Raw genomic sequence first — 288,358 nt, 5'->3', positions numbered from 1 at the left:
GAGAGGGATAGGTTGGCTCCCCACTGAGCAGGGAGCCTGACGTGAGGCTCATTCCCAGGGTCCTGGGATCATGACCTGAGCCAATGGCAGACGCTAACTGACTGAGCCACCCAGGTGCCCCAGGATATAAAGACTTATACAGAAATTATTCAGAATGAAGCTCAGAGACATAATGAAATGCAAAATATGAAAGGGAAGTTAGGGGTGCCTGGTGGTTCAGTCAGTTAAGCACCAGACTCTTGATTTCCGCTCGGGTCATGATCTCAGGGTCCTGAGATTGAGACCTGTGTTTGGGAACGTGTTTAAGATCCTCTCTCCCTCCCCTTGCTCTGAGCTGCTTCTCTGGTGCTACCCTGGGAATCTGATCCCTGAGGCCCTCCGGCTGCTGAGGTTTGGGGACACCCCCACCCCCCACTACCCTGCAACCCAAGCTGGGGAGATAATGGAGCTCCGAGTGCTGGTGGGCAGTATTTCTGCCCACCTTCCTTCTTCCCCACAACAGAGAAGACCAGCATCCCCACTGAGGGACCAGCTGTCCTGAATATTCTCCAGACTAGGCCTCTGGGCCCCAGGACCTACCCTCAACAGAGGACACTGAATCCCACAGAGTCCTGGGGTGGAGGGGGCAGGAGGGACAGGAGCATGGGAAGGGAGGCATTCCCCCCAGAACTGAATAAAGATTGATGAGCAAAAAAAAAAGATCCCCTCTTCCTCTCTCCCTCTCTCTCTCTCTGCCCCTCCCCCCTCCTCCCTACCCCTGTGTAGGGACATCCATACACATACTTGCTCTCTCTCTCTCTCTAAAAAAGGGAAAAAAAAAAAAGAGAGAGAAGAAAGGGAAATTAAATTACAAATGAGCAACATGCTCAAGTTTAACAAATGTGTGATTTATGATTCAAAGCAGGGAGTAGAGAAAATAAGGGAAGCCAAAGATTCCGAAGCAGAATAGAGGAAGGAAGGAAGGAAGAAAGAAAAGGAGGGAGGGAAGAAGGAAGAAAGTGAGCATATCTAGGCATGTAGTGAAATTGCAAAATACTGAAGAAAAGGAAAAATCTTAAAAATAACCAGAGAAAAGTTTATCTACAATAGAATAACAGTTATATAGAAAACAGATTTTTTTCAAGAGCAGTAGTGGATCCAGAACACACTGGAACACCATCCTCAAATTGCTAAAAGCAGGGGCGCCTGGGTGGCTCAGTTGGTTAAGCGACTGCCTTCAGCTCAGGTCATGATCCTGGAGTGCCAGGATCGAGTCCCGCATCGGGCTCCCTGCTCGGCAGGGAGTCTGCTTCTCCCTCTGACCCTCCCCCATCTCGTGCTCTCTCTCTCTGTCTCATTCTCTCTCTCAAATAAATAAAATTTTTAAAAAAATAAAAAAAAATTGCTAAAAGCAAATCATGACCATCTCAAGTTGTTACTCAGCCAAATTATCATAAAATAATCAGGGCAAAACATATGCATTTTGGGCAAACAAAAATCTGTGTTTAACATAATCAAACCCTCACTAAAGGAATTGCTAAAGAAAATACATCTGTAAGAAGTAAAATAATTCCAGAGAAAAGGTCTGGGATGAAATAAGTGATGGTAAACAAAGAAACTGGTAAATATAAACAAATGTTGAATATATAAAATAACAATTATGTAAATATATGAAAAAAGATGGAATCTAAATAATGCCCAAAATTCTATATAAGACAGGAAGAGAATGATCAAAATTAGGATATTGCTAGGAAGAACAGAGATTAATTTGGGTTTTGTTAAGATTAAGAACAACCAGGCAATAAATAGAAGGAGTTTATAACTTCCAAATCAATTTAGGGGGAAAGAAACGTTTTAAATCAAAATTCAGTCAGAAAAAAAAAAGGAAGGATGGGGCACCTGGGTGGCTCAGTTGTTAAGCGTCTGCCTTCGGCTCAGGTCATGATCCCAGGGTCCTGGGATCAAGCCCCGCATCAGGCTCCCTGCTCAGCGGGGAGCCTGCTTCTCCCTCTCCCGCTCCCCCTGCTTGTGTTCCCTCTCTCGCTGTCTCTCTCTGTTAAATAAATAAAATCTTTAAAAAAAAAAAAAAGGAAGGAAAGAAAAGAGGAAAACACAGTCAAAGTAGGAAAAATATAAAGCACAAAATCAGATAATAAAATAAATCCAGCAATAAAAGAAATCATATAAAATATAAACAGATTAAAATCACCAGTTTAAGAACAAAATTTCAGATCAAATTTTTAATTCAGCTCTAAATTACTTACAAGAGACATATTTAAAACATACAAGTCCCTTCCCCCACCAAAAACACTAAATTAGATGGTAAAAAGCAAGAAAGGGAATGAGCCTTCGTCAAGTAACTACTGTAATAGAGTCTCCATAATTTTGTGTCAAAGTGAGAATTTATTATTTCCACATTACAGAGTGGGGAACTAAGACACAGTGAAGTTAAGTGACATACTCAGAGTCATACTTGATACTTACTTGTGGAAAAAGAACTTTCAAACCCAGTTCTGTCTATTCGCAAAGACTTGGCTCTAGCTAACTTCAGTATACTGCCATATGAGACAAAAAGTTTTCCAACTTTCAGGTGGGGAAGGTGGTACTGGTCAAGTCCCCATGAAAATCAAGTAACAAGAAAAAAGAGAGAAAATCTCTACTGATTGTCCCATTAATTGACTGTCAGTGTATCTGGTTTGATTTCTTTGGAACCGTAAATCCATAGGCTACTGAATACAGAAAGTTTTAAACTGTAAATTCCTTTGTTCTCCATGTATTTATTAATTATGAATTATTACACTTTACAATTTGAAGAGCCTCAGATGATATTTTTTTCATCCTTTTTTTAGAAAGGTTTACATAAGGAGTTCAATGTGCATGGTAGGAAATGGTCTAGCCCACTGGCTGGTGGCTGAATATTAAAATTGTCCTGGAAAACTGAGAAGAAAGCAACTGATGCTTCTACAGAGAACTTATCACTAAGGAGGAAAGGACACTTTACATCTCCTCCTCCCCAATAAGCCGTATTGTCTTTAATGGACTAGGATGTTAGCTATGTTTCTTCTAAAAGTCACACACATGTTGGGGCAGTAGGAACAAAGCAGGAGGGGAAAGAAACAGAATATAGCTTGATGCAGCTGGTATTCTCTTTTTTTAAAGACTATTTATTTATTTGATAGGGAGAGAGAAAGCATGGGGAGGGCAGAGGGAGAAGCAGACCCCCTGCTGAGCAGGGAGCCCAGTGCGGGGCTTGACCCTGGGACCCTGGGATCATATTGAGCCGAAGGCAGTGGCTTAACCGACTGAGCCACCCAGGTGCCCCATTCTAATTGCCCTAGCAATATCCTAATGGTATTCTAATTCCATAATGTAAAAAGCTACATTCATGTGATATTTCTGTTTCATAGTTGACACCTTGCATCTTTAACAAGGTTTAATTTGGGGGGGAGGGAAACAAATTATTAAAGTAATATAAAATGTAATACTTCATAAAAAACCATTTATAGTTTATTGCTGAATTTATAATTTTTTTTAAAGATTTTATTTATTTTTTGACAGAGAGAGAGACAGCGAGAGAGGGAACACAAGCAGGGGGAGTGGGAGAGGGAGAAGCAGGCTCCCCGCTGAGCCGGGAGCCCAATGCAGGGCTCGATCCCAGGACCCTGAGATCATGACCTGAGCCGAAGGCAGACACTTAACGACTGAGCCACCCAGGTGCCCCTGAATTTATAAAATTTTATCTTTTGTCTAAATAGTTGGCTAGCTGTCCTTTGTCCTCTGTGTGTGTGTATGTGTATGTGTGTGTGTGTGTCTGTGAGTATGTATATGGACAGAGAGAGAGAGAGAGTGATTTGGAATGATGTTCACCTTATGATTATTATTTGGGAGTAGTAGGATTTTAGGTGAAATTTGTTCTCTTCTTAACCTTTCTGTATTACCTGAAATTTTTAAAATGAGAATGTACCTTACTAAAATCTTTTAAAAGTAATTCATGGTTATTGTAGGACATTTGGAAAATATTAAAAAGTATGAAAGAGAAAAAGAAGTAGCACTCCTAATTCTATTTGTTAACATTTGGTGTGTTTCCATCGCGACTGATTTGAATATTCAATTTGAACTTCTGCTTCTCTACATAAAGTGTTTTCCTGTGTCATTAACTATTTTGGGGTATTGGGGAGGGGATTCTACTCCAGTAGTTCAGATAATACAGAGATGATGGTGATCCGGTCTGGTGATGAGTTGGAACACAAATAAATGAAGAAATCCACGAATTATTTAGAGATAAAACTGACAGAACAAAGTGATGGATTTGATGTGTGTTTTGAAAGAACTTTCAAGCTATATGTTCTAGTTCCACATACATCAAGGTCTTGCATAATTTTAAAATAAATCAAGCAAAGAACACAAGAATAATAACAACTCATTGGAAGTATATGAAAATTCCTTACAAAGTCATAATTTGAAATGTTGAGTTCATGTGCCAGGATATTTACCTAACAAGTCAAAAGAGCAGGTTTATATGAAGTATATTTTCTAATAATTTTACCCAACGGTCTGGAAGTCTATGTTCCATTCTAAGCATCACTAGAAACAATAGGATCAAAATAATACAAGAGGAGAAGAGACTTCTATGGCGTATTTCTGTCTTCACTACATAACAGTGAAGTCTATTAAAAACCTAAAACTAAAGCAAACTCAGCTCCTCATGCTGCTCTAATATGAAGGCCGTTGCTATGTACTTCAAGTGTACTGTATTTTCAAAGCTAACTGACTGATTTATGAAGAAACACACATGTGGTTTTTTTTTTTGCTTCACAAAAGCAACCAAAAAGCACATTTGGATATTATTAAACTGAAAAGATAAAATATTGCACAGGTCTGAAGAATTAATTTTAAAATATTTCTTTAAGATAAACAGCGTATCAACTATATCTTAAATGTCATCACTTTGGATGACTGACTACAAAGATTTACAGACAACTGTATGGCTGAAAAGGAATTATTTCAGTCTATCTGTCAAAAGCTATTATGTTCAAAGACATGAACATCATATCCATCCACTCTGTAAACAGTGGAACCCCCACTGATAACAAGGGAGAGGTACTCTGTTCATGCAGAATTCTTTGACGTATTTTCTCATCTTAAAATTGGTTCCAAAATGACTTGTTGCAGAGGGGAATAAAATCCTAGCAATCACAAGGAAGAAAGAAGGAACGACTGTCAGCATTCCACACTCCAGATTGTAATTCAGAGCTGTTATACAAGTCACATGCTGGTCTTACCAAAAATCTGTTCTTCACTTTTCTATACACATTCTAACATATCTTCACATAGTTTGAGTTTTTTCTAATGATATAAGAACTCTAAAATATAATCATTGGTTGCTTGTAGATACATTATTAACCAAGTCTATGGCATTCAAAAATTAAAGTATTTGGGCATGCATGTGATGAGTCTGAGAAAGGCTTCCACACCCTGCCCAGCACCCTGCCCAGCCAACCCTGTGGCACTCTGCTGACTGGCATTTCTCTGCAGGGTTGTTGCAAACACTCCAAGACCTTCTGGATTCCCAACTACAGCTTCTTGAAGAATTGCAGAGTTTGGCACTCTAGGCCACAGAGTTCTGCTCCCTCAGGTACTGAGCCTGGAAAAAGGTGAGGTAAGCCGTTCTTCAAATGAGGGAATAGAAAGGCATCCGTGCAACTCATTGATAACCCTTCCTCCCCATGTAGAGGTCATTGGAGATCAAGCTCCAATAAACCCATATCCTACAGCTTTTTTTTTTTTTATTCTACAAATATTTACTGAGGTTCTACTATCTAACAACACTATTCTAGATATCAGGATGGAAGAGCAAACAAAAGAAGCAAAGATCTCTTTTTTCATGGAGACCTACATTCCACATTTTGGAAGTCCTCTACTCCCAGAAAGGAGTCGTTCCTTCTGCTTTAGCATCCAAAGAGACACGTGAACCCTTTACAAGACGTAGGCCCAGAAAGGAAAATCAGAGCTCCTGGTCATAAATGATAACCAATAACGAAAGCTAAAATAGCTGAAAAATTATATTCCTTCTCCAAAGCTAGATTTCTTTAGTTTTAGTACAAGTACAGCTGCATTTTTCTTAGGAAAACAAAAAGTATATCAGAGGATGAATAATTTGAACCACTTGGAGTGAAGTGTAAACAGTCTGGTACTTAGGCTTAACTCTTCTGTTTCTTAAGAGGAGTTACCTGTGTTCATTACTTTGGAAGGGAAAAAAAAAAACGCTGTGTCACAGATGTTGGGAAAATAAGTATTATATTAGTAATAGAAAACCACAGTAACGTGAGGAATCATTCTCAGAAAGACTTTAAATCCTCTCTCACCTTCCAGCACATGGGAGGCCTACGGATCTTTAAAAATATCTGAGAGAAGGATGGATAATATCTCTTAGCACCTTCACTCTCCCACAAACTCAGGATAAAAGCTCAACGCTGGGGCTCCATCTTTCAGCAGTTTCTACTCATTTGTAAGAAAACAATGCTTTCTTTCTTATGTAAAGAATAAGCCTTGTATGCACTGTAAGTGAATTAATCTTCACATCTGATGAGGAATGGAAGCTACAGAGGCAAATTTGAAAGAAAGAATATTCTATTTTATAAGCTTGATTTGAATCTAAGCCTTATATTCATGCTAACTAAATCCAAGAATAAGGTTATTCAACCAAAACATAGCAAGGGAGGATCAGTTTTGAGTTTTCTCCTAATTATAAGGCCCAGCAGAATAATAATAGGGGAAATTTTGTCATGGAACTGGATCTTACACAACCTAGAGATAAATATGTAAACTAAGAATTACAATTTACTCCAATTCTTTTTTTAATCCCCTTCTCTTTTTTAACACATCTAGCTGTCTATATTATATATTCTCTCTATATATGTGAGCCATCCTTTTGATATATGTAACCCAAATATTTATGTTATTTTTTTTTCTATACATGCAAAGTGTTATATAAATATAGTGCTTATTTTTGTGGTTAGTAGACCTCAATAGGTCATTAAATTAAATTTTTAGATGACTCATTTGAGATAGCAAAGAAGTCATTCTTCAACACAGAAGCAGATTAAGATCACTTTGCAAACCTGATCAAAGATATCAACATTCAGAAACATTCAGAAACAAGGCTGATTGGGGAAGCAACAGGGATATTTAGTAACTTGACCACAACCCACAATTTGTGGGCCCAGAGCAGAGCCTTAAGGTAATTCACTGGGCCCTATGTAACTAGGATTTAATTCTTATTTGCTCAGAGCCTATAGGTTCATTCTTTTTTTTTTTTTTTTTAAGATTTTATTTATTTATTTGAGACCGAGAGAATGAGAGACAGAGAGCATGAGAGGGAGGAGGGTCAGAGGGAGAAGCAGACTCCCTGCCGAGCAGGGAGCCCGATGCGGGACTCGATCCCGGGACTCCAGGATCATGACCTGAGCCGAAGGCAGTCGCTTAACCAACTGAGCCACCCAGGCGCCCCTATTGGTTCATTCTTAAGAACAACACATAACACCCGAAAGAATTCCCTGATTTCTTGATCTTGGCATTGAACTGAAACAGTTTTGAAGAAATACAGCATTTGCTTGAGCACCCTGAGAGGAAAAATAGGAGAGCATAGCTTTCCTGGTAAAGGACTCAAGAAGCACTTCTCAACTCTTCCTGTGAGCAAGGAAATCTCCCCAGAATGTCCAGAGCAACAGTTCTCCCAAACTCTTTATCAGCTCATCCTAGGAGTTCACTGGATGCCTTCTGCTCAGTGTCATTAAGGTTTCCCCACACTTGGTGGCTCTGGCCCACAAAGATCCAGTATCACATACAACTGCAAGACACTCCATTCTGGGTGCAATCACACCAATCTCTCAATACAATGGGTCAAGAGTAGCAGATCTGCCCATCAGTTATTAAGTATAGGGAATAAATAAAATATATGGAATGGAATTGTCTCATTGTGTTGAAAATACATATAATGGTCTTTTTTAATCCCTTCATTATTTGGAATATAGGAGGTATTCAACAAATATGTTTTGTTAATTGGTGGATACCCAGTGTATCAGATCATATTATGCACAACTGACTTTATGACAAACATAACCAAGTAAATGGGTGCCATATATGCTTACCACTTTGAGTTCTAAACACTTCTTGCTTTTTTCAGAACCAATAAATGAACCACACAAGAAAAGTAAGTGTATCGCTTTACAGTAACCCTTTGTTTTTGACCCAACAGAATATGATTCAATCTCATCTACCATTTTACTTACCAGACTTAACTTGACAGGTTTTGATTATTTCACAAAAAACAAACACTTCCCTCCCTTAATGATATCCAAAATAATGTGCCGTAGGGTCCAAAGGCATTTTCAAAAGGAAAATTCAGAGAATGCTTTGAGCTAAGAAACAGTTGGAATAAGTATGTAGCTCTCCAAGGCGCCACACACACACACACACACACACACACACACAAATACACACACACGCACACACGCAAATGGCAAACCATGACCGAGAATGCAACGCTTAGTGTTTTTACTACTTGACTTGTTACTTGATTTTATGTATTTAGGCTACATTCTGGATGTGTAGGGAAAGAACTCATCTTTTACACATTTTAAAACATAATGAATACAGAGTCTGCTCTCTAAATAATCTTGTAACTTTATCATAGTGCCTATTTCACAGTTTTGATTTAAAGTTTCACATATGAGTATGCATATCCTTTAAAATTTTACTGAAAGTACATCCTTATGCATTATTTCCAAATGGCTTATATTACACTGAACCTTTTAAACTAAACTTCCTTCCAAGAAACTCTTTAGATTAAGATATCATTTTCCTAACAACCAAATTATTCAGCTAAAATTTCCAGAGATGTTTTTCCTTTGCAACTATATTCTTACAACCTAATTTTTAAAGTAATTTTCTCTAATTTATTTTTTCAAAAGCAAAAGTCATGATGACATATTGATACCAGACAGAGATTTCAAGTCTTTTTTAATTGAAATCTTTACTGAGATAATTATAGATTCACATGCAGTTGTAAGAAATAATAGAGAGTCTTTGTTTATTCCAATAGTAACATTTTACAAAACCATAACACAAAATCCTAACCAGTAAATTGACATTATATAATCCAGTCATTTCATCCAAATTTTCCCAGTTATACATGTACTCATTGTGTGTGTGTGTGTGTGTGTGTATTTATTGTTTGATACAATTCTATCACCTGAGTAGGTTTATGTACCCACCAGCACAGTCTAGAAACTGAATAGTTAGTTCCGCCAATACAAAAATCCCTTATAATTTATTATTTTTCATTTAGCAGTCAGCTACACTGTGGTAAATGGAAGACACCAAAGTGTTGCCTGCTTTTTATGTGTTCAGTTATCACCCAAATGGGATTTTTCACAATAAGTGTCCATTTTCAAACCATTTTTCATAATCTTCCATCTCAGAAGGATCTAGATTACAACTGTAATTTTTTAAAATCAAGTCTTATTTTCAGCAGACCATACTTGGCTGCACATCATCGTCAGAATGGAGAACAGGGACATTTTTAAGATAGCATAAACTATGAAGTCCCAAGACTGACGAATGGTAGAGTCCCCAGCAAAGTGGATAACCATAATCCATATATTCCTTTGTTTTGGGGCCTGCTGCCATGTCTTCTTCTCTCTACTTCTATAATCTGTGTTATTCTATCCTCATCCTTACTTATTTTTAGGGAGATATTGACAAGTAAAAGAAGTCAAAATTGTTTATTTTGAACTCCTAACATCAGAAAAATTTGAAGCCAAGGCCAGGAGTTGATACAGGGTAAAGGATACAGGTAATCAAAAAGAGTAGAAGGAAAGAAGGATGGTGGAAGGAGAATGTTATCAGCGACCATCCAAGTAATTCCACCTTCATGAAACAAGGAAGATTCTGGTACAGCAGTAGTTTTTAAAAGAGAGAGGATGGGGAAAACAGATCAGAACTGAGCATGTATATAAACTAAAACTTAAGAATATGAACAAAAATGTTTGCATGTTGAAGTTAAGCAATGAGCCTACATTGGAGCTCCTCAATCAAACACATTACAGACCACTCCACAGTCACAGGTACAGCTTATCCAGAGAGTGAACTGCACTGTCTCCGCACCAAGGGCATTCCTACAAGGTTCAAGGCCAGGATAGTCAGGTCTGGACAGCTGGCTTATCTTAGCCAGTGTCCTTGGGAGGCAAAGCCATCTTTAAGTGATTCAGGATTGCATAACACACTTCATTCCTGGGATTTACCAAAAGCACCAACCTAAAGGGCACTTCTTAAAGTTCATTAGAGAGAGATACTCACTTCCCAGTAAGGGAAGGGGCTGGACAGTCCCACCATACATTCTCTGACTTAGACCTCACAAGAGATGCAATCCGGGGACAGATATCTCCTCTCTCTCAGTCATTAAAAATAAACCAAATGAAGTTTACCCTCTGAAATATACATGTTTAATTGCAATTTCCACTACTGATACTCTTTTGTATCTCCTTAATTCTGTTCACCGACTAGATAAATTTCTACCAAGTACCTACAGTTGTGCAGTAAAGAGAAATCAGTGAATAATATTCAATAGCATTCTTTCTACAGCTTCAGGTTGCATTGTATTTATATATGTTTTTTTTTATTTTATTATGTTAATCACCATACATTACATCATTAGTTTCTTGGGGGTTTTTTTGTGTTTTTTTGCATCTTTTTATTGTTATGTTAATCCCCATACATTACATCATTAGTTTTAGATGTAGTGTTCCATGATTCATTGTTTGCGTATAACACCCAGTGCTCCATTCAGTACTTCTTATCACATTTTTATGTGAATTATATAGTGTACCATGTGTTTTCAACACCCATGCTAAAAACTCCCCATGCTTCTTCCTCCTTTGCCTTACAAATTATTCTTTATGCTAACAAATACAACTAAAGTATTAGTCTATGCTATAACCCAAGTAAATTAACATTCGATGTTGATTTACCCAACTTTTTTATTCCATTCCAGTCCCATAGGAACTGCTACCTGTTGCAAACAAGATGTGTTCATTATCTAAGGAAGACAGATTGTCCCCCAATGGGTTCCCACACTTTGAGCCTCCCAAATAATAGCACTGATCATCCTGTACTGAAATCGTCTTTCCACTTGTCAGCTAATTCCAGTATAACATGTCTGCAGAGTAAGAAATGTGTCTATTTTATGCATCATTGCCATCCCACTGCCTGGAGTAAATACTCAGCAGTTCAATGAGTGACCACAGGCCCTGTTTGTTCTTCATGCATGTCATCTGGTTCAGACTGATGACCAGTACACAAAATTATCCCTCGCCACTCTGTTGCAGAGAAGCTCAACCATGCCTTACCACTCTTTGACCCCTTTCAATATCCTTTCCCAACTGCAGTTTTCTACTCCTTGAAAGCATAACAAATCACAGGACCTCTCTTTTTCAGTGAATTCTAAAAAATAATCACCTTACAAATCATGCCAGGTGAACCTCATTAAGTTCTTCTGATGCAGTTAATACCAATTCATAAAAGAAAATGTCCTAAGTCTTGACTTTAACAATGACGAAAGATCAGGGACTTGTCTAATTCAAATCACAAAATTGGACCCCATCTCTTTTGCCATGAGCATAATGAAAGGGATTCAACTGGCTAAATGAAGGAAAACAAAAGGAAAGTTTAAGTAATGGCATATTAAATTTGTTTGGGGGTGGGGAGACTTTCTAATGCTATAATACAGGGATTACTTTTGAACTGGCTTTTCCCATCCTTATTAATGACTTTGGGGAGGAGAAACAAATAGCATCTTAATAACCTCTGCAGGCAAATGACAACATCCATCTGTGCAGTGTTGTTAACATTCAGAGCTGAGAAATGAAACCAAATAATACAGTCAGATTAGAAATGGAAGCAGGCAATAAAAATAAGATCCAGCCTAGTAAGCTAATATCTCTGTAGGGAATGTTATAAAACACCTTTCTGTAATGGAAGGAAGGTCCTTGTGAAGGTAGAATAGTAAAAGAGACATAGAACTGTTATAAGAAACTAAAACAAGATTTACAATGAGTAACGACAGATTTAAAAAAAAAAAAAAAGCCAATCAATGACTGAAGTGTGGGTGGTATAAATACAAGCATCTATTCCCACTTAGAAGTGGCATGGTCATCTCAGAAAGGACCCAGTGAATCAGCATCACTGAGTTATGTATGCTTAGTTCTCAGGACTCCTGGTGAGAAAAAGACAGACAAACAAAGTAAATTTAAGAGGCAGAAAATAATGATAAAAAAAAACCTCAAGGAATAATTTATATGGAAAGATTTGAAAGATCAGATCTGTGTCGTTTGCCTAAATGTCTTTGGAGAGATAGAACGATCTCCAGATGTCTATAGAGTATACATATTTAAGAAAACATAAAAATTCTTTACAATGCTATAGAAAACATATGAAAATAAAGAAATAGAATGAAATTGAGGGAAAAAATTTATGTCTTTATTTGGATTTGGTAATAGTCTTTAAACAGACATGAAGCAAATTCCACCAGGGGCTAACTCTAAAGTCTTGCATTCCATGAGATTTAGGGGTATTTTATGGCACAAAAGAAAATTAAGGATTCTTCCTTTTTCATAAATAACTAAGGGTACATTTCCCCACCCTTTCTTTTGGTACTAAACACCTGCGTTACCTAACCTGTGTTGAAAATGTGTGGAAAATATTTAAACCTCCATCCACACTCTTTTTAAAAAGATTTTATTTATTTATTTGAGAGAGAAAAAGTGAGCCAGAGAAAAGAGAAAGCACAAGCCAGAGTCGGGGGTGGAGAGGTAGAGGGAGAAGCAGACTCCCCGCCAAGTAGGATATCCGACGCAGGGCTCCATCCCAGGACCCCAGGATCATGACCTGAGCTGAAGGCAGCTGCTAACCAACTGAGCCACCCAGGCACCCCTCCATTCACACTCTTAAAATGGAACATATAACACTTCTGTCTAAATATTTGTCAGTTGGGACCCCTTCAAGTCTTGATACTAAGGTTGGCATTGATGTTAATACATCCAATTTCCAACAAGCCAGGGGGTTACTAAGTCAGATAGAGAATTTACTGTATAGAACAAATAAAACTCAGAGTAGGAGGCAAAGAGTACAGGTGAAAATTTCCAGGTTTCTTCATTAAATTCTGCTTTACCCTAACTTTTTGACCCAAAGCCATGCAATGTGCAATATGGCCCTAATCTTTAATCACTTGTATGCACTGAAGACATAACTAAAATAGATTCTAATAAAACCAGGTTTAATTTATGTGTCAAAATCTTATTTTTATGCCTCCTACAAGTATAGGACCCAGTCCCTATTGTGAAGACATTTATAGTCTTCTCACCTCTAATGATAGGGTAATATTAAGCAGAATCTTGGAAAAAGAGTGGAAGTGAGCAATGGTGATATCTGGTGGAAGAGCATTCCAGGCAAAGGGCACCACAAGTGCAAAGACCCTGAGGCAGACACACATCTTTGGTATCTTTGAGGATTGCAATGAGAGAGGGGGACATGATTGAATGAGATCAGGAAAGTGTCAGGGAACAAGATGATTTAAGGCTCTGTCAGCTGTGGCAAGATATTGGCTTTTACTTTGATCTAGAAAACCACTGGAAGGTTTTAAATAGATGAAAAACATGATCTGTCTTATGTTTTAAAAGTCTTTCTCTAGCTGCTCAGTGAAGAATAAAATGCAGGGGGCAAGAGTGAATAAATGAGAAACCAGTTAAGAAGCTGCTATAAAGGGGCACCTGGGTGGCTCAGTCGGTTAAGCACCCAACTCTTGATTTCAGCTCAGGTCATAATCTCAGGGTCCTGGGGTGGTGCCCTGCATCAGGCTCCATGCTCTAGGTGGGGAGTCTGCCTGAGATTCTCTTTCCCTCTCCTTCTGCCCCTCCCCCAGCTCACACACATGCTCTCTCTCTCAAATAAATGAATAAATCTAAAAACAAGAAGCTGCTACAATAATGCGGGAAAACAATGATGTAAAATGCAGTACAGTGAACTTAATGGATGTGGTGAGAACATTCTGAATGTAGTTCGACAGTGTTTGTTGACTGGAGTGTAAGAAACAAAGAGGACTCAGGGTGAGTTTTCTGGCCTGGCAACTGGTATCCTGGAGCTGACATTTGCTGAGATGGGGTAAGTGAAGGGCAGCACAGGCGTGAGACCTAGTTTAGGAGTGGGGGACCAAGAATTCTCTCATGGAAGTATAATGTTTGAGTTGTCTATTAGTCTTCCAAGTGGTTATAAATAGTAGACAGTTGGAGATATGAGTGTGGCATTCAAGGGAGCAGTCAGAGCTAGACATCTCCATTTGTGAACCTCCAGTACATAGATGATAGTTAATGCCATCAGGCTCACCATGGTGGCTGAGGGCTGAGACCTATGATACTCCCATTAAAAGATGAATGAATTTGAATCTATAGAAATGATGATAAAATAGTCAAACACTGAAACTCTGCTCAGTTCACAGTAAAACAAAATTCCTATTTTACCAGGTCACTGAATGGCATTTAAAGTTCGGAATTTTAGCAAGGGTCACAAATATCCTAAGAAAGGTTAAAGCCTAAGCTCAGATTGCTGGCCAGGACACTGCCTTTTATAATTTTTTATAATTATAAAATATCATAGCTAAAATATTTATGGATCCCTAAGTAATATTGCAACACACTCAATGTAGAGCCATTTTGTCTACTGGACCACTGTCATGGACCTATAGCAACAAAATAGATTAGAAATACAATCTGGGGAGACTGAAAAATAATTGAGAGGATAAGCAGATATGAAGCTTACAAGTAACACCGTCAACCAGAATCTGGCAGATAAGCCTGAGGCAGTCCCAATGGCAGAACAAGGCAGGTAGGCAAAACAAAAATCAGGAATGTACAAATACCAGAAAACACAATAGGTTGGGGTTCCAAAGTTCAATAAAACAGCCAGGTACTAGTCAATCAACTGAAGTTTAAACAAGGAGGAGTTGGCCAAAGGGTAGAGAGAGAGGCATGGAGGTCTGCAACAGGAAACAGGCTGGTGCAAGTTATTTGATTAGTTTGGAGAGTAAGGTGCTTTTCTGAGGCTAAGAAAATAATTGGGAGCCAGAACATGGAGGACTATCTATACCATATTAAAGAGTTAGCACTTGATTCTGTATGTGCTGAGGACCTGTGCAAGTTTCTTAGCAAGTGAGTGGCATCATCAGGTCGCATCACATTTCAGAAAAAATAAATATAAATTGGTGAGAGACAGAGGCAAGGAGACCAGGTGGAATTCCTTACAAGAAATAGTAAGGTTCTAAATTACACAGTGGCCATGGATATGGAAAGAGAGTAGACTTAAAAAGGCAGAACAAACAGAAACTAGAAGGGAGAGATACAGGAGGGGAGATGGAAGGTAGGAGACTCACAGCTTTCTGACCTGAACATCAAGGTAGAAATAATAGGGGCTACAAGAATAAAAGAAATAGTCCCAGGGATGAGAGGTAGGATGAATTGAGTTCCATTTTGCACAGAAGGAGGGGGAGAAAATTCTGGTAATTCATTTTGATCGTTTAAGCAAAAAAAGAAAGTAAAGAAAAAAAATGAACCTGAACATTATTGAAGTGACAAGAGTATTTTACAATGTTGAGGTATAGAAAACAGGCCCAAGAAAGCAAAACATTTCATGTTTCTCTTCTGGTTAACAAAAAAGAAATTTTCTTTCCTGTTAAAGTTTGTGGTAAACTATTGTTTCAATTAATAAAGGTAGGCAGGGTAAGTATGGATTTTAAAATACAAATAAAATTAGTTGCCTCTTTGGAAAAGATGCATCAATATTTCCTATGGTCTTAAATCATCCCTCAAAATGATGGGCTCTGAGACAAATGCGATCCTATTTATTTATGTAGCCTTTTCCTTGATAGAGTAAAAATTTACACAAAACCTTACATCACAAAGACACTAATACACTCTATTGCTAATCTGCAGTACACTAAATGTACAAATCAAGGGAATTTTAAAACTAGGCATGCTGTTCTAATGGGAAAGATTATTCCAAAATTCTTCTGCATGCTTTAGAAAAATTTCACAATTAAAATCCCTGTACTTTCTAAAATCATCTTCTAATATTTAATAAAGCATATCTATAAAACTAACAATTACCTAACAGTTTATAAAGTTTATAACAGTTTATAACATGCTTTCATTACTGCACCGCATTTAAGAGAAGTCTGTATAGTCACTATATCCATACATGTGAGAAAACAATAGCTTTGTAGGACTGCATTTGTTAGTGCAAATCACAAAGCTTAGACTATTTCTGACCCCTGCTATAGGTTTAAGCCTGGGAATTGTTATTTGTTATCATTTTGTCCATAAATAAATCATAGAAGGAAAACCATCCCCCCTGGAAGTTTTGGGGTAGCATAAGGTTCCAGTGCCAAAGGCGAAGGGTTGTAATTTAGTTCAATCATGCATTTGTTATGAGAACTCTGACAAGCTTCAGCTCTACAAGTAAACTTGGCAACACAGAGAAATTCTGTGAAAAAAAATACTGTACACAAAAGATCACTCCTCTCTTCTCATTCTGAGATAGAAAATGTGAGTTTCCCAAGAGCTGATCTCTGAAGAGCAAATGAAATAGAAATTCCAAACGAGTACCTAGGAAGAACGTGTAACTAACAAAATGCCTCTTCTGTTGGCCTCATAAAATCAAGGTCTTTAGAGTTTCATAAAATCCAACTCATTCTTTAGGCAAACTCAAACAGCACCACCTCCATGACACCTTCCCTGTTCCTCCCACCAGATACACTTGCTGACCACATCCCCTCTCCAGAACACATTGTACTTTCTACACTTAGACAGTAACTGAATGCCTATGGTCAGGGATTCTCCAACCCATTTTGTGACACCCACTACAATTTTCCTGCACCAGGCACACAGTAGATGCTCATAAACGTTGGTGGAACACTTTGAAACCCTGGAAAGCTAAGTAGTCATTCCATCATGGCTAATGATTTTTCAAAACATTTTGGAAGTTCTTTTGGAACTGATTTTTCAGATTTTTAAAATATTTCCAGTGATAGCAGGTCTTGCCCTTCAAGTTAGATCTTACTTTATTTTAGAAACTGTCAAAAGTCATGCAAAATCATGTCCACAATAGCCAAACTGTGGAAAGAGCCAAGATGTCCATCCACAGATGAATGGATAAAGAAGATGTGGTATATATATACAATGGAATATTATGCAGCCATCAAAAGGAATGAGATCTTGCCATTTGCAACAACGTGGATGGAACTGGAGGGTATTATGCTGAGCGAAATAAGTCAAAAAGAGAAAGACATGTATCATATGACCTCACTGATATGAGGAATTCTTAATCTCAGGAAACAAACTGAGGGTTGCTGGAGTGGGGGGTGGGGTGGGAGGGATGGGGTGACTGGGTGATGGACACTGGGGAGGGTATGTGCTCTGGTAAGTGCTGTGATTGTGCAAGACTGTTGAATCGCAGATCTGTACCTCTGAAACAAATAATGCAATATATGTTAAGAAAAAAAAAAAGAAGATAGCAGGAGGGGAAGAATGAAGCAGGGGAAATCGGAGGGGGAGATGAACCATGAGAGACGATGGACTCTGAAAGACAAACTGAGGGTTCTAGAGGGGAGGGGGGTGGGAGGATGGGTTAGCCTGGTGATGGGTATTAGGGAGGGCACGTTCTGCATGGAGCACTGGGTGTTATGCACAAACAATGAACCATGGAACACTACATCTAAAAATAATGATGTAATGTATAGTGATTAACATAACAATAAAAAAATTTTTTTTAAAAGTCATGCAAAATCAAGCCTGTAGCTCTGTACATTCTTCTTTCCCCTTGACACTAAAGAATAGTCCCTTTCTCTGCCCAGGGCAACCATTCCACAAACAAATGTGTTGAATGAATGAAAAAGTGAGTAAGTGAAGTAAGTGGGAGATCAAATTGTATAAGGGTATATTTATCCAAAAATAAGAGATGTGATTATCAAACTGCTATAATCAGGGTCTATCCTAACCTTGGCAACCCATGGCTTTGACAATGAAGAGGAAAACGGACCAAGTCCCTACCTGCCCCTGGTACTCTAAAACTTTCCCATTTGCCCAAAGAAGATGCCCTTGTAGATGAGAAATTATGGTGCAGAGACCTGATCAGAAATATGGGAAGATGGGGTGCCTGGGTGGCTCAGGTGGTTGAGCATCCAACTCTTGGTTTCAGCTCAGGTCATGATCTCTTGGGTCATGGGATAGAGCCCCACATCAGGCTCTGTGCTCAGTGAGGAGTCTGCCTGGATTCTCTCCCTCTGCCCACCCCCACTCTCTCTCTCTAAAATAAATTTAAAAATCTTTAAAAAGAAAAAAAGTATGGGGAGAATTTGAATTGCCCATGAATTTGACTGGGACAGAAGAAATTAATCTAGGCTTAACAGGAAACAGAAGTTACTGGACTCTTGACAAGGCACTAACTGCCATCCATCTTTTATATCTGCTATTTCCTCAGGTTCCAAATAACTCAGCACTAGAAACAGAAATACCTTGACCAGAGACCTCAGTCTAATACCGAAGTGGCTTTCAAAATCATCACTTCCCCCATGTTCTGATCTACCTCACTTTCCTCCTAGGCCTTACAGGGACCTCCAGCATCATAGTTACCATTCCCTGGTTCCCTAACACCCAAGTCTAGCTCCTCATTTTCTAGTAAACATCAAGCTTGACTGTGTCTAACCTCTGAGAGGTCAGACCTCATAGTAAGCCTTGATGAGAAATCAGGGGCAGGGAAGAGGGAAGGAGGCAAAGAATACACTGTACCAGATTCATATACATGACCACATTTCATCCACACAACAACCCTATAAAGTATGTGTTGTTGTACCAGAAAACTGAGGCTCAAGAAGCTTAAAATAACTCTTCTAAAATCTTATATCTGCCCTGAGAGGAGAGCCTGAATTCTAGACAGTTATGAGACCCTGAAATCCAAGTTAGTCCCACGATATGTGACCCTAAAACGCAAACCAGTAAGATCAACTTCATCACTGGACTTATCACTAGCTTTGAAGACCAATTCAATAGAAGAATCATCAAAATGCTTTTTGAGCAATTATAGTATCATCAGAATAAGTTGATAAATTTCCAGGGTAACTATTTGAAAGTCATTTGAGTTTTTTCTCATTATATGGAATCTGAGTAAGAAAAAAGGGATCTAGGGGCACCTGGGTGGCTCAGTTGGTTAAGCGACTGCCTTCGGCTCAGGTCATGATCCTGGAGTCCCTGGATCAAGTCCCGCATCGGGCTCCCTGCTCGGTGGGGAGTCTGCTTCTCCCTCTGACCCTCCTCCCTCTCATGCTCTCTCTCATTCTCTCTCTCAAACAAATAAATAAAAATCTTTAAAAAAATAATAAAAAAAAAAAGAAAAAAGGGATCTAAAAGGATGGGGGCATGGGGCTCTAACAAGGCTGAGCCTTACACGTGTTGACCAGAGCAGATAATGTTAGAATTTTCTCTCTCTTTTTCCAGACAAACCCAATAAAGATGTCTGTATCTGTTATCTAAAATCAACTTGGAAAGTTTGCCCCCTCCCACCTTAAGTGACTTTGAATAGAGAACATAATTCAACTTTAGTACTGACAGCAAACTTATTTCTTTCAATGTTTTTATAATATCATTCAAAGCAAGTTTTTTTTTTTTATTTTATCCTTGGCAACTATAAGCAGAATGTCAACAATGTTCAACATATTAGCTATATTAGAGAGAAAGCACAATGAAACTCTAAAGACCTTGATTATTGGGGCAATGAAAAATTCATGCTCTGCTCTAGTGGAGCAAAGCTTTGGCAGGGTTAGTGAGACACCTTCAAAGTATACCAATGAATTTTCCAACCTGCTGTTTCAGATAAATGGTTTTCATTTTTCTGTTTGCTTGTGTTTGATAAGGTTACTGGATTGATTCAAGTTGTTTGCAACGCCTTGAAGGCAAAGGATGTTACAGCATCCAGTGTCCTCGTGATTCACTATTGCTTTTCTTTCTTTTTTTTTTTTTTTGCCTTTATTTCTGTTTTATTTTTGCATTTGGCAAATGTATCCTATATAGGTCAGATTTCTACATTTCTGCATCCTGGCTGCCTTAAGGCACATATTGAGATATCAGAAGAAGAAAGGAATGTATAACAACATGGAATCATGAAATGTTAGAGCTTAAAGGTCACTATGTTCAGCCCTGTCACTTTACTACATCTAAGAGACAAGAAATGACTTGCCTAAGGTCACACAGTGAAATAGTAATTCTTTTATGTCATTATTCTTCCTCGGAAACATTTTGATGTCTTCAGTATTATTGACATTTCCTTGGAAAGAGAATAATTTTTTTAAATGAAATCTTTTCTCCCAAGAGCCAGTGCCATATATCCTAGGCTTCCTGATGGAGATGGTAGAAATGATGCAGTGGAGGGAAACCAGAAAAGGAGTGTGGGCTCACCATGTGTGTGTGTGCGTCAGCCATTCAATTAACTAATCCCATAACAGCAAAGATGTACCTAACCAGGTCAATTTCTTCAAATTAAATATTGAGTCACTGTCTTCAAATAATTATTTCTTGAGCATCTACTTCATGCCAACAGTGTGCTAGGCTCTGTAAAGAAATAAATTTTTTTAAAAGATGTGTTTATTTATTTTACAGAGAGAGAAGGACAGGGGGAGGGACAGAGGGGAGAGGAAGAGAGAGTCTTCTGCAGGCTCCACATGGAGCACAGAGTCCGATGCAGGGCTCGATCTCACGACCCTGAGATCACTATTGCTTTTTCAAGGAAGGTTCTGGTCATAATACCTGAGATAGCAACAGAAAGTATTCCACTTTTTATCCTATATTAATTTTGCTCTGGAATAAGTAAATATAATTACCAAAAATGACCAGTGAGGATTCCATGTTGGTGCTTATGTGTGTTCTTTAACCTGTAAGTAGACTGCAGGAAGATCCCCTTTAATCCATGATTCCAAGGCTCAGGCCACAGCAGGACATGTATCAAAATACTGATTCTCAACTTGGAGCTGAGAATTCTAATAAGAATTCTATTTTCTCCATAATCATAAAATAGTATTATCATGGTCTGAGTTTTACATCCCTCCCCCAAATTTATAAGTTGAAAACCTAATCCCTAATGTGATGGTACGTTGAGGTGGGGCCTTTTGGAGGTGATTAGAACATGAAGGTGGAGAATTCATGAATGGGATTCATGCCCTTATAAAAGAGACCCCAGAGAGCTCAGTTACCCCTTTCACTATGTGAGGACACAGTGAGAATGCAGGCCTTCACCAGACTCTGAATCTGCTGGCACCAGATTCAGAGTTTCCAGCCTCCAGAACTGTTAGAAATAAATATTTATTGTTTATAAACCACCCAGTTTATGGTATTTTTATTACAGCAGCTCAAACAAATTAAGACAAGTACCAAGAAAAATGTTTTGACCTCTTAAAATATAGATCTTTGGAAAGTAAATCCTTCTACTCTTCACATAAACAAATTGAACATTTTGAAGTAAAATTTATCCCTGGAACCTTCACTCTACCTTTATCTAGAGTTGACAGAATGGTGCATGAAGTTTTGTGGCTTTGACAGGTTTAGATACAGACATCTAAACCCATTGTTTCACGCTAATCAGAATACCAGCCATAGAAATCTCAAATGGGAAGACCATTTCTGAAGATATCTGGTCTTCTTCTGGATTGCAAATTTCAACTTTCTCATCACTGTGCCCAAGCTAGGAAAGCTATACTTCTCACACAAAGATGTTTTCTTCTGAATAATGACCTCACTGCTACCCTCCAAAAACAAAACAAAACAAAACAAAACAAATGAAAACAAAAAACCAACAGAAAATTGAGAGCATTGCTACCTTCCTCTCTTTAGGCTGATTTCTGAAAAATGAAAGGTAAGAAATCAGAAAAGGAAATACTTGGCACCTGCATATTCAATATCTAACACTATGCAAACAGAGTAGAAGAGTTACAGAACAATGAAGGGTAAAATGGTTCCCTTGCCTCAGGAGTTTAAAAACCAAAGTCAGAAACTAATATAAAAATTTTGAATATATTCCAAATAAAGGGCAAAAACAAACTTGAGGGAAAAGATGAGAAATCAGAACTTGGACAAGTATTTCAGTGTGTACAAAGTAGTTCTACTGTGAGAGATCTCTGGAGCTTTTCAGTGTCCTAACAGGCTCTACTACGTGGCCTTTTCCCCTCACTGGAGAACCCTCCATGCCATGTCATTTTCTTTTCCCAAACTCTTCCACCTAATTCATTCAAACAGAATATATAGAATGCTTAGTAGGAGCATTGTTTTAAGCAATGAAAATGCAGCAATGATATAAAACAAAATATTTAAAAATATATACAACAAAAATATTTACCCTCATTCAGATTACATTTTAGTAGGTGAAGACAGACCATCAATAAAATAAATATGTAAAATATATAATATTCTAGAAGGTGATAAGGGGTACAGAGAAAAATTAAGCCAGGAAAAGGGATAAGGAATGCTGGGAATGAATAGGTACAAAGACAAATAGGATGGTCAAGGAAGGTAGAATAGGCAGAATAATGGCCCTCAAATATGTCTACATCCTGTATGACAAAAGTGAATTTGCAAGTGTGATTAAGTTAAGGATCATGAGATAGAGAGATTATCAGGGATTCTGGGTGGGTTCAGTGTAATCACAAGGGTCCTTATAAGGGAAAAAGGTGTAGCAGATTCAGAGACAGGAGATATGACAGTAGAGGTTGGAGTGACAATGAGCCATGGAATGTGAGTATCCTCTAGAAGCTGGAAAAGATAAGGAAATGGATTTTTACCAAGAGAAAATGTGTATTCTTTTAAGTCACTGAATTTTTGCTAATTGGTTACAGCAGTAATAAGAAACTAAAATATAATGTCACTGAGAAGATTACATTTGAGCAGACTCGAAGGTGGTGAGGGAACTACTCTGCTGATATCTGGGAGAAGGGTGCAAACAGCAGAAGAATGCCCTCAGCAGAAGCATGCCTAGCCATATGCATGAAACACAGCAACAACAGGAGTGGGGTGAACAGGAGGAGGCAGAAAGGGTAGGTTGGGTCAGCTCATTTGGGGCCTTATCGGCCACTGTAAGCACTTTGGCCTATTCTGAGTGAGACAGGGAGTTTAGGAGGGCCTATGAATATTTATAGGAATTCTGAATGCTTACAATTAGAATAAAAGTGATGTGCTATTAAACCAATGGGGGCAGGAGGGTGGATGGATTCGTAGCATTTGCTGATTTCTTTGATGTAAACATTCTCACCATGCTTGACTGCAAACTACCAATAGTTTAACAATCAACTCACGAAATTCCTAAGTATTTAATTATCAGATTCAGTATGACATTGCTCATATGATCCCCACTTGTCAATTCCACACTATATTCCATCTGGGCCAAGCAATTTAGGAGTCAACTGGTGACAAAATATGTAAGAAAGGACTCAATAAAAATCAGTGAGAAGATACCTGAGTTTGACAGATGCCAGATTCTAGAATCTAATTTCTCCTTATCTGCTCTGCTTGGTGATTAAATGTTGATTTAAAAAGAAGCACTTCTACTCCCATATCAGAATGTTGCCACCAAATAAATAGAAGACAAACTTTAACTATATTCAGTCTTGTCTATTTTTCATTATGATCAACAGAAACATTATCAGAGACTAGCTTCATGAAAGGAGATATTGGGTAAAAAAAAATGTTAATATATATTGGATCAATCAAAGGGGAAAAAGTAGATGGATAGGAAAGAAGGCAGGCTTGATGAAACCAGTGAAGAAGCTAAACTTAGGAAGCCCTAGAGATAAAGGAGCTCTGACATAAAAGTATACAATCTTAGAGTTTCAAGAGAGTGCCTAGTCTATCACTATATTTTACACTGTATTTTATATACACTGAAAGGTATGTCAAATGCAGACATCATATGTAGATTATGTCCTAGGAAAACATGATCAAGATGGCTCATAGCGACATTTCTGTTACAGGGACAGTCATTACCATTCTTTCTCTGGCATTGGAAGCCAATATGGAGCTAATCACAATTCCTGAATTAATGTAACTTAATACAGCCCAGCACCCTCACTTAAAACTTGCTTCTTCATTCAAGGGATAGATATACTAACCAAAGCAATCTACATATTCAATGCAATCTCCATCAAAACACCAACAGCATTTTTCACAGAACTAGAACAAACAATATTAAAATTTGTATGGAGCCACAAAAGACCCCAAATAGCCAAAGCAATCTTGAAAAAGAAAAGCAAAGCTGGAGGCATCACAATTCTGGCCTTCAAGTTATATTACAAAGCTGTAGTGATCCAAACAGTATGGTACTGGCACAAAAATGGACACAGAGATCAATAGAACAGAATAGAAAACCCAGAAATGAACCCACAGCTGTATGGTCAATTAATCTCCAACAAAGCAAGAAATAATATTCAATGGGAAAAAGTCTCCTCAACAAATGATGTTGGGAAAACTTGTTAGCCACATGCAAAAGAATGAAACTGGACCACTTTCTCACACCATACACAAAGATAAATTCAAAATGGATTAAAGAACTAAATGTGAGACATGAAACCCTAAAAATCCTAGAAGAGAGCACAGGCAGTAACTTCTTTGACATTGGCAGTAGCAACTTCTTTCTAGATATGTCTCCTGAGGCAGGGGAAACAAAAAGCAAAATAAACTACTGGGACTTCATTAAAATAAAAAGCTTTTGCACAGCAAAGGAAACAACAAAACTGAAAGGCAACCTACCGAATGAGAGTAGTTATTTGCAAATGACATATCCGATAAAGGGTTAGTATCCAAAATATATAAAGAACTTATAAAACTCAACACCCAAAAAACAAATAATCCAGTTAAGAAATCGACAGAAGACATGAATAGACATTTTTCCAAAGAAGACATACAGATAACCAACAGACACATGAAAAGACGTTCAACATCACTCATCATCAGGAGAATGCAAATTAAAACTACAGTGAGGTATCACCTCAAACCTGTCAGAATGGCCAGAATCAACAACACAAGGAACAACAGATGTTGGCAAGGATGTGGAGAAAAGGGAACCCTCCTGCACTGTTGGTAGGAATGCAAACTGGTGCAGCCACTCTGGAGAACAGTATGGAGTTTCCTCAAAAAGTTAAAAATAGAACTACCCCACAATCCAGCAATTACACTACTAAGTATTTGCCCAAAGAATATAAAAATACTAATTCAAAGGGATACATGCACCTCAGTGTTTATAGCAGCATTATCTACAATAGCCAATCTATGGAAATTGTGTCCTAAGTGTCCATTGACTAATGAATGGATAAAAAAAGAGATGATATATATATGATGGAATATTAGCCATAAAAAAGAATGAAATCTTGCCATTTGCAAAAACATAGATGGAGCTAGAGAGTATTATACTAAGTGAAATAAGTCAAAGAAATACAAATACCATATGATTTCAGTCATATGTGGAATTTAAGAAACAAAACCAGTGAGCAAAAGGAAAAAGAGAGAGAGAGGCAAACCAAGAAACATACTCTTAACTATAGAGAACAAACTGATGGTTACCAGTAGGGAGGTGGGTAGGGGATGGATGAAATAGGTGATAGAGATTAAGGAGCACACCTGTGATGAGCACCAGGTGTTGTATGGAAGTGTTGGATCACTATATTGTACAGCTGGAACTAATATAACCCCACATGTTAACTAATTGGAATTTAAATAAAAAGTTTTCATTCTTTTTTATGGCTGAATAATATTCCATTGTGTATATATACCACCTGTTGTTTATTCATTTATCCATCAACGGACATTTGGGTTATTTCTACATTTTGCTTATTGTGAATAATGCTGCTATGAACATGGGTGTACAATATCTATTTGAATCCCTGCTTTCAGTTCCCTTACATATCTATCCATCTATGAGTGGAATTGGTGAATCATATGGTAATTCTATACTTTACTTTTTCAGGAACCAGCATACTATTTTCCACAGCAGCTCCAACATTTTACATTCTCATCAGCCAAGCACAAGGGTTCCAATTTCTCCACATCCTTGCTAACATTTGTTGTTTTCTGTTGCTTTTTTTTAAAATAATAGCCATCCTAATGAGTATAAAATGTGTTTTATTTTAATGTCCCTCCTGTGATTCTAATGTGTAACTAGGAAAAAAAAAAGAGCATGGGTCTGAGGCTCAATTTTTCATCTGGGTAAAATGAAAAATAAAACCTATCTTGAAGGGTTGATGTGATGATTAAATGCCCAATAAAAAACAATCAATAAATGTTGGTCCCTCTCTCATCCCCTCAGATCTCTACTAAACTTCCTCCCTCAATGTCCAGGAAAACGCTGTGAAGTTTTAAACTATGTAGATTTGACATAGGGCTGATTTTAACTTCTGTTTTGCTTTACCTATAGATCTTGTAACAGATGTCAAATGTGTCCTCGATTACATCTAAATAGCACTACACCTGCACCCAGCTTTCCTTTCAAATTAAGTACTCATCAGTTCTATTATTAAACAAACAAGGAACAGCTGTAATGCTCAGGGAACCAGTGGGATTACACTTTAAAATTATAGCTCTGCCAAGAGTTTTAGTTTATTGAATAACTCCAAGTTCTCCAGTTAAATTAATAGAATACTCTGGTACCATAAAATCCTGAAATACTTGGAAAATAGAGGCAACAAAATATTTTGTAAGTAAAGTATACATGTATGACACCTTAGAAATACTTTCAGAAATAAGCAATGAAGTTGTTTATTTTTAATTAGTGTGTTTTCTTTCATCTCTCAGTCATAACCATGGCTTACTTCATTGGTTGAACACTCATTGCACATCCTTTGTGAAATGCTGAAGATCTGCAATAATCTTATCACTGGGCATCTGACAGAAAGCCCCAAGAACCATAAACCAATCAGTCAACTATTTAATATCTAAGGTGTCTGCAACAAAACACTGAATAATAGACTTGCAAAAAAGCTAAAATCAAACTACATGAAAGAATGGGTGTTCAAGCTGGACCTTCTACAATGTGCTCCACAACCATGGATCAGTGAAATATTGGAAAACCCAAACCAGTTGTGGCTCACTGCTACGTGTTTATCCTATGGTGTCATAAGGTGGCCAATCAAAACAAAACAACCATATAAAGTGGTTTTCAGAGCGAAGTCAAAAATTTGTTAAAACAAAGAAAGCTTTTTGCAATTTTCAGTTTGCTCAAATTAAACAATTCACAGATTTCACATGTTCCTCTCTATAAACCAAAACTTTTTAAAGGTCAGCCTTAGGTAAAATTCAAAAGTAAACAGCTTCTGATTGCCAAGCTTCACCTCTCCATTCGCTTTCTTTCCCTTCTGGCTGCTACAGATGCTGTCAGTGAATCCATTAGGTGACTTAATGTATACTGGCCAGATGGGGAAGTTCTCTCTACAGAACTAACACTTAGGCTGAGATCTAAAGCACAGCTTCTCAAATTTTCCTATGTACATGACTCACCTGAAGGCTTTGTTTTAGTGCAGACTCTGATTCATTAGGGCTAGAGTGGAACCTGAGTCCAAACAAGCATCCCCAAATGCCCATGTTGCTGGGTTGAGACACCATTTAGAGTAGCAAGGATATGAGTGAATACTAGCCAGCAAGGGAGAGTGAGTGTATCACAGCTCAGGCAGCCCCGACTAGGCCAGCTCACAGATCTGAGAAAAGAGCAATGTGATTGAGATAGATGAGTGCTGGTGTGAGAGATGAGGCTGAAAAGGTAGATAGAAGCTGGTCAATGTGTTAAGTGCCTACTAGATACTAGGCACCAGGCTAGGCTCTGGGTAAACAGCAATAAATAAGGCAAACCTAGTCCCTTTATCCTTAGAGCTTGCAATCTAGCAGAATTACCTTGTGGGTGGGAAACCACTAAAGATTTTTAAACAGAGAAGAGACATGATCTAATTGAAATCTTTAAAGTATCTCTCTAAAGGGTCTGTAGAGAAGGTAGTGGAAGGGCACAAAGTTGGAAAGAGGAGTTTATGTTTGCAGACCAAGTGGGAGATGTCAACGGGGATGGCAGGAGAAGATTATTGTAGGACATGTTTTTGAGGTAGAACAGCAGAGCTGGATTGCAAACAGTTATGGTAGAGGGTGGCAGGAACAAGGAAGCATCAAGGATTATTACTCCTTATTTCTGGCAGAAGCAAGTACGTAAAAGAAGGTAATTTCTATGAAGAACAATAAAATTGGAGAAGAAATAAACTAACAGGAAGGAATAGATATAGGAAGAGGCATAAGTTTGAACTCAAGAGTTTTGAGTTCTGGTTTAGGGATGCCTATGAAAATCCAAGGAGAGGGCACCTGGGTGGCTCAGATGGTTAAGCGTCTGCCTTCAGCTCAGGTCATGATCCCAGGGTCCTGGGATAGAATTCCGCATCGGGCTACCTGCTCAACAGGGAGGCTGCTTCTCCCTCTCCCATTCCCCCTGTGTGTGTGCTCTCTCTCTCTGTCTCTGTCTCTTTGTCAAATAAATAAATAAATATAATCTTTAAAAAAAAAAAAAAGAAAGAAAGAAAATCCAAGGGGAAATTTTAAGAAAGGATTTGGACATAATGTTTCAGCACTTAGCAGGAGAGGTCTATAAGACAGGTTAATACTTGCGAGTCATGAGAATTCAAATTATATTTAAAGCCATAGGAATTAATAGGACCTTATTTCAAGCCTGAATAGATCGAGAAGAGGATGTAGAAACAAGCCCTGACGAGCTTCAACATTTACACTTTGGAGGCACAGAAGGAGGAGATGGGGGGAAAGTCTGAGTTAGCCAAAGAAAAGGAGCCAAGTATAGAGTCAAAAAAGTCCCCCCCCCCAAAAGAGGATTTAAGCTAAAGGAAGAGGTCTACTCTACTGAATGTTCCTAAGATCCCATTGGACTTAAAAACAATAAAGCTATTGGTGACTTTATGCACTCACTTGTGTTCCCCCAAAATTCACATATTGAAGTTCTAACCCCAGTACCAAAGAATGTGACTAATGTGGAGATAGGGTCTTTACAGAGGTAATTAAGGCTAAATGAGGTCATGTAGGTATGCCCTAATCAATATGACTGGTGTCCTTATAAGAAGAAGAGATTAGGACACAGAGGGATGACAATGTGAGGACACAGTGAGAAGTAGCCATCTATGCCAAGGAGAGAGGCCTCAGAGGAAACCAAACCTGCAGATACCTTGATCTTGAACTTCCAGCCTCCAGAACTGTGAGAAAATTAATTTCTGTTTAAGCCACCCTGTCTGTGGTATTTTGTTACGACAGCCCTAGCAAACTAATATAGTGACCTTAGCAAAAGTAGTGCAATGGACTCGGTGAAAGTGAAAGCCAAGTTGGCCTGGATAAAAGAGTGAAAGGAAAATGAGGAAGGGGAGATAGTAAAAGTGAAATATTTTTGAGGAAAATTTGGCATGAAGAGGATAGATGGCTTGGTAGCTAGAAAGTCATGCAGAGTCAACGGAAGGGTCTCTCCAAGATGGAAGAGAACATTTTTTTTTTTATTTTTTTTTATTTATTTATTTGAGACAGAGAGAATGAGAGAGAGAGAGCACATGAGAGGGGGGAGGGTCAGAGGCAGAAGCAGGCTCCCTGCCGAGCAGGGAGCCCGATGCGGGACTCGATCCCGGGACTCCAGGATCATGACCTGAGCCGAAGGCAGTCGCTTAACCAACTGAGCCACCCAGGCGCCCGGAAGAGAACATTTTTTAAATAAAAGATTTATATTTGCAGGCTGACAGAAAACATCAAGAAGGTGAGAGATTGAGATTTGGATGAGAAATGGAAAAACAATTAACAGAATCCCTGAAAAGCCAGGAAAAGAACAAACCCAGAGATCCCAGAGGGATCTTTTACCAGAAAAAGGACACTTCTTCCATGGCCCCAGGATTGCAGAAGCTTACAAATGTGAGGTAATATTACACCTAATTACGGAGCTTTATGCTTTTCAATAAATTTGGTTGTACATTATCTAAGACAGTCACTCTATGAATTAAGTGGGGCAGACAAAGCTATCTACATTTTGCATATGAAGAAATAAGGAACAGAAAGTTGAAATGGTTTGCTTGAGGTCATAAAGCGGGTCAGTCACCCTGTCAGCTTTAGATCACAGGGCTCCTGACATTATTTCACACCAGAAATGTAGACTGAATTAGATACAATGTCAGTTATTATATTTTTAAATCTTAAAAATTAGAAAATTCTTAGTAAGATTTTTACTTATTAACAAAGTATACATCAGAGGGTCAGCCCCTCAAAATGTTTTCTTACCCAAATAACAAAACACAAGGAGAGGTTCCCTTTTCTGCTTATTTGCATGAGTTAAATAAGCTCTAGGTCAAACAGAGGAAATTCAAGTAGAAGAAAATTATTTTGGAGTGATGAAATTAAAGCTAGCACAATAGGTGAACGGAGTTCTAATTAAGTGAAAAATGATGAAGTTCAAAATGAAAGGATTTCACTTTCAGGAATCTGAGATGGGGGGGCATGAAAATGACACAAAAAGCAGGGGCAGAGAATAGAAAAACCATCAATTAGAAAAGCTCTTCAAATTCAAATGGACTATTAGAAGTATGGAATGCCTAAGACTAAAAACTCCAACTGGGAAAAACTCTGACGAAAATGATCTCCCTCTCCCATGAGATAGCAAACATGATTTAGGTAAAAAGCTTTTAGTTTTATGGCTGGGGAGGTAGCAATAAAGAAAATGAACTTCCTGCCAGGGATCTTTTTCAAGCCCTGCCAATTCCTGTGTCTGGGGAAACTATAAAGAATATCCAGGCTCATGTTAAAAAGAATTGCCACAGATCTCCAGCTTACCTGCATTTAAGCATCTGAACATCCATAAGCCTATTCCTAGCCCAGCCTGGAAGTGACAGGGCCAGGAGACCCTTTGCTGTTCTTCAGCTTCAGCTCCATTGTCTATGTGTCAGCAACCCAGGCCCATTGACAGTAGGTGCTAGAGAGACACAGATTGCTGAAGCAAACAGCTGATGAAAAGCAGAATCCTTTCTCTTTGGCAGCAATACCAATTCCATGAAGCATGTTTCTTTTGGAGCTTTCCAAATCACTTCAAAAGCAAGTTTTCTGGTATGGATCAAGAAAGCTAGGCAAATTGTCCCCAAGCACATAGCCACCAGCCAAGATACTGATGAGGGAAGGCAGCTGGTGACCAATGCTCAGGCCACAGTGTGGTCCTTCCCAGAGCTGTTTAACTCCAACAGGCATGGAAAGCATTTGAAGAAAGCAGAGTTGATTTTTGTGATCTTGGTCTAATCCAAATGTGGCCAGTTCCCTAGAATCCTGGCACCACCCTCCCCCAGCCCCAGCCTGCTTTATGATGGCCTGCCCAGGCTCACTATCCCCAGACTTGTCTTTTGTCCCTGTCAAAACTGAGCAGTGCTGTGTCTGTTTCCCTTTGGACTATACAAATAACTAACTGATTCGGTTAATCTGTTAAGTGAACTTTTGTTAGCTAGGATGCAACAAGAAGTTACTCAAATAAGAGGACTGAAAGCTATCAGAAGAAGGGAGAAAGGGAAAGGACAAAAGCTGGGAAGGAATGTGTTTTCTTTAGCAGAACCAACAGTTCCAGTCAAGAAAATGCCCAGCTGGGTGTTTCACCTGATAGCCCCTAGCTAGGTGTGTCTCCCCTGACAGCCAGTTTGAGCTGGATTAGAACTGACTACCTGCACATTAGCCCCCCTGAATTGTCCCAAAGTTACATTTAGCTCATTATAATACAAAGATCTCCTCCTGTGGGCGGGATTTTCCACCATTTTTTGAGCATAGGATGTATGCTCCGGCACGTTGACACACTAAGTGTGCACCGTTGAACCGGAGGTGCCTAAGTAAGTTCCTTAATGTGTATGCAAGCTCCCTGCCTCCACCCCCTAAGACACCGAATGAAAGCTTCCTGTACTAACCCTATGGGCAGACAGTGCTTTGAGAGCTATCTCCCTGTCTCCTAACTTACAACAAGTAATAAAAATTCCTTCCTTTCCAGCACTTCCTTGGGTTGTGTTCAGTTTGATGCACTCCAAGCAGTGAACTCCTTGAGTTTGGTTACACTTCTACTCATCGTTTCATGAACACTGCCTACTGACAGGTTTGCTAACAATTACCAAACTCAGTTCTGCCTTCTTCAAATTGAACCAAGGTCCACTTAGGTTGAACAAACCTCTGAGACCTAAATGTAAGATCTGAGGTGGCTTTTTTTTCATCTCTCTCTTAGTTCATTCTTTTTTTTTTTAACTTGTCATAGAAATTCTTTAATTTAACCCAAAAGGGAAATCTGTATGACACTTGAACGAATATGGAAAGTCAACAAGACAAAAAATTTGGAGACAGTCTTTCAGAACCCCACAAATTACATGAAGTTTATCAATGAAACCCTCCCCCTTGCCTTTCTCAAGCTCCAAACCTCTACTTTCAGCTGCAAATTTTAAAGTGGTAGTTTTCCTCCTTGTGAAATCTACAGTCGAAGATTAATTCCTGAAAACTAAGGACTTTGAAGAATCAAAGAAAGAACTCTCTAGTAAAGAGCTGTCATAAATGTGGTGGTCTGGAGTTAGACAGAAGTGCTGCAAACCTCAGCACCATCTTTTCCTAGGTGCAGTTCTTAGTCTCTCTGAACCTAGGCTTTGTCATCTCTAAAATGGGACTAGTAACATGTACCTCAGAGTATTATTATGAGGGTTGAATGTGAAGATACTCAAAATTATTTAATGGGCCAGTACTTAATATTGAAAAAATATTAATAGCCTTCCAAGCTCCCATCTCCAAACAGTGGGATTTCTGACAGACAAGAGAGGGTTCCCAGTGGTCCAATAGGTGGTGGTCTAATTTACCACAAACCAATCAGGAAGTCTGCCGTAGACCAAAATATCACCTTTCTGAAAGTCTAGAACTTGAAGAACAAGGGTGGGGGGAGGAATAATCAATGTCCTTACAAGAAGATGATAAAGAATTTACTTCATAACATAATTCTTTCACCATACTTTTTTCTCAAAACTCCATTTAGATTTCAGTTCCACAAAGGAAATAAAATTTGTTATACTGGAAGTGATTAAGATGTTATTCAGCAAGGGACAAATTTCCCCATGATGTCCCTAAGAAGGATATATAAATAACACTTTATTACTACCCAGAGATTTTCCCCAAACACAGAGAGCGCGCTGTCTAATGAGCTGAGCTTAATGCTGGAAGGATTTTGTTACTAACGTGGTCTATTGCCAAAGCAGGCCAGAGACCTCCTCCATCTACTTCTCCCCAAACCCAAACCCAGTCTTAGATCTGGCCACTCTGGTATGAGAGGGCTGAAACACCTGTCAGAGAGGAGGACAAGGAAGACAGCCAGCCAGAGACTGGTCTCCGTGATGCCAGGGGAACTTGCCTAAGCTTTGGAGTTTTTTTGTTTGTTTGTTTGTTTGTTTTTCCTATTTTTGATTGTATGTTTGGTAAAAGAGGAAGCCTTCAAATGATGCTTACACACTGACAATACCACAGAACTGGTTCTTATCTCACCATGAATATTAAAGATTTCAAAGAATTTCTTATCTGCATTATGGTGCCCTTTTCACAGATTAATAAGGCTGTTACCCAAAAAGTGAAATTTGAAATGAAAAGATGTAAGCACTCCCAGGGACTTAAAAAGTATTGTAGGAGAATGGTAAATAGGTCCTGGAATCACACAGACTTGATTCAAATCCCAGCTATACCACTTATTAACTGTGCAACCTCAGGCAACTCTCTTAAATTTAGTTCCTCTGCAAAACTGGAACAGTGAGAGTGGCCAACAATAGGGTTTCATGTGGATTAAATTAAATAATGTATATAAAGCACTTAGCATTGGCTTTGTTCATAAATTCTACTGTATGATTTCAAAGCACATGCTTTTATCAACAGTGTTATAAAGCCTCCTATAATACATTAAACTATTAGGAGTCTTGTGTCATTCTGTAAAAATTCTTTGAATATAATAGGGTAAAAATAAACAAATCTTCAGGGGAAATAGTCAAGTCTGCTTTGTTTTATACAAGTCCAAACAGACAGTTGAGCAAGAATCAAGGCAAAATTTTAAGTCTTTTTCTAGGAGCTTGATTTTTATCCAGGGGGCACTGGTTGTTACCAGATAAATGTGCTGTGAACTGCATGTTTGTGTCCTTCCAAAATTCATAGTGTGAAGCCCTAACCTACAATGGATGGTATTAGGAAGTTGGGCTTCGGGGAGGTAATTAGGCTTAGATGAGGTCCTGAGGTAGGGAATGCACAATGGGATTAATGTTCTCAAAAGAAGAGAAAGAGACTAGAGCCCTCTCAGCCATGCGAGGACACAACAGGACAGCCACCAGCAAACCTAGAAGCGGGTCTCACCAGGCACTGGATCTGCCTTGATCTTGGACTCCCCAGCCTCCAGAAATGAGAGAAATAAATGTTTATTGTCTAAGACACTCGGTCTATGAGAATGTGTTATAGCAGCCCAAGCAGACTAAGATCTAAGGATTCTCTGTTTTTAGAAATCGTATTTAGTTACAGTCACCTATCATCCTGAGATGTCGTTTCCTCCTTCTTCCCAAGCTCTTGCTCCATGGAGCCAACCCTTGAGCCCACATCTGAAGAGTTCGTCTCTGCTCCGGTGGGGTGCTTCTGTCTAACTTAGACAGTCAAAGAACGTTTGCTAATGAAATTAAACACCTCAGAGTGAGGTCACAGATCCAGCCAGAAAGCCCAGATTCTGTTGTCAGCGTTGTCCTCGGGATGCACATTAACACCATGTTTAGCACTGAGCACTGAACATTTAGCCATAACCTCTGGCCAGTGGCCCGTCTGTCTGTTCCGATGCTAGTCAGCCTACCTCCCAGTCGGCCTTGGTCTTCACTGAGTGCCAGGCCTGCTTCAGCCACACCAGTGACTCCGTCAAAGTCAGAACATGATCTCCTGGCTCCCAGTCCAGGGGTTCCCCTCAACTCCATCAGTACATATACTCAACAACTAGCCTTGCTTCATTTTCGTTTTCTCGACTTTGCTACTTCTTAGAACTCCACATGTCGAGAATCCTGACCTCCCCAACTTTCCATAATCCTATGGAAAGTGACACAACAAATAGGCTTCGTGCACAGTGCAAACAGAAGCTGATTTCTTTTTTCCATCATCTAAAAAGCACATAAGGTAATTTCTAAACCACCAGTAAAATCTATTTATAAAGAAAGCTGATTTGTTTTCTGCCCTTTCTAGCACACAGGTTCAATTTATTTCCTTACCATAAAAAGAGCCATTGCTTTTTTTAAACAGTCATAGTGCATTTTGGAAATGTTTTAATTTCAAAAAAAAAAATCAACTTACAAATTATAGTGTAAACAGCTTTCTTAAAACGGCCCCACTTTAGACCCAGTTTGCTGATTGATGATTTTGTTGTGTTTCAAGGCAGATGATTTCACAGTCATTGGGTATAGAATATAATGATGTTTTTATAAGGCTGTTAGCATCCCTAAAAACATAATTATTACAAATGAAATCATAAGGGAAAAAGGGAAATCTATACTCTGACAATGCTCAATTGTGACCTAACTTATTGCTAAGCATCGTGTTTCTACAAGGAAAAACCCTGCGCATTCCTTCTATGGGACAAACCTAATAGCACCCTAAGAACTAAATAATTATAGAAGAGAAACTACAGTAATTTTTTCGCGTTGTGTTCTTGGGAATCCACCGCCTTGTGTTACTAGAAAGGGAAACAGCAGCACCTTGTGGACAATAAGAAAGTGGATACATTTTGCTCAAGTAGTATCCGTTTGTATTAAAAATACATTTTTTAGGTTTGTACAGCCCTTTCTCCAAAAGAAGTACTGTCACATTTATATTAAAAGGACAGCATAGCATTGCTTATAGAGAGTTATAGATGATCCCCAAAATGCATTCAGGGGGACATGGACTTTCTAAATTCCAAATTTGGGTGGGGAAAAAATGATACAGACTTCTTTGAATGTACCCAAACTTAGAAGACAGACAAAAAAGCTCTAATCAGGCAGGTATCAGTGATGCCACGTCACGCAATTCCTAATTTATGGTAATATCGTCATCTAAAAAGCAAATTCCAGCAACAACGGCACAAAAGGAAAGGGAAGGAAATGAGAGCTCAAACTCCACCTCCACACTCCTGAACTCCTCCTCCTGTCCACCAGTCAACAAAGCCCCCAACCTCTGCTTTACCCTCTCAGCTCCGCTCCCCTCCCTGCACCTGCAGTCCAGGGAACACTGACTGACTCCTCAGAACATTTGGAAATCGTTTTCTAACCAAGGCGTGAAGGAACGCTGGTTCTCCAGCCCCGGGTCAAAGCTTACAGTCGAGGGCACCTCTCTCTGTCCTTGTTGCTCTACCCCTCTGTGCCACGTTCATGTAGCAGGAGAGCAAAACACCAAAGTGTATACCCTGACCTTTTATCTGTCCACCCTTTACTATCTGTTTGACCAAGTCCCAGGAGGGGCTGGAACTGGGCACCTCATCCAAGATCCAGGCAGTCCACCCCTATGGTCACATGCCCTCAGAACTTCCCACTTCTTCCACAGTGGAAGCTTTTGCTCCTCCTCCTGTCCAGTGGGAATTGCCCCATATATCATACCTTTAACCAAGACATTCCCCTCAGCCTGACTAAACTTTAGACAGACTTCTTCCTGACACCAGGCCCCTGACCTCCCTTTTCTTAGAACATTTACTTTAGAAAACTTGTAACTATAAATTCTTTCTATCCTTTTGAGACATAAATCATTTTTAAAGCCTCCTGCCAGTTTTACAACCCAGGAATGTCTTTCTCAAAGGATCTGGGAGCCAGGCCTTTGAAATGCAATCCTCATGAGAGATAGCATCCCTATCTCCCAGTCTCTGTGGGAGGGCGGGGACCTAACTTTGGTGGATGCCTTACTCCAAGTTATAAAACTACCTCCTGTTACGGAGGTACAAGCTTATTTTTCCTTTGGTTCAACCCAATTAGCAAACACAGATGGCCCATGATCTCCCTTGTACCCTACCTCTTAAAATCCCCATGACCCTTTGTTTCAGTGAAGTTGAATTCAGACTGGATCCTCAGCTCTCTCCCCTACTGCAATAGCCTTGCATAAAGTGTCCCTTACTGGTTTACCTTTGTCGGGTGCAATTTTTTTCTTTGACACTTCCACCCTCTCTAACTAAAATCTACAGTCAAATCCTGATAGAAGGCTATGCAGCCAAACTTGACTCTTGAATATGCAAACAGAGTCCTTTAGGATTTTAAAACCCATATCAACCTCAATAAATTGTTTCTCAGAATTTTCGTCTTGTTACAGGTTTCAAGTTCTTATTTTGGAACTGACAAGAAGAATACTTAATTTTAATAAGTTCCTACCTGCTTTTAATTTCTACTATCACAACCCTAATGTTTTCCATGGCAATGGATGCCTCTGGTGGAGCAAAGGAAATGTCAGAACAGAGCAAAGAAAAATCTCAGCAATCTATTTCAAAAAGTTACCTTCATTTAACACGGGTAGCTTAACTTAACATTCCTATGAGGTAGATGCTATTATTATCCCCATTTTATGGGAAATTAAGATTTATAGTTTGTAACTAGCCAGCTTAAGTCACATAGCATGGTAGATATGGCAGGCACACAAAGAAGCAATGGTACTAGAAGTGGAGGAAGGAGAAGGGTTGGAGGGATGTATCTAGGTTTGTTAGGGAAGGGGAAAAAAAAAACTAGGAGGAGCCAAATTCTTGTTAGAAAAATGAATGGTCAGGATACTGGGGACTCAGTAAGACAAAAGAGAAGGTGAATTGGCAGTAAGAAAAGTGAGAGTCAAAAAGAACAGGGACATTAGAGACCACAACACTGAGAGTAGTCTATAGCTTACTACAGAGTTAAGTTTATAGCCATGGGAGTGTGTAGCTCAATTGAAGTGAAAGTAAAAGTCAATGGAGGATTAAATTATAAAGCATAATACATTGCTTGACATATGGTAGATTCTCCAGAAATATTAATAACCTCAAGAAAATCAGGAACTTCAAGGCTACTTACAGATCGTAAGCTATTTTCATCATATTCACATACGTGGACATGTTAGTATTCTCTCTAATGGGGGAAATAATTCAACAGCCTTGGTTACAGGCTATTAAAAGGATACCTCAGATCATGATCCACTAACCACAAGGTATTAGAATCACCAAAGCAAAGTATCTAGGGAAAAATTGTGAAAGATTTTCAGACGGACCAGAGAGAGTACCAGGTATCGGCAATGGAAAATCCTACCTTGTCTAGCACAACCTTTGGGGTTATCTGATTCTATGAGGTCCCTGGGTCTTTCTTGTGTTTGAGCTATTTGTAATTCTGTAAATTGCAGATCGCTGATAGCAATACAAATGATTCTTGTCTATAGACATGCAAATGACTGACTTCTGATGAAAGTAGAATTAATATTCTTCCTCCCTCCACCTCACATCAAGAAGTCAGTTTTGAATCTATGGAAGCAAATCTATTTCAGTGTTCCTTACTGCCTAGATATATGTGGACCTTTCAATTCTCCATAGAACTCATTGTAGCATTTTATTAGATTGTTCATTAATTACTGAGCTAAATAAAAATCTTTGATAAGTGTTATTATATATTTGTAAGTAAATCATGATTACCCTCTTAAACAATTTTCCTTTAACATTGCTAAAAATGTAATTCCTGTTCCCCACTAAACCTACTGACTGAATTGAAATCTCAGCCTTAAAGCCCAAGAATCTTCATTGTCTGGGTGCCTGGTTGGCTCAGTCAGTTAAGCATATGACTTGATTTCAGCTCAGGTCATGATCTCAGGGTCATGAGATCGAGCCTTGCCACAGGCTCCACACTGAGCTTAAGATGCTCTCTCTCCCTTTCCCTCTGCCCCATCCCATTTGTGCTCAATCTCTCGAAAAAAAAAAAAAATCCTGCATTGTTACTAAGCTCTTCAAGTGATTTTTAGGCATACTAGAGTTCATTAATTGCTGAGGTCTATTAATATAATTCCTTAGGCTCAAATAAATTATTATATTTATAATTCTATCCTCACCAAGGTAACTTTTTGGCTAACAAAAATGGAAGAGACAATTTTTTCAATAAGAGTGCGACCGGTAATGGATAGATCAATCATACATTTCAGTTAAGAGGAGGAATCCTAAAAAACTATTACATGTATACCTATAAAACTTTTTAAACTTAAAAGCTACATGTGTAAATAAATTTGCCAATATTTTGATACCGGGTCAAAGCCTTATATAGATTCACTGGAGTTTCTTGCAGAAACCATGCCAATGATGTCTTGTCCCTGATTTCTAGCTTCACATTCTATAAGTGAAAACTGGGACAAAGCAATCCAAGAACTGAGTCACAGATTTGACAGTTTTTCCCATTTGTTTCCAGTTGTCTTGCCTACAATTTATTGTTTCATCTTTCCAATGCATTCAGCTTATTTTTCAGAGAAACAATACTCCTATTATATTCATTTTCTCAGTTTACATAATATTTGATTAGATGATATAACAGCAGGAACAAATGACATAAACACATTTGGAAGCAAACACAAATGTGTTTTAGAAAATGTAAAAGTATATGATGGGAGCAGAAATATATGGGCATTAAGAGTAGATTTAAGGGGCGCCTGGGTGGCTCAGTCGTTAAGCGTCTGCCTTCGGCTCAGGTCATGATCTCAGAGTCCTGGGATCGAGCCCCGCATCGGGCTCCTCGCTCTGCGGGAGGCCTGCTTCTCCCTCTCCCACTCCCCCTGCTTGTGTTCCCTTTCTCGTTGTGTCTATCTCTGTCAAATGAAAAAAAAAAAAAAATCTTTAAAAAAAAAAGAGTAGATTTAAAAAAAAAGAGTAGCTCAACAGTTTTCAGCTTACAGTGGACATTGGTTAGTAGGTTTTACAGGAATATCAGAGAATGTTGGTTTATTGGGAAAATCAGTTAGTGGATATCAACTAAGGGAGCATCTAATATGTCTTAATTGCACCTACTGTGTCATAATTTGTGAAGGAGATACTCCAGGACAGGGTAAACCTTCCCTGAAAAGGGCCAGAGGATAAATATTTTAGGCTTTGCAGGTCACAAAATCTCTGTAGCAACAATGGAACTCTGCCATTTTATCAGGAAAGCAGCCATAGCACATGGCTATATTCCAATAAAACTTTATTTAAAGACAGGGGAACACTGCCTGATGGCCATGTATAGATTTTGCTCTTTTTGTACAATTTTCTAAATCAGCAGCTCCTAACCTTTTGCCACCAAGAATCATTTTTAATTCACCTCTTCTCCATTCCATGTTTGAAAACCCTTTTTTAAAGAAAGTATATTTATTTCTTTTGTTTCCTGCTTTATTTTTAATTGATCAAAGACATATAGGGTTATGCATTAGAGCTTCTAGTCAATATGAGATAACCAACATTACTATACTCTGTTGACTGAATACTGAATAGAAATAAAGACATTCAGCCATAGTCGTTTAAATCTGTGTAGCTTTATCTAGTATGAATGTACACTTTGTTGACATTTTTTAAATATTAAATACAATTTTTGGTTATTGCCACACCTGACTTCCCGTTCTTACATTCAAGGATTCCTTAGGAGCTTGGGAAATCATGCAGACAAATAATAAATATGGACACAATGGACTTGAAATATACTTTAGACCTAATAGACATATACAGAACATTCATTCCAACAGCAGAATTTGTATTCTTCTCAAGCACACAAAACATTCTCTGGGACAGAGCAAATGATAGCTCACAAAACAAGACCTAGAAAATTTAAAAAAATTAAAATCAACTACCTTTTCTGACCACAATGGTATGAACACTAGAAATAAATACAGGAGAAAATCAGCAAAATTCACTAATTTATGGAAATTAAATAACATACTCTTAAATAACCAATTTAAGAGTTAAAGCAGAAATAAAAAAGAGAAATTGAAAATATCTCGAAGCAAACAAAAATGGAAACACAACATACTAAAACCTATGGGAGGCAGCAAAAGCAGTTCTAAGAAGAAAGTTTATAGTGATAAATGCCTACATTAAGAAAAAAAGAAAGATCTCAAAGAAAGATCCTAATTTTACACTTTAAGGAACTAGAAAAAGAAGAACAAAGTAAGCCCAAAGTTTTCTGAAGGAAGAAAATCACAAAGACCAGACCAGAAATAAATGAAATAGAGACCAGAGAAACATTAGAGAAGATCGATGAAACTAAGATCTAGTTTCTTGAAAAGATAAATAAAATTGACAAACCTTTAGCTAGACTAATTTAAAAAAGGGAAGATTAAAATAAAATCATAAATGAAAGAGGAGACATTACATCTGATACCACAGAAATAAAAAGGATCCTAAGAATTACTGTAAATAATTATATGCCAATAAATTGGATGACCTGGAAGAAATGGCCAAATTCCCAGAAACATACAACTAACCAAGACTAAATCATGAAAAAAATAGAAAACCTGAATAGTCTAATAATGAGTAAGATTAAATGAGTAATCAAAAATCTCCCAGCAAAGAAAATTTCAAGGCCAGATGGTTTCCCTGGTGAATACTACCAGAAATTTAAATAATTAACACCAATCTTTGTCAAACTCTTAAAAAATTAAAGAAGAGGGAACACTCCCACACTCATTTTGTGAGGCCACCACTACCCTGATACCAAAGCCAGATAAGGATACTACAAGAAAAGAAAACTATAGGCCAATATCCCCGATTAATGCAAATGCAAAATTCTCAACAAAATATTAGCAAACTGAATTCAACAACACATTAAAAGAATCATATGCCATGATCAAGTGGGATTTATCTCTGGGATGCAAGAATGTGTCAACATACACAAATCAATAAGTGTGACATACCACCTTAATAGAATGAAAAATAAAAATCATATAATCTTGTTAATAAGATGAAGAAAAAGCATTTGACAAAATACAACATCCTTTCACTACAAAAACTCTTAACAAATTGGGTATAGAAGGGACGTACCTCAAATAATGAAGGCATATATGACAAGCCCAAAGTGAACATTCTACACAATGGTGAAGTTTGAAAGTCTTCCTCTAAGATCAGGACCAAGACAAGGGCTCCCACTCTTACCACTGCTATTAAGCATAGTACTTGAAATCCTCACCAGAGCAATTAGGAAAGAAAAAGAAATAAAAAGCATCCAAATGAGAAAGGAAAAATCAAAATTTTCTTTGTTTGCAGATGACATGGTCTCATATATAAAAAATAAAGACTTCAGGAAAAAACAAGTTAGAATTAACCAATGAACTCAGTAAAGTTGCAGAATGTAAAATCAACATACATAAATCAGTTGCATTTCTATACACTAAAAACAAAATATCTGAAAAAAAAATTTTTTTAATCCCATTCACAATACCATCAAAAACAATAAAATGCTTGAAATAAATTTAACCAAGAAGGTGAAAGAGCTGTAAAATGAAAATGACAAGACTTGGACGAAAGACACTGAAGAAGACACAAACAAATGGAAAGATATCCTGTGTTCATGGATCAGAAGAATTAATATTGTTAAATGTCTAAACTACTCCAAAGCCACCTATAGATTCAGTGCAGTCCCTGTGAAAATTCCAGTGGCATTTTTCACAGAAATTAAAAAAAAAATCCTAAAAATTCATATGGGACAACAAAATACCCTGAAGAGCAAAAGCATTCCTGAGAAAGGAATAAAGCTGGAGATATCATACCTCCTATTTCAAACTATATTATAAGCTACAGTAATCAAAACAATATGGTACTGGCATAAAAATAGATATGTAGACCAATGGCATATAATTGAGAGCTCAGAAATAAACCTTTGCATAAATGGTAAACCAGTATTTCATAAGTGAGCCAAAAATACTTGATGATAGAAGGATATTCTCTTTAATAAACGATGCTGGGCAAACTGGATAATCACATGCAGAGAAATTAAATCAGACCCCTATCTTATGTGATTCACAAAAATTAACTTGGAAGAAATTAAAAACTTAAACATAAGACCTGAAACCATAAAACTTAGGGAAAACATAGGGAAAATCTCCTCAACATTGGGCTTTGCAGTGACTCTTTGGGTATAACACCAAAAGCACAAGCAACAAAAGCAAAACAAACAGGTGAGACTACATCAAACTAAAAAGCTTCTGCATAGCAAAAGAAATAATCAACAAAATGAAAAGGCAATCTACAGAGTGGAAGAAAAAGATTTGTAAATCATATATCTCATAAAGGGGTAATATCCAAAATAAATAAGGAACTCATAAATCTCAATAACAAATAAAAAATAAATAAAATCCTATTAAAATGGGCAGAGAAACTCAATAGACATTTTTCCAAAGAAAATATACAAATGGCCAACAGGCACATTAAAAGATGCCCAACATCACTAGTCATCAGGGAAATGTAAATTGAAACCACAATGAGATATCATTTCACACCTGTTAAAATGGCTATTATCAAAAAGACAAAAAATAGCAAGTGTTGGCAAGGAAGTGGAGAAAAGGAAATCCTGTGCCCTGTTGGTGGGAATGTTTTCCACTATGGAAAACAGTATGGAGATTCTTTTTTTTTTTTTAAAAAAGATTTTATTTATTTATTTGAGAGAGAATGAGAGAGAGCACATGAGAGGGGGGAGAGTCAGAGGGAGAAGCAGACTCCCTGCCGAGCAGGGAGCCCAATGCGGGACTCGATCCAGGGACTCCAGGATCATGACCTGAGCCGAAGGCAGTCGCTTAACCAACTGAGCCACCCAGGCGCCCCAGTATGGAGATTCTTGAAAAAGTTAAAAGTAGAACTACCATATGATCCAGCAATCCTGCTTCTGGGTATATATTCAAAGGAAAGGAAATTAGTATCTTAAAGAGACATCTGCACTCCCGTGTTCATTGCAGCATTATTCACAATAGCTAAGATATGGAAAAAACTTAAGTGTCCATCTACGGATGAATGGGTAAATAAGATGTGATATATACACACATACAAAATGGAATATTTATACCTTGCAATGGAATATTATTCAAGCCATTAGAAAGAAAGAAATCTTCCATTTGCAATAACATGGATGTGTCTAAGGGCATTATGCTTAAGTGAAATAAGTCAGACAGAGAAAATAAATACTGTATGATCCCACTTACTTGTGGAATTTTTAAAAAAGCAAACTTGTAGCAACAACAAATGATGGTTATCTGGAGCTGGGAAGGTGAGGAAAATGGAGGGATGCTGGTCAAAGCAAACAAACTTCCAATTATAAGATAAATAAGTTCAGGGGATCCAATGTACAGCATGGTGATTATGGTTAATAATACTGTATTAACTCCTTGCAAGTTACTAAGAGAGTATATCTTAAATGATCTCACTGTGAAAAAAAAGTAAATTATGTGAGGTGTTAGAGGTTTTATCTAATGATATTGTGGTAATTTCTCAATATATAAGCATGTCAGACTAACACCATAAACCTATACAATGTTGTATGTCAATTACATCTCAATAAATCTGGATGGATAAACAAACAAACAAACAAATAAATAAATATTGATGTTGCTGTGATGCTTTAATGAGAAACTAAAATAACTTTGAGAGTAGATTAACACCAACAAAAAAATCTTTAGGAGCCTCAGGATCTTAGATTGGAAACCATTGCTCCATGTGAGAAATGAATGAAAAAAAATGAAAGAGGGAGGGAAGAGGGATGAGCACATCCAAAATTGTAAATTAATCAATGGCAGTGTATTTTATTAATCAGTTTGTCAACTTTGGGGTGCCAGATCCAACAGGATACTAACATGGATTATGGTAATACCACCTCTAGTAAGATTTTGTTTTATCTCACTGACCATATTACCAATATCATCCTGAAATATTCTGAACTTCTGACTTAATTCTGTGAACAATTCTGTTAGCAGTCACCCTACATACTCTTTAATAGAAGGAATGGTGCTGGGAAGGGAAAATAATTACAGGAATAAAAATTGTTGTTTCTGGCTCAGGTGAGACAAAAGTAAACAATCAATATTTCTTAAAGAATTATAAAAATCGGGATGTCAGAATAAATTCAATGTAACTATAGATGTAAATTGAATGGACACTATTTACTGGTAGCAGGAGGATGTATAACAACTGTAGCTTTAATTTCATTAAATGGAGTTGAAAATTCACTGTAGCTTTGTAGCCTTTGTGGGCTACCTTCATGCATTCTGTTTTTTTCTCTTTTTTTCTCCTCAATAATAAACTTAGCTAATCCAGTTTTTAAAACATAATATTTTTTAAGATTTTATTTATTTGACAGAGAGAGAGTGAGCAGAGGGAGGGACAGAGGAGAGGGAGAGAGAAAATCTCAAGCAGACTCCCCACTGAGTGCAAAACCTGACTCAGGGCTCAATTTCAGGACCCTAAGCTCATGACCTGAGCTGAAATCAAGAGTTGGTCGTTCAACTGATTGAGCCACCCAGGCACCCCTAAAAACATAATATTTTTAGCAGACTAATGGCTTTTGACATAGTTGTCTACTAATGCCTATCAATTACCATAATCGAAGTTCTGTTTCCTCCATTCTTCCTTCTGCATCATAAATATTTGTTGATTTTTTTTGTATCAGATCTAAATGTTTCTCCTGTGTTTATTTTCATCCAAAAAATAGAACAGGATTTTAGTAAAGTTAGTGCACTTGGTCTGAACCCAATGTAGACCTCGCTGCGCTCATGCTGAAATCACTATCAAATGTAATTTGCTCCCAGAAAACGAAGAAAGTACCGTCTGCCCTTGTCAAAATAAATTGTTTTACTTTGCTTTTAAAAAATCAGTGAAGTAGTATATTCCTTCCAGCAAAATCAAGAAATAAAAATTTGGAAATGTAAAACATGCTGTTTAGTCTCTGCATAAGGATGCTAATAGAGCATAAATAACAACTTAAATTTTCATTTCAAATGAAAGACAGTTTTTAAGAGAAGAAGGGTTAGTAATTTGTTAAAAGCCTTCAATTTAAATTGCTGCAACCACATGTAAGGATTTTCTTTCATTTAAAGCCTTTTACAAGAACACTTTAAAGCATAATTGGTCTCTCCCCTAAATCTAGTCCAAAGTCACCGTTTACAACTGAACATCAAAGATTTCAGGCATGATTTTGAAGCTCTTGCACTTTACAAAATGCTGTTTGCAACATTAGATTTCTAACATTTTAACTTTCTTTTTTTTGTAGCAATAAGCTGCATTCATCTCTACCCCTACACACTCCTTTCATTTAATATACAATTTTTCTGAGTATTCTTACCCATCTTTAATTATAAATATAACAGAAGTATATAATACAGTACATACATATAGTATGTGTATAAATATTTTATCTAGTCATACAATTTTCCTTTAAAAAATATTTTATTTTTAGAAATTTGAGAACAGCCTTCTTCAGCTACTAGCAATGAAAACATAAAAGCTAGGTCAATGTTTTCCAAATTTGCCTGGCTGTAAGAATCACTCTGACAGTTGTCAAAAATACCTATTCCTGGGTCTCATCAATGATCTTCTGAATAAGAATCACTATGTGGGGGACCTGCGAATCAGTATCTTAAACAAATATCTGCTGTGGTTCTTATCAGTAAAGCTTGGAAAATCACACAAGGATCCCTGTCATTGAATAACCTTGAAAACTTGGAACGGTTACTAAAAAACACATGAACAGAATTTCAAAATCCTCCCTTTGCTGAAAACAGTGTTTGTTCACACCTCCTCATCCTCCTCAACTCATCAAGAACCTAGAGGACTTACATAACTCCTGAAAACCACTGACACCTGGGAGGATCTGGAAATGAAACTAATGAAGAGGAAAATCAGCTGTTTAACTTAAAAACGGAGGGTGGGAATAGAAGGGAGAGTCATGAATTTATCTTAATTTCAGCATAAGGTATTGATTTGGTTCTACAAATGAAATTGGTCTCATTTTTATTTTCTATAACTTTGTGCTACAACTCTGTGTATATACAGTGGCTGAGCAAGAAGGAACGAAATCCACAAATGCAGAATGTACCATCCCTTATTTGCTTCCCATGCAGCCAAACAGTCAATAGGAAGCTGCTCTTACCTCTTCTCCACCTACTCTTTACGTCAAGCCAATTTCCCGCCACACTGCTCTGCTGAAAATGCTTCCCCACACGTCACCTGTAGGTTAACTCAATGGCCTTCCTTCCATCCTGTTCTTCTGAACATCTTCAATATTAAATTATATTGCTCTTTCTGGAGTTTCTACTTAGACTTGATTTCTGTAATTTTACTGTAACCCTGTTATTGACTTCCTCTTTTATCTTCGTGTCTTCACTTTTTCTTTCTACCCCCTTACTATATGGTTCTATGGTTTAGTTCCTGCTCTTCTGGTCTCTCGACATTCATTCCCTCAGAGCACGCATCCATTCTCTTGCTTTCAACATTCCTGCCAATGTGATGATAACCTATAATAATAACAAGGTTGGTGATAGTCACAACTGATACCTACTGAGCACTTACTTGTGGATCGCAACCACTCTACATGAATTACACCATTAATCCTCATAACTCTCAGAGATACTATTACTAACCCTATTTTAAGAGATGAGGAAATTGAGTTTTTGCCAAATGTCACTTACAAAAGCCAACATGGGCACCCTCTGATCCTATCTCTTTTGTTCATGGCTCTGGGAATTTTTTCTCAGCATGGACCCAGATTGTTATGGTATAAGAAAAAGGGAAGTAGTGTGAAAATATTGGAAAAGATGTGATACTAGTATACAAGGATACTAACCCACCAGATTATTTGCTATGGTTTTGTTTTCTGAGTCAGTTTTGAGACGGGCCCATCCTGATTCTGTGGTGCCGCCAGGAATCAGGAGTTTAAAAATGTCTCCTAAGATTCCCGAAGCCAACTGGTCTCCACGTTTTCTACATTATGTAAAGAGTTGCGGCTTGAATAAGAGGGTTTTGGTATCACTTACACAACTCACCACACGGTTTTGTGCCAGTTTAGCATACTGATACCCAGTGTTGTGTTTGGAGTGGCCATTGTGCTTCCTATTATGATTGCAAGATGCCCTTCAACAACAACAATGGGAAACTTTGAAAAAAATGGAGGTGTAAGACCTGGAAAATACACAGCACGGCTGGGGCCACACAGCGAGGTTATATGGGGCAGAAGGACAGGGGATGGTGAGCACACAAGTGTGCACAGGCTGGGGGTTCTGCTTTTATTGGAGCCAGGGGTGAGGGCCTAGGGTTTCATAGGCTCACTCTTAGAGAATTTAAAACATAAGAGTGCGAATTTAAAGCTCAGGAAGAGAAAAGACAAGTGGCCCAAATGGTCAGGTATTGAAATCAACCGAGATCACAAAGGAGCCTCAGTGGGGTGGGAGGTGGCCTGGCTCTTTATCTAGTCTTGTGTTTGGCAATGTGTTTATTTGAGATAACCATCTTTTGCCAGTTACTTGCATTACAAAAAGAAAAGCCAAGGCTCAGGGCTTACGCGACGCTACCAACGTGGGTACTGCAGAATAACCATCCTGGAGTACCGCTCTGTTCATTTCACCCCCTGAAATTTAATCCCTCGCAACTGGTTCCTGATTTCATGCCAATTTTTCAGCCACAAAATGACCCCACTTTGCTTTCTCAATCCTGGTTCCCACCTCTGTACTCTACGTGCCCTGCGCTCCAACCAACCGAGCCATTCACTGCTCCTTTCACAGGCCCAGCACTCATCCAACTCCTTGACTTTGTCCATACTACTGCCACGATCTTATCACCAAGCACACAGTGTCTTTGCAGAGATGGTTAACAAATAAATAAGGAATGGATCTCCAGTGGCCTCCATGATATGCTACACCCCTCCAATTTTCTTCCTCCGATTTTTCTACCACAAACCCTCCTATCTAATCAAGCCACACTCCTAAATGCTCCACTGTCTTTGTTATCCCAGAGCTACACTTCGGGCTTTAGAATCTTAACATGTTAACAAACATTTATGCAGGATCTACTTTGAGGCAGGTACAGCATGGGGTGTACGTGAAACAAAGATGAATAAGCTATTTATGTTTCTGCCCTGAAAAAGCAAACACTTAGCTACAGAATGAGAGATGCAGGATGCTTGGGGATGGTGTTTTGGAGTGTTAGCCCGGAAAAATAAAACTTTCAGTTATTTTACTAGCAAAATGGGTTTATTAGGGAATAACAGAATTGCAATTCAGGACATGCAAGCTATGGCAAAACCATGGACAAGTCTAACAAAGAAGAGGAACATTATTTTGCACGGAAGAAGGAGGAAACTGGGAGAGATTATTCTGAACAAAAGTCCATTGGGGGAAAAAAGTCCAGCTGATGATGGTTTCTAAGGGCTGAGCTGCAGGGGTAGAAGATCTTGCAGGAGTATCTTGTAGGAGATACAATATACATCTTTCCCTTGCAGGGGCCTGTAATTAATGATTCTTTCCTACTGATGATTCTTCTGTTGTCTGTAATTGACGATTCTTCTGTTGTCTGTATTTGACAATTCTTCCTGTAATTGAAGTTGAGTGGTAAGGCTTCACCTCCTAACTTCCTCTTCTCTCCTCCTTTCTCCGTTTTAGCGAGGTCTCCCTTTATTAATATTCCAGAAGCAAATAATGCCCCAGTTTGTCTTAAAGGTTGAAAAACCGTGCCAGGTGAAGAGCGTGGGAAAGAGGAAAGGGCAGCATTCCAGGCAGCAGAAGCAAGCAGAGACCATTCAAACATTCCCAGCCACTTAGTGTGACTGGAACTAAGGTGGCAGGGGTTAAGTGGTGGGAAAAGAGGCCAGACTGTCAAGAGTTTATTAGGGATTTTCAAGAGGGATTTTCCCTTGTCAAGAGGGATTTTCCCTCCCGAAAGTAACAGGCTGTGTTTAATAGATTTTAGAAAGGGGAATAATCGGCTCTTTCTCTAGAAAGATCCGTCGGGTAGCATTATCAGAGATGGTTTGGAAGAGGGAGAAATGGCATCAGGGAAGTGAACTGTGAAACTGTTGAAGAGACTGGAGCAGGCAGCAGAAATACTCAGTGACCGAGGCTGAAAGCCTCTGTAAAGACCCATCCTACACAGACTTCTCTGCCTGCATTAGTTGTCAACGTCAACCTCCCACCCCACCTCCACCCAAATTCCTACAGCGCTTGTGAAATCTGTGGCCCAAATTTCTGCACTTAATTATATTTTCTTTTACTCCCTAGTTGTTTCCTGTACGTTACTCAAGTCTCTCTAGTTAATACAATAGGCGTTTACGGAATTGCAAGGCCTTGTAAATCGTCCGAGGTCCGACAATACACTCGGTCGCGCGGGGTAGTCAGGCCCAGCTCACAGCTAGCAGAACGGGGAGGGCTGATTAAATCGTCGCCCTTCTCCTGAGACCTAGCAGGAGATACCCCAAGAACGGCTCCACAGGGGCGCCTGGGTGGCTCAGCCGTTTAGCGTCTGCCTTCGGCTCAGGTCATGGTCCCAGGGTCCTGGGATCGAGCCCCGCATCGGGCTCCTTGCTCAGCAGGGAAGCCTGCTTCTCCCTCGCCCACTCCCCCTGCTTGTGTTCCCTCTCTCGCTGTCTCTCTCTGTCAAAAAATAAATAAAAATTAAAAAAAAAAAGGCTCCACAGCTATTAGGCCGTCTGCGTCCACCAGGGGGCGCGTCTCCCCAGGTTTCCTCATTTAGGGAAGCCCGAACGTTCAGTTCTCGAGAGCAAAAGAACCCTGACGTATTGCGGCCCTCTGCAGTTGCCGTAGCCGCAGACGGTACACAGGAAGTAGAATTCAAGAGTCGGGTGAAAAAACGCTAGGGACGCAGTAGGGGCAAGCCCGCTCCCGCGGTTACGTGCGCTTTCCGGGAGGCTGCAGTGTGAATATTTGGGGGCCTCCCTGGCCAGTTCCTTCTCCAGTAGAGGCATTTTGCCCTTAGCCGGCTCTCACCTCTTTATACAGAGTGTCCCCGGAACTATGGCCGAATACTCGTATGTGAAGCCCACCAAACTGGTGCTCAAGGGAACCAAGGCTAAGAGGTAAGGCCAAGGTTTGTGCTGGAGCCTGGCGCTTTTCTGACAGCACTGCGTCTTCGCCGCCCCTCCCGGGTAGAGTCTCAGGGAAGCCTTAGAGAGCTGCTCTTCAGGCTCCCGGCCTTGGGCCTGGCTGCGCCTCGCTGCCGGGCACCTGCAAGAGCTGGAGACGCGCCTGACTGTCGCGCCTTCAAAAGGGAGGAGACAGGAGAGCGACACCAGGAGCCCGGGAGCCGCAAGTTTGGGTCCCTTCGTAAGGCCCCCCTCCAGAGCCCCGCAGGGTGCGCCCGCCTTAGTCTGATGATGCCATGGGTCGTAACAGTAACTTCCTTTATTAGGGGTACTTATTTTCACCATTGTTTCCCTCCCCCGTAAAAAAAAAAAATCCTTAATTTTTTAATACAATATGCAGATGTGGGTTTTGGTAGGGATACGGGCTCAAATCTGGATTCCCACCAGTTACTTGTTCTGCAGTTTGTGGCAAGTTCGTTAATGTCCTCGAGCTTCCACTTAATCATTCATTGGGAAAGATTAATGGTACTAGAAAAAGTTTATGAGGATTAAATGAGATAACATGCACAGGAAGGAGAGCCAGACGCAAGGAGAAGGCTGTAGTGGCGATTTATGATTACTAGGTTTTTAGGAAACGGTATCTGCGCGCTCGTATCTCCGTCTCTCTTTTAACTGATAGATTTGCTCAGAGTTGATGATTCATACAGATGTTAAGCATTTCGGCCTGCCTCAGTGATAGCTTTCGGAACTTTTAGGTAAGATGGAAGAAAGCGGGGGCGCCTGGGTGGCTCAGTTGGTTAAGCGACTGCCTTCGGCTCAGGTCGTGATCCTGGAGTCCTGGATCGAGTCCCGCATCGGGCTCCCTGCTCGGCTGGGGGTCTGCTTCTCCCTCTGACCCTCCCCCCTCTCATGCTCTCTCTCTCATTCTCTCTCTCAAATAAATAAAGAAATAAATAAATAAAAATATTAAAAAAAAAAAAAGATGGAAGAAAGCGTTAAGGAGCAAGCTGAAGCCGCTGCCCTTGAGAGCTCTGCCTTCGGGTCCGAATCACAAAGACGTTATCCTGAATAAATCTGAAACTTGTCTGAATTTTTTATTACTGAAACATAATACGTATATCATAAAATTTACCCTGTAAAGTACAGTTTTGTGGGTTTTCGTGTGTTCACAAAGCTCACCACTATCAAGTTGCCAAACATGTTCATCATCTCAGAAGGAAACCCCATAATCATTGGCAGCCACTCTCCATTCCACTCTTCCCCTAGTCCCTGGCAACCACTAATATGCTTTCTGTCTATAGCAGTTTGCCTATTCTGAATGTTTCCTGTAAGTGGAGTCATACAGTATGTGGTCTTTTGTTTCTGGCTTCATCCATGTTGTAGCATGTATCGATACTCTTATTTTTATGGCTAAATAATATTTCATTGTATAGATATACCCCATTTTGTTTTTCCATTCATCAGCTGATGGACATTTGGGTTGTTTCCACTTTTTGGTTATTATGGATAATGCTGCTTTGAATATTCTAATAAAATTTTTGTGTGGATGTGTGTTTTCATTTCTCTTGGATATATGCCTAGGAGTAAATTGTTAGGTCATATGGTAACCCTGTGTTTAGCTTTTTGAAGAACCCCAAACTACTTTCTAAAATGGCTGTGCCATTTTACATTTTCACCAGCAACACATGAAGGTACATGTCATCTCTTAATCCTCACAGTAACCTTAAGAGCGTAGTTAAATGATTATCCTCATTTTACAGGTGAGAAACTGACAGAGATTAAGTAAATTTTCCAAAAGTCACAGATAGCAAGATTAAAAAAGCAGTCTGGCTCCAGAACCTGTTCTCTTAACTATAACACAATACATACAGGATCAGAAGTGACTTCTCAATATTAGAAGAGAGTATATCAGTGTAGAAAACTGTAAATCAATAATTCACAAATCTGTGTACAGCTTAAAAGATTCTTCTAAGATTGCATCTTGTGATACTTAACATCGAATCAATATTTATAAACTCATCTATATAAATTATCTCCTGCAGTAAGAAAAAAAAGAGCAAAGAGAAGAAGAGGAAAAGAGAAGAAGATGAAGAAACTCAACTTGATATTGTTGGTAAGATTTCTATACTTTGTTCTGAGAAAAGTTAACATTGGTTGAGCTGCCTTTAAAAATATTTTCCTAGTTAGGGATAAGTAGTTCAAAGAAAGTCAAAAGAACTTGTGGTCTATACATAGTTTTCTTAAAGTGTTCAATATTATTTAAAGTTATGGATTCTTTTTATTGTCTGGCACAGTAGATGTCACTGATGCCTTTTTTTCATCATCAGGACAAGGCACGGAGAGAAGAAATATAGCTCTCTGATTTAATAGATACTATCATTAGACTACTTAATATCCCAGAGATTCTGAACATAATTTTAAAGGCCTGATAGAGATAAATATTATTTAATTAAATATTTTTCACTAATTATTTTCTTTGAACATGTATGCATTTTTTAAAAGATTTTATTTATTTGAGAGAGCGGGAGAGAGCACTAGCAGGCGAAAGGGCAGAGGGAGAAGCAGACTCATACAGGGCTCGATCCCAGGACCCTTGGATCATGACCTGAGCCACCCAGACACCCCTGACCATGTATGCATTTTAGTTGTACAAGCCAGTGATATGTATTGGTCTAAAGGAACAGTAAAAATAATTCACAGTAAAAATGATCATTTTGTATACTATGAAATGAATGAAAACCTTTTTTTTTTTTTTTTTAAAGATTTTATTTATTTGACAGAGTGATATAGCGAGATAGGGAACACAAGCAGGGGGAGTGGGAGAGGGAGAAGCAGGCTCCCCGCTGAGCAGGGAGCCTGATGCGGGGCTCAATCCCAAGACTCTGGGATCACGACCTGAGCCGAAGGCAGACGCTTAACTGACTGAGCCACCCAGGTACCCCAAAATGAATGAAAATCTTAATGAAACGGAATAGAGCATTAAGATAGCCTGTAAATGGTACCAGAGATAAACTGACCCAAACACATTTAACCAGCCTGCTTTCTGATCCTTTCCACATCTATACTTTAAAGCAATTTTTTTCTCTTTTAAAACTTGGCCAGTTGCATTTTGAAATTTCATAAATTTTGGCTCCTTTACATTTTATATGAAATGATATAAAGAATATTCTAGAAAATTTCACTTTTTTTTTTAAATAGCAAATCAACAATTCTAAATATTTTGGATAGATAGGTAGAGATGGAAAATCTGTGTCAAAGAATAGGTGGATATTTAACTGTATAAGTAACCACCAAGAATTTTCTAAAGCGGTTGCACCATTTTATACTCCCACCAGGAAGTAATACAGTTCTGTTATCAGTCTTCCCTCCCACTCTGTGGTTTGTTTTTTAATTTGCTTAAATGGTATTTTTCTGAAAGCAAAAGTTAGAATTTTTTTTCAATTATAATAAAATTCACATAGTATTAGTTTTAGGTGTACAGCAGAACGATTTGATATATGTATATAGAAGGTTTTAGTTTTTATAAAACCCTATTTATTACTTTTATTCTGTTAAGGCTGCCTTTTATCTTCAGTCTAAGAAATTATTGCTTAACCCCAAGGTCATAAAGAAATTTTTCCACATTTTCTTTAAGAGGCTTCAGTTTTAGTATTTACATTAGACCTATGGTTGATCTGAAATTAATTTTTGGTCTGGTGTGAATTAGGGGTCAAGGTTCTTTTTTAATTTTTTCATATTGATATCCACTTGTTCCAGCACCACTGTTGAATAGACTTTCCTTTCTCCATTAAACTGCCTTGATATCTTTGTCAAAAATCAATTGACTTTATATGGGTTGGTATAATTTTGGACTCGGTTCCATTGATTTGTCTGTTGTTCTGCTGATATATTTGTCTTGATTACTGTCACTTCATAATGTTTTGAAATCAGGTGAGGTCTTCAAGGTTCATCCATGTTGTAGCATGTGTCAGAATTTCCTTCATTTTAAGACTGAATAATAATCTATTGTGTGTATATACTGCATTTTGTTTATCCATTCATCTTTCAAAGAACACATGGGTTACTTCCACTTTTTGCCTATTGTGAATGTTTTGCTAGGAATATGGGTGTACAGATATCTCTTCAAGACTTTGCTCTCAATTCTTTTGGGCATATACCTGGAAGTGGAATTGCTGGATCATATGGTAATTCCATTTTTAATTTTATGAGAACTGTTTTGCATAGTTGCTGTACCATTTTACATTCCCACGAAGAGTGCACAAGGGTTTTGATTTCTGCATATCCTCACCAAAATTTGTTATTTCTGGTTCTGTGATAGTAGCCATCCTAGTGGGTATGAAATGGTATCTCATAATGGTTTCAGTTTGCATTTCCTCAATGAATTGCAATATTGAGCAATTTTCATGTGCTCATTGGCCATTTGTGTATCTTCTTTGGAGAAATATCTATTCAAGTCCTTTGCCCATTTTGCGAAATGGGTTGTTTTGTTGTTGTTGTTGTTGAGTTTTAAGAGTTCTTTATATATTCTGGATCTTAATCCCTTATCAGATATGTGATACACAAATATTTCCTGCCATTCTTTGTGTTGTCTTTTTACTCTCTTTATAATGTCCTGTGATGCACAAAAGTTTTTTTGTTTGTTTTGGTTTTTTTTTTAGAGAGGGAGACAGAGGCTGGGGAGGGGCAAAGGGAGAGAGGATCTTCAACAGGCTCCACGGCCTACCATGGAGCCTGACTGAGGGCTGCATCTCACAACCCTGAGATCATTACCTGAGCTGAAATCAAGAGTAAGATGTATAACCGACTGAACCCCAGGTGGCCCAAAAGTTTTTCATTTTGATGAGTCCAATTTGTTTGATTTTTCTTTTGTTGTTTGTGCCTTTGGTGTCATATCCAAGAAATGATTGCCAAATACAATATTGTGAGGTTTCTACCATATGTTTTCTTCTAAGTTTTATAGTTTTAGCTCTTAAAATCTAGGTGTTTGATCCATTTTGAGTTAATTTGTATATATGAAATTAGGTAAAAGTCCAACTTCATGTAAGTGAAAATTTTACTAATTTTTTATTGGGTATAAAAAGCCTTCTTTTTTTTTTTTAAGATTTTATTTATTTATTTGACAGAGAGAGACACAGTGAGAGAGGGAACACAAGCAGGGGGAGTGGGAGAGGGAGAAGCAGGCTTTCCGCAGAGCAGGGAGCCCGATGCAGGGCTCGATCCCAGGACCCTGGGATCATGACCTGAGCCGAAGGCAGACGCTTAATGACTGAGCCACCCAGGCGCGCCAAAAGCCTTCCTTATTTAGATGAATAGGAAATCTTTATGCAGTGTGATAGACTCAATTTTTAAAAACTTTGTTTTATGGAAATTTTCAAACTAATTCATCAGTAGAGAGGAGAATATAATGAATTTCCCATGTGCCCATACCCCAGCATTAGTAATGATCGTTACTTTGCCAGTCTTGTTTCACTTACATACTTTCTTACTCTGAGATAATATCCTATGCACAATTTTTTCTGGAGAATTTTAAGATTTATTTTATTTTAGAGAGAGATTGCGTGGGCAAGAGAAGGGGTGGAGGGAGAGGGAGAAGCAGATCCCCGCTGAGCAGGGAGCCTGACGTGGGGCTACATCCCAGGACCCTGGGATCATGACCTGAGCTGAAGGCAGACGCTTAACTTACTGAGCCACCCAGGTGCCCTGCTCGCTCTTTTAATACATAAGAGTATATCATTATCAGACCTAACAAAATTAACAAGAATTCCTTAATGTCATCTAATATCTTATTAATGACTGATACATTTCTCCTTTAGTTAACATACAATTTAGTTTCATAATCAACGATGAAAATCTGAAAGTTTTTCCTCTAAGATCAGGAATAAGACAAGGATACCTACTCTTGCTGCTTTTATTCAACATAGTATTGGCAGCCCTAGCCAAAGCACTTAGGCAAATACAGAAAGAAAAAAAGAAAGAAAGAAAGAAAAGGCATCCAAATCAGGAAGAAATGAAACTGTCACTGTTGGCAGATGACATGATTTTATATATAGAAAACCCTAAAGACTCCACCAAAAAAACTGTTAGAATAAATGAATTCAGTAAAGTTTCAGGATATAAAATCAACATACAGAAATCTGTTCTGTTTCTATATGTTAATATTGAAGTATCAAAAAGAGAAATTAAGAAAAATAATCCCATTTACAGTTGTACCAAAGAGAATAAAATACCTAGGATTAAATTTAACCAAGGATGTGAAAGACCTGTACATTGAAAAGTATGACACTGATAAAAGAATTTGAAGAAGACACATATAAATGGGAAGATATTCCATGTTCATGGATCAGAAGAATTAAATTGTTAAAATACGCATACTACCTCGAAGCAATCTACAGATTCAGTGCAGTTTCTATCAAAATTCCAGTGGCATTTTTCACAAATAACAAACAGTCCTAAAATTTGTAAGGAACCACAAAAAAGCCCAGATAGCTAGCAGTCTTAAGAAAGAAGAACTAGGCTGGAGGTACCACACTTCCTGATTTCAAACGATATTACAAAGATAGACTAATCAAAAGTTTGGTAGTAGCATAAAAACAATACAAAGATCAATAGAACAAAAAGCCCAGCAATAAACTGATGCAGTAAACATAGTTTGCAGTTTAAACATAGAATGTGCATCTATCTATTCAAATTAATGTTTTCATTTTCTTTGGGTAAATACCCAGTAGTGGAATTACTGGATCTTGTGGTAATTCTGTGCTTAATTTTGTGAGAAAACGCCATACTGTTTTCCACAGTGTCTGCACCAATTTGCATTCCTACCAGCAGGGCACAAGGATTCCTTTTTCTCCACATCTTCTGCAACATTTGTTATTTCTTGTCTTTTTTTTTTATTTTAGCCATTCTAACAGGTGTAAGGAAATATCTCATTGTGGTTTTAATTTGCATTTCCCTGAGGATTAATAATGTTAAACATTTTCTGTGTCTGTTGGCCATCTGTATGTCTTATGTGGAAAAATTTCTATTCAGTTCCTCGATCCATTTTTTAATTGGATTTTTTGGGGGTTTTTTTGGTGTTGAGTTGTGTAAGTTCTTTATATAGTTTGGATATTAACCCCTTATTGGATATATCATTTGCAACCAGCTTCTTCCATTCAGTAGGTTGTCTTTTTGTTTTGTTGATGGTTTCCTTCACTGAACAAAAGCTTTTTACTTAGGTATAGTCTCAAATAGTTTAATTTTGCTTTTGTTTCCTTTGCCAGAGGAGACATATCTAAGAAAAATGTTTCTTCGGCTGATGTCAAAGAATCAGGAGGGATACTGCCTATGTTTTCTTGTAGAAATCTTATGGGTTCAGTTCTCACATTTAGGTCTTTAATCTATTTTGAGTTTATTTTTGTATATGGTATAAGAAAGTGGTCCATTTTTCCCAGCACCATTTGTTGAAGATTGTCTTTTCCTCATTTTATATTCTTGCCTTCTTTGTCATAAATTAATTTACCATAAAAGTGTGGGTTTATTTCTAGACACTCTATTCTGTTCCATTGATCTGTATGTCTGTATTTATGCCAGTACCATTATGTTTTTATTACTACAGCTTTGTAGTATATCTTGAAATCTGGGATTGTGATACCTCCAGCTTTCTTCTTTTTCAAGATTGCTTTGGCTATTTGGGATCTTTTGTGGTTCCATACAAATTTTAGGGTTATTCTAGTTCTGTGAAAAATTATTGATATTTTGATAGAGCTTGTATTGAATGTGCATCATGAGTAGGCGGATAGGTGAATTGGGTGAAGGGGAATTAAGAGTACACTTACCTTGATGAGCACTGAGAAATGTATAGAATTCCTGAGTCATTATATTGTATATATGAAACTAATATAACACTGTATGTTAATTATATTTGAATTAAATGAATAAAAGAAACCCATTTCTGTTCATGTAAATAGAGTACATAGTTTCTGCTCATTTTGTTTCTAATTTAAATTATGGTTAAGAATACTGTGCTAGACCATAAAAAAGAATGAAATCTTGCCATTTGCAATGTGATGGAGCTAGAGAGCATTATGCTAAGTGAAATAAGTTAGAGAAAAACAAATACCATATGATTTTACTCATGTGGAATTCAGGAAACAAAACAGATGGACATAGGGAAAAAGAGAGAGACACACCAGAAAACAGACTCTTAACTATAGAGAACAAACAGGGTTGCTGGATGGGAGGTGGGCAGGGAGATGGGTTAAAAGGGTGAAAGGTATTGAGGACGGCACTTGTGATGAGCAGAGTGTTGTATGTAAGTAATGAATCACTAAATTCTATACCTGAAACTAGTATTACACTGTATGTTAACTAACTGGAATTTAAATAAAAACTTGAAAAGGAAAAAAAAAGAATACTGTGCTAGAAAGTCTTTCTGAAGGGATTCGTAAGAAACAGTATAATAGTCATTGCCTCTGGTAAGCAGTCATGGATGGCTGGGGAGAGAATGAAAGAGACTGCTCTCCATCATTTTGTGCCTTCACATCCACTGCTATTTTATATTTTGAAAAGAATGTAATCTTGATTGTGGGTGGTGGTCACCTACATCTATACACATACATACAAACATATAAATGAGTTTATGTAAAACTGATGAAATCTAAATAAGGCTCATAGTTTGTATAAAGGGTAGTTTCCTGATTTTGACATTGTACTATAATTATGTAAGATGTTACCACTGGGAGAGGTGAGTAAAGGATATAGGCGATCTTTCTGTATTATTTCTTATAACTGCAAAATAAAAAGTTTTAAAAAATAAGTTATAACAACAAGAACAACAAATAAGAACCTTGTGTCAAATCTAAAATAAAAATTTTAAATATTGATTTTATTTTTCAGGAATCTGGTGGACAGTAACAAACTTTGGTGAAATATCAGGAACCATAGCAATTGAAATGGATAAAGGAACCTACATACATGCACTTGACAATGGACTTTTTACACTGGGAGCTCCACATAAAGAAGGTCTGTGTCTAGTAGAAGCAATGGAAGGGAAAAGCCCATTTAAAGTATATATTTTATGACATTCATTCACTTAGGCCAAATTCTAACTAATCTCAAGTATATGCCAAAGGAATAAATCCATTGCATTTGGCTCTTCCTCTTTTTTCCTTCCTTAATGTTTACCAGTTATTGGCAAATCCCTCTTTCCAATGTAAGCATGTGAAAACATTCTTTATAGTTCCAGAAGAGTATCAATTGAAATCAAAAGCAACATGAATAATTGAAATTGAAAGGGAATCCTAGTTGAGTCAGAGATTTGATTCCTTTATTCTTTAGACCTATTGCCAAAACTAACCTGGAGCATTATTAACAATTTGAGGTTTTGTTATTCCTTCTAGCCCATCAGAATAAGTACTAATGAGATATGAAGCAATCAGAAAATAAAAAGCAGTATCTTTTAGTATGACTGTCCATCCCTTGAATAAGTTAAAGCATTTAGTTTTTTAAGTATTAAATGCTTATTTGTCTATCTACTGAGTGCATTTTAAAACACAAAAAGATGGGGCGCCTGGGTGGCTCAGTCGTTAAGTGTCTGCCTTCGGCTCAGGTCATGATCCTGGAGTCCCAGGATCGAGTCCCGCATCGGGCTCCCTGCTTGGCAGGGAGTCTGCTTCTCCCTCTGACCCTCCTCGCTCTCATGCTCTCTCTCTTTCTCTCTCTCAAATAAATAAATAAAATCTTTAAAAAAAAAAAACAAAAAGAAAGTATCTTATAAGTGAGTAAGCATCATGCTGACTTACCTATTAAGTATGTAAAACTAACACTGTAGTTATAAGAAGATAAAGTAGATCTTGATGTTCTAATCTGAATAATTATGATTATATCAAAATATCACAATATTCTTACATTTAATTTTAAAAGAAAACTTCAATTTTATTTTATGTTAATCACCATACATTACATTGTTAGTTTTTGTTTGTTTGTTTGTTTTTTTAAGATTATTTATTTATTTATTTATAGGACAGAGAAAGACACAGCGAGAGAGGGAACACAAGCAGGGGGAGTGAGAGAGGGAGAAGCAGGTTTCCCGCCAAGCAGGGATACATCGTTAGTTTTTAATGTAGTGTTCCATGATTCATTGTTTGCGTATAACACCCAGTGCTCCATTAATACGTGCCCTCCTTAATACCCATCACCAGGCTAACCCATCCCCCCTCCCCCCTCCCCTCGAGAACCCTCAATGAGATACCACCTCACACCAGTCAGAATGGCTAAAATTAACAAGTCAGGAAATGACATGTTGGCAAGGAGGCGGAGAAAAGGGAACCCTCCTACACTGCTGGTGGGAATGCAAGCTGGTGCAGCCACTCTGGAAAACAGTATGGAGGTTCCTCAAAAAGTTGAAGATAGAGCTACCCAGCAATTGCACTAAAAGAAAACTTTTTTTAAAGCTGAAGAATATCTTTACGTGTATATTTGTAACAAATGTCAAATTTATTTCAAAATGTTTTTTCTCCTATAGTTGATGAGGGCCCTAGTCCTCCAGAGCAGTTTACAGCTGTCAAATTGTCTGATTCCAGGTAAGTAAGTTGAACTATAATTAATCACCTTTTATTTTTTTAATTTAATTTTATTCACTGGAGCCCCTGAGTGGCTCAGTCGTCAAGCGTCTGCCTTCGGCTCAGGTCATGGTCCCAGGGTCCTGGGATCGAGGCCCGCATTAGGCTCCCTGCTCCACGGGAAGCCTGCTTCTCCCTCTCCCACTCCCCCTGCTTGTGTTCCCTCTCTCACTGCATCTCTCTCTGTCAAATAAATAAATAAAATCTTTAAAAAAAAAAAATTTAAACTTATTCACTGAAAAATTTATATAGGTAATTAATTAAGCTAACTTAATTCCACAGACCAATTTTGATGTAAAAAGCAAAACAATCTTTTTGAAAGTATATTTTGTGACATTTTAAAAATATAACATATATACTATATTTAGGTATTATTAAATTTCATTTGTAGCCACTGTGTCTTTGAAAGAGAATTAAAGCTCCTTGGGGCGCCTGGGTGGCTCAGTTGTTAAGCGTCTGCCTTCGGCTCAGGTCATGGTCCCGGGGTCCTGGGATCGAGCCCCGCATCGGGCTCTCTGCTCGGCTGGGAGCCTGCTTCTCCCTCTCCCACTCCCCCTGCTTGTGTTCCCTCTCTAGCTGTGTCTCTCTCTCTTTCTGTCAAATAAATTAAAAAAAAAAATCTTAAAAAAGAGAATTAAAGCTCCAAATAAAAACATACACTATGATTCCTAGCAATATATAATACTAGGCTAGGAAAAAATGAATATTAATAATGTCACAGACCAAATAAGAAGGAAGATCATGTAAAGAAAACAGACATAAAACAAAACCTGGTCTGATGTTGCTGTGATATGTTAACTCGTCAGAAGTCAAGATATAAACAAGATATCTTGATGAAGTCCTAAAAGTTCATTTTTGCTTTTGTTTCACTAGCTTTTGGAGATGTATCTTGAAAGAAGTTGCTGTGGCCAGTGTCAAAGAGGTTATTGCCTATGTTCTCTAGGATTTTGATGGATTCCTGTCTCACATTGAGGTCTTTCATCCACTTTGAGTTTATCTTTGTGTATGGTGTTAGAGAATGGTCGAGTTTCGTTCTTCTGCATATGGCTGTCCAATTTTCCTAGCACCATTTATTGAAGAGACTTTTTTCCATTGCATATTTTTTCCTGCTTTGTCGAAGATTATTTGACCATAGAGTTGAGGGTCCATATCTGGGTTCTCTATTCTGTTCCATTGGTCTGTATGTCTGTTTTTGTGCCAGTACCATGCTGTCTTGGTGATCACTGCTTTGTAATATAGCTTGAAATTGGGCAACGTGATGCCACCAACTTTGTTTTTCTTTTTCAACATTTCCTGGGCGATTCCGGGTCTTTTCTGATTCCATACAAATTTTAGGATTGTTTGTTCCAGCACTTCGAAAAATGTCATTGGAATTTTGATCGGGATTGCATTGAAGGTATGGATTGCTCTGGGTAGCATAGACATTTTAACAATGTTTATTCTTCCGATCCATGAGCAGTGAATATCATCCTCAGTGGGGAAAAGCTGAGAGCCTTTCCCTTAAGATCAGGAACACGTCAAGGATGCCCACTCTCACCACTATTGTTCAACATAGTACTAGAAGTCCTAGCAACAGCAATCAGACAACAAAAAGAAATAAAAGGTATTCAAATTGGCAAAGAAGTCAAACTCTCTCTTTTCACAGATGACATAATACTTTATGTGGAAAACCCAAGAGACTCCACCCCCAAATTACTAGAACACATACAGCAATTCAGTAATGTGGCAGGATACAAAATCAACGCACAGAAATCAGTTGCTTTTTATACGCTAACAATGCAACTGTAGAAAGAAAAATTAGAGAAACAATTCCATTTACAATAGCACCAAAACCATAAGATACCTCGGAATAAACCTAACCAAAGAGGTAAAGGATCTACACTCTAGGAACTACAGAACCCTCATGAAAAAAATTGAAGACGACACACTAAGATGGAAGAGATAAACAAGACAGAAGAAAGGAATATTATTAAAATTATTAAAATCAATAGAGAATGTTACATAGCCATGAAGACCAAAAGAATATTTTATTCACTATTTTTACAATCATTTTATAAGCTGGCCTTTTTTATTCTCACAGTGCAAAAGTACAGAATGATACTTTGGGTTGTGCACACAGAAATTGAATTTCAGTATGCTGATATTGGCTGCATCAACATGATAATGATTTATATTATACTATCATTAACCTATAAATTAATATAAAATCAGTCCCTTGGCACAAGGGATTGGTAAGCTAAGTTAAGAAATCATATTTTTTTCTTTAAAAAAATCACATTAAGATTAAGATTATCATTCCTATGCTTTATTTGAGTGGCCAATAAGTATAGTGAAAGACTTATTTTTACAAGATTTATTTATTTACTTTGGAGAGCGGGAGTGAGCACTGGGGAGGGAGCAAGGGAGAGGGAGAAGCAGACTCCTTGCTGAGCGAGGAGCACAGAGCCTGACTGTGGAGCTTGTGGGGCTCCATCCCAGGATCACAAGATCATAACTTGAGTTGAAGTCAGACACTTAACCGACTGAGCCACCCAGGCGCCCCGAGAGACTTTTAAAGAATAAAAGCAGCAGAAGAAAAATCAATAAATGCAAACTTCTTTACAGTTGAAAACAAAAAATATAAGCAAATGAGGAAAGTATTTGCAACAACGTTAACAGGCAGTGAATTTTTATTCTTTGTATGTACGGGATTCATAACACTAAGGAAAGCAGTAAGATACCAATAGAAAAATGGACAAAAAGATAACTTAAAAACTAAAAAGGAAGGGAAGTACAAATGTCACTTACAATGGTAAAAATCAATTAGATACTATTTTTCCTGTATCTGATATTCTAATTTTTTCTAAAAAAGGCATAATGTTAATAGATCTATGGTGAAATGATACTCTCCTGATTTGAGGTGAGAATGTTAAGTTGATACAGATTTTTTCTGGAAAGCAATTTGATAGAATGTAATAGGAGCCTTATAACTACAATATAAAATTACATATATAGAACTACACTGTCCGATATGGTAGTCACTAACCACATGTGGCTTTTGAAAATTTGGACTATGGCTAGCCTGGATTTCTATACACACACAAACATTATTTTTATGTTCCATATTCAATTTTCTTTCTCTCAGTTTTTAACATTTCCTTTTTGTTAATCTAAAGAATTGCCCTGAAATCTGGTTATGGAAAATACCTTGGTATTAATTCAGATGGACTTGTTGTGGGGCGTTCAGATGCAATTGGACCAAGAGAACAATGGGAACCAGTCTTTCAAGATGTAAGTGCTATTATTGTTCATAAAAGCTTCTTGTCAATGTAAGATACAGTCTTTAACAGTCAATGAGAATATATATTCCAAAAAAAAAACCCCAAAATACAGAGTGCAGTAATATAACCCATTAAATTGAAGAAAACCAATACAAACTCGTAACTAAAAAGGTCTTGAAAAACAGTGCAACACAGCAAAAGAAATAATCAACAAAGTGAAAAGACAACCTACAGGATGAGAAAAAATATTTGCAAACCATATTTCTGATAAAGGGTTAATATCCAAATATATAAAGAGCTGATACAACTCAATAGCAAAGAAACAAATAACCCAATTGAAAAATGGGCAAAAGACCTGACTAGACGTTTTTTTCCAGAGAAGATATACGAAAGGCCAACAGGTACATGAGAAGATGCTCAACATCACTAGTCATTAGGGAAATGCAAATCAAAAGCACAATAAGGTATCACTACCTGCCTGTTAGAATGGCCATCTTCAAAAAGAGATAAATGGTGGGAGGATGTGCAGAAAAGGGACCCTTCATGCACTGCTGGTGGAAATGCAAACTGATGCAGCCACTGTGGAAAACAACAGTATGGAGGTTCCTCAAAAAAATTAAAAACAGAATTATTATAAGATCCAACAATCCCACTTGTGAGAATATATCCAAAGGACACCAAAAAACTAACTTGAAAAGATATCTGCACCCCCATGTTCATAGTGGTATTACTTATAAGAGCCAAGATATGGAAACAACCTAAATGTCCATTGATAGATAAATGGATAAAGAAGTTGTGGTATACACATATCCAATGGAATATTATTCAGCCATAAAAGATGAGTAAACCTTGCCATTTGTAACAACATGGATGGACCTTGCTAAGTGAAGTAAGTCAGAGAAAGACAACTGTATGATCTCATTTATATATGGAATCTTAAAAACAAACAAACAAATAAAACTCAGAAAAAGACATCAGACTTGTGGTTGGTTACCAGAGTGCTAGGTTTTGGGATTAGGAATTAGAGGAAGAAGGTGGTCAAAAGGTACAAACTTCCAACTACAAGATAAATAAGTGCCAGGGGTATAATGTATAGCATGATTACTATAGTTACGCTGCTGTATGATATATAGGAAAGTTGTTAAGAGAGTAAACCGAGTTCTCATCATAAGGAAAAATATTGTTTTATTTTTATGCTTTCTTTTTATTGTTAACTGCATGAGATGATGGATACTAACTAAAACTTATTAAGATAATCATTTCACAATAAGTGTTAAGCCAAACTATTATGCTGTACACCTTAAACTTATGTGGTGATTGTCAGTTATATCTCAGTAAAGCTGCGGGAGGAAATAGTGCAGCAAAAATAGCAGTAGTACCCTCTGCCCACCATAATTTCTGTCCACATAAAAACATCCCTCTGACATTGATTCTTAACGTTCTGAACAGTAAATTCAAAAGCACCAAAAGCTAGCTCTTGTATATTTTTGTATTTTCTAATTATGAAGAAATTTTTACTTAAAATGCTATTATTTGAATAAATTACTATGCATTATATAATTTTTTATTGTCTTAAAAGCTAATTATTTTTCAAACAGAACTAAATCAGTTATAGCCTCAATATTTCTTTAAGGCCAAAGGAAACAATTCTATTTCATCTAGTTAGAATTCAGTCCTACTAATAGAATATACTAAAAATAGTTATGAGGTTATTTTTGAGTAGTAAGATTATACGTGATTTTGGTTTTCTTTTCTGTATGTTTTTTATCTTCTATGTTTTCTCCAAATTCTTTTTACTGATTACTTTTACAGTTGGGGCCAAGGGGCAAAATTAATTTCATTCTCAAGACTTAAGAATTCTTTTGCAGTAGTCTTGTAACTTTTATATTATTTTGTTTGATATAGGGAAAAATGGCTTTATTGGCTTCAAATAGCTGCTTTATTAGATGCAATGAAGCAGGTGATATAGAAGCAAAAAGTAAAACAGCAGGAGAAGAAGAAATGATAAAGGTAATCATGACATTTTTCTTTTAATTTTTTTCTTTTTCATTTTTCTATAGACTAATACATGTCACATATATGATGTGACTATATCTCTTAAAAATGTTGAATAATCATTTACTATCACTTTAAAGATGTAATGCATAGTGTTTTATATTATGCTCCAAATAAGCTTTATTATAAAAAGCTTAATTATAAATCCTATAATTGACAGCTTGTTTGTACCATGTGGTAGCAAAATTATTATATCTTACCTCCATGTATTAGTATCTTTTTCTGAGTAGTTCCACATGCTTTTTAGGACTCTGTTTCCTTTTTTTTTCTTGCTTGCTTTTTAAAATTTAATTTTTTAAATAGATATGTTCACATGGTTCAAAATTTTAAAAATACAAGCATATAAATTCATGACTCCCATCCTTCTGTAGCCTACCAGAGTTTCTTAATAAAAATATGTTTATAATTTTCTACTTTTTTACAATAAAGTTAGCCTCCTGCGTGTCCTCCTTTAGACCTTGATTTTTTTTTTTCCTTAATATTTTTATCTTGGAGATTGTCCCTTATCACTCTGTAGAAAATTTTCTCTTTTTTAACAGCTACATAATACTCCATTTTAGGGATAAGCCATAATTTATTTAATCAGTTCCTCATAAATGCAAATTTAGGTGACTTCCCGTCTTTTGCCCTTAAAAACAGTGCTGTAACACATAACTTTGAATATGCATCATTCTGTAGGTGTGCTGGTATATCCGAGGATAAATTCCCAAAAATAGAATTACAAGGTGTATGATAAACGTTAGTCATAACATTTTTCAATTACATTAAAAAAAAAAAAAACCCACAAACCGAAACAGAAGCCAGTAGCTACAGGCACTCTGCTGAATATGATACAAGCACTGTCTTCTTGAATCTTCATAAAGTTCCTGTGAAATATCTATTATCTTCACTTTACCGATGAGGAGAGAGCCTCTGAGCCTCCTTACATCCTCACCTGTTGTGATCAGTCATGAACTCACACAGCTAGGTATGATAGAGACAGGATGTATACCCAGGCCCAACTGACTGGAAACCACCATACTGCCTCTCAGGAAACAGGTCATTAGAAAAACGCTGGTGGATTTCTCACTTACCTAAAAGTATGGTTTTTGAAGACAATGCAAATAAAGTGCAGTACTTTGCCCTTTCGTGGGAAAAATACAAAACAAAAACACTGCTGTATTTAATGACAACTGTTTTTATATGAAGTGTCTGTTACATTTCCCTGGGTCTGTTTGGTTAGTCAGGTACCTGGAAGCTCTGAGCAGTGAATGCAGAACTCCTTCCATCTTGCATTTTACTTCATAGGCTCTGCTAGTCTGTGTCAGCTGTCCACCTTTATACCCTATCAGGACACATTCCGTCCTGTCAAAAGCAGTACTGTTGCAGGCCCTGGCCAGTAATCTTCCCAGGTCTGCTAGGACCCCCTCAACCAAACCTGCCACACAGGTAGCATTGGCACATGCCTTCCTGGTCACCAATTTCTAAGCAGCCTTGGAATTGGACTCTGAGCCACACAGATCACTGTGGAGATGTAAATCCTGTCCTCTGGGTTGCAAACTGCCAGTTCTTGGGACCTGAATCTGTCCCCTTCTTGCCCCACTCAGTGGATCCTAATTACTATATCAATTTATGGCATTGTGATAGTAAGTATCTGTCACAATTTATGAGGATATAAGGAAGATTTAGAAGGAGTGGATTCCAATTAAGTAAATAAGTGAGCTGTATCATGTTAAAAGTTTTAATGGATTTGGGAATAGCTGTGCAAATTAAAATAGCTACTATCTTAAACTTCCAGTGTTACAAAATAAACGCTATCTATAGGGATAATTTGAATATTTACTTTGAGGCCAAAATTAATTAAATTATTGCCTAATTGCTCAGCAGGATCTGATCTATAAAATGTTTTTCAAATAATTTTGTCTTTTGTGTCTGATGCAAAGGCTCTAGAGAAACATAATAGCAATTTGTATAAATTATGCATATATAAATAAAAACATATCTAGAGGGGCGCCTCGTTGTCTCAGTCAGTTAAGCGTCTGCCTTCTGCACAGGGTCATGATCCCAGGGTCCTGGGATCGAGCCCCATGTCTGGCTCCCTGCTCAACGGGGAGCCTGCTTCTCCCTCTCCTCTGCCCCTCCCTCCCCTCCCCTCGTGGCTCTCTCTCAAATAAAATCTTAAAAAAAAAAAAAATATCTAGAACCTCTTTCTGAATCTGATTGCTAAGTTGATTGTTTTCTTCATTTGCATAAGAAATTACCTAGAGGGTTCTTAGCAAATAAGTAAAGTGGGGAAGGGGAAGATATATGTATAACCTATTGGGTTTTCATCTCCATTGTCCAGATTAGATCCTGTGCTGAAAGAGAAACTAAGAAAAAAGATGATATTCCAGAAGAAGACAAAGGAAATGTTAAACAGTGTGAAATCAATTATGTGTACGTATTCTTTCCCTTTTAGACCTTACATATTTGGCAATGAAGTACTTCTCAAGACACATAAAATAAAATACCCAAAGGACGAGAGGCAGCATAAAATGGACTCTAGGACAAAGAACTAAGCTGAATGCTTTTCTTTTCTCAGAGCTTCAGTTTTCCTAATTATCCTGCTAGCTTTCAAAGCTAAAGTCACTTGGATTAGTCTTTTCTCCGTATTCATTAATAGAATGACTATAGCTTATTGGTACATAATGCCAACCAAATGTTGTTCCATAGCCAGGATTCAGGACTCCAGCCAACACGCCTTCGTGGCAGTGGGGCTTCGTAGTCCTGCCCTTTGTAGTCCTCTTCATGGAGGAGGACTGAGGTCATCTTCGCAGTTGAAAAGTTGTATGTTTCAAAAGAAAGACAATTAGTTTTTTTTAAATAAATGAAAAACTTTTAAAATATTGTAAGTTCATGAGTAAACATGTATAATCAAAGTTTGAGATGATTTTCAAGAAAGACATTTTCTTAACAGAAAGAAATTTCAGAGCTTCCAAGACCATAAACTTAAAATAAGTAAAGAAGACAGTAAAATTCTCAAAAAGGCCCGGAAAGATGGATTTTTGCATGAAACACTTCTGGACAGGTAGGTATATTTTTACTTATTTCCAACTGTTTTCGTATCCAATAGAAATGGCATATATATAACCAGTGTTCTTTTTCAATTATTACAGTTCTTAAATTTTTGTCTTGTAATTTGTGAACATAGTAATGTTACCTAAAAAGGACATAAGTCTGGGAAAAGATCACCCAGGAAACAATATCTAAAAATAGATTCCAAAAACTTACAAATTTTTTTATAAGACATTCAGGTTTGACTGAAACCCCTTCATAAATTTAACATCATCTTTCTATAATTATTAGAACAGGGCTAGAAGGAAGTAGTTTAATTTCAAAATACAGTGGGTTCTAGTAGAATAGCAGGTTCCTAAAATGAGATAAAAACAGATCAGTTTAAAAATTACTAAGTATAAAATGAAATAAAATTGAAACACTTTTATTAAGTTGAATCTAGAAGTGTGCAGGATTTTATCATAGCACATTATTAATATTTATCTAAAACTGTTCTTATTTAGGCAAGTAATGTGCTAGATGTATAACATAAAAAAGTAGGTAGAGAGGATTAGCTGTAAGTTTATAACCATAAATCAAGTAAGTGCCAGATTGAAAGAGAATTTGGTAATCTGCCACTCCTTCAAAGTCCTGTGTTACAACATTAGTCTTAAAACATTTCTTCACACTACTTGATAAAGATAATGCTTCATCATGTATATCCTGTTAACTAGTTGATCGAGTTGTTACCAGAAGTTAGTAAATGATTTAAGAATTTTTCCTGCTGAACAAAGCATGTATTTAGTTTTAAAAAATTAAGAATAGGATGTAAAGAAAAAAAAAAAAAAGATATATGGATGCAAAAGAAATAAGGCTTAGGTCTTGTTAACTTTTATCACTCATGAAAATAGAACATTGCCACCCTGTTAAATAGAAGTTCAGGGCATGCTTAAATTCAGAGGCAATTAAAATTGCTATTGTGGATTAAAAAAGCTCTTAGGCAACATTTCTTAAAGATTATGAAAGACTTTGATAAGAATAGAATGCATTTAATAGGAAACAACATTGAAAAGTTAAACTTTAGTTAAACTATTTTAATATAGGTAGTATGGCAATATAGTAATCAAAATGGAGAACACAATTTCTCAGTGTGCGTATATATTTAGTAGTTGATATATATGGAATGTTTTACATAATTTTTATCATTTGTCTTTGTTTAAACAGGAGAGCCAAATTGAAAGCTGATAGATACTGCAAATGACCAGAATTGTGTTTCTTTCTTCTCCTGTTTGTTTTTTTCTGAATAAAATAATCAGTGGAAGTGTTTTTACAGAGCTCTTGGGCTGTTATGGAATTATTGCTGAACTAGTAGCTAGTTTAAATAAGCTTAATCAAGTTTAACCGAGATTCCCCATGGGTATACTTTTTAGTTAACTGCAGTGTTTCACATGGAATTGAAACAAAGTACACAGTGAACATGCCATAGAATTTTTTCTCTTTTCTAGATTTTCTGTCATAAAGTATGAGATGCTACTCTGTGAACCTTGTGTTTCTTATGCAGTTTATGGAATCTCTTATTGCTTTACAGTTTTACTTTATATTAACTTATACCATTGATTCTTATTGGGACCTTTAAAAGGAAGTTAGAAGCTCCCACTCCAGTCAACAAGGCTTTGATTCTGCCTCCTAAATATTGCCCAAATCACACAAGCCAAACAGATATCAGACAAAGTGGGTGGGAAAAGAAAGAAATCAGGTTTTGGCAGTGGGATGGGAACAGGAGAAATTACAAAAGAGCAGGTAGGCTCAGAACAGAGAATAAGAGTAAAATTGGGAAAATTCTCTACTTAGAGCAGTTTAGCCACAATGTATCTGTATGTAATGTTTTTGTCCTCACCTGTAGAGCAGGATAGGATGAGAACAGAACTATTAAAGAGGTTCAGATACTACCCATTGCTGAGGTCTGCTATTCTGAGACACCTTTATTCCTAGCCTATGTCTCTCTGAATTCCTAAACACAGTATTCTAGATGTCGTCTAACCCTGTGAGTGTTCCAGAATCCAGGTCGTGTATCAGATGCCTGGGCTTCATCACTGGAAATTCTGCTTCAGAAGGACTGAGTCTGGCTGACGCATCTCTGTATTTTTACGATTCCCCATGGATGATGCACAGCCAGGGCTGAGACCTGACCTAAGGTACCAGACCTGTTTAGTTCTCAGCCTTTGTATTCCAGAGCTACACGGCCCCGCTACAGCAAGGAAGCTAAGCTACCAATAGCAACCTTATAAAGGAGCTCTTGCTGTAAATCTAGTCCTAGGTTGACATTCCAGTTCCAGTAGCTGGATATCTCCCCATATTGTGTTCTTCTTCCTCTGATCCTTAGGCTAGGCACAGGCTTACTACTCGGATCCCCCAAAGCAGTGGTTCTCAACCAGGGACTAATGTACCTCCTTAGGGGACATTGTACAATGTCTGGTTGTGACAGCTGGGAGAGGGGATGCTACTGGCATTTACAGGGTTACAGACTAGGAATGCTGCTAAACATTCCACAAGGCACAGGACAGCAGCGCCCCCACAAGAAAGAATTTTCCAGCTCAAGATGCTAACTGCCAAGTTTCTGACACCTGCCCTAGGACTTAGTCTCTTCCTTGCTTTTGCCAGCTCCCAGCCCCTAAAAATAAACAGTTCAAATTCATATATATAAGAATCATCTAAGGTACCTGTAGATTTTCAAGACCCACCCTTAAAGATGCCAGCTTAGCAAGTCTAGGATTGTTTCCTAGAATTGACATTTTAACTAGCACTCCAGGTAATTCTGAAACAAGTGATCTGAACTATACTTTGAGAAACACTACCCTCAAGAGATTGAAGTCTTGCCTCCAACACTAGCTCGGTACCTGAGACCATCTGCCAGCTGACTGATTTCCCTGGAACAAGCATTCTATCTGCCTCAATTTCTGAACATAGTGCATTCCTGGATTCTCTGTCACCGTGCTCACCCTCATGCTTTCCCAGGTCTTGGCCCATTCCAGAGAGCAGAACTAATTACAGGTCCTGACAATTGGGAAGATACAGATTAAAAATATGCACTGCCTGTCCTCATGGAGTTTATGCACTACTGAAGGAGGACAGCAATAAAAAATCACAGGTAACAGATTAAGTGTTCCTTCCCCATTTCTATCATTACACTTTACTCCAACCCCCATTACAGCACTGAAGGCAGTCTGGCAGAATGACAGGAGTCAACAATAAATACATCTAATTATTGTCATCTGGTCCACATTTTTCTTCTTGTACAAAAGGATGTCATTAAAAACTTTGCTTAAAGCACTGTCAAAATCAAGATATATTCTGATCAAGCATTCCCCTGATTTACCAGTCCAGTAGCCATGTCAAAAAAGGTTTTATATATAATAAAAACAATAACCAAAGAAAAAGCTCCCTACATCCAATTTTTTTTGCCTGCTCACATTTCAGATTAGATAATTTCAATTGTTCTTATCTGCAAGTTCACTGACTCACTTTTTTACCGTCTCCAAATTGCTGTTACACACATCTGGTGATTTTTAAATTTCAGACATCCTTTTTCACTTCTAGAATCTATTTGATCCTATTGTTGTTAATAGTTTCTATTTCTGCTGAAATTTCCTATCCATTTCTTCCTTTGTTTTGGGGCAGAGTTATAATAACTGCTTAAAAATCCTTGTCTGCTGATTCCAACATCTGGGTCATCTTAGGGTCGGTCTCCACTGATGGTCTTTTGAGTATGTTTCTTCATATATCTGATTAGATTATATCCTGGACATGTGAATAATACATTGTAGAAACTGTACATTCTGTGCTGTTGTTCTGAAGAATTTTTATTTGTTAGGTTTAGTAGGCAGTTAGCTTGGTTGATCTGAAGCTCCAAATTCTGTCTCCCCCATGGTGGGCAACAGCTGTGAAGTATCTATTCAGTTCTTTTTGTTTTAGCTGGGCTTCTTAAAGCCAGCCCCAAGGATGTGGATTTCGGAGATCAGTGAGAGATTTGGGCAGTGTGGCTACCACCTTCTGTGACTCTCTCCTTTTCAGGATTTCCTTCTCACTTTCCAGACTCTTTGGTCGCTCTGAACTCTGTACTCTGATTCCTCGACTAATTAATGACTTAAGCTTCCTACAGGAGTTTTAATTACTCTTAGTGGCACTTGGTCTGCCCTAAGTTGAAAAGATGTTAAAAATACGTTTCCCCTCTTACTAGTGTTAACTCCCCTCAAGTTTCTGCATGTTTTTGGTCATTCTCCATTACCTTTAGATAATTTTTAATGTTTTATCCAAAGTTTAATTTTGTGTGTGTGAGAGGGCTGGTCTAGCATAAGCTGTGCCATCTACCATTATCTGCTCAAACTCTCATTAGTTTCTTGCCCTCTCCTCCCCAGTTAAGGACCTGCCTGGGTTTTCCTAGATACAGACACAAAACTCTAACATTCTCCAGAAAGAAGTTAACCATTACAATAAATTAATATATTCACACCTCTTGGGATAGGCCTGAATTCCAAAAATGAACTCATCATACCTGATGGCCCAGTACCTATCCAAATACCATGCAATTCCTGGGTCAGTCCCAGTCTAGATGCCAGTCAGTCCATGGCTTTAACTCACTATTCTAGAGGAATTATATTTTTTCAGTTATTCTAAACCCTTAAGACACAGAAGAACATATTAAAACATTCCATATTTCATTAACCAAATTAGTAAGATAGGATAGCTTTTATAACAAGCATTGTTATATGATTGTTATATGTCATGATACTTTTTTAAATGGCATTGTCATAATATTAGCTTGAGGGCCTTAATACAGGTAACTTCCACTGTAATTTTTTCAGGCTCACTCCTGTTGAAATCCATTTCATTTAATGAAAAGATTAGAAACAAAACGTGGAAAAAAAAATTCTACAATTGTATTTCCCCTTTCCTTACCCACCTATTGGCTTAGTTTATTTTAAAGTGCATATTTCATTAAGGGAACTTGATGGTTGTTAAGGCAGGTTTTGCTGTATGACATTTCCTGTTTACCTCACCCCAGGAAAATCTCTGACACAGTTTGGTGTATTTCTGTTTAATTTTATGCCACTGGACTACTTCTCTTAAATATTGTTGAGGCTTATTTTCTATGATGGAGAAACAATATGCCATCTTTCCATTTAGCTTTGTGTTTCATTGCTGCCCTTGTATTTAATAAAGGATAAATTTTCAGAGAGCATAGCCAGGACTTAATAAATTAAGATCTGCAGGTGTTTATTTTTCTTACCATGTTTTGCAAATCTAATGAGGTTTTGCAGTCCTGTTCTGAGTGCTGCTAGTAGAGAAAAAGGGGTGTAGCACTACTTATTAGGGTTTATTTTTCCATCATGCAATTTCCTAATTCTGGTCCTTAGAAACTAAGTGGAACTGTAAGGAGGAGAACAAAGAAAACAAGGCACACCTCATTACTCCTTTAAAAAGGTGAAAACCTAAATATAAGTGGATGCCAAGGTAAGGAATCAAGTCATGACTTCTACTAGTTCCCTACCTACCACCTGACAAAATTAAGTTGTACAGCTAGTCAATCACCCAGGGAGAAAAACAGGCAATGCTTTTAAGCTTCTAATGTCTTATTTATTCTTTTTCTTTATTATTCTTTATGTTTGTGTAAGTATTAATACCTATTTTTTTATTCTGCTGCCAAATATATTCCACCAAGAGTTTGTTTTTTTGTTTTGTTTTTTATTTTTATTTTTTTTAAGATTTTATTTATTTGACAGAGAAGGAGAGACAGCAAGAAAGGAAACACAAGCAGGGGGAGTGGGAGAGGGATAAGCAGGCTTCCTGCCAAGCAGGGAGCCCGATGGAGGGCTCGATCCCAGGACCCTGGGATCATGACCTGAGCTAAAGGCAGATGTTTAACAACTGAGCCACTCAGGCGCCCCCTGTTTGTTTTGTTTTTTAACTGGTAGCAGAAAAACCCCAGGGATATACCCAGGTTCAGGAGAACTTAAAAAAATTAAGATAATAGTTTAACAGCCCGCCAGCATTCATTCAGCTTGATATTACCTGTGTATATAAAATGACTTTCTCAAGTGTGGTGCTTATTTAGGAAAGACCAGTGGACTTCAGACCAACCTAGGCTGTTCTACACAGCACCTCAACCCTAAATCCTAATTTAGATCAGCTTGCACAGCAGCAGGAATGTTTTTCAATTTTCTGTTGTTGTGTAGAAAAAGAATTTCCCTATCTGTCTACAGAAACAGAACCTTCCTGCATGTTCCCTTGTTCTCCATTTTTAGTCCAAAAATCCTCTCCAGAAGGCCTCCTACATATCCCATCACTGCTGCTTCTACCTCTCCACCTGTGACTACCAGCTTTGGTTTTTGTGTTCCTTTTACTACTATAACCTCATCCCACACCAGTGTGCCCTTTCCATAGTATAGGAAAATGGACAGAGATTTAAGCATTTAACAGAATGCTTCTGATCTTCTTCCACACTGAATTCAGCTCTCATTCCAGTGCATCCAGAGTTGGAGAATTACACACCATGGCCCCAGTACCAGTTTTGAAACTTGTCATTAACCCCACCCTCAGCTCAGGCTTTGAAGCACCACATACCATCCATACCCATTACCACTGCAGCTCTGCACTGCGCTTCATCAGTGTCCTGACCCCCCTGAAATCTGGCTCGTAGTCCTGTCTTCATGGAGTCTCCCATCTTGGTTTCATTGACTCCAGCATTCACACTGTTGTGACCTTCCTTTCATCTGCCTTAAAAAATTCTGTCCTCTCAGCTCAGCTGATCTTTTACTCCATCTTAAATTACTCCACCCAGACCAGCTGGGTTAAACGTGCTTTTTGCTCCAGTGTCTTCCAAGATTGGAAACCCTGGTGTCTATCTCTGGATGACCCTCCAAGAGCATCCCTTTACCCAGTGCACTTTTCATTTAAAATGTTTTGAAATATACTCTCTCAGTTCCAAGCCCTCTCTGTTATTAATAGATTTAATTTTCTTGTAGCTTTATTTCTAAATCTAATAAAGTATTCTTTTTAATACATTATATTATTTACTAGTTACTGCATTCATAGAACATAAAGTATCATTTCCCAATTCAATACTAACATTTTCCTATATAACAAATACATTAGCTCTAAGAAATTCCACATCTTGGGGCACCTGGGTGGCTCAGTCATTAAGCGTCTGCCTTCGGCTCAGGTCATAGTCCCGGGGTCCTGGGGTCCTGGGATCAAGCCCCGCATCGGGCTCCCCACTCGGCGGGATGCCTGCTTCTCCCTCTCCCACTCCCCCTGCTTGTATTCCCTCTCTCACTGTGTCTCTCTCAAATAAATAAAATCTTTAAAAAAAAAAAAAATTCCGGGCGCCTGGGTGGCTCAGATGGTTAGGCGTCTGCCTTCGGCTCAGGTCATGATCTCAGGGTCCTGGGATCGAGTCCCGCATCGGGTTCCCTGCTCAGTGTAGAGCCTGCTTCTCCCTCTCCCTCTGCCACTCCCTCTGCTTGTGCTCTTCTGTCTATCTCTCTGTCAAATAAATAAATAAAATCTTAAAAAAAAAAAATTCCACATCTTGCCCAGTTCCAACAGTAAACAGGATCCAAAGTTTTCTCTTCAATATTAGAAAATAACTGATCAATTTGCCATGTGGTGTAAATAAGAACTGAAAGATGAAAAGTCATCTTACATGTCTTAAGAACACATTCACTATTCTTTCTTCTCCTCCCACCCCCATTGTTGCAACTTCTACCCAGGAGTTGAGGGGAATGGGGTGCTGATATACCGACCATTTAACTACAGAGTCAAACTAACAAGTACTAAATGCACTGACTTCTTTCTTTGTTCTTTTCTCTCTTTTTCCTGGGATTTTTCACCTCACTCATTTTAAACCCAAGGCAAGTGGGGGAGTGTGACCTTGATTTTACAAAACCAGGGCTTCTACTTTCAGTAGTGTGACAGCTTAGATACTGTGAATGGTACTCCTTAAAAAACAACTGATACACTGGATAAAATATTTGCAAATATCTTTTGAAATATCACTCATCCACATAAAAGAAAGGAATCTATAGATACCAAACAAAGGGAAAGCAGGAACGTCCGAGGCCAATGAGTACCAAGCTCACTCTCACCTAAAAGTTTTTGCCAAATCCCAGAGACTTTGAGGTCTGGCTTCGAAAGGAGCCCAAGAAATGGGATGTAGGAGACTGTATTCATATGAGTGACTACAAAGGGCTATACCTTCAAGGATAACAGTGAATGAGAAATAAATCTTATTGCACAAACAGGGGTACAATGAAATGTTTTCTTTTCTTTGGCACTAAGTAGAATGGAAGGAAAAAGAATCTTCCCCTGAGATGTAACCATAAGCTGGCTTCAGATGGGTTTGTGACTCAAAGTCACACTACCTCTTATTTTAAAAGAAAAAAATTCAAGGAGATAATTCAACTTCAAATGGTCTCAGTTGGGGTGCCTGGGTGGCTCAGTTGGTTAAGTGACTGCCTTCGGCTCAGGTCATGATCCTGGAGTCCCGAGATCGAGTACCGCATCGGGCTCCCTGCTCTGCGGGGAGTCTGCTTCTCCCTCTGACCCTCCTCCCTCTCATTCTCTCTCTCGCAAATAAATAAAATCTTAAAAAAAAAAAAAAAGGTCTCAGTTGGTTCTCTTTTTCTGACCTTAAAATAAATCCTACCAAAAAAAATTTTTCAAAGAAAATAAGCAGCTCACAGTCGAAATTAAAAATACAGAGAAATAAAAAAATTTAAAAAAAAATAGAGAAACACAATACCATCAGAACAATGAGAAACAAGTAGAAAAATTTAAAAATACCAAATGTAGAATATAAACTATACTTATATAAAACTCCAGAATATAGGCAGGAACTACAACATAATAAAAAGACCAAGCAGGGTGCCTGAGTGGCTCATTCGATTAAGCGTCTGCCTTCAGGTCAGGTTGTGATCCCAGGGTCCTGGGATCAACTCCCACATTGGGCTCCCTGCTCTGAGGGGAGCCTGCTTCTCCCTCTGCCTCTGCCTCTCTCTCTCTGTCTCTCATGAATAAATAAAATCTTAAAAAAAAAAGACCAAGCAGATATGAAAGAAAAAAAATAACTTCAAAAAATAAAAAACAATTAAAAATTCAGCGGGTGCATTAAACATCAAACAAAGCCAGAGAGAATTAATAAACTAGAATATAACTGAGTAAGTGGCCCCAAGGACAGTTTACAGAGACAAGGAGATGGGCTATATGATGAAATAAAGGTCAAGAGAGACACAGAACATGATGATGGAAATGTCTAATATATGTCCGATTGAAGTATAAAAAGAAGGTAACAGAATGGAAAAGAGGTAATAAAGGTAATGAGTGAGAATTTTTGAGATCTCAGATCTTGGAATCCCAGTGAATCCCAAGCATAATAAATATAGACACTTCAACACATCATGGTGAAACTGCAGAACTACACAGAAAAACGTTTCATCTTAAAAACAGCTAGAAAATAAAAGTAATCACCCAAACATCTGTCAATTCAGCAGACTGCTGGCTTCTCACCAGCAGATAGGAAGCCAAAAGACAGCAGAAGAGTATCTTCCATGAGCTGAGACAAATAATTGTCAACCTAGAAAGTTTCTTCCAATAGTAAGGCAAAAAAAAAAAAAAACTAAAGCAAAATAAAGATACTTTAGAGATGAAAATTGAGAGGATTTATCACCAATAGATCATTAAAAGAAATTACAACAGAGAAAGTCTAGGCAGAAGGAAAATTATCCCAGAAGGAAGGTCAGAGATGTGAAAAGAAATGTCAAGCAAAGATATCAAAGATAATAATGGGTAAACTAAGCAAAACTGTATTTAAAAAAATACTTAATTTGTAAAAGGGATGTTAAAACTAAGTATTAGGCAAAAATAGCATGCTGTTGACAGTGAGAGGGAGACTGGACAAACTATTATAAGATCTTAGATTTGTTCAAGAGGAGAGGAAAAAAAGTTAACTTTGTTAAGTAGGCAAATTAAAATACTTAGGGTACTGGGCACCTGGGTGGCTCAGTTGTTAAGCGTCTGCCTTCGGCTCAGGTCATGATCCCAGGGTCCTGGGATTGAGCCCTGCATGGGGCTCCCTGCTCTGCGGGAAGCCTGCTTCTCCCTCTCCCACTCCCCCTGCTTATGTTCCTGCTCTCGCTATCTCTCTGTCAAATAAATAAAATCTTAAAAAATAAAATAAAAAACTTAGGGTAACTAGTGAAAGAAGAGACAAAGACCATATATTCTCCAACAAAAAGAGGGGAAAAAATAATCCAAAAGAAATTTAAAAAGGAAAGAAAGGGATGCCTGGGTGGCTCAGTTGGTTAAGCATCTGCCTTTGGCTCAGGTCATGCTCTCAGGGTCCTGGAATCAAGACCCACATTGGGCTCCTTGCTCAGCAGGAAGCCTGCTTCTCCCCCAGCTTGTGCTCACATGCTCTCTCTCTCTAACAAATAGATAAAATCTTTAAAAAAAAAAAAAAAAGGAAAAGAAATTTAAAAAGGAAAAGAAAAATAGGTGGAAAGCATATAATATCAGAAATCAATGTAAAAATATTAGTCATCAAAATGTAAATTTGCCAAGCACTCCAAAATTTTTCCATCACATTTTTTTATTTTATTTCATCTTATTAAAGATTTATTTATTTGAGAGAGAGTGCGTGCATATGCACATGTGAGTGGGGGAGGGGCAGAGGGAGAGAATCTGCAAGCCAACTCCTTGCTGAGTGCGGAGCCCAATGCAGGGACCCAACCTCATAACCCATGAGATCATGACCTGAACTGAAACCAAGAGCCAGGCGCTTAACTGACTAAGCCACCCACGTGCCCCCTCAATCGTATTTTTAAACACCAAGCAAAAATTGTTTAAAGACACATAAGAATTCAGAAAAATCAATGAACGGAGAAAAGGTATTTTAACAAAAAAAAATTACAGCTATGTTAATTACAAATTCAAAAGAAGTTACTATATAAATCAGGTTACTATATAATGATAAAAAGTCATTTCACTTTGAAGATAAAACAATTCTAAACTTGTACACATCTAATAACATCAAAATATACAAGCAAAAATTGAGAACTATGTAGAGAAACTGGAAAATCTACCATAGCATATAGCTCTAAATATTTAATAAATTGAGCAGACAAAACTCAGAATTGAATGGCATAATCATAAAATATAAACTTCAGGATATGTGAATAACACTTTACATAAGAGAACTGATACTCTTTCAGACATTTGGTACATGCAAAAACTGGATTCCTACTTAGCCATAAAGTTAGAGTCCAAAAATTAAAAAAAAGGAACAAAGACCATATATTCTGCAAAATGCAGTGAATCATTTAGAAACCCCCCCCCAAAAAAAAGATAACTTACAGAGTTAACTGATCCTTAGTGAGTAATGCCTCTTACCTATATAGAATTGCCTCCTTCAGAGTTTATGAAAGACTGCTAATTTCTTTACCATCTTCCAATATACTCACCATAAAAGAAATATATACCATATAGAGAAAAACATCAAAAATGCAGAAACTACTCCCTCTTGGAATATATATTATAGAAATTAGCACACAGCTAAGGAAGATAGAAAGTTGAAGCACAAATGAAGTGTTTTTAAAAGATAAATCCAGGGCACCTGGGTGGCTCAGTTGGTTAAGCGACTGCCTTCGGCTCAGGTCATGATCCTGGAGTCCCGGGATCAAGTCTCGCATCGGGCTCCCTGCTCAGCAGGCGGTCTGCTTCTCCCTCTGCCCTCTTCTCTGTCTCTCATTCTCTCTCTCTCAAATAAATAAATAAAATCTTAAAAAAAAAAAAAAAAAAGATAAATCTAAAATTTTACACATTTGGAAAATGTGAGACAGTCCTCAGAAGACAATTGGTAACTTCAACATATATATCTGGAACTTGCTAAATGGGTAAACGTGGGTAGCATTAACTTATTGTTTCTTATTTTACCACAGATGCATGGGAACTCCTGATGATGTGATACTAGTGCATAGGTCAATATCTGGGAATTTCCAGTGTAGTACTCTTTTGAGGACTTTGGCAATGAATGGCAGAGAATGAGATTAGCAACGGAATTTAAGGGAGACTTTATTCTTTTTTTTTTTTTAAAGATTTTATTTATTTATTCATGAGAGACAGAGAGAGAGAGAGAGGCAGAGGGAGAAGCAGGCTCCCAAGGAGCAGGGAGCCTGATGTGGGACTCGATCCCAGGACCCTGGGATCATGACCTGAGCCGAAGGCAGACGCTTAACCATCTGAGCCACCCAGGCGCCCCAGGGAGACTTTATTCTTAACATAGAGGAGATCTGAGTACTTTTAATGCTAATGTCAAGAAGTCAAGAGAGAAGAAGAGGTTAGAAATGCAAGAGAGAAGGCATAATTTATAGGGTGGTATCCTGAAAAGGAAGTAGAAGTGAGAACCTATAAGACAAGTGAGGAGATTGGACTTAAGTAGGAGGGACAGACTCTCCATTGTGGCAGAAGTAGAAAGGTTAGGGATAGGTACGGATCTGTACGTAGATTTGGTGGCAGAGAATTGAGGTCGTTCCTTTCTGAAATTTCCTCCATGAAGAAGAAGATAAGGTAATCTAAGAGTAATGCAAGAAACAGTAGATGATCAAAGTTTTGGGAAGAGGGTTTTGAAAGAGTGTTAAGGGACAGATAAAGTGCATGAGAATCATAGATTTGCTACATAGTATTAAGGACCAAGATTTTTATAATGATAATTAATCAGTTGAGCAGAACTCAGCAGCATAGGTGTGTGTGTACAGAAGATAGGTGTTTGTATTCCTCCAGGGTTGGGGTTTTACAGGACAGGTAATAAAAGAACAAAAAGCAAAATCATCTCATATATTGGCAAGTGAGTAGTAAAATGATGGAACATGGAATCAAAGCTGGGGAGGGGAGGATGGCAAGAAAGCAGTGAGGCTGATGGATGGGAAGAAAGCATATCGGCTGATGAAAGCAAAGACCATCAAGGAATAGGGGTAACTGAATGAGCTAGGAGGTCAATCCAGGCTCTAGATACAGCTGTTTGTGTATAAGATAGGTGTCTTCCATTATAGTTCTTTTTTATAGAATATATCAGAATGATGGACTTACATATGGTTTTGCAATCTGGCCTGGGAATTTAGTGTAGTGGTTAGGTGTACTGAAATCAGAAAACCTAAGCATAGTTACTTACCCTAAGTCTCAGATTTCTCAACCATAGATGGGAATAATAACAGCACTTCCTTCATATTTGTATGGAAAATGCATATTGATTTCCAAACACCCAACTTAAAAACTTCTGGAAAAAATCCATTTGTAATTTGGTGATTCCTTATGTTATTTTAGACACCACTTGGCATATGATGTTAATGCAGTTCCTTTAGTTTATTCAACAAATATTTATTTGTTATTGAGTGCTATGATGTGTTAGACACTGTTCTAGGTGCTGAGACTAAGCAGTTAAACAAAAGAAAATCCCTGCCCTTAGGAGACAGATGCTAAACAAAAAGAAAACAGGTATAACAGCAGGTGGGGATGATGTTTGGAGTCCGGTTAAGTGGGGAAAAAGGAGGATAAGGAATACCTGTAGAGTCTTACATATGGTGCTGTAGGAAGGCTCCCTAATAAAGGACTGTCTGAGCATCTGCATGAACCTCATTTCTCTCTGTGAAAGAACATTCTACACAGAGGGAGCAGTTAGTACTAAGTTTTTCAAGTGAAGCCTAATTGACATGTTTGAAGTCTGTAAAGAAGACGAATGTGGCTAGAGCATCATGAAAAAAGGCAAAGCTGGAAGGGTATGAGATCAGAGAAGTGGCAAGTTAGCCAGATCCTAAGTGGCCTTATAAGCCATGGTAAGAACACTGGCTTTCATTCTGAGTGAGATAGGAAGTCATTGGAGGATTTTGAGGAGAGGAGTGACATGATCTGATTTATGTGAAGATTTGATGATAGGGAAAAGCAGGGATACCAGTTACAAGACTATTACAATAATCCAGATGAGAGTAACCTGGACCAAGGCAGAAGTGGAACTGGTAAGAAATGATCAGATTCTCCATATATTTTGAAGGTAGAGCCAAAAGGATTTGCTGGTGTACTGGGTATATGGTAAGAAAGAGAAAAGTCAAAGGTAATTAACTATAAGATCTTTGGTCTAAGCAAACTAGAAAATGAAATTGCCATTTAGTGAGAGAGGGACCATGTGGATTGGGAAAGAGAAAATAGTTCATTTTTAGGCATGATAAGCTTAAGATGCCTATTACATATCCCAAGTAGATGATGTTGAGAAGACAAATAGATATAAGTCTGAGTTCAGGGAACAGGTCTGAGCTGGTGACATGAATTTGAGGGTCATCAAACTAGAGAAGGCATTAATATCATGATATTGGATGAGAGCACACAGGAGTGAGCATAGGAAAAGAAGAAGACATCTGAAGACTGGGCCTGAGCCACCCCACATATAGAAATCAGTTGATGAGAAGAAACCAACAGAGAATCTTCAAGATGTGCCAGTGAGGAAGAATCAAAAGACAGTGGTATTTATAAGCAAAATGAAGTAAAATTTCCAATGATTAAGATAGAAATGTGGAATTGGGTATTTGAGGTAAAATAGAGGCCAGGAACATTGCAAGAGAAGAAGTCAAGAAACCAGAGTATGAAGAGGATTGTTTTTTGTGGATATTGCAATCACCAAGAATATTGAGAATCACATTAGAAAAAGTGACAGTGAGCCAGGTGTGAAAAATCTCCAAGGGGTGAGGAGAACCAGGAGCCAGATAATCTGCAGTGTGATGGGACCAGCTTCCAATTCAAGTCAGATAATTGTGAATATGCTGGATGTTGGTAATAATAGGTTGGCCATGTGAAAGTGTTGATGTCTGATTACTTTTTAACCTACAAAATTGGCGATTTCATACGGTTCAATCTAATAACTGAACATATATAAAATATGTCTGAATTGTGATTGGCTTCATAAGTTGATAGATATTTATGTCAGTACTCTTTTCTTTTTCAGTTGGAGACTCCCTGAGATCAGGAATTTGTATTTTACCACATGTGTTTCTTTCATAGCACTTACGATTTACTTGGTAGTTTCAGTTGGTCATGTAGTACTTTTTATACATAGATTATTACTAGAATTGCTACTGCTGACTTCTGTTGTCATTTCGGGGTGATAAGCAGTCTCCTCACCTTCCGAGGTGAAAACAACTGAGAAACATAAACAGGCATTAGATGGGGATCAATATCAGCTTTACTGCTGAGTAAACTGGAATAGAGAAAACACTTAGACCTGAGGCCCATATGGGATCCCGAGTCTTTCTCCTCTGGAATGTATTCATGCAGTCAGTCCCTTGACAGATGCCAACTGCTTCCCAGGGGCACAGCCAGTTTCTAACATGGGGAGAGTGAACAGGGGAGGGTGAGGCTGGGCTGGGAGTAGCAGGCGCAAGTACTTACAAAAGGCTCCAGTCCTTGACTGCCTTCTCTCCACATCTCCCAGAGCCAGTCCTTCGTGATGCTTTCTTCAGAGTCTTCATAGCCATCGTGAGAACACAGTGTTTTTAAACTTTGTTGGACAAGTGCCAGGTTTGGAAGATGTGGTCAAAGGCAGCAACTACTTCCCCTGTCACTCTTGTCACCCAGGGCTTGCTGCAGTGAGCTTATCACTGTGAGCAAGCAGATCTCAATGAGAGAGGCCAGGCCACATGTATGCAGTGACCCTTCCAGCTATTTACCAATTAGGTAAGGCACTCCTTTCCTAGGAACTTGTGGATTGAAGGAATTAAAGAGAAAGGTGGGTGTTTTCTCCCTAGAACATCTGATGGTAGATGCAGGTTTTGTGAAGCCTGAAGCTTCCATAATTTGGAAAGTCCTCTTTAAGGAAAAGAATATAAAATTGCAAGTGTGAAATTAAGGAGAAAGTTTGGAAGAGGCCTGAGCAAGTGAAGGCCTTGAAACTTAAGCATTATAGCTTTACAGTAAATCCTGTGCTCTTGAGAAGGTAGCGATACCTGTTTTAATATGGTATTAGACAAAACTTGCAAGCAAACCATCTTGAACTAGCTTAAATAATAAAGACGAGTAGTGGCTCACATTAATGAAGAGTCCAGCTGTTGGGCAGGCTCCACCATTGATCTAGCAGCTTAACAATGTCATAATGACCCAGTTTCTTTCCATCTCTCCTCTGTGCTGTCCACAGTATCTATTCCTCCTTAGGCAGGTCCCTTCAAGTTCACAGCATGAATGCCAGTAGCAATGAGGACTACTTGCTAACATTTTCCTGTTAGAAGATAAGGACAACTGCTTCAATCATAGAGCAAAACCTTGAACTTCAAAAAATGGCCTGTTGGATTCAGGAGTCTAAATGATTAAGGTTGGAGCCAAGCACTGTGGCAAGAAGGATAGGGCAAGCTTAAGGTTAGGCCAACCAGGGCCCACGTCCAGAGGTAAGGATACGGATACGGGTCATCCAAATCATTTGGCTGCTGCATACTGGAGGAGTGGGACTGAGGTTGGTGAAACATCTACATTAAACCAGAGGTGAGAGTATGGAATAATAATCTAAACGTACTGAAAGCTTTCAGGACACCCATCTGATTTACATTTTCCCTTCCATCATCATTTTTCTCCACCACGATACTGAAAGCCCTGGGAAGGCATGGCCATTTGTTCACTAGTTACCCAGCACCTAGCATAAGTGCTCAAATGTATTGTGAGAATACATGAATTTATCACAAACTTTTGAGAAACAACTGGCAGGAACATTAAATAGGTATCTATAAGGGCTTAGGTAAAAGGGAACTATATAAGAATATGAAATAACAAAAAAATTAGAGATTATTGGATTTGAGCTCAATTAAATAATTTTCAGGTCAGAATCACGTCTTACCAAAGAAAGTGGAAGTAGGACAAAAGGATTTTTTTAAAGTGGCTCTTCAAACTAACATGCCTGAGGTGTCAGAGATTCAGTAAGACATCAAAAATATTTCACAAAGAAACAGAGATAAGTGCAAAGTGAAGGATAATTAAGATAATTATTTTATTTTGACATTAAGAAAGGACAATTATATTCAATGAGCACTAAGTTTGTAGTTGTGTAACAGAATGGCTTGAGCTGAATGTAATGATTTAACATGTTTTTCTATATACGAGTAAAACATAAAGTAAAATCCTTTATAGTGTGATAAAGTTACTGGAGGAAAAGTATTGTGTAACAATTTTGCATGACCTCTGATTTCCCATTTTTCATATCTTTTATTCTCTAGAGTCCTACTTGAAAAGATGGACAATAGTCTAAGTTTGGAATCTCAGATTATGTTTTAAAGTAAGCCCTTTTTAAAATTAAACAACTCACTCGAAAATGCTTCCAGTAAAAGATTTTTGAACTGAAACATTTTATTTCTTGAATTTTCGAATATTTAGTTTTATTAAAGCAAGCCATACCTGTTCTGAGTAATGTGGTGTTATGTGCAGTAGAGTTCATTTAGGGTGGGGTGGTTAGATTGCAATGATTTTAAATCAAGGCTCCACCTCAGAAACCTAGGAGATTTAAAAAGGTCCACAGCTTGCCAAGAACTTCAGCTATTCTGATAAACAATTTGATTACTGGTGCTGAGTCTTGCATACTAAACAGGTTATCCAAGTCTTAAACTTGATGCTTGTTGTGAAGATAGTATTTGAATGACCCTTCCCACCTACATGGTTATTTGTACATTTAAATGTTATTCTCTGTGAATATGTCGGTATGCCACAAAGCATGGCAGTTTCCTATGATCACATGGTTCACCTTGACTTTCTGTACATTTCTAATACTTAAGAATGGAGTAGGAAAGATTATATATGTGTAAGAAAAAAATGCATAAAATGGTATATTTTGGAAAAGTAGATTTAAATTTTTTAATTTGAAAATCAACAGTATGTGAAATGCCTTTGAAAGTTGAATGCAAAATTATGTGAAAATTGTGCCTAAGAATATTATGCCAAATGACATCATTTTTTTCTGCATAAAGAATGATTTTGCTAGACCACTTAATCACCAACAGACATCCTCTTATAGGAAAAAAAATATGTTTGGTGACATGTTTAAAGTGCCCTCAGTAGTATTTAAAGTGAACGATCTTCAAACCAAATAGCTATTTATATACTAAAAGATGGGAATCCTCTACCTGTGCACACTGATTTTAAGGTCCAAGATAATTCAATATATTCAAAGAATGAAGCCCTTTAAAATGGCTGGTAATGGCCTATGTAATCTGCCTTACTCCCCTTTCCACTGGGACTTCATGTACTTCTTTTCCCTCTCTTACTTCTGCTCTATCTACACTGACTTCCTTGCTACAGGCAAACATGCCAGGCATTCTCTTTTTTTAAACCTTTGTCCCAACTGCTCCCTCTGCCTGGAACACTTCCTGAGACATCCTCCAGGAGAACTCCCTCACCTCCTTCAAATCTCTGCTCAGACTTCACTTTCTCAGTAATGCCAATCCTGTCCATCTTATCTAACATTGTGACTCTCCCCACTCTTGATCCCCCTTACACTGCTTTTTTTCCTACAACATTTCTCACCTTGTATCATTCTATATAAATTTTCTTATGTATTGTGTTTATTGGCCATTTCTCATCTAGAATGTAAGCCTCATGAGAGAAGGACTTTCTTTTTTGTTGCCTGCTTAACCCTAGTCAGTGAAGAAATGCATGGTACATTGTAGGCTGACAGTAAGTATTTCTTGAATTAATGAACATTTCTGTGGTCTGCTTGCTTCCTGTTGAATCAGGAATCACTTTAATCATGTGAGATGTTTCAAAGTCAAATTTCCTCAAAGAGAGGGTGAAAATGAGCAAAGAAAATCCCACTTAAAATGGCGTTAGGAAGCCCTGAAGAGGTACTTCTCACACACTACCACTTACCACCTTTTACGGACTCCAATAGGGAAAAGCTTTACCTGTACCTTCCACAATAGGAAGTAGCTTACTTTACTACCCCAGTAATAGAAAGGAAGATTTCCTACTGTCCCAGCAACAACTCAGCCAGTAAGAAGTCGCCACAAGGGAACTCCTGCTCTCCTCCAGTGGACTCCAGATCCAAACAGCTTCCAACTCCCTCCTTTCCTCTATAAAAACAAGCCCCTCTTTTTTTGTTCTCCCAACTTGCCTATGGTTTGGCACAGTTTGAATGCCCCAAATTGCAATTACTCTGCTATTCTAAACAAACTTATTTTGCTGGCAAATTAACTGGCTATCTTAAGGTTGACAAGAAGATTGTTACCTAACCCCCCAATAAAATTTTCATTTCCCAATCTCCAGCAAAAAGATTGATTTTTATAAGGAAGTAATAGAAATGGGTAAAATTATAATTTCAAACACACAAGAAAAAAGAAATAAATGAAGATTTTGGTGATAGTATGCTAAGTTTCATTAAGCATTAAAACTGCTGGTTCGGATGTCCTAGAGAGTCAACCAGAAACTACAATCTGGACGGAGGGGTTTCCTGTTGGACTTTTAAGTAACATCCAACAGGGCTATCCTGTCCATGGAAGGCATGAATGGCAAGCAATTAAATCTATTTGTGTTGCAGGTGCAAGCTAAACAACACTGAATACATACCCTCCTCCAGGTTTAGCTCAGTTCTGCCAACCTAAAGGTTCATGGGTTAGATGAAAACACACAGCTGCTCCATGGCTGAATACATCAGTGAAGGAAAGTTCGCAGTTCTACCTGGTCATTCCACCTGTATCTAAGTCCAAGTAACTGAAACCCAAATTCTGTGACTTGTCAGCTCTGCGGTGAAAGCCTAAATGGGTAATTCGGGGCTCAGAATGTCCCTGGGGATTAGATTCCCGCCAACCCCCTCCCTGCCCCCAACACCGGAGCCCCTCCAGTGACTCCACGGTCTGGACGAACAAGCTCACTCACTTCAGGCCTGCTCCCCTCCGAGGACAAAGATGGATCGGGGTCGCGTGCTATGCCGCCGTGTTTTGAGACTCTGGTGAGCTGGGTCTGTTTCGTGGACATTTGACCCGGGGTGGCCCGAGTGCACACCTCGCCCTGGGCCGTTTGGGGACGTTGCACAGGCGGCACCCGGCCCAGAGTGGAGCGGGACCTCCCCCCCCGTGTTGCCCGCGGCCGCCAGCCGAGGAGGTTCTGGGGTGGGCGCGGACATCCACCGGGCACGACCCCGAGAAAAGTTCTTGAGCCCCACCCACCGGGGCGCGGCGGGGCTCAGGCTCGGCCCAACCACTGTCCACGGGGAGAGGGGAGGCCCTACCAATATCACAGTCCTAACGAGAGCGCCGACTTCTGTCCCGGGGGTGCCCCACTCCTTCCTGGAAGGCTTCCTCTTCCTGCCAGGCTTGTCGCAACCCCGAAAGCCCCGACCTATCCTTCCTACCCCGTCTCTCCTGCGCCGCCCCCCCCGTCTCGCTTGGTACGGTCCCGTGCCGCGGGTCACGCGGCGGCGGGGCGCGGCCTGCTCCCAGCCCGGGTGGTGCTTCTCGCCGCACTTGCGCCTGGCTTTTGGAGCGGCGTGCGGGGGGCAGCATGCTGGGCCGCAGTCGCGTAACCTCAGTCCTCCTGACCGTGGCTGTTACCTGCGCGTTGGCGCAGGAGGCGCCGCCGGTGAGTGAGCTCTAGGGGACGGCGCAGAGAGGGGCGTGCAGCGCAGAGGTGGCGCAGGTGCGGGTGGGGCTGCGCGGGTGCCGGGCAGCATCTTTCCGGGGGTCTGTGGTATACTGTGCGGGGATGTGGGTGCAGAGCGGACTGGGGAGCCCTGTCCCGGCTTGATTCCGTACAAGCCGGGACAGGAAAGCCTTTCAGGGAAATCCTAATCTCTCTACAGTGCTGGTTGTGATTTGCACACCCGCAATTTGAGTGAGTGCGCTTGTTCTACCAGTTCAGGCTCGCGCATCCAGAACTGCTAAGAGAAAAAGTTCCAGTCGACTTGTGTACATAATTCAGTTAAGCGACGGACTGCTTGATGACTTTGGCATTCTCCGCCAGGTGACGAGGTGCTGAAGGAGAAGGTGCAGCCTAGACTCCTGAGGTCCCTGGGAAAGGCCGAGGCGTCCCCAGTCAGGGCAAGTGGGAGCAGCCCAGACAGGCCCCGGTGTGGCTGCTGTGGCCTTAGACCCCGAGTCATGGGAACGCCTGTCCCGTGGCTCTTTCCCCAAAAGGAAGTCACAGGAACCCAGACTTGGTAACTGCAAGAGACAGTGAGTGACCAGCCAGAGAAGGAAGTAGATTCGGTAGGAAAATGTCTAGCCAGAGATGATACTACTGTTTACTGAAGCATGCCTAAACTCAGGCCTCTTGACACCTAGTCCGGTGCTCTTTCATACTTCTCTTCTTTGAAAGCAATAAGACTCCATTTTTCTTTGCCAGCAGATCAGGTAAATAGGAATCTGGGTGCAAATTAGTTGAGGGTGGTCTTGAATAGCTTAGGTAGGGTATTGATAGTGGGAGCAAGATATGCATTCTCTTACTTTTTTATTTTTCTAAGGAGAAATGATCTAAGAATAAAATCATGGTGGGATATTATTCATTCATTAAAACTGATGGGATATTAAGCAAATAAAAGCAGAATAAAATAGTATGTACAGTGATTTCAGTAACAGAAAAATACACAGTATGTACATGTAGACAAGGATTAGAAGGGTATAAGAAGAAATAAAATTAGTTTGCTTTAGTGTGTGTAGGGAATTAATATGCTGTAAAGTGGTTGCGATTATGAGAATTTTAAAAGAATTTAACACTTTGATACCGTAAGTGCCCTTCAGCCAAAGGCCACCAGAAAACACACCTGTAGTTGGACAAATTGAGTTTATTACTCTTTGCAGTGAGAAAGGATGTACACCATGGGCAATTGTGGGGCCTCTCAATAAAGGCATTTGGCAAAACTTTTTTCATGATTTGGACTTTGGTTGTGTGTTTGGGGGTAGGTCCAAGGAATAGGGGGTTTGCTCTACACTGGATACTTTTAGAAGGTGGGGCAATTCTATAATTGGGTGAAGAAGAAACTATTTAGCAAGAGAAGGGGATGTTTGGCATTTTGTGGGTTGCACAATACCCTTGTTCTTGTGCTTAAATAGAATCATGAAGTAGACTTGCTTTGTTTCATTTTATCATGTCTCAGAGTAACCTTAATTGAGGTAGGTATTCTGTGAAATTGATTATATCCAACATGAGAACAGAAGTGGCCTGGATGTGAGTGTCATACCAGTTTATAATAATATTGGGGTCTAATTGTGAACCTCCGAGCAGTTTCAGATGTCAGAGGATGCTTTTTTTTTTAATTTCTCAATATTTTTTCAAGTACGAGTTTTTAAAAAGCTATCTTTAGAATAACAAGATAATAGTTTGTTTGTTTGTTTAAGATTTTATTTATTTATTTGACAGAGAGAGACACAGCGAGAGAGGGAACACAAGCAGGGGGAGTGGGAGAGGGAGAAGCAGGCTTCCCGCAGAGCCCGATGCGGGGTTCAATCCCAGGACCCTGGGATCATGACCTGAGCCAAAGGCAGACGCTTAACAACTGAGCCACCCAGGCGCCCCAATAGTTATTATCTAGCTTAGTGGTTGTCAAAATCTAGTCTAGCCACTCGTGTCAGTTTGGGAAGCTGTGTTCACAAGTCTTTAATGAAAGAGAAAAATGAAGGCATAAAACCAAAATTATTAATTTAGAATGTTGTTATTCTGATTTGATGGCTTTTCATTTTTTGTTGTTAAAGTGTTCTTTTATGTACGTGGGGTTTTGTTTGTTTTTAACCTCCCCACATGGGAGAATAAAAATTTGGATTCTCTTGTGCTGGGCTTTTCTTAATATTTTACTAATCTGGAAAAAGCTGGCTGAAAAGGACTTTTGGAACCTCCCGGAAGTATAATGACCCCATTCTCTGACAAGAATAAACAGTTTTTCACTTTGAATCATATGATAAACTGTGCATATCCACATAGTAACAAAAGATATTGATAAATGTGAACAGTGAGGACTGGCTTTAAATTACAAACAAAAATCATTTGATTTGGAATGTCTGTGGGTTTTGTGTTTGAGGCTTTTCAGAATATAGCGTATTTTAAAGGCTTCCTGAGTCATGCTTAGTTACTGATTTTATTAAAAGACCTACTAAGAGATGGTGCTGGCGGGGGTGGCACAAGAAGTATCTGAAGAGGGAGATGAAGACAGCGTCATCCAGGGCTCTGTGGACCTTGTTAAGGCTTTTCACTTTAAAAAGATCAGTTTGGATTGGAAGAGAGCAAGGGTGGATATGAGAAGACTAGCCTGGGGGAGAAAACAGGGTGCAGGGTGATGGACAGGAGGGTGGTGCAGTGGAAAGGGAGAGAAGTGGATGGTTCTAGAGAAAAGTAGGAGGTAGAAGGAGCAGGAGGAAGGATTGGGTGGGTGCCGCAGTTGGCCCAATGGCAGCATCACTGCCAGGGAACACAAGAAGGGAAAAGTTGCAGGGTGGAAGAAGGAAGATTGTGTTTATTCTGGGGATGTTGAATTTCGGCGGCACCAGGATATCCAGGAGGCGTTTGGGACTGGGGCTCAGAAGAAGGAGATGGGAGTCACAGGCATACTACCTGAAGCCACTGGAGCAAGTGAACATTGAGCAGACAGACGACCTAGAAAAGGAAGAAGAGGGCGAGGCAAAGGTTAGGGTACCTGCAGGTGTACGTGTCAGGTAGAGAAGAAATGGCAAAGTTTAAAGCCACAGCCAGAGTGTGAGAGTGAGCCTTGCAGAAGCAAAGTGGGACAGGTTCTCCCTGTGTTGGATGCCTTTGTGATGTCAGGTGCCTGTTATACTTGGTAGTTGGAGGTCACCTTGGCCTGAGCAGTGTTGGGAGCAGAAAATAAGTTGCTGTAGGCTGGGGAGTGATGAGAAGGAGAAGCAGCAGAGTGGGAGAGATGACTGTTGTCAGTAATAAGTCTGAGCAGATTCTGAAAAATGTGTGGAAATGAAACATAATGGCTCAGTAATTAATTGCTGAATCAAACTTATTTTTATGCATCAGGTTCTCATATCAATAATAATATCATTGACATTATAGCTCCTAGATGAGCTTTTAGCGATGATTTTTGCAAAGTTTCCAAAAATCACATACACCCCTTCTGGCCTGGCCAGTATTATTATTTTTTTTTTAAAGATTTTTATTTATTTATTCATGAGAGACAGAGAGAGAGAGGCAGAGGGAGAAGCAGGCTCTGCACTGAGCAGGGAGCCCGATGTGGGACTCGATCCCAGGACCCTGGGATCATGACCTGAGCCGAAGGCAGACGCTTAACCATCTGAGCCACCCAGGCGCCCCTGGCCAGTATTATTGTACTGCATCTGCTTTCCCCCGGTACTCCAAAGGAAGGAATACACAGATATAATCTGTTCACTTAGTTGACAGATATTGCAGGCCTACTGTGTGCCACATTATGTTCCAGATGCTGCTAACGAGTTAGTGATAGATATAAAGGTCCCAGCCCTCATGGAAGGTTTATTCCCATTCCTTTCACCTAAATATTCCTAGTTTAATAGACTACCATCCCGTCAAAGGTCAGAAAACAAACTTTGCTTGCCCATTCGAGTTTGTTATATATGCAAGAAACTTGCCTTACTCAATAGGTCTGTGTTTGCTCTGTTGTACACAGAGATCATTTTAAGAAATCTTATTTAGAAAATAATTGTTGGTGAATTAAAGAACTAAAATTGCCTTGCTAGAATTGTTTGACTTCTTTTCCGATGGTATGAATACTGGTGTGGGCTATATAACTTCAGATTACCTTTCATTACCTTTTTCTGACTATGTGAAGAAGACAAGGCCATAATGGCTTTCCGAACTTTTTGTACAGTCTTAGAAGCATACATTTCATGGAAGTTCTCACTAACTCTGCAGGACACCTCTCACTGTCTCTCTGTCAAATAAATAAAATCTTTAAAAAAGTAAAAAATAAAAAAAATAAAATGACTTTGGTGTTAATACCTTCTGAGCACCTGAAATACCCTGGTCTTACACTGACACCTTTAAAAAAATTCAGTCACATTTACCCTTTCCTCTTTCAGCCAGATTCTAGGTAGATGTCCTGACTGTACATGGTGTTTATTTTTTTTAAAGATTTACCTATTTATTTATTTTAAGAGAGAGAGCAAAAGAGGGAACACAAGCAGGGAGAGTGGGAGAGGGAGAAGCAGGCTTCCCGCTGAGCAGGGAGCCCGATGTGGGGCTCGATCCCAGGACACCAGGATCATGACCTGAGCTGAAGGCAGATGCTTAACGACTGAGCCACCCAGGTGCCCCTGTACATGGTGTTTATGTTTATTGCCAGGTTATCAGAGCACAATCTTATTGGCCTCCGACTCCCACATATATGATGGCGAGGCTGCTCTCCCTTCTAGGGCAGGTTGAATTCTCTTCTAAGACTTGACAGAGCACTTTTAACGTCTCTCACATTGTCTCATAAGAAATATGCCTTGTTTGATTTTTATGTTGGCTTTTGCACCCAGGCCATGCAGATATAATTGTTAGGGACAGGTGAGCATTATTGCATTGCACTCCTTGCTGAGTTGATTCTAGTGATCATCAAAAGCCCTGAAGGAAATGCAGACTGTTCTCTATTAGGAATTAAATTGAGACATTGGTTTTATTGCTATCTCTGTGGGAGACCATGTGAGAGAGAGCAGGGGAAGGAAGCAGAGACTGGTTCTTTCACCAGCTGTGTAACCTTCAATCAGTGATGGAGGTGGGCCTTGCATCCTAAACATGAGCCTAAAGTTCCTTGATAACTTGAAATTCAGTACAAGGACATAACGTGATTTTAATGAATTAAATCACATTCTAAACTAACGAAAAGTTCTGATATTTAGAAGAATTGTATAGTGGATAAGTTAGAATGCAGTAAGAGTTGCATTTCTAAAGTTAATAATTGCTCTTATTAAACGATGTCTATGGAAAATTCATAGTTGCAACTTAAGACTTTAAGTAGAGTGCTACTTTTTAGTGTCCATTTCTAACTTTGCTAAACAAGGACTGTGCCCTCCATCACAGTTATATGTTGTTGTCATTTTTTAAAAAGATTTTATTTGTTTGAGAGAGAGAGAGAGAGCTCGCAAGAGTGGGGAAGGGGCAGAGGGAGAGAAGGGAATCTTAAGCAGACCCCATGCTGAACACGGAGCCCAATGTGGGGCTCCATCCCGCGTCCCTGAGACCATGACCTCAGCTGAAACCAAGAGTCAGATGCTTAACTGAGTGAGCCATCCAGGTGCCCCTTGTTGTTGTATTTAATTCCAGCTACTTAACTTACAATGTAATATTAATTTCAGCTGTACAATATAGTGATTCAACACTTCCATACATCACCCAGTGCTCATCACAAGTGCACTCCTTAATCCACGCCCTCCCCTCTGATAACCATCAGTTTGTTCTCTATAATTAAGAGTCTGTTTCTTGATTTGACTCTTTTCCCCCCCTTTGCTCTTTTGTTTCTTAAATTCCACATATGAGTGAAATCATATGGTATTTGTTTTTCTCTGACTTATTTCACTTAGCATAATAATTCCATGTGGTTGTAAATGTCAAGATTTTGTTTCCCTTGCTTCAGGAGACATTTGTAGAAAAAAGTTGCTTCAGCTAATGTCAAAGAAGTTACTGCCTGTGCTCTCTTCTAGGATTTGTACAGTTTCATGTCTCACACTTAGGTCTTTAATCTGTCTTGAATTTATTTTTGTGTTGGTATAAGAAAGTGGTCCAGTTTCATTCTTTTGCATGTTACTGTCCAGTTTTCCCAACACCATTTGTTGAAGAGATTGTGTTTTTTCCCCCATTGGATATTCTTTCCTGCTTTATCGAAGATTAATTGACTATACAGTTGTGTGTTTAATTTTGGGTTTTCTATTCTTTTCCATTGATCAATGTGTGTTTTTTTGTGTCAGTATCATACTGTTTTGATCACTACAGCTTTGTAATATAACTTGAAGTGCCTCCAGCTCTGCTTTTCTTTTTCATGGTTGCTTTGGCTATTCAGGGTTTTTGTGGTTCCATATAAATTTTAGAACTCTTTGTTCTAGATCTGTGAAAAATGCTGTTGGTATTTTGATGGGGATTACATTAAATGTATAGGTTGCTTCGGGCAATATAGTCATTTTTAAAGTATTTCTTCTTCCAATCTGTGAAAATGGAATGTCTTTCCTTTTTTTTTTTTTTTTGGTGTCATCTTCAATTTCTTTCATCAGTGTTTTATAGTTTTCAGAGTACAGGCCTTTTGGTTAGGTGTATTCCTACGTATCTTATTATTTTGGGTGCAGTATAAATGGGAGGTTTTTTCCCCTAATTTCTCTTTCTGCTGCTTCATTATTGGGGTATACAAATGCAACAGATTTCTGTAGATTGATTTTATATCCTGCAACTTTACTGAATTTGTTGATCAGTTCTAGCAGTTTTTTTGCTGGAGTCTTTTGGTTTTCTTACATATAGTATATCATCTGAAAGTTTTTCTTTTTCCTTACCAATTGGTTGCCTTTAATTTAACCTTTTGTTGTCTGACATTTATGGCTAGAACTTCCAGTAGTATGTTGAATAAATGTGGTGAGAGTGGAAATCCTTGTCTCATTCCTGACCTTAGGGGGTAAACTCTTGAGTTTTTGCCCTTCAAGGATGCTGCTAGTTGTGGGTTTTTCATAGATGGACTTTATAATGCTAAGGTATGTTCCGTCTGAACCTACTTTGTTGAGGGTTTTTATCGTGAATGGATGTTGTACTTTGTCATAGGCTTTTTTTGGTGTCTACTGAAAAGATCATATGGTTCTTATCCTTTCTCTAATTGATGTGATGTATCATGTTGATTGATTTGTGAATATTGAACCACCCCTGCAACCCAGGAATAAATCCTACTTGATCGTGGTGAGTGATTTTTTTTTTTTAATGAATTGTTAGATCTAGTATTTTGTTGAAGATTTTTGGCATCTGTATTCATTGCAAATATTGGCCTGGAGTTCTCTTTTTTTGTGGTGGTTTATCTGGTTTTGATATCAGGGTAATGCTGGCATCATAGAATGAATTTGGAAGTTTTCCTTCCTATTCTACTTTTTAGAATAGTTTGAGAATAGGTAGTAATGCTTCTTTAAATGTTTGGTAGAATTCCCTGTGAAGCCATCTGATCCTGGATTTTTGTTTGTTTGGAGTTTTTTGATTACTGACTCAGTTTCTTTGCTGCTTATCATCAGTCTGTTCAAATTTTGTATTTCCTCCTGCTTCAGTTTTGGTAGTTTATATGTTTCTAGGAATGTATCCATTTCTTCTAGGTTATCCAATTTGTTGGCATAAAGTTTTTCACAATATTCTTCTATAATTGTTTGTATTTTTGTGGTGTGTTGTTATTTCTCCTATCTCATTGTGATTTTATTTATCTGAGTTCTTTCCCTTTTTTTCTTGATAAGTCTGGTTAGAGGTTTATCAATTTTATTGATTTTTTTTTCAAAGAACCAGCTCCTGATTTCATTGATATGTTGGGTTTTTGTTTTTAGTTTTTATATCATTTATTTATGCCGTAATCTTTATTATTTCCTTCCTTCTGCTGGTTTTGGGTTTTGCTTGTTGTTCTTTTTCTAGCTCCTTCAGGTGTAAGGTTAGGTTATTAGATTATTTGTTTGAGATTTTTCTTGCTTCTTGAGGTAGGTCTGTATTACTATAAACTGCCCTCTTAGAACTGCTTTTGCTGCATTCCAAAGGTTTTGGACCATTTTGTTTTCATTTTCATTTGTTTCCATGTACTTTTTTATTTTCTCTTTTATTTCATGGTTGACCATTCATTTTTTAGTAGCATGATATTTAACCTCGTGTATTTGTGCTCTTTGCAGATTTTTCTTGTAATTGACTACTAATTTCATAGCATTGTGGTCAGAAAAGGTGCATGATATGACTTTGGTCTTCTTGAATTTGTTGAGGCTTGCTTAATGGGCTAATATGTGATATGTTCTGGAAAGTGTTCCATGTGCACTTGAAAATGTGTATTCTGCTGTTTTAGGATGGAATGTTCTGACTATATCTGTTAAATCCATCTGTTCCAGCATGTCATTCAAAGTACTGTTTACTTGTTGATTTTCTGTTTAGATGATCTGTCCGTTGAAGTAAGTGGTGTGTTAAAGTTCCCTGCCATTATTGTATTATTATATTAGTTCCTTTGTGTTTGTTATTAGCTGTTTTATGTATTTGGGTACATAAATATGTACAGTTGTTATATCTTCTTGTTGGATTGTCCCCTTCATGATTATATAGTGTCCTTCTTTGTCCTCTTGTTAGTCTTTGTTTTAAACTCTAGTTTGTCTGATAGGACTATTGCTACTCTGGCTTTCGTTTGACATCCATTTGCATGGTAGATATTTGTCCGTTCCCTGACTTTCAATCTGCAGGTGTCTTTATGTCGAAAATGAGTCTCTTGTAGGCAGTATATAGATGAAGTCTTGATTCTTTTTTATTCATTCTATCACCCTGTGTCTTTTGATTGAAGTATTTAATCTATTTATATTCAAAGTAATTATTGATAGATAAGTATTATCATTTTATTATTTGTTTTATGCTTGTTTCTCAAGCTTTTCTCTGATCCTTTCTTTATTTCTCTCTTTCATGGTTTGCTGATTTTCTTTAGTGATATATTTGGATTCCTTTGTCTTTATTCTTTGCATGTTTATTAGTGGTTTTTTAATATATAATTCCCATTAGGTTTATATATAACCTCCTTTGCATATGGCAGTCTGTATTAAATGGATGGTCCTTTAAGTTTGAATTCATTCATTACTCCTCTCCTCCCCATGTTTTAGGTATATGTTGTTAAATCTTTTATCCTTTTATTTTGTGAGTTCCTTGACTGATTTTTTACAGAAATATTCATTTTTATTGCTTTTATGTTTCCTACCTTTATACTGTCACTTTTGGTCTCTCCTTTCTACTCTAAGAGTCCCCTCTAATATTTCTTGCAGAGCTGGTTTAATGGTCACAATCTCCTTCAGTTTAGTTTTTGTTTGGGAAATTTTTTCTCTCTCCTTCTATTCTGAATGATATAGGCTTGCTGGAGACAGTATTCGTGGTTGCCAATTTTTCCCGTTCAGCACTTTGAAGGTATATCATGCCACTTTCTTCTGGTTTGGAACTTTCTGCTGAAAAATCTCCTGCTGGCTTTATGGGTTTCCCCTTGTAAGTTACTGCCGCCTTTTGTCTTCATGTTTTTAAATTTTTTTTCCTTATCACTATATTTTGCCAATTTAATTACAATATGTCCTGATGTGGGTCTGCTTTTCTTGATTTTGATGGGAGTTCTCTGTGCCTTCTGGATCTGGATATCTGTTCTTCCCCAGATTAGGAAAGTTTTCAGCTATTATTTCTTCAAATAAATTTCCTATCCCCTTTTTTCTCTCTTTTTCTTTTGGAAGTCCTTTAATATAAATATTATTACACTTGATGGAGTCACTGAGTTCCCTAAATCTTTTCTTGTATTGCATATTTTGTCTCTTTTGTTCATCTTGATTATTTTCCATTCCTCTGTCTTCTAGATCACTAAATTCATTCCTCTGCATCTTCCATCCTGATGTTCATTTCATCAATGTGTTTATCATTTCACTTATTGTACCCTTTATCTCTGCTATGTTATTCCTTATGTGTGTGTTAAGGGTCTCATTCAAGTCTTCCACTCCTTTCTCAATTCCAGTGGGTATCCTTATGATCGTTACTTTAAATTCTCTATCAAGCATGTTACTTATATGTGTTCAGCTTAGATCTCTGGCTGTGGCCTTGTCCTATTCTTTCATTTGGGTTAAGTTTCTCTGTCTACTCATTTTGTCCAAGTCTCTGTGCCTGCTTCTGTGTGTTGGGAAAGTCAGCATCTCCTGTTCTTGAGGAAAATGGCCTTACGAAGAAGAGGTCCTATAGTGCCCTGCCATATGGTGTCCCTTGTTTCCCCAGAGCCTGGTGCTTCTGGGAGTGTTTCCAGTGTATGTTGCTTGTGTTCTGCTGTTGTGTCCTGGACGCTTTATCTGTCAGGCCACTTGTCTGCAGAGGTCTCTTTGCCTCTTGTGGGCATGGTTTGGTTCCTGCCCTAATTGTGGTGCATTTTAACTAGGTGTGATCTGGTCTATTTGTGAAATGAGACTGTTGCCACCCCAGCTGGAACAGAAGCTCTGCAAAACTCCCATGTCCGGATACTCAGTGTGAGCAGGAGTTTGAGCCAGTCTTCTGGGGGAAAGGAACCACTGTGCTGGGACTGAGGCAAGTGTGACTGGAGGGGGCAGGCAGTGTGTTCCACTTGGTCTAAGCATGTTAAGTAATGAGTGTGGGTACAGGGCTGGTTCCTGAAGGTGGCCCTGTGCTTATGTTGATGGGCATGGAAATGGCCAGCCAGTGCCTTTGTTCCTGCAGTGGTCTCTTCGTGAATGCTGTCTCTCTGGGATAAGCTTGGAGAGGAACAAATAACCCCCTTACCATGGCCCCAGGTGCTCTTCAGATCACTATTTCCACACACTGTGGATTGTTTGCCTGCCTTCTCTCCAAGAGCTACACAATGCTCTCTGGATCTATTCCAGCCAACCCTTCTGATCTTTAAAACTCCAGGCTTTAAGCCCCACTAGTTTCCAGAAATTATGAAATTTGACCCCTCTCACTTTCCAAGGCAATTGCTATGGGGGTTTCATTTTCCCTTGTACTCCCCATGTGCTAGTCTGTCCCTTATCCTTCTCTGCAACCCTGCCTCCCTCCCCACTGCAGCAGTCATGATCTGTTTCTCTCCCATATCACATCTCTGCACTTCCTACCTTCTTCACTGTGGCCTCTTTTCTGCTTTTAGTTGTGGAGTTTGTTCTACCAGTTTTGAGGTCAATTTCTGAGGTATATAGGATGATTTGGTAGTTACTTAGTTGTATTCATGGGATGAGGAGAGCCTAGGGGCCTCCCACTCTGCCACCATCTTCCTGTCCTTGCTCTATATGTTGTTATTTTAAAATAATTTTAGATAATGACAGTTACAGACACTTAAATATAACTTCAGAGAATCATTCCTTGAAAATCTTCCACATAAATGAAATTATGCAATTTTTAAATTTAATGTTTTAAAGTTTGTATCGAAGTGTACATAAAGAAAATCTAATGATATAGATAGGCTTATGATGAAAATCAAGTTTCCTGCTTCATTCTTTCTACCCCCATTACCCTTCCCTAGAAGTGAATACTTTTAACTATTTGTACTCAGGTGATATTCAGGCAGAACCTGTGTTTACTATCATACTAGTAGTTTGCAGCTCAGTCTGTTTTAATTAATTGGTGCTCATGCCATATTGGGGGCTAGAAGTTTTTATTCACTCCTGGTTATTTTTATGAATATTACTTTGATATGTTTATGCTTAATTTGTCTCAATCAACTTTAGGCATTGTCTACTCTAATACTGCAATGATGGATAAAAATTTAGCTTCCTTGGACCATCTTTCCTGCATCTTTTTTTTTTTTTTAACAGTTTTGAGATATAACTGATATATTATACAGTTTACCCCCTAGAACTATACAGTTTAATGGCTTCAGTATATTCACAGAGTTGTGCAACAGTTTCTCCAGTCAATTTTAGAACACTTTCATCATCCCCAAAAGAAACCTCTTATCCCTTAGCCCTAAACCTGAAACCTACCCCTCAGCCCTCAGTAATCACTTGTATACTTTCTGTCTCTGTGGATTTGTCCTTTCTGGACGTTTCACATAAAGGGAATCATAAAATATGTGGTTCTTTGTGATTGGCTTCCTTCACTTAGCATAGTGTTTTCAAGGTTCATCCACACTGTAGCATGTAGCAATACTTCATTTCTGTTTATGATGGAATAACGTCCATTGTATGGCTATACCACATTTTGATCATCCATTCATCAGTTAATGGACATTTGGGTTGTTTCCAATTTTGGTATTGTGAGTAATGATGCTATGAACTTTTGTATTTGTGTAGGTTTTTTTGTGTGGACACATGTTTTCATATCTTTTCAGTTTATACCTAGGAGCAGAATTGTGGGGTCACATGATAACTATATGTTTAACTGAGAGAGGGCCAGTTTTCCAAAGCAGCTGCACTGTTTTACATTTCCACCAACATTGAATGAAGGTTCCAGTTTCTCCACATCCATGCTAACGCTTATTTTATTATTATTATTATTATTGCCATCTTAGTTACTGTGAAGTGGTATCTCCTTGTGGTTTTGATTTGCATTTCCCTGTTGGCAAATGACGTTTGGCATCTTTTCATATGTTTATTGACTTACATCTTCTTTGGAGAAATGTCTATTCAAATCCTTTGCCTATTTTTTAATTAAGTTGTCTTTTTCTTATTGAACTTTAAGATATTTATATATTCTAGATATAGGCCTCTTATCAAACATGATTTTCAGTTTGCATAAATGTGAGGGTTTATTTCTTGGACTCTCAATTCTATTCCATTGATTTGTCTTTATGCTGATACTGCAGTGTCTTGCTTACTGTTGCTTTTATAGTAAGTTTCAAATTAGGAGGTGTCAGTCTTCCAACTTTGTTGGTCTTTTTCAAGACCGTTTTGGCTATTATGTGTTCCTTGAATTGCCATATGAATTTTAGGGTCACTTGTCTTTCTGCAAAGAAGCCAGATGGGATTTAAATAGGTATTGCATCAAATCTGTGGGTTAGTTTAGTGAGTATTGCCGTCTTAACAGTATTAAGCCTTCTGGTCTATGAACATGTATGTCTTCCATTTATTTAGGTCTTTAAATTTCTTTTTACAATGTTTTATAATTTCAGTGTACAAGTCTTGCACTTCTTTGGTTAAATTTATTACTAAGTATCATATTCTCTTTGATGCTATTTTAAGTAGAACTGTTTTCTTAATTTCATTTTCAGTTTGCTCATTGCTACTGTATGGAATTGATTTTGTACATTGATCTTGTATCCTCCAAACTTGCTGAATTCATTTATTATTTTTTAAAAGTTTTTAGTGGATTTATTAGGGGTTTTATATATATATATATATATATATATATATAAAGAGAGAGAGAGAGATTGATTATATCATCTGAAAATAAGACGGTTTTACTTCTTTTCCAGTTTGGATCCTTTCTGTTTTCTTGCCTAATTGCTCTGGCTAGATACTCTAGCACAGTATTGAAGTGGTGCACGTGGACATCCTTGACCCATCCCTCTTTTTTCTACCTTCTCTTCTTCATTTCTATATACTTTTGCATAGTCAACATCAATAACATAATTGTAATTGAGTCATTCATGCTTTGTCTGTATATTCCCTTTTAAAAAATGGGAACAGTAAACAATGTTTAAAGAAGTATGACTTGTAATGGTTATTGCTCAGTGTGCTGACTATATTTCCTTTTCTATAATTCTAAAGCCACAACTCTAATGACACTGAAAGAATATTCAAATATGTTTTCTTCGACATTCATACTCATGACACGTTTTAGTTTGCTTCATGTTTATATCATGGCATTCTTGTACAGATTTTTTTCCTTGGAATTTCTTATTGCTTTCTTTACATTTTTTTGTCATTAGAAGAAACCAAACCTATGCCATCCTGACTGTATTTTTTTTTTTTTTTTTTTTTTTGAGAGAGAGCAGGGGGTGAAGAGAGGGAGAGGTAGAAAGAGAATCTTAAGCAGACTCCACACTGAGTGCAGAGCCCTATGCAGGGCTCGATCTCCTGACCCCGAGTCATGACCTGAGCTGAAATCAAGAGTTGGGTGCTTAACCAACTGAGCCACCCAGGTGCCCCCATTCTACTTATATTATGTATATTATTCAACCTCTGATTTATTCTCTCAATATTTATTGTGTCCATTCTTAAAAACCTATTTAATTCCTAATCTAGCTGGGACCAATTTGTTTTTATTTGTACCATATTTTTCTGATGCTGCAGTTTCTTCCTGTAGTTTCTAGTTGTTTTTCTTTTGTTCATAAAGTCTGTGCTTCTCTTGTAGCCTCAAGTTCTTCCAGCCTTTCAACCATACAGTTTTTTCTGTGGAGTCCCGCTTTTTAGGACACCTGTTTCTTCGTGTCTGTTGGGAGTGTAATTTCTAAGGGTTCCCTTTACCGTGTATGTTGGAGCCATTCTTTTGGGATCCTGTTCTGTCTTTTACTTGGTTTACTCCTTTATTTTGGTAGAATATATCTTGAAGTAACTTGTTAAGAAATAATATGTGGGAGGTACACTTTCTGTGTCCTTGCCATGACTTATAATTGAAGACTCCATTTAAATCCCAAAATTGATGAGTGCCTTGACCAGTTATAAAATTCTAGTTTGAAATTAATTTCCTGCCAAGGAAATGATGGTGTCACTCTCTTCTAGCATTCATGTAGCTGTTGAGAAGTCTGATGGGTGTGTAATTCTTATTCTTTTGTAGGACCCCCTCCCCTGCCCAGTGCTAGAAGCTTTTATGTTTTTTGTCTTTATTCTTTATGTCTGAAATAGCACAGTAATGTGTCTCACTGAAAGCTCTTTTTTTTTTTCAGTTTTTTTTTTTTTTGAGTAATCAGTAGGCCTTTCCATTTTAAAACACATCTCCATTCAGCTCTAGCAAAATTTCTTATATTACTTCTTTCATAATTTCTTCTCCTTTATTTTCTGTGCTTTCTCTTTCTGGAAATCCTATTAGTCAGATTGTTGGACCCCATGTAGTGATTTTATAAACCTTTCTATTTTTTTTTTTTTCTCCTGTGGTTTATCTTATTATTTTTCCTGTGTTTCTTTTTTTTATTATTTAAACTCAATTTAGTTAACATATATTGTATTATTAGTTTCAGAGGGAGAATTTAGTGATTCATCAGTTGCATATAACACCCAGTGTTCATTACATCAAGTGCCCTCCTTAATGCCCATCATCCAGTTATCCCTTCCCCTCACCCAACACCCTCCAGCAACCCTCAGTTTGTTTCCTAGAGTTCAGCATCTTTTATGGTTTGTCTTCCTTTCAGTTTTCATCTTATTTTCCTTTCCCTTCCCCTGTGTTCATCTGTTTTGTTTTTTAAATTCCACATATGAGAGAAATCTTTATGGTATTTATCTTTCTCTATCTCACTTAGCATAATATCCTCTAGTTCCATCCACATCATTGCAAATGGCAAGAGTTCATTCTTTTTGGTGGCTGAGTAATATTCCATTTTGTATATATGCCACATCTTCTTTATCCATTCATCTATCAGTGGACATCTGGGCTCTTTGCATATTTTGGCTATTGTGGACATTGCTGCTACAAACATTGGGGTGCAGGTGCCCCTTCAAATCACTGTGTTTATATCCTTTGGATAAATACCTTTCTTGTGTTTTCTATATATTTTTTTTTATTCTAAGACAGATTTTCTCACCTTTACTTTTCTTTTTATTTCAGCAGTTATGTTTTTAATTATTTGGTTTACCTTTTTTCCATACCATCTTGTTCTTGTTTTATAGGTATAATATATTGAATTTTTCTTGAGGTTACTAGCAGAGTAATCAGGAATGTTGAAACTGATCATTATCTTACATTATTTTTTTTTTTCTGTTCCTTAAATTATTGAATATTTTTCAGTTAGGTTCTTTTTCATTTGTTTTCTTTGTGCCTAAATATTAGACTAGGAGGCCTTTACTCTCAGGCAGGAGTCATTCACCTTTTTTGTACAGGGCTAGGTAGTATATCTTTTAGGCATTGTGGGCTAAGAGGCAAATCAAGGATATTATGTAGGTGTTATATATGTATAACATATATTTCCAAAAATTTTTTATTGATGAAAGTAAATTAACAGGTTGATACATTTTTTTGTAATATAGGTCTACTAATGAGAAGAATTAATTTCTTATGGAAATTGGGATTTTGCTTATTGGGATTCAGGATTAGTGTTCCAAATTGATAGCAAATGTTTATATGTTATTCCTGATCTGCAATGAGATTTTACATGGTCTTTTTGTCATAGTCAGCAGTGTCTTTTTGTATGGATAGTGTTGTAGGATGAGTAATAGCTTCCCAAAGATGCCCATGTCCTAATCCTGAGAAACTGTGAATATATTCCTTTTGTGGCAAAGGGGACTTTGCAGATGCGATTTAGTAAAGGAGCTTGAACAGGGGACATTATACTGGATTACCCAGAGGAGCCCAATATAATCACAGAGATCCCTGTAAGAGGGAGGCAGGAGGTTAGAGAAAAGATGCTGTGCTCCTGGCTTTGAGGTTGGAGGAAGGGGCCACAAGCCAAAGAATGTAGGCGACCTCTAGAAGCTAGAAAAGTCAGGGAAACAGATTCCGCCTTAGAGCCCCAGAGGGAACACAGTCCTGCAGACCCACTTTAGATTCTGACCTCCAGAGCTATAACATAATAAATTTGTGTTGTTTTAAGCTATTACGTTCATGGTAATTAGTTACAGCAGTCATAGGAAACTAAGACAACTAAGTGCTGCCAAATACGACATAAGTAAATGAGCATATGATTTTTTTTTTTAAGGTTTTACTTATTCATTTGAGAGAGAGAGCACAAGCAGGGGGAGAGGCAGAGGGAGAGGGAGAAGCAGACTCTCTGCTGAGCAGGGAGCCCCATGTGGGGCTCGATCCCAGGACCCTGAAATCATGACCTGAGCAGAAGGCAGCCGCTTAACTGACGGAGCCACCCAGGCACCCCTTGACTGCCCTTCTATGTATGCCTTGAATTATGAGAGGTAACCTGTGCATAATTTCACTACCTAAATATTTTCACTTTAGATTTTCTTAAACAGGTAACCGGAAATCTTAAAACTTTTACACAGTCGGGTTTCTATGATGATATATGTTGCATCCTAGTGCTATTATAATGCAGAATACTTTTATTAGTATAATAAAGTCCCCCCGAGCATATGATTTTAAATGACTCTGTCTCTGAGGCACTTTCAGTTAATTTTTGGTAGTTAGGTAGTAGATGCAGGAGTATTGGCTGATAAGACAAAAGCAGAAGCAGCTGTTGTGAAGAAAGGAGCTCCTTGAAGAGGTTCCTGGCTCAGAGTGGCAATTATTCTGGAGGGTATTATAAGGACATTAAATGAGGATGAAAGGAGAGTCAAACAAACAGAAAATAACCCCATCCTGACCTCTGCATACAAAACTGCATATGGCATTATCACTCGGCAGAAAACGAAACACACACAGTCTCTTTCTCCTCTCTCTTTGTTTCACACATACACAGCGCCTCCAAGGGTTTTCCTCTAAAGAAACTGAAAAAGTCGTCTAGGAAGAACCCGGACAGCTTGTACGGCTGTCCTGCTTTCCAGCAGTGGCGGGCACCCCTCAGTCAGCAGGCCCAGGACTGCCTGCCGCCTGTTTCCGTAAGACCTGCGAGCGAAGAATGGTGTTGACATTTTTTAAAAGTTGGGAGGGAAAAATCAAAAGAAGATTAATATTTTGTGGCATGTAAAAATTACATGGAATGCACATGTCCGTGTCCATCCACCGAGTTGTATTGGAACGTGGCCACGCTTGTGTATTTGCCCACCGTCCGTGGGTGCCTTGCGTTACAGCACCTGCCGAGCAGAGCCTGGGTGCAGGGCGCCTGTGGCTTGGCACGCTGCAAGTGATAGTTGTGTAATTTTAACTCAACTGCATTTTGAGTGCCACATGTATCAACGTACCATGTTATTTTAATCCTTAAAAAAATTATCAGTGCAAACCTATCATGTCAAAACACAGAAAGTGAACTTCAGATGTTATGCTCTCGATGCAAAGTGGAGTATGGATTATCTTGGCAGTTAATTAGGTAACAGAGCACGTCTAGCATTGTGCTGAAGGAATGCAGTACGTATCAACATTGCACGATTCAGGGGTCAGCACAGTATTCCCGACCCGTAGGAAAAAAATGATCAGAAAAATAAGACAGTATAAAAGAATATCTCATCACAGAATTTATTTACAAATTTTTATTTTTTTTTAAGATTTTATTTATTTATTTGAGAGAGAGAGAATGAGAGACAGCACGAGAGGGAAGAGGGTCAGAGGGAGAAGCAGGGAGCCCGATGCGGGACTCAATCCCGGGACTCCAGGATCATGACCTGAGCCGAAGGCAGTCGCTTAACCAACTGAGCCACCCAGGTGCCCTATTTACAAATTTTTAAAAGCAAAATGAGGTTGCAACCAAAATAAGTCTTCAAGATAGCTCATCTGTTAGCAAAGCAGGGAAAGGCATTTAGCCGTGGTGAGTTAATGAAATCACACTTGATTGCACCAGTAGAAAAGAACGTGTCCTGAGAAGATTTGTTGTGCACTGTTAGCCTTTAGATGAGAACGGCTACCTGGGACTTTGGTAGACACATCCATATCAGTTGAAGAGCAAGGCAAATTGATTCTCAATTATTGATACTGAAGTTACTGATACTGATCAGTTATTGCTATTTATTAAAGCATCAGTGCCAAGTCTGAGACTGAAGACTTAGTCTCTGTATATATCCTCATGGAACAACTGCAGGCAAGGATGCTCTCAAAGAACTTGAGAACTTAGTAATTCAGTAAGACCTGTAACGGAATCTGCTATTTTGTATAACAGTGGACAATGGTAAGAATATGTGTGGTGTAGACAAAAGCTTAGTTGGACAAATGTACAAAGCTTGTGAAAATGCAAGCTGTGTCCAGCTTGTGATTATTATAGTGCTGATTGGCAGGTAATTTGTGGAAAATATTTGAATCTCTCATGTGTTAATGAACCACTACTATCAACCATGAACTCCTTTTCCTCTTGTAGACTTAACCATTATCATTTCTGTGAATTTTTATAAGAAAGATGCTGAATATCCAAACCTCTACACAGGAGTTAGGTTAGCAACAGTCAAGTTTTACTATGGTTTTTAAACTCAGGGGCTGAAATTTTTCCAAACAAGAACCCCCCTCGACCACTGTTATGAACATTGAGTGGCTTTGGAGATTCGCTTTTGCTACCTTGATACTGAATTATCAAATTAGTGCTTTATATTATGTAATATGTTATATTCTAATATTTTAGAAATAGAGTTTAAATTCTAATGATTGAATTAGTTTCTGATAATCTGATGCTTAGTGCTGTTTCTTAGTGAATTGAGTCTAAAATTACAAGGCAAAACAGCACTTATGAGCAACTTTTACTGTAGTAAAGTTATTAGATAGTTAATGTTTGGATCACAGGTTAGGTCATGCTACATTATACACTTCTTTACTATAAAAAGTTAATACATTATGGAATGAATAAGTCATAGGGATGAAAGGCACAGCATAGAGAGTATAGTGAGTGGTATTATTAAAATATTGTGACAGATTATAGCCTGTAGTGAGCACAGCGTAACATACAGAGTTGGTGGAATCGCTATGTTATACACCTGAAACTAATGTAACATTGTGTATCAACTGTACTTAATCAAAAAAAAATTTAAAGCAAGATGTTACATCTCCATTCCCACAAAATTTTTGCTGCAGAAATATTTTCTGAGCTCAAACTATAGTTCTAGCAGTTTCCTTCCCTATTCCACCTCTTACTATGGATTTCTACTTCTTTTTAAAAATTATTTTACATTTACAATATTGGGTCTACAGCAGGAGATAAACATGCTTGCTATCTTGAACTAGTAATAAAAAACATCGTAAATCTGTGTGAACTTTTACCATTTCATGTTAAGAGCTGATTTTATGTTGCTACTAAGCTTCAACAGTTCTCCCTAAAACAGTCTCATTCATTCATTCACTGAGTGGTCTCAGTGTTGGGAGCCATTCACCTCCTGGAGCACAGGAGGTGAAGAGAGAAACATAATTTTAATGCAGGGTCATAACTATGGTAATAGAGATGTGCACAGGTGCTCAGGGAGGATGGAGGAGAGTATGACTGTTTTCATATGGGAAGTAGAGGAAGACTTCACAAAAAGACAGTATTTGAAATGAATGGGTCTTAGAAATTAAAGTGCAAAGTTCATCAGGTGGAGAAATGGCATTTTGGGCCACTGGAACAGTGCATGCACAGGCAGGGGAGGGTCCGAGGTCAGGGGACGTGTTTGCGTGTGGCCGTGCATGATAAGAGGAGGAGTGGCAGGAAAGGAGGCTGGGAAGGTAAAGTATGGCCAGATTATGAAGGGCCCTGCACAGTGTGTCCTGAAAATCTGGTTTGGGTTGCAAATCTCAGTTGCAATGGAGTTGGCTCATGAATTCAAGTGACATCATACTCTATCAAGATTTACTTTACTCTTAGTGATATATCAGCCTATCTGACATAAACATTTCCATCTACTTTCTTAACATTTCCTCTTTATTCAGTATGTTTGCAATATAGAATCCAAATTATAGCACTAGTACAAATTGAATTAAGGCTGAAAATGCCCTTAAGTTTGAGATTTTACAAGTTTTCGTGGGAGCAAAAGACTTTTAAGAGGTAATGATCTGAAAGGGCAAATCACGCTTGATTTTGTTTACACAGTCTTTAACTGTTTTTGCAAATTGTTCAGTTTATTATTTTCTGAAACTTAATTTTCATTGTTTTTTTTTAGTGGACAGAAAACTGCAGAAAATCAACCTATCCTCCTTCTGGACCAACGTGAGTAAACATCAGATCTTCAAAACTGACTTTGGCCTTTGTGGAAACTTTTCCCTTATGTAATTATCTCATAAAAATGACAATAATGAAGAAAAATTTAAGTCATGTCTTCTATCCTGAGACAATTTTTTTTTTCTTCTGAGACGGATTTTTTTTTTTTCAGGTCTGTGTGTTATATATTTGGCTAAGACCCTGGACAAATATTGAAATACCCCATGACTAAAATGCCCATTTCTAGTCTATCAAAATCAGAGAAAAAAAAAGAATCTCTGTTCTCCAGTAAATTCTGTCAACTGCCAAGCATTTTTCATCCTGACAAATGCAGAGCTGAACCATGACTTCCTGTGGTACCTGAATATAAACCACCAGATTATATTGGAAGAAAGTGTAGGGTCTTATATATGAAACCGTCAAGAAATAAACGCCTGGCATGATAATCAAAGCTGTCGAGAACAAAACAGGATTAAAAAACATAAGGGAAGGACCAGTGTCATATTTTAGTGCATTTAATGTTAATATTTTTAATATAATATATGGCCTTTTCAAATCTTTTGTGGCTAAATGGGTTTATGAGAAAAGTTTAAGAATAGCCCACCAGTCCAGAGGATACAGAATGTGGAAAAGCAGAGAAAGGTGTAAGGAAGGGTAATCTTTTTTGCCCTGCTTTCATTCTCTCTGAAAGTAGCTTGCTGCGGGACAGGGGAAAGGAGAGTATAACTTTAAACTGTTAACCTTAGAAATAAAACTGCCAGTTGTTTTACCAGCAAACATGGGTTTACTTGGGAAGAGCAGAGAATTGCAATCCAGGACAAGCAAGCTACAGCAAAACCAGAGGGAAGCCTGCAGAACAAAAGAGAACACCTTTCTTCTTCCTGTGGGGGTAGTAAAGTGGTATCTAAAGTACTATCAACTTGCAAGGCTCCTTTCTTTCTGGGTTTCTGCTGGGTTGCAAGTTCAAGCCCCACGTTGGGGGTGGAGCTTTCTTTAAAAAAAAATATCTTCAAAAAAATTTAAAAAAAATCTTTCTTTAAAAGCATAAGTGATCAAGAGTCAAGTTTTCCATATCTAGTCGTTTTTCCCCTCAGTTCCAGGAAGGACCTTTCCTGCTTGTCATGTTCTGTGCAGGGAGGAAGGTGCAGAGCAGTTGGAAACCACTTAAAGCCACGTTTGAGTTGATGAGGAAGGTTAGGAGAGAATACTCAGGCACTTCCCATCCAAAGTCTGTATCTTCTTAAGGTCTTAAGTGTTGGAGATTTTCTCAAAACATTGAACCAGCATCATCTTATTGGGATCACTGTTTTTTTAAAAAGTTTGATAGGGAACAAAATACAAAACTTAAAATAATTACGCAAAGCGGAAGAAGTAACAGAACTCCAAGTTGTATGATGGCTGTAAACTAGGACTCTAGGTCTGAAAGTAGCCAACTGAAATATTTGTTGGCACTGATTCCAACTTAGGAGAGAGCTTTTCCCTGTGAAGGCAGACATAGAGTCATATAGGCCTCCTGGAAGTCTCTGCTTGAAGAGACAATGGAAGCAGAGTAGTGAACACAGCCAGGAGCACACGGTACATTTGTAAACGTACAGGACAGGTACGTACTGACACTTTGTTAGTAGACCAGTGGTTTAATGCATGTAAGTAGTGGGAATTTTAGAATTGCTGGTAGGGCCAGACAGTTATTTGGTCCAAACCAGAGTCTCTTTTTATCAAGACAACAATTATTAGATTTTCAATATCGTTTCTCCCTCTCTAGAGTCAATTGTTGGGTATCTCTTGTCAGTTTTTCTAAATAATCATCTGGGAGAACATTCCTTTGGACTGTGACAGAGGTTTGGCTGTTGGTCTCCTTGAGCACAGCATTTTTGATGGAAATACCAGTGAGGTGGTTTTGTTTGGCCTCCAGGAAGTGAGTCAAGTCTGGCACGCCCAAAAACCTTATTAATAGCGCTGCCGGCAAAAGTATGACATCTAGTACATTTTGGACATAAGAGCCATTTTTAATCTTATCCCCATTGGGGGTGAGGACGTCTCATTGTTTCCATAATACTCCAAAGTGATGAACTGCCCCAAAAGCATACTGACTGTCGGTATAAATGTTCGTGGCTTTAGCCTTGGCTAAGGGACAAGTTTGAGCAAGGGCATATATTTCAACCTGTTGGGTAGAAATACCAAAGGTAAAGGTGCTGCCTCAGTGATTTCAAAAAGGAGTTGCGGTAGCCTACCCCACACAGTATTTACCATTCACATCCTTTAAATAAGAGCGCTCAGGAAGTCATGAAAATCCTTGCCTTGCTTCGAAGAGTTTGTTACAAATTGTCGTGAGGGGTCAGAAAGTCCTGTCAACAATCATAAAGGGTATCATCTGGATCCGAGTGTAGTCCTTGTTTGGAGATCAGATGCCCTAAGGATCAAACCTGAATTTGAGCAAACTGCTTTTTTTTTTAACTTTGGAGATTTTTATATCCTTTTAAGGCTACAGATTTTAACAGGTGGATGCTATCTCCTGTGAAGAAGTTTGAGAAGGGGGGATAGAAAAGCAAGTCATCTACATATTTTAACCAAGTAGAGCCTTCCCAAAACTTTCTATCATCCCAGCTTTTAAGGTTTGTGAAAAGTAAGAGGGACTCTGTGAAACCCTGGGGATAAATATGATCGTCTAGCTGTATTGCGGTTCCCAAGTGAAAGCAAAAAGATATTGGCTATTCTCATCAGCGAGAATACTAAAAATGTACTGCATAGTTAAACTATGAAAAATTAGCTTTCAGTAGGAATGGATATCAGTAGCATGTAAAGGTTGGGAACAACAGGATGCCAAGGGAAAACAGTGGTACTTATTACTCTTAGGTCCTGGACAGACCTCCATCCTTAGCCACTGGGTTTTCTTTTTTTTTTTTTTTTTTTAAAGATTTTATTTATTTGAGAGAGAGAGTGAGAGACAGCACAAGAGGGAAGAGGGTCAGAGGGAGAAGCAGACCCCCTGCTGAGCAGGGAGCCCGATGCGGGACTCGATCCCGGGACTCCAGGATCATGACCTGAGCCGAAGGCAGTCGCTTAACCAACTGAGCCACCCAGGCACCCAGCCACTGGGTTTTCTTACAGATAAAATAGGAATATTACAGGGGCTAGTGCAGGGGATAGTGAAGCCCTGAGCCTTATAATCTTCTGTTATGGGCTTGATGCCTCAAGGGCCTTCTTGATTTTGATTAATTCTGCAGAGGGGTTTGAGGGATCTATTTGAATCTTGATGGGGAGGTGTACTTTGGATTCTGCCAGTATCAGTTGAGGATTTTGCCTGTTAAGGAGGTGGTAGTTGATCCAATAGTAGCAAATAATCAGCGTCTCTAGATGCAGCTCCAGTCAGAGATGGAGCAAATGAAAGATGTGCAAGGGTCATTTAATCCCCCTGGTTGGCTATTTTGATTACTGTTACCAAATTCTAGAATTATTTCCCCTTTGGGAGAAGGAAATTCTGGCATGATAGTTCTGTGAGAAATCTTGGCCCCGTAAATGAATAGAGATGGATGAATTAAGGGGGAGAAAGGATGCATCTCTCTCAATAGGCCTAGACCAAAGGGAATAGGGTCAGAGATGGGAACCTGTTGAGGTCTATCAGAGACCCACCCCCTCAACTATTTGAACTGTTTTAGTGCTCTGAGGTCGAGACTGCTTTAAAGCAGTGGGGTTAAGCATGCAGAGTGTAGCTCTGGCGTCAACGCAGACAGGAGATTTGTTCCCAAGTCTGGAAAGTGGTGTCTGCAGGTCACTGAAGAGGGAGGATTGGGAGGAGCACCTTTAGCTCCTTAGGGCCTTGTGTTTGGGAATGAGGAGGAGGCTAGAAAGACTGAGTAAAGGGCTCACAGCACCTGGAGCACTTAAGTTTGTCCCAGCTTTTTAATAATTCCCTGGGTCTTTGCAATAATAGCAGAAACTGGAAGGTTTTTGGTTTTTTTAGGGACCTTCATTTGCCCAAGTCGAAAATTGAAAATTTTAGCAGTCCTTCTTTAGGTGACCCATCTAGGACGCAAGCGAGCCGGTTTGCCAGATTCAACCTGGAGTGCGTATAGTTTTCCATTTCATCCTGGTCCTTTTAAAAGACTCAAGGAGAGGGGCGCCTGGGTGGCTCAATCGGTTAAGCGTCTGCCTTCGACTCAGATCATGATTCCAGGGTCCTGGGATCGAGTCCCGCATCGGGCTCCCTGCTCAGAAGGGAGTCTGCTTCTGCTTCTCCCTCTGCCCTTACTCCTGCTTGTGCTCTCTTTCTCTTTCCCTCCCTCCCTCTCTCTCTCTCAAATAAATAAATAAAATTAAAAAAAAAAAAAAAGACTCAAGGAGAAATATCCCTGTTCAGGTCATTGTTGAACGTAGAGTTAAATGCTACCTGAGTGGATTCAGCATTTAAAGGAAAACCAGAACCTTCTTTAAGAACAATTTGGAGTTGATTGTAGTAGTCATGAAAGAGGTTCATCAGGCTTTTGTGCACAAGCCTGAATTTTTGTTCCCATTGACAGGCTTAGGAAAAGCTACTATAACTGCCCAGTGGATATTCCCTGGGAGTGTTCTAGTGTCTTGCCAAAAGTTAGGAGTCTGTTTCTCTACATGTCCTTCAGGATGTTCCTGTCAGACTAGTTTCATCCAGTGTTTGGTCTGACCCTCACAAATAAGCATGTGGACTAATGGATATAAATCTGAGAAACTAGATTAGTAAGTTTGAATAACTAGGGTAAATTCTATAGCAAGCTTATGTGGGGGGGGGCGGGGAGGGTGTCAGTCACTTTAGAAAATTCTTTATGGCTCGCATAGTTCCCTTAGTACAGCAAGCATAAGAAACTTGGCATTTCTGTAGATCCTCAGAAGACTCAACTTTAAAGAGGCAGGAGAAGGAGCAGGGAGCATTTCAGAGGGAAAAAAGGAAGTTCAGCTGTGAGAAGAAAGGAAAGTGGCACCTGCCAGGTGTCTGGAAACAAAGAAGGTAGAGGAGGAGAAAAAGAGAGCTCCAAAGCCATTTAGGCTTCTTTCACTTGTATCAGTTAATTTAGAAATAGTATTTTACAAAGAGGCAAACTCAGAATCCTGAAAGGATTCAGAAGCCTCAAGGTGCCGTCTAAAACAGGCATCCCATTTAGGTTTTTTTGTTTTTTAGTGGCTGTGCTTTCTAATTTACTTTTGGGTAAACCAAGTTCGGGCAGGTCGGAAAGTTCCCCATAAGGGCTATTGAAGTTCTAAATTACTTTTGGTTAACTCAGTCTATTTAGTTATAAATGCATATGCAGAAGGACCATAGTTTTTAAAGATAGACCAGGTGGAGCCCCAGTAGGGGCCTGGTACCCTCAAAGCATTTTGATGACTGGGATTCCATTTCGTAGACGTTTTTCTGAAGAGTAAAGAGAAAAAATGCTAAGTAGCACAGTTTCAACAGAAAATAGCCTGTTTCCAGAAGGCATCAGACCAAAGGCCCAGTATGGTTCCAGCAAGAACAATCCAGTTCCAAATTGGAGTCATACCAAAAGCCTCGCGCATATCCAGCGGGCACAGTCTGATCCCAAAATGAGTCAGTTCACACCAGCAGAGGAACCGTCTGGTTCCAGACAGGAGTCGGTACAGTTCCAACAGGAACAGTCTGATTCTGTAAAGGAGTCAACAGTTACTCTCCAATTAAACACACACACACACACACACACACACAGCCTTAAGACAAATCCCGAATAAAGCCTGGAGAGTTCGAACACAGAGAAGAGGTTGAATCCCAGGGAACACTTACCCTCCAGCCCCAGGATTGTCAGGAAAGCAGGGAGCCCAGTTGGCTCTGTGGTTAATAGACACCTGTTTTCTCACCAGCCTTGGAGTTGTTGGGGGTTTTCTCTGGATTCTACTTCTGATCACCAAATACTGTTAACCTTAAAAAATAAATCTGCCAGTTATTTTACCAGCAAATATGGGTTTATTCAGGAATAGCAGAGAATTATAGTGAGGGACAAGCAGGCTAGGGCAAAACCATAGGCAAGTCTGTAGAACAAGGGAGAGGAGCACTCTTTTCTAGAGGAAAAGGAAGTTGAGAAGGCTGTTAAAATAAGTCCACTGGAGTAAACTGGGAGTTGGAAGAGCTTCTCATTGGCCTGGCTGTTGCCAGGGCAACCTTTCTTCCTCTGCTGGGATAGTGAAGTAGTAGTTCAGGGTCCTATCAACTTGACAATGGATCGTGCATCACCACATCAAAAACTAATGATGTGGGCGCCTGGGTGGCTCAGTCGTTAAGCGTCTGCCTTCGGCTCAGGTCATGATCCAGGGTCCTGGGATCGAGCCCCACATCGGGCTCCCTGCTCGGCGGGAAGCCTGCTTCTCCCTCTCCCACTCCCCCTGCTTGTGTTCCTGCTCTCGCTATGTCTCTCTCTGTCAAAAAAAATAAATAAAATCTTAAAAAAAAAAAAAAAACTAATGATGTATTGTATGGTGACTAACATAACATAATAAAATTTAAAAAAAGAAAAGAAAGGCAGCTTTCTTCCTGTTGGGTCTGCAGTTGGGCATGAGAGCTACCCTGTCTGCCCCCAACTCCAGTTTAAATTACATTTTCTTTTATTAATTTTCAGAAACCAGCAATATCAAGATGACATTCTTGATTTTTGTAGCATTCCAGTTATATATATATATATATATATATAGTACTGCACTTGCCTAAATTATGTATTCTAAATAGCCTCTGCCCCAGATACAGTGCAACTGTAATACACGAAATTCTTTCAGTTTACTCACTTTTCTGTGGAAAAAGGCAAATATTTGACAGGAAGTAAGTTAGAAGTAATCAGTTTCTATGTTATTCTAAAGCCAGTGTGCATTCCAGCCCTCTCTCTAATGGCTTGTTCTCTGGAGGTCTTCCTTTGTGTAAACACTGGCTGCATCTTGGTTTTCAGCGCCTTATTGATTACATGCATCTCTTGACTGGTCTCACTGCCCCAATTCATTTAACACGTAATGAATACCTTCCATATTTAAGGCTTTTTTTTTTTTCCTACTCCCTTGCATGTTCACCTTGTGTGTGTCTGTGAATTGGTAACCCTGCAAACCTTCCCTGCTTGGGCTTTTAACTGGTTCCAGGCTGCTGAGTGTATATTTGTGATACAAGCATACAAAGACAGGTGTGCAAAACCCACATGTACAGATAACACATTTTTCTCATATCTGTCTATCTATATTGTAAATACCCTTGTCCTGGTATTTCTCCTGGATTCCTTCCTGCCTCCCTAGCCTGTTCTCTGCATAAAAATCTTCCATTCTGCTCTGATCCTTTCCTCTGAACTGTAACTGCGTCTTGGGATGTGAGAGGGGGGCGTGGTATTCATACATCTTTGAATGACAGCAGAATCCCCCTGTACATTATTTTTGATCGAGTGCCTGGGTTCTGGAGGCAGGCACAAGCATCTGTGAGGGAGGAGAGAAACAAACGCCTGTTTCTCCAGCCTGACGGGTCACATCAGGGCTGGAGATCAAGGGACTGACAGCTGGAGCACCCCTGAATCCCTCCAGATCCCATTAGCACTTATTTTCTGCTGCTCCCTGGCGCTCAGCCTCTGCGTGTGCGTGTGTTGTGTCACTGAGACTAGTTTTAGAGCCACCTGTGGAGCCCGGTGGGTTCAGTCAGCTCTTAATAGTGACTGTGATGAGCTGAGCACAGCAGATGCTAAGTCGTAAACATAATGTAATGGGATGTTTATTGTTTGCAGTGACGTGGGAAGATATTCTGTAGTAATGACTATTGATGGAGTACCGATACTGCGGAGTATTTTCTGTGTATTTCATGTAATCGTCACTGCCCTCCTAAGGTAGATACTATTTATTTCTCGAGGAAATTGAGGTACAGATGTTAAATACGGAGACATTTTAGAAAAATGTTTAGTGAGAAGTAAAATGTGGGATCATGGCTAAGCGTTGGTTATTAAAATGATTTTTTTCATCAGCTTCACAGTTCTTTCAAAGGATTGTGATTAGTGGAGGTGTTATTATAGAGAGATTTTGGGGTCTCCCCATGCCCACGTAATCTAATCCTCTGCTCTACTGAGTTTATTTCCTCTCCATTTCTTCTTTGGAATCCTTGAGCCTACCCAAGGCTCTGGACTGAAGACAAATCAGGAGATTAGGGTGGATATAGGTTTGGGTTTTGTTGGACATTCTAAGGGGAAGAGCAGCTGATTGGAGTTCAGAAAACCTGTCTTAGGGCAGTGCCACTGATGTGCAGAGCTCCACTGGGCCACTGCCTTACCACTGATCCTAGACATGGAAATCTGAGTGTGCGTAGGCAGGGAGGGGAGGCCGTGTAATGGGATGAACCAGAATTTTTTTTTTTTTTGGAATTGTGGAACCGAATTTCGCATGTGACGTTATGATCAGTCAGAAACTGAATTAATTTGTCTTTTGTTTAAAGATTTTATTTATTTGAGAGACAGAGCGAGAGAGAGAGCAGAAGTGGGGAGGAGAGGGAAAAGCAGGCTCCCCGCCAAGCAGGGAGCCCAATGTGGGGCTCGATCCCAGGACCCCAGGATCATGACCTGAGCCGAAGGCAGTCGCTTAACCAACTGAGCCACCCAGGCGCCCCTGAATTAAGTTGTTTTTATGTTAAGCTTTTTTTCTAGGAATTAAGTATCCTAGTCTTTAATATAGATATCAGCTCCTGTAACTCACACCAGCATGCACCTTATGTTTCTCTGGAGCAGAGAAATAATGGAGCAAATGCTGGTTATTTTTATTATTAGTTTTACTAATAATAACGTATATAAATATATATATTTTTATATTTTAAATATTTATGTATTTTTATATATTTTTAAATATATGTTACTTATAAATATATAAATTTATATATTTATATAAATATAAAACAGTAATAGTTTTACTAATTTACTATTAGTTCTAAGCTGATAAATCACCGAATAGCACACCCTTAGAGGCTTAGTAACAAGAGCCGGAAGATAATGTTTCTGTAACTACAGAGAACAGTGGTAGCGTTCATCCACCAGAAATAGGGCCTAGCTCCAATGATAAAGGAGTGGACGTTGCTATATCCTCATAGCAGAAACTGCTGTTTGTCAGTTGAAGGGTAGGAAATTGGGGAATGCGTATGATTGGAACAGTGCTTGGGTTTGCACTGACTACAGAAGAATACGGAGAGAGAGAGCATGGCAGGAAGAGTCTCATGGCTGAGTGAGTAGAGAAGGTTCTTGAAAACAACCGTGGGAAGCTAATACATGCTGCCACTTCTGGATGCTTGAAAGGCAACCTTACTAAAGCCAGTGCTAAGACTGATTTGGCAGTAGTGTGACTGTCGAAGAGGGAATTCTGAGACTGGGAAACCAATCAGAGAGAGGTGCCCAGAGCCTAGACTAAATCTCTGCAGAGATTTAGGAGGGCAAAAAAGGCAGGTATTTTCTAGCAATGAGATTCAGATGACATGAGGCTCATGAGCCAAAATTCTTTCATTTATCACCAATTCACCTTGCCCTTCCAGAATGTATAACTCTATTCTAAGATTTCTGAAATTATGTGTGATTGTGTATACAACATAGGGCAGAAACACTAGCTGGGAAAATGAGCTCTTCTGCAAACCTTGGTTTGAGTACCAACTTCTGTGTTACTGTTAAGCATATGCCTCTAACATAGCCATCTCGATGTAACTGCCTAACTCCCATCAAAAAGTTGCTTTTTACATTTCACGATGCTACACCTCTCATTACAGCTATAGGGGTCCAGTTCCATGGTACACCATAAATCTTGACTTACCGCCCTACAAAAGATGGCATGAATTGATGGCTGACAAGGCACCAGCGGTATGCTGATTGTTAAATCTTCTATTTCTGACATTACTGAATATAACTGCATTTTTAAAAGAGCATTTCATGAAATTACACACCAAGTATTTTAAGGATATGATTTTGATATTTTTCTCCTGTTAACAATAATAGAAGAAATGATGCCATTTTTCTGTAGCTTCCTGGTCTTTTTACTCACCTTTGCCTTTGTTTCTATCATCTGCCTTTTTCTAATTAATTAATAAAATGGCCTGTTAAAGATGTATTGTGTGTATATATTAGATGAAAATATTTCCAAATAGCATTCTATTTAACTATGTATGGATAAATCAAAAGGTCTGTGTCTGTTTTCATTTTACCAATATTAATCTTAAATGTCAACATTTTTTATGTCTCTTGTTAAACAATTTATTTATTTTTCAGCTAAGGATTATAGTGAATTCCCTGAAGGATCTAGTAAATGCATTTGTGCCAAGTGGAAAAATTATGCAGATAGTGGATCAAAAGTTGGTAAGAAATATTATTTCCCACAATAAATTTTAAACATACACACATCCACATATAGACACAGAGTTCAGAAAAGGCTTTGGTATTTATTTAAAGGCATAATTTGACAACTTCTTCTAAGGAGCTTTCGGACAAGTCTGCATTTATTCTAGACCACTATCAAAACTTTAGAGGGACTTAAAATTCTGGGGTTTGGTAATGTATGAATAACAGGACACAAAACAGCATGGCAAATTTTGGCAATTAACTGCCCCTTAATTTTTTTTTTTTTTTTAAGTATAGACTATTTACAGAACAGTGGGCACATATATATTTCGTCTGGCAGCATGGCATGTCCTTCCCCTTAGACATACAGTGGACCCTTGAACAGCACAGGTTTAAACTGGGAAGGTCCACTTAAACAAGGATTTTTTTTTTTAATAAATACAGTAAAGTATTGTAAATGTATTCTCTCTTCCTTATGATTTTTTTAACATTTTCTTTTTCTACCTTTTTAAATTGTAAGAATACAGTTTAAAATACATATAACATAGAAAATGCATGTTAATTAACTATTGGTATTATCGGTAAGGTTTCTGGTCAACAGTAAACTCTTGGTGGTTTTGGGAGAGTCAAACATTATACGGGGATTTTCAACTCTACAAGAGGTGGGCGCTCCTAACCCCCGCATTGTTCAAGGGTCAACTGTACTTATATTTGCCAGTTCACTATTGAAAATTTGGGGTTTTTTTTTTTAAGTACTTTGCCTCTGTATCTCAGGACACAGATTTTTCTACATATGACCAAATGATACACTCCGCCCAGCTCTGTACTTCATGGAGTCCTTCAGTAGCTATGACCATTGAAACTCACTGGGTTGAGTGTTTCTTGGAGCTCTGTATTTGCCAAATCAGTTCATTTTCCTCCTGGTCATGCAGGAAGAGTCCATTTCTTCAGCTCCTTTTTAATTTAGGTGGAACCAATGGAAAATCTAGGGCCTGGCCCTTAGAGCCCCCTAGAGATCCTCATCACCCTGTTTTGGTCATCACTCTGGGACCCTCAATGTTCTGCAGGGTACAAAGGATTTGGGGGGACACCCAGGGCATAGGGCAGATGTTTCAGCACTTACGACATTTGGGATTGGATAATATTTTGTTGTGGGGGCTGTCTGTGCATTGTTGGATGTTTAGCAACACCCCTGGCCTCTACCCACTGGGTGCACCCTTTCATTTGCGAGACCCAAAAATGCCTCTAGATATCACCAAATCTCCCCTGGGGATAAAACCACCCCTAGTTAAGGATCATTGAGTCCCAGAGACTGGATGCTCTAGGCATGTCATCCCGTCAGCCACCAGCTCTGTTCTCCCTCATATTTATGCTTTCAGAATCTTTGATTGAGGGTCGCCTTCATGTTCATAGCAACCAGACCTCCCCCACATACAGAGGTTGGCAGGAACAGCAGACGAGAGGCCCCTGCTGTCCCCAGACATGGCACATACCCAGGATTGCATTCAGACAACACTGTTTTTTTTTTTTTTCCCTTAAACATTGGATTTTAAGGTTGGATCCGTCACCTAATAACTATATCCTTTGACACGTTTCTTAAGCTGTGAAATGTCAGGTTTCTCATCAGGGAGAATACACTAATCATACATATTTTATATGGTCGTTGTGAGGATTAAGTGAAATACTGTCTATAAAGCACAGTGCCTGGATATGATAAGTGGTTAATACATGTTCAGTAAGTCATCTTTGTGTGTTAAATTGGCAGGAATATTCCACTTGTGTAATGCTTTGAATTCCTAAGGGGGAAAAGAAAATATGCTTAGGTCACATGACATAAATACCAAGTCGGTGACAAATGAGACTTGCAAATTTTAAGCACATTATTTTATTAGCGAGAGGCTGTGAGCTTAACTTTTGATCTCACCTTTAGTGGAAACTTGCATTTGAGAATAAAAGTATATGTCCACTGGGGTTTTGCTTGTGTGTCCATTGTTTGCTAACAGACTGTGATAATGCATCTTAGCCTGGGAAGCCCATTAACCAAGACAGAAGGTTTTGTGAATGACTAGCAGACAGATTTGCCTTTATGAGTGTGGAAAGGAAGTAGTAATGAGGGTGCAGCACCAAGGTGGAGGGTGAGTTTGGGTGGAGATAAGGGGTGCTTGTTGTGATGTGTTTGCGGGCCATGTTAGGTCGTCCAAGGACAGTTTTTCCAGTTCCCTCTTTTTTTGGAGAACAGGGTGAAATATAAGGCAGGAAAAAACAGTCATAGATAGGTCTTGGCATAATACCTGAGAACAGTTGAGTTTAAGGGAATAAAAGCAAGAGTTAAGGAATGGGGGGCCCAATATTGAGTACTAGATAGAGTCTCTTAGAAATACAGGATGTAACAGTGCTTTATCCATGACTTTTATCACTTACCATGGAAGGGGCATCTAGAACATATTCTATGTAAAAGAACCAAATCTCAAAGTAACGCTTTAGGTCAAATGATTGATAATTTATTTGTTTTCCAGCCTGGCCTACTTGGCAACTTTCCTGGTCCTTTTGAGGAAGAAATGAAGGGGATCGCAGCTGCTACTGAGATACCGTTAGGTAAAGTTCACTTTGCAGCTTTTATAAGATTTAATAAAGCACTTTAAAATTTTTCTATTGAGGTATGATCTTACATACAGTTAAGTGCATAGATCTTAAGTATACAGCTCAGTAGAGTTTTTAAAATGCATGAATTCATGTAATCACAACTCAGATCAAGACACAGAAAATTCCAGCAATCCAGAATGCTCCATCACACCATCTCACGGATGGTACCGCATCCCCAAGTTAACCGCTTATTCTGACTTCACCATACATGAGTTCTGCCTTCTTGAACCTCCTGTACACGGTGTGAACTGTTGTGTCAGGTTTCTTGTACTTATCTAGAGTACCAAAATCAATCGATCTATCTCGAGTACTTATCTAGAGGTAGTATGCTACTGTATGAATAGGATGTTTGGGTGGTTTCTAGACTTTGGATATAAGAATAAAGCAGTTATGAATATTCTTGTATCTGTCTTTGATGGACATGTGCACTCATTTCTGTTGGATATATACCGGGTTATGGGGTAACTGTGTTTTAGCCTTGTAGATTCTGTCAAACAGTTTTCCAAAGGAATTTTGTCCACTGACAATCAGCATAGTACAAGAGTTTTATTTTCCTCTGCTTAATACTTCTCTACCTGGTAGCATCAGTATTTTTCACTTGAGCCATTTGGTTGAGTATGTAGACTCCCATTATTGTGTCATTTGCTTTTTCCTGATGACTATAAGATTGTACAACTATTGACCTTTCCTTTCACTGGTTAGTGTTTCAGTTGTTTTTGCTTCTTTAAAAAAATGGTTAAAAAAGATAGTCTCTCTCCTTCCTTCCTTCTAAAGGTGAAATGTTTGTTACAGTTTTTTGCCCATTTTTTATTGGTTTTAAAACATTCTTTTTTTTCAAGTTTTTATTTTAATTCCAGTTAGTTAACATAGTGTTATATTAGTTTCAAATATATGATATAGTGATTCAGCAATTCCATACATCACCTGGTGTTCATCCCAACAAGTTCATCCCTCCTTGATCCACCTGTCTCCTCTCTGGTAACCATCAGTTTGTTCTCTTTAGTTTAAGAGTCTGTTTTTTGATATGTCCCCTCTCTGTTCTCCCCTTTGCTCATTTGTTTTGTTTCTTAAGTTCACATATGAGTGAAATCATATGGTATTTGTCTTTCTCTGATTGGCTTATTTCACTTAGCATTATACTCTCTAGCTCCATCCGTGTTGTTTCAGATGGCAAGATTTCATTCTTTTTAGGGCTGAGTAATGTTCCATTGTATATGTACACACACACACACACACCCCCCACATATCTTCTTTATCCATTCATCATTCAGTGGACACTTCAGCTTCTTCCATAATTTGGTTATTGTAAATAACGTTGCTATAAACATAGGGGTGCGTGTATCCCTTTGATTCAGTGTTTTTGTATTCTTCGGCTAAATGCCCAGTAGTGTGATTGCTAGATTGTAGGGTAGTTCTCTTTAATTTTTTGAGGAACCTCCATATTGTTTTCCACAGTGGCTGGACTAGTTTGCATTCCCATCAACGTGCACTTTTTCTCTACATCCTCACTAACACCTGCTGTTTCTTGTGTTGTTGATTTTAGCCATTCTGAGAGGTGTGAGGTGATATCTCACTGTAGTTTTGATTTGCATTTCCCTGATGGTAAGTGATGATAGCCTCTTTTCATGTGTCTGCTGGCCATCTGTGTATCTTCTTTGGAGAAATGTCTGTTTATGTCTTCTGCCCATTTTGGAATTGGATTGTTTTTTGGGTGTTATATAAGTTCTTTATATATTCTGGATACTAACCCTTTATCAGATATGTCCTTTGCAGATACCTTCTCCCGTTCTGTAGGTTGCCTTTTAGTTTTGTTGATTGTTTCCTTGGCTGTTCAGGAGCTTTTTATCTTGATGAAGTCCCAGTAGTTTATTTTTGCTTTTATTTCCCTTGTCTCAGGAGACATATGTAGAAAAATGTTGCTTTGGCCAATGTCAGAAATTACTGCCTGTGCTCTCTTCTAGGGTTTTTATGGTTTCATGTCTCATGTTTAGATCTTTAATCCATTTTGAATTTATTTTTGTGTATGGTGTAAGGAAGTGGTCCAGTTTTATTCTTTTGTATGTTGCTGTCCAGTTTTCCCAACACCATTTGTTGAAGAGACTGTCTTGTTCCCACTGGATACTCTTTCCTGCTTTGGCGAAGGTTAATCGACCATGTAATTGTGGGCTTTCTATTCTGTTCCATTGATCTATGTGTCTGTTTTTGTTCCAGTACTGTACTGTTTTTTTATTTAAATTCAATAATTAACATATAATGTATTATTTGTTTCAGGGGTACAGGTCTGTGATTCATCAGTCTTATATAATACCCAGTGCTCATGACATCACGTGCCCTCCCCAGTGTCCATCACCCAGTTACCCCATACCCCCTACCCTCCAGCAACCCTCAGTTTGTTTCCTGTGATTAAGAGTCTCTTGTGGTTTGTCTCCCTCTCTGGTTTTGTCTTGTTTCATTTTTTACTCTCTTTGTGTCTTGATCACTACAGCTTTGTAATATAACTTGAAGTCTGGAATTGTGATGCCTCCAGCTTTGCTTTTCTTTTGCAAGATTGTTTTGGCTATTCGGGGGTTTTTGTGGTTCTATACAAATTTTAAGATTGTTCTAGTTCTGTTAAAAATGATGTTGGTATTTTGATGGAGATTGCATTGAATGTGTAGATTGCTTTAAGGTAGCGTAGATGGTTTTAAGGAATTCTTTATATATTCTGGCTACAAGTCTTTTGTCAGATTATCTTCTCTGTGGCTTCGAGTCTGTGGCTTGCCTTTTTACTCCCTTCCTGGGGTCTTTTGGTGAGCAGAAATTCCTAATTTTAATGAATTCCAATTTAATTTCATGAAAAAGACTTTTCCTGCCACCCCAGTTTCGTTTTTGAGCTACCAAAGTGATAGAGTTGTTATTTTAAGTAGCCAGTAGTACCTTGTTTTTTTTAACAAGAGAGATAATTCAGAATTTCTGAAAATCAATATTATTTATCAACAGAGGTGGCTAGGTTTTTTTATCGTTTTTACTTCTTTAAAAAGATGTAGGGGCACCTAGGGGACTCAGTCAGTTAAGCATCTGACTTTGGCTGGGGTCATGATCTCAGGGTCCTAGGATCAAGCTCCGTGTTGGGGTCCCCACTCAGCAGAGAGTCTGCTTATCCCTCTCTCTCTTCTCCTTGTCCCACTCATGCTCTCTCTCTCTCTCTTTCTCAAATAAATAACATCTTTAAAAAATGATGTAAAAAGATGGTCAGTGTACTATAAGTATATTCTTGCAGCCTATATGAAAAACAAGTCTTTAATTCCTTTATTATGTAAAGAACCCTAGCAAATAAAAACCACATATAAATATCTCGAGAGAAAAATGGATTAAAAAGATTAACACATGATTTGTAATAAAGTAAGAGCAGAATCTTACCAAAATGGAAGTAAAATACACATTAGATTAGGATGGGAAAAAAAATGTTAAGCTTAACATGTTAACATGAATGTTTTAAAGTGTACTGTATATCTTTAATTATTTAATTAAAATAAATTATTGTGTTTGCATAGGGTTGATACACAGAGTTAGATAGTTTCGGGTACACACCATGGTGTTTCAGCACATCACTGTACATTGTACTATGCTCACCACAGGGGTAGAACACTATTAAAATACCTCTGGCTGGATTCCCTATATGCTGTGCCTTTTATTCCCATGATGTATGCCTGTTAATTAAATGCTTTATATTATTATACAGTTTTAGAAAAATATTCAAAAATTAAAATGTTTTAAAATGGATTTTCTTGGTAGCTCTGCACTAAATTTTTTTTTTTTTAAGATTTTATTTATTTATTTGACAGAGCGATAGCGAGAGCAGGAACACAAGTAGGGGGAGTGGGAGAGGGAGATGCAGACTCCCCCGCCAAGCAGGGAGCCCGATGCGGGGCTCCATCTCAGGACCCTGGGACCATGACCTGAGCCGAAGACAGACGCTTAACCGACTGAGCCACCCAGGCGCCCTCCACTAATTTTATTAATAGTTCCTGGATCTCCTTTCTCACCTTAGAAATATTGTCACCTCTAAAAATGTGAGCAAAATACATGTTCAGTATATAACAAAGAGCCAGATGTATTGTTACCATATTTTAGGGGCACCTGGGTGGCTCAGTTAAGGTCACTCAGTGATTTCGGTTCAGGTCATGATCTCATGGGTCAGCTCAGGTGGCGATCTCATGGGTTGTGGGATCAAGCCCTGCCGGAGGCTCCGTGCTCATCTGGGAGGCTGCTTGAAATTCTCTCCCTATACCTCTCCCCCCACTCACATGCACATGCACTCTTCCCCCTCTCTCAAATAAATCTTTAAAAAAAAAAAGTTGTCATATGTTAGCACCCCCAAGCCAAATTAAAATGAAGCATATTGATGAACAATTTGGACATCAGGTTACAGTACAATTCCAATGGACCCATTTGGATAAGTACAACACCCAGTGTGCCTGGGTGTTCAGCTTGCCCAAACGGCTGACCCTTTGGGGGCTGGTTTTGTGTGTGTAGACTGCAGGTTGGTGAGCTACTTCTACCTGACCAGCTCTGCAGGTGTGCTCACACTGGTCTGCAGACACGTATCCCGCAGCAAAAACTCACACGTGATGATTGTTAAACCTTTTCTTAAAGAATTTTCTAGGGCGCCTGGGTGGCTCAGTTGGTTAAGCGACTGCCTTCGGCTCAGGTCATGATCCTGGAGTCCCGGGATCGAGTCCCGTATCGGGCTCCCTGCTCGGCGGGGAGTCTGCTTCTCCCTCTGACCCTCCCCCCTCTCATGCTCTCTGTCTCTCATTCTCTCTCTCTCAAATAAATAAATAAAATCTTTAAAAAAAAAAAAAAAAGAATTTTCTAACAATGTCCTTGTTCTGTATATTGACCAAGAAATGTCCTGTCTTTTCTCATAGGAGAGATTATTTTATTCAATGTGTTCTATGAATTTTTTACCATTTGTACTTCAATAATAACAGAAGACAAAGAAGGTAAATGTGTGCTGAGGGAGGGTGGGCAGTGTAAAGTACAAAGTAAAAGAAAAATCTAAATAAATAGAATTAGAACTTGTAATATCCAGGCTTACTCTTCAAATTCTGTATATGTAGCATATAGTTTAAAGATCTTAGCAAATTTTTTAAAAGCGACTTTAAAACTATCCTTATTTTGAGACCACTATAGTGGCTATTAAAGTTTAATTCAGGGATGCAAAAAAACTTGGAGGAAGTGTTTCAGGACTATAAACATTCTTACCCTTTCAGCTAGTCTACCTTACACTGTTCTTCACGATTTAGTGTAAGTACTCACAGGGGTACCTGATTATATGCATAGTGATCCTAGCCTTTCCTTGAAGCCCGTAACAAATCCTGTCCCATCATTTCCCAGCCAAGGGATCCTGTGTAGACCAGCCTCACTTTCCCATGTTTTTTTCTGGCAGGCCCCCAGAATGCAAGGCACAGGATGATGTGCCCTGATTTACTGTTAATTTAGACCTCTCCTCTCAGTAGAAAGTCTGCCTGTACCTGACCCTTGAAGTGTTCAGCTGTAGGTAACAATTCCTGGAGGGAAGTGTGTTGGCAAGTCACATTAGGTGAGGCTAAGATAGCTATGTCCAGGTAACTGTCAGTGGACCAAAGAAGGACCACTGATCCTCTTCTTGTGTTGTAATTTTACCTGGAACCCTGTGCTCTCAGATCATTGGGAGGGGATCTGGCCAATGTGACAGGCACAACAGTTTGATCTTATTAAGGCTTATGATATTAGGGTGCTGCTTAATTCTTACCATTGGATTGAACAGTTGTGGATATCAATAAACCAGAATTAAGTGTCCAGCTTTGAGTTAGAATCCATTATGCTGTCCTAACTGCTGCCTCATGTGTCTCCTTACTTTAAATTAGGTCATCTACTACATGGGCGAAACATGGATTTTGGAGTGTTTCTTGGGTAAGTAAAGAACACCGTGAGTATCAATCCTTAGGAAGAGTATGTTGTATTACATTGATGAAAAGTAAATCCCAAATCATGCCCAATATATGACCAGAAGTGAAGGTACTAGATAGTTTTGAGACAAGATGGGCACACTATTTGGGAGTCTGTAACTGAGTTGAACCTAGTAAACAGAAATCTGGAGCATGATTGAAGGCCCCAGATGATTGAAGGCTTATTTCTTAGAAAGGAAGAACAGAATTCTATTTTACATCTTCTTAACATTCCTGAAAAAATATAACAGGGCTTTGTAATTAGAGACCTACATTTGAATCTGGGGTTTGTTATGTAGTAGGCTGTATTGTATTGGGTTATTTAGCTTCTCTGAGCCTCTAGTTTTATCATATGGAAAACGGAGGGTAAAACCACTCATGTTGCAAAGTTCTTGTGAGGCTTGATCATTAATGAATTAGGGAGATGAAGCACCTGATATAATGCCTGGCCATGATCATTATATATTCATCATTATTATCATCATTGTTTTTATTTTTTTATTTTATTTTTTTTTAAGATTTTATTTATTTATTTGAGAGAGAGAATGAGAGACAGGGAGCATGAGAGGGAGGAAGGTCAGAGGGAGAAGCAGACTCCCTGCCGAGCAGGGAGCCCGAGGCGGGACTCGATCCCGGGACTCCAGGATCATGACCTGAGCCGAAGAGAGTCGCTTAACCAACTGAGCCACCCAGGCGCCCCTCATCATTGTTTTTAAATGTCACTGAAATTTGTCTTTTGTAGGTGGAATATAAACAATAATACCTGGGTCATAACTGAGCAACTCAAACCTTTGACAGTGAATTTGGACTTGCAAAGAAACAATAAAACTGTCTTCAAGGCTTCAAGCTTTGCTGGCTATGTGGGCATGTTAACAGGATTCAAACCAGTAAGGAATCTTCTGTTACATAATTTTACAGGTAGCTCTGTGTCCTGATTTTATTGCCTGTGAAAGGTGGGGTCTAAGGACCTAAAAAAGAATATGAAGCCCCAGTTCACCCCTTTGCACTTCTTGTTACCATCATAAGTGTGAGAGCTCACGTGGTAGAGAAGAGTAGAAAAGGGACGAAGGTTTGTTTCTGAACCTCTTCTGAGGAAAAAGCATGTGGCTGAATGTGGAGGGCTGGATGGGGAGATAAATGTGGCATCTGGTCTTTAATCTGCCACTCAGACAAGTTAGGCATTTATTCTCTGCATTTCATTTTCCTTCTCAGAAAAGTGTGGCCAGTAACATTCCACCTGCTCATTTCACACACTACACATGAAGATATTTCAACTTCTAAAAGCTGTTAATAGAACATGATAGTATAGTTTTGACTCAGCTTTGCATCCCCCGCCCCCATCCCAGGATTCGCAACCCAGCATAAATACGAGAGGGCCTTAAACAGGATGGTTGAAGTTTCTGACCTCATTGCTTTGTCTTGTTTTCAGGGACTGCTTAGTCTTACGTTAAATGAACGTTTCAATATAAATGGCGGTTATATGGGTGAGTAGAGTTCTCTTAAATGGGAATTTTATAGATGTTTTAAGAGGAAGGCCAGACTGTGTCTTCTGGTTCATAGTCTAACCTAACTGCAGGCCTGTGACACTGTGTTTGATTTCTTCCAGGTGTCATAGAATGGATTTGGGGAAAGAAAGATGCTGTGTGGATAGGGTTTATCACTAGATCAGTTCTGGAAAATAGCACAAGGTAATCTGTTCAATTGCTTTATTATCAAATTTAATATTTATTCATTTTTAAATTATTTTTTGTTGGAGATACAAGAGATATAAAACATTATCTTAGTTTCAGGTGTACAACAAAATGTTTTGGGATTTATATATTATGAAATGATCACCACAGTAAGTCTAGCTAACATCCATCACCACATATAGTTACAGAAACTGTTTACTTTGTGTTGAGAACTTTTAAGATTTACTCTCTTAGCAACTGTCAAATATACAATATAGTATTGTTAACTGTTGTCACCACACCATACATGTTTCCAGGAATTACTTATTTTAGAACTGGAAGTCTGTACGTATTGATCCCCTTCACCCGTTTCTCCCACCCCCCATTCCCCACCTCTAGCAACCACCAGTCTGTTCTCTGTATTTATAAGTTTAGATTCTGCATGTAAGTGATATCGTAAGGTATTTGTCTTTCTCTGTCTGACTTCTCTCACTGAGCGTAATGCCCTTATGGTCGGTCCATCCATGTGGTCACAAATGGCAAGAATTTCCTTCTTTTTTTTTACAGCTGAGTAATATTCCAGTAATATTCCTTTATCATATATCACATCTTCTTTATCCATTCATCTATCAGTGGTCACTTGGGTTATTTCCATATCTTGGCTGTTGTTACTAAGGCTGCAATCAACATGGGGCTGCAGGTATCTTTTAAAATCAGTGTTTTTGTTTCCTTTGGATATATTACCAGTAGAATTGCTGGATCATATGGTGCCTTTTTTATTTTTTGAGGAACCTCCATACTGTTTTCCACAGAGGCTGCACCAGTTTACATTCCCACCAACAGTGTACAAGTGTTCCCTTTCTCCACATCCTCACCAACACTTGTTATTTCTTGTCTTTTTGATAATAGCTATTCCAGCAGGTATGAGGTGATAACTCATTGTGGTTTTGATTTGCATTCCCCTGGTGATTAGTGATGCCGGGCACATTTTCATATACTTGTTGGCCATCTGTATATCATCTTGGGAAAAATGCCTAGTCAGGTCCTCTACCCGTTTTTAAATCAGATTTTTTTTTTTTTTTTTTTTTGCTACTGAGTTTTCTGAGTGTGATATTATGATTTTTTTTTTTTTTACAAGAAATATATATTTGGTCTTTGTTTCCATTTCTGGTTCACAACTCCCAAAAGCCTTATAATTTCCTAAGTGTTGAGAATGATAAAGGTGTCTTTTGTTATAGTAATGAGGCCGATTATTTAATCAGTCATGCTGATGTAATGAAGCTTCCATAAAACCCAAAAAGGAAAGAGTTTGAAGAGCTGGGTAGCTGAACACATAGAAATCTGGGGAGAGTGGCGTGCTCTGAGCACATGGAAGCTCCATGTACTTCTCACATACCTTGCCCTATGCATCTCTTTATATGGCCATTGCTTCGTATCCTTTATCATATTCTTTAATAAACTGGTCAACATGTTTCCTTGAGTACTATGAGCCACTTTGGGAAATTCACTGAAGCTAAAGAGGAGCTTGTTGGAGCCTACAGCCTCAACCAGTCAGCTAGAAGCATAGGTAATGCTTACAACTGGCATAATGGGGCTTAGGACTGGCCTCTGAAGTGGGGGATGGGATGCAATCTTGTAAGTCTGAATCCTTGACCTGTGGATTCCAATGCTATCTCAGGGTAGATAGTGTCAGAATTGAGTTCAGTTCTTGGACACCTGCAGGGTTGGATGTGGGAAGCCCCCTCCCCCACCCCACCCCTATGTTAGAGTTGGGTCCAGGAATCATAAAAGAACTAGTTCTTTATATATTTTGTATATTAACTCTTTATCAGATATATGATTTACATATGCTTTCTTCCTTTCACTGGGTTGTCTTTTCATTTTGTTGATGGTTTTCTTGCTGTGCAGAAGCTTTTTAGTTTTTTTGTTGTTGTTGCCTTTGCTTTTGGTGTCAAATCCAAAAACTCATCACCAAGACTAATGTCAAGGACTTTATACCTTATATTTTCTTGTAGGAGTTTTATGGCTTCAGGTCTTATGTTCAAATCTTTAATTCATTTTGAGTTGAGTTTTTTTGTTGTTTTGTTTTGTTTTTGAGTTTTGTGTATGGTGTAAGATAGTGGGTTAGTTTCATTCTTTTGCATGTTACTGCCTTTTCCCAATTGTATCTTCTTGGCTCTGTTGTTGTAAATTGGCTAACCATATATAAATGGGTTTGTTTCTGGGCTGTCTGATCTGTGTGTCTGTTTTTATGCCAATATCATACTGTCTTGATTACTATCATTTTGTAATATAGTTTGAAATTAGGAAGTGTAATGCCTCCAGCTTTGTTCTTTCTCAAGAGTGCTTCGGCTATTTGGGATCTTTTGTGGTTCCATTCAAATTTTAGGATTGTTTATTCTATTTCTGTGAAAAATGCTGTTGGAATTTGCATTGAATCTGTAGATTGCTTTGGGTCATACGGACATTTTAACAATATTAATTCTTCCAGTCCATGAACACATTTATTTGTGTCTTCTTCCATTTCTCTTACCAATGTCTTATAGTTTTCAGTGTATAAGTCTTTCACCTCCTTGGTTAAATTTATTCCTAGGTATTTTATTCTTTCTGAAGCAGTTGTAAATGGGATTGTGTCCTTAATTTCTCTTTCTGGTATTTCATTATTAGTGTGTAGTTGTAAATGGGATTGTGTCCTTAATTTCTCTTTCTGGTATTTCATTATTAGTGTGTAGAAATGCAACTGAATTTTGTATATTGATTTTGTATCCTGAAACTTTACTGCATTCATTTATTCTCACAGTTTTTTAGTAGAGTCTTTAGGGTTTTCTACATAGAGTATCATATCATGTGCTAATAGTGACAGTTTTACTTCTTCCTTTCTGATTTTGATGCCTTCTATTTCTTTTTCTTGCCTAATTGCTCTGGCTAGGGCTGCCAGTACTTATATTGAATAAAAATGGTGAGAGTAGACATCTTTGTTTTGTTCCTAATACTAGAGGAAAAGCTTTCAGCTTTTTACCACTCATTGACTATGATGTTAGTCGTGGGCTTCTCAGATGTGGCCTTTATTATGTTAAGACATGTTCCCTCTATACCCACTTTGTTGAGAGATTTTATCATGAAAGGATGTTGAATTCCATCAAACGCTTTTTCTGAATCTATTGTGATGATCATATGCTTTTTATTCTTCATTTTGTTAATGTGTATTACATTGATTTGTGGATGTTGATCCATTCTTGTACCCCTGGGATAAATAACATTTGATTATGGTGTACGATCCTTTTAGTGTATTGTGGTCTATTTTAAATTACTCATATTAAAAGAGAAAAATATTTCCTAGCTAATCTTCCACTGAAGAATTATTTCAGAGTTTCTCAGGTTAACCTTTGACATTCATATGGAATTCATGTTGTGTGTGTGTCTGTTTAAATCAAAGAAATAAACTGATTTATTTAAAAAGTGCTAGGGATAGTGCCAGTATGAAGGGTACCTATTAGTTTTTCTTGATGTACAAAAATCCTACCCAAAAAAAAAAAAAAATCCTACCCATACACAGAAGAAAATTTGTACAAAATCATTTAAACTGTTCATACCTGTTAACCTAGAAGTTATATTCTCTGCTGGTGCAGAATCTTGTAATAGCACTACGTCCAAGTGACCTAGAATAAATAGGTATCATTCCTGTTTTTAATGAGTTCAAGAGAGTAAGATTTAGTGGCCTTTCTGAAAATCCACTTTAATTTCTAATAGCCCTAATTTTCAAGGTTACTTTCTATTCCCTAAGTCCTAGAAACCGTAATTAATATTATTTCTTCTTGATCAATTGTTGAGTAAAAGGCTTAGACGACTAGGGTGGAAGATGATGTCTTGAGGCCCTTTGGTTTGTCCTTTAGAGGGACTATTTCAGATCTCAGTGTTTCACCACATGGTGTTGGGGATTGTTCCTCCCTGAGCCATTGCTCACCATCCTTTTTTAAAAGAACATGTTTCTCAGATACTTGTGTTCCTTTGGTTTCCACAACTAAAAATTTTTCATTCCAAGTCACCTAAAAATGTTTACTTTTTTTTTAATGTTTCTATGTAGTTATGAAGAAGCCAAGAATATATTGACCAAAACCAAGATATTGGCCCCAGCATACTTTATCCTGGGAGGCAACAAGACTGGGGAGGGTTGTGTGATCACACGAGATAGAAAACAGTCTTTGGATGTATATGAGTAAGTACACTTGTTCACACAAAATAAGTAGAAACTAAAGCCTAGACTGACATATTTACAGGTTTAAGGCAGGAAGCCTAAGCAGAATTTCTCCTTTTGTATCTAGACTCAACCCCAAGCAGGACAGATGGTATGTGGTACAAACAAATTATGACCGTTGGAAAAGCCCTTTCTTTCTTGATGATCGCAGAACACCTGCAAAGATGTGTCTAAACCAGACAACCCAGAAGGTACATTCACAATGTCATATGTAGAAAGAAATGGTGACCTAGTATCTTAGTTGTGGCATTTTTCTTTGGTCTTTGAAGAATTTATAAACTTCCTGGTGAGTATCTCTGGACAATCTGTACTGAGTTTTTGTTTTGTTTTGAATTGAAAGATCAAAATTGTATTGTACTTGCCTTTTTGACTCTAATGCTGATACCACTCTGTGAAGCTGAATGACAAACAGGCAAGAATTAAGAGGGCAAGAAGAGAGAGAAAAAGTGATATATTAATACCATTAACTCTCTGACAGTGACTGCAAAGGAAATTCTTTTAGGGGGATTGAGGGAGGTTGACTAAGAATGTCTTTGTTTCTAATGACCCATTTGTATGGATAAGGCTGCTGACATCTGCATTTAACTTAATGAACTAAATTATTTTTATGTTTTAGAATATCTCATTTGCGACCATATATGATGTCCTGTCAACAAAACCTGTCCTCAACAAGGTATTTTTTTAAATATATATACTTTTAGGGAAATAACTTGGTCCTGTTTTTATCTTTCCCTGTTATCTTGGATCAGTCAGAGCTAGGACCCCAAGTCATGTTCCACTTAAGGTTGACTTTTAAAAATGTTTTTATGTGACTAAAACAGTAACTCCTGGGAAAAGACAAACCAGTTAGTGTGGTTTGATGTCCAAATTGGTCAAAGTACTGTTTCCAATTTTACTTCCATGACATTTGAATTAAATGTAGCTTTTTACTTTTGATCTCCCCTGTCAAGTTTCATGCTGTACACTACAACACCTAAAACTCAAAAAGTCGGAAGTCTGTTTATAGACGCTTTGTTGCATAGTTCCCCCCCATTGTGTCAGAAATGCGGTAAGGGTAAGGACAGCCACAGCTGAGCTGGTTATAGTCCACAGTCTACGCTATTAGGCTTTGCATGACTACTGTTTATACTGTTGAGAAGAGCTGAGTGTTAAAGCATTGCGGTGAAGCAGTGTACTACTCAGGAATAAGATATTGTAAGGAGCTGAGGGGATTCTCTCCTGAGCCTATTTATATTCATGACCTGGAATAATGGTTCTATTGAAGTTAGTTGTTTTAATTATCATTTTTTTACTTATATTCCTAAATGGTGAACTATAATTATTGTTATTAACTTAGTACTGTTTGCCACTTTGTGTATTTAATGTCATTTATATATAATTTATATATTATTTTATATATTAAGTAACCTCATAAAGCAATTTGACATGTATCGAAATTAATACAAGTCAGGACATCTTAGAATTGGAAACATCCTTAAAATAAAAGTAACTTTTCTTTCAGCTGACTGTATTCACAGCCTTGATGGATGTTACCAAAGGTCAATATGAAACTTACCTGCGGGATTGCCCAGACCCTTGCATAGGTTGGTGAGCACACACCTGGCCCCTAGAATGCTCTCTGTGTGGCATGAAGACGGAAACTCGCATGCATCCAACTAGTGCAGCCATCTGATCTTCTAAAGACCAAGACTCAGGGCAGTTTCTCGTTGAGGCATGAGCTTGTCTTTCTTATGTTTACAGTTCAGACTGTTTCTGCCATAACAGTTGATTGTTCTATTTACAGGTAACTTCTTTATGTACAAAAATCAATCATCTACAATTTGCAGTTTCACTTCACTTTGACTTTTGGGGATAGGGATGGGCAATGAATCTATTATGGGACCTGCCTCCATAGGATAAAGCAAGATTCTTGGTGGGTGTTGAATCCAGCACATCTGTACATCATTCACTTTTTCACTTTAATCCACATATTTGTATGATTTTCTTTTCCTTCTGGTTCAAACTATTAAAATTAGCACACCATGGTCTTTGCTGTCTGTGACGGCAATGTAATTTCACTAATTTTGATTGGAGGGGGATGAGACAGACATTCAGCTGTGTCGTTCTCTTAAGAGGCAGTAATACTTGAGCCTTTGACCCTGAGTAGGGGTCCTTTTTTGGGTTCATGAAGTAATTAATCCATGTGCAAGGCGCCTTTCATACACAGAATTGACACGTTCCCTTTTTCATGATTACCTCCCAGTTAACTCCGGGCAGTTGTTAACTTCAGACATGGAATCCCAGGTTCTGTGAATTAACAGTAAATAGGCCAAAGCCTTCTGGAAAGTGAGAGGTGAACCCATAAACTCACATAAATAGCATTCACTTAATTAATGTTTAGTTTATCTTTCTGATCACTATGTGTTTTTAAAAAACATAGTTACTAAAAATGTTTTTCAGAAATCAGTCTATTTATGGAACTTGTTAACCTTTCAGACTTTAACTGAAATGCACCAGTTGGCCGAGACTGTATCCACTTTATTTTGTATGTTACTTGTATTCATGACGCTCAATAAACAGTCACTGGAAGTAGTGCGAGCGGTCTCGTATGCTGATTCCGTGTGCACCCACGTGCCGGTTTGAGGGCGGGGCTCATGGGGGAGAAATCCAAGCTGAACACAGCGTCTGAAGTAAATTCCAAGGGTTGTGTAGGTGGGTTCTTCAACTTAGGACTGAATGGTCACTATCTTACATGACTAATCCTTCCACAGCAGTGTGCAGGTATCCAAAGGCTATTTTTCCCCTGGGAAGAGGTGCTTCCACAAAACTGTAGTGATGCTAATACCATCTTAGTGAAGCAAGACGAATTACAAGAGGATTTGTGTTAAAATAGGATTTGACTTTTAAAGAAAAACAACCCTCGGGGTGCACGGGGGGGCCAGCTCAATGAGGAGCTGTAACTCTTGATCTCGGAGTCATGAGTTAGACCCAGTATTGGGTGTGATTACTTAAGAATATAAATAAAATCTTAAAAGAAACCCACAACTTCAGATTTTGTTCCCCTTATAAAAATGAAGTGAGGTAAACTTGTATTTTTTCTAAAGTTGTAGTCTTTTATATTCATAATAGGTGAGATGCTAATTGTTTTAGAGCAGTTTCTCAGGACTACATCAGAGAACAGGGAGGAAGTAACAACTGGCATTAAGATTTTAGGTAGTATTGCTTAGCGGTAAAAAAGCAGTTATAAAATAGGATAGAGTATAAGCCTATTTATAGATGTACTTAAGCATATTTAGATACACATCTAGAATACAGTAAGATGATGGGGAGGGTGTTTACCAAAATGTTGACAGTGGTTCCCACCGGATAGTGGTATTAATTGCTGTTTTAATTTGGAGAGGACATTAATGTGATTACAGTGTACCTAGTTTTACGGCACTTTGCTTTATTGTGCTTCACAGATGCTGTGTTTTTTACAAATAGGTTTGTGGCAACATTGCTTCAAGCACTGTTTTCCAACATTTGCTCACTTTGTGCCTGTGTCATAATTTTAGTAATTCTCACGAAATTTTAGACTTTTTCATTGTTACTGTATTTAATATGGTGATCTACCTACCAGCCATTGCCCCATCTCTCTCCCTCTCCTTGGTCCTCCCTCTTCCCTGAGACACAACAATATTAAAATCAGGCCAATTAATAACCATACAGTGGCTTCTGAGTGTTTAAATGTCCATGTCTCTATTGATGGAAACTGTGTTGCTTCCATGTGTTGGCTATTGTAAATAATACTGATAGAAACGTCATGGTGCATGGTATCTTTTCGAATTAGCGTTTTCATTTCCTTTGGGTAAATAGCCAGTAGTGGAATTACTGGATCGCACGGGAATTCAATTTTTTGAATTATTGTAAGGAGCTGAGGGGATTCTCTCTTGAGCCTATTTATATTCATTTATATTCAAGGAACCTCCATACTGTTGCCCACAGTGGCTGCACCAGTTTGCGTTCCCAGCAGTGCACAAGGCTTCCCTTTTCTCCTTTTCTCCATGTCCTTGCCTACACGTATGTGTTATCTTTTTGATACTAGCCCTTCTGACAGGTGTGAGGTGATACCTCATTGTGGTGTTGATTTGCATTTTCCTGATGAGTGATGTTGAGCATCTTTCCATGTGTCTGGTGGCCATCTGAAGGTCTTCATTGGAAAACTCTATTCGGATCTTCCACCCATTTTTAACAGATTTTTTTTTTCTATTGTGTTACTGAGTTCTTTATTATAATTTTGGATATTAACTGTTTATTGGATAGGTCACTGGCAGATATCTTCTCCCATTCAGTAGGTTGCCATGTCTCATTTTAAATCAAAAGCTAAAAAGGACTAAACTTAGTGAGGAAGGCACATAGAAAGCCAAGAAAGGCTGACAACCAGGGCACTTGGGCCAAACGGGCCAAGTTGTGAATGCAAAGAAAAAGTTCTTGAAGGACACCGCAAGTGCCATCCTAGTGAACACACGAATGGGGAGAAAGCAAAACAGCCTCATTGCCGATATGGAGAGAATTTAGGTGGTCTGGATAGAAGACCGAGCCAGCCACATTTCCTTAAGTCAAAGCCTAATCCAGAGCTTTAATCCTGTGAAGGCTGAGAGAGGTGGGGAAGCTGCAGAAGAAAAGCTGGAGTTAGCAGAGGTTGGCTCATGAGATTTGAGGAGAGAAGCCGTCTCCGTAACATCGAAGCGCAAGGTGAAGCAGCAAGTGCTGATGGAGAAGCTGCAGCAAGTTACCCAGAAGATCTGGCTCCGATCATCAGTGCAGGCAGCTACACTAAATAGGTTTTCAGTGCCGATGAAACAGCTTTCTTTTTTTTTTTTTTTAAGATTTTATTTATTTATTTGCGAGAGAGAGAATGAGAGACAGAGAGCATGAGAGGGGGGAGGGTCAGAGGGAGGAGCAGACTCCCTGCAGAGCAGGGAGCCCGATGCGGGACTCGATCCCAGGACTCCAGGATCATGACCTGAGCCGAAGGCAGCCGCCCAACCGACTGAGCCACCCAGGCGCCCCAAAACAGCTTTCTTTTGGAAGATGCCATTTAGGACTTTCATAGCTAGAGAGAAGTCAACGCCTGGCTTCGAAGCTTCAGAGGTCAGGCTGTCTCTGTTAGGAGCTAATGCAGCTGGTGACTTTAAGTTGAAGCCGGTGCTCAATGACCATTCTGTACACAAGGAAAGACATCGGTTTACAACATGGTTTACTGAATAGTTTAAGCCCATGGTTGAGACCTACGGCTCAGAAAAAAAGCACTTCTTTCAAAACAGGACTGCTCATTCAGAACGTACCTGGCTACCGAAGAGCTCTGATGGGGATGGACAACATGACTCGTGCTGTTCTCGAGCCTGTGAACACCCACTCTGCAGCACAGGAATCAGGAGTGTTTTTACTTTGTCTTACTGTTTATGAAATGTATTTGTAAGGCCAGAGCTGTCCTAGACAGTGATTCCTGAGACGGATCTGGGCAATGTAAATTAAACCTTCGGGAAAGGATTCGCCATTCTAGATGCCATGAACAACATTCATGATTCATGGGAAGAGGTCAAAATATCAGTGTTAACACGAGTTTGAAAGATGCTGATTCCAGCTTTCAAGGAGGACTTTGAGGGGTTCAAGACTTCACTGGAAGAAGTAACTACGGATGTGGTAGGAATAACAGAACTAGAAGTGGAGCCCGAGGGGCTGCCTGGCTGACTTAGTCAGTCGAGCATGCAGTTCTTGATCTTGGGGTTGTAAGTTCAAGCCTCATGTTGAGTACAGAGATTACTTAAAATCTTAAAAAAAAGTGGAGCTGTGTTGCCACCTCATCAAACTTGAACGGATGAGGAGCTGCTGCTTATGGATGAGCAGAGAAAGCGGGTTTCTTTAGATGGAATCTGCTCCTGGGGCAGATGCTGTGAAGACTGTCGAAATGACAAAAGATTGAGAAAATTACATCAACAACTTAGTTGGTAAAGCAACAGCAGGGCTTGAGAGGATTGACTCCAGTTTGGGAAGAAGTTCTGTGGGTAAAATGCTATCAAACAGCAGAGTATGCTAGAGAGAAAGGAAGTCCACCGATGTGGGCAAACTTCATTGATGCCTTATTTTAAGAAATTGCCATGGCCAAGCCAGCCTTCAGCAGCCACCACACGTCATCAGTCAGCAGCCATCAACATCCAGGCAGGACCCTCCACCAGCAAAATGATCGTAACTTGCTGAAAGCTCAGATGATGGTTAGCACTGGTTTCGTTTTTAAAGATTTCATCTATCTGACAGAGAGAGCACAAGCAGGGGGAGCAGGAGAGGGAGAAGCAGGCTCCCCGCTGAGCAGGGAGCCCGACGCGGGGCTCGATCCCAGGAGCCTGTAGTCAGCGGACTACAGTATAGTGTAAACGGAAACTTTTATATGCCCTGGGAAACCACAAAAATTTACTCCGCTCACTTTATTGCAGTGGTCTGGAACCAAACCTGCGGAGGATCTCTGACCTACGCCTCTACTACTTTCACACCATCGAGTTGAAAAATCGTAATTCCAGCCATCATTAGACTGGGGACTGTCTGTACATTAATTAGGTATATAGAAGAGAACTCGAACTCAGTTCGTTTCCAAAATATCCAGATCATAACTTTCTGTAATTTGCTGGCCCAGGGTGGTTCTGAGTCTGGGCAGATGAACTTAAAACTTTGTATGAATCAAAGTATTTTTTTTTTAATTTTTTTTTTATTTAAAAGATTTTATTTATTTGAGAGAGAGAATGAGAGAGAGAGAGAGAGCATGAGAGGGGGGAGGGTCAGAGGGAGAAGCAGGCTCCCTGCCGAGCAGGGAGCCCGATGCAGGACTCGATCCCAGGACTCCAGGATCATGACCTGAGCCGAAGGCAGTCGCTTAACCAACTGAGCCACCCAGGCGCCCGTGAATCAAAGTATTTAAAGACATAGGATTCCCCACTGTTCCTTAATGGAAAATGAGCCAAGCAGAGACACCAGTGATGCTGAGGAAGCAACCAGATGTATAAAGACGGCCAACATCAATGCAGTGATTAGAGTGTCTGGCGAGAACAAGAAAGGACGGCCCCTCTGGACAAGGCAACTGGGCAGCCATGTTTGTACAGTGAGGTATGTGATACCAGAGCCAATGATTTCTCACGGGTCAAGAACAAACCATATTAAGTAAAATGGGACAATAAACAAGAAACATGCCAGGCTAACTCTGGGTAAATATGAGAGTATTCTCTACATAGTATATGAAGTAGATATAATTAAGAAAGAATCGACTACAGGGCGCCTGGGTGGCTCAGTCGCTAAGCGTCTGCCTTCGGCTCAGGTCATGGTCCCAGGGTCCTGGGATCGAGCCCCGCATCGGGCTCCCTGCTCCGCGGGAAGCCTGCTTCTCCCTCTCCCACTCCTCCTCTGCTTGTGTTCCCTCTCGCGGTCTCTCTGTCAAATAAATAAATAAAATCTTTAAAAAAAAAAAATAATAGACTACAGCTACAGTGGAAGAAAAATGGGCTTGAGTTTGAGAAGTCTCCTCCCTGGCTAGTTGCTATGTCACTATTTTTTATGTCTTCTATTTTTTTTGTTTGGTTGGTTTTTTGTTCTGTTTTTTTACATTTAAAATTGTTAAATAAGCCATAATTCTGGAATGATTTCTAAGGCATAAATGATTGTCCGTTTAAATGAAAATGCAGTTCATGGTTGTATGGAGGATAGACATTTATTCACAGTGAAAACGCACGTACCCAGAGTGAATGTCACAAAATACAAAGAGTACCGCCCAGTCTGGTGAGCTCACTATTGTTAAGCATTCTCTCAACCTGCACAGGTTCTCTCTCACTCATTGTCACCTTTTCTCCTTTTATCTATTACCCAAGTTTCAGCTTAAAAATTAACAAATATTAATGCTTAACCTTTGAGCAGTAGTTACTAAGGGTAAAACAAGTTATCTGATCTTCAGCCCCAGGTATTTCAAAGCGGAATTATCTTCTAAAATAGAAAACAACAGTACATGACCGCAGCTATAACTTAAGTCAGTCAGTGAGATAAGGTTCACAGGTGCTGGGAAAAGAACTCAGAAGTACAGGTCTTCCACTGGACCGAACTTTAATCTGCGTGTAGAGAGACACGGCCGTACATGTGTAAGGCTCGGCTTGAGTGCCAACATGAAATTCTCCCCTGTCTGTTCAGAGTCTAGAAAACATACAAGTATAGAACTTGAGTATACATATAATCTAATTTATTGTTTCAGTTTCCCAGGCCAACTGGGTAAGAATTCCTGATTCTGAATGTTGGTTCTCTGAATAGGTTTTCTTTTATTAATGTTGGAGATCGATACCTCACATAATTTAACTAGCAATACAGTGAATGTCCTCATAGGGAAATTCCTCATTTAACACTCCCTGATTAGGTGTTATAATTTTACACTGAAGTATAATGCAACTAAGAATTTTAAAGGAATACCAACCAACTTCTTTTCTTATGGGGTATTTCAGTAAATTGTTAATACATTTCAAATACTACTAATTGAAACTAATTCTATGTATTTTATTTAACAAAAAACCTGTAAGACTGACTTAACTGTTAACTGGCTCTGTGAAGCCTTACTTGGGTATATGGCAGGTTTGCGATCTAAAGGTAATTCACCTTTTGAAAAACTGATTTACTTGGTGATAAAGATATCCCATAGATGTTTACTACTTAATACTTCATCTGCAAATCTGCTTCTCTGTTACGATACACAGAATCAACTGCTATCTCAAAACGCAAGTTTGTCTGAAGGCATGCAGAGCCTTAATATTCTGGTACATAAAATTTAGTTCTATAATCCCTACTTGGAACGGTTTGGTTTTTCATGTAAAATTAACCACAGTGTTACTTGTTTGTGCAGGAATACTCCCTAATTATATAACACTTTTTTTTTTTTTAAGAACATGGCAACAGATAGCAACTGAATTCTAGAAAATATTTATCTGATAATTATGTAAGTTCTAAGTATTCTAAATTTACCCAATTTGAAGAGAATATTTATATTCTATAATAACTTCACCAATATCCAGGATACCTTTATAACTTGCCCTATTCTTGCACAGGAATAAGATATGCAGGTATCTAGACCCAACAGCAGTAACACTGATATTATTTGGAAGCCTGGCCTGATGGCTGGTCTTTATATTAAATTCTGTATGTCTCTAACTCTTGCTCTTCTCTAAATGTCCTAATCACATTGAACAGTGACTTATTGCATAGCATTCAACGTAATTTCCAAAAAAGGTACTTTACAGGTAAGTCCAAACTTTATTTAAACTGCATCTTAAATTTAACGATACCAAACAAAACAAAGGGAGGAAAAAAAAAAATGAAGACAAAAGAAAAAGAAAAAAAAAAAAAAAAGGAAAGAAAGAAGAAAAACAAACAACCCCACAGTGTATCAAGGCTTCAATCTGTCCAGAATTCAGTTTCTGAGGTTTTAAACTGCCAGGGGCAGAAATTAGCACACCTATCAAGAATGCAGTGTCAAACTAATTTACATTTTTATACAGATCAAAACAGATGTTTATTTAGTGCCATGTTCATATATGCATTGACTATGTAAAGCGAGTTAGATGAGCCTCTGAAGACCTCTCATACGCTTTGGGCTCCCACTGTTTCTGAAAAACAGAATAATTAATGCACTATAAATTACTGAATTTTAAGACATTACTTACTAGAATTTATTATTGTCCTCATACATTAAAACTTTTAGCATAAAGTTACAAAGTGAGGGTTTCTGTTTGAAGATGGCAGACTGAACAGATACTTCCTGTCTCTTAAAACTCCACCAGAAAAAAAAAAACTATGAAACTGACTAAATGCCGACCAAGAAGAGTAGCTATGAGGGAGAGCAGGCCCGGAGACGACAAATCCCTGGAATGCTCAAAGCAGATGGAGGTGCAAGGAAGGGGGGCGGGGCTCAGCCTGGACCCACTAGGAGGGACGCAGGTGAGGTTAGCTGAAGGTTTGATATTTAGTCTGCCCTTCTCTTCACCCATTTCTAGGAAAAACAAAAATTGATGAATTGATAAAGAATAACAAAAAGAAAATCTCTGATTTTGATGCAAGACACATTCTCCTCTGAGTGGCCCAGGGGTTGTGCTATCAGATCCATAAAGAAGGAAATCTGGGATTATCACTTGACTCTGCAGTGAGTCATGTTTACACAGAATGGTCTTCAGAAAAAGTAAAGAAGTTTTAACTATTACAGTTACAAAAAGGTGTGTTGGGTTTTATAACTTTAATGTAAGAAGATGAGTAAAACTGAAGAGAGAAAGCAGAAGAAAAAGGGAGTGGCAGCTGAGTAATGACCAAAGTTGATGGAACTATAAAACATATATATTTAAAATAACAAAGGTAGCACAGAGAAAAACCAAAAATAAGAGTGAAAGGATAGGTCCAAATGCTCACTTTTCATAGGGAAGACAAGAGATGTCTGAATTTAAGTTAAGAAAAATTGTATCATTTAGAGATACACAGGGTCTCATCCAAAGGAACTAAAAACCAATAGTTAAAAGAAATGGGCTCCCGCCAGTTTATCATGAATTCTTTTTTACCTTTCCTTCTTAAAATTGGGCTTCTGTTACCTTGCTAAAACTCAAGATTTTAAAAACAGAAATAAATTACCTGATAGTATCACTTTATAAATTAGGCAACAGATCTAGACTTTTTACAGAATTATGCTTCCCTTTCAATATTTGGATTAAATCTTCCGAGTACTAGTAGTGGATTTAAAAAACAAACTGATGGTATCAAGGTTCATTAATTTTTCAATATGATATCGTGTAACTCTTACCGGGTTCCTTTAGTGTCTGAGAATTCCCAGCTAATTCTTCAACCTGCATTTCACATAGTATTTCACCAGATAAATGGTTTTTCTGTTCTTCTTCTACCATTTTCTTTCTTAGATCTGCCTTTGGAATGAAGAAAAAACTGAAAATCAGTTTTCATCCCAGTAGTATTTGTCATATAAAGACAAGTTTAATTAAAGAGAGCAAAATACCTCTGAATATATTGTCAGTTTAAGTGGTAAATCTTCAACTTTCACAAAGTCTTCTTCATCAGATTTTTGACTTATGTTACCAGATTCTGCTTCCTGTAAGATAAATTATATTTAATGAAGGCAATCCACTCTATCTCTGGATCGAAGTCTTTGAAGTCATCCATGCCAAGGATAAAATGGATTTGTATATACAAGCATACATCAGTAATTCTGTCCTATTTGGTTTTTTTCTGTGTTCAGCTCTACGAATAAAGCAAAGCTGGAGTGCACAGGAAGGGCCATGTACTTGTAGCTGTGGGCCATACTGCTGAGCGTTTCTGTCCCCATTTGAAAAAAACAAAGAGCCAGCTTATACAGGTTAAAGGAAGAAACAGTAGTTACACTGAGGGCTAAAACCATCAGAACAACAACTCTGGTTTCCTGATAATGTTTACGGAACGCATCAGCGTGTATCCAGCAGAATTTACATACAGGCTTTCAGTATCAACTCCGTGGAAGCTGAGAAAGATGAGGTATGAATCTAATAACTCACTTTTGTGATCACTTCAATGTCTAAAACTTGAATTCTTTTATTCTCCTAGTTCTCCTTTCTGATTTTTAATAGTACCATTTTAGCAATTACCCAAGTAGAAACCTTAGATTTTTCCTCCTCTTTCAACATTTCTCACCCATCTCTTTCATTAAGCTTGTACTTGGTTCCTATGGTAAGGGAGCCTCCTAATGTAGCATCCCTGACAACAGTCATCAGTCATCAGATTCATCTTCAAAAACCCTGACTGGCCATTTGACTTTCTTGTGCAAAGCCCTTCAGTAGTGTCCCCTGCCTAAATTTCAAATTCAAGTCCCTCTATAATCAAACTTTAAGTTAATTTCACTTGACTGCCTCCTAGAGCAACTCTATGCACTCATTAAATGACAGTAAGAATAAGTCTAACAGATAACTTTCAGAGTTGTAAATGGTAATTTCACTGTTGGTGAAGCCATCAAAATGGTTAAATTACTCTTTTTAGTAATGGTTTTGAAATATTATAGGCTTCCTTTCTGAGAAATTAGGAAATCATAATTGTAACTCTATCTTTAGGAAGAAAACTAATGTTAATTAAAAAAAAAAATGAAACACTCTATTTAGATCTAAAAGTACATTGTTATAAATTCCTCAATTTTTGCCAACAAGAGAAAGTATATAAAACACAATCCAAGATCCAAAATATAACCTACATGCTATAAAATTAAAGTGAAACAAAAACGTCCAGAGTAAAACTCAGCTTACGTACCTACATCCTAAGTACAGATTTGCTACCATATATTTCCGTCATTTACAGTAAGGAGTCTACTGCTGTCAAATCGTAAACTTTTAGGTTTATCAAAGATTTATGAAATGTTCTAAAATTGTTGAGATGTCAAGCCTGGGCACTGTAAGAGATTAATGATGATTCACACATCATCTGTTCGGGTCTGACCTTGAACTCTCTCAAGGTTGCCACCTAAAACTCAAAATCTGGGTCATAAACTTATAAAAAAGTAGAACAGCTTTTAGGTTTTGATATATGATCATCTTAATTCACTATCACCCTTCTGTTCAAGTGTAAACTAAGTTTAAGTAAGAAATTTTTTTTGGCAGTTTCTAAACACAAACACAAACAAACCTAAACACAGTCTGTGTTTACAGACTGAAAATGTTAACCTGAAAAGGAAGAAATCCACATAGAAATGAAATGTAGATGATACATACATAGTCATTCACTAACACCGGAGATTCAGTATCAGGACTTCCAGCCAGAGAGCTCTCAGGAGTTTCCTGAGCAGATTTAACTTCTTTGACTGTAGGCACCAAGGTTTCAATTTCAGTTAAAGGTAAAGGCAAAGGGTTAGGCTGTTTAGATGAATCAATGGTAGTGAGAGAGTCCTTCTGGACAGCGCTATTTAAAGGTTGCTCGTTTTCCAAGATATTGAGGTAACAGGGTTTCACGGGAGTGCTATCTTGGTCATCTGTCATCAAAAGAAAGTCTCAACTTTAGTGTAATGCAACAGTTGTTAAATTTCACTATTATACCAAATAGTATGTATGAGTTGAGTAATCAAGACCTTTAAGACTCAAAAGACAACTACAAATTTTCCTTATCAATGATTCCTAAAACTAGTTGATCAGATTCATCTGGGGATGTTTTAAAAATCAAATTCCTGAAATCCACGCAATTTCTAATGAAGTATGATATTCATGAGTAATACCCAGGAATGGGTATTCGAAAAAAATCCCCCATGTTTGTATCTAAAGAGGTTTTCTTTGAAGACTTTTTCTGTGTGTTTAATTATTTGTCAACTTTTCTTGAGCAGCTGTTTGCAGAAACAAAGCCCTCGTGTTTTCTATAAAGGATTTAGGGGAAGAAGAAAAGACATACCTCAGGTCCAAAATACCTTCAAACTTACATTAGCTAAGAATTTAGATTTTTTTTTTCTTTAGCTTTTAAGCACATAAAGGGCACTTTAAATAATCTTAAAATTGATTTCTTTAGATTTAGATTTCTTGCCTTTACTAGTAGTGGGTTCTTGTTCTGATGAGAAATTTTTGCTTTCTCCTGATTTTTCAAAGCCATGTTGTAGTACCTAGAAGGAAAAAGTGATGTCTTAATAGCAGGACCTAAAATATATGGCCATTATATAGGAGATGGTTAGGAGTGTATAGTGTCTGTCCAACCTGAGACCTTCATACAAGGGAATTTAAAAATATCTTCTGAAAGTGTTTCAAGAAGGAGGCTGTAGTTGAAACTTTAAGATGGCTAAGTAAAATGTTTCATTTTCTTCTTAACCTCAAAATAATAGAGAACTAGAGTATTACGGATTCCACTATTTTTTTAAATTTTATTTTTTTCAAACCAGACTCTATCTTGAAAGAAACTAAAAGATAACCCATTTATATGTAGATGTTAAGTGAATGGAAGAAGAACTGACCAGGAGGGGAGAAAGATAAAGCCAAGTGCCTTCAGCAGGAGGAGAAAACAAAATCAGATTCACCTCATGCTTGGAAGAGGAATACAGTAGTGGATGAAAAGAGGGTGGTGCTGGTGGTTCTCTGAAGCTGTTAAAAGAAAATGCAAACATCGAGGTTCCCTCCCCCAACTTTAACAGAAAATGGGAGATTTTGGTAAAACTGAACTAGTGAGCCTCAGACCTGGGGGTTGCCAGGGGTAAGGTGGGATGCAGAAAGCACAGATGAGGACAGGATAAAATGTCATGCTGAAAACAGAAGGATTCAGCCCAAGTCTGTATAGTGATGGGACCTTCAGCACCACTCCCACATCAAGCTCCTGAACACAGGCAGCCAAGGAGGTATAAATACCTCCTCCCCGGCAAGAGGAGAATGGAAGACCCTTCTGTGGAGAAACAAACCACCCCAGAGAAAAGACCAACAGGTATTAACATTTGGGATTTTCTGTCAAAAAGCTATCTACCCAGGCGCCCTACAGTGAAACCCAGAACAACCCCAACCGGCTTTCTGGTGTATCATTTTTTAGCATTAACACTGAAGGTACCACAGACATTTGAAGAAAGCCTCCAGGTGGGTAAGAGAAGACAGTGCTTCTTTTAACTAATAGCATGCTATAAAAAAGTAATCAGAAAATAAAAGTATTTAGAAATTAAAAATATGACATTCATGTAAGTTATTAGTCAAAGAAATCTCCCAGAAAGTAAAACAAAAAGAGCAAGGGGACGATAAAAGGAAGAGAGAAGAAAATCAGAAAATCAACCCATGAGGGCTAATGATGTCTGATAATATTAATTCCAAGAGGAATGAAAGGATAAAATGGTGGAGAAGCAATACAAAAAAAGAAAATTTACCAAAATAAAGGACATGGTTATTGACTGCTTACAGACCCACTGAGTACTCAGTATAGTGAATGAAAAAAAGACACACAACAATGTCTATCACTGTAACACTTCAGAACTCCAGGGGGGAGAGCTCTAGTGTGGGCAAGAAAAAAGAATACAAAGAATCAGAACTGAAAAAGGCATCAGCCTTCTCAGCAGAGGCACTGAAATGTTTCAACAAGGAAGAATTTAAGATTTTCTTAGACCTATAAAGTCTCAAAATATTTATCTTTCATGCACTCTTTCTCAGAGAGGTACTAGAAATGTGCTCTACCAAAATGAGGCAAAAGGAGGACAAGACTGGATTCCAGAAACAGATGGAATAAAGAATGACAGGCTGCTAGCTAGTGAGCAGGTCTAATGAAGAGCAAAGCCAGGATGGAGCAGGAAGGACAAACTGACAAACTGGTACATGCAGAAAAGTCCCCTGAGAAGTTTATACAGCTGTTGTTGGGCAGAACAAAGACTTGGGTATGTGGTCAAAGAAAATCAGGCAAATAAAAAAATGGAGACAATTATTAATTTCAAGTGAAAAAAATGTATGAGACTAAGCAATAAACAGTATTTGCTTAGTTCAACAGTCGGTAATATTTATGTAGTTTGTTTAGATCTACGGTTAAATGTAGATTTAAGCAAAAGATACAATTAAATGAGGATAGGATTAATATAATTAAATGAGGAGTAATTAAGTGACCTAAAAGTCTTCACCTACTATAATAGGAAGTCAACAGAGAATGTCATACTATTCAGAAATACAGAGTTATGTAACCAAAGAAATCATACAAAGTGCTACCTATGGGACAAGATGAGGTGGAGGTAGGAAAGGGAATGATTTTTGTTATATACTGTTTCCATGTATGACTAGGAAATACATAAAGATACATGAAAAATCCAGATCTTCTAGGTAGGTTGACCCCCCACCCCCCCAAAAAAAAGATTAAAGTGCTTTATATATAAGCATTGCTAAATATAAAAATAAACTAGTGTTTGATTGAGATTTCAGTAAGGATATTAAAAAGATTTGTTTATTCATGAAAACGAGAATGGGGAAGCTGTAAATTCTGACATCCTTGAAAAGGATCTGCCTTCAGGAGTTAAAGAAGATTGGGGAAGATGTGCTAGTGTGGACTGGAATACCTGATCATCGTGTTCAGTTTCTTCTATAGCTTCGGTGTTAGCCTGAAGTGAAGTCTGGACGTCCACAGGTCCCTCTTCAAATTCTTCTATTTCTTCATCCTCATTCTCATCTTCTCCACTTCCATAATTAGTCAAAGCCTGAGTTTCAGCTTTGGACAAGTCTAAGTTGATTAATACACAGTTTTTAGTAAATTTTCAGCACTAAATCTTAAGAGCTGCTACCAGGTACTGCATTCCTGCATTGCCCAAGTCCTTTACATACAATATCTGAAAGCTTCCGAACAGTAGGCAGAAGAACACTGTGGTGCAGAAAGGACAGGGCATCTGGTCAGGGCCACACCAGACCGTTCAGAGTTGTTGGACACCTAACTCTACATTCACTACAATCCACCCAAATGTTTGGATAAGTGACCTATAAAGAGCCAATGTATAAACCCAGTACAGAGCCTTTACACTTACTAATAGACACCGGACATTCTTCACTTTCTTCATCTTCCTCTTGATCAGAAACATCCGATCTCACATTTTTGGGACCGTCATCAACATACATCTCAGATGTCTGAGTCTGCTTAACTGTTTCAGTTTCATCCTTGTCCTAGCCACAAATACACGTAATGAATTCCTTAAAATACATTTTAAAAGGTATATAGTAAGCTCATCACAAAAATAGTCACGATCTAATAAAAAATACAAAAAGTTATTTTTAAGAGAAAATAAAATTTTGTCAGAAGAAAGGCCATTTGATGATAAAGCTTTCTCTCAAACATTAAGGTAAAAGCTATTGAAGTTATTTATCTTTTGTCCCAAAAGCATTGTTTTTAGGCACAAATTAATTAGCCACTTACTTTGTCTTCATCATCAATTTCTCCAACAGGTGAGCCACGATCTCCTTCAAGAATCCTTTTGGCCTTATGAGCAAATTAAACAGAATTCAGGGGTGACCTTTCAGCATTATACTTACTCAGTAACTTTAACAAATGCTGCAGTTTTTGACCACAGTCCAAAGAGTTGAATGCTTTTTTAGAAATGCAAATTCAACTCTTCCATTGAAATCTTTTAAATTAGCCAAACAAAAATCAACACTGCTTACCAGACATCTCCCTGAATAATGAGCATCTCAAATTCATTAATTCCAGAACAAAAACCTTGACTCCTCCCTCCCCAAACCCCAGCCTCCTTCAGTCTTCCCAATCTCAGTAAATGGCCCTTCATGTACCCCATGCACAAGTCAGACACCAGGAAGCAGCCTGGACTCTACCTGTATTATCCACATCTAAACCCTAAGAATGCCTCATTGACTCAGAGCTCGGAGCTAAGTCACATCATTTCCTACCTGCACTACTGCCGACAGTCTTAAAACTCGTCTCTGCCTCTATCTCCTCTCCTACAATTCTTATACAACACGGTATCTAGACCAATCTTTTCACTGCACATGAGATTATGTCCCTCCTCTATTTCAAAATTTCCCATGGGTTTCCATCATGCTTAGAATAAAATCAAATAGAAGGTCCTTACCGCTGTTGCTAAGGCCCCATAGTTTGGCCTTACCTACCTAGGTGACCTCATCTCCTACACTCTCACCTCTGATGAGGTGTTCCTGCTACCCTGGCCTTCTATAGGTTCTCCAAACTGCTCAACCCTGTCTCAGAGTCTTTGAACTTACAGTTCTCTCTGCCTGGAATGTTCTTCCCTTTCATCTTCATTATAAACTCCTTTCTTGCCTTAGTTCATACTTCACCCACTCAAACAGCCTCACGAGACTGCCTATCTTAAAGTAGTCTTTCCAATCATTTATTATGGTTTTATTCGGTTTTATTTTCTTCAAGCTCTTGGCAATGACTGAAATGATCTGAAACCTATCTATGTCTAGAGTGAAAATATTAAGAAAAGTGTGAAATGGATGGCTTGACTTTTATCTACCTTAGATTTCAGGGAGAAAGGTTACCTCTTTCTGTTTTGGGTCTTGACGTGCCTTCTCATGACTAGAGAGTCAAGAGGAGGGAAAGGTCTGAGAGAGAAACCTTCTAGTATGCCTCAAGTTGAGGGGAAGAATCCCATCCAAGTTCATATGTGATCACACTAATTTAATAAGGTATAAGAAGCTACTGAGATGTGCAACCAAAGTCCCAACTTGTGAACAAGCATGTGGGTTGGTTGGGGTGACAAATACACCTGGTAGATCTGAGATCTGTCAGGGTCGAAAGAGCTACTGCAGAAAGCTGGTCAAGGACAGGATCCCAGTCCTCCTCTCTTCTCTGGAGACGTGAGTGACAACAATGTAAGACAGCTGATAATTCCTGTCACCAAGTCCTGTCTGCATTCCCGATCTTTTAGCCACTGCTGTCACATCTGAGATTCAGTATGTGGCTGGCATATGTGCTGATTTAGGTAATCTGATTAATTGCTATTACTTAGAAAATATGTGAGCTGAGGTCAAGTATGGTTTTAGTTAATAATGATCAAGCAATATATTTTAATGCTAATTATAACTACTCCTAAATTCAAAATGAATGTCATTTACCTCTTTGGCATAGGACTGTATCACTCCAGCTGCTTCTATTTTCCTTTTGCACCTCTGTTTGACAGTTATACTATTGTTATCCAAATCTTGCATGAGCTTGAAGAAAGCCAATTCATTAAACAACACTTCAGATATCTCTACGAGAAGATCTTCTCCACAGTCTTTCAGTTTTCTGCCAGCAAATTTTGCCAGTGAATCCTATTCAAAGATAAACCATGTAATTTTAAGATTATAGTAAACTTCAATGTGGGTAGAGCAATACAGAGGATTAACAAGTTTAAATTACAATACTCACCTAGGGAAAAACAATTTTATTATTTTTAGTATGAAAAAAGCTAAAACTAATGGCTAAGATTACTAGACAAAGAGTAATATTTGTTTTTAAAGATTTTATTTATTTATTTGAGGGAGAAAGATTGAGAGTGAGAGAGCATGAGCAGGTAGAGAGAGAAGCAGGCTCCCCACTGAGCAGGGAACCCGATGCGGAGCTTGAACCCAGGACCCTGGGATCATGACATGAGCCAAAGGCAAACGCTTAACTGACTGAGCTACCCTGGCATCCCATTCTTTTTTTTAAAGATTTATTTATTTATTTTGAGAAAGAGAGAGAGAATAGGGGCAGAAGGAGAGGGAGAGAATCTCAAGCAGACTCCCCAATGAGCATAGAGCCCTACATGAGGCTTGATCTCAAGACCCTGAGACCATGACCTGAGCAGAAACCAAGAGTTGGGACGTTTAACTGACTGAGCCACCCAGGTGCCCAAGATAGTAATATTCTTTAGTGATATTAACCTAAGTAGGAATCATGCCAGTCTCCTCTAAAGAGTATACAAAACGAAAAGAACAGGGCAGGTGATCATCCATAGATTTAGTCCCTAATTAATAGAACTGGAGGCCACAAAAGAGTAAATCAGGGGATACATATTTACCACAGTGAGAAGCTGAGGTGCCCAGGAGGAAAATACGAAGTCCTCCCTTTCTCAATGTTAACATCAGAGTACTTCTCAAGTTCCCCCATTTTATATAAGCCAGGCAGTCATTCTAATTTAAACTTTTTCTTCAGAATCAATTTAAAAGCAAACGTTAGTCCTATTCAAGTTGAAATACAGCATCATCAAATAAATAAGTCAGCTATATTCTAAACATTTTTTATAAAACTGCATTTCTTTTTCTTCCTAAAAATATGAACTATGCATTTTGAAAACCAGCAAACAACTATGTTCTGTGTCTCCTCCCTCCAAAAAACCGCCTCATCTAGCATAATTGTGGAAGAAGTGCAAATGTGGCTGCCTCATAAAAAAAAAAAAATTCACTGAATAGGTTTCTTAGAGAAAAAAGTAGAAGATAGTATTTTAAGCTCTACCTCATGAAAAATTTTCAGTAGTCTGGGCAAGATTTACTGTCAACTAATCTTTATTCTTCTCTAGGTCCCTTTGTGGAAAAAAAAAAAAAATCAGGAATGGGATATAAGAAAAGCAGCCAGATTTTCTCAGAAAAAAATCTTATTTTCAAACTAATACTTTGGCATCTGTCTCAATTATGTAACAGTAGCCAAAACTGAGGGAGGATTGCACAGATCTTGAGAAACAAAAATATTTAATTATAAAGGATTTCTCTTTGAGCCTGATTCTGGAATGGAGTTATTTCTTTCTGTAGGAATAAACTAACTACTTAAAGTTTTTTTTTTTTTTTTAATATTTTATTTATTTATTTATTTGACAGAGAGAGAGTGAGAGCACAAGCCAGGAGACAGAGGGAGAAGCAGGTTCCTCGCTGAGCGGGGAGCCTGACATGGGACTCGATCCCAGGACCCTGGGATCATGACCTGAGCCGAAGGCAGCCGCTTAACCAACTAAGCCACTCAGGCGCCCCTACTTAAAGTTATAAAAACATATTTATCTAAAAATTATCCTAAACATTTTTAAACTGCATAACAAGAGAGATGTCTTATAGTTCTTATAGATGTGTTAGTTACAATTAGATTAAATAGAGCCAACATGACTTAAACCTATTATTGAATTTATACTTTACCTTAATAAAAACAAAATGGAAAATTATAGTGATGGAAATTTGCATCAAACCTCGGGTTTTAAAAGTTATTAATAGACAAAGTGATAATACTTTCTCTAAAACCAATTTAAACACAGGAATAGGAGGAAGTAAGGAACAGTTTTATGGGAAATTTTTGTAATAAAGATGAAAAGAAAAACATATTTCCTAGTTTGGAGTAATAATACACATCACTGAACTATCTCAATGGGAAAACAAATCGGTGTACTGAACTGTAAAGATGTTTATTATATGAAGGTATCCTTACTTAACAAAGGGATCCACCTCAGCACTATTAACATGCCACAGGATGTTAGTACCACCCACTTTCTACCTGTGTGACAAATGTCTGCGGGCATTGCAAAATTGCCCCCAGTTGAGAATCATGACCTTAACATTAATTTAAAGTTACTATTACAGGGCGCCTGGGTGGCTCAGTTGGTTAAGCGACTGCCTTCGGCTCAGGTCATGATCCCGGAGTCCCGGGATCGAGTCCCGCATCGGGCTCCCTGCTCAGCGGGGAGTCTGCTTCTCCCTCTGACCCTCCTCCCTCTCATGCTCTCTGTCTCTCATTTTCTCTCTCTCAAATAAATAAATAAAATCTTTAAAAATAAATAAACAAAAAATAAAGTTACTATTACAGCCTAAGAAGTCTCTACAATCAACAGATGGTTTCTGGTCTCTAAAGCTTCCCACACCGGAAAAAAATTATTTTAGAAAATATCATAGAATATCATAGAATACTTCCTAAACAACCTTGAAATGTTCTTACTGGGTAGGAGAAAAATCAAGACAAAATTTTATTATAGTTTGGCTAGGCCTTAGAGATGAGAGAGTCAAAGGAAGACATAGGCCCTAATACAATTTTTTTTTTAAAGATTTTATTTATTTGAGAGAGATAAAGAGCAGGGGGAGAGTGAAAGGGAGAAGCAGGCTCCTCACTGAGCAGGGAGCCCAATGCGGGGCTTGATCCCAGGACCCTGAGATCATGACCTGAGCTGAATGCAGACGCTTAACGACTGAGCCACCCAGGCGCCCCATAATACAATATTTTTTTAAACCAGATAAAGGAATAACCTAAAAAGGTATTGAAATGTCATCCCCAATGGATAGCAGAATGGACATTTTAATAAATTGCATATTGCCAGAAAATGGCAAAAAAAAAAAAAAAAAAAAAAATCCCAACTAGAGGGTATATGTTGGTAAGTCATACAAGTATAAACTCTTACCTGTAATATACTTCCCAATTGTTTATGAAAGAACTTTACAAATTCTTTGCTCTCATCATTTTGCTGGGTGAGAGTCAAAACCATACGTCTTACTGAAGTTAGAAGTTGAGAAGAGCATACTTCATCCATGTGCTCCTGAGAAAAACCCTATTTGGTTAGGATGTAAACTTACCTATTGTTTAAAAAATATTAGTTCACATGAGACTGTTTTTTCTTGCATAGATGCTACTCAACTTTCAGATACACATTTAGAAATATCTGTTCATAAGAGCCAAACTCCTGCACTACACATGTTAAGGGGTTTGTACCTTTTGACCCACCACAGCAGGAAACAGCCGGTAAAAAGAGACGAGCTGATTCAATACTTTTCATTACTTCCTTCCTGTATCTTAAGGGGAACTACTCATGCCCTCGTCACCATAGTGCCTGTCTCCCCATGTGCAGTTCAGTTCATTCCAACTGCACTCTTACAACTCACCTCACGCATCTTCAACCTCCGCTTTCTCAGCCCCGTTCAGATTAGGGACATTGTGTGCAGTGCGGGAGGTTCAGCAGCACACTCGGGCCTCCACCCACTAGATGCCAAAAGCACCCTCCACTCTCCCAAGTCCTGAGAGCTAAAACTGTATGGAGACACTACAAAATGCTTTTAGGGTCAAAGTTACCCCCAGTTGAGAACCACTGTCCTAACTTTCCGAACAAGCCTTTTTGGGCGTCTCCTCTTCTCCTTCATCTTCCTTTAGAAGCACGTGCAAACTACCTAATAATCCAAATCATGGTTCACTTCTGGAGGTGAGTCCATAAAACACCCACATCAAGTACCTCAAGGTTCTCATCCCTCTTCTGGGCCACTAAACTCATTTGGGCAGGTCTTCTAACCTTTACTCAGGTAAGTTCATGTTCTGATTTTTTTTCTATAGAAATGTATGAAGTGAGGTGGCTAAACTAGATGATTTCTAGGATTCCTTAAATTGAAGGAATTAAGTCGTTTTTTTAAAAAATCATGTGACAGAGCAGGCAGTTAAAAAAAAAAAAAAAAAAAGGACAATAGTCCCTTGTCTTCAAGGGATCAAATACCAGAGGAAAAAGTCAGATACACGAACAATCAATCACTACATGCTATTCCCTGTCCAACAGATGATACTTTTTAATTCCAGGGACTGTTTCTTATTTATCACCTAGCACAGTGGCCAGCTCACGGGAGACACTCATTACTTGCTGAATATACTGGTATCTTAAAAGCAGCACACACTAGGTTCTGCAAGGAGTTATGGTAGCATATTAGAAACAATAATTATCTCTGAAGAAAGGATATTTCTGCCAAGCAGAGAAAGAGTGAAGGAATTTTATATTTTCAATAATGACAACTTGTACAAAGGGCTGATATATGAAAATGCAATGGCTGGAACGGGAAATGCTGAGTAACCTGAAGTGAGTGAGTGAGTGAGGGGACCAGATGGAGAGTGGGGAGAGATGGAGCTGGGGAAGTATACGAGGTCCAGTAGTGAAATCTCTTGAAGGCTAGGGAGTCTGCTTAGTAAACATTCATTTCATGCCTACCATGACAAGCTGTCTAGGCAGAACATGAGGATCTGAATTAAGGTCATGCTATTGGAGAGAGGAAGGAATAGTGACTGCTCTTAAGGGGAAAATCAATTTTGACTCACTGGTGATAGAGGGTATGAGAGTCAAGAAGTCTAGCTTAGGTGACTGGATATAATGCTGACATTAACAAAGAAGTTCTATGATCCTACCAAGAAAGTCAAGATTTGAAGTGAAATGAGACATAACAAAATAGTTAAAATCAGATCATTAGTTCTACTCATTTTGTTGGCCTCAAAAGCTTTTTGAAATGCTAAATTTAGTAAGTGAATATTTATGAGGGGCTATCAATTAAATCAGACACAAAATGGTAAAAGCAATAAAATTTCCTAACTGTAGATGACTGCATTCCCTAAGCATAAACCTAAATCATTTAGATTTTTTTAAACCTTAGAAAGTAACTGTACATACTAAATAAATATTGCTAGCCGTATACGTAATTTTACCAAAAAAGACATGCTTGAAAGTATTTATTGGATCACTCATGATAAAATAAAAATGTAAAACAAAAAAGGCAACACTTATCTATGCCTAAGATGAAAGCAAGTAACCGCTTACACAGTTTAAGTCAACTCACCTGAAGGAATGGTTTCAAACTCTCAAATATATCTACCCATCTATCTACAGGAACATATGCACATTCTTACAACTTACAGGAGGTGAGTACATATTTTACAAATAACGGGAAATAAATTTACAAAATAACTGATGAAACTGATGTGTTTTTAGCTTTCGTTTACCTGTTATTTTCTGAATTTACTACAGTGAAGTCTTTTGTAAGAATTAAAGAACAAAACGCAAAGTATTTATTTTAAAAAAATTACTGCTTACCTTCAAAAAAGGAATGACTTCTTTCATAATGGCTTTAATTTGCCGGTCCAGCTGCTGAGTATCAATTCTAGGACATGGGACAGTAGAAACTTCGCTTACAGGTTGTTGTGAACCATGATTTTCAATAGGAGTTTCTATTTTTAAAAAGAAAATGATTTGTTAGCAAAATAAAGCCTGTGACATTATAAATACACATTTATTCAGAATTCTAAATATTAAAATCTGATGATTTTACGCTAATACAAAGGAGCATTTATGTAGTTTTAGCACCCTTAATGACTAAAAGAAAGTGGCAATAAAATTATTATATATCAGGTGGGGCTATACACTTTCTTTACATATGGAACTGTAGTTTCTGTACTTTTACTCAGCGGAAGAACACACCTTCTGAGTTAGTAACCGTACTCCTGGCGGCAGCACCATCCTTATCAAGAATCCTGCAGGTGCATCTTCTGTTTGGGCTACTTTCAGCCTCAGTCTTCATACGCTCGTATTCCCTCATTCTGGCTAAAGCCTGATCTAAGTGAATCACAGTGTTACCTACATATGAAACAGAAACATTGAGAAAATATAAAAGCAAACTTTATCATGTATTCCTCACAACATATTAAAAAAAAACAAAAACAAAAACGTCTAACTGTAGGTAAGGAAAAGTAGCTTTAACAAGTTCCAGACACTATACTAGTTTGGTGACTTGGCATACATTACTCTCTTAGACTCTGAGGTCCATATTGATTTCACTAGTCATCATACTGCTTCATGTAAAAATAAATCCCAAGATGTCACCCAAATTCTGAGGAAAAGGATCCACCTGAATATAAGCAAGTAATAAGGAAAATGCCTAAGAAAGTGATTTCCCAGTTTTCCTTTGTCCACTTCAGACAAAGCTAGTGAAGGATTTTGAGGGAAAAAATCAGTAAATGAAACAAAACAGATAGGACTCAAAACCATTTGGTAACTCAGAAAGGGGGAATAAACTCAAGGGGAAAGGAGGATCTTTCTCTGAAATGATCAGTTTAGACTTGACAGGTATTTACTCAGAAGGGAGCTAGGCTTAGAGTCCATGATAGTCAGGATAAGACAAAAGGAAGACTTATTGCTTTGGTAAAAGGTGTGTATCTAGTAACAGGGCAAGGCTTGGCCCTTTTCTTTGTAGGCGGCCTTTGGAATTATCTAAATCTTGTTCTCATCATATGAACAAACACTAGAATAATAGGACTTAGATCCTTTTATCAACTGAGTGCCCTGGAGGTCTGAATGATTGAATCTCAGTTATCTCTTGATAGGCTACAGCCAGGAAAATGAATCGGGTACCTATACATTTTTCTTTTCCCTACTCTCCTTTCTAAGTCTGGGACTCTGGGTTTTCTTCTTCCCTTTGAGTTATACAACCCTCCAAGCTTCTGTTTTACTAATGACGAAAAAAAAAAGCACAATGCATCATGCACATTCAGTTACCTGGGTTTCTCACTAAAGATTATCTATGCTAAGAAATTTCAGTTATTGCAAATTATGAAGTGAATATTGTTATTGGAAATGTGATTGGATGAGGCCCTGATACCTCTGATTTTTTCCCATTAACTAGAAAACCTTAAAGGATGACCTTTCCCTTACAGGAAGGAAATTAACATTTCTTCAGTTCCTATTATACATGCTAGAAAATTCTATATATTTTTCAAAGAACATAGAGCAAGATAGGTAGGACTCCCATTTCCTTAGAACATGTAATCAGAATGATGAGATGATCTGCCAAAGGCTAAAGAGTTAACAGGAGATTCCTGACTTTACACTGAGAGACTTTGAAGTCCAAAGTCTTTCCACCACATCTTAGCTTTTTTGGACTTTCGTTTCTTAATCAATGTAATTCAAAGACTGTATTAAAGTCATGTTCTAAGATTATAAAAAATTCTGCTTACCTAGATCATCTGTTGCAAAAGGCTCAAAATTTGAAGATACAGACATGACGCTAGCATTATCAGCATCATTTTGCTCACTTATTTTATGTGTTTCTCTCTCAAAGTTCTTCTCAAAAGTTTCCTAAGTTATAGTTAAAAAAACAAATAAAAATCACTACTATTTCTTTTAAAAATTTTATGATGAAGATTAAAAATTTAACATAGAAACTAAGTATTTGCATAAAACTACATACTTAAAATTGGGATATAACCGAAGTTATTAAAGGTTGAACAGTCACAGAAAACATTAAAATATTAAATAATCTTGCAGAACATATGTCATTAAGTAGATAAAAATACACAGAGCCAGCTACTAATTAAATTCTAACTTGGAAAACTAAACATTTTAAATTATTTCTACACCCTCAGGGAAATCTTCCCATCTCCAAAGCCTAACAATTACTAGGACCTTACTATATCTGGTTTTATCAGAAGAAAAACATGACAGCATCATTCGTATTTTTTTTAAATGAACTTTATTGAAATATAATTTACATACAACAGTGCACCCATTAAATGTACAGTCTGATGTTCTAAAAATATATATATATACACCCATGTAACCACTTTCCCTAAAGATAAAGACCATTTCCATCAGCCCAGAAAGTTCCTTTGTATCCCTCTGTAGTCAGTCTCCACTACACCCCGCTCGTAAGATTTCTGTCACCACAAATCAGCTTTTCTGGCTCTAGGACTTGATATATAAATGGAACCATTCAGAATATACTCTTCGGTGTCTGGCTTCTTTTCTTTTGCTCAATAGGCTTCTGACATTAATCCATGTTGTCATGTGTTTCAGAAGTTCATTATTTCTGAATGGCTGAATAGTATTCCATTGTAAGGATATACCATATTTTGTTTATCCATTTATCTGCTGATGTTCCGGTTTGAGGCTATCATGACTAAAGATGCTATGAACATTAGAATACAAATGTTTTTGTGGACATATGTTTTCATTTCTCTTGGATGAATACCTAGAAGAAAAATCCCTTGGTCACATGCCAAGTTTAGGTTTAACTTCTTTTAAGAAACGACCAAACTGCTTTCCAAAGTGGTTGTACAATTTTATAATCCCATAAGCAGTGTGAAAGTTCTAATCGCTCTACATTCACACCAACATTTCTTACTGTCAATCTTTTTAATTTCAGCCTTTCTAGTGCATGTGAGGAAATTTCTCATGTGGTTTTAATTTGCACATTGGCCACCATTTATAGATCTTTCTTTTATGTAGTGCCTGTTCAATCTCTTGCCCCTATCTTTCCGAGTTGTTGGTCTTATAATCAAATTGTCAAAGTTCTTTATGTAGTCTGGATTTGTCATTTATATAGTCATTATCAGATATGTGTACTAAGATTATGTTCTCGTAATGGTGTCTTTTGAAAAGCAGAGGGATTTTATTTTTAATCAAGTCTAATTTATCATTTTTTTCTTTTATAGTTAAAGCTTTGTGTACCCTAAGAAATTTTTGCTTATGTTAAATCAAGAAGATTTTCTTTTAGAAGTTTTCTAAGTTTTAGCCTTTTCAGGACTTTAATTTCAAAATAATTTCTGTGTATAGTGTGATTAAGGGGAATCTCACATTCTAAAACTCATTTCTCAATTGTGTTCTTTCTCCTAGCTATTAATCTTTTAAATTTTTCTCTTCAATTATGAAATGAAAGCTCTGTCTCTGATTAAAGGAAATTCAGGCATTACAGAACACATTTTAGGAAATGGAACCATTTTTTTGCTCCTTCAATTAAAACTGGAAGGTAGATGTGCCTTTGCCATTTTATGGCACATGGAACAGAAGACACAAAGTGTTTCTTCTTCTTAAATTTCAATTCTTCATCCCCCCCTTTGATTTATAATTCCTGGATGCCTACTTTTACTTCTCTCTTTCCTGGCCATGAAAGCTCTTACACACTCTGAAATGTGCCTATGCAAGCTCCATAAATGGAGCTCAAATGACCTTGGCCTGGGGCACCTGGGTGGCTCAGGCGGTTAAGTGCCTGCCTTCAACTCAGGTCATGATCCCAGGGCCCTGGGATCGAGCTCTGCATCAGGCTCCCTGCTCAGTAGGGAGTCTGCTTCTCCCCCTCCCTCTCCCTCTGTGATCTCTCTTGCTCTCTCTCTCTCAAATAAATAAATAAAATCTTAAAAAAAAAAAAAAAAGACCTTGGCCTAGGAACACGAAGAATGAGAGTCTGTATCTGTCCAATATGGAAACCACTAGCCTGTGGTTATTTATATTAAAACTTAAAATTTAGTTCCTCGGTCCCATTAGCCACATTACAAGTGCTTGATAGCCCCATGTGGCTAATGGCTACCATTATTAGACAACGCACATATAAAACATTTCCATCACTGTAGCAAGTTCTACTGGACAGCACTGCTCTAGATGTATGGGTAGGAACACTGGATGTTGTGCTGCTGATGATTAAATAGCATTAATAAAGGGAGGATGTTAACATTAATGACGAATTTAAGTTTTGGATGAAAAATTAAAGAACTGATTTAGTTATTTAAAAATAATACTAAGTAGAGTTATTTGTGCCAAGCCTATATGGTTATAGATTGAGTCTCTGTGTACCGCCCCCCCCCACCACGACCAAATTCATGTTTGAAGCCTTAACTCCCAGTGTATTAGGAGGTGGGGCCTCTGGGAGGTAATCAAGGTTTTAGATGAGGTAATGAGGGTGGAGACCCCTTGGTGGCATTAGTGCCCTTTTAAAAAAAGAGACACCAGAGCCATGTGAGGACAGAGAGAGAAGGTGGCCATCCGCAAGCCAGGAAGAGGGCCTTAACCGAGTACCAAATCTGCTGGAACCATGATCTTGGACTTCCCCGCCTCCAGAACTGTGAGAAATAAATGGCTGTTGTTTAAGCCATCCAGTCTACAGTATTTTGTTGCACCAAGCCCAAATAAGACACTTCCTTATTAAGCAGATCAGTATCTTTAAATTTTATTTAAGTCTGTAGCAGCTATAAGGAAAAACCTTTAAAATCCTGTCAGGTTAACTTTATCATATATTGTAGCTCAATTTCCAATTTGCTATTGATGGTAAAGGCCAATGTGCTCAAATATTTTAAATTAACGAAGTAATACCACCTACATGAAATCTGGATGAACAGGGAGGCAATGGAGTTACGGGAAGCAGAGAAACCATTCATGCTCTCAGCAAGTTATTTCAGGGCCTAATAAACTTTAATGTAACCGCATACCACCTATTTATCTATACAGCCGGACCACTCTCTTCATTTTCCACAAAAATTGTATGCAATTTTCAATTAATTTAGAAACAATTACTTAATTTACATTTGACATTGTAAAGTGCATTAAAACCATTATCGTTTTTAGTTTGTGTTCAGAGTGATAGAGGAGTTGGAGCCTAAGGTTTTAAGCAGAAAAGATGACTTGGGGAAGTACTGTTTTAAACATGAGCATAAGTTAAAGAGCAAGAATTCAGGAAAAGTCCTCAACAGTTATAAGGAAATTACTATACGTGGAAAAAAAAAAAACAAAAAAACAAAAAACAAGACATCTTTGGGGGGAAAACTATCTTTTCAAAAAAACTTATAATGCTAGTGTATCAGCAATGGGCAGAAACACAGTAATACTGCTTCCAACTCTCTACACAGAGCAGATATTTGCTTATCAGTTATAGCACTCTTATCCCTGAAAATCCACGTACTAGAGTTGGCATAGAAATGTATTTGCTATCCGAGAACCCCATAATATCTTTTATAATAGAATCAGGGTCCAGACCTTTAAGTAGTGAATTCCAAATACCTAGGCACATTACCTCCTCACTGTCCTAGCAGTCTGCCATCCAGTCATTCACTGCCTTATGTGCTACATGGGGGCTATCTGGAGAACACAGATTACTGAGAATGCACCATTTTCCTCACCACTCTTTTCCATTCCCCAAGTTCCTTTACTTTATTCAAAATTTTCTTCATAAACTTGAATACATTAAAAATTACAATTTTTTTCCTGGACGACTTTCTTTTTTGTCCAGGCTTCTCTTCTAACCCAAAGACCTGATTTATCTTGTATTTACTTATTTTAGGGCTCTGTGATCTGACTGCAGTCTGATTTACTGAATGTCTTGAACAAACACAACAAATTTTACTAAATGTCTGTTGTGAGTCAATTCCTATGATGGGCACCAGAAATATAAATACAACTATTTTACACCTTATAATCCATCATTTATACATAATTTCTGGTATTTGCTGACGTATTTTAATTGAGTTTTCTACCTCACCTCAAAATAACGTGTTACACTTTTTAAGAAAGCTAAAAACCAAGTATCAGGTATATTCACAATGTATAACTACTTATTTAACTTCTGTTTACTGCATAGTGAAATTCTATCTACGTTCATTAATCATGATCAGCTTACATCATCAGTGGTAGCAAGGCTTTCACTGGGGGTAAGTTCTGAGTTTGATGCTATCCAGGTACCAGAATTTACTGACTTTACATTTTCTCCTTCTTTTTCATGGTTCTCAGAAATATGTCTGGATACTATGTCCTAAATAAGGAAATAAGATAGTTAGTTATGTAAAACATTTATTTTTTATCACCAATTTAAACACACAAGCAGACAGAAGAGCAAATGAATGTACCTCACCTCATAGGTTAATTATGAGGAAGAAATAACATTAAAGATAAAACACTAAAAAATTGCTCAGAGAAAGACTTTTATCTAAAGGTTACTAAAGCTATACAAGAAGTTTTAAATAAAATGGCAAGAAAGCACATGAAAAACAGATCATAATACATATGGAACAGGATGTACTTCAGTCTAAGAAAGCAACCAGATACAATCATGAAGAAAATTGGTACCAGACAGAGTAGGAAAAAGAATGTTAGGTACCAGATACCTGTAATGCATATAAAGCCCTTTGTCTCAAGTAGTCTGTATTAAGTAGCTGAAGTTCATGGAAGAGTTCAATAAGAAAATGTGGACGAGATTCGTTTTGAGAAATTAATGTAGCTACTTCAGAATATATAGTATCTCGCAAAGCTTCGAACATGGAAAAATCACTCCCGGTTTCTGGAAGATATAAAAGATCAGGAAGTTAACAGTGATAAAATACATTCCTGACAATTTCTATCACCTTGAATCATTATTCAGGTTTAAATAACTTAAATATCAGAACAGACTTAATTCTATTTTAGGACTTTTAAAGTAGAAAAAGAATCTTAAAAATTACCAAGATAAAAATAATCTCAAAAATATCAAGATATATACCATATATTAGAAATACTTAAATGTATGGATAATATTACCTAGCGTTACTCAGACCATACTTATTTCTCAAAAAAATTATCTGGAAAATTTTACACATTTCATAGGAATAATCAGTAGAAATCTTTGAGCACTTGAATGAAATAAACTAACTGCAAATAATTTTTTTTTTTTTTTTTTGCTAATATGAACTTTGTTACAGAAAAGGAAATTCATTTAATGTTTAGAATAAACTGAATGCCGGCAATAAAAGCTACTATTTTAAGGTCTATCTAGTCAGGTCTACTAATTCTCAAATCTCAGCTATCATGCTGTATTGATGGAAACTTGAACTTTTGAATATAACACAATATAGGTCAATTTTGCTACTGTCTTACTGCCACACTAAGTATAAATTGGGCCAGGCATGACCTGATGCACGCTTTCAGTTTCATAGAATCTAGGCATCACTCAACAATTCTGCTATATATAATTGTTGATAACACAGAATTATCACTCTTAAAGGTATACAGTCATACGTTTATTTTTAAGAGTGTGAATTAGAAACTGTTCCCATTTTGAGTGCTCTATTTAAAAAAATCTCTGGGGCACCTGGGTGGTTCAATCAGTTAAGCACCCGACTCCTGATTTAGGCTCAGGCCATGATCTCAGGATCATGAGATTGAGCCCCACATAAGGCTCCACGCTCAGTGTGGAGTCTGTTTGAATTTCTCTCCCTCAGTCCCTACCCCCCACTCCCACCCCTGCTCTTGCATGTGTGTGCACACTCTCACTCCCTAATATAAATAAAATCTTAAAAAAAAAAATCTCTTAAGTAGTTCTTCTGGCTATCAAACTCTGTACCCTTTCTAGAGCAATAGTAGAACCATGGGTAAATACTCAGGTTCCACAAATATCTGTGACAAGTTTCTAAAAAAGTGAAATTAAAATGTTGAAGGTTTTAATATATTGTGATTTTAAATAAATATACAAAGATCATAAAGATTTAATTCACCTTTTGCAAGAGAGGGTAAGAATATGCAAAGGCAATGAGGCCTAATGAAAAAACTTCCTACTAACTTACATCTTGTATCTTAACATCTTCAAACCGTAATTTCTACAAGTGTAGTAATAAATAAGCAATTTCCCTATCTTGCCTCATTTATGACTATAAAATAAAATAAAATACTAAATTTCTTACTAGTTTAGAAATGTTCAAATGTGATATTATAAGCAGGAACCAAAACTATCTCTAGGAAATCTCTACTTAAAGGAAAAACCCAGATAAGAAGATATGATTTAATATGCAAACTTCCAATTTATACTATAGTTTGACCAGCTAAATTAGAAAATGTTTATTATTTCAAAGAACAAAGCATATTTAATGACACCTGTCATAGCTCTACATGTGATAAAATTATCATTCTAAATTATGTATAATTCATTAAAGATGAAATTATTCCCAAATAATGAATGACGCTGAATACATGCTTTACTGCCCACCTCCCCAGCCCTGCAATAGACAGGTGGAAAGTTTTTGCCAGTTTCTCCTCCTACTAAAATGCATTAGTGTAGGCTACAAAAATCCTTGATCTCAGTCAGGTTTCTCTGAATCCATTTTATTTTTATCCTATTTTTCAGAGTTCTTTTCTTTAGGACGTGTCACAGATATAATTCAAGTTTTGTCTGTGCTAGATCCTTGTTTTTTTCTTTAGATTCTCCTAAAGATTCATAAGAAGCTTTTATTTTTCACTTATGTATAGTGCAGGAGGCATTCAAGAATATTTATAACTCTAAATCACACAGAACCATGTTTAAAGAAAATACCTAGTGTAAAGCCAAAAACAGTATTTTGGAATCTTTGTAATTTTCCATGCATTTTTACTTATCACGGTCTTTGCACGTCACTGATTTTATTCAATGGTTTACTGGCTTATTTTTTTTTTGTAGATGTTGACTAGTAATGAAAAATAAGCAAGTGCAACAGAAGTTACACACAATACTTAACACTGTAAATCAAAGCTAGGAAAAAATAACTATTTTTGTTTCAAAAAATATTAATGCTTTTATGCATTTAAGAATTACAAAATAACTTCAAATAAAACAAACAATTATAAAAAGATTTTCTATTATCCTTATGAATGTGTTGGTTATGTTACATACAGTAACTGAAAATGAAAACAAGAAAAGCAGCTAATCTTACCACCCAAGTAAAAACTACAAATGAAAGCCTTCAGAATTTTATATGAATTCTCTTTCACTTTTACAAACCAAATGACATATAAACACTAAGCTATATCTAAAAAAATAAAATAATCAGAGCAATAAAATTAAGGATATTTAAGACTAATGGAAAAAAATTAACAAAAAGTGGACACCAAAACTAAGCAGATTGTTACCTGGCGCTTCATTGCATGCATTTCTGTTAGACTGCTGAAGTATTCTCCTAGCATGTGCTGTAGGAAAGGGCAGACAGAAGGATGAACAAAAAATGTGTATGAATAGTAAAGACAGGGTCCATAATATGAGTAAGTGAATTTAAAAAAAAAAAAAAAAAGCAAATTTCTTTAAAATTGTTTGCCTGAACTGAAATGTTATCACAGGTATGCTTTATAATTTGTTTAAAAAATGATCTTATTAGGGAAAATATCAAAAGATTTGCTATAAACTTATATATAAACTTAATGTGACTGATGATGACTATCATAATAAACTTCTGCCATTCACTCGTAGAAGCGTACACATCAAGGTGAACCTCCCACAACTCCTAAGCGAGGAGAGGACTGTAAAATTCAATACTAGCAGTCATATATGCTACTCTCTAGTAATCACGTAACAAAAACTACTAGTCCATGCTATAGAGAATTTTAGAGTAATGATTAAAACTAAAAAGAAGTCTTTTTAGAAAGTGAATATGTAAATACCCATAGGGTATATTTACACAAGGCAAGCATTTTTTAGTGCACCAAAATTCAATCATTGTATTTTTCTAAGTAACAGTAATAAGGTCTGAAGTCCTATGACCAACTATCCATTATTTAGGTAACTTGATAATCCAATTAATTAATAAGCCTTTCAATTTAGTGCCCTTCCCCAACCCCCACCAACTGTTTACTCCTTGAAGATCTCACTATTTGATAAAGACAGTGAAAGGAGATAAAAATTATAAAATTTTGGTAAAATACTGGGGTTACATCAGGAAAATTGATAGTTTTGCCAAAAGGATCCTAGACTTAGAAGACCAGGATTAAAACTTCCACTCTGCCATTTCTTAGCAAGATGACCTTGAGGAAGTCAGTTCAAAATACAAACAAATGTCATGTTTCTTTTCTGATTACAAAAGCAATAAATACTTGTTATGAAAGGTTTAGAAAATATAGAAGAGTTTAAAGATGATAAAATCACTATTAGCATTTTGATGCATTTTCTTCTAGTCTTTATTCATTCTGATTTTTTGTTTAAACATAGTTGGAATCACAGTTCAGACAACACTAAATCCCAGTATTTTTTTCATTTTTGTTTCCTTAGCATAGATAAGTACAATTACTGAGATAAAGCCATGACTTTTGAAGCCTTCCAGAAAAACTGTACCAATTTATGTTACTAGCTCTTTATGACAATGGGGAAAAAAAACAGGGATACTCTCTGACCACATTTCCTCATCTGCAGAATGGAAATAAATCCAATTCACAGCATTATGAGGCTCAAATGAGATGAGTAATTTGTTTAATTTGTAAATAGTAAAGCATAATACAAAAGGTAGCTGCTACTCTCACTTTTCACCAAGGATTTTATTGACACCTGAGAATTGAGGGTCCCTATTTACTGCCTCCCTCCCCATGTTTCTTTGAGATGTACTTGCTCTTTATAAATTAGGAAAGTACCAGTAGTTAAAACAGTGGAAAACACAAACAACTCCATTCATTCATTCATTCATTCGTTCATTCAATTAACACTTAGTAAGTGCCTACCACGTGCCCAGTACTATGGGAACATTTAAGGCACAAACATGAGAAGGTATTTTCTGCTGCTAAGGGACTCAAAAAAGGTGACAAAGACACTTAAACAAGTAAATACTATATAATGTGATACGGGCAACAGAAGAGATTTACACAGGCTACAACAGAAACGAAAAAGGAGAAAAGGGAAATTATCTGAGCTTCGATTTGATGCAATTTCAGAGTTGCAGAATTAACATTTTGTTGAAGACTCCAGCAGAGAAAAAGGCTTACAAAGAGCAAAAAGGCCTCCTGCTGAGGTGAGAAACAGCAAGATAGCTATGCGAAAACTTCAGTTCAGTGCCATGGAAAGAGGCAACTTCAAGGCAGAGAGGGTAGGGAGAAAGAGTCTAGAGATGCAAGAAAGAGCCAAATCTCTGCTGGCCAGATGTTACATTAAGGCACTTGGACTCTCCCCTGTAAGCATGGTAAAGCCAAAGATTTTAAGCAGGGAATGATAGGATTTTACATCGAATTCTTATTCAGAGAAGATTTTCAGAATTTCAAATCAGCTCCAAATTAATGTCGACTATGCTTTTTTGTTTGAAATTTCATCATAAAGTGTCAAAAGCTACTATCACAATATTAAAAAACATTTCCAGTTCACATTTCTTGATATCAAGGAATGTATACTGTAATCTCTACTTATATAAAACCTTGCACATGACAGAAAAGTATGACAGACCAATGGCTTTTGAAATCTAAGATGAAGAAGTCCTTAGATTAAAGCAAACCAAAAAAGAACATACCTGAAGATATTTCTGTAGACCTACTATATTTTATTATTTTTTCCAGCTGCTCATGATTCTTTCTGCTGAATACTTTTGCTTGAACAGGCTCTTCAGTCTGGGCTGAATGTCTGTTCCTACTTTTGCAAGGTTCACATGTGCTAGACATACTGGCACTTTCATACCCTTGAGTAAAAAAAGTGACAACTGTTATCAGTTGCAACTAACTCAAACTGAAAGGGAAATTGATTTCCATAGTGCAATAATACAGGTAACTCAATTTAGAATGCTGTATCAATAGAAAACAGTAAATACAATGTCTTGCAATAACCTTTGGAAGCATGGGGTAACATTGTCCAATTTAGACACCACCTTCATGGGTACATCCCAACTCAAACTATACTGTAAGCCTTATATGACCCAAATCCTCTACTTGTCAGTCTCCAAGTTAACCATTTTTCAATATTAGGAAATACAAGAAAGAATCACATCCAATCTACATAAAATGTCCATAAAAGAGAGAATAACGGGCATTAGTCAGATATGTCTGCCTTCTTTTAACTTGTGTGTAATAGGACTTGATTTAAAAGGTCTTACCCACTCATAGGTTATCCACATATTCTACTAAATTTTCCTTGCTATATGGCACAAGTTTGGAATTCAACTTTATTTTGTTTCACATGGATACTTGGTTATACCTACCCTATTCCCAATGAAAAAAAATGCAACCTTGGTCAATATATATATATATATATATATATATTTTTTTTTTTTTTTAAGATTTTTTATTTATTTGTGAGAGAGAGAATGAGAGACAGAGAACATGAGAGGGAGGAGGGTCAGAGGGAGAAGCAGACTCCCCGCCGAGCAGGGAGCCCGATGCGGGACTCGATCCCGGGACTCCGGGATCATGACCTGAGCCGAAGGCAGTCGCTTAACCAACTGAGCCACCCAGGCGCCCAACCTTGGTCAATATATTAAGTCTCCATATTTACTGAGGTTTATTTCTGGGCATTCTATCTGTTTAATTTATCTATTCCAATGCCATCTTCATTCTTTTAGCCATAGAAGTTTTACAGAATGCTTAAACATCTGGTAAGGCAAGTCCTATGTAGGCAGCTTCCTGGCTATTCTTAGGTATTTGTCCTTCCATATAAGCTTTTTTTTTTTTCAAATTTTAAAAATAGTCCACATGGATTCAAAATGGAATCACATTAAAAGCAGTTATTAATTCAAGAACTGGTATTTAATAATTTTACACAATTTTTAAAAACATCGTTATGTTTTTTACATTTGTTCAATCTTGTTTGTGTTCTTCAAAAATATTTACAATTTTTTATAGATCTAGTACTTTCCTTGTTAAATTTATTCCTAAGGATTTCCCCCCCCCCCAATAGCTTTGGATACTACTATGGGAAGACTATTTCCCCCCGCTTCCATTCTACTGAGTGTTACTATGATAGAGAAAAATATTTGCATACTTATTTCATAACCAGCTGCTTTACTAATTTACTTTAGTAGCTATTTTCCAGTGTTTCCTGGGCTCTCTCAGAAAAAATTAAAATATTTCCCTCCTTTTTCAGTATTTATGCCAATTATTTAATTTCTTGTCATAGTGTTTTCCAAACAATGCTAGATAATGATGCTGGTAGAGAGGGAACCCCTGTTTAATTTCTAATTTTGATACAGATTATATTTGGAGTATTTTCATTTACAATGTTGTTTGTGACTGGCATTAGCTAACTGCTTTCATTATATTAAATATTAAATAATTGCCTTCTTTGGTGCATTTTACTTACAATTTTTATTAGGAATGACTTCAAATTTTATCTCATCTACCACTAAGGTTATATGACTTCTGTCCTTCAATTTACTGACCTGAAAATTATGTTGACAGACTTCCTGATAACGAACCATGGTTACATTTCTGTAATAAACCCTACTGACAACAGTCTGATATTCTTTTTGATATATTGGCAGATTAAATTGGCTAATATCTTACTTTTGAATTTATGTTAGTAACTGAGATTTATCTATTGTTTTCTTTAACTGTTCTCTCTCCCTTTCACCTTTCCCTATAAAGGTGTCTAATCTGTTTCATATGTTGTTTCTGTTGTTTTCCTCAGATATGATGCTTGACAAGTGAAGGCTCTAGTTTGAATATAGGATTCTTGAGCTGCAGTACTATTTTTTGTCTGTGTATGGACATTATTTCACTTTCTTCTACTTCTTGTGTTGTCTGATGTCAGTTTGGTTCTTTCTCATTGTATGTAACTTGTTCTTGCAGTCTGGAAGCTTATTAGATTTTTACTTTTTCCTTGGAATTAAGGAATTTTATTAGAATATACACAGGGGTATGTGTATACTTTTCTCCCTTGCCTCCTGGCCGGACAAGTTAGCTGTTTTGATCTGCAGTCTCCAGTCTTTCTTCATTAAAGATTCCCCTTTATTATTATTTATTTAATTAGTGCCTTTCTACCTGTTTCTTCTTCCTTTAGTATTCCCTATATATCGTATCTCCAAGATTTGTCATTAAGCCTCTAATCATTTTCTTCTTGATTTTATCTTAGTACTTTCTGTTCTGTACAATGGCGTAATTCTTCCCCTCAATTTTCTAGGTCAGTAGTCTGGGACTTACTACCAGTCATCCTCTTTTCTGAACAGTCTAACAATAAATGTGAAAATCATTTTTTCTAGTTCTACAACTCAATCTGCCTAAGTGTTATGATTTTGTTCAAGCGTGTATTTCCTTCAATAATAGCTTTTACTCGATTTTACCGTTCTAGTGTTCTGCTTCTTGTCTCCTCTCTGACTGCTGGTCCCTTTTACATGCATTTTTACATTCACTGGGCTAGTCAGGACTCATATCTACCCTTAAGGCTGGACCCAATTGCTGGGTAGCTTCACTGCATGCTGACAGTACTCTGAAGTCTCATCCTATGGTGAAGCAATGTTTTCGCTAGCAAGTTGTCAGTCTCCCATCGAGACAGTAAGAAGCTGCTTCTCTTTTCAGTCTCCTCAGCTGCAAAGGCCAAATGCTCTCCCAGATGCAAGGTAGGGAGGATGCCACCTACTCGTTCAGTGACACCCTTTCCCATTAGTACCTTGAAGTGACAAAAAACTGCTATTCTTGGAAGGAAGGGAGGTGTCAAGAGGTGCATGGATGTTGGTCCTCCAACCAAGTTTTCTCCAAGAACTGTAGAACTCTGATCTTTGCCCCTGACATTCACTTAATGAGCCAACAGAACCTAAAGCCTTCCTACTTACATTCTCCAGACCACAACAGCTGCTCTGCTAATAACAAGTAGGTTCCCAATACACTGTCAATTCATTCTCTGTAATATCCAACCTGGAGTTAACCTTCTCTTTTTAAGGCCATCAATCAAGTTGGGACTTTATCATCTCTACCTGGGTTCCTGATTTCTTTATCGGTCTCTCAGACTAAAGTCTAGCCACTGGGATCCATTCTGCATGAAACTTACTGGAAAAAGAGCCCTCTTGGGTTATTTTTGACTTTCACATAAACAGGCCCAGCAATAAGGGTATACAACTGCCAAAAGTAATAGATAAAACAGAATTCATGAAGGGTAACGATACCTCTGAGTTCCACTGGCTAGGCCAGCTAGTATACCACCACCACCACCACATGATGATCATTAGCGTAAGGGCGTGACCTCCTATCCCCCTCATCACTCTCTGCCTGGCGCACAATCTGTTTTTCTCAGTACGGTGGCAGGACATGTAGAAAAAATAGTACTTCTAGTTGTGTCTCCACTTTTGGGACACGGCTCAGCTGTGACCTCTGGTGGCACCCTGGAGACCTTGCATATATCCACACAGGCCACAAAGGTAAGGACTGAACTGCAGCTGAGTCTAAGTCTTGACAGAAGGCCTGATGATCCTCCTCCTGGCACACAGAACACAAGGACATGGGAGGTCTGTGAGGAACTGCTATGTAGCCATTGTTCACCCGCCTCCCCCTCCTCCTGTAAAGCTGTCCTGAAGAGGTTCTTATCTCCTCCTGGGTTCTGATGAAAGAGGAGACCTCGGGGACCTCTCCTTCTCACCCTCTGAGGGCACACCTCCAGACTATAAAGTGGTCTGTAGGAGCAGCATAGCACCAGCCCCTCCACAACAGGGGTCCCAACACTCATGCTGTAAGTGTCACCTGGCCTCTTGTGTTGCAGTGTTCCCCTGGTGGCCTGTGGAACAAAGAACACAGGGAGCTGGGACTCCCAGCTACTCTTACTTTCTCCGCCTATGTAAATAATCATCTCTCTGAATCTAAAAAGGATTGTTTCTTTCCTGGCCACATCTGTCAGGCCTTGCCCTTCCTAACGCTTGACATCCATTTCATCTCAATCTTCATTCGTAAACAAGAGGAAAGGGAAGAGAATAGAAATGACAAGACTCCGGGATGGTTACAGTACATTAACAGTTCTATCCAATTTTCTAAGAAAAGAATGAGGAGGATCTAGATTATATGATCCCACTGCTCTCTAATAATAACAAAAAAAGAAACAGACCTGGTAGAATGTAGCCAAATTAGAGGTCTGATACCTGAAGCACACAGAAAGGCAAGGAAACATGCTCAACTCAGAAAGTCTGAATTGGAATGAAAGTTTAAAAAATGATTATCACTATCACATACTTTGTAAAACCTTACTTCACATGCACTGATAATTTACCTTTAATGTATATGTACATATAAAGACCTTCTAAAGATTAAAATACAATCTAAAGATTAAAATTACCATCACTAGAAACAAAGTTAAATGAAGATTTAGCATGCCACCTCTGAAAACTGTCCCCAAGTGCAAAAACATATACGAACAGTTCAGTCTAGTAAATCTGGGACAGCGTAACTGGCTGTGCTGCGTCTCTTAGGACAGAAACAAGTCCCACCATGCTGGTCTATGTATCATATCCTATTGCCTTCCCCAGCTGTTCTCATCTTCTTTTCCTGCCTCTAAACTTCTTTTCATTGTTACTACAGTTTGGAATGCCTTCCAACATTCTCTCCATCCACCTACATTTAAGACAAGCAAATATTCTACTTTCTAAGAAATCATGGCTAGTCCTACCCCATAAAATAGCACTGGACTAGCTCAGTGGTGGAAGGTGGGACCCAAGAGTGCATTTTTAATAAATTCCCAAAGGATGCTAATGCTGTTTGTCCATGGTTCACACTTTGGATAGCAAGGGTTTAGCTGACTAATTTGATTTTGCTACATATTAGTTTGACTCTGCATCTATTAGATTCTGCTACCAAGTCTTTGATTTGTGTGTGTGTGTATTAAAGTAGGGCTCTCACTGACAGATGGTCTCGAATGCCTGTCGAACAAATAAATGTGTATTATGTTTCTGGTAGGTATTTTTACACTCAGAAGAGAGCACATAGATCAGAATGTCAATCTTTGCCCTGAATCAAAAGAGCGGAACTGTATATACAGAATCATAATTCCTCAGAATAAAGGGGTTTCAAAATTAAATATACCAATTATTTCTAGGTTTAGGTAGTTAACAGCCATTAGTTGGCTTAAGAGTTCCCTAAGACCCTGCTACTTAAAGTGAAATCCACAAACCAAGATCAACGAGACATGGAAACCTGTTAGAAATACAGACCTTTGGGTCCCTACCCAGACAGAATCAATCTGCCTTTAAACAAGATTCCCAAGGAGAAACATTAAAGTTTAAGAAGCACCACCCTAGCACACTCAACTGGCTGAATGAGAAAATGACAGATAATAAGTGTTAGTGTTTCTTCATTTATTCATATGACAAAAAGCATTTCTGTAGGGACAAGGTAATAGAGAAGAAGTCTGATGAGCTACCCAAGGGGCCACTCTCTAAACATGGCCATGGTTCATTATGTACTTAAATGTTCCCTGGTGGCACCAAGAGGAATCTTGGAGAAAGCAGAGTAGTTGGATTTTCAGTCATTTGAATCACTAATTTGCTACATAATATCAGCTCCTCCCAAACCTATATAAATGATCGAGTATTTTCAAAGATGATAACGTGTGTGCTGAGAAAACTATCATCCCTTTTCAAATTTGCTTGTTTCACCATCAAATCAGATTCTTCAGATGAGAGCAGCAGTAGGCAAAGACATGAAGGATATATGAAGAACTGAAACGAAATAAAGGAGCAGGTATTCTTTCTTACATCCACAGTTTTCATCAGATTTTTCAAGTGTTTCATTAACCAAAAATGGCTAAGATGAATGCTGCAAATGTTTACAAGTCGATTTTTTTACCATAGGGTTTCCTAGGACCTTCATATCCTTGCATATATTGGGAGCTTCCCAGAGAGAGTTAGCTGGTGTGTGGTGATTTTTCAAACTTTCCTGATTATAAATCTTAAATACTTTGTCCTTAAGCACCAAGTACAATCTCCTTGAACCCAGAACAATCCCTCAAAGCCATAGCCGAAAACCATCCCTTGCAAACTTGAAGGAGCATCCTTTAATTCTAATATTCTAGATTCTAGTTAATAAAACTATTTTTACCTAGCATTAGACTTGAGTAAATTCTTCAAAATTCAAAGAACATCTTTTTTTTTTTTTAATGGCATGCAGTTAACACTATAAAAAGAACTTCGATAGGATATCCAATGACAAGATTCAATAAAAAATTCAATGGGTTAATGTTCCACCTTATTAACTAAAGTTAATTTCCTTAAGGACTAAGAGCAAACTTGTTTTAAAAGTGATTTCATCTATGATATTCAAAGACTGCAATGTAGTTACAGACCCAAATTTCTTTGAATGAATCAACCAAGGATGTACCAGAAGTCATAACAGAAGTGTTGGATGTTAAGATTAGATGTAATATTAAGAAAGAATAACAGTAAAAATTGGACACTGGCAATTTTTAGTAACCTATAAGATTTGGAAAACATCTTCTAAGCTCATAGTAACCACACACACAGGAAATATAAGAAGTTTTAAGAACCACAAAAAGAATAAATGTCTTAAAATATCTACAACACTAAACCCTATTTGATAAATTTTGTTTTAAAAAAAACTATAAAGGTGACTAAAAATAAAAATAACTTTATTCAACTAGGTCTAGAACAGTGCTTATCCATTTAGCCACAAAGAAATGAAGTATGTCAACATGCCAGAATAAAGTTACCAACATTTACACTGATCAATATTCAACAAAGTTTAACACTTACCAGTATTTTTAACTCTGCTTTTCAGCTGAGTAGAATGCCTTTTCTTACTCTTTGATTTAGGAGTTTTATCTTTAGATGCCAGGCTGGCCTGTGCAGATGCTTTCCTTGTCTTGAATGTTTTGGTTACTGTTGTTGGATCCATTGGATCAGGCATACTACTAAAGCTTTCTAATGACTCTTCATCAAACTGGTGTCTTCTCCGGCTAGTATCTAATTGATTTTTGCGATTACTATTTGCAATTTTCTCTACAGACACTGGAAATCCAGTCTTGGTAAATGGTTTTTCTACGTCACCTTCTTGGTCATATAACCACGGTGTCCTACTGTTTTCCACCTCCTCTTCGGGCTGTTTTTGATTCCTTACCAATGAAAATAAATTTTTATAGATATGACGATAAGAGTTCTAGGCTTACTGGAAAACTGCAGATATAGTTAACAGATTTAGGCAAATAAAAATATCAACAGGCTATAAAAACACTTCCACAGAAATATACATCAAATATGTAAATATTATATAGCCTAATGTACTTAATTACTTTAAACTTTTTTGAGAGAGAGAGAGAGGGAGAGAGAGAACCTTTTTTTTTTTTTAAGATTTTATTTATTTGAGAGAGAGAGAGTACAAATGAGGGAAGAGACAGAGTGGACAAGCAGGCTCCCCGCTGAGCGTGGAGCTGGACACAGGACTCAATCTCAGGACCCTGAGGTCATGACCTGAACTGAAGTCTGACGCTTAACTGACTGAGCCACTCAGACACCCCAGAGAAAGAATCTTAAGCAGGTTCCACACCCAGCATGGAGCCTGAAATGGGGCTCAATCTCACAACCCTGAGATCATGACCTGAGCCAAAATCAAGAGTCAGATGCTTAACCAACTGAGCCACGCAGGGGCCCCTTTAAACTTTAATCAGACCCTTCTCACTAAACCATTTTCACTGGCAAAAGTTGCAAACAAAAGATCTAGCACTCATGATGACAAAGAGTGGGAAAGAAAAATTCAAAAAAAGGATGGGACATACAAGGAAAAAACAAAACACTTGGAGGGATAGCTGAGAAAGAGTTGTATGTTGCAGATGGTTTGGGAATATACACAAATCTATGTCACTTAAAGCAGTTCAAACAGAACTGGAATTTGGTGAAAACAATCGTCCATGCAACTCGTAATTTATTCCTCCACACATTAAGTAGAGTTTAGTTGTGGTGGTCTGGTGTCATTTTCCAAATTTTATCTGCTAAACACTGACATCCTTTAATATGTTAATAGGTATTTACTGATCATCTAAGTTTGGGAAACAATAAAGTTAAACAGGTCTGCAAGATTTCTCAAAACGTTAAACATGCTAATGTACTATACAAATGTCTTAGAAGGGAACATAGTGAGCAAGATGTCCAAAATTTTTATCACAGAACCAGACATGAACAATAGTGTTCTGAAGAACATGATTTAGTAGACCGTGACCTACAGGGTTCAAATTAAGACAAGATTAGCAAACCTATAGTCTGCAGGCCAAATTCAGCCTGCTATCTATTTCTGTACAGCCTGAGAGCTAAAATGATTCTTTTTTGGGGGAAAAAAAAAAGATTCCATTTATTTATATATTTTAGAGAAGGGGGGAGGGGCAGAGAGAGAGGGAGAGAAAGAATCTCAAGCAGAGTCAGCACAGAGCCCAACTTGAGGCCTGCCTGATCTCACCACCATGAGATCATGACCCAAGCCAAAATCAAGAGTTGGACACTCAACTGAACGAGCCATCCAGGTGCCCCTAAAATGATTCTTACAAAATAAATAAATAAATAAGATAAGACAAAATAAAATAAAGTAAAATAAAAGTCTGGGAGGTCAACCATAGGATTCCTGGAGTCAAATACAAAGTTGAATTCTTAGGTTTTGTTTAATCAAGGAAAAAAAAAAAAATCCATGATTTAATAATTAAATAGTGCCAAAATGATTATTTAAGTGCTCCAAGACATGCCCAATCACACAACTAAAGAGAAAAGTAATGTGAATCTTATATTTGTAAAGGGCTTACAAAAGACAAAATCAAAGAGATACCTCTTACAGAAGAAGTACTAGGCTGAACTGACCTCTAATTTTTCATCCTTCTAAAAATTTTTTTCTGAAGTAAATAACAGTAACAATAAAAAGACTATAGTTTTACCCAGCTGGCTATCAAAATCATTTTCTGGATTAACACAATCATTAAGAATATTATTTATTTAGCTATAAAAACAGAGAATGATTGACCTGACTCAATCCAAATAGTGTTTTACACTATTTGAGTCAAAAATTTCATTTGGGAAGACCATCATATTAAAAAATAATAACACTGAGGAAAAAAACACGTTAACACTAAAACAGAGAAAGAAATCCTGACTATGACTGATAGCATCTATCAATAATCTTGAACAGTGCTCAACATTACATTTCAATAGGCCTAAAGACCTTATTCTATTCAGGAGCTATGAATCAAGGAGCCATTACTTTACAACTATCACCTAGTAGTTAATATTAGTTTCTCGCCCTAAAGTGAACTTAAGAAGGACAGATATCAAATCAAGGCAAAAGACACTATATGGGTCAGGTCTTATCCTTCCACTCTGTTCAAAACACTGAACTGTTCTTGTGTCAGGGTTAGTGGCAGATGTATGCCTGAGAGAGACCTGGTAAGGTATCTGTTTAATACTCTCAATGCTATGCTAACAAGCCAAACAACAACAAGCATCCTTCCTAATTGTGTTTTCAAATTACATATAATTAGATATAATCACAAAAGTGACGTTTAAGAAAAGAATGGATTATGTTCACAATCGAGTACCTTTGTTTTTCTGCTCCAATAGAAGAACTGCTTTCAAAAGGTTTTGGAAAAGCCATATATTCTGTTTTCCCTGAAGAATTCTGTGCTAATGGTTGCTGCTGTTCAGTGGGTGTAGAAATATTCTGAGAAAAATCTCCAAAATTAGAAGGAAATAAAGGGCTGAAATTCATACCTAATAAATAAAAGCAATGGGTAAGACAACAACAAAGAAGTACCTAAAGGCCTTAATATGATATTAAAAGACAGTTTTAATTAAATGTGCCGCTCAAATCCACGAAAACAAGTTAACTGTTAAAATAAACTAACATTCATTTGTTCAATCACTGTTTACAGTTCAGCCCACTAGGTTTTTGGCATTGATGATTAAATAAAATAACAGGTAAATGCCTACAAGAGTCTGGTACCCGGTAATTTGATGAATGTCAAGTACTATTACCTCTAACTTTTAGCTCTGAAAGGATGAGGATTATTTATTTACCTGTTATTTCATGTAATGTTCAAAACAACTCTATGACATAGGTATTATATTAATTTTACCAGGGAGAAAATTGGCTCAAAGATTAAACAGCTAGTAAATTGAAGAGGAGGTCAGATCCCACATCTGCACAATTCTAAAGCTTATGTTCTTTCCACTCTACTTTAACTGGGAAACTAGAATAGAACTAAATTCTTACCATACAGTGTCGTGTCAGATGTATTTGCAAGGGGCGACTAACAACTTGGTGGGGGAAAAGGGGTGAGAGAGGCTTCACAAAATTAGTTTGTGAAGAATGAATAGTCTTTGCCCAGGGCTGGCACAGGCATGAAGCATATTAGCGTAAAGGAACTGCATGTGCAATTTTTAATATTATCTGTTACCTAGAAATCTACTCAAAAAATGTGTGCTGCCAATAATCATCAGTGCTCAAGAACTAAAACACTTGTTCAATTTGTTAATGCCACCATTGTTTTTATAATCCTAAGAAAATACATTTTTATTGACTTATATTCAAAAAGCCTTTCAGCCCTCCCAACCCTTTTTCTCCTCCTGTATTCCCTGACAAACACGTTCAACTCCATCTCTTTCATGACTCACCTTATCTAACTGATCACCTAATTTATTCTACCTCTAGAAAGGCTTTTGAATTACTCCTAGTTCTGTACCCCTCCTGCCAATGCCTTAGATCAAGCTGTCATTCTTTCTCTGCTATTACTACAACAGCCTTCGGCTTCCTATTCACCAGCGATACTCTTAGCTCCTCTCTCGAATCTCTGCAACACTATTAATAGTGCGATATTCCTAAAATAGAAATCTCATGCTATCCCCCTGCTCAAAATCCTTCAATGGCCCCTGTAGAAGGCAAAGAAAGTCTAAGCTTCTTTGCACTGCACAAAAGGTCTCTGCTGCTCTCCGGCCATATCAATTACTCTTCCCCTGCTAAGGCCCTGATCACTAGCCATACTTAATGACCTCTAAATTCCCTACGTGATAAACTGTTTCATTGCTTTGTAACTCTAAGTGGTCCCATTGATTGATTAGGAAGTCCTTTCTCCTCTAATATCCCTGGAAATAAATTCTGTTCATTATTTAAATAACATGCTTTCAGGGGGGGGGGGGGGGAGACTTGCTGACAATCTCTTGCCCTAAGGAAAGGCCACTCATCTCAGTTGTACCACTGCTACCGCCCCCATGGCACTGCACTGAGCACCTACTGACATGCTTAGCTTCCCCACTAGACTCCAAATGACTTTAAGCGTTCATTTGACTCATCTGAATCCCAGTCATTTATATGTCTCAGGACATAATGGGTGCAGGAAAAAAAGTCTGAATATAAGCCAAAGCTAAAGAAAATTAAATCTAAGCCTGAGCTAAGCTTTAGTCTAGTAACATCTCCCTACTGCACAGTGCCTGGTGTGCAGCAGCCATGGCAGAGGTTATGTCCCCTCTTCCTGAATAAACCGCTGCTGGATAATTCAGAGTTTGTAAGACTGAGCAATCTTTCATAAGTAGTTGACTTAATTTCATTAGCAACCATTTCAAGCTTAAGTTTTCACCATAAAGAATCAATGTAGAAGAGTTCGTAACTTTCTCTGCATACACCTCCTACCATTCCAGGAGAGACCCATTAAACTCCATGCAAGAGACAAACAATATTCTCAAGCATTTTGCACTTATTTATTTTCCTCTCAAGTTTTCACTTACCTGGTGCAAATGATGAAATATTAGTAAACCCGGGTAGGTTAAACAGATTTACAGGCTGTGATGGGAAGCTGAAAGGACAAAATAAACTGGGAGAAGAAGGGTGTGATGCACTGCTGCCTCTTTCCTTGCTTCCAGGTTTTTCTGGGTGATTTTGCTGGCGCATAAGTTCATTTAGCATTTGTTTCAACCTATAAATATTTAAGAAGTCAATAACTTACAAATCAGTTATATTACCTTCTGTTTGCAGTACTTTCAGAAAAAATGATTCAAGAGCATGCAAAAGAGATGAACTGTTTTGATATTTACTACAACAAACATCTGCTTGTCCTGCAGGCTTACTTCAATAACTTGGCCTTTGAAACACGAATTGCACTTACCACTTTGACCAGATAAAAAGCATAACTATAAGAAACTCATACATTTCTGTTATTAAGAACTTTCCCGAGATACAATTTACATACCATACCATACAGTTCACCTAATGTAAGTGTGAAGTTGAACACTGAAAATTTTTAAAAACTAAAGTCTACAGTATTAAAAGGGAACATCGGGCAAATCACTGTTTATAAAATTTTCGAGTATAGAGAGGGTTTGAATATTCAATTTCGCTCATGTCCTTTTCTCCCAGAAGGTAACTATAAAACACATGCTCAGTTTTAGCATTTACTATACAGTTCTACTGCTTCTAAGAAACAGATTACCTTTGCACATTATTCTGTTGCCAGGTTAGCTGAGTGTAGCACTGGTTCAACTGGTGCATTATCAAGTGTACTTGAGGCGATGCAACATTGCTCGGCATAACACTGTAAGGACCCGTAAGAAGAGTTTGCAGCAGACAAGAGAGCGTCTACGGAAAGACACATTGTCATAATAGCTACTGGTGACTTGAGAAAAACATGCACTGCTTCAAAAACAAGATATAAAAAATGTACTTTCTCAGTAAACTTTACCTGCTGGTCTTGCATCAAAGTCTGACAAATGTTGACACTGAAATCAAGTTGTTTCTTTAGCTGATTAATTTGTTCTTGCCATTGTTCTTTCTCCTCTACATAAGAGAGTTCTGACACCCAACGAAGGTTCTCCTGACGCTGCATGCTGATATTCTGCTGTCTTGTCTTGGCTAAAGGACGGTAATTTCCATCTGCTGAAAAAGGCCGATTGTTCTTCCACCTAACACGGATTTAAAGCATCAGGTCATCGTATGTAATTACTTGGTTTTTAAAATCTGGCAATAAATCCTGATACCATGGTTCATAGACCAGTATCTTCTTAACATCAAAGTTTAAGTTCAAAGGACTTCAAAAGTATGGAAATGAGGTGGAGATGGTGGGGGGAGGGAATTCCAGATTTCTAGCCTTGTGTAATTATCATTTTTAATTTTTCCCCCTCTTTTTTTTTTACTTATGTCTTACACAGAAGTATCCATGTAATTCTCTATTCTAGAAAATGAAAATATATTCTATCACAAGCATTTTTCCATTCTCCATGCTTTAAACTTAGCCACATGACATTCTATCATCAAGTGGAACTACTTAACCATCTTCTATTCATGAAACATTTTTCACTGTTAGAAATAACAATGTAATGAATATTCTGTTGCTACGTCTTTTTCAATACCTATGATTTTCAGTTTTGCTTAATTCCCTACAACAGAAGCCAAGATCAAAGCTTATGAATCCTGATTCAGTCTAGTTGGGATCTATCTTGACAAAACTCTTATGATACAATAAAAAATACATTTGGTCTTTGTCCCAAGTTCCCAGCACAGAGCTCGCAAAACTCTCGGCATCTCCTGAGACCTAGAAGTATCTTTTGTTATTCATAATGGACACCTTTCAACCATAGCTAAGTTTATGCTAATGACTCTTGGAAGCCCTAGACAGCTTCATGGAGGGGGACTGGTCACTAAAAAAAAAAATCAACCAGGTGTTTATAGGGCTGGAACTTTCAGCCCCACCTCCAACTTCAAGAGGGGGAGGGGCTAGAGTGAGTTTAATGTCAATGGCCAATGATTTAATCAGTTGTGCCTAGGGAATGAAACTTCCACAAAAACTCCTTACCAAGCTGCTTAGGAGAGCTTCTGGGTTGGTGAACACACTGAAGTGCTGGGAGGGTGGCACACCCAGAGAGAACATGGAAGCTCTGCACCGCTTCCCCAACCCATCCCTTGCCCTATCCATCTCTTCCATCTGGCCGTTGCTGAGGTGCATCCTTTATAACAGGTAGAGTTCATGAGTTGTTCCAACAAATTATGAAACCTGAGGAGGGCTTGTGGGAACCCCCAAATTTTTAGCAAAGTCAGACAGAAGTGTGAGCACATGGAGACTTGGGACTTGCAACTGGCATCTGAAGTGAGGGCAATCTTGTGGGACTGAGCCCTTTACTTGTGGCATCTGCCCTAATTCCAAGTAGTGAGTGTCAGAACTGAATTAAATGATGACACCCAGTTGGTTCGGAGAATCAGAGAAGTGCTTAGTGTCACAAAGACCTGAGACTTCAAGAATCAAACAAAAAGTTAACACAGTGAAACTAACCTATTCTTAGTTTCTTTTACGTTGTAAGAGTTATGATTCGCACTGTTAGGAGGATACATAGAAAAGTTATCATTAGAACTGGCATCTTGCTCTTCTTCCTCCTCCTCTTCATCCGTCCGAACAACTCCTTCAGAAAGGTAACCATCTTCATCTCCTTCTTCATCCAGTGCACACTGAGTAGAACCTCCCCAAGTTGCCATTGTTCTAGAGATTAAGAGACAAAAAATAAGAGATCATTTTGGAGATCAGCTAAATACTTTACCATCTACTATGTGCCAGACATTGTACCATGTACATATGTATGCATATGAAACATGTTTGCCTGCTTATAAAATTTCACTGAATTCCACTGCTGATATGTGGAATATGTTTATTCTGCCTTCCACAAAACAATTCTTCAAATAAATTAAAATAGTAATTGTATCTCCTAGAACTTTTTTCCTAAACTAAACTCCCTCAGTTTTTAACTTTACCTTGAGCAACAGTTTTCTAGATCAGAGCTGTCCAAAAGAACTTTCTGCAATAGTAGTAATGATCTATACATGTGTATCCAACACAGTAACCACTAGGTACACATGGCTAATGAGCACTTAAAATGTGGCTGGTGTGACTGAGAAAATGAGTTATTAATTTTATTTAATTTAAATAGGTACATATAGGTAATGTAACAGCTACCGCACTGGAAAGCCCAATTCTAGATCCATGGTTCCCAAACCTAGATGCTTACCATCAAAAATACCCAAAGAACTTTTCTAAAGTTCAGATGTGTGGTACTCAGAACAGAAAAAAATACTATAAATATAATTTGATAAATAAAGTGCATTTGGGACTTCAAAGCAGAACAAGTTCTTCTATGAGGAAGAGAAGTTTGGTGCAATGTTCCATAAATGCCATCTGAGGATATCAAAAAGTAAGGTCACAACAAATTTGAATTTCAAAATATTAGCTCTGAATACTCCCATACAGATAATTAACTGACATTACAGATGGCCAATTTTTTAGAAATATCCTAAATATGGAAATTTCAAATGTAAATCCTAAAAACTAAATTTTTTTAAAGCATTACTTTATTACTTTATTTTTATTTTTTGATTTTTGAGAGAAAGAGAGCAAGCATGCAAGGGGGGTGTGGGAGTTGGAAGGGCAGAGGCAGAGGGAGAGAGAATCTTAAGCAGGCTCCATGCTCAGCGTGGAGCCCGATGCGGGGCTCAATTTCACAACCCTGAGATCATTACCTGAACTGATATCAAGAGTCGGATGCTTAACTGACTGAGCCACCCAGGCACCCCAAAACTAAATTTCCTAATCCTTAGGAAATTTACAAATAGGGGATTCCTCATTTAAGTAAAAATGTGCTTCTTTCTGGCCTGGTATGTAAGTACTACAAAGTAACAAGCATTTTCACTTTTATAAGCTTAAAACTTAACTAAGGACATAAGGCTTATACACTCAAGAAAATCTGTATCACCATTTGATCAAGTGCCTTGAGAAGTTACAACAGAAAATAGCTGGATTTAGTTAAACTGAACCACGAAGGTGATGATTTAACAGCAGCCTCAGTGAAACAGCAGATTTGAGCTGAGAGGGGAAATGAAGCTGCCCACTCTACATGCCTTAGGTAGGTGACGTTAAAAAAAAAAATGTAAACACCTCTCTTACTTTTCTGTTCTACTCTGTTGAGGCGTACACAGGTTCTCAGATCCATCACTTCTCAATGACACGGCCACGGGCGATGTAGTTTCAGCTAGACCCTGCCTCCTCTGATGTTCCGCCATCAGCGCTTCAAGCTGCTTTCTCCTCTGTCGTAGCTCTTCCCTTAACATCTCATGTCTTCGCATTTCTGACCACAGCTATTATTTTAAAAGTCGGAGTCGAGTTAGTATAAATATCTGGATTTGTTTTAGCCTTAAAGACTAAAATACAAAGACTTCTATTCTCACTCTATCCATTTTACACCAAGATATCCCATGGTGAAAATAGCATTTTCGTGATAAATAAGAAAAAATTAGGCATTAATACTTAAATGAAAGCAGTGGCCAAATATTTAGAGAAAGGTATAATGTTTTCTACAAATCACATATAAATAAAAGGCCAAAGAACAGGTCTTTCTAACTGAAATGACTGCTGTTCACTGCAACTATTTCTTAAATACAATTCTGCCAAATATTTCCTAATAATTTTGAAATGATTTTGAAAAGATCCCAAATTAATTACTTTTTGAAAAAATTATTTCCTCCCAACTAAAAGACACAAAACAGACTGCATTCAAAAACATGTTTCACAGATATTCAGTTTTCCTTAAGATGTGACATAAGACTTGGGAACAACAGGTACAATATATAATACCTCGTTATCTACTACTGAAGAATCTTCAGGCTCAAAACCAGATTTGCTTGTACTGGTTTCATTTCCATTAACAGCTGGGGTTGAAGTAACAGCTGGGATATATTTTTTTGTGGGAAAATTACCCGCACTAGTGGCTGACAGCTAAAAAAGGATTAGTAAAAACCATATGAGGAATTAGAGAATTATGTTAATTTCATAAAAGCAGTTATTTTACCATTTCTCTGGGGGCTCTAGTACCATATTTAATTTGTTATTATCAGACCTCAATTGCCATTATGATCCAAAGAAAGCCTGACATAAGAAAACAAAGATGAAAACACAGAGTAAAGTGGATGAGGAGCAGCCAAGCCTCAAGAACAAAAGAGACAAGAGGGATAAAATGCTACTGTGGAAAATTTCATATCCTCAACCCAACTCTCGTATATATTCTTCCGGACATCAGACTAGGGAGAAGGGAAAAGGATTAGACAAAGTAGAAAAGGTTAAAAGTCTAGGGGGAAAAAAAAAAAAAACTGTTACGGAGAAACATCATTTGATGTGTTTCCCTTTCTTTGAAAACAAAACCCGAGGAATAAAATATTTTAAGAAAAATCTCAAAAAGAATTGGGTGTTTGCTCTCTGTGTTAACTTTACTCCTACTCCTGATTACCTGATATGGTCAAAGATTACTCATTCTCTGTTCAGTCCCAAAGGGTACTACTTAATAAGCAAACTACAAATATTTTACTTAATTTCTTTAGGTAATTCATGATGGTTTAAGGGCTTTATTATGTAATTTTAGGCCAATAAAAGATGGAAATGCTATTCCCTTAAAGGCAAAGCTGAAACCAGAATATTTTAATAGTTATGAACATTCATGTTCTGAATCTAAAGTAGCTAGCCCAACAGGTGAAAAAACAGAAGTAATCAGAGTCAATTCCTATGTGCTATCTTTCATAGTGTAAATGTACATCCCTAACCCGTTTCATTAGTTCATCCGTTTTATTAATCCTAATATTGATATGAATGTGTCACCTCAGTACTACAAAAGGTAAGAGTACTTTCCAATCACATTAGGTTTTAAACATCTTTTTTCATACAAACGGAAAGAAAGTTCCTAATTACCTGTAAGTCAGGACATGCCTTCTGCAATGCTTGAATTTTCTCTTGAATCTCAATCAGTTTCTTTCTTTCTTCCTGCAATTGTTTGAGTTCTCTCTGTTGCTGCTGTAGTTTAGCCTCATAAAATTTCTCTCTATAATTAAATTGACATTTGCAGACTCCAATAAATCTGATAGCATTAAGCATGACCTAATATAGAACCTAGTCAAGTAAGTACCTTCTCTAAAATAAGCACTAAATTTTTATTAAATGAAGCTCATGAGCTTAACATACCTTGCCTTCTCATTTATTCCAGCATCTTTCTGTGTTTTATTGGCATTTCCTCTAGTATTATTTGCATTTTGTTTGTTGTCTTCTTCTGCTGGGTAGAAATCATCCAAATTTGAAGTATTGGTAGAGATAACTCCATGATCTGCTGCGTCATCATCCTAAAAAGCATCATTAAAATAATCTTGAAATCTAAAGGCATTATCCAATTCAAAGCTTAAATACCACTATTCTGTAAAATTTACATGACATAAAAATTAGAGCAGTAGATTGAGTACATGATTTTTAGAGAACACTGAAGCTCGTCCTCTACCAATGACAGGAAACGAAGTACTAAAACAACAAAAAAGTACATTTATAATCTGAGCTGCCAATTACCCACTAATGACTCATGTTAAGTTGCCTTTTCTTATCTTGACCAGATACTGAGCTATTAAAGAACAGCTTTATACAGAATACGAAAAAGATCAAAAACACACCATCAGATATGGGAACTCTTGATACTAGATAATTTTTCATAGAATGTAACTTTTTTTAAAGATTTTATTTATTTGAGAGAGAGAGAGAAAACACGTTAAGTGAGGGGAGGAGTGGAGGAAGAGGGAGAGAATCTCAGGCAGACTCTGCACTGAGCAGAGCCTGACGCAGGGCTTGATCTCACAACCTGAGCCAAAACCAAGTCAGATGCTTAACCAACTGAGCCACACAGGCACCCCTTAAAATGTAACTTTTACATTAACGATTTCAAATAATCAATGTCCAGTCCACTGTCACTTGCTTACAATTTTCTATTCTCTCACTTTGGTCTTTAGTTTGCCAAACCAGTGCCAATGACTCACAATACAAAAATGAATGAGAATATCTCACATCTGTCATGACTAATGGAAAAACAACTAAAGTTCTCAGCTTCCTAAGGGTAGGTCCCCATCTACCCTTAAAGGTTAGGGGTAACCTTTAAGGTTGGGGTGAACTACTACATTTTTAAAAAAACATTTAACTCCATATAATTTTATATTTACTCATGCTTTCTCTGAAGACCTCAACTGAAACTTAAACCTTTGGAAATATCATTCTAATAAAACCTTAAAGAGTTAGAGCTGACTCAATTATAAAACTGGGTAGACAATTTTAAGTTTGTAGATGGTGTTATCTGGTATTCTTATTCATCTAAAAACTAGCCTAATTCATTCCTAATATGGGTAAGAAGATGGAAAAGAAACTGAGCTGGGATTCAGGAATAGAGAAGCTATAATTATGAGGCCTTTTCACATTATAAAAAGTGAAAAAATTAAAGTACAAGAAAAAAACACAAAACAAATCTGCCTGATGTTTCAGAAGGCAGTGAGAAGGTACCTGAACAACTGAGTTATCAACTCTGATGCCTAAAGTAAGTGACTCAAGAATTATTAACAGTCTTTTGAAAAAATCAAGCAGTATTTACCTGTACCATAGCAACAAGATCTTGCAACTGTCTTAGTTTCTGTTTTGCAGCCATAAGTCTATTGATCTTCTGTTCAAATTCAGCATCTTCAGGAGCCTCATCAACCAGACTGCTCCTATGACTAGTTAATGAAGCGCCACTGACTCCCTCATCTTCTGCTTCTTCCTCTTCTTCCTCATCATCTTCACCTTGTGCACCATGAATCCCCTGTTCTCCTTCTCTATTATAGTGACAATCTGCTAAAAGCAAGTATCAATGAAATCAATAATTTAATAAGTTTAAGAAGAGTACTAATTAAAGAAAATCCACTTCAAAAAAACAACATGGCAAAATTATCCATCAATAGTCAATCATACCTAAAGAAGGAGGCATGTTCAGAGCCCTTATGTTGGCAGCAGATCTGTTGTTAATTTCACAATTAGAATTAACTGATCTCCCCTCTCTATTATTAGAAACACACTGAGCATTAGAATTACTATTTACTTCATTCCAAGTGGCAGCTACTTGTGGATTTCTAAAAGAAAGAAAACAGCCTGAAGTTATTTAAAGTAAAAAATTAAAATTTAAAATTAAAGTTTTAGAACTGCTGATAAAATAATTCTGAACTATGAACATCGCTGGCTATTTCTCCATTTAAATTCATACTCTGAATAACTGGCTCTTGCTTTTCAAAAACTGCTCTTTGGAAATTTAAGAAGAAAAACATCCAAAAAATCAAAGTTACACCTAAAAATAAAGAGGCAGGAAAATGTTAAGTTAGATACTTCTTATGACTTACTTGCATGTGATCTTAACAAACAACAAATTTACCAAACTACTGTATTCAGTGCTTCTCTATTTGTTTTTCTTCACAGGGCCAGTAAGATTACACTGGCCAAAATAGTAGACTTACGCAGACTTACAGGAGAAAAGCTTAAATAAAAAGCAAGTAGCACTCTATTGAGGTTTTTCTGTTCCATATTAGAAGCATTTAGTTAGGAGGAACATGTTAGAAAAACAAACTTCCAAGTTCTTACCGAATGTTAGTAACAGGTTCAGAGTTTTCATGTTCAGACTCGTATTCTGACTCTTCAGTTTCTTCATCTTTTGTGTTTTCATTTACAGCATCTGTCATCATATCTGATGTTTGTTCATAATAATGAACCAATTCTCTTAGTTCATTCAATCTCTTTCGAACTTCATTTAACTTCCTGACAAACAACAAAAATGTATATATAATAACTATTTTAGCAAAATAAAGCATGCAGTATTTCCATATAAAAGCAGCCAGCATGGACAAAATTCAGACCTAGTGCAGTCTCAAGGGGTGTGACTATAAAGTTAGGAATTCAATTTCAAGGATAGCTTACTCAATATCTCATCACTCCATTTTCTTATAATCTATTAGAGACAAAGGCATTAAAAAAAGCAGACTTGGTTTCTTAATAAATAGTGAAGTACTAAATATTCAATTTAAATACTACCTCTCAGGCAAATCAGGGATGCAGACACTATTAGACATTTACAGAAGGTTCCTAATCTGTAACACACAAGAGATCTATAAGGTGTATAATATGTTTACCCCAAGTATTACATTTACTGAGTTTCTATTAAGTGTCAGGAACACTGCCAATGTTTTTTAATCTGCAAAATACCTTTATGAACAGGTATATTATCCCTATTTTGCAGATGAAGAAACAGAGGCTTAGTGAGGGTAAGTTATTTGTCCATGGTCACACAGCCTTGTAAGATAGAATATCAGGGCTTTCTGACTCTAGGGCCTGGGCTCGGAATTTAGAATCATTTGAATATAAAAATCTTTTAATGCAATCCCACCTATTTCTAATCCTTTAGCTAGAAAATGGGAATGCATCAGCTCACAAAAATTACCTGTATTACAATGTCACATTTCTCTTGGACAACTCAAAGGATGCAGATATAACACACACACACTTCTTCTACTACCTCTTAAGAATATTTATATTATGTAAATTCAGTTTTTCTAGAATTTTCAACAAAGAAAAAAAACCATAATTTATCCCCATTATTCAATTCTATTCTATGTAAACAATATTTGTAAAAATGTTTTACTGGAGTTTTTCAGTTGGATTTAGATGTCCTTCATTTTCACTCTCATTCTGAGAAACTAGAGAAGCAGCAGGATAAGGAACAGATGATGTGAAGCTATTGGATTCTCCATTGACAACTGGTGCTAAGCCTACAGGAGCAGAGGGAGCTGAAGTTGTACTTCTCTGATCCACACTTCTTTGTGGAGAGGCTGAAGAAGGCACAACTACCAAAAAAAAAAAACCAGTTACCATAAACAAACAGATATGGAATCAAACAACACTTACTCAGTTTGCTTACATATAAAAATAAAAAGTAAAAGTCATTAACATCTTACATTCTGCAGCTTTAAATTTCAGAAACGTAAGTGTATAATAGCCAGGCCACTTATTCAACCAAACAGACTTAGGGGAAAAAAAAAAAAGAAAAAGGAAAGACAAGGTGGAAATTGACAAAAACTATTATATTCTACCTTAAACAGTAACCAGTATATTCTTTGATAAACCTGATTCTAGGTTAAGTTAAACAGGGCAAATGTGGGGCGCCTGGGTGGCTCAGTTGGTTAAGCGGCTACCTTTGGCTCAGGTAATGATCCCAGGGTCCTGGGATCAAGCCCCACAATGGGCTCCCTGTTCAGCGGGGAGTCTGCTTCTCCCTCTCCCTCTGTCTGCTGCTCCCCCTGCCTGTGCTCTCTCTCTCTCTGTCAAATAAATCAATCTTTAAAAAACAAAAACAAAAAACAAAAGAAAAAAACTTAGGGCAAATGTATATGATGTACAGCATCTACAACTCTTTACAACCCTAGGGGTTTAGGCCCCAAAGAATGTGAGCTATCCATAGCTCAGAGTAATTTTATCTGGTCTCCAAGATGGAATTTTCCTTGTTCCAAAAGATAAAACAAACTTCAAGTAACTGTAGTACATTCATACCATGAAATACAACTCAACAATAGAATTTTCTAATTAGATGATGGCTTATCTTCTATAGTCTTTGAAATATATGTTAATTACTTTTCTGTCCACATGGATTGAAGATACCTTATGCCTTCAAGGAGAATGAATGAAGATTAAGAATCTTTGCACTTCTCAATCTCCATCACTTTAAAACTACTGTTATTTATCTCTTTCTCACAGGGACAACCATCATTTGTTGCTCACATTACAAATTGCTACAACTGGTTTCCAGCAGTCTCTTTGCTCTATTCCTTAATAAGTTCAACCTTTTGCTACAGCTTTCACACTGTTTCACAGTGTGAAAAAAAAAAATCATTTTTTAGAGTCATCAGTAGGCAAAGTGCTACTTTATCATGTATATAAAACTGACCACCGGGCCTTCAGTACAACTTTCGAATTTTAAGTTTTTCTTAGCTGTGTCCATCTGTATAACATAAGCATTGGGGGGGCATGTGGGTGGCTCAGTTGGTTAAGCGTTTGCCTTCAGCCCAGTCATGACACCAGGGTCCTGGGATTGAGCCCCATGTTGGGCTCCCTGCTCAGTGGGGAGCCAGCTTCTCTCTCTCCCTCTGCCGCTTCCCCCTGCTTGTGCTCTCGCTAATAAGTAAATAAAATCTTAAAAAAAAAAAATAAGCACTGGGATTAGGTTATACTCTAGAGGAGGAGAGACTAGCAGAGGTCTGGGAAAAGAAAGGAGGATGTTTCAGGAAGAAATACTAAGGTTTTTGGGGGGGGGGATAGCAGAGAAATAGGAGATGGGTAAAGAATAAGGAACAGGGACTCCAGAGATGTTTTTCCTATCCCTTGTCTTTTCTTTAATAAGACAGCACCTGGAATGTTGAAGAATTATGACCAGCTGGAGTTGACCCTACTGATCAGTTTCCCATGCTAGAGCTCCTACTACTAACTGTTTAGGTAAGAGGCAAGGACCAGGCTTGAGAAGGTGTGAAGACAGCAAATGAGGACTAGTAACTGGATCTCAATCAGACAGAAGCAAGTAAAACATCTTGCAGCAGAAAAGGTGGTTCCTAAAGTGCAACTAGTATGACTATGCTCTTCCTATTCCTCCTAAGTGACCATATATTTCCAAAAAGTTATAAACTTTTCAGTTTATATAGTCTACGTTATAAACTATATAAGTCATAAATTTTTTGCACTAAACCATACATATGTTTTTCATGTCTTTTTTTTATAAATACTTTCTAAATCTATTCAATAGTTTTTAAATCAAAGTACCAATTTGGATTAGTTTTCCTTTAAGGGAAAATGTGAATATGCTAAAAAAATCCAGGAACATATGTTCAAGTATCTAATAGTTTACCTTCTCTTTTTCTTTCCCCTGAATTAAAATCCTACCTATTTTTCAAGGCTTAAGTTTATTCTTTACCTTTACTGAATTATAGGAATAGATCTCCCATCTATTTGGTTATCATCGTATATTGACTTGTTACTTAAAAACTATCCCCATGCAGGGCGCCTGGGTGGCTCAGTGGGTTAAGTGACTGCCTTCGGCTCCCGGATCGAGTCCCGCATCAGGCTCCCTGCTTGGCGGGGAGTCTGCTTCTCCCTCTGACCCTCCCCCCTTCATGCTCGCTCTCTCTCTCATTTTCTCTCTTTCTCTCAAATAAATAAAATCTCCCAAAAAAAAAACTTTCCCCATGCAAGTCCTATCTCTCCTCAAATATTGTAATTTTCTTGAGGAAGTATGAGTTCATTCATTCATTCACCAGATATTTACTAAATTAAATATTGCATGCCAGCACATATACTCATGTGTCCTCTACCTAATACTGCTGAGCCGGCTTTACTTACATGATGAATTGTTCAGATGTTGATCTCGAAGTGTATGAAGTTCTCCAAGCAGTTTGTCCATTTTTTGTTTCTTTTCCTGTAATACTCTCATTTTGCTAAAAAGTTGTACTTTCTCATCAGGTAAGCGTTCTGAAACTGAAGGATTCCTGCTCTGGGAAACCTCCCTAGTTAATGAAAGGCTTTCCGCTTGTCTTCTATTGTCTGGAACAGTTGGAGGCTTATTTAAAATAAAAAAAAAAAAGACGATCAAGGCAATGAAAGGTTTGATTCTCATTTTAAAAACACATAAATACTCTTTATAAAAAGCAATAAATATTTGCCTAGATTGTGCTAGTGGGTAAGCATACGCCTTTCCAATTCCCAAATCACATACTATTTCCTGATGTGCCACTATAACATCTATATGGTTTTATGGACACATATTACTACGCAGTGGTCTTGAATTCACTGGACTGAATTACTATCTGGATCTAAATTAAGTGCTAGAAATGTCTTTATAAGCCTTATATAAACTTATATAAACTTTCAAAAATCTCATTCTCTCTCTTGCCAGCTTTTTACAATCATCATAAACTTTTTCTTAATCTATGTTTTTCCTAGCACTTCTTTCCTATGATCCTCTACTAAAATTTTCAAAAATCCACTACGGCTTAGGAAATCATAAAATGAACACCACTGAGCTTATATTTTAACATTTTGCCACATTTGCATCAAATTTTTTTTTTTAAGAGAAATATAACATTACAGATATAACTAAAGCTCTATACATACCAACCCCCAATCTCATTACTCTCTCCAGAAATAAACACAATTACCATCATCACATGTTTATATATTATTATACCTACATAAGATATACATCCTTCATGCATTTTTAAATATTAATCAAGCAAGTATCCTTCCTAAACTCGTGTTTTTCATTTATTAACTGGCTCATTTACTGAACTGGCTGTAAGATTTCACTCTATGCATATATCATAGTTTATTAATCCATTTTCCTGTTTATGGACATTTAGATTGTTTCTAGATATTTGCTATTGACAAAACCTGCCATGAACGTTCTTATATATATAAGAACGTGTGAAGAATTTCTCTAAGATGGGGCATTTGCAGGGTCACCAAAAAAATGTGCTAGATATTGCTAAATAATTCTACAAAGTGGTAGACCATATTCATTTATTTTTACCTGGTCAACAGACAGGAGACATTGAATCTTCATACTCATTACAGTGAAGAGGTAATAATTCACCCTTTCTTATTCAAGGCCCATAGATTGAAATTTTGCATTTAAATCATTACTTACAAAGGTCACCAAATTGTAACACTTATTAATTCTGAAATTAAACTTAAGAACTTTCTCCAAAATCGTCAGTAAAATATTTAAGGACACAGATTCAAATATAACTTAAGCTTTAGAGGTTATGACCATAAAGAATCTTTGAGAGGAAAAAAGAACATATTATCTAGTAGCATTCAAGGAGAAAGTTTCACTTATCACTGCATTCAACGTAGATTTTCCTCTAATTAAGTGTTTCTCCAAGTATACTCCCCAGACTACCAGCAGTGGAATCACACAGTGGGGAAGCCCACCTCAAATGTATGAATCATACATACTTTGGGAGTGAGGGAATCCCAATGATCAGAACACTACATTTTTATTTTTTTTTAATTTTTTTTTTTTTTTAAAACAAAACGCCAGGTGATATTTATGCTACAGTGAAGTTCGGGAACCACTGGCTTAATTAATATGATTTTAAACTCAACTATACTAAAAAAATTAAATTACCTGAGAATCACGAAGCTGATTATGAAATCGCTGAATTAAATCATTCAGTTCTTCATTTAGTTCAGAGGTGATACTAACTCCAGATAGGCTACCTGTAGTTTCTGTTACAACTGGAAAGAAAATTAACAACTATTCATTAAAGCAAACAAATTAATACACTTTTCAATTTCTGAGAAGCTAAAAATAAATTCGGGGGGGGGGAAGGAATTTTAAAAAATCTTACCTAATTTAAAACTAGTTAACCCTCAGATTTACCTCCCAAACAATCATTTTAATAGAAATTTCCATCTAGGGGCACCTGGGTGGCTCAGTCATTAAGTGTCTGCCATCGGCTCAGGTCATGATCCCAGAGTCCTGGGATCGAAACCCTCATCAGGCTCCCTGCTCCGCGGGAAGCCTGCTTCTCCCTCTCCCACTCCCCCTGCTTGTGTTCCCTCTCTCGCTGTCTCTCTCTGTCAAATAAATAAGTAAAATCTTTAAAAAAAAAAAAAAAAGAAAGAAATTTCCATCTAACCTGAAGACAAAGGGACACAGAAAATTCTAATATAGTGATTCATCTTTTTCTGTCCCATCACTCGAGGAGGGATACTGCTACATTCCAATTAAGAATAATGACTCAATGGAGTAGGGAGAGGACAGGCCTATCAGGTTGGGTTGGGGGAGTGGCAAGGGAAAGTGGTTCATCTGAAAAAGTACAGCTGATACTGACAGGTCTCAATCCCCACCTCCCCCAAACAGAATCAATGCTCTAATACAGGGGCTGGCAAATTTTTTATAAAGATTCAGACAGTACACATGTTAGGCTTTGTGGAAATGGTTTTTGTCTCAACTACCCAACTCTGCCATTGCAGGGGAAAAGCAACCACAAATGATACATAAACAAACAGGCATGGATATGTTCCATAAAACTTTAAACAGTGGGCCAAAGCCAGCTGGCCATAGCTTGCTGACCCTTGCAGTAGAACAGATTATTTACTGAAGTAATTGCTTGTGATACAATGCGGACTACAAGACCATAGTTTTTATCTTCCTACAGCAGTATTCCTGAGGCGGTATTCTGAGGACAATTTTGATAACGGGTTACTGCTCTACTACCCAACCACCCTGTGCTTATCCTTTCCAGCTCTAAAAGAGACACGGGCTATAAACTGTTTCTGTTTTAAAAGAAAATACTAGCTTTTTCAAAGAGAAATTAGAATTTCAGGGCTAAATAGAATCCCTTCAGCCCTGAGTTAAGTGCAAACTCTATTTTGAAAAGAAAGAAATTACAGTGTAGATTACTAACACACACTGCTAGTTGAGTAAAGAACAACTCTTTCCCATGACTATTACTTAGCCTCACTTACATACCAGAATATTAAAGACTATCATTCTGGTTTTTCATCAGAAATCTCATAAATACAAGAGAAAATGTTTTAAAATTACTACCCTGAAATTCTTTTTGAGATAATATAAAAAATAAATTTAATCTTAAACCTTTGTTCATTCTACTCCTGGTGTCTGCCTCATTATACTTTAAAGAAACAAGTTCATATATTCAGAAAAAGAAGACCTCTGACCTAGAATTCAAGAAATCTGATTTTACTAATATGTCATAGAAGTATAGGCAAGTCAAAAACTCTGTTAGAGCTCCTTCTCTCCCAAATGAGACTAAGAAAAAGCTCTGGAGACTAACCTACAATTTTGTGATAATCAAATGAGATGATATAAACGTTAAGTATCTGAAATAACATCACCACCACAGGCATATCTCTGAAATCTAGAACTTGAAAAATATTTAAAATACTTTAAAGTCATTAGCCATTAACTAGTATGTCATTGTTTAAACATTTTGTTTTATTCTAAATTACCTATTTCCTAAATATAAATGTAAAAGCTAATGAATTCTGGACTTTACAAGGGAAAAATGTGTTGAAAATGTATAAAATTATTACTGTACATATTATATATAATATACAATTATGTAATTATTACAAAAGAATAAGTTACTTGCAAGTCATACAGTTCCATATGAAAATGCAAAATTAAATTATGTATAACAGTGATCAGAGGGCTAAGCCACTGGGCTAGGTGTGGATAGCAGCATAAATTGAAGAATAACAAGGTAATCTCAGTGAGGACCTAAAATAGAGAGCCCACAGGAAATAAATTATTATTAGACTAGGATGATAGACTAGAAAATAGACCTTAGTTTTACTGAGTTTTAATAGGTAACAAGCTGTTTTCAACTTACTGAGAAATTAAACAGGTTTGAAGTGATAAAACAAACTATAAAATTAGACTCAGTACTAAAGAATTCAATACAATTTCCACCTAAATGATACATGGCTATGAAGGAAGAAAGAAAAGTGAAAAAAACGTTTCTGAGTCTCAGGAAGACTATATATAGAATATAAATACCGTTCAAAGGAACTGGTGTATACAACTGGGCACCTAATTGAAATAACAGAGCTACTACCAACATTAGAAGCTAAAGAAGCTCTACAAATTTATGCATTGTCTCCCTTAATGTTTTGACCTTTCCTTGGTAGGCAAGACAAGTATAGCAATCCCAGATGAATAAAGTACAAAAAGTGGGGGGAAAAAAAAAGAAAGGGAAAAAAAAAAACAAACATTAAGAGTCCTATCAGTGTGAGGTACAAAAACAGAACTACAGCCTGTCCCTTTTACCTCTTAAAGGTACTCTCTGATGAAAAGGAGAGCGAGCTGGCTGTCTGCCCGGTACAGTATGATGGCCAGGAGTTGTCCCTGCAACCTCTTCTGCATAACCAGAGAAAAGCACAGGACAGGGTAAGCCTCATATGTAGGTTTCTAAACTAGTCAATATAATCAAGACCTGATCATATAATAACCAGCATCCACCTTGCAATACCATTATTAATTGAGCCTTACTTATAACAACAAGCTACACTGTGGCATACCAGAATCATCCATCACAGCAATAGCTTGCTCTGCTTTGTGCTGCAGAGCAAGAAGAGCAGCCTGTCTTCCCTGCAGAGCTCTCAGCTGCTCCTGCTGTTGTAACATCCTTTTTAATAAGTCATGTTGTTTCTTCAAATTTTCTATCTCTTCCATAGGCTCCTGCTGAGGATCTCTGGCCTGGAAAATAAGACCAACAATACTTATATCTGATTATTAAAATTCATGTTCCTGTTTCAACTACCAATGGCACAGTACAGACACAGATGATAAATTAGTATTAAATACACAACGGTAAATACAGTTTCAGTAGACTTGAAGAAAAAAAGAGTAAGAATAAAACGGTAACACAGAGATATCCTGCCATGTTGAGTTAGGTAGTTAGGTAATTTCACAGTAAAAGATCATAAGCAATAGCTTAGCATGAAGAGGAATTAACAAAGAAAAAAAAAAAGGCATACAAAAAAGGAGGTCAAAAGGCCAAAAAGAGCTACACACACACACACACACACACGATCCACACACACACACACACACACGAGCCAGACCTTATAGAAAAGGAAGAACAGATCATAGCAGGTTAATGTCCTAAAAATATCCTTGAAGAAGATCATTCTAAAAAACATTCTGCCCCACTTCTAGAAGTGATGTTAAAAAATACTAATAAAACAAAAACGAACCCACTATTTTCTAACCAAGGACAAAAATTACAGAAACACTTTTATTTGATAATTTGATGTAAGTGGCTTTCATTTACTTACATCTCATTTCATAAGCATAAAATAAAGCAGAAAACTTTGTTTTGTATCAAAGATATCATTATGTTTTCTTTTAAATTATGCTTATTTAGCTGAGTCTGAGAAATTAAATAGAATACTTTGAAATTCCCTCCAAAAGGTACCATTTTGCCTAGACAAACAAGATTAGATAGATGCCACTTTTAAAAAATTATAAAATGTTAAGGATTAATCTTAAAACCAGTGAAATTTAACCCAACAAGAAAAAATAAAAGTCAATCAAGCAAAGAAACCAATTTAAATACAACTTGGGAAAAATAAAGTATAAGCCAAATTACATATGAAATGTATATATATATATCATATTAGAATTTTTCATCATTGATCTGCCTTTTTTAAAAATCTTGTATTTTAAAAGTTTAAAGATTTTACCTAATATTTACACAGAATATTTCTATTAACTTAGAAACATTTAGTCAATTTTAAACTTGCACTGCTAACAAATTTTGGTTGGGGTTATATAGATTTTAAGTGACTAATCCCAACTACCAAAGTTATTAAGAAGAATAAAGAAGTTCAATAATTTCATTTCAAAGTAAAATGCACTGATCTACTTTCTCCATGTACATGTGATTCCTGGAAAAATTATGGAAACACAGATGGCTCCACAGAGATTCCTTCCTGGGTGACATCCTTTATCGATACTCTGCAAAAATCCCTTCTCTTTACCAACCCAAGTGAGTAAGTATATGGCTCTAAATTAAACACTGGAAGAAAGTAAGATCAAATAAGGAAGTAGAAAGACTGTGGTTGGAATATCTGATGCACAAATCAGAGAATTCAGTCAGTGCTGCCTCTATCCTATACTGACTGACTAGACTTCATAAACAGGGAAAAGAAGCAACTATCTTGGTCAAAGCAGTACTTATTAAAGATTTTCTGTTGTCTTGAATTTCCAAAAAACTAAAGCCCTTTTCAAATTAACTACTGTGTACTCAGTTCTCTCCCCACCTATACAAGTGGAGTTAAGTTGCTAACACTGACATTCATTCCTGTTAAAATTCATCTTCTTAGTTCTGGCTTATTTCAATTTATAATCCTCCCATCTCTCAAAAATATGTAGTTCACACTTCAAGGTAACCTTAAAGCTCTCTAATTTTAAAGAATTTACTAAATAACATTCTGGTTTTTTACCCTTTAAGCAGCAAACTTTTAAAAAGAACTTTAATCCTTGTTAGTCATATTTTCTTTTAGACTGTATTTACTTATTTTACTTATTTGAGAGAGGGGAGAGAGAGCATTAGAGAGCATGGGGGGGCGGGGAGAGGGAGAAGCAGGCTCCCGGCTGAGCAGGGAGGCTGAAGGGGGGGAGGGGGGAGGCTGGATCCCAGGACCCCAAGATCATGACCTGAGCAGAAGGCAGAGGCTTAACCGAATGAGCCACCCAGGCGCCCCTTGTTAGTCACATTTATTTGCAAAACTCTGACACTCAAATTATAAAGAATTCTGAACTATTTATTAAAGGAAACACAATTACCTCCAGATTTTTCACTAATCTAAAAATGAATTCCCAACAATTTTGAAATTAGTAGAGTTTATTACTGCTTAATAACTTTTGCATCCATTTAAATAACACTTCAGGGGTGCCTGGGTGGCTCAGTTGGTTAAGCGTCTACCTTCGGCTCAGGTCATGATCTTGGAGTCCTGGGATAGAGCCCCGCATCGGGCTCCCTGCTCAGCAGAGGAGTCTGCTTCTCCCTCTGACTCTCCCTCCTCTCATGCTCTCTCTCTCTCAAATAAATAAAATCTTTAAAAATAATAATAATAATAATAATTAACACTCAAACTAATATTCAGAAAACCTGAGCTGAGGGAGGCAGGAAGGGACTACAGTCAAATGTAAAAAAAGGGAAAATGAGAAAATGGAAATAAAAATACCTAGGGATTAGAACATGCCAAGCAAATGGTGCATGGAATAGGAATCCAAAAGGGAAGCAAAGAATATATTAACCCTTCAAACACATAATTTCACTTAAACTTTGTGAGTCACCTCCAACAAGTACATTTTTAGTTTATGGATAAAAAAATTAACTTAGACATGAAATCCAAAGCTGCATACAGGTAACAGTTCAATTTCAGAAAACTCTGTCTTCCTTTCCTTTAGAAAAATGAGGTTCCTCCAATAATTTTTCATGGATCCAAATTTATTTTTGTAGCTGAAAAGTACTTCAGATAATATGTACTCCATTTTTTCATGTGAAAGGTGAGGAACTATAAGCCCAGAGAAGATAACTGTGATTTAGCCCATATCACAGGGCAAGTTAGGTTCCTAAGTTCTAGGTTGGTGTTTTCCACACCACACTGCCTGCTCTAAAATTATATGCTCAGTAGTTTTAAATACAAAAGTCTAAGACACCATGTCTGAGGAAACATAGTCTGGTTTGGGAGACAAAGTTAGCCCCCATGAAATAACTAGAAATGATGAAAATAATAGCAAAAAAAGAGTAGATAATATTTTAAAAAGCTTAATAAAGTCTCTAAAAGCCACAAGTGAATGTGTGGGAAAGAGGAGTATGGGAAAATAATGAGGGCATAGGTACTTGTGGAAGGCTTCTTTTTTAAAAACTATGCAAAGTGTCATCATGTCTATAAAATATTCCATAAAATGGATTCTGTCCTTGTAAGCAGCTGGAAAATACCAACCATTTCCTATCAAGCTACCACTCACAAGGCTGCTTTAAGCTCTGAATCTCAACTTTTTTCCTACTCTCCTAACAGAACATGACATCTTGAAAAGATGTTAAGTAGGGAATGAAGGTGAGGTAGGGAGAACACAATTCTGCATAGCAGAGGAAAAATAGTCAGTTGGTGAGAATGAGGAGTTTTTTCTAATAAAATATTATGAATAGAGCACTGATAGAACTACCCTAGGATGGCCCTAAAAATCAAAAGATTAAAGAGAATCAATTGGAATAAACTCCAAGAAGAAAGTTCAATAGAGAGTAATATTCACTTATAAGGCTATTATTCAAGGAAAATGAAAAACAGAAAAATGTTTTTTAAAAGTAAATGTATCATCTTAGGAAAAAAAGAAAAGCTGGCAGATTTTACTGTTTGTCAATGTTCAGAAAACTTAAAGGGAATAGTAAGTTCCAAAGGATATTTACTGTGTCTCACACTTTTTCTCCAATGCTACTCATTTTAAAAATAATCAGCTATTTAATTTACTATTCTGTTGTGTTGGGCACCTTTTGCTTAATACTTCATAGTGAGATCATCTTAGATGATTTCAAACTGTATCCTCAAATTCTTATGGGAGCCAGAAAAAAAAAAAAAAAAAAAAAAAAAACCAAACAAAATAAAATGCTAGTTTTTTTTTTTAAACAAAAAAAAAAAAAAAAAAAAAAAAAAAAACCTGCCAAATTACTTAGAGGTTTTGTCATTTTTAAGCAGCAAAAAGAAAAAAAAAAGTACATAACCAAATAAAGACCCTAGTATATTAATATAAGCTAATAAAACATAAGAAATTAGTCTAATCGATACTTATTAAAATAGTATTTTACTCTTGCAAATGGGTATGAGCACTTTCTTATAAATGCTTTTATTGAAACTTCTTTTAAGTGTAACTACACAAAGAGCTGTCTCTAAACCTTTCCTGAGTGCCTTTATGCAAATCATGGAAAATTCAGAGCAAACACTGGAGAAAAAAACCAGCAGAAACATTACCAAACAAGTTAACTTTTTTGCTTAAGTATTTTTCTAAAAAAAAAAAAAAAAGAATGGAAGGGGTTTCCAACAAGAATCAAAATAAAAACCACAAAAGAAAAAAAAAGGAAAAAAGGCACTAAAAATACTTCATTCTTAGAAAGACAGGAAAGCTAATAGCTTACTCCATTTTCTTTTTCTTTAATGAATGACTGCAAGAATTAAGACAAAACTTAAAAGTACCACGTTCATACACGAATACAAGTATCAAGAAACAAAAGGCAACTAATGGTTAAGGTTTAAGAATTCCTATTTTGAGTTCTCAATGGCAAAAAAAGAAAATGGATTAAGTCCTTTGTTAATGCAAATTAACTACAGCTGCCACATATAATCCACCGGGAGGAGTATAAGGAAGCAGAGAAAAATAAAAACACTAAGGGATAGCATTTTACTAAGGCAAATTACAGTATAATTAGCCGTGTTAATAGCTTATATATTTAAGAGTAATAGCAACAACAGAAAGGCAAATAAGGAAGAGGAAATGTGAACAAAAGAGGTGCTCATTTAGAGACTTCCCAAATTAATATTGTGAAATATACCTTTGAGGGAAATCCACGTTTTCGGCTACATTTCCTATTAGGCCTCAGTTCCCTGTCATTCTGAGGAGGTCTGTCACCTTTCCCTTTTGGACTTGTGGTAACGTCAATGTCTGAAACCTGTTCTTGTGAAGCTGAATTCCCTAGTTTGTCCTCAATGCACGGCCGAATTCTCAGACTAAAAGATGCCTCCTTTATTAAATAGTGTAGCATATTAATTTCTTAATACAAACTCCTGTTTAACATACAAGCCAGCCTTGTGAATAAATACAAAAAATTTACCAGTTCATCTCTTTAAAAATCAATCCACCCTCCCCCAAGTGGCAATAAACTTAAGACTTTTAGATTTCTGTAAGACTAGACTAATGCTTACTATAATCAAGTACCATATCATATCCTAGGCAATTTCCAAACTATACAAGTGGAGCACATTTTAACATTTATTCTGCTGTTATTAATATCAATTTTCATTATGTCATTTTATGTTATGAAAAAAATTCTCATCACAGTGAACACTACATATGCTAATATATAAATCAAAATAACCAACTATACCATTTCCCACCCCTCCCCAACAGAATTCCTTTACCCACATTCCCCAATTCCTCCATTTCTGCTGGAATGAAATGTGAGGGAAAAAATTATTCCCAGCACCACTGTAAACAGAAAAACAATTTCTCCACAAAAGAATCTATTTTCAACAGTTGTTTGGATCAGGCCCTCTGAATATCTATCTCCTGGTGAAAATAATGTAGGACAAAAATTCAAATTTCCTCTTCAAATTAGGAAGGGCAGGGAAGAGAAAGGAGGCAGGTAAGAAACTACACAGGTCAACACTAAACGGAAACAAACCCTCAAATTTCTCATGCTGAATGGTATTTTGGAACGTATCTCAGAAACAAAAGATGGACATACATGGTTATCATTTCATAAGAAAAGCTTCACTGGTAACAGGTTTTCAAGTTTACTAATGCACGGTTATAGGCACACTACCTTCTGTGAATTAAGTTTATTTTACAAAGCTTTCCTCAAAGTTCTGTAAATTCCTGATTATTTTTCCAAAAGACAGTATTTTAATAAATTTCATTTTGCAGAGTAAGAAATTTTATTTTTCTCACCACAAATAAATCATAATGTAAATAATACCCTGTCCCAATTTCATCTCGATGTTTCAGGCATCTGGTTTTGCTACAGTTCAAAGCTAGCCCGAAGTATAAAAAATCCTAGTAGCCTTCAAATGAATCCTCAACAGCAAAAGAACTGGGAGATTTTTCCAAGAGACAATATACTTGTAGTAATGATATTTTTGTACTCCTAGCTCTTATACTCATGATGAATTTTAACTTTCCTAATGCTTCTTAAAATAAGTAAAGCTGTGCTTAATGAAACCAACAGAAAAACTGTTTCTGCAAGCACATCACAAATTAGATTTTTAAATCAACCATGAAAGTGTTCAATGTAAGTAAAACTTCCATACTTCCATGTTTTAAAACAATATATACAGCATTAACAATTTGAGGGTTTCTTCCCTGAAATGTACTTTTCATTAAGGAATGCCTATAAAAAATATCATCTTGAAAAACGGCGGAAAAGTTTAAATCTTCATTTCCAGCACTTTTAATTACCAAAAAGCCGCTTACCGTGGTATCTGAAGCCTCAGACTGCACATCTATGTTTAGCGATGTGCTCTCAGCTACAGAACCAGATCCCACAGCTGAATCTATAGTCCGAACATCCTCCTCCTCATTTTCTCTAGCCTGAAATATTTTAGTGGTATAAATCATACAACTATTAAAAAGGGCAATAAAATGTTATAATGGATGGCACGATTTTTTGAAAATATATTAACTCCTCTGGGGTGGAATCAGAATGTCATCAGTATATGTACACTAATATACCATAAAAATAACTCAACACATTATTGAAAAGGTCCAAAACTTACAAGGATTTTTTGGAGAAATTTCATATATGACTTTTCTTGTTCTTTAAGGTGATCTATTAGATGAGTAAGGCGCTCAACATTAGCAGATCTTTCATTTTTCTCTACAAGATCTTCCCGCATGGAACTAGCTTTAGTAATATAATCACGAATCTGAACTAGCCTGCTTACAATCTGCATGAAAAACATTTGAGGGGAAAAAAAAAAAAAACATGAAAATAAACGGTACGTAAAACTAAGCATAATGCATTCCACAGCAACACTTCTACATATTTTTTATTTCACGTATAGTCTAGGTTTATCGTTTTACGTGCAAAAGATCTGAATCAAATTTAGAATTTAACCAAAACTTAACTGACAATACTAACAACTCCAATTACTATGAATTTAAAAATTTCAAAATTAGTTTTAATTTACATTACCCAAAAAATTTCACTTACAGAACTGTATGCCTTTAAACTACAATTTATGTAAATTTTTTCTAATGCTTACATACTATTTCCTTCTAAGTGAAAGTACTTTTGAAGGTACTTTTCAAGAGAATTATATAACCATTTAAAAAAATTCTTACAATCTACTAATCACATTGTTTCAAACTCCTCTTTACTAAAAAATTGGTACACAGCCTTTGGCAGGTAAAGAAAAGCCTTAATTTGTAATACGCCATTTCTACAATCATTTTGGGTAAAGAGAAATTTACACGATACTGAATAAATCTGAGAGAATGAGGAGGCATGTCCAGAAGTACTTAGCTAAAATTCCTATGTGCATAACCCAATAAAACTTTCTTAATCTTAATATTCTACTTTGAAGCTCATGAAAGCAAAGAGGAAAACAAACATTTTTCACCTGGCTGCTCTCCATTGCAGGCTCTCCTCTTCCATCTTCTTCAGAGACTTGACAGTTTTGCAAAAGGTCATTACTTAAAGCAGAGGCAAACAACTCTTTACATTGTGCTGATCCAGTCATTTCTCTCTTTGGAGGACTTAGAGCAGCATCTTTGCTCTTGTTCGTATTAATCTGCATAGGCAAAAAGTTGAAGGGCTTTCGGTTTTCACTAAGCTGACGTTTGTTGTTAGCAGCTGTTGCTCTACCTTGAGAATCACTTCCAATGCTTCTCTACATATGGAAAAGAAACCAAATCCCACAAACATTAATTTTTCAATAATTAAAAAAAAAATTCCAATGTTCTTAATCAGTTTTACCATCAGATATTGATTCAGGAAGTATACATAAACAGCTCTGTCCATAAGATTCAAAAGATTCAAATCTATAAAAAGTCTTTTACTAAAATATCAAAATGTGATCCACTCGTCCTATTCCTCATTTTGTCAGACATAATTCAACTGATGAATATGAGCAAGATCAGTCTAAATGAAGTACTAGGACTACAATCCTATTTATAACTCACATTGCTAATCATACTTGTTCACCGATTTTGTATGGGCTTTGGACCCAATGAGTAGATCTTAATTAATATAAACATCAGCATTAGGATGTGTCTAGATGAAACACTGCCTGAAAAACTGCTCAGCTCAGTGCCTGGTATATAGTAAATGTTCAGTAATTATAAACAGATGACTAAATGATGTGATCACCAGCACCATCGTATCAAGACTTGAACATACCTTTATGCATATTTGGTAAACTGTTTATCTCTCTAAAGCACAGATGTGACAATAAAACATTTGTTAAGAGCTCATTATCATTTACCTTTACTTTTAGTTCCAAATTTTATTTCAGTGATTATAATACCAACCACAGTTTTATTTTAAACTTGAGTAATCCAGAACATCCCACACTTAGCCAATGATAAATATTCTACACTGGATCTGCCCTTTTGCTTAACAGCAATCTTATTCAGTTACTAACATGTAAAATTTAGTTCCAGGATGAAATGATTTACATTAGTCATAGAGTATTAGTAATAAAGTTACAGAAGACTTGACCTTAGCATGTCTAGAAACAGTTTTTTTTGCCCTCCACAGAACGTAATACCACTGCCACTAATTAAAATTCTTTCCATATACGCAGAAACTTAAGAAAAAGGAAATAAAGAGCTCACTTTTTATTCTTAAGACAAATTATTTAATCCATTCCAAATATTTCCCATAGTTCTAACTTGATTTTTGAAAGTAATTCACAAACCTGATCTAAATCACTGAAGTTTATGCGCTGTTTAAGTTTCTCTAATTCGGCCTGCTCTGGAACAGACATCTGAGTCACATATCTACTATGTGGAAACGAATGTGGAGTCTTTGTTCTTCGCCTTCCAACTCCTGGTGAGGACTCCGGAGAAATATCATTAGTTACCCTTTTATCACTTTCTACACCAAACTTTTTCTTATTCTTTTCTGATGATTTATTTGCTTTCTTCTGTTGGCCACCCCAATCCTTTAAAAAAGTAAAGGCAAAAATTAATCTGGCCTCTATCAAACCAGGAAAGTAATTTGATATGCTTAAAAATTTTCAGTCTTAAAGATAAAAATGACAAAACATTTTTCATGTAAACATATAGCCTTAGAGACAATTACTTACTGTTACTAATGTGTCCCCCCCTCCATTTCATCCAGCCTAAATTTCATAGACAGTCCTTCAGAAAATAGATTACTTTCTTATCATTCTTTAACAAACATAAATGCCAAACTCCAACCCTAGAGTCAGTCTGAATATTTTCAAAAGCATTTTTAAAAATGGTTCCCTACTATTTATAAATTGGAGAGTGAAATAAATTATAGTTACCTTTACTGGTCTCCTTTAAAATCAGTGTGTATAAGACAGATTCAGAATCAACCTGGATTCTAAAGTAATTATTGTTATCTGAAGAAATGCTCACTGTGACCCTAGGCAATTTACTTAACTTCCCATAGTCTCAGTTTCCTAAACTCTAAAATAGTGTCACCTTTAAAACATAATTAAAAATAATATTCATAAAACATCTAGCACAGTGCCTAGCATATAGTAAGAAATAAACATAACTATACTTACTTTGCACAGGCAATAATGTATTACATAATAAGACCTTATATGAAATGACAAAAACGTTTCATGTTTTAATGGGAAAACATTCTTATTTACTGAGTTATACCCACATAACCTAAATCATTCAACAAAAAGGTCTATAAATTCCTACCTTATTCATATTGGAAGAATCATTTAGTTTTACTACAGTAAAACCTTTTGGGATATTCTCCTCATTTATAACACTACTCCCTTCTCTACAAACTGTCCCTTCCACCCCCATCCATGTGTGGGTGTTCTTGCCAACCTGTTGTTCTACTTACCCTACCCCTTCCTGGCCACAGATGATTGGAAAAGAGATGCATATCTAATCCAAATTGGGATAATCATACTTTAGAATTTTAAATTGGAACTAAAAGATAACTAGTCAGGATATAATTGTAGCGATAACTGAAAACTTTAGAATGAAGGGTCAGCCATAGTACACCACATGAACCAGAGAAGAGAGAAAGCTGGTCTGCGAAAAGAAAGTTGTGTTAAGCAAAGGCACTCAGAAGCAAAGAGTCAGGGCAGTGACAAAGCAATTCTTGACAATTTTCTGGTTCCTTTTTCTAGTCCCTTCCTAAAACCCAGCTACAGTGTTTTAATTTGTTTAACTTATTTTCCATAAAACATCTTTATATACTTATAATAAATCTCCTTTTTGGCTTAAACTAATTCATGTTGATATCTGTTACCTGCAAACAAAAATGTCTTCAACTAATATAACAAATAGCCTAGGGTCATTTAATGTCTTGGCTAGCAAGAAAAAAATGTGTTTACAAAGAGTCTCATGAGTTTGATTTGACTAAGTCAGGGGAAAGTTTCATTTTATCATTAGTAGTTAATGGATACACCATCAATAATAAGTTATCATACCATATTGTTGAGTCGGTCATCAACACCGTCATTGCTCCAGTTTGGTAAATCCTGATCATTCACACCTTCTTCAAAAGGACCTCCTCCTGTGGCCATCCTGGCTTTACTTAATTTTCTGCAAAACAAGTGAAAACTAACATTTTTAACACATAAAAACAAACTCTTAATCTTTAAATCATTCCAAGAAGCTTGGTGACATAAAAGAATCTCAAAAAAGTTGATTTTATGAAATAAAAAGAGGTAGTGTCAACCACACATCATAGACAAATTGATTTAGCTGCCATACACATATTATGATTAACATGAGTTAAGCAGCTGGAGTGATGGGAAAGGGAAGGAAAACTTTAAAATATCCACTATGTGTACTGGCCTGCATGCTTTCAGGCTATTTTATTTAATTAGTTGAACACAGTCCTAAAAGGCAGAGCAATGAGGTAGCAAAAAGTTATTAATGGCTAGAACCAAAACTGCTCTTAGGAAAAAAACCTCATGTTCCCAAAGACCTGGGAATTTGTTTTGTGTCAAAGTTCCATGGAGCGCAGAACTGCTCTGCATGGAGAAAAGTTTGGTTTTAACAGGAATGTAGTGGTAAACAAGATAAAGAGAAGGCAGAGAGAGAAGCAGGCCTTGGTCGGTGAATGGGCAATAAAAGCCAAGAATACAGTGGCCTAAAACATTTAAGAAGAGTGATGCCTATTGCTTTACTTTAAATTACACTGCCGCTACCTCACAGTTTTCCTTAAATCTTGACTAGTCTACCAAAGTCGCAAATTCTCCCCACTAAAAAAAAGAACTAAGGATTTTGTGAATATCCAGGAAGGTACTGAATTTCATACCTGGGTCAAAGAGAAGAGAAAAGAAAGAGCAATGGTAGAAGCAGATGTTCAGAAGCAGAGATGATCAGCAGAAAATGAGATTTCTACATAACCTTGTGGAGGACTCTGGCTTTCCACTAGGTGTGGAACTGCGCAAGTTGGAGAAGGACTGAGCGAAAGAGATGGACTGATTAACTTTATCTAGAATTCAAGGGGCAGAGAAAGCCATTAGACAGTAGAGTTATATTGGTTTCTGATTTCACAAATAACACTAACATTCAAAGAAGTTAGATAATTTCTCCAAGGTCATTCAGCTAAAAATGTCAAAACGGAATACATATCCAAGTTATCCCATTCACTAGAGCAAAAAATTAAAAGCATTATCATCCACGACAAAGTAGGAATTATCTCAGATGTGTGAATGCTAGAATATCTATTAGAATAATCTATTAATAAATTCCAAAGAGGTTAAATTTTATCATCTCAAAAAAATGGTGATAAAATTCAACCCTTAATTTGAAAAAAATCTTAAAAAGTACAAATACACTTCCTTACAGTTATACTTACTATTATACTATTTGGTTTTTTTTTCAATGAGCACATATTACTTTAATAATTTTCTAAGGAGTTGAAAGAAGTATATACTTTAAACCAATAGTCAACAATATTAAAATAAGAAATGAAGGACATCCCAAATAAAATAAAGATCAAAACAAGAATGTCACATATCAGTTATTTAGCATTGTTTTTAAAGTTCTACAAAATGGAAAAACATGAAACAGAAATATTAACACTGAGAAGACAAAAGGTGGTATTCTTAAAAATATGCATTAAAAAACATAGAGAACTTCAAAATATCACCAACCACCACACAGAAAATATACTGGAGAAAAATGATGCCACTTAAAATAGTGACAAAAAAAGAAAACATCTAGGAATAATGTAAATTTTGCCCTAAATAAAGAAGCACCAGTAAACTATAAAACAATGTAAGAGAAAATTGTAAGAGAAAATTTGTAAGAGAAAATTTACTAAGTAGAAAAACAAACTACCTTCCCTGATGGGAAGACAAATTTTATAAACATACCATTTTTTTTTCTAAATATAGACTTAATGAATTCCCAGTGGGACTCTTCTTAGAATCTGACAAAACAAGTCAGTACAAAAAATTTAATATCTGAAAAATAAAAGCAGAAGTAGCAATAGAGGTTGGGAGAGTAGAAAACTAGTCCCAAGAGATATTCAATCATATTTAGTATTTATATGATTAAATTAGTATTAGCCCCCCTCCCCCCCCACAAAATCCTGAAATATACCCATTTAGAAAAATGTAATGAAGAAAATTAATCACAGCTAACATCTATTTTAAACACTATATGCCAAGCACCATGCTAAATATTTATAAGCATTCTATCATTTAATCCTCATAAAAATACTATGATGTAGGATGATACAGGATTATTCACTTGATGGGACAATTTGCTAATAATTTTGAAAAAGATTTAGAGATTTAACAGCACTTCTCAACTAGAATCCTTCATCTCAAATACAGAACACAGAAAAATGATGAGTAACAATTTTTTTTCAATTCTCCCAAGGATGGTACATACCCAGTACCATTCCAGACACAGAAGAGAAATTAATTCACAGTAAACAATAGATGCCTTAGAGCTTAATTCTCTCCCAATTGAAAAAGGCTGCCTTATACATAACACCAAGATAGTAAGTAGATTAAAAATAGATCAGGAAGATTAAAAAAATCAAACAACAGACAGACAAGAAAACAGGATTGGCTTTAAAAATCGAGATCTTACAAATATGGAATGCAGAAATAAAAGGGAAAAAGTTTAAAAGATTTTATTCACATAAAAGTAAATCCCAGGGCGCCTGGGTGGCTCAGTTGGTTAAGCGACTGCCTTCGGCTCAGGTCATGATCCCGGAGTCCCTGGATCGAGTCCCGCATCGGGCTCCCTGCTCGGCGGGGAGCCTGCTTCTCCCTCTGACCCTCCCCCCTCTCATGTGCTCTCTGTCTCTCTCAAATAAATAAATAAAAAATCTTTAAAAAAAAAAAAAAAGTAAATCCCAAGTTTATGGAGAAAAAATAATAGTAATAGTAAATGACAAATCAGAGGGAAAATCTGAAAGAAATATGAAGTATGCAGTCAATATCTTTATAAAGAATTTATGGGGAAAAACAAGAAAAATAAAAACACTAAAAAAAAAAACCCAAACCCAAGAAAAGTAAGTAGAAACAGGCAATTTAAAAAGAAGTCAGTAAGCATAAAATGATAAAAATATTAACAATAAAGTTCAGCTGCAAATTAAAACAAGGGACTATTAAATTTGCTGTATTACACATATTTCCTAATCCTGATGACAGCAAAGGGAAACTGGAACTCTCAGTCACTATGGTGAGAGCGTAAACTGGCATAACCTTTCCGGAAAGCATTTTGGCAATACTGTATCAAGAACTAAAATGGAGTTTTGACCCAGTAATTCTATCTCTCCAGAGCTAATATAAGAAAACAAACTTAAATAGGGGGGAGGGGGAAAATATAATGCAGGAAATAGTTTATTATGCTATAATTGTGATAAATTGAAAACAAACTAAATGTTAAACCACAGGCTGGATGCTATTAGGAAACAGTACCCTTCAAAACATATATAATTATGAAGGCTGAACAATATTGCCTGTGTTTATATCATAGAGTATAAAAGAGGAAAAAAAGCAATATGTAAAATTGCATGTAGATTTAAAAAAACTAAGAATATATACTAAAATGCTTGCATGAAAGCAACTGTTGGTTGTGGGGGTAGGAATGTGATACTTTTTCCCATCTTCTCATATATTTTTAGCAATACTTTGCATTGTTTTTTACACTAGAAATATATTTAAGAACTTTACAAAATAATTGATACCCACAGAGAGGCATGTCCAATGAGCTGAGATGACGTTTAGATGAATCATTTTGCACCTGCTATTTCCTAGATGTACCAATATAATTTATAATATTAAGGAACAGGCACTCCAAAAACTACATATGCAGTAGAGGCAGTACCATCTTCAAAAGTACTAGAAGCTAACTGTAAAACATAACTTAAGAGTGGGAAGTTATTAAGGTATTCAAATAGAAATTCTTATATGCCATTTTTTCCTAAAATAGTATATACTATGCTTTCTATTAGTAGAGTAATAAAATTTACTTTAAGATAAATTAAAAATATATTTGGAGAGATACTGTTTTATATTTTATGTTTATATTATGATAAATTCCTCCTAAAATGAAGAACTTCTTCTAAGAACCTATTTATAGGCTATATGACTTTGAACAGTATTAAGGTAAGTTTTTAAAACAATTTAAAAACTATTAAAATTAGTTTGGGAAAAATAGGTCAGATCTTTAAAAAAAGTCTTTTTAAAGACCACTTACTATATAAAGTCTATTGAATTTACAGAATAAACAACTTTGTCTATAGTTACATTGTGATGAGATAAACACCCATATGAGGACAGAATATTTAGTAACTTAATAATGATACCAAATGTGTTTAAAAGGCACACTCCTATACAAGTATTACTACGAAGCTAAAGAAATAATTCAATGTAGATCAATTCTCAAAATAGTAACAGCTGATTTATCTAAGAGGGTAAAAATCTCCCCCCATAAAATGTACAAAATACAGGCAAGTATTTTCCTCTCCTTCATGCCAACCTCTCTAACCACCTCCAAGTCACCTTTAGAAATAGGTGCCTGCTGGGGCGCCTGGGTGGCTCAGTTGGTTAAGCGACTGCCTTCGGCTCAGGTCATGATCCTGGAGTCCCGGGATCGAGTCCCGGGATCGAGTCCCGCATCGGGCTCCCGGCTCGGCAGGGAGTCTGCTTCTCCCTCTGACCCTCCTCCCTCTCATGCTCTCTGTCTCTCATTCTCTCTCTCTCAAATAAATAAATAAAATCTTTAAAAAAAAAAAAAAAGAAATAGGTGCCTGCCTTCCAAATTTTGTTCTGTAGACACATTGCTATTATTCATATAGTTTTTATTATTATTTTAAACTATTATATGGAAAGACTTCTAATAATAAAATACTAGGTATGTGACAAGAAGACCAATTCAAGTAGGCTTCCAATGGCAGAATCAATAGGATTTGGTGACTACTATGATATGGCAGTGAGAAAGCTGTTCAAGGATGAGTCCTAGGTTTTGAGCTTGAACAATGGGGTGTAGGGTGATACATTCACAGTGACTGGAAAAGAAACAGATTTTTGTTGAGAGAATATGACTAATTCAGTTTTAGCAATGCTGGGTTTGAGGTGAAATCTAGGCTGGAGATTTGTAAGTCATCTGCTCAGAAAAGTACTTGAAGTGGCACAGAAGGCATTGGGAGAAGAGGAAGAGAGTAAGACTGAGCCTGGAGGAACATTTAAGAGACAGGAAAAGAACACTGAAGAAGGTAAAAAAAGACAGGAGGGAAACCAGGAGTATGTGCTAGAAAAAGCGAAGGTGTATAAAGAAGGAAGATATCAGTAAGAATGCCAGATGTTACTCTGTCACATAAAAAAAAAGTACTAAGAAAGTGTCCACTTGGGTATAGCAACAAAGAGGTTACTGATGACCTTGGTACGAGCAATTACAGCAGGCTGGGGAGGGTCAATCCCATAACTGTAATGAGTTTATTGATAGGAAGAAGCAAAAATAAAAGAAGTCATTAGGTAATTTTTTCAAGGAATTAGTCTATGAAGGGAAGCAGACAGAGATGGGCATGAGGAAAGTTTTGTTAAAAGCATGTTTAAAATTTGTTGGCCAAGAGCTAGTAAAGGAAGATCTTGAAGATGCAGAAAAGAAAGGAGATAGTGTGTGGTCTCTGAAAAAGCAGAAGCAACTGGGACCCTGGGTGTTAAGAAAAATGATGGACTTGGGGCGCCTGGGTGGCTCAGTCATTAAGCGTCTGCCTTTGGCTCAGGTCATGATCCCAGGGTCCTGGGATAGAGCCCTGCATCGGGCTCCCTGCTCAGCGGGAAAGCCTGCTTCTCCCTCCCCCACTCCCCCTGCTTGCGTTCCCTCTCTCGCGCTGTGTCTCTCTCTGTCAAATAAATAAATAAAATCTTTAAAAAAAAAAAAAAAAAAATGATGGGCTTTAGACAGAGGAACACCTCTCTCTTTGAACAAAGGGAAAGGAGGGAAGGATGGAAGCGGATGGAGGCTAGTTAGATCTGTTGGTAGGAAGCTGAGGGAGTCTGTAAGTGATGTGAAGTAGAAAGGATTGATCCTTAAATGTGAGGGTGAGACAGCAGTGTCTGAGAGATGTGAGAAAAGTAAAGGAGAATGACTGTGGGCAGCACTAAGGACTCAGGTGAGAGCAGAGAACATTCACAGATATCACTAATCTGCAATGTGAATTTTTTTCCCAGCAGTGCTCATCAGCCCTGGTAGAATACTCCACTGAATCCATCCAAGGTGGGGGATTTTGCCAGGCAGGTTTAATAGAAAAACAATAAAATGGAAAAGCTGAAGCCACTGGAAAACAAACAGCACAAGTCATAGATGATGGTATGGGAAGAACAGGGATAGAAGTAAAATTCTTCTACTTTAACCAAGCACTTCTACCCATGCTATGACCTACTAAACTAAGTTGAAACTAATTAGAAGTTTCATTTAGCTATTTTTGACAGCCTTATCTGGCTCCCTTATCTCGCAAAGATACAAAATGCAAAAGTACTATGGCAATTTATAAACTTTCTGTGACTGATCTTTTTGAAGAAAATCCTGTCATAGGATCCTTACCATAGAAAAGTATTTATATATATATATAAATATATACATATAGTTATATACATATACTTTCCTATTACCACAGAAATACCTATGATTGACCCAAGGTTAATTTTCGAAATAAGAATATAAAGAAAAAACTAGTCAAGTTAAGAAAAAAACACTATTTTTCTAGAATCTTTAAAGTCAGATATTATCTCTGAAACGGCATTAAATTACTCCTAACCACCTCTGGAAATACCATCTTGACAACTGTAAATGAAGGTTTTAGAAATTACTCATCATAATAAAATTATGAAGGAAGTACAGTTTTTTTCTAAATATTTACTTAGAGTCACAAAATAACCAAAGGTGGTCCTTTATATATCTGTACAAGTTTTCTAAAGGTTGCTTTATTTAGGGTATTTCTTTTACTAACTATAAAAATACCTGGTACACTGTTTTGAAAGTCTTCATACAGTGTCCAAATGTACTAAACACTTTTAATGGAAACTGAGAAGAAAATGCATAAGTATTTGGTTTAATGTGTTGTTTAGCCAGTTTCATTTGAGGAACTTCTCAATTTCTTCTCTGTGCTTAAGATGGTCAAGTACCTTAAAAAAAAAAAAAAAAAAAACACATAGGATCTTTTCCATAGCACTTTCAATTTGAGACTTTCTAAAAATTTCAATTAATTTTTTAGAACGTAAGATATCTCTGTAAATACCCTCTTCTAATTAAAAAAACAAAAACTGTTAAGACATTGGGGGGGATAAAAAGACGGCAACAAAACACAACACTATCTGAATCAACAAAAATCTTATTAGACCTCACTATGTACCAACTATTGCATTAGGTCTATCTTATGATATAGTTATTCTGTGTAGAGCATTTCATATCAACAAAATATACCCTTGCTCAGAGAAATGAGAACACGGAGGTCAATTAAATTCTGCTTGCTAAGACCTCTCCCTCCCTATAATTTATATTCAAAACCTACCGCGTCCTTGTCATGGGTTACATATAACACCCAAATAAATCTACAGGCCTGCTACCACCATCAACTTGGAATCTGTCTTCGCTACCAGTCCCATACTCACTGTTATCAGGTCTTCCTATCATCCCCTTCCACTGGACCATTACAAACAAACTTCCTATACATCCTCCATCTGTTCCCCAATATTCCTCCTACTTCTTCCGGTTCAATAAAATCCCAAATCCCTCTAAAAGCACTATTTCCTTAGCAATCCTTTCCAAAAGGGGTACTACTCTTCCCCGTCCCCCCCAGATTCATGAGGCAAAGGATCACATTTATAGACCATTCTTATTTAACTAATGCTTATTAACCTTCCTCTTCTGAACAAATTAGTCATCAAAAATATCACTCTCCCTACCATGGGCACCACTTCCTATTGTCCTCCCCAAGACAGTCTTGCACTTTTCTTGGTGATAACTGTCTCACGGTTTCACCCTCCACATCATTCCCTACTTTCCTGATTTTTCTAAGACGTGAATTGAGATCCAACATCCCTCTCATCTTCTCTATTCCAATACTGTTTCACTCTGGACTGGTAATTTGTTCAAGATCCTGAAGTTCTGAAATCCCTTCTTCTGATCTTAAGTCCCTGCTTCCTACTTCTCTCACTTCGTCATTCCTGCTGAACCTGCTCTTGACCCTACTGCAAACTTCCAGTCCCTTGGTCATTCTTCTTTCCAGGAATCCATTAATCCCTTGCTTCCTTACTCAACCCCAAACACAAACCCAAGTAAGTCATTCCAAAAATGCCTTGCAAGCATCCTTGACTTCCTCACCTACTTGCCCATTCTACCAATTCAATTCTGGATAAACCCCACTACCTGCTCTCTTTGCATCTACTCACAAATTGTCAGAGCAGAGAAATAATTACAAAATATCATTAGCTATGTTCACTATTAAGGTATATTATACTGTACACACATAAATACACACTTTCAAAACATAGGTTTGCTCCATGAGATAAGGCACCTTGTCTGTTTTGCTCACCTCCATATCTCCAGTACTTTACAGTCATTAAGTCACCCACTGTAGGCACTCAATTAAATCTGTAAGATGAATGTATTGCTAGGCACTCTGCTGGCTTCTAAATGAATTCCTTATTGCGATTATTCCAAACGCTTTCTATTTTTCCCAAGTGTCAAATACACTTGTCTCCTTTACAAATGGCCAAATCCTCTAATGAGAAAATCAAAGTCTTCTAAGGTGAGTTAACATAATTGCCCTATATTTTTATTCCATCTCATCCATCCTTCCTAACGTGTTAAAAAGAAAATTATTTTATAACTGGTTTTATAATTCTTTTTATTTTACTAAATGCCAGCTATATCACTCTAGTGTTAAGAACTCTACTACACACTCACATTTGACATTCCCCGATTCGATTTTTCTTGTCCTATTTGTCTTCCAATTTAAAAAAATACTGAAAAGTATAATAAAGATATAAATCAACTGCCAATCTGTATTTTCTCATGACAGATGGCTTAGTTCATAAAGGAACTAAGGACCTATCTGCTTTCCTGGAAAGCGAGGATATATTAGACTATATTCTGAAAATAGGTTGTCTTAAAATTTTAACAGTGGAATTAAATTCAGACTCTGACACTCTTCCTGCAAAAGCAATTATTTCTAAACACTTTTTAACAAAAATTTCTTCTGATCCAAATCCTTTAGTCATTTAATTTCTAAATTGTCCCTTAGCAAATAATTATTTAACTTTTCCCCAATAAACTTTCCTTGACTTTTTTTGCTGGTCAGAGAGCAACTGTACATAACCAGCATTTGACAATGCACTGTGCATAAAAACTAATGTTTAACTTCAGACACCTAAAAGAAAAAAAGCACAACTTCAGTCAACAGTATATGTAACAAGCTCAAAAAGTAGAGAAATTTGTGAATAAAAATTTTGCAAAATCAATTAATAGAAAAGTTGTAGGAAATGACTTAAAATTAAATAGATTTGGAAAGAGAGGCATATCCAGTAGCTGTTACAGGACAAATTCAAACTCAAATGGGCTGAAGAAATTGTGACAAAAAAAAAACATTTCAAAGGCATTGTTTAAATTATTCTAGTATTTAATAATTAGGAATGACATGGCTCTTTTCTAGCAAAAGTATGAATGCAGACCAAAGTGACATGCCAAAAAGCAAGGCACACAGGGCAGCAAACCCAGAAGGTCTGTTTACTAAACAGAGTGGGCCCTCAACCATGCACTGCTATGCTGATAGCAGTCTCTATAATGTTATAAAGTCTTCCAACTATGATACAAAGAACAATAACGTAGGGGCACCTGGGTGGCTCAGTCTGTTAAGCGTCTGCCTTGGGCTCAGGTCATGATCCCAGGGTCCTAGGATGGAGCCCCACATTGGGCTCCTTGCTCAGTGGGGAACCTGCTTCTCCCTCTCCCTCTGCCTGCCGCTCCCCCTTCTTGTACTCTCTCTGTCAAATAAATAAATAAAATATTTAAAAAATAAAAATAAAAACCAAAAGCCAGAAAACAAAACCCCCAGAAAGAACAATAACATATATAACGATGACAAATTACCTGTTTAAAAACTAATTTTACAGCTCAGAAACGGCTCCTTCCCTGCTTCACACTTCAAAGCTGTTGCCTGCTTGTAATTAAAAAAAAAAAAAAAATCACTTTAGTGAATTCTTTACTTACACTATGAAGTATAAATAACAAATACTATATATATAACCTAAAATGTTTAGAAAAATGAACAAAAAAGGAAACATCCAACTTATCAATATTTTAGACTGGTTACTTCAATCCTTTTGGAAAACAATGTGATATAATTAAATGTTTAAATCCTCCAAACTTGTAAGATTCTACCAAACCACAACGTGATCGATCAGTTAATATAGCTACTTTGGTAGGTAATAAAAATCGTTAACCCTAATTACCACGTAAAGATCCATGCCAAAGTTTACTCCTCATATTGTCATTAACTTTCTGCCACTCAAACTATCCAAGAACTTTGTATATTCAATGATTAAAAAACAGATTTACTTGAAAGCTAGCTACTTAAAAAATTATAATAACCTCGTCACTATCTACACACAGGGTTTACCTTCAGTTCAAAAACTCAGTATTGCAATGGTTTCCAGGACTCTCACCAATAAGGTAAGAGGCAAAGAAAAGAGCAGGTGCACCCGAAGCTCTGCAACACCCACTCCAGTAACCAGAGAAGACCAGAAGGCGGAGTCTGGAAAGCAGTTATGGGGCGGCGGTGATAGCGGCGCCCAGAAAGCCCGCTTCTTCCAGCGCCAAAATACGTTACTCGTAGGGCACAAGACGCAAACCTCAAACCGGTCAAAAAAGAAGATAAAAAGAAAAGAAAAAAAATCGAACAAGGTGAGCTCCTCAGGAGTGGGCCGCAGGATGAAAAGTTTGGATGACCCGCCTCCCCAGCAGGGCCTACTATCCAATCCCCAAACACCAGTTTCTGCAAAGCAAGCAGCGTTTCCCGAATCCCACTTGGCATTTAGTTTTCCCCGACCTAGGCCCTTTCTCACAGGACCTGCAGTAGGACATGGAGAAGGGGAGCAACGGGAGGGGGGAGGGAAGAGCTGTTAAATTATCATTCCTCTCGCAAGTACAAGCCACCTCTTCGCCAGTCGGGAACGCCTCAGCCCCCCGCCCCCCGCCTTTCTGCTCTAAGAATACCCGAGACCGCAAAATCCGCCGCTCGCAGCCCAACGCAGAAGTCCTGTCGCTCCTCACCTGGCCTTCTCCACCCAAAATTCTGGACATCGAGAGCCCCACAGAATGGAATGGGGGGGGGAGCGGGCGCAGCCACGGACACTAAGGCCACTAAGGCCCCTTGCTACGGAGAACTACAGCCCCCGCTCCGCTTCCTCCACTCGCAACGCACATTCCCCTGGAGCCCCCGAGACGCAGGGCGGCCTCCCGCTCCGGGCCAGAAAATGAGAGGGGCGGGGAGGCAACAGGAGGGTTCTGCAGTCGCTAACGCGTCCCTGGACGCTCACCCGGGGACCGCGTCGCTCGGCCCGAGGTAAGGGGCGGGCTGTCTGCCTAGGGGACCTGAAGCGGGCAGCAAGAAGACCCAGAAGCCCACGGAGAAAGAAGCGTGGGCCCGAGGCCAGGCCCGACAGGGTCAAGCGTCCCAGAGCCGTTGCTCTCCCGCCCCTGCGCCGCGCTGCCCTCGGTTGCCAAGGGCTGGGGACGCGCAGCATTACCTGTAAACGAAGCAGCCGCTCCTGCCAACGGTGGAGTAGCGGCCAGGCCCTACGACCCGCCACCGGCAGCGGTCCTCCCTGAGAGACCGCAGCAGCGAGCGCCCCCAAGTTCCCTGGCTGCCTAGGGCCCAATGGCCGCCTTCTCTACCTTAGCGCCAACCGCCGCAGCCACCGCCATCTTAGGATCTCATTGTGGTGGGAGAAGAGGGGCGGGGGGACTGCAGAGGGGGCAACGCGCCGAGAGACTGCGCCGTCTCCTCGGCAACGGCCGCGCGGGGGCGAGAACTCGCCGGGGCGGGAGCCGCAGTGCGATCAACGCTCTAGGCTGGAGTCATGTGACCGCCGGAGTCTGTGGTGTCCCCTCGGGCCCTTCAGCCTGGCGCCGCTTACACGAACGCCCAACCAGAGACTACATATCCCAGAATGCCAATTCGACCCTGGTTTATAAGCGTCCGCGCGTCGGCCACGAGAGGGTTAACTACAAATCCCGGCAGGCTGTGAACGTCGCGGCGCTGCTCTGCGAGCTGGTGGCTCCGGAAGTAAGATTGAGCCTCCTGCTTAGCTGGAAAAACTGAGGAGACTCTCGTTCGGGTTTACTGTGTGGCTGTCAGCTCCAGATCCTGCCGGAGGGAGGGGAGAAAGACCTAAGTCGCTCCTCTGGTTCTTGCCCACCCACATCCGGGTTACGAAGAGATGGAAGCAGAGGGGCCTTTACGGTCTAGTCCTGGTTTTACACGGTGGAGATTAATCACGGGAAGTTAATGGGCTAAACCAGTTAACCATATAGGTAGTCAGTGGGAGAATCCTAAATGTTAATAATGAACACCACCTTGGATTAATGTCCTACTTTTTGCTTGGAAGAACCAGATGATTTTAATCAAAATCTAGTATAGGGAAATTTTCTCTTAAAACTAGTCTCTGAGGGCGCCGGGGTGGCTCAGTCGTTAAGCGTCTGCCTTCGGCTCAGGTCACGATCCCAGGGTCCTGGGATCGAGCCCCGCATCGGGCTCCCTGCCCCGCGGGAAGCCTGCTTCTCCCTCCCCCACTCCCCCTGCTTGTGTTCCTGCTCTCGCTCTCTCTCTGTCAAATAAATAAACAAAATCTTAAAAAAAAAAAAAAAACTAGTCTCTGAATTCTCTTTTGATTTATGCTCCCATCTCCGCGGTGGCTCTATCAGGGATGGTAAATTGACAGGTTCTCTCTTGGTTAAAAAAAAAAAAAAAAAATCAACTGAGTGAATCCTGAGATCTAATTGGCTTTTTTCGACGATTCATGAATTGAGCAGCATTCCATCCAGCAAAGAGAAAGGAGATCCTTAGAGCTGTAGAAAGAATGTTTTTAAAAGCAGGAAGGGGTGGGAAAAGGAAATTATTCGCAAAGAATGCATTGTTTCTGGTAAGGTTGTCTCCCTAAGTGGAAAGGAAAGCCCTGCCAGATGGATTACTGACCTACTGATGACCAAGTCATTCCAGGGTGACTAGTTAAAGGTTATATTACCGGGGTGTTGAAACTGCAGTTAGGTTAGGTATTAAACCTTAGTTGGCTAGTGTGGGGTTTAGCACACACGACTCCATTTGGGACCTATTTCCTTTTTAACATTCCTAACACACTGGGGAAAAAAAAGTGATCATGACTTTTAAGGCCTTTAGTGTGACTCCCTGAAAAGTTAAAACACCTTCAATTTTACTTGAGTGCAAGAGTATTCTATTTTTGGAAAGTTTGTAAGGTGAGTTTGTTTTAAGCAAAATAAGAGTAGAATGAATAATGGACATTTAGGTTCCAAAGCAAATTGTTCTCAATCACCAACAGATATTATTCAAAAAAGCAAGTAAAAGAATCCTAACTCAATACATAATTCAGGTAAATAAAACTCTTCCTGAGACTGTATTCAGATTCAGTCTCATTGCGATGATCTTTGACACTATCATATATTTTTTAGTGCATTCTGTGTGTCTAACGTTGGTAATTACTTAGGTAACAAAAACATAGTCCCTGCCCTTGAAGGGCTAATATTTTAGTGAAGGACTGAGAAATAGAATGTGATGTAAATAAGTTCTGTTTTGTAAGAATACAAAGTGCTGTGGGAATCCACAGCACAGAGTGCTCTAGGCTCCCTTCTAATTCTACCACTCGATAGCTCTACAATCTTGGGCAAGTTTCTTAACCTTTCTGAGTCTCAGTTGCCCCATCTATAAAATGAGGGGAGGGAATAATATTGCCTACCTTGCAGGGATTTTCTTTCAAGTAGTATTTATTTTGTAGAAGGCAGAAGTTAAGCATTTTATTTGTTGTGATTTTCTTAATTCTCCCAACTATCCTGAAGAGATTGATCCCGCATTTGTTCCATTTTAGAAACGAAAGGTTAAATAAATCAAAATTCTGACAGCTCCAAGTGGTAGAGCCCAGGTGAAACTGAGGTCTACTGAACTCGTTGGAGGGATTTTTGATTAAATAAGAGAATGAGTGGAAAAAATTACTAGCATATGGGAAGGCCCCAAAATATTAGCTATCTTTATTATCATCACCATAATCATCATTTTGTTTATATATATATATTATTTTTAAATATGTAGAGGCTATTGTCATTAAAACAACTCAAATGATTCAAAATCATTACTTAATATGGTCATTATGCTTTTTAAATTTATGGTCTCTAAAAAATGTCAATACTATTATATCTGTTTAGTGGGGGGAGGAGCCTGAGGAATGTTTATATTAAAAAGAGATCCTCAAACTCAAATATGAGCATTACTGATCTTAGCAGAGAACAAGGGAAAGAAAAAACCTGAAAAACTCTAAAATTATTTCAGATCTCCCAAACCTTAACATCTAACTCAGAAAATAAACCTTAAGCAAATGAATCCATTTAGTATCAGTAGTGTATGAATATGGCAAATAAATGATACCAACAGTAAGTGCTTTAGGAATTCAGAGAAAGAATATTGATATATTGCCTCAAAAATAATGATGGCACAGTTTCTGTGCAGAACAAAATTAGGGGCAACAGTATAGTGGAAATGTAGATGGGGAATGAGTGGTCTCTCAGAGATACATGTTGAAACTCTCCGTTTCCCATATTTAAGAACTTAATACATGTATTAAACAAGGGAGAGGAGGCCCAAATGGAAAGAAGCACACTTAAAACACATAGTACATCCAGAATTAGTGACAGATAATGCAAAAACCAGATGGAGTGAAGTAGAGGATTCATGTGGGATGGGGAACGGGGAGGCAAGAGAAGAAAGCAGGACTGATGAACACGTTTCTATGTGTTTTGTACAAACTGTAGAAAATCTTAAATGTTGATCCTGAAGAGATTGAGCTTTGTTCTGTGGATAGTGTAAAATCACACTGAGTCTTTAGAAGAAGCAATGATATAATGAAGTAGTTATTTTAAGACTTTAATCTAGTAGCAATGTTTAGAACAAGCTAGGGAGAGCGGGAGATGAGAACAGGTGGTAACTGGCATGAAGTAATTAAGGCCTGGCCTAAGGTAGTAGCAGAATGAATCGAGTCAAGGAGTTGGATTCTGATTGGTTGTCACACTGCATAAAATAGCATTTTTATATTTAAGATGACACTGACCAGGGGGGTGCTTACAGTAGAATATTTTGTGCTATATTATTTATTTCTTTAATGTGTTCTGTGTTCTTTCTGCACAGGACTTAAATAGAGTGAGAGCAGAAACCCCGCCTTTTGTAGTTCTTTATTATCACAAATGCCTCGCAGAGTTCATTTACTGTATTTTGATTCTCATGAATTTGGTCTTTGAATAAACAGTTTTTCGCAGTACCTAGTTTTAACCTGAAGGTGGTGATAGAACTTAAAGGAAAAATCTTTAGTGACCACTATACTATTATAACTGAATTTTATGATTGTTTTTATATATGATTTTTATGCACCCAAGAGAAAATTTGACATTTGTGTAAATTATAAAACACAGTAATAAAAGAAACACTCAATAACCCACCACCTAAGCTAAAACATAGAATATAATCAATCTACTTAAGGATACCTCATGCTTTTCTCCAAGCTCATTCCCTTTTGCAAACATAAATACTATCCTGTATGATCTTGGTGCTATCATTCTTTCATTTTTCTCATATAACTATATGTGTATATATCCCAAAATAATGTATTGCTTGGTTTCATTTCTTTTCAAGCTTGCTTTTTCATTCAGCATTGTTTCTGAGATTCATCCGTGTTGATGGGTGGAAACACAAAATCTTAAGGGCAGAATGTAAAATTAATTTTGGAACATTTCTAGAGTTGAATATAAATGACATTATCTTTATTCTTCATATTAGCTTTGTGAGTAATTTGATGGAGGAAGAAACTGATTATATAAACAAGGGATCAGTTGAAGAACTCTGACCTAGTTCTTATATTTTTTTGGTTAAATTTAAACACTTCTCTCCCTTCTTCATCTAGCCCAGAGTTTCTCAATCGTGGCATGACTGACATCTTGGGCTGGATGATTCTTTGTTGTAGGGGGCTGTCCTGTGTGTTACAACGTATTTATCTGCATGCCTGACCTCCTTCCATTAGATGCCAGTAACACCCTGCCTCCCGAGTTACGACAACCTAAAGTGTCTTCTGACATTGCCAAATACCACCCACGCAAGGAGGGTAGGGTAGGGGGTGAGGGCAAAATCACTCCTGAGAAACACTGATCTAATCTTTGCATTGAGAAAATCATGTTACTGTGGATTTTTCTTATGTGCCTCTTTTGCTCAAAAACCTAAACTTTTGAATAATCAAATCAATTACTATATGTAATTGTAACAACTAATTATATCAAATCTACATACATAAGTAATGTTTCAAGGCTCTTCTTACCTTCCTCCATTTTCCCCATATCTAATTACCTTGACATCTCTCATTACTGCCTAGTTCAGAATTTTTATGACTAGATTCCAAATACCTAATTGCTGCTCTCTAGACGTACAATGTTAATGTTTATACCACTCTGAACTGGCCTTTCCTCCATAACCAGTTTGTGTCCTTTTCTTTCAAAAATCACTCATTCAATAAATGTACCCTTGTGGTTCTGACAATTCTAACCGTATTTGCATTTCATCAGTCTTAACATGGCTCAGCTCCTATAATTGCGATACACTATTTCTTATATATGCTTCTGTATATATTCTTGGGGGTCTATATATTTTTACCCCACTTTCTCTATTCATCATAAGCCAGATCAGAGCCACCATAGTGTAATCCTGTGTGGAATGCTTGCTTCCCAGGACAGCAAATTAGAGGGGCTTAAATAAAGGGATATAATAAAAAACTACAAAGAAAATCATCTATATCTTACTTCCTAGCCTCCTATCACCCCTACATTATATGATATTGAAAGTATTAAATATACACAGATTAGGTTAATTAAGTAGACACATCAGACAATTAGGGGGAGGGTTCCCAAAATATGAAAGTATAGGCTGATACAGATTTTGTTTTCTAATTCATATGAAAAATATTAGAAAATTATGAAAATTAGGGACATCTGGGTGGCTCAGTCGGTTAAGCGTCTGACTCTTGGTTTCAGCTCAGGTCATGATCTCAGGGTCCTGGGATCGAGCCCCATGTTGGGCTCCACACTAAGTGGGGAATCTGCTTGAGATTCTCTCTCTCTCCCTATCCCTGTGTCCTATCCCCGCCCTGCTCTCTGTCCCTCTCTCAAATAAATAAATAAATCTTTAAAATATGAAAAGTATGAAAATTAGTCCTCAGCTTTTACTTTAAAAACCCTGTTATTGAAAATAAAATTATGTGAAATGAAAACTCAACAATTGCCATAGTTATAAGGGAGTAAAGTCTGGAATGATTTTATAAAAGATGAACTGTGAGTCAGAAAAGTATCTTTTCTCACATAAATAAGGAGATCTGCAGGTGACAACTAGATTTGGTATATGCTTGCAAATAAGCATGGGCTAGTGAAGAAGTAGCCAATGTGATTGGGGTACAGTGATCTATATTAAATCCATTGTATTATATAGGGAAGCAACAGCTGTATATGTTATAATTTTTGCTCTTTTAGCATATAAAAAGGCTCCCCACACTGTATTTTTCCTTCTATAAGAAAGAGTCTAAGGTAAGGGAAAAAAATGGCAAAAACATGTGTGAATTCAGACTAACCAGGAAAGAGGTTAGAATGCCTTTCTTTACCACCAGAACACTAAATAATTTCCAGGGTTAAAAACTGGAGGATGTTGGGTGGCAGGATGGACAATCCAATCTAGAAAAGGAAAAATGTAAATCCCTGACAACAGGTCCAACAGAATGGTATAGGGCAGGGATTGACAAACATTTTCTATAAAAGGCCAGATATTAAATATTTTAAGTTTTGTGGGCCACACAGTCTCTGTCCCAACCACTTAGTTGTGTGATTGTCGAGTGAAAGCAGCCAGGTGATATGTAATGGATGAGCATGGCTATGTTGCAATAAAACGTTATTTTTGAATACTGAAATTTAAATTGTATATGATTTTCCCATGGCACAAAATATTAATCATCTTCTGGGTTTTTCCAACTATTTAAAAATATTAAAACAGGCAGTGGGCCCAATTTAACCCATGGGCCAGAGTTTGCTGACACCTGATGTAGAGTACTCAACATGGAAAGTTTTTAGATAATTAATGAAAGATCAAAGGAGTAATTAGCAATGAAAGCAAATGCAGTTTCATTACTTTGCAGGAGGGTTATTTTACAAAGAATAGTTTGAACTAATAAGAAAGGGAGTATATAAAGCAAATGTAACTGAACAACATTTGCAGGTATTTTCTTATATACTCTGTTTCACCATCCCATTCCCCCCTTCCCCGTCCTGGCTAATTGCAGCTGTGTGTTGCCTCCACGATGGATTGTCACAGCCACTAATACCAGGAACAAAGGATACAACTTGCAGACATAAGAGAAAAGATGAAAGGCAGTCAGAACAGTTCTCACCCCTCATAATTTGCCTGTGTGGAAAGAGGAAGAACTGATGGGAAAATCAAAGAATTTTATGTTTTTCCCTGCATCTCTGAAAGGGAAGAGGAGGAAGGTGCAATCTGTGGGGATCGATGATCGAGGAGAGCCTAGAAGGCTCCATGGCTGCAGCAGGGATAGGTGGTTTACAGTAACACTCTGCAGACTCACCCACCACAAGCCCAGGAAGTCACATGGCGCCCTGCAAGGAGAGAAACTCTAACCATCTGACATAATGGACCAAGAGTGAGATTAGGTCTCTCCAAGCCTATCAAATATAGTCTTGAAATCCAACCAGAAAAACAAGAGTTACATTCATCTTCCACATGTAAGTTTGTGATATAAGAAACATACCCACTTTACTTACATAGTTCAAATGTCAGCTACCTGAGTGTTCCCAAGTCCTCAAAGCTGTTGGAGTAACCATATCTCCGTCACATATGGAGCAGGAAACTTAATTTCATATGCCAACATCTAGAATGCTTCAAGCTAATGTTTTTCTATTACTTCCTGCTTCTGCTGAATTCTTGATTTCTCTCAAGTCTAGCTTCTTTTGGCTGTCCTTTTTCTCCATCCCACATCATTCCCAAGGTGGAACACAACCTCTTTCCCTTTATTTTCTCAAAATACCATGGAAACAAGGCACCCCTGTGTGGTTTACTGCTTTCCACTGAAAATTCGCAGTTAACGGTATAAGATGGGGGAGGAGGAAGAAGAATTTATACTGCAGCAATTTGGACACCCCTGTTCTTTAAAGATCTTTGGACACAACGTGGCACTTCTCTCTGACTGCCTCTTATCCAACTCCCTGTCATTTGGATGCATTCTTTCTTCACATCCTACTCCCATTCTCATCTCGTTCACTCCTCCCCTTTTACCCTTTTCCTTTTGGGTTACCCATGGAAACTCTAAATTCTTCATTAATTCTTCATTAACAGAACAATTTTGTTCTCTTAGTCTTGCCTCTAGCTTATCCCGGCTAGACCCACTATTAAAATTATGCTCTTCTTCTGCTATGCTGATTAATATGACCCATTTCCTCAGCATGGAGCTCTAAGAGAGTTATGTCTTCTTTGAATGCTAAAATCAATTGCATAAGACTCTTCTCTCTCCTGATTAGCAGAAATTATAGGAAGAAACACCTCCATTCCCCTGACATCTCCAACCCCCAGTCATCAAGAATGGGTGGGGGGAGGGGTGCCGGTGTCGGTTAGGCATCTGCCTTAGGCTCAGGTCATATCAGGGTCCTGGGATCAAGGCCCATGTTGGGCTCCCTGCTCAGCAGGGAGTGTGCTTCTCCCTTTCCCTCTGGCCCTCCTGCCTCCCATTCATACGCTGGCGCTCTCTCGCTCTCTCTCTCTCAAATAAATAAATAATAAATAGAAAGAATGGAGGGGGGATGGCTTAGTTCTTAGGAGCCAGTCTTTACTCCAATCCCATAGTGGAGAGAGGTACAGAGACCCTATCCAGTTTTACAGATAGGTCCTGTTTGTTGTTGTTCTTGTTCCTGTTCTTTGTTAAACTGCCCTCATCTTGTCATTTTTGAAAACGAGTGCGCGCGTGCGTGTGTGTGTATGTGTGTGTGTGTGTGTGTGTGTTGGGTGGAGGAGTTGTAGGGCACTGAGAAGATGTGGAGACAAGGATTCTCCTTATAATGTTATGGTCCAGGTTTAGGTTATCCTCAGCCACCACTGGCTTGGGCTTCCACTCTCTGTCTCTGATTAGCGAAATCCCTGCACAGGCTGTAATCCTGTTGTAAGGCTGGGCGAACCCACTGCCTCTTATAAAGCTAGTGAAACACTGTAGCAAATGGATAAGAGCATGTTTCTAGGGCCAGATACTTCAGGTCAAATCCTGTTGTATGTGACCTTGAGCAAGTGGTCACCCTCTTTATATCCCACTTACCTCGTTGACAAAATGGAAATAAAAATAATACATAACTCAAAGGGCTGTTATGAGGATTAAATGAATTAATACATGGCTCAGATAGTACCTGGCTCACAGTAAGTGATTTATAAATGTTTATACTTATTAAGTTTACAAAGAAGGCTTTGTGCTAGTATTAACTTGGGCCTCCATGTTTTCAGAATCCCATCCTGCACTCCCATTTTAGCATAGATTTCAAAACATTCACACCATACTCAATTGGCTTTAAACACAGGGACTACATGCCTGCCTCTGGAAACCCACACTGAGGCTGGATCACCACAGGAAAGAAATTGGATTTTATCTTGTTGACTATGGAGCACCACCAAACCTTTTTAAGTAGAAGAATGTTGTGGTCACATTTGTTTTTATAAAGATAACCACTTTTTTTTTTTTTTTTTTACTGTGTAGGAGATGGTCTGCATGTAAAGAAACTGGAAGCAGATTGATCAACCAGAAGTTATAGTGGATTACACTAAGGTGATGAGGACATGAATTAAGGTGTCAGTGGCGATGGGGCTGATGAAGAGAGTTTGGCATTTAGAAGGTAGAATCAATAGGATTTACTGAAGAAGGAAATGAAGTATGAGAGAGAGGAATGATGTCTGATAATGCCAAGCTTTGAAACTGGGTAAATGAATAAATAGTGGTTTTACAAACTCCTTATATTCTCTCCAAGGAAAAAGGGCAAGGGAAGAGGAAGACACCATAATGACTTCAGTTGGAAGCTAGTGGGCTCTTGGACGAACACTTTCTGGAGTTACAGAGAGTTGGAGTTGGAGTTAAATATTTGGGAATTGGTAAACACTAACATTAAATGGACTAGCAGAGGAAGAACAGTCCACAAAAGAAAGATGAAAAACTTGGGAGGAAACCCAGAGAACTAAGAGAGGGGTTTTATGAAAGCATATGAAAGAATAAGTATTGAGGAAGAAGGAGCAGTCTGAGAATCAGTGAGAAACTACTATGAGGAAACATGCAGCCTTGTTATGAGCAGTTGCAGTCAAAGGAAGGGGTCAGGAGTCACTGGCTTTGGCTGAGAAGTTAATAGGAAGTGAGACCCTAGAGTCCGTGAGTGTAGATTGCCCTCTTTACAAAGCTTGGTGGAAAGGGAAAGAAAGAAATTGGAGGGTAGGTAGAGGCAGGAATAAGGGAAGTTTTCATTTTCTAGGGTTTAAAAGCATTAAGCTTGTTTACCGGTGAAAGGGGCAAGACTCTGGAAGGAAAGGGTGATGTTAAAAGTGAGAAAGGGGAAGGTAATTAAAGAAATGCAGTTCTCGAAAAGAAAGGAGGAGCTGGGATTCAGAGCCCAGGTGGAAGGAACATACTAAAACATGAGGAGTTAATACCTAAGAAGCAACTCTCCAGCAATGGGGGGCTGGCATTGGTAGATATATACCCCAGGGCTCTGGTCACAGGAGGGGGAAATTCTGACGTGTGTTTCTCAGAAGCCCAGTTGTCTAAGGCTATAGCCCACTCACGAGGCACCCTTTATTGGCCTTTCTTCCTGTTCCAAGTCACTTCACTACTCCTTCACTTATGCTTCCTGGAATCACCACTCAAATAAACTACTTGCATCCAAATCTTTGTGTCATCTCTGTTTCTGAGGAACCCCAATTTCAATAGATTGTGAGTTAGAACATTATCTCAGGCTTTCTGATTCCAGGTCTTGGGCTTTTTCAGTCAAATCCTAATTTATCATTGCCCAAATTCAAGTTGTAGCATTTTGCTTTTCTGTTTTTTGCTTCTATAGTTGTGCTATATCATCGGATGAGTAGTCTAGCATAAGGACCTTCTCAGGAGAGATCTGTGGAAAATGTAGGAACTAACTGTCAACATATGTCACTCGCCTTCACTTCCATTGTTTCTGAATCTGACCCTTCATTTTGGGGGATAGGTAGATACACTATATCTAGGTCTACTCCTTCATCTATGTCTAAAGTGACATCTACATTTTCATCTACATATATGTCTATATCGAAATCTATATATATATCCACATTTAATGAAAATAGGTATCAGCCAGGGCAGGACAGGGAGTTGAGATAGGAATAGGAACAAGGAGGTAGTAATGTATCAGAGTTCTTTATTGGTTTCTGGCTGGCTAATTTAGGCAAAAGTGAATTTGTTGGAATTTACTGGAGAATGTGGGACTCACAGAATCAAAAGACATCTGGGACATTGGGCTTCAGGATGAATAGGAATTAAAGGAGCTGTGGAAAGCCAAGTAACAGAAAGCAAGGAACAGAGCTTTCATGTCATATCCTGAAATGTCTGGCCAATATGCTGCTGGCTCTGCTCTTGCTGGGATGAATGGCCTTCCTTCGGTCTCTCCTTAAAGATGTAAATTCTCTGGAGAAAGCACTGACCTTCCTTTTCCCACTGCCCACCAGTGTCCCTGATGGGCTGAAAAAAGATCTAGCCATTTTGGCTCCTGCTATGGAAGTGCTGAATTATTCTCCCCAAAAGTTATGGAAAAGGCTCAGCTAGAAATAGAGCTGCTATTGGAAAGGAGAACTAGAAGCCAGGAGACAAAAGAACAATACATGTCAACTGCAAATCTCATCAGGTAACCAGACAGGGCTATTGGCTGGGGCTGCTTACTGACTGCAGATGATATAGGACTGGTCATTGATAAGTGAATAACCATAAAAACCTTATAATCTAGAATGCACAAGAATCCTTGGCTGTAATATGTATAATATAATATTTAAAGGACAAACTGGGAAATATGGGAAAAAATGAAATAGGCTTTAGTAATGGAATAAAATGATGCTAAATAAAATTACCTTAGAACAGGAAAATAATTATTGACATTTTGCTGTGTTTGGACCTACAGGTCAAAGTTGACTACCACAGACCTTCTGCAAAAAGCTTTCTGCAGGCTGAATGAGCACCATGGGCAAAGGCACAGAAGCAGAAAGTACAACTTGTGTTTGGGAAATGGCATATATCTGGTCTGGCTGGGGTGCAGGGAACATGAGATTGTTCAGATATTTTCTTGTGGAATTTAATTCTTTTAAAAGCTGAACAAATCTTTTTAAGACAATTACCTGCTTTGCAAAACAGTTTTTAATTCTCACCTAGCCTAAATGACCAGATACTCAAAATTTGACTCTGGATCTCACCGATCGAAGTTCACAGCTCATATTTTGGCCTCTTGTTCTCTTTTATTTTTTAGTAGTCACTAAAAGGAATTAAAGAGCAACTGACATATTCGTACACCAATGTTCATAGGCATTATTAACAATAGCTAAAAGGTGGAAACAACTCAAACGTCCATAGATAGATGAATAGACCAAATGCAGTCTCTACATGTAATGGGATATTATTCATCCTTAAAAGGAAGGAAATTCTGACACGTGCAACAACATCAACAAACCTGGAAGAAATTGTGCAAAGTAAAATTAAGCACAAGAGGACATATACTAAGTAATTCTTCTTGCGTGCGGTAGCTAGTGTAGTCAAATTCATAAAGACAGAGAGTCAGATGTGGTTGCCAGCATTTGTGGGCGAGGAGAAGGGGAGTTAATATTTAATGCGGACAGACTTTCAGTTTGGGAAGATGAAAAAATTCTAGAAATGGATGGTGGTGATGGTGGCGCAGCAATTTAAATGTACTAATGCCACTGACCTATACACTTAAAAATGGTTAAAATGGAAAAGAAATGGTTAGAACGGTAAATTTCACGCTGTGTATATTTTATCACAACTTTTTAAAAAGGCAACCAATAGTCTTTCTCACTGTGTCACCAAAAAGGTTCAGCAATAGGCACTCCTTAGGATATCTGGACTCTGCTTTCCTCCCCAAAGCCAATGGGGAAATGGTGAAATACCACCTCCAGATCCGCCCTTCATGGGAGAATTTGTTGCCTTGTTACTTAGTGTGTGTGGTCAGCAGTCAGGCCCTTTCGGGATCCTCTCAGCTGGGGTCAGCCACCTCCTGCCAAGGTCTCTCCCTTTCCTTGGGCAGCGCACACGTAATGATCTTGGGGTAAGGCCCAGCCCTTTTGGCCCAAAGCAGGATACCTCTGATGGACCATTTTAGTTCTGACTGACCATTTTAACTCCACATAGGTTCTCCCTATCTCCAGTCCTTTCTCCTTCCTCTCCCTCCCACTGGGAGTGATCACAGACCACTCCCTCATAAACATCCTGTGCACAAAACTCTATCTCAGAGTCAGCTTCCTGGAGAACATAACCTGAATGGACAGACTTAAGTTCCTTTAAAAACAGAAAGAAAAAGATGTACAAAGGAACAAGGATGACAGCGGATTTCTTGTTTGAAACAATGTAAGCAAGAGGACAGTGGAGTAACCAAGATGCTACCCGCAACAAAACCCCTTTCAGAATCTCAGGCACAAATACTTTCAGATAGACAAAAACTAAAAGAAATCAATCACCAGCATGTCCACACTACAGAAAAAGTTAGTTTGAGAAAATTCATGAAACTGTATGCTGATGATTTGTCCACTTTTCCATATTTTTTGCTTCGAGGCATAGTTTATTAAAAAAAAAAAAAAAAAGAGGCAGGAAGAGAAATTTACATTTGTTGTGTTATGAGTAAGGGTAGCTTTCTTCTCTACACAATCTGACCCCTCAAGTCCTGGCTGCCTTAGTAACTCCTTGATGCTTCCATTCAGATGGCAGTTCAGGATCCCTCTAATCAATCCAATTATTTTTTTTAATTTTATCTAACTTCTCAAGATTTTCTTGTTCGCAGTGTTGTACTGCTACACGTTCTTTCATGATAGATTAAAGCAGAGATTTCTGTTACTTTTCTTTATTGGAATGTGAAATTCTTGTTCTGCTAAAAGTGTGAATGAGTTTGGCAATGTTAGAAAATGATTTTAGGAGCAGGGTATTGTTTCCATCTATACTCACTGCTTCTCTATCTCACAAATAATTATAGATTATTAAAAATCACTTTCCTCCTTCCCATCTAAATTAGCAATATCTTTATAAAACTATTAATTATCTGTGTGTATCTATCACAGCCTCACTCTCTATCAATAAAATCACAGTCCTGATCTTGTTTCAAGACAGAGGGAAACTAAAATTCATTGCATGTCTTCTGTGTATTAGGCCCCATAGTAAGCACTGCATGTAAAGTTACCAAGTTTGATCAGATTATCAAGTTTGAATATTTATAGTATATGCCACTACAGATATGGAATTTTATTGTTCCATGAATAATAAATGTTCCTGAGCTGCTATTGTATGGTGTGTATATGCTGGGTGCTGTGGGTATAGAAATAAGAAAACAAGCCCCTGATCTCTCCCAGCACAGAGAGAAACTCCAGTACACAATATAGTGATGCACAATGTAAGTAAGACAAACATATAGGAGAACATGTAGTCTAGGTGGACAGGGCTGGGCATGGACAGGTCCCCAGGGGAGGCCTATGTCATTCCGAGAAGGTACATAGAAATTATTGGAATAGACAAATAGAGTCCTGGAATATACATATACATACATATATATACATACACATTTACATACATGCATACATACATATATATACTCTCAATAATAACAAAAGGGCACATATAATGTGGTTAATTCATTGGTGAAAATAGTCAAGGGACATGAGATACTAGGCTTGTCAGGCATCTTCATTGAACAAGACAATCTTCTAATAAACTGGATGGATTCTCCTTTCTTTATTCTTTAAATTCCCATTCTATTACCCAATAGAAGAATGGTGCATACTGGGAGCTTTCTTTACTTGTGAAAGTTACTGCAACAGTCATGTTTGGCAAGAATCTCTACCCCTGGATCCATCGTCTGTGGGCAAGAGAGTAGAGGTGTAGCCTGGACGTGTGGGTGCTATATGTCTACGTGTACTCTGAAATATAGGTGACTGGGCTAATCGGATTCTTTCTCCCAGGGATGTGGAATTTGTATGGAAAGACACAGGGGCTAAATTTCCATTGAAACTAAAACATTTTAAGGGCTGCCTGCTACGGAGTAAATTGAAGAATTCCTCTTGCTGAGGTTTTTAGAGCTGTTCTTATTCTGCCTTGCCTTGGCTTGTTTGCAGCAGCCTGTTACTGATTCTGTTACTTACCTCAGCATCCCTCCAATAAATCCTTTTTTTTTTTTTTTGCTCAAAATGGCTGGATAAAGTTTATTTCTTTAGCTTGCAAGCAAAAACAAAACAAAAACCAGTGTAAGTGAATTACTCTGAAATTGGCCCTTAATATTTCATAACCTTTCATTGCTGGAGGTAGGGACAAGGGGCCTACTCTAAAAGTTCTAGAATTTTCCCTCAAAATCTCTAAGAGGGAAGCAGGAAAAAAGCACTTCAATCTTAGAAGATCACTGTAGTGTATATACTCTTGTGTCATGCACATGTGAATCAGATCCCTGTCCTTTGTTTTTGATGTAGTCCTAGTGATTGGTAAAGTAATCCAAGTATAAAATGTAAACTTTTTAAATGTAAAATTTTCAAAGTTTAATATGCCAGCTTCCAGTCTCAAATATACATGCAGAAACATAAGTTCATCATAATGAGCCATGTGTGGGCTAACCAAAAAACGAAATCAGAATGTGTGTGTAATTGGGCACAATGAACTTTTCTTTTTCCTCAGCAGATGTACAGTTATTTTGAAGTGAAAGCAAGGAGCTATATCTCAGGGCATTATATTTAGGTGGTCTTATTTTTTCTAAGAAAAAATAATAAAAGGTGAATAAAAAATAAGAACAAATTTTAAATTCAAATATGCAAAATGCATTTTTGTCAAATGTATATTTTTAAATTCTCTGCCAGTGTCCAGAAATTTTGTCAGAATAGTTAACAACCCTGGGAATTCTACTTTTAGATGTGGTCATGAAAGTATGAATCATCATGTGTTTTCCAATTAGTTGGAGAATGTTTTAAGAGGAGATAATATTTAAAGAATCTAAAATCTGGGGGATTAAAAAAAGCACACGTCGAGATTGGATTTATGTGGATGAGTGAAAGAGATTTACACCAAATTTATCAAAGAAAGCAGAGAAGTCATACTGTGAAGCAGAATGAAAAAAGACATCTTGTGTTACTGCCCGTCTCTCCTATGTGTAAAGGCATATTTTAGAATGTGACTTTACTTAACATGAACTTCTGTTTTCTTTTTTCTCCTGCATATTTTTCACAGTATAGTTGAATTTCTTCTTCATGTGTTAAGTGTAAAAAATCTGTTTTCTGTTAGAATTTAACATTTATTTGGTTGCAATTCTTTAATGACATGTGATCTTACAGGGAGATTCTTCTTTAATAAGAAAGATGTTATTTTTTTCCAAGGCATATAATATATGTTCTTGCATACACATTGAAAGAAAAACAAACATTCCCTAGCCAGAGCTCTTTTTATTCTTTGCAGGGGGAAAAAAAGAAATGAATAAGAAAACGTCTTTTGCACTTTTCTGTGTTAGGGAACCAATTTAAACTTGGTTAGAGAGGGGAGGGTGGTGGGGGGATGGGTTAGTCGGGTGATGGGTATTAAGGAGGGCACATACTGCATGGAGCACTGGGTGTTATATGAAAACAATGAATCATGGATCACTACATCAAAAACTAATGATGTATTGTACGGTGACTAACATAAGAAAATAAAATTTAAAAAAATCATCCTTAAAAAATAAATAAATAAATAAAAATTAAAAAAAAATAATGCTAAACTTGGTTAGATACCAGAGGAAAAAAAAATCAGATAGACAAGAAACCTCTGAAAAGAAGAGTAGTGAATAAGCATTTCATTTTTTATCTTAACTAGTATGCAAGGAAGGATACTGTGCAATCTGAAGCTACACATTTTTGGGGATCTGTCAAATGTCTGCCAATATTACTTTTCATATGCTTCGAGTAGCAGGCCTAGGGAGCGAGCAGTCCAGATCTGAGCAAAAGAACACAGGATTCTGGGACAGAGTTCTCCAGGAAACAACTGCATTTGGAAAATTCCTTCTCAGGGATTTGGTTTTCCTATCTGGGATCCTGTAACAGCTGGAGTTCAATCAGAAAAGCAGAGCCTCTAGAATATATCAGGGATGACCTTATGCATTTGTGGGGGCTGGTGAAGCAGTCTCTAGATGCTGGAGCTTCAAGTATGCAGGGTAGGTAAGTGAGAAGGACAGATGGCCGCTGTAAGGGCAGCAGGAGCTGAAGCCCAAGAGGATGGACTGAAACCTACACCAGTTCTTATTGCCTCTGACCTTGGTGATGTTGGTGTCCCGTGGGAGCCAAACCCTTTGTCATGAACCGAAGGAAGACCCAGGGGAAGGCAGAGCACTGGTAGGCCTGACCAACAGGTAGGCAACAGCATGGGAGAGCCACAAAGACGGCTGCCTTCGTTTCTGCCCTCTGGATCTACCATGAGAATTTCAAGCGTGGCTGCCCCTAGGGAAACAAAGGAAAAGGAGTTCTGGGAAATGTAGTTTAGCCTAGCCAAGTTGACATGTTACAAAGCCTCCCCCACTTTTTTCTTGGTTCCTTTCCTTGTCTTGCTCTTGCTCTTTGCCCTTATTTTTCTAGATATTGTCAGTCTTTCTCAGAAAGACTATGTAAAGGTAGTTTTTTTGTTTGTTTGTTTTACTTCTTGCTTGTCTGACTTGTCTTTATTCTATCTTCACACTTGATTGCTAGCTTGGCCGTGTGGGGGTCCTGATTCGGAAAATATAAATTCTTAAGGCATTTTTTCTGTGGAAAAGCATGATGCTACTATGAGTCTCAGTTCTTTCTATGTGATTTCATTCCTTCTGGAAGCTTTTTGTAACTTTTCACTATCACTGTTCAAATTTCCATCATGATGTGCCCAAGGAGTGGGTGCTTTTTTGTCATTTTTTAAGATTCATTGTGCTGGACACAATGAAGTTGAAATAGGCTCTTTCAACTTCATTTCTTTCATTTCTGGGAATTATTTTTCTATTGTTTCTTTGACAATTTTCTCTCCATTGTTTCCTGTGTCCTTTTTGAAAGTTCTATTAGGTGCATGCTTGACTTCCTAAATTAAACCTCTAATATTCTTATCTGTGCTCTCCTATTTTTCATATTCTTGTCTTTTTATTCTACTTTCTGGAAGATTTCCTTAAGTACATATTCAAATCCATTCAGTTAAGTTTTTGGTTTTGGTTTTGGTTTTTAATTTCAACAATTTAATTTCTTTGGTGTGTCTCCCATCTCAACAAAACAAAACCTGTTCTTTACCCCACTTTCCCTTATAACAATAATACCCCTATTGCTCAGTGCCCCTCATACCCTTTGCACTAGCTGGTCTCTGCCTGGACTGCTTCCTTCCTCTCCTGTTCTAGGTATCCCCATTCCTCACTTTCAAGCCTTTGTTCAAATGCCATCTCAGTGGAGCCTTTCTTTTTTTAAAAGATTTTATTTATTTGACAGAGAGAGACACAACGAGAGAAGGAATACAAGCAGGGGGAGTGGGAGAGGGAGAAGCAGGCTTCCCACCAAGCAGAGAGCCCAACGCGGGGCTCGATCCCAGGACCCTGGGATCATGACCTAAGCCGAAGGCGGGTGCTTAACAACTGAGCCACCCAGGCGCCCCTCAGTGGAGGCTTTCTTGACCCACTCTATTTAAATTTGCTTCTCCTTCCCCCACCCACTCCTTAGTCCTCTCCCCTGACTTATTTTTCTTCACAGAATATGATAGACGTCACTTTCTAACATATTGTATGATCTATTTATTTTGTTAAATGTTTACTTCCCCATCTCCCCTAGAATGTAAGCTCTATGAGGGTAGAGACTTGTCTGTTTTGTTCATTGCAGTTTCTCCAGCATCTAGAACACTGCCTGGCACATAATAGACCCTCAGTATTCCGTTCCTTGGTTCCTTCTTCCTGCTACCCTTGTTCTTAATATCTGTTTTTCATATTGGAGTAATTCTTCAAATGTCTGGTGATCCTTGGGTGCCTCTATGTGAAGCACCAAAAAAGTTTACCAAAAGCTAGCTTTATGTTCATGGGTGGAGTTTGTGGACTGCTGAGTTTTAATATATGATTAATTGGTGAGCTGGCATATCTGTAGAAGGAACCACTCTATGGGGCCACTCCATTTCTCCCAAGAAGAATTCTTGTCTCCTGTTAAGAAATATAAGGGTGGGCGCCTGGGTGGCTCAGTTGGTTAAGCGACTGCCTTCGGCTCACGTCATGATCCTGGAGTCCCAGGATCGAGTCCCACATCGGGCTCCCTGCTCAGCGGGGGGTCTGCTTCTCCCTCTGTCCTCTTCCCTCTCGTGCTCTCTGTCTCTCATTCTCTCTCAAATAAATAAATAAAATCTTAAAAAAAAAAAAAAGAAAGAAATATAAGGGTGTCTGACAGCAATCTGTTTGAAAAAGGTGGTTGGGCACAGGATTTCTATCCATATTTTCATTTAACTTCTCTGCTTATGGCTCCTACCTTCCAATATTCCTGATATCCCCAAATGAAGTGACTTTCCGAATCAGATTCTTGTGGGAATAAATTGTAATAAATTGTAATTTCCTTCCATTCTCCCCAACTTTCAGAACAATTTTGCAGACATCACAGCCTGTTAAAGTCTTGTGTTGGGATTTCAGAAAGGAGCTTATGACCAAGTCTAGGGTAGATTAGGGAAGGAGGAGAAAGTAGCCTTTTCCCACAACCACCACCTCCATTTTAAAACCTACCTGGTGGCAATAGCAGTATTTCGAGACACCGCCATGGTCCCAGAACTTTAGGAGCTGGCCAGAAACAGAGCAACAGTTTTTTACATAATAATATGGGTCTTCCCTTATATAATGTTATGTATCAATTATATCTCAATTTTTAAAAAAGTTTTACTAGATTAAAAAAATACTAATACAGGTTTTCCGACTTGATAATTACAGTAGCTTTGTCACTGTCTGCTTAGAGCAGCAGGGGAGCTGTGAAGGGGTCCCTAACTTACAGGACTCTGTATCCAAGTCTCAACTCCAACCTAGTTGACTCATCTATTACATATATTTATCAATATTGCCTAGTTATCCATGAAATCCCCTAACTTTGATACAGAATTTTATTCCTCATTATCTTCTAGGGAGGTTCCTTGTAGATAATAACAAATGAGCAAAGGAGAAGAATTCAGGGGCGTCTGGGTGGTGCAGTTAAGCTTCCGACTCTTGATTTTGGCTCAGGTCATGATCTCAGGGTTGTGGGATCAAGCCCACCTCTGAGCTCAGTGTCAGTCAGCTGGTCCCTCTCCCCCCTCTCCCGCTTGCTCGCACATGTGCTCTCTCGCTCTCAAATAAATAAACAAAATCTTAAAGAAGAGAGAGAGAAGAATTTAAAAGTGGGAGTGGGTTTCAGGGACTATTTGATCTGATAGCTTTATTTTATAAATGAGAAAATTGAGGTTGAGAGAGCCATGACAGAGCATGAATAGCAATGCAGTTCTCTCAATTTTTAGTAAATTGTTTCCACTCCTTCGACTATACCATTCATACTGACATGGCATGGATTAATTAATTCAGGAGCTATTTACTCAGCATCCATTAATTTTAAGTTTTCACTAGTTATATAGACAATAGAAATAGGGTGATTCACTATAACATTGGTTTAGTTTTACTAATTTTAACATGCTTTTCTACAGAAATTTCTCAAACCTATGCTCTGTGAGAACAAGTTTTGTATTCTTTGAGCACTCTGTCTGAGATGATATCTAAACCCACATTTTAGGAAGTTTTATTACCTTCTCCAGAGGAGGCTGTGTTAGTTGCCTGAATGAAGACGGTTCTTGATGACCTCTTTGCTTGATATGCTCCACTCTAAATATTTCAGTAAAAGACATGTTTTGAGTTTAAGACATGATCAATGTATTGAGAGCACAGGGTTTTGAAAGTTCCATAAAGGGTACATCTCCCTGAGTTGGGAGTAAGGTTGGAAAATATAACCGTCAGAAATATATGCTGGTAGTATACATGAAAGGATGTAAGATCAGTTGTCTGAGTCTAGCTCACAATGGGGCTGGGAACAGACATGTTTGCTGCTCCAGACTTGAGTGGACTGGAGATGGGAGAGCTGGAATTAAACCTTCCCACTGGGACTGGATCAGGTATCAGATAATGAGCAGGTGTCCAATCCAGCAGACACAATCCAGGGTTCAGAGGGTTTGGATGACAATTGTGCTGTAACTGATGTATGAATTGAGAGTTCTCTGAATAAGGTCTTCCAAAAGAAGAAGGAGAGAACTTGTCAGCGCTCATCTAATCCCGTCCAGGAGCCAGAGTGACCTGATCTTGGTGCAACTGTACCTGTTGTCCAGTGGAAATATTCTCAGGCCAGAGAAGAAAAGTATATCTAATTACTTTGAAAAACAAAAAAAGCCTCTAAGATTACCCAATAGCCTTTATTCATGTTCTTTGTGCACCCAAGCTGCTTTTGACTTGCTCTCCAGGGTGATTTTGCCCATCCATGAAGAATCTTCTGTGCAAATTATTAAACAGATCATCTTACTAAACAATTCTCTTTTTCTAAATTAATGTGTTGGTTTTTCTGTTTTATATATCCCCTGAGAAACTGTTGACTGTAAGTTGGTTCCCAGGAAACTAATCACACTTAGGGTAAGTGCATAAAATCCAACTTCTAGACAAGCTAATTTAAGATGTCAGCCTTAATAATCTCACTATTCTGTTCAGTGCAGCTGTGTTAAAAAAAAAAACCTGTGCCTTAAAGTATGCATCCCAACCCTTCCGTTTCTGGTCCATCTCCTCCAACGCTGAATCCAACCTGCTCTTCTTATAGCGTTTTCTCAAACTTCTTTCAGCCAGTGATCTCAAGTCCCATCCTCATTTTATAGGTTTAGTACAGTTGTGCAAGTTCACAAATTTGACCTTTCTTGTTGACAATTCTTCGCCCATGTTCCATCAATGCATCTGTGGTCTAAAGGAATAATATTTCTCCTAGCAAGCTCTGTATCTGTCATGCTTTCAGGGAACATTGACCCTAGATTCTGTCCTTATTGACTGATTAGATTTTTCCCAGGTTTTTCTTGAGGCAGTGAAGTCTGGTCAAGTCCTCAATAGACCACATTATCCATCTTTAATGGTGGGGAGCACAGATTCTCAGCCTGACTGTCTTTGAATCCTGGCTCCCCCTCTTGCTACTTGTGTGACATTGGGCAAGTTACTTAAACCTTTGTGCCTTGGTTTCCTCATTTGCAAAATGGAGATGGTAACAATATCTGCCCATAAGGCTGCTGTGGCTGAATGAGTTTCTATATTTACCATGTCTGGCACATAAGTGTGCCACATGTGACAGGGGTCGTTATGGCTGTTGCTGTCCCTTCTCTGAGGAAGCGAGCACAGGGCTTATTAAATGCCTGACTGGGGAGAAGGCAAAAGGGATACAAGCAAGAAAAAATAGGTTTGTATTTCAAAATATTTCCATTTACCACCGAGGTAATTATCAAATCAGCCAAATAATCCCATACTTTTGTTTTTGACATTTAATACCAGCAGCCTGAATTCTCTGTAATTGTGAATGTATAATTTCCACTCCCGTGTGTGTAAATCACTTTGTCAGGGAGGAAGACTTTTCCCTCCAATCCCTTTATGTTCTTTGACTAGTCTAATAATTAAATTAACAGAAGACAGATGAGCAGGAGAGAAACAAATTTTGTGTGTGTGAGACCCAAAGACAGAGACCCCAAAGGCAGTCAGGCAGTTGAAGCCTATATGCCATGATGAGCTAAGGAGAAGCAGGTAATGGTTTGGGGCTTAAAAGGGGAGGACGAGAAGTCACAGGGAGATGAGTAGGGCAAACGCTGGATAAACAAATGTTTGCCGTGCCATGCAGATATGCCTTTCTTTTCTTTTCTTTTAAAAGATTTTATTTATTTATTTGAGAGAGAGAGAATGCGTGCACAGGCTGGGGGCGGTGGGGGTAGGGGGGAGCGGAGAGGAGGGACAGAGGCTGGGAGAAGAAGACACCCGGCTGAGCAGGGAGCCTGGGATCATGACCCGAGCTGAAGGCAGATGCTCAACCAACTGAGCTACCGAGGTGCCCCCAGAATATGTCTTTCTGACAAAAAGTTCTCTTTGGTATTAGCTCCCTCCTGGTACAGACCCTCCATCTAAATTCTTTTAAGCAGTTAAAGGGAAGGTAAACAGCTCTTATTGAGTCTGTTGAGCCTTGATTGTCTTTCAGCTCAAAATAATCCACACGTCAAAGTGGCATATTTGGGGGACATGCATTCTGCTTCCCCCTCAACTTCAACCTGTTTTTCTTTCCAGTAAATCATCAGGATTAGCTTTTCCTTCATAAACTTAAAATTTATGAGTGAATGGCAGGAAAATGTTTTTGGTTTTTTTTTTAAAGATTTTATTTATTTTTTTGACAGAGAGAGACATAGCAAGAGCAGGAACACAAGCAGGGGGAGTGGGAGAGGGAGAAGCAGGCTTCCCGCAGAGCAGGGAGCCCGATGTGGGACTCGATCCCAGGACCCCGGGATCATGACCTGAGCTGAAGGCAGACGCTTAACGACTGAGCCACCCAGGCGCCCTGGCAGGAAAATGTTTAATGGGAAGGTCAAACACTGGCAATACTTGAGTGCAGAAAACAGCAAACAACAGAAAGAAAACACAACTTCTGTATTTTACTGGAATCTGAGTTAATAAATAGAGATCACAGAACAAATAGCAAACAAAAGCTTCAATTACATCAGAACGAAAAAAGAAACGATAAACCTGGATTTCCAGTCTGAAACTGTTACTCAACCAGTGGAGGTAACAAGTCGAGTGTTACACATTCGAAATTCCTCTAGAGTTTAAAACCAAAGGAACAGTTCGTTCAGGGTATAATTGATGCGTACAGATAAATTTCGTAATTGCACCTCAGGGAATTTTTGTTTTTCTTAGACTAACTAAACTGACCATTTCATCTTGGCAATTATTAGCTTGCCACATTTTCTATAACTAAGAAAAATTAGGCTTCTCTCCATATTGTAGTTGAAATGACATTTTTTTTTAAAGATTTTTATTTATTTATTCATGAGAGACAGAGAGAGAGAGAGAGGCAGAGGGAGAAGCAGGCTCCCAAGGAGCAGAGAGCCCGATGCGGGACTCGATTCCAGGACTCTGGGATCATGACCTGAGCCGAAGGCAGAAGACGCTCAACCATCTGAGCCACCCAGGCACCCTGAAATGACATTTTAACCCATATCTTTATGGTAAACCTTATTATCATTAGTACTATAAAACAAACCTTCAACTGAACTTTGGTTTTACTTAGTCTTCAAGTGAGCATTACTAAAGTTCAAGTACCAAAGTTCTCCGGATGAGCACAAAAGTAAGAGTTAAAAAAAAATCAGAGATGTATTTTCATGAAGATACATTATTAGATATTTCGTAAAAATTCATACAAATAGGAGAAAAAAGGAAAAATATCTGAGTACTGTGATTTGTCATTCAATCTCCTTTTTTAGCTTTCCTTCCAGTTAAACTGATTTCCTCATTTATTTGTTTCCAGATTAAAGCCAAAATCAACATTGTCCCTATTTCTAATCAAATAACAGAAAAGCAATGACAAATTCTGGATGCAGTTAGAAGATCCTGAGAGGCAGAGTGGCAGGACCTGGTCTGCGCTGTGTCTCTGACTCATTTTTGACTTCAGGCAAGGTATTTAACATCTCTGTACTTTTGACATAATTGTAATAATGCTAATAGATGTCATAGGTATGATATTAAGCATAACTCAGGAAACAACCATGAGCGCTTAGGAGAAGTCAGGTTAACTAGATAGAAGACCACCTCTGCAACGTAGAAAATAAACTTAGAATTATATCTCCTTTCCACTCCTAGCACATTTTGAATGAATTGGATGGGAATTTGATGTACATAATAGGATTTGCACATTTAATATACAAGATAGAAAATAAAATGGGCAATGTTAAAAAATTTCCATTTCAGAAGTAAAATCTTCAGAAATGCTTTTCTTTATTTCTATCTTTTGGGAATCAAATTTATTTAGCTTTTTAAGGCTTTCACTGAGTGTAAATGCTTAAGATAAATAACAAAGATATTGTTATATTCCATTTTCAGAAAAATGATAAAAAATTTGGAAGAAAATGCCTAAAAGGAGTCTCTAAGTCGGTGTTTATGGGTAAATTTTTAAGTAACTAGTCTTACTTAATGGTGTAGTCCACTCGTGAATGCTAACTTACTAAACATGCTTCTTTCAATAGCTCTTTCTTCTTATTTCTTTTATCTTGTATTCTTTCATGATAGCTTGCTTAAAACACCATTTTTAAAAATTTTTACATTAACATGTATTTTTGTTTTGTAATTGTTTTTAAAAGTTATATACCATCTGTACAACTTTTCAGTTTAAAACTTAATATTTTTGCCTTTAAGTTTCTCTCTCAACTAATTTAAAAAATTTTTTAGTGGGGAAGAAATTGGACTTAAGAGACTTAGAATAATTTATATCAAATAATACGGTACACCAAAGAATAGCCATTTGAAAACTATTTTAGTTTTACAAAAATTGAAAGTTTTGAAACAGCCTAAAGCAAAAACATTATAAAAGAAATACAACTGTAGGGGCGCCTGGGTGGCTCAGATGGTTGAGCGTCTGCCTTCGGCTCAGGTCATGATCCCGGGGTCCTGGGATCGAGTCCCGCATCGGGCTCTCTGCTCCTTGGGAGCCTGCTTCTCCCTCTGCCTCTCTCTCTCTCTGTCTCTCATGAATAAATAAATAAAAATCTTTAAAAAAAAAAAAAAGAAATACAACTGTAGAGTAAGAATTAAATAATCTGATACCACTTTATCATAAACCAGATTTGCAAAATAATAATGGTTTACTATGATGAATGACAGAGACCAGACTTTCAAAGCATTTGAAAAGCCCAATACCTAAACATTTCTTCAACATTATAGAAGATGTTTAGAATTACAATTACAAAGGGTGGGCGGTTGCCTGTGGGGTTTAAGCCATGATTTCAGCTCAGGTCATGATCTCAGAGTCCTGGGATGGAGGCCTGTGCCGGCCCTGGGCTCAGCATGGAGTCTGCTTAAGATTCTCTCTTTCCCTCTCCCTCTTCCTCTACTCCTCTCCCACCTCTCCACCCCCCTCCACCCCCCCCACCCGCCTCACGTTTACTATGAATTACTACACGCACTCTCTCCCCCTCTCTCTCTCAAATACATAAATAAATCTTAAAAAAAAAAAGAATTACAATTGGTCACTGAGGAATTTTAGATGACTTGAGATATTCTCAGGAATTATTCTAAAGATTATCAAATTAATATAATGACTTTAAAATATATATTTGTAATCACATTTTGAAATGCCTTATTACTGAAGGAGCTGCCAGACTAGAGCCTCCCTCCTTTCTCTGGGAAAGATCAGATTTGATTATTTTAATGGCGATGAGATGGAAATTTCAGGACACCAGGAGACAGAGCCTGCCAAAACATTTTATTGGCCCTTTATTTTCTACCAAGCCTCATGTAAAGTACTATGTATACATGTTATATAATCTCCCAGCATCTCCCAGAGCTCTTTCAACATACACTGTCTCTTAGACAAGAGCCAGAATCAGACATAGATATAAGATCATAATTTGTTTTTAAAGCTCTTTAAGTTTTTAAGCTAGTTTATTCATTTCTGAAATAAAGTACTTGACCCCACAAATACAGAAGGGAAATTGATGAACCAAAGAAAATATACTAATTTCAACAGACAGCATAAAAGCAAAGTCTAGAAGGCACAAAAATTTCATGACTTTGATTCTTGACTCCCAAATATTTCATCTGAGAGCTGGAAGTGGATTAAAACAATGAAGATCTGGTTACTATCACATAAGAAAATGAGACGTTATTTTCACTACTGGAACAAAAAAGGAGAAATCCCAATCAATAATCCGGCAAAAAAATAATCTTCTCAGTCAGAAGAACAATTTGAATCAGAGTCACAAATAAATGGTATTATATCATACTGTTATACTCATCTCCCAGATTAATGTGAATATACTTAGTGAAAGTTTATTTTATTCCTTTAGCTAAATAATTTTCCCTCTCTGAGCCTTGTTTCCTGAAGTGTTGATGATGTTTGGATGATCTCACTTCCTTTTATTATAGTTTGACCATGTGTACTAGTCTCATGGGATAATGCTTCCTACTTCCAAAATCTCTTTATGTGTTTTTAAAAAAATATTTTTATTTTCCATCTTCATTTTCTTTTGCTTGCTTATAATAAAACAAATATTCTTGCTTCTTATTTCCTGTAACATTAAAAAACTTCACATGTTTATGACTCTGCCATTAATTACATGTTAAGAAATTTCCATCATGTGGAGGGGTAATTTTTACTTTGTATGACTTGACTTTATGACAAATTTAAAAGTTAAATGACAAATAACCATAAAGGTACAAATGAGGTTTTTAAAAAAATAGCAGCAGAGCTGTTGTAGTTCTGCTTGGGAAATATATTTATTACCAACTGAAAAGTATGAGTCAAACTTATAATTTATTATGAGATAGGTATGATAATAGTTGTAGCCCATTAAGATAGCCTAATTTTAAATATGTTAGGTTTTAAGTTTTTCATTATTTATTTGCTCTTGGGATTTTATAAATTCAAATATCTCTTTAAAACCAATATAAGGGCGCCTGGGTGGCTCAGGTGGTGAAGCGACTGCCTTCGGCTCAGGTCATGATCCCAGGGTCCTGGGATGGAGTCCCACATCGGGCTCCTTGCTCGGCAGGAAGCCTGCTTCTCCCTCTCCCACTCCCCTGCTTGTGTTCCTGCTCTCGCTGTCTCTGTCTCTGTCAAATAAATAAATAAAATCTTAAAAAAAAAAAATTAAAAAAAAAAACAATATAAGTTAGCACACACCACATGTCATATTTGCAAATCAATACAAACTTTACAAAAGCCATAGTTTATTAAATATTCTCAGTCATTGCTGAAGGAGGGGAGATGATGAAGGCAATCTGAAAGGGACATCTAATAAATTCAGCAGACAAAAAGAATCTGGTGTTGGGCACCTGGGTGGCTCAGTTGGTCAAGCGTCTGCCTTCAGCTCCGGTCATGATCCCAGGGTCCCGGGGATCGCGTCCCGCGTCAGGCTCCCTGCTCACCCGGGAGTCTGCTTTTCCCTCTCCCGCTACCCCTCCCCTTGCTTGTGCTCTCTCTGTTGCTCTCTCTCTCAAATAAATAAAATCTTAAAAAAAAAAAAAAAAAGAATTTTGTCTCTTATAAACAACTGCAAAATTATAACAGATGCTGGGAAGTTCTAAAATTCTAACTTCGATTCATAAATTTTCTTCTCATCAATTCACCAAATATTTTGTTGAGTACCTGAATCAAGTTGAATTGTGCCCATAAAGTGATACGTTCAGTGCTAACTCCCATTACCTGTGAATGTAACCTTATTTGGAAATAGGGTCTTTGTAGATGGAATCAAGTTAAGATAAGGTCATATTGAATTAGGATGAGCCCCAATCCAGTGGGCTGGTGTCCTTGTCTGAAGAGGGAAATTAGGCACAGGGACACTCAGAGGGAAGACAGCCATGTGAACGTGCAAGCTGAGAGTAGAGTGTTGCAGACGCACGCCAAGGGATGCCAGTGATGGCTGGCAGCCAGCAGATTCTAGAAAAGGCAAGGAAGCATTCTTCCCTAGAGGCTTTCAGAGGGAGCATAGCTATAGTGACTCCTTAATTTCACACTCCTATCCCCCAGAAATGTGACAGAATCAACTTCTGTTGCTTTAAGCCGCCCGCGGTGTGGTAATTTATAACAGCTGTATGAAACTGATACAGTACCTAAGTATCTACCAAGCATGGAGATATAGCAGAAATAAAAAGGATCAAGTCCTTCATTTCATGGCACTTATGTAACATAAACATATATAGGGTCGCCTGGGTGGCTCGGTCACTAAGCGTCTGCCTTCGGCTCAGGTCATGGTCCCAGGGTCCTGGGATCGAGCCCCGCATCAGGCTCCCTGCTCCACGGGAAGCCTGCTTCTCCCTCTCCCACTCCCCCTGCTTGTGTTCCCTCTCTCACTGTGTCTCTCTCTCTCAAATAAATAAATGAAATCTTAAAATATGTATATAAAATATTTCATTATATTTGAATATATTTTTCAATTTCCTTAATGACTAGCTCTTCCTTTCTTAATATATTAGGTTGAACTGTAAGAAATGGCATACGTTTGAATGGTTTTGACCTAACAAAATGAAAATTTCATATACTTCAAATTAATACACATAATACATCTCTAGGCATTTGATTACTCTAGGTACTTTGTATGAGGGGAAACATACAACATTTGTCCTTTTGTGTCTGGCTTGTTTCACTTGGCATAAGGTCTTCAAGGTTAATATTTCATTGTGTGTATATATCTCATTCTGATGATCCATTCATCTGTGGATGGACATTTGGATTGTTGTTCACACACTTTTTGTCTGTTGTGAATAATGCTGCTATAAACATTGGTGTACAAATAACTGTTCCTATCCCTATTTTCAATTATATCTGTTTTTTACAGTATGGAGTTTTATTTTTCTTTTTAAAATGAAAATTTTAAAAAAATATTTACTTATATAAGTAATCTCTACACCCAACGCGGGGCTCGAACTCATGACCCTGAAGTCAAGAGTCACATACTCTTCTGAATGAGCCAGCCAGGCAATCCTCAAATTAGAATTTTTCAATCATAATTTTTTTAATAAACAATAGAAATTTATTTCTGACAGTTGTGGGGGTGGGAAGTCAAGATAAGTGTACCCGTATTGTTGGGTTCTGGTGAGAACCTTCTTCCAGGTTGCACACAGCCATTTTCTCCACTTATCTTTATTAATTTTTTAATTTATTTTTATTATGATGTACTATATGTTGGCTAACTGAACATAATTAAATCATAATTTTATCACAATTTTATACAGTACTGAAAAATATGTTAACTGAGAGAATTAGCAATAGTGTTAAAGTCTAGGGAGAGTTGCCTCTTCTATTTTGCATAAAGGTAACTCAGAAGATGGGCAATGTAGCAGAAAACACTGTCCTTGAAGTATTTATGATTCAATTACGGAAATACTACATATATTTTATAAACAACTAAGACAAGCTCAAGTCTTGCATAGAGAGCTTTTCCTTTTTGATGACCTTGAGAGAGCACCACTCACCATCTCAGCTTTTCTTAGGAAAGATCAGTCTTGTTTCTAATGAATTATTAGAGAGAGAATCTTAAGCAGATTCGACACCCAGTGCTGTGCCACATGGGGTCAATATCACCACCCTGAGACCATGACCTGACCCAAAATCGAGAGTCGAACACTTAACCAACTGAGCTATCCAGGCACCCCAATATAAGCTAGTATTTTAAATGTAATTCAATATATTTAATATAAGCTATATATAAAAGCATCTAGTGTACGTAGCACCGGGCATTAAACAGTCACCCCATGTTTGAATTTTAAATGGTTACTAAGATCACAGAGTAAAATATCCATTTTCCTAAACTAAGTTGCTATAAATGGTATCACATGAATGTATAAAAGGATGACTCACTGAAAAAACTGGATCTCCAAGGGCTTAGGAGAGCTTTTCTGCAATGAGTTATTGAATGTGTTCTTGTATTTTGTCTGACTTCTTTGCCCATTTAGCTGTGTGATTTACACAGCACTCCACTTCTTTCTGTACATTTTGGTTATTTTGTTTTCAGTGTTAGATGAAAGGATTAAGTTGTAACAGATAAATTATACAACTTCATGATAAATTGCTTGCTATTGTTTCTCTCTGTCTCTCTCTTTTTTTAATTTGAGAGAGAGAGAAAATGAACAGGGGGCAGGGAGTGGAGAGGGTAGAGAGAGAATCTTTTTTTTTTTTTAATGTTTTATTTATTTATTCATGAGAGTCAGGGGGGCGGCAGAGGCAGGCTCCCTGCCTAGCAGGGAGCCCAATGCAGGACTCAATCCCAGGACCCTGGGATCATGAGCTGAGCCGAAGGCAGATGCTTAACCATCTGAGCCACCCAGGTGTCCCAAGAGAGACAGAATCTTAAGCAGGCTCCACACTCGGTGCAGAGCTGGACACAGGGCTTGATCTCGTGACCCTGAGATTATGACCTGAGCCAAAATCAAGAGTTGGATGCTTAACCGACTGAGCCACCCAGGCACCCCTTTAAGTGTTTCTCTTTAGACTGTTAGGTAAATGCAGATGCAGAAAGAAACTTAATATATACCTCCCTTCAGAGAGAACTCCTTTGAAAGAAACACTCAAAATTTAAGTTTATACCTCTCCTGTGTACACGAATGAGGCTTGCCAACTGGTGGGCTTCTTTGGAGAAGGATCAGGCAAGGACAAGGCGCTTCTGTTGGAGAATCGCCCAATGTAAGCCTCTGATGATCTTTTCTGTGAGCCTATTCATTCCTCCAGAGAGGAATCCCATGCTCTCTGGCCTGGAAAGTGGTGGGAGGAGTAGAGAGAGGGCTGCCTGGCTGCCAGGACAGAATATCCTGGTGGGGTGTGTGTGTGTGGAGGTGGGGGGGTGGGTGTTTCAACCTGTAGAACAAAGTACTCTCCCCTGACCTCCTTTGTGCCTGTGGTCATGCTACCCAGAGCCTCTCTGGTTCAACCTTAGTGGAAAGTAAGCCTTGTTGTCTGATGGGGTGAGAGAAACAGTATTCATGACATGAATTGACAAGGTCAAAGAGAAAGGGAGGGGAGAAAACATCTGGCATGCGATGTTTCGGTGAGGTTTCGGTGAGAATCTGAGTGTCAGCCCATCGCCTCCAACCCTGCCTTCGAAGCCAGCTGATGCCTTCAGCCCTGCACCCGGCTGGGGCATTGCAGTGCACCTTAGTCTCCTTCTTGTGATGGTCCCCTTTGCTGCTGCTGGTTCCCCAGTTTTAGCAGCCCTGCCAGCTCCCCAACGTGCTTCTTACATCCTACAAACATGTTGACATTGCATGCCAGGTGTTTTCTCCCCGCCCTTTCTCTTTGACCTTGTCAATTCATGTCTTCTCCATTTTTCTTTACTCCTTTTCTAGTGGGGTTTTATGAAAAAGAAAAAATAAATGCATGTGTTCAATCCAACCAAAAGCCTCGACCCCCTTCCTAACGCTTACTTTCAAAAATACACTTAGCCCTTTGTTTTCCCCTTGACCAGGATAAACATAGACAAGGAAGGAGGAAGTATTGCCACTGCAAACAGACTAGTTTTATGGCAAGGAAAGGACATTTTCCCCTCTGAGAAAGAATTTTCCTTCCCAGGGGAAAATTTTCTGCAGAGACAACTAAACTTTTATCGGCATCGCTGTAACAAATTAGATGCTGGGGATACAACAATTAGCAAGGTGGGGCCTTTGCCTTCAAAAATCTTATTCTAAGCAGTTAGAGAAAGACATGCAAAAAACTGACCACTTGATAATTCCATTGCTTGGCACAGTGCCTGGAACAGAGCAGGCATGCAAACAATGTTTATTGAGTGGATAACTGCTATTTTGGTCTGCAAATATAGTATGGGGGGGGTCACAGTGGAGGAAGTAATTAATTTTGTCTTGAGAGGTGGTCTGGGAAAGTTCAATTTTTATACGTAATTACATATGGTTTCACGTCTACTTAATTTATATTGTCCTTAATTTCCATTTTCATGGTTATTTTCATTTCTTGCTTGAGACGCTGCCTCGCCGAGGCTGCCATGTTGATTCTTCCACAGCATGTAGCACAGTGCTGAGCAGAGAGCTGATAATCAGTAAGGGCTTGCTAATGTGGCCATGCCCTCAGTTTGCCTCCGCTTCAGTGTAGCTGTCTCCTCTCCTGCTAGATTCACCTGATGTTCCTTTGGAGAAGTGCATGACTCAGGAAGAAATGAGTCACAGCCATGTTCATGAGCGAGGCCGATGTTTACAGGAGAAGGCCAAGCGGGAGGGCCCCCATTCATCCATGCAGCCTGTTTCCCTGTGTGTTTCAGTCATATGTGGATCACGAGGCAGGCTGTGTGGAGTTCAGGTTAAGGGCATGGGCCGTCAAGGTGGAAAGCCCTCAGCTCAATTGCTGGGTCTTCCATAAACCGGCTGTGTGATCTTAGGGAAATGACTTAACCTCTCTGATCTATTCATTTGTAGGATGAGGATAATAGTACTTGCCTTAGTTATTTGAGAATTAAAGTAGATGCTTATAAAATACACAGCACAGTTCTAGACTTGTAGTAAAAAAATAAAAGTCAGTCAAGTAAAATTATATAGTTATATGTAGCAGACTCTTTATTACTCTCTGTAATGCATAAATTTCACATACTCTAAAAACTCACATTCTATTTTACAGTGCTTCCCAAGGTGGCCATGCACGGTAGTTGTCACTGAATTTAAGTGTCTTTCCCATTCTATAACTGTTTTTGTTGGCCTCAGAAGGACTGAGAACTAACTACTTTGTTATAATAGACTTAAAAATTTTTGTATATTAAGTCCTTAAATCATTGCTTCCCAAACTTTGCTGAACATTGGAATCAACAATGTTTTAAAAATTCCATGTACCTGACTGCCACCTTTAGACATTCAATTGAATTCCCGGGCATGGAGATTTTTTTAAAGCTCCCCAAGTGATTCTAATGGGCAGTAAAGTTAGGAACCACCTTTTTAATTATATAAAAATTGAGAAAGAGGGGTGCCTGGGTGGCTCAGTCGTTAAGCATCTGCCTTAGGCTCAGGTCATGATCCCAGGGTCCTGGGATCGAGGCCCGCATCGGGCTCCCTGCTCAGTGGGGAGACTGCTTCTCCCTCTCCCACTCCCCCTGCTTGTGTTCCCTCTCTCACTGTGTCTCTCTCTGTCAAATAAATAAATAAAAATCTTAAAAAAAAAAATTGAGAAAGAGATACCTGAAAAGACCTAGTGGTCACAGGTTCTATAAGAATAAAAATAGGCTAACAAATAATTCAGTTGATTCCAGTTCTTTTCTGGAAACCATAGGTATAAAATCTGTTTGAAGATTATGCAAATATCTCTGCTCTTCTAGGCTCCTTAGCGTCTAAAATTTATGAAAAATCATCTCTGGCAGCACACAGAAGTTATTTGAGGATGAACAAAATTTTTCATCAAGACTCATTACTTCAAGAGTGATTTCATTTTATTTCATTTTATTTTGAGAGAAAGAGAGCATGTGCACAAGCAGGGTAGGAGGGCAGGGGGGAGCGTTGAGGGGAGGGGAGGGAAAGAGAGAGAATCTCAAGCAGGCTCCACACTCAGCGCAGAACCCAAACATGGGGCTTGATCTCATGACCCTGAGATCATGACCTGAGCTGAAATCAGGAGTCAGACTCTTAACCGACTGAGCCACACAGGCGCCCCTCAAGAGTGATTTTAAAAATAATCTCAAGAAGTGGTAAAGTGAATTTTCCTCTACAACTTTAAACAGAGCTTAAAGATTTATATCACCTTGGTAGCTTGCCTATCCATTAAGACATCAAGAAAAACAATGCATATCACATCCTATAGTTGTCATTTTTTTCTTTCTTCTTTTAAAAATAAAAGCAGTCTTCCATATACAAAATAAGTTATTGTTCCTTAGGCACTTATCCTATGACAGGGTATCTAAAGCATTAGGTCAAAATTGCCACAGTCCTGTCAAGTAGAAATTATGATTTCCGGGGCGCCTGGGTGGCTCAGTCGTTAAGCATCTGCCTTCGGCTCAGGTCATGATCCCAGGGTCCTGGGATGGAGTCCCGCATAGGGCTCCCTGCTCAGCCAGGAGCCTGCTTTTCCCTCTCCCACTCCCCCTGCTTGTGATCCCTCTCTCACTGTGTCTCTCTCTGTCAAATAAATAAAATCTTTAAAAAAAAAAAAAGAAATTATGATTTCCATTTACAAATCAGGAGCATTTTAGTAGGTTGCCTGAGGGCACACAACTAGGAAGTGGCTCAGCCAAAACATGGAGCCAGGTCTTTGTTTTTACAGAACCTTTGCTTTGTCTGCAAAAGCAGCACATTACAATTAGGACACTCAAAGAGAGGCAGAGTCCCTTTATTTCTGCAATTGAACAGGTTCAGTCCTACTTAAGGTAACAGAGAGCATCATTCTGTGTGAGGGAAGCATGGGAAAATCCAGGGGAATTTCCTTGAAGACTCTCAGACTAGAGATGGAGCTGCATCCGACATCCTGGATCACGTTGAACCTGAACCCAACTCATCTCGAGAAAAAATCACAGTAAAGAAGTTTATGAAATATCTTTTGTTCTTGTAGTTGTTTCAGTGGGGAAAATGGTGAAGATGTTCAGTTTCATCCTTGTCACCACCATTCTGGTAATGGGCAGGGAAAGCTGGGTAAGCTCATTTATTTATGTATTTATAATACCTGCTTTGACCTGAATTTTCTTTTATTTTGCAGAAAACCTTTAGTAATTTGTCACTGAAAAAAAAAAATAACTAAGGGGAAAATATGAAAAAGGTTTGTGGACGCACCTGCCACATAATAGGCACTTAGAAGAGACGTAATTTTTCTTTCTCAAAGTAAAAACTAGTCTTCACAATAAATAAGTAAAATCTTTTTGAATTTACTGGGGCCTATTTGGGTAGTTAAATAATGTTAGAAACTTAAAACTACCCATGGTAATTAAAATTGACCTAGGGTCTTTCCCAATATTGAGTTTTCCAATATTGAACACTGTTAGTGTAAACTGAACAAATTATTTGAAAGTAATTACAATGAACTCATGCCTTCCTCCATTCATAAATAAATAAAAGGGAGAAAATACTCATTTATTCAAAGTTCTGGGAGAGTGAAAACTCCTAAATTTTAAATAAGCTCACTAAAACTGTGCATGTGGTCTCATAATGATTGAAGATAGTTGCCCTGTACTTCCAGCTATTTTTAAATCGCACACTGCAATTTATATTTAACTATATTTAACACTATCGCAACCAATTTCCACCTATTAGAAAGGAGCACAGGATTCCAGACACCATGAAATGTTCTTGCTGTTCATTTTTTAGACTGGTGGGAATCAGAGAGCTAAGCAAATAATTCAGAGTAGAAAAATCAAGGAGTGTTGAGGAGAGAGCACCAAGAGCAAATAAGAAATGGTCCTCGAGAAATAGCCAGGGGAGATTCAGTGACTCGGACTTGGAAATAGGAGAAGACCTGGACCACCACTTCCCCATTCTCTTGCTATGGGACTTCCAGTTTGGGGGCTGAATTTCTATGTTCACAGTACAGGTCTTCATAGGAAGGGAGTGTACCTCTTTGTCCCAAATAGGGTGTCTAGCTGTGCTGTTCTGACCACCTAGCAGAGGGCCTGGAATGTAGCAGGTCCTCCTATTTATCGAATGAATATAAGGCGGTACATAAAGATAGGAACCAGAGGCAATTGTAAATTGAGAAACCTGTCTGATGGCTGTTTTAGGAAATGATGTGTATAAAGGCAGTAGTGTAAAGCAATCACTCATGAAAATTTAGAATTTCTCAGAAGTGAACATTTACACTTACCATGGGAGATCATGATGTAATTTGCAAATAGAGATGTCAAGGTAAAAGTGGAAAAATGGCAAAAATTAGTCTTTTGTCCTTTTTTCCTTTTTTCCCCACTCTACCTCCAGTAACTCTTCCCACATCAAGTACTCAAAGCCTTTATTGAAGCTTCTAGTCTCAATACCTCTTCCAGAAGCCCCATCCCTGCAGCTCATCTTCCCAATTAATTCCCTACCATGTTTCCTTTCTCTTTGGAAAGTTATCAGACGCCAGCTTAGAAAGGAGCTGATAAATTCTCTTGCATCCAATATTCTTGGGTTTTTTGCTCTTTTAGAGAAGATAAATGACCTAACTGGAAAACTCAGCCTCCTCCCATCCCTTTCTGAAGTAATTGAGGGAAAAACAAAACAAGCAAAAAGTTAAAGTGACTTCACTAGAATTTGCACAGGTAAGTGGGTGAGATATTCAGGGATATGAGAGTCTAAACTAACATCCCTTATAAAGGTGAACACATGTCATCAGATTATAAGTATTCCATTAAATTTTTAAGACATTAATGCCAGAAGGTCATTCCAAAGCCTTGTGTATTTTAGGGATTGACACACTAACAATGCAATGATGCCATTAAAACTTTACTGTCAGGAAAGCATTTGATGGCATCACGAAGAGACTGAGAGTAGGGATCTCTAACCGGATTTGAATCCTGACTCCTCCTACTTGCTGGAAAAATCCCTGAGCAAGTTGCCTCACTAGGGTTGAGACAATTCCTCCCTCCTGGAATCATTATGAAGATCGAATGAGACGAATTTAAGGCTCTTAGCTTAGTCATTCAGATTATTTTATATTAATATATAATTTTTTAGTTCAAGCACTTTACCGTAGCCATAATTACTTACTCTTCAAACAACAAATAGTACCAGAGTTTTCAAACCACTTTCTGGTTAGAATAATATTCAGAAATGGGAGTTGGGGACAAATTTTTTTTTTTTAAGATTTTATTTATTTGACAGAGAGAGACACAGCGAGAGAGGGAACACAAGCAGGGGGAGTGGGAGAGGGAGAAGCAGGCTTCCCGCCGAGCAGGGAGCCCGATGCGGGGCCGGGACAAAATTGAATCATTAATTTGTCCAGCTTGTTAGGAGCTTTTATTTCCCAGTGAGAATGAGATGCGCATCACTTTGCAGGCTCTTGAGAACTGTCTCCAGGAGCAGGCACGGCTCAGAGCCCAGGTGCACTTGCTTGAGACGCGGGTCAAGCAGCAACAGGTCAAGATCACACAGCTTTTGCATGAGAAGGAAATCCAGTTCCTTGATAAAGGAGAGGAGAATAATGTCATTGACCTTGGAGGCAAGAGGCAATATGCAGGTCAGAACCTATTTTTCTTATGGGCTTCAGGAACTTATAATATACACCCATGTGCAATGGGGTTGCTCATTATTTGGTACTTCGGATTTTGCTAAAGAGCTTTTCCTATTCCAGTAACAATCAACATGAAGCATTATACCAAATTTAAATGTCTTCTACCACATTTTATCCTTTTCTCTCACTAATCTCTGCAGGGGATATTTAATACCAATGTTAAATATCTCAGAATTTCTATAGTTTAATGAGAGATCAAAGACAATAGATTGTTTACATACTGGTGTGCAAATAACAGATGATACTTGTGAAATTTTACAGTTGAGTTTTGTTTTTGTGTATCATTTCTTGTTACACTTATACAGTTTTCCCTTCTGAAACCGTTATGTGCTTTAGGGTAGTAAATAAGGTAATAGAATACAAGGACAGGGAAAGAAAAAGGATCACAATTATTTAGGGAAATACAAGAGTTGTGTTTACATGTATATTTTATGGTTTGGTAATTTTCCTTTTGATTGGGTCAGTGTTCCCACCCGGAAACTAAATGATCTTAGACTGTCAACACATTGCGCTTATCACTGCACATAGCATTATTCCTTATAGAAAACTATTCACTCGCCTTCCTCCAGGCATCTTTTAAAGTAAACAAACCAGAGTTGTCAGAAATGAGGATGCCATCTAGAGCACTGTGTTCCTATGTCTGTTCTAGCTTCTCCCATGATGTATTATAATTTCTTTGTCTATGCATCTGTCCTGATCAATTAACCAGGCACTTTGTAAGGTCTGGGATGACGTTTCATCATTCTTTCTTCCCTCTTGCCTATTCGAGTACCTGAATATAATAGAGCCTCACATTTATGAATGAAAGCAAGGGAGTACATGGATATAGGAAGCGCTAGATAAGCAAATATAAGTTGGAAAATAGATCTGACTGTAACTGAAAAACTGTAAAGGCTGAAGAGATTCCAGGCTGATAGAATAAAGACATGTTTATTTTATGTTTCTAAATATACTCATCAGTGTAGGATATAAGGATTGTGAGAATTTTAGAAACTAGGCTGCAACAAAATGCTTCCTTCTTTCTTTACCGAGAACCTAATCTCTTTCTGGTCAGACTTTTGTCCTAGGGGCTCCTGACATGCTGTTGTCCCACCATGTGATCCCTTACCCTTGATTCTTGGAGTCCAACTTCCCCTCCCCTGTTTAGGGATCAGAAGGAGGCCTGTGGTAGAGGGATTGGAGGTAGCGTGAGGATGGCCCATGGCTCTGTGGCGTGGAACAAAGAGGAACAAAAGCCAGCTCTGGCAAAAATAGGCTTGGGAAACAAAGGCCCTGTCTGAGGCAATCTTGGGAGCAAAGAACCAGGAATGAGAACCTAAGGAGAGAACCACAGTGATGATTAGGCAAGACAGTGAAAGAAGGCTCAGGAAAGCAATCAAACAAAAAGCAAAATCAGTAGAAATTCCTTGAAGACTGATTCTGAGCCAGGGCTTCCCACTAGAATCACCTGGTGACCTTGTAAAATGCCAAAGCCAATAAAAGAGCCATGAAGGGTCTGAGGTTTTACTCTCTTCGCAGCCTAACAAGTTAGCCTGCCACCGTTTCATGGATGCCGGCAGAAGAAAAGAGACTCCCGGGTCAGGAGTCTTCACGTTTGTACCGATATCCCTTGCTTGCAAATACTGAAGGAGCAAAATGGAGTAATCCAGGTGGAGAATGTGCAGGCAGTGGGCTGTGTCACAGCTGAGGAACGCTGAGCTTAGGAAACATCAATCTTTTATTTATTATGGGTTACAAGCAAATTGGCCCAGTTTTTTCTCCTTTGCAAGAGACATTATTGTTATGAAAGTGGACAGAAACTAACCTGTCATCCGTCTCTATCTTCTAAGGCTGTTTACTATACAAACATCCCTGAAAAAATTAGTCCAGAACATGAACTCTGCTTACAAAATGTGCAGAAAGGCAATGACCCCTGGGAAACTGTATACATATAGTGCCTAGGTTCCACTCCAATTAAATGAGAATTTAGGCTGCAATTAAATGAGAACCCCTACAGGACTGAAAAGGGCTTGTGCTTTTGCTGATGCATGTGGATGAGATTGTTCAAGACCAGAATCAGGTCAGGTTTCTCCCCAGATTTCTTCTCACAGGCTGAGGTCACCTAGTAGAAGGCTTTGCTTCTTTTCAGGTAGGAGGTAGGGTATTGTGGCAATTCAACACCCTTTTCATTCAATGACGTTTGGGGCCTAATTATAATGTGGTCAGTTATCCACTTAGCAGGCTTTAGCTACCTCTCCCGAGACTGTGGAAAATTTAAGATACAGATGTCAGAGTAGGATCTCAGTAAGTTAATTAGGCCAATCATTGTTGATAACAGGGTTGATTCAGACAAGGGGGTAACCAGAATGGCCAAATGACCATTTGATTGATGACTTTGTCTTATGGGCTGAGTTGTACCCTCCCCATTCATATGTTGAAGCTCTAACCTCTAAAGTCTATGAATACGACTAAGAGATTAAGTTAAAATAAGGCCATTAGGATGGGCCCCACCAATCTGAGTATCCTTATAAGAAGAGACACCAGGGAGACTGGTGCCAGAGGAAAGACCGTATGAGGACACAGCAAGAAGGCAGCTCTCTGTAAGCCAAGGACAGAGAGTTCAGAAGAAGCCAACCCTGCTGGCACCTTCTATGATTCCAAAAGGGGTACACAGCTAATCTCAAGGTCAAGGAACTTGTGGATATAAGAGAAGTATCATTATTCCAAATTCCAAAGTAAGTTCAAAACCCAAAGTATGTATTCAGATACGATCTGAGCAGGTTGTGAACACAGATTCAAGTGTCCAGTCATGTCAGGAGGCAGGTGATTGGATGTTTGTTACAAGCACTGTGCAACCAGTCATGGGAAGAATGAGGTTGAGGAGCTACAACTCCAATCCCTATGTCAGGAGTGCTGGGTGGGGACCTCGGGAAACAAGAAGTCACCAAGGAATAAGGCAGAAATCAGTTACTAGGAAATGGAAATACCAAGGTCAGAGGAGGACTGACTGTATAAGCAGGAGTTGGATGGAAGAGTCACATGGACAGTGTCTAGACGAACCATTATAGTGTGTGTATGTGTCTGTCTTATAACATTATAGCACATACAATAGGATAGATGATAGATATTTTCTTGTTTGGGATATAACATTAAAAAAAAACCCCAGAAGTTAATAGATCTGTGTCATATTCTTCCTATACAATAGAAGCATTGAAGCCTGGTTTCAAATTCCCACTGCCCATCTTGCTAGCTGTAGCCTTTGGGCAAGTGACTTAACCGTTATGGCCCTCATATTCCTCGTCTGTAAAATGAGAATGATAAGAATGTTTCTTTGTTGTAAAGATTAAGAGTTAACACATGTAACATGAGTACAATAGCATTTCGTACAAAAGAAGCACTCAATGAATGTCAGCCATCTATCCACATTATTATATACTCTCCCCCTTGTTTGCACAGGAGCAAGCCTCTTCACCCTACCCCTCAAGAATCCTGCCCTCTCCAAGGGACCAACATCCTTTCTTCTTTTAAGTTTCCTTCTTAATGTTGCCTGGTGGGGAGAATGACTATAGCAGGGTGAGCTCTTGCATTTCCCAGCATGCCCCTGAGTGGCCGCTGAGCTCATGCTGGCCTTTCTTTGAGCTTAGAATGACTTTGCTTCTCAGCTTTGAGCTCAGCCACCATTCTGGGACAAGAGGGAAGTCCATGTGGCAGGCTGTCATGTCACTTTGTGAAGCTTAAACATTCAGCCTTCCAACATGGCTTGCTTTCTGCATGATCAGAGAAAGTATTCACCTCATCCAGTTTAGTGCAGTATTTGTCAGAGGGCAGGAAATCTTGGCCTCACTCTAGTATTATGTAAGTATCCAAAAATCCCTTTTTGTTTTTAAACTCCCATGAGCACAGAGCTTTCTAACCTTGCCCTTGCCTGCCTATTCTCCAGAGACTTGAGTGGGTCGAAACATTTTGAAAACATTATAAATACCTAGTTAATGTTTTACACCCTACATTGCTTGAACTTCCTGCTATCATAGTATAAGTTACATTTCCCCAAGGCAGGCTCCTTATTTCTAACTTATTTTTTATGAGCAATTTTTGCTACTGGTGCTTTTTGATGTTTTTTGTTTTTTGTTTTTTGTTTTTTTTACTTGTTGGGTGTTTTTTGCTTTTTTTTTTTTTTTTAAGTTGAAAGCTTTCTTCTGGATCTGTGTTTGGTTTTTTCCTCTGGGAAGAAGGAAAAAAATTTTAAAAACACAAACTTGCAGTTGGCATAAAATAGAAACAAATAGAAAATGTTGGCTGCAAATGCTATATTCACAAAGTTTTCCAGAGGAAAAAGTTATAGCTAATCATTTCCATATTTGCCTGGAAAATAGTCTGAATCTTTGGAGTTTTTACTATTCAGCTCTTTGGTAGGAGATTATACGTAAGCAAAGCGCTCCTTCCTTAACAAGGTTAAAATCTGCTTACTTTAATGAAAAGTGTTGTACAACTTACTTGACCACAAAATGTAAGCTTTTGAACAACACTGAACTAATTTTAGGTAATGCTTTTTTTCTTATTTAATTGCCAAAAAGGATTTTTTTTTTTAAGAATCCATCATGCATAAAGAATGGGCTTTTGAGGGGTGACTGGGTGGCTCAGTCGTTAAGCATCTGCCTTCAGCTCAAGTCATGATCCCAGGGTCCTGGGATCAAGCCCCGCATCAGGCTTCCTGCTCCACGGGAAGCCTGCTTCTCCCTCTCCCACTCCCCCTGCTTGTGTTTCTGCTCTCGCTATCTTTCTCTGTCAAATAAATAAAAGAATAGGCTTCTGAATCTCAGGAAATAAATATACAAATAAAGCCTAAATCATTACAAAGATGAACAACTCACCAAAGCTGTAGAAATGATTGGTCTCAACTTGGTGAGAGCTTTTGAAAGTGACAAAGGTTCTTTATTTTCTTTTCTAATTCGTATTGCCTATTCTACCAATTTAATGCACAGTGTATTTTACTTGTAACAAAACAGAGTTGTAGAAAATTGGGCATCAAAACAATGAAAATGAAGAAAGAACTTTAAAATATCCAACCAGGAACAGAATTTTTTTTTTTTAAAAAAAAAGGAAGGAAATTAACAAAATGATAAGGGTAAAACATGAAAGTTAGCTATAATGTTAAGTTATAGTATTTTTACTCAAAAGTCTGTAACTAGGTATTCTTCAGATCATCTCTTTCTAGTGGCCACTACTTCAACCAACCTTTAAACAGCTTCCTAGGCATCGAAACAAGAGTGAAGTCCATACTTGCCGTATATTCTCTAAGCGTGTACATATCAGCCTAGATGAGACCCAGTGACTATTGATTTATCCTACCCTCAAGTAATTTAAGAAATAGATATTACTTTTTGGTGACAAATTGGTACCTCTGTTTGCTCCAATAGTTAAAGAAATATCATGGTGAAGAACATAGGGATAAAAGGAATAGCAGAAGCTTGCAGTTTTTAGCAAAAACATCTAAGAATGCATGGACTGTTAGAAATTTCAGTGGGCTAGTAAAAAAGTCTGTTGAGACTGGGAGGTTATAAGACTCTAACAAGAAGATTACTATTTTGAATTAATCTCCAGATGTTCAGAATGATTTATAATGCTCTAAGTCAAGATAACCCATATTAAATTATTTGTTCGAGGTTATATTTCTACTTTCATTTTAGCTTCCTAGGAGAGATAAGTTCTACTATTCTGTTAGATTAGGTTATAAATTCCAATTAAATATACTGTAATTAACTGAACATATGTAATTTTTTAATTGTTTTCCACAAAAATGAGAAATGAGAAACCAAATACCTCTTTTATTTTCATGATCATGTCAAGGAGTCAGATGATAATTAAATACTAGGAAAGGAAATAAGACTTTCCTAATATCTACTGGAAGATGTCCAAGATGCAATTTTAAAAAGCTGATTATCTGCACCATGTGTTTATCTGTCTCCATTAGTATTGAGTAATCTTATCCAGAGGCTCTCATGTGGGGCGGGGGGTAGAGGGGGGAGACATAAGACATATAACAAATGTTACATTACCTTGTTTTGCAAACAGACTGTTCAGAGATTTTTAATGATGGGCATAAGCGCAGTGGATTTTACAAAATCAAACCTCTCCAGAGCCCAACAATATTCTCCGTTTACTGTGACATGTCTGATGGAGGAGGATGGACTGTAATTCAGAGACGATCTGATGGCAGTGAGAACTTTAACAGGTGTGCTAATTATGACATAAGGATTTATTTGGAGTAGCATGTGTGAGATTCATAACAAGTTAAGCCTTTTTTTATTATATCCTGAGGTCTATAATTAGAATTTCACTCTGTAAGTATGACTACTGAAAGTGCATTTACTAATAAAGAAAATGACAAAAGAATTGAGAAAAGGATGGGGGTGGTAGTTGGGGGGGTGGGCACCTTGGTTACTACAAAGGTCCTTTTGGGTTTTGCTAAAATCAGCTTTCACTTTGTATTTTTTAGAGGTTGGAATGACTATGAAAATGGCTTTGGAAATTTTGTTCGGGAAAATGGTGAATATTGGCTGGGTAATAAAAATCTCCACTTACTGACCACACAAGGTAAGGTTTGCCTGTTATCAAATTCACTTGAAGTACAATTAAAAAAAAAAAACCACTAAAATGTTTTTCACTAAACCATAGGCAGTGGAACCAATTCAGTAACTGCTGTGTTTTGCAGATGGCAAGGATCCCTTTGGGGCAATAATCCCCTTTATAAAATGTGGCCACTTAAAACTAGGACCAGAGGCAAAGAAACTAGATCTTCACTGGGGGTGGGAGATTTCTCATATATTTATTTTCTATTTCCGGAAAGGAAATGGAATGTCATCATCCTTCTTTTTTTAATGCCTCAAGTTCCTCGAAATATCTATACTGGGTCAGCCATCCGTTGCCACAATAATAGTATGTAACAAACCACTTCAAGATTTATTAGTTTAAAGTCAGAACCATTTATTGTGGCTCACAAATGTACAAACTGGGGGGGTGGGGGCAGTTTTGCTCACCAGGGCTGCTGATCTTGGCTGGGCTTGCTCATGGCTCTGTGACCAACTTCCTGGTCTGCGGGAGGCTGGCTGCTGTAGGTTGGCCTCAGATGGAACGATTGGGCTCTGCTCTATACCGTCTCTCGTCTTCCAGGTAGCCAGCCTGGACTTATTCTTGTAGCTCAGGCAGAGTTCCAAAAAAAGATAGGGCAAGTACGAAAGTTGCTTGAGACCTAGCCTTAGAACTGGCACATGGTCATTTTCACTGCCTTCTCCTGGTAAAAACAAGTCGCTGGACCAGCACATTTTAAGGGGAGAGAAATGGACTTAATGGAAGGAGTTACAAAGTCGTATGGCAAAGGTTGAGACAAACAATCGGGGCATTGGGGTTGTTTTTGCAATCAAATACCATAATAAATGTCCCTGTCTCCATCCCCCTCAGCTTTTATTTTGAGAAATTTCAAAGATACAGCAAAACTAAAAGAAGAGTCAACCTCCCCCTAGATTCCAGACTAACATTTTACTGTTTTTATTATTATTATTTTTTTAAGATTTTATTTATTTATTTGACAGAGACAGAGATAGCGAGAGCAGGAACACAAGCAGGGGGAGTGGGAGAGGGAGAGCAGGCTTCCCACCGAGGAGGGAACCTGATGTGGGACTCGATCCCAGGACCCTGGGATCATGACCTGAGCCGAAGGCAGACGCTTAACGACTGAGCCACCCAGGCGCCCTGTTTTTATTATTTTAACCACGTTCCTATCCATCCACTGAGCCATTTTACTGACACATTTCAGATTGAAGACATCTGTACAATTTCCCCTGTGTGTTATGTACTGGCTGGGTATCTTCTACTAGGGTTCAATAATTGTCTAAAATATCATTAGTTTGATGAATTTTCCAAGCTTCTCTTTCCCATGTTCATTTACTCCAGCTCATTGCCTTCCTTGCCTCAAATGTACGCCTGAGAATGTAGACAATCCCACTCAGATCTGATTCAGAATGTTTTATAAAAGGCAATTGTATTGCTCAAGAAGGCATGCTATATCCCACTGGCAATGCATTAAACATAAAAGCAAGGCTTTGCTTCTTTCATCCAAGTTAAGGAAAGTGATTAGTGTTTCTATATTCATAATTCATAAGTTGGATTATAACTATTGGGATCTTTGAGACACCAGAATAATAGCTAGAGAGGATAGATAATCCTTTAAGCCTGATACTTTCTTTGCTGGTCCTTCTTGTGATCAATGCTCTCTAAATTTACATAAGATTTCCCTTCCTTCAATGTACTTATTTTCCTACTTTGGAGTGTTTTATGATAGATATATAACACTTACCATACCTGCTTTTTTTTTGCACATTAATATTTATCTGGTTTCTTATTCAAACTATGAAAACTCTAAGAAGTAACCCTTGGCTCCTTCTAAATACACAAAGTTCAAAATTATTTGTCAGATTATTATTAAATGCTTATTTACCCAGATGCACATTGCCAACACATCTCCTTCCCCTTCATGTTTTAATTGGTGTTCAGGCTCCTACTCTCATGACAGCTAAAAGTTCCAGGCTTCACAATCACATATCACATCATCCACGGGAAAACCCATGCCTTTGCAATTCTTTAATTGTGACAGCTGAAGGCTAGTGAATTTCCTCTGAAAATAGCCTTGTGCCCATTATGTAAATTTTGACTGGAAATTTTGCAATAACATTAATTTAGAAATGGTCTGTAATTTCATTTTTATTTACTTATTGACCATAAAGATATTAAGATGGTTACCTGAAACATTGAGCCTGACTTTGTATCTCTTCGACAATGCAAAGTATTTTATAGGAGAGTTAACTCAGCCTACCTTACCGTTCTCATCCACTTCACCATCTTGGCTCAAATAAACTTTATGGCCTTTTGATAAGATTAGAGGGGTCTCTCCCAGAATCCCACAGTAAAGAGCTCCCTGGGAGGAAGAGTCTGTGGGGCTAGAGCGCGAAAGCCAAAAGAAGCCCACACTCCTCCCCACTCAGTAAGGACCAATCCAGCATTCCCTGTCCGAAACAGTCCTGAGCTTGCTTCCAGGACCTGTTCATGCCTCTTTTCATCTATCGCCTTTGAGAAGATTGTGCTGCTGGTGTGCACACCCCTAGGCCTGAAGGGAGGTAAAGCAACAGCTTTTAGTGTGGGTATAAACAGAGCTTGGATGTGCAGCCTGCAATGTCCACAAATGCGGACAAGGCCCCTTTCTGTGCATGATGGAGATAAGAGATAGGGATAGGAAAAGAGGAGGCAGACCATACACGAGACCTGTGTGGTGGGGTCCAGAGCGTCTCTCTCCCTGGGCCTCCATGTTCTGGCTTGGAACCCCAAGGAGACTAAGATAGTAAATTCAAACCCGGTCTTATAGGTCATTGTGAAGTTTTATTTATCAAAGTAGGAGGATAGAACATACATTATCTAACAGTTTGATGTATAACTTTCTGGTTCCTGATAATAGTTCTGTTTTTCAAAAAAGAATAGTCTTTGTGATTTACAAGTGATGGGACAATGGAGAAAAGAAGATCACTTGAAGATACCAACTAGTTCGATTATTGTTTACTTTTAAGATCAACATTCTTACTGAAAGTAAGAAAAAGAAGATATATGTTTAAACTTCTTAAAACTTCTATTTATTCTTTCATTATTAGATTTTTTTTTTTTTTCCCCGAGAGAGAGAGATTGAGACAGAGCATGTGTGTGAGTAGGGGGAGGGACAAAAGGAGAGGGAGAGAGAAAATCCTAGGCAGGCTCCATACTCAGTGTGGATCCCAATGCAGGACTTGATCTCACGAGCCCGAGATCATGACCTGAGCTGAAATCAAGAGTCAGACGTTTGGGCGCCTGGGTGGCTCAGATGGTTAAGCGTCTGCCTTCGGCTCAGGTCATGATCTCAGGGTCCTGGGATCGAGTCCCGCATCGGGCTCCCTGCTCCTTGGGAGCCTGCTTCTCCTTCTGCCTCTCTCTCTCTGTCTCTAATGAATAAATAAATAAAATCTTAAAAAAAAAAAAAAGAGAGTCAGACGTTTAACCCACTGAGCCACCAAGGCGCCCCTCATTGTTAGATTTCTTAATCTATTAACTAAATAATGACTTATTTTCTGTTGTTCTTTGTCAAGTAAATTGCACTAGCTTTTACCTGCGATAGATCTGTAGAAAATTTCCACCTTCAATATTGTGTCTCTAGCTATTTTCAAGTAAAATACACAATAAAATGTTCATGTTGTAAATACAATGGAGTCACTGTTTATTCTTTGAAAACTGACTCATGGCAGAAGGAAATGGTTTAAGTAAAATAGAACCATGAGTTGTTTTTAAACTTCAATAAATCAATGTCATCCCACACATCAGGAATATCCTATAATTTCTTGCTTGTTTTTTTTTTTTTCAGGAGACTACACTTTAAAAATCGACCTTGCAGATTTTGAAAAAAATAGCCGTTACGCACAATATAAACTTTTCAGAGTTGGAGATGAAAAGGTACTCAAATTTTCAGATAAGTAACATCATGAATTAATGTGTAAAATATAAACCCTAAGGTCAGTGGAAACAAAGATAGACAGTAGGACCTGTTCTTTTGTTTATTAAACATATTATTAACATTACCATTAATTATTAACACTAAATTAACACATTAGAGTGACAACTGATAGTGGAAGTTGCCTCTTTTCCTTTAGAATTCCTATGAGCTGAATATCGGGGAATATTCTGGAACAGCTGGAGACTCCCTTGCAGGGAATCTTCATCCTGAGGTGCAATGGTGGGGTAGTCACCAAAGAATGAAATTCAGCACATGGGACAGAGATAATGACAACTATGAAGGAAACTGTGCAGAAGAAGATCAGTCTGGCTGGTGGTTTAACAGGTTTGCGTTTTATAAACATAGTTGTGATGGCGTTGATGATATCTCACTAGTGGGCATTAATTATAACATGTGAGGTAATGTTGTCTTCTTTGTAGTATTGGTATTATTAAGTAATCATGCTTATTAGAATTCTTCAGGGATGAAGTATTTTTGAGGATTTGTTCATTGTGTGCATTAATAAAGCTTGAAAGGTGTTATAGAAATAAATCAAATTACTACTTATGCAAAGATTGCTTGCAAACTGAATGATGGGTGAGTTATCCTAAACAGTTGGCCACAAATTGACATGAAGATATAGGGAGGATTTATATAGGAGAAATATTTTCAGCGTTCTAATAACCAGTTTGGTCTTCACTTTCTCCTATTATATGAAATGGCCATGCTCTTTTTGTAATTTTTTCTATATAAAACTACTTTTCGATCACTGTGACTTCCCTTAAATCATTGAATCCAAGCTCCTCCCAATACAGAAATTCCCTCTACAATATTCCTGACACCTAATTCCACCCTCTGGCTGAATACTTCCATGTTACTTTATCAGCTAGCTCATTCCATTTTTTCAATTGTACTCAGTTTTTCCTTTTATTATCTTGAAATCTGCCTTCTTATATCTTGCCAGATTTTTTTCTCAGTAGTTAATAGAGCAACTGTAATTCCCTTTCAACAAAACCCCGCAGGCAATGGGTGAGAAGATATTTATTGTATTCCTCAACATTTTCTCTTCTCTGGGCCAGATAGTCTTGACTCATTTAACTGTTCTCCACCCAAGACGGTCTCCAGATAGCTCCCTTTGTTGTAATTACAACGTTTAGGCAAGAATGGAAACTTCACACAGTCTTGCTTAAAAATAACCTGATGGGTCTGCTGTGTCTGCAAAGCAGATTTGCTCCAACTGCTAGGGAGTGCACAGGTTTGGAATGGCTTTTCTCTTTAGAAAACAAGGACCACCTCAAAATGTCCATTATGGACAATTCCACTATGGAATCTTTAGTAAGTGAGCGTATCTGGAGCGTCAGATTTTCCATATTATTGAAGATTATCCATTAAGTTCCACAATCCAAATTTTAACCCTATTTTTGTGATGTAAGTACTTTCAAGGCATTTTGCAATCCTCTATCTTATTAAGTGGAGGTAGACAAGGCATATGTTAATTTTCCCTAAAAGCATGAGAGTCCTCCCTAGGAACATCGGCTATTGTGATGTGCTGATTTTAGAGTTGTAGATTTTATGGAGAGACAGCTAGTTGTAGGTAGTGTGGTGTGTCAAGTTGACACTAAGTGGTTGTAAAAACAGGCCATCTTTGTCACTTTCTCTTCCTCCTCCTTTTTCCTCCCCTGTCCTTCTAAGTTAGCATTATGTAAAAATTATCAGCATTATGTAAAACTTATCCATAATTCACTAAGTTGCAGGATCCCTTAATGTTTGATTTTGAACAGAAGGCCATATATAGAAATAACATCGCTTCTCGGCCTTTTGGCGAAGATCAAGGGTAGAAATAACAATCATTATCAGTTAACATTACCATGAACCTACCCCGTTGACTGGTTGCTATTGTGTCTAAAGGACAACCAGCAACATATTAACATGGGCAAATAAATGATTTACTTGACTTTAGATATAGGGGTTCAGAGATGACAAAGAAAGGCAATTCAGTAGCTGGGGCTGCCAAAGAACCCTTCACTATCCTTGAAGCCAAAGGAGATGATAAGTCTGTACAGGTGGAAAATCAGTAACGCTGGAGGAAAAGTCAATTGTTCCAGAAGCTTGGTGCTATTTCTACCAGGCCTCCTATTCCTCTTGTTTAAACCTATCATCCTCTTCCTCCTTACCCTCTTTGTTTTCATCCTAAAGTTCTAACTTACATGAAATGTTGGCACTTCAATTATCCCTCACCTGCAAGACGTTCTTTCTCCACATAGCAAACCAGTCGCTGAGTGTGGCTGTCTTCTGTCTTCTCTGCTTTGCTCATGCAAATGCTCACAGCTACTTCTTCACCGACGGAATCCCAGGCATCTCCCGCCCCATCCAGTTACAAGTTCAGGCTGTTTCTGAAACAGAAAGGTGCTGGAAAATCGGTTTCAGAATAGCTAAGATTTTGTATGCTGACCATGCAGTCAGTTTTCTTAATGGGATTCAAATCACAGAACCAATAAAAATTGTATATGTAGTAGATGCCTCTAGGAAAACAGAGATAGGCCAAAATATATATTCCGGAGGCTCAGTGGGGAGTATTTTTTTTTCTAACATTACTTTCCACACAGTTTTAAAGCCACAGTAGGTTTTTGATACTTGCCAAGTTAGCATACATGGTTTCAGTTACATACAGTTAAATTAGGAGACTGTCCGGGTGGTGAGCAAGAGCAAATCACTAAGCTGGTTAAGTGATCCACGCCAAAACTCAGCATCTATGGATAAATTATATGCTTTCTTGATTCAATAATCTGGGTACTTTCCATAGATTTTTCAGAACTATCCCTTGTGAATGTTCTCCTTATATCCTATTATCTGCCATCTGTTCATTTCAATCAAGAAATATGTAGCGACTCATTCTTAACATACACAGTAAATTATCACATAAGCTTAGTTATCCATATCGGGGCAAAATTTACAGGTTTTAAAGGAGGAAGTGGGACATTTTAAAATTTATGATAAGCCAACCAACTTATCTAGATTGGAATGATATGTGTTAAAAAAAATAACTCGCAGGGCGCCTGGGTGGCTCAGTTGGTTAAGCGACTGCCTTCGGCTCAGGTCATGATCCTGGAGTCCCAGGATCGAGTCCCATATCGGGCTCCTTGCTCAGTAGGGGGTCTGCTTCTCCCTCTGACCCTCCCCCCTCTCATGTGCTCTCTCATTCTCTCTCTCAAATAAATAAATAAAATCTTTAAAAAAAAATAACTCGGCAAATCAGACAAACGATCATTGGTTAATTGCTGGGAAAACTTTAAATGGTGGCTTAGGTTTTGTTTTCCTACCCTTGAGGTTAAAATAATGGACATGTTGGCGATTTTTAAAAAAGGGGAGGAAGGGAGTTTGCAGTGCAAAAGCTAAGTCCTGGCAGCGGATGGATGAACACATACGAGCAAATGATCCAGGGAAGATGGCAAGAGAGCGCCCTGCCCCACCTGGTTTTGTTGACCCCGCTTGCAAAGGCCCACGGTGATAAGGTCATGTTTTTGTTTGCTTGCTTTCCCTTTTTCTGTGTAAAAGCGATTAAGAACAGAAATGCTTTTTTTACAGGACACTACAGGTGAGCTGGGCTGTATCCTGAGACTGGGTACAGCACTAAAATCCATCAGTTGAAAAAACCCATCTATTGTAGAAATCTCCTGGCTTTTGGAAATTAATCAAGATTCTCTTGTCTGAAAAATGGCAGGATTCATAGTCAAAATGTTTTTTGTTTTTTGCTTTCTGTTTTTTATCATCTGCTAGCCAATAAAAGGGTTTCAGAGGAAGGCGATTTTTCTGGTCTGACTGTTTTGTGTTTATTTTTCTTCCCACTAGGTGTCACTCCGCAAACCTGAATGGCTTATACTACCTGGGTCCCTACAAGGCTAAGACGGACAATGGGATTGTCTGGCATACCTGGCATGGATGGTGGTACTCGCTGCAATCTGTGGTTATGAAAATTAGGCCAAATGATTTTATTCCAAATATTGTTTAATTTTTCCCTGGTGGGCTTTCGTTCTGTAATTCATCTAGGTTTAATGTGATTTGAAAAATAGCTCTTCTGCACATACACGTGCTTCTAGATGGTAATTGTAATGTGTACTACTTTTCATTCCTACTTACCTTGATTACATAATGAACTGTCAGTGCAGCAAATATGTGTATTCTTCAAATAAATATAGATTATTGGATTCCTATGTGCAGAACATTATGAGAAGCGCTTATGTTGAACAACACATAAAAAGCACAGAATATATAACATGTCTTGGGTAAATACGTGTTAAATTAAGTATACATGCAGTTGAAAACACACATGGAAAAATATGGTAAATAACGGATTGCCAAATCAACTGCATAGACAACAAATATGAGTTAGGATTTGAACTTAGATCTCTGACTACAGAGCTGGAACTCATAAACACAATTTAGGGTCTTAATCACTATAAAACATTACCCTGTATTTTTAGGATGTTTGTGTAGGTTCTCACTTCTTTCAGAAGCCTCATTTTAATCCGTACACCAGTCCTCTGAATATTGTTACCCGCCCCCCCCCCAATAACAGAGCTGAACATTTGTCGATCTGAGATTTTGTGACTGCTCAAAGTTACAAAGCTAGGAAGCCAGGGAACAAGGATTCAACTCCAATTTCAGAGTCAAATTCTGATCCCAAATCCAATCTTTTGCTACCATGTTACAGCTTCTTATGGATAGGACTTGGATAGGTGAGGGGGAGGGAGAGAACCTTTCAAGTTAAAGCAAAAGTATGAATAAAGGCAAGAGAGTCTAAAAAATATTTGAGTGCCAACTGTTCAAGCCCAAGTGAAGCTCATTTTTTTAAATCAAGACATGAACTAATGAGAAAAATGTAAATAATTTTAAAAGCTGGTAAGTATAAAGGAAAAATATGTTCCTGGGGAAGGTACAGCAGGGGACCTGACCTGGCTTGGTGGGAGGGGATCAAAAACTCCTGGAAGAACTAAATTTTTGAGTGAGATTTTTAACTGGGTGTATGCGGAAGATCATTGCAGGCTAAGGGAAACCTTGTATAAAGTACACAAAGTAGGAAAGTATGGAAAAACAAAACAGGTTAGAGAGGCAATGGAGTTTAGTGATCTTTAAATCCTTAAACCAAGGATTCTGCCACCTGATAGCTGTGGGACCTTGGGTAAGCTACTTAACTTCTCTGAGCCTCAGCTATCTCATCTGTAAGATGAAGATTATGATAGTATCTGCCTCACAGGGTTAGGTTGGGGATTATACAAGTATTTCAAATAATGCCTTGCGCAAAGTCAGCAGTGAATGAGAACTATGTGATTATGAAGTGAAGTAGGCATTCAGGGACAATAATAACAGATATCTTGAATAATAGGTCACATAAAAATCTTAAGTTTAGTTGTACTTTATCCTCTAACCAGTGTTTCCTGAAGCAGTGCTTCTCAACCTTTAATGTCACACGTATTACCTGGAGTCTTATGAAAATGTAGACTTTGATTTGGGGCTGGGGCCTAAGGTTCTGGTTTTTAAACAAGTTTTCAGATGGTGCAGTTGTTGCTGGTCTCGATGTTGCTGCCCACCCTGAAGCAACGATGTAGGAAACTGAGTTCTATGGGATCGTTATAATACAGGAAGAAAAGGGCTCCTTGATCAAGTGACTTTAGGAGATGATCTGTTGAACAAAATTAAATAGATTTCTTCTTTTTAATATTCTACTCTGCCTTCTGAAGTTCTAAGAGGAACATACTGTAGTTTGCAATTTTATATCTAGGTCTAGTATGGTCAGCTGCTAGGTATAAATCACCTGATTATGGCAGTCCAAACAAATAGGGATTCATTCATCTTACTTAACAAGAATTCAGAAGGTAGAACATTCAGTGCTCTGCAATGTGGAGGCTGGCATCTCTGCAAATCACTTTGCTTTTCCCTCAAAATCACAGGTTGTCCACTGCAGTTCCTGCTTCAAGTCCGTGTCAAAAACAGGAAGAAGGGTGAAGGGTCAACAGACTTTAATTTATGCCTTATTGGCCAGACTTGTGTTACATGGTCACTCCATCTGGAAGTAAGATCATGAAAGAGAATACTGAATTTTATAGCCTTTAGAACACACAGGCAAGAAGAGTGTCTGCCGTGCCTCCCGGATGTTCGTTTCTTTAACGCAGTCTTGTGGGAACACTGTTTCATACATCAGACTTTGGGAAGGTATAAATAATGGGGCACCAGTGACAATTTTAAATATGGGTATTATTTGCTCAAGTAGTAGCCTGAAGAATTCACACAATTAGGAGATCAAAAGAAGAAAAGTTTTTAAAGGAGGAAAAAAAAAATGATTCCCCAGAGAAGTGGGAGGGTAGCCAAGCAAGTTTAGTGTTACATAAATCTCAGGAGAATAGTTTTTCAATGCAAAAGGAATGATAAAAAAAAAAAATTAATGCCATAAAAAGATGAAAGAGAAAGCATTTGAATGAAAGACCACTGGATTTAGTGATAATGTTTTTTGTGTTTTTAATTTCAGTGGACTAGGGGAAGAATAGCCAGAAGCCAGAAAATAAAAGCAGTTAGAATAAAATAGATCATTTGAGGAGTTGAGATATAAAAGAGGGAAATTGGATGGACTGGTTTACCTGAAGCCAAGATATGAGAAAGATCCCAGTCTAAAATAATGTCCTCTGAAATTTCACCACTAAGGAGTTACTTATTAGGCTTTATGACTTTTTAAAATGCAAATATGCGGGGCGCCTGGGTGGCTCAGTTGGTTAAGCAACTGCCTTCGGCTCAGGTCATGATCCTGGAGTCCCGGGATCGATCCCGCATCGGACTCCCTGCTCAGCGGGGAGTCTGCTTCTCCCTCTGATCCTCCCGCTCTCATGCTCTCTGTCTCCCATTCTCTCTCAGATAAATAAATAAAAAATCTTTAAAAAAAATGCAAATATGCTTCTAATTTATAGCAGCTGATTACACGTTAGGGCCAATAAACTCATGAGTGCTTTTTGTGTTTTTTGTTTTTGTTTTTAATAGAGCAAAGTGTAGAGAAAATGCAAGAAGTCTGATTGCCTGACATGGGCAGAGGGGTTTCTACCAAGAAACAAAAAAAAGTTTTGTTTTGTTTTGTTTTTTAAAGAGAGGGGCTATGTTCCTGAAACCTGAAAGTACCAACTTCACAAATTTGCCCAATACCTAGAATTTCAGAAAGGCTGTGGATCATAAAATCAAGATCCATCCACAAAGCCCATAATCTATCCTTTGGCCAGGACAAAATCAGTTGGGGAGAAAGACAAGTCAACCTCTAGGAATTACACCAACCAATAAACAAGATGGTTTAGCCTTTGGCTATTGCCCAAGGAGATTACAGTCAGACTGTCAGGAACTTAAATTTCACCTTTGCCATTTTTCAGGTGGCAAATTACATCTCTGTGCTGAGTATTCTCATCTCTAAAATGTGAATAATAGGGCGCCTGGGTGGCTCAGTTGGTTGGGCGACTGCCTTCGGCTCAGGTCATGATCCTGGAGTCCCGGGATCGAGTCCCGCATCGGGCTCCCTGCTCGGCAGGGAGTCTGCTTCTCCCTCTGGCCCTCCCCCCTCTCATGCTCTCTCTATCTCATTCTCTCTCTCAAATAAATAAATAAAATCTTTAAAATAAATAAATAAATAAATAAATAAAATGTGAATAATAATATAGCTATCTCATAATAATATAGCTATCTATTCTCATGTCTAAAATGTGAATAATAATATAGCTGTCGTGTTGCGAGGATTAAATGAGCTAATACTGCACTGGTCACATACAATAGTCCCCCCTTCTCCACCGTTTCCATGGCTTCAGTTACCTGCGGTCAACCACCGTCCGCAAGCAGACGGTCCTCCTCCCGAAGTATCGTCAGGTCACTAGCTGCCTAACAGACATCACAACAACTAATCTCATCATGTGGGCATTTTATCATCTGACAGCATCTCAGGAAGAAGGCTGAGTACAGTGCAACAAGCTATGTTGAGAGACCACATTCATACAACTTGTATTAAACTCTATTGTTACAATTGTTCCATGTTATTAATAATTGTTGTTAAGCTCCTACTTTGCCTAATTTACAAATTAAACTTTATCCTAGGTATGTACGTATCAGAAAAAACATAGTCTGCCTAAGGCTGGGTACTGTCCACAGTTTCAGGCATCCAGTGGGGGTCTTGGAACTCACGTATACCCCATGGATTAGGGGGAAACAACTGTACTAGGTGCTCTGTAAATATTTACTATGATGATGATGATGATGATGATGACGGTAATGCTAATAAAGAAGAGGAAGGTAAAAAGGAATATGGCAATGGTGAATTGGAGTGTTCTGTGACCTTCACCAAGGGTTGTAGGTTTAAGAAGAGAGGAGATGGTCAGAGGTTTTCCAGATAAGATAGATAAGATAAGAGAGCATATAAAATGAATTACGACTCTGGGTAAATTCTTCTTTACAAGCTCAGCAGTTCAGGTTCTTAATATTACTGGGATTTAAAATCCTCGAACAACAACAAACAAACCAAAAACTAGGTGCCTGGATGGCTCAGTCGAGTAAGCATCTGACTCTTGATTTCAGCTCAAGTCATGATCTCAGAGTCGTGAGATGGAGCCCTGTGTCAAGCTCCGTGCTCAGCGGGGAGTCTGCTTGAGATTCTCTCTCTCCCTTGGCTTCTGCCCCTCCCCCGTGCTCTCTCTCTCTCAAGTAAATAAATAAATCTTTAAAATCCTCATAAATTGGAGGTTGACACCCGTTGTAGAAATTCTCTGGTCCCATGGTCTCTAGAATGAGCCCAGGGGAGCCTTAGATTTTGACAACATGCCTCAAGTTACTTGCAGGGACCAGGAAAGTCTCCCCTTTTCTCCTTTCATTTGGATGTGGCTCAATTTTTATCTATCGTATATATTTGTGTTCCACGTAATACTCTGTGATTTTTTTTTGTTTGTTTGGAAAAAAGAAGAAAGCTTTCATCTCTAAAAAAGGGTTTGGACGTCTCCCTTCATTTTATAGATCAAGAAATCTCCTGCATTTTTCCGATGACAGGTATTTCTGGGAAGGACTCTGTTACTCCCCTGATTCAGATGAATTAACAAGCATTGTAAACCCAAGGCTGTACTCTGTGTTCTCACGAATGTTGGCACTTCATTTAGAATACCGCCTTAAAAAGCATATACACCCAGTAAAAACTATGCTCTCTGGTGAGCAAGCCCAAGACAAGCTGCAACTTTTCAAAGAGGATGAAAGAGGGAATTAAGCCTTCAATCATAAGAAGCCAACCTCCCGGAGAAAATGACATAGGGTATTGTCTCCTTAACTCCTGGGGTGTCGGAGCGTTTGCAGTTTCTAGGCCTTTCTAATTATAGATGTGCCCTGTAACGTGGCCTCCACCTGTACCTGTAACCCTGGCAATGTTCAGCATTTAACATTATCGAAGACTTTCCCGGCTTGAACTGATTAATTCATACAGTTCCAACCATCTGGGACAGATAGTGTTATTGCCCAGCTTTAAAGACACAGAAAATTCCAAAAGAGGTTTCTCCAAGGTCACATAGCAATTGGAATGGGACCGGGAGTGTATTTTACAAGTACGAGCTTTTTATGTTCATTAGAAGGCGACAACATTACACAGTTTAGATTCAGGGGTAATTTGATTTTTTTGTCTTCAGGGTGCTAAACAGTTACTGCTCTGTTCGATACTAGCTCACTCTGGTTTCTTTTGCAGCTTGTCTCCCGAATGGAATGGTTAGACCCTTAGGAATTACCATGCACGTCAAAATTCTTTGGAATACCAGGTAGTTTGGGAGCAATTAAAGGTAGCTAACATGAACCAGCTGTTCAGCTCTCTTCCTTTCTTCCTCTATTACACCTGTCATATCTCTTTTCAGTTGAGTGATATTAGAACACAGAGCTCTTGAAACGTAAAATGAAACCTCTGAAAAGTCAGTTATAAAGGCTTCTCTGTCCTCTTCTGGGAGCCAACCAACTAATTCAGATTCTTGGGAAATCGCACATTCCTCAAAGAAGGTCCTTTAGAGATAATACAAGCTTTTTCATCACTGGTTTTAGAAAGATTAAAAATAGACCATGTTTCGGGGCGCCTGGGTGGCTCAGTTGGTTAAGCAACTGCCTTCGGCTCGGGTCATGATCTTGGAGTCCCGGGATCGAGTCCCGCATCGGACTCCCTGCTCGGCGGGGAGTCTGCTTCTCCCTCTGATCCTCCCCCTCTCATGCTGTCTCCCATTCTCTCTCTCAGATAAATAAATAAAAAATCTTTAAAAAAAAAAATAGACCATGTTTCCCTAGTTATGCGAAAGTTAAATTTGAAACAAAGCACTAAGTAACTCATGGGTGGAAAACCACCACCATTCCCTTGCAGCTTTTCTGCTGGTCTAATAGTTTGATTTGAAAGCGTATTGTATCCTCATGTATTTATACTCATGGTGAAGAGGCAGGAAATCACATACTTGGAAAATATATATATATGTATACCTTTCCAAGAGGTCAAAAGCTGTTAAACTTTTATATAGGCAATGATTATGCAAAGTAAGCAATGTCAAGTGAAAATAGTATCTTAACAAGAGTTCCATGTTGACTCAGACCAGTAGGACCAGCAAAGAAATTATTCTGAAAGTTTCCAGACCAGCATAGAAATTATTCTGAAAGTTTTCAGAATATGTAAGGAAATTTATCACGTTCGCCTCACACAGAATATGTAAGGAATTTGGTGAATATGATTAAGAACTTTTTCTAAATAGGGATCTTTTGAAACCCAAGTTCAAAGAACATCTGCATATTGTTTGTATGTGAGTCAGCATGTAGTAGGATGTGTAACTCAGAGGAACTTGGAGTTTGGAAGGATAATGTGTTTTACTCTCAAGGCTGTTTTCAATATCAAGTTGTAGGTCGGACCCACTTAATTTTTAGCAAGTTCCATAAATAAGTCTGATTCACCCCAAACTTTAAAGGTCCTTGGTGTCATTCCTCAGCACTCTTGTCCTTCAGAGAAGCTGAGCAGTTTGATATATTAGTTTCAGTTGAAGGATAATCTTCCAGGATAAACCTAAACGTGAGAAAAGTTTATGTGAAAAGTTCAGATCTGTATTCTCATACAGTTTTCTGAAACGGAGCAAGAAAACAGCGATGCCGTGGTGATCACGGTATGCAGATGGCTCTCAGCTGTGCTACCCAAATTCTTGAGCAACTCCTGAGGATCAGGTGGCCTAAGGCAGGATGCTGAGACAGCTGGGAAGCTCCCCACGCTCATTCCTTCAGTCAGCGTGCCGGGATCGGTCGGCCTGCCAAGGGGCACGATGTCAGCTATCCCTCTCCTTGTTTCATAATTTAACAAAATACTCATTCCTGGAGCTCACTGATGACTTTATTTTTTCATAAGAAAACATTTATCAAAGCTGAAACAGGGGTGACACACCACTTTTCTTTATACCGTCTTCTCCATCATCCAAAACTTCCTGAAAGAGCCTATTTAGAGACTCAAACTTTTCCATGCTGGATGCAGGCCCAGAGAGATTTTTTTTTTTTTTTTTTTGTTAAGAGTGGAGCAGTCTATTTGGCCATTTTCAGTTAACGCTTTTTTTCCCCCTTATATCCGTAAATAAAACCTGTCCAAACACGCAGTTCCATGCCAAGATGTGACAAGTCCTCAATAAATAATTCTTTCTGGGCCAGACAGGGCTTTAAAAGATAAATATTTAAATGTTTAAAAATAAATATTTGTTCATTTTACCTAAAAAATATTTTGTTCAAATTTCCTAAAGTAACAGAAAGAAAACATAAGGAGCCTTCTTACATATTAGGAGGGGATTTTACACAGTGGTTGATGGAGAAAGTTTCCAGAGGTGGCAGGATATTAGGACACTCTTCTTGGCTTTTTTTTTTTAAGATTTTATTTATTTATTTGACAGAGACACAGTGAGAGAGGGAACACGAGCAGGGGGAGTAGGAGAGGGAGAAGCAGGTCTCCCGCTGAGCAGGGAGCCTGATGTGGGGCTCGATCCCAAGACCCCAGGATCGTGACCTGAGCCGAAGGTAGACGCTTAACAACTGAGCCACCCAGGCACCCCTTGTTTGCTTTTTTTTTAACCACTGGATTTTATTGGCAGGAAAGGGGGTACCAGACCTGAGGTCCTTCCTAGGGTGGCTGTGAGCTGGGTTCTGTCATCTTGGTAAGACACTCAGCCACTGTTTCCAGAATCGAGTACAGTTGAGGCCTCTTCTCCCTGCCTGCACAATGTGGGTTCTAGCAGGGAGATGGCCCTAATGGCCCAAGGACCGCTTTATGGGTCTGCTCCTGCTCCCTCCTGGATGGGAAGTTAGAGTGGCAAAGGACACCATCCATAGTCAAATTTCTTCACAGGTCACATCCTACGAGAATCCAGGCTTTTTCCTCTCCTTTGTCCCTTCTTTGGTAGGGGCCCAGCCTGGTGAGCTCCCTAGACATTGGCTGAGGGGGCCTTCATGTTCCACCACAGCTTGACATTCTCTGCCACGGCTGCTCAGTCTTCAGAACGGCTCCACGCGTGGGCCTGGGGACAAGTTCAGCCACTAGGAGCTGGTCTTGGGCCTTAGTCCTTCTGGCAGATTCTCTCTTCTACCTTCTCACATGTTGATTCACCAATGCCTCATAAGGTAATAGTAAGGAAGGGCTGGAATGTCTTCCCTTCCTTCTCAGGTAATGAAAATGCCCTTCAAGCAACAGCTTTATTTATTTTGGTTCTAACTTTACTGTTGGGAATTTCTGGACAGAAAGGAAGGGAGCTTTGACTGGATGCACCCTGTAAATCATATCAAAGACACGGATGCCTCCTTTTTCAGTGTTCCATATCACTTCAGTGCACACGAGAGCTCATTGTCAGAACTTGTTGCAACATTTTCTATTAATTATCACTTGAAAGTATTGCTCTCAAAACTAAGCCAGAAATTGAATGTCAACTTTGCAAAATTGAATAGAATTTAAGGTCTTGAGTAGCTGTCCCTCTGTGTTCAGTAGAGCAGTTGTTACCGAAGAATATTTATTGACCGGGACGCCTGGGTGGCTCAGTCAGTTAAGCGTCTGCCTTTGGCTCAGGTCATGATCCCGGAGTCCTGGGATCAAGCCCCGCATAGGGCTCCCTGCTCAGCGGGGAGTCTGCTTCTCCCTCTCCTGCTCTCTCTGGTTGTCTCTCTCTCTCTGACAAATAAATAAAATCTTTTTTAAAAAAATATGTATTGACCAAATAGAATAAAATAACTGAGAAAAAGTATGAGGTGCCAAAAAAACTACGAACAACATAAATATAGATAGAAATAATCTTCTAGGCCCCCACTGTTTAGTTTAAGGTCAGATTCATTGCAATCTCCTGAAAGGCATGCTTGTTCTCTAAATAAGTTTTCTTGGTCCAGACTGTTGGATAACATGTAACTGCAAAGGCGGCAGAATTCCCTGAAAGTTTCCAGTATCAGGTTTCCTTGGAACGGGCCCATACATGACTCAGTCTTCTAAAGCTGATGACTTTGCCATGGTGGGTGCTGACCATCCACTGTAAGCCATCCACACTCTTACATAATGTTTCTAATGGTTGTACAGTTGGGAATATACATAGGGCATACCCTTGACAAACATTTGGGTTTAATAATCCCTTATCTTGATGTTGATTAGATCTAAGTTATACAACCTTCCAGCTGGATGGTTTGGTATAAGCAGAACTCTAAGAAAGAAGATAGGCGTATTCATCTCTGTGCACCTCTTCTATCAAAATTTTCATGTGACATTATGGGACAGTGATCTTTGTTAACTACAGTTACCTTTAAAAAGCAGTTTATAAAGGGATTGATTCAACATTTATTTGGCAATGTGTTTTGAGTAACAGATATGTTATTAGTCACCACAACAAAATAATGAAAAATTAATCTATGCAGAGTGCATAGTCGAATGCAATAACACAATAAAATAATTAGACTAAAGTAGAATCAAAACACGATAAAATAATTAGAATGCTTTTGTACTTTGTCTTACAACAGTAGTCTGCACAAAATGCTAGGGAACTTCCAAAGGATGAGCTACTAATTAGACCTGAATTGGGACCGTGAGTTAGATAGAATTAATATATGTTATTCACAAAGATGATGTAGCTACCAAAAATAACCAAATATGATCTTGGGGTCCATAATAGAAGTATAATATTTAGAATTAGAATAGTATATATAGGTAGTGACTACTTTGGACTTATCCAACTATTTATGGAATATTGTGTTCAATTGAGGGCCAAAATGAAAGGATATTAATAAACCACAAGCTGATTCAGAAGAAATCATCCACAGTGAATAAGATGAGTAATATTTAGCTCAACTGGTATATCCAGAGAAAACTTTAGGAGAAACATGCTAGCAGTCGGCAAATATGTAAAGGATTTTTATGAAAAGATGTGTTATGTTTATTGCACAAGACCTCAAGGGTAACATAAATAAATTGATTAAAATATATGATGGATGGAAACTGAAAATATGCCAATTTTGGCTAAAGTTAAAAGAATATCCCAGAATCAGAGCTATATAAAAGATAAAATAATCTGTCTCTTGAGTTCACAAGATTACCATCATCATAGGGTTTACTTAATTGAGGCTAGACCTTTTGTCGACAATATTGCAAATGCACCCAAGCATTAGTTGGGTAGTTAAACCAAGGGACCTTTTTTGTCTCTCCCAAATCTTAGATTTTATGATTTGGAGTTGTGGTTTTAATAGTACACGTTATTTCCAAGGCATAACAAAGTAGATGAGTGTTCTTTTAATCTCTGCCTTTTGATTGTCTTATGACCAATGCAAGACAGTAGTGGGTGATAAATGAATCACTTAGCAAATGACAGTCTTTTTTTTTTTTTCCTGTGTATGGCTTCGTTCTTTCTTTTTTTTAATTTTATTTTATTATGTTATGTTCATCACCATACATCATTAGTTTTTGATGTAGTGATCCACGATTCATTGTTTTCGTATAATACCCAGTGCTCCATGCAGTACGTGCCCTCCTAAATACCCATCACTGAGCAAGTGACAGTCTTAACATACTATGCTAAGGTCTTGGTGGTTAATAATAAGGTCATTCTCTACCACCCAGAGTATCTTATGATTCAAAACTATTGGGGGAAAATGTACACCAAGAAACAAACAAATGAAGTCAGCATGTTGATGCTGAGCAAAGGCTGAGAGAGAAATAGCACCAAGAGGGGCGAATCATGGAGCAAAAAGTATAAGAATCCTTCAGCAAGAACAGGAATACAGCTGACACTTAACACAGTGTTTACTAAGTTCCAGATGCTGTTCCTGGTGCTTCATTTCTGCTTACACATCAATCCTCCAAACAACCCTATGAACTAGGTTTTATAATAGTCATCCCCTTTTGATGAATGAAGAAACATAGGCACATAGACGTTAAGTA

General features: G+C 38.0%; 4 protein-coding genes and 1 long non-coding RNA gene across 40 annotated transcripts; 3 read left to right on the top strand and 2 right to left on the bottom strand.

The window, feature by feature from the left end:
- The first annotated feature begins 50,888 nt into the window (after positions 1 to 50,888).
- On the top strand, positions 50,889 to 74,877 carry FRG1 (FSHD region gene 1). 2 transcript variants are annotated; one of them, XM_035004197.1, is made up of 9 exons: positions 50,889 to 51,160; positions 53,209 to 53,279; positions 60,041 to 60,166; positions 61,668 to 61,725; positions 64,920 to 65,034; positions 66,930 to 67,034; positions 69,403 to 69,494; positions 70,015 to 70,125; positions 73,107 to 74,877. In XM_035004197.1, exons 1-9 carry the CDS (start codon positions 51,099 to 51,101, stop codon positions 73,147 to 73,149), a joined length of 783 nt encoding a protein of 260 aa, XP_034860088.1. In that variant the 5' UTR covers positions 50,889 to 51,098; the 3' UTR covers positions 73,150 to 74,877. The 2 variants fall into 2 exon arrangements, with proteins under 2 accessions (XP_034860088.1, XP_034860089.1); XM_035004198.1 differs by lacking the exon at positions 73,107 to 74,877 and adding an exon at positions 71,316 to 71,629.
- Positions 74,878 to 86,118: 11,241 nt separating this feature from the next.
- Positions 86,119 to 90,352, bottom strand: LOC118010041. The gene is made up of 2 exons (XR_004679096.1): positions 90,033 to 90,352; positions 86,119 to 86,400 (listed from the first exon to the last, which is right to left on the bottom strand). It is a non-coding gene; the product is annotated as an uncharacterized LOC118010041 (long non-coding RNA).
- A 224-nt stretch (positions 90,353 to 90,576) lies between these two features.
- Positions 90,577 to 139,031, top strand: ASAH1 (N-acylsphingosine amidohydrolase 1). 3 transcript variants are annotated; one of them, XM_035004194.1, is made up of 15 exons: positions 90,577 to 90,734; positions 111,584 to 111,630; positions 119,349 to 119,447; positions 121,355 to 121,445; positions 121,851 to 121,937; positions 124,436 to 124,514; positions 129,473 to 129,547; positions 130,454 to 130,499; positions 131,277 to 131,421; positions 131,964 to 132,018; positions 132,141 to 132,222; positions 136,289 to 136,420; positions 136,527 to 136,650; positions 137,076 to 137,132; positions 137,961 to 139,031. In XM_035004194.1, exons 1-15 carry the CDS (start codon positions 90,657 to 90,659, stop codon positions 138,048 to 138,050), a joined length of 1,287 nt encoding a protein of 428 aa, XP_034860085.1. In that variant the 5' UTR covers positions 90,577 to 90,656; the 3' UTR covers positions 138,051 to 139,031. The 3 variants fall into 3 exon arrangements, with proteins under 3 accessions (XP_034860085.1, XP_034860087.1, XP_034860086.1); XM_035004196.1 differs by lacking the exon at positions 119,349 to 119,447; XM_035004195.1 differs by lacking the exon at positions 129,473 to 129,547.
- Positions 139,032 to 144,157: 5,126 nt separating this feature from the next.
- Positions 144,158 to 225,047, bottom strand: PCM1 (pericentriolar material 1). 32 transcript variants are annotated; one of them, XM_035004162.1, is made up of 45 exons: positions 224,665 to 225,046; positions 223,536 to 223,767; positions 223,007 to 223,076; positions 219,878 to 220,041; positions 212,866 to 212,980; positions 211,135 to 211,380; positions 209,836 to 210,105; positions 208,990 to 209,160; positions 208,687 to 208,804; positions 207,051 to 207,241; positions 202,012 to 202,189; positions 201,761 to 201,850; positions 199,091 to 199,200; positions 197,305 to 197,521; positions 194,564 to 194,765; positions 193,510 to 193,683; positions 192,850 to 193,007; positions 192,494 to 192,732; positions 191,059 to 191,213; positions 190,789 to 190,918; positions 189,685 to 189,825; positions 188,998 to 189,188; positions 187,339 to 187,542; positions 185,755 to 185,974; positions 185,506 to 185,651; positions 184,805 to 184,992; positions 182,623 to 182,794; positions 179,807 to 180,165; positions 172,646 to 172,810; positions 170,298 to 170,354; positions 167,552 to 167,724; positions 167,068 to 167,199; positions 162,641 to 162,761; positions 161,109 to 161,264; positions 160,725 to 160,858; positions 158,292 to 158,426; positions 155,014 to 155,211; positions 153,338 to 153,400; positions 152,952 to 153,087; positions 152,493 to 152,653; positions 150,017 to 150,092; positions 149,221 to 149,477; positions 147,489 to 147,581; positions 147,282 to 147,399; positions 144,158 to 144,646 (listed from the first exon to the last, which is right to left on the bottom strand). In XM_035004162.1, the coding sequence occupies exons 5-45, from the start codon at positions 212,959 to 212,961 to the stop codon at positions 144,528 to 144,530; spliced, it is 6,660 nt and encodes a 2,219-aa protein (XP_034860053.1). In that variant the 5' UTR covers positions 212,962 to 212,980; positions 219,878 to 220,041; positions 223,007 to 223,076; positions 223,536 to 223,767; positions 224,665 to 225,046; the 3' UTR covers positions 144,158 to 144,527. The 32 variants fall into 32 exon arrangements, with proteins under 32 accessions (XP_034860053.1, XP_034860056.1, XP_034860055.1 ...); XM_035004165.1 differs by having other exon boundaries at positions 223,007 to 223,073; XM_035004164.1 differs by lacking the exon at positions 219,878 to 220,041.
- Positions 225,048 to 248,973: 23,926 nt separating this feature from the next.
- Positions 248,974 to 277,178, top strand: FGL1 (fibrinogen like 1). Of its 2 annotated transcripts, XM_035004157.1 has the most exons (9): positions 248,974 to 249,163; positions 249,587 to 249,647; positions 259,728 to 259,807; positions 262,136 to 262,316; positions 268,422 to 268,581; positions 268,846 to 268,943; positions 272,785 to 272,873; positions 273,071 to 273,258; positions 276,763 to 277,178. In XM_035004157.1, exons 2-9 carry the CDS (start codon positions 249,644 to 249,646, stop codon positions 276,920 to 276,922), a joined length of 960 nt encoding a protein of 319 aa, XP_034860048.1. In that variant the 5' UTR covers positions 248,974 to 249,163; positions 249,587 to 249,643; the 3' UTR covers positions 276,923 to 277,178. The 2 variants fall into 2 exon arrangements, with proteins under 2 accessions (XP_034860048.1, XP_034860049.1); XM_035004158.1 differs by lacking the exon at positions 249,587 to 249,647 and having other exon boundaries at positions 248,975 to 249,163.
- The last annotated feature ends 11,180 nt before the right edge of the window (positions 277,179 to 288,358 follow it).

Source organism: Mirounga leonina, unplaced genomic scaffold (genome assembly GCF_011800145.1).
Source record: "Mirounga leonina isolate KUSES-001 unplaced genomic scaffold, KU_Mleo_1.0 Mir_128, whole genome shotgun sequence".
Classification (NCBI taxonomy): Eukaryota; Metazoa; Chordata; class Mammalia; order Carnivora; family Phocidae; genus Mirounga; species Mirounga leonina.
Note: the sequence above shows the minus strand (reverse complement) of the source record. Positions and strands in the feature narration are given on the sequence as shown.

Bases quoted from the DNA above. Each gene is read 5' to 3' on its own strand.
- FRG1 (XM_035004197.1), top strand. From the start codon at position 51,099: ATGGCCGAATACTCGTATGTGAAGCCCACCAAACTGGTGCTCAAGGGA. The intron at 53,280-60,040 runs GTAAGATTTCTA...TTTATTTTTCAG, and splicing joins AACTCAACTTGATATTGTTG to GAATCTGGTGGACAGTAACA. The intron at 69,495-70,014 runs GTACGTATTCTT...TTTTCTTAACAG, and splicing joins CAGTGTGAAATCAATTATGT to AAAGAAATTTCAGAGCTTCC.
- FGL1 (XM_035004157.1), top strand. The intron at 268,582-268,845 runs GTGTGCTAATTA...TGTATTTTTTAG, and splicing joins GGCAGTGAGAACTTTAACAG to AGGTTGGAATGACTATGAAA. The intron at 268,944-272,784 runs GTAAGGTTTGCC...TTTTTTTTTCAG, and splicing joins CCACTTACTGACCACACAAG to GAGACTACACTTTAAAAATC.
- ASAH1 (XM_035004194.1), top strand. From the start codon at position 90,657: ATGCTGGGCCGCAGTCGCGTAACCTCAGTCCTCCTGACCGTGGCTGTT. The intron at 124,515-129,472 runs GTAAAGTTCACT...CTTTTCTCATAG, and splicing joins TGCTACTGAGATACCGTTAG to GAGAGATTATTTTATTCAAT. The intron at 132,019-132,140 runs GTGAGTAGAGTT...GATTTCTTCCAG, and splicing joins TATAAATGGCGGTTATATGG to GTGTCATAGAATGGATTTGG.
- PCM1 (XM_035004162.1), bottom strand. From the start codon at position 212,961: ATGGCCACAGGAGGAGGTCCTTTTGAAGAAGGTGTGAATGATCAGGAT. The intron at 191,214-192,493 runs GTAAATACTGCT...GATGCTTTTTAG, and splicing joins ATCTTGTTGCTATGGTACAG to GATGATGACGCAGCAGATCA. The intron at 160,859-161,108 runs GTGTGTTCTTCC...TTTTAAAAATAG, and splicing joins TACGGTTACTAACTCAGAAG to AAACTCCTATTGAAAATCAT.